The sequence below is a fragment of the Mytilus edulis genome, chromosome 10 (genome assembly GCF_963676685.1).
Source record: "Mytilus edulis chromosome 10, xbMytEdul2.2, whole genome shotgun sequence".
NCBI lineage: Eukaryota > Metazoa > Mollusca > Bivalvia > Mytilida > Mytilidae > Mytilus > Mytilus edulis.
The window spans coordinates 60,581,199-60,869,556 of record NC_092353.1 but is presented as its reverse complement, the minus strand read 5'-3'; the positions used below and the strand labels follow the sequence as shown (position 1 = coordinate 60,869,556).

The following is a 288,358-nucleotide window of genomic DNA, read 5'->3' as shown; positions in this document are numbered from 1 at the left end:
CTATTTGAAACAAACGAACACTTGCCGACTTTACGCACCTATCTCCTATTTCAAGTAAAATTTCTTTATTAAACTTTATTTCAAAAACTTAAATTTAAGAAAACAAGAAAACTATTAAATTTCTGCATCCGTTCAAAACTGGAAATTGGAACAATTTGATCAACTGCATAAATAATCATATGGCATATACAATGCAATATCCAGGAATTTTTAAAACACGTCTGCTTTAGAAAAACTGTACCTCCAAATTTATTCAGACTAATTTGTTTGTTGCTCACAGGCGATAGGGACAAGCTGGAACTGACGTAAAATACTATAATAGTTATCAAAGGTACCAGGATTATAATTTAGGACGCCAGACGCGCGTTTCGTCTTCATAAGACTCATCAGTGACGCTCATATCAAAATATGTATAAAGCCAAACAAGTACAAAGTTGAAGAGCATTGAGAATCCAAAATTCCAAAAAATTGTGACAAATACGGCTAAGGTAATCTATGCCTGGGATAAGAAAATCCTTAGTTTTTCGAACAATTCAAAGTTTTGTAAACAGGAAACTTATAAAAATGACCTCATTATTAATATTCATGTCAACACAGAAGTGATTAAATGTAATAAAGTTACTGTTTCGAGCAATCTTTCTGTATGCATATTTAATTTGATTACATATTCACAAATACCCCAAAATTAAGTGAAAAACTTTATCAAGTATAAATATATATGAATCAATGATACTGTAAATTTTAGTTGATATTGAAGAAATTCTATAAAATAGATTTTTATTCATGGGAAATTTTTCCTACACATATCTTGCGAATGGAACCAATCCAAAATGTATTAAGCGTGCATTAGTAAAAATTCACAAACCTGCAAGTTGAAACACAATGATATAGATCAATATATTGTGCATGTCACCTATACACTCATTAACGTAATCTTCTAATTTCTATTTTGTTTTATATATTTTGTATTTTTTGGCCACATAATTGGCAACAACAGGAAATGACAAACATAAACAAGGAAATTGTTTTTAAATGCATTTGATGATATATATTTTCATGAAATATCATAAATTCTTGAAAAAGCAGAAGTAAAATTCAGAATGGAAATGGGGAATGTGTCACAGAGACAACAACCCGCCAATAGAACAGACAACAGAAGAAAGTCACCAATAGGTCTTCAATGTAGCGAGAAACTCCCACACCCGTAGGCGTCCTTCAGCTGGCCCCTAAACAAATATCTATACTAGTTCAGTGATAATGGACGTCATAATAAACTCCGAATTATACACAAGAAACTAAAATTAAAAATCATACAAGACTAACAAAGGCCAGAGACTCCTGACTTGGGACAGGCGCAAAAATGCGGCGGGGTGAAACATGTTTTTTGTGATCCCAACCATCCCGCTATACTCTAGCCAATGTAGAAAAGTAAACGGATAATAATACGCACAGTAAAATTCAGTTTCAGAAGTGGTATCAGAAGTCCGTTACACATACACATATATAGAAAATACCTTCAGTATGTAATAATCTTCAGTTTAAAAAAACATTTTTCAAAACAAATCTTGATTAACATTACAATGGCTACTCTGACGGAATGAAGAACACTGTAGTAGTATTTGTAGCAACATTCCAGCAGCACTTGCATACTGAGTATATATATCCCTATTCAAACGATATTTCCAGGAATATTAATTAACCAACGCTAGAGGTCACGCTACATACACACTTCATTCGGATATGCTGTCGATGAATGAGGGTATTGGAGGACTTTAATTAAATAGCAGTACATTCCCGAAGATTCTTATACGATAAACGCTTTTCTTTATAACTGAAGTCTTTGTACCTGAACCATTCAAGTTCTGAGTATATAAGTCATACTCACTTTAATGTGTGTTCAATTTGATGTATAATACGACTTTGAAGTGCTGATATAATCATTTAACTCATTTTGCTTCGAAAGTAAAATGAGTGTATCAGGTTAATTCAATAGACGCTTGGGGGCAATGACCGAGCCTTTTTCGTTAAAAAAATAATGGTAAATTTTCTATACCATGTTGTTCAGTGGTATGGATATAAGAGTAGAGAATCGCAGCACGCAGTTTTACTACTCAGCGGGTATGGATCTGCAAAAGTTTTTTAATTATTAATTTTTTTTAACAAATTTACTAAAGAGTCAAATAGAACTCTCCAATCTGAAAACGGAATAGGCACAGACCGTTACAGACCATGCTCTAAGAGCCGGGGTCATATCGGGGTCATCAATTTTTCAATTTTTTTTTTTTTGTAGTTCCAAAATGCAAATTCCTTTAATTTAGGAAATTCTACAGTTTATTACTTGATTCGGAAAATATTATAGGGTCTCCACTTTAGGAACAAAGCCAAAAGAAATAAACAAAATAAACGAGATTAACAATACAATGGTATATCATTAAAAAAAAATTTTAGAATATGAGAAAAAATATATAAAAAGGTCATAGAAGAGGGCGCTGATTGATTGATAACTTGTAGGCCGTTGGTTTTCCCAATTGAGTTGATTCATATTTTCCTCTTGAGGCTTACATTTTGAATTTTTCTTATTATTGAAGGCCTTACGGTTGCTTTGTATTGCTTGCGTCTACTTCATTTGAACTTTGGTTGAAAGGAGTCTCATTGGCAATCATGCCACATCTCCTTATTTTAAAGGGTCAATAAACGCAACTTTCAGCACTAGTGTACTTTTTCGTAGATGTCAGTTTTTAATTGGCGGAGAAGCCTGGTACGAAAACTAACAATCCTAGTTGTTCGCAACTGACACGTACGGGATTCGAACTCACAATCTAAGTGTTGATATGATAGTCAAACAGTATTCTGACTACTTAGACCAGTCATCCACCGAAGCCCCAGTTTGGATAAAAAGTCAAACAACAAAATTATCAAACACCAAGGAATATTTAAAGTGGAAAGTCTTTTATAAAATGGCAAAATCAAAAGAACAACTTAACCCATCAAACGATTAGAACACACCTGTTATATTCCTGACTTTGTACATTTCCTGATGAAGAAAAATTAGATCAAATCTGGGTTTATAGCTTGTTGAACGTCTCACTTGTATGACAGTCGTATATAATTCCCCTGTATTGACGACCATATGTTATCGAAACAAGCATATATACATTTCGTTGAAGTAACAAAAATTCTGTAAATATAATGCAGAAATTTACCCAAAAAAGAAAAAGTGAATAAAACAAAGTATTACAGCAATAACTGTCCTTCGCTCGATTTAGATAGTTCAGTATATCACTCGAAACTCTTCACAAAAATTTACGACACACAGAATTATTTTTCTTTCCCTAATGTTAAATATATCACGTACTCTTAGTTCCTCACAGTCAGGATTCTACTTCGTCAAAATTATCTCCCCATTACGCCAGTTCATTTTCACAATCGTAGAAATGGAAGCCATTGTAGGGATGACGCGCTACCAATTTTGCTCTTTGAAACCGATAAATTTATCCTCATTGCACCATTACGATCCTTAGATGTCAGTTGTATTTTAAAAGACAAATGTATCAACTAGCTAATGAGCATCAGTTAATGAGCTTGTCTGCATTGATTCAACTTAAAACTATTGTCTGATCGGTTGTCAGGTGGAATTTTCGAAAAGTCATTAACATTTAAAAAAATTCTAATTAAATATTTCGTGGAAGTGCAGACTAGATTTTTTTAGTGGTTGGAGACTATAAACCCTAGTTATCACAAAACATTATAATTTTTCGAAGATATGCATTTTCATCATCCAACTTGAAAGACTGTCGTCAAGTACTTTCAGTAAAAAATAGCTATTCGAACCCACCTACTCTGTTTTTGTGATTCATTAATAGATAGGTATTTCACTTGACTCATAAATTGCATCTTTTAGTACTGTGATTTTTGTATGTTATAAAGTCAACCTGTAGTTTTAATATATAAAAATAATAGAATCTGAAGCGAGACGATGTATGAAATATTCTTAATTTGTACTTTATCAAGATAATATATTCAACTCAAACACGCCCTAACATAAAAAGGTGCACTCGATTTTCTCCTTTCGATACTATTGTTACTCATTTTTTTTGAATTTTTTCTTGAGTCACATAATGGAAGGGCAGACATGAAAATTAATGAACTGATAGATTGAAATGTTTTCCATCTGTGGTAATTTTTAAATCGGAGGTTATGCATTTTCTTCATCAAACTTGAAAGATACCCATGTCGTCGACTTGATATCTAATTGTTCTGCTTAACTATGTCCTAGATAAATTGAAAACTTATGCAAATGGTGTTTTTAAAATAAAACACTTCGTATTTGAGAAGAAAATTGTAATTTTGTTTGTTTCTATTAACTTTTAAAATTTTTGTCTCTATAGTAAACATTACAGAACACATTTATCGCATTCTCTAACAAAGAGCTTCGATTCTTTTGTTCTATTTCAACCGGGTTTCCGACTGCTTAAGGTTTATGTACCCTTCTGTAGCCATTTTTGTACGAATTTTTCAAACCTCAATTGTATCAAAACTAAAGATATAATAAATTAAAAACCAATTGTCAGAAAACAATTGAAGGTCTTTCCATCAAAACAATGTATTTTGATATGAAAGTTGTGAAACTAAGTTTAAAATGTCATTTTAATCGTCAAATGATAGCTTCTAGTACGCTGATTTCAAAAATATTTGGTTTCCATACATTTTTTTTAAATAAGGGAGATAATTTGTTACTTCCGGTTTGAAAAATGTTACTTACGATTATATTTGAATATTTACTTGACACTGATTCCAAAAATATCTGGTTCTATATACTTTTATATTAATAAAGTACAAAAAATAGCTACTTCCGGTTTACAAAAGGTCACTTCCGGTTGTTTCTTTCAAGGTTCAATGATGTGATACCTTTTTCCAAAAGTTTCATAGCTTTATCATGTATACATATAAAATAAAAGCAAAGGTCAAAATCTAGAACGTCAAATTAAGCTATGACCTTGAGATCAATTTCAAGGTCATGAACTAAGGACCTCAAATCAAAAGACCATAGGTCTTAATTATATTTGGTTAATGACTTATATCACCAAACGCGTTTTTTTAAATACAAGAGGGGAGAAAACTCCCTTTTTTGTTCAACGTGCCCTTGTAATAAAAATTTATGTGTTATGACATGTCGCAACTAACAATTTAGTAAAAATAATTTGTTGATATCTTATACGGTCTTTGGATATAAGTGAAAATAAGCCAAATTCAAATATTAGAATATGACCTTGACCTTTGACCTTGATCAATTTTCATTTTTTTGGACCAAGGACCTCAAATCAAAAGATCCTAGGTCTCTATCACTTATGGTTTATAAGATAGAAATGCATATCACTTATATCAGATGCATAAGGGGAAATAACTCTCATATGGAGCGGTCAAAATAAATTTGTCGTTATCTTTTACAGTTGCAAAGGAGTTGTGAGCACAAGGAAAACAGTGTTTGGGGAGATAACTCCTACAAAGAAAAGTATTTGGTTACGCAGGGTAAATTTCAAAAGCGCATAAACTGTTCGATATCATATACCAAATATCAAAGCGACATATTGCAAAACAAATGTTTATCGCAAGAACAAAATTAGGCCCAAGAAAAAAAAAAAAAAATAGGTCTTTCCACAGAAAAGTGGAAAGACCTAATAATAGAGATAGGCCATTTAGTACATGTTCCAAGGGGAAACTTGATGTAAAGCATTATTTTTTACTGTTTCATTGCATTTGATAGAAAAAGAGGACTTTGTGGCAAATAAATCAAGATTTTTATAGAAAATCCACAGCCTTTAATACAGAGATTTTTGTTATAAAATTCGAAACATAAATTACTCACTTGATTTTCTGTGATGTGCTAGTGGTTTTTTTTACAAAAAGTTCTAAGTAACCTGTAAATTCCAAAACAACTCGTGCTGAGTCACTAAAGTCGAGCGCACCCTAAAAGGTGTACTAGATTTTGGCCATATTTATACTTGTCTTAACCAATAACTACATTTATAAACTTGTTTTAAGGAAATCAATGCTAGCACTGCATGCAATAATCCTATATCTATCAGTCATCAAATTGCCAAATATGAGAGTACAAGGATAAAGGCTGTGGATTTTCTATAAAAATCTTGATTTATTTGCCACAAAGTCTTCTTTTTCTATTAAATGCAATGGAACAGTAAAAAATAATGCTTTGCATCAAGTTTCCCCTTGGAATATGTACAAAATGGCCTATCTCTATTATTCATTATATCTGTAGTTTTGATACAATTGAAGTTTGAAAAGTTCGTACAAAAAAGGCTACAGAAGGGTACATAAACCTTAAGTGTAACATTTATATGAATTTGACTTTGTCCTTAACTTTGGTAAATTACGCTCTGACTGACACAACAGTTAAATCGTATTTGTGATCAGGGTTGTCCTTATTTGTCAGACGACGGTTCTTAGTAGCGCCATTTTCGCTCGTAACTTTTCTTTTTGAAACTCCTCTCACTTGGTTATGAATTTGTTTTTGCTGACGATGTAACCTATCAATTCTTGCAAAAAGGACATTACATGTATAACAATGAAACAGTGTATCGTCTGTATATCGCATAAGGTGGCGTTAAAGATTGTCTTTTCGTCCATCTTTTTTCCACAAATGTCACATGCACATATCACATTGACAAACTGTTTGGAATGTCTTGCCATCTTCCCTCTATGTTGGTTCACAAGTGAACGAGTATCTACAAAATAAAAAGACAATCTATATGATAAGGTATTACCCATAATGCAATCTACAAAAGATACCAGATCTCACCAGAATAATCTAAAACGTTAATCATAATTCCATACTTTGATTTTTTTCCCTACGAAATGTAATATGAAAATTTGTATATATTTAGGAATTTTTTAAACTATTTTCTCATTACTTTTAATGAGTAAAATTGAGAATGGAAATGGGAAATGTGCCAAAGATACAACAACCCGACCATAGAAAAAAAAAAAGCAGCAGAAGGTTACCAACAGGTCTTCAATGTAGCGAGAAATTCCCGCACCCGGAGGCGTACTTCAGATGGCCCCTAAACAAATATATACTACACATTTTGTAACATACCGGACATAAATATTCAAATAAATAATTCATCAATTATGTTAATAAATTCACTGTAATGATATAATCCGTATCTCGATACAGTTATTAACACATTTAAATGTATGCCCCAAATGGATTGACCAGATAAACCAAAAATCAATATGATTAAATTTATTTTCAAAATAAAATAATGAGGATTTTTAAAAATATGATAAGCCGAAAATCAATTGGATTACATATTATTCATTGAAAACATAATACGCAAAAAGTTCCGAACATACAAAACAAACGTGTGTTAAATGTCCCTCCTCACTGTACCAAGTCAGGAATATGACAGTTGTTATCCATTCGTTTGATATGTTTGAGCTTTTGATATTGTAATTTGTTAGGGGACTTTCCTTTTTGAATTTTCTTTGGAGCTTTTATTAGTTTTATTTTACATTTGAATGAATGCATACACCTTAGTTTTTACACTTAATGAGGTTAAAACGAAATCCACTTGTGAAATGGCAGGATACTAGGTTGTGATGTTACCCTTTTCTATACTATTATAAGATCTTTGAATACTGTTTTTATCGGTAGGAATATTGATTTCGTTATCTATAATCATTGTTATACATACACATATGTACATTCACCATTCTGATTAAAATCATACTGGTAAATTTTCGGTCCTACAACCTGTCGCTAGGTAGAATTTTATAATGGGACTTCTTTTCTAAGAGTTTATCACTTTCTACCCTGCCCTAGACAGGGCAACACTCAGTTTCCATTTGGATTAATGAACATATTAGGATACATATATTTAAACGTTTCGAAGACTGTATCCGTCCGAGTGTTTATATTTGGACTACTTGTCGCATTGGGTCCGAACACTGGTTTTCAGATTACCACACTATCGAGTTTGTGTTTTTGGAGGTTCCTATCTGGCGGGGTCGTCCGTGATCGTGTTATCAAGTTTTTCAGTTCATATTTATGTCATCAGCCATATTTAATTTTGGTTTGTATAAGGTTTACATTATTCTATCAGGGCTGTAACTACTGTTGATGCAGATTAGAATTTCTGGTAAAAAAAAAATAATAAGAGAAAAAATAGAAAAAGGAGAAAGCCAGGCATACAGTAGTTAGACATAAACATCTTTGCATTTTCATGCATGCTTTGAATAGTAATAAATGTTGACGTGCCGCTTCTGTACTTTTATTTCAACTAAGTAAGACATCATTCTTTCTGTCTGATTAACATCGTCACTAAACCAGCATTTGGTTCTGCAATTACTAATTTCCAGCGAAAATGATTTTATCCCTACATTATCATGGACCAAGAAAATCAAAATTAAGATAATTCGAAGGTAGTATCGAAACTCTCCAAAATTTGTGGGCATTTATACATTAATTAAATGAAGATTTAAGACATTGTTTTGCTATACAAACATAGCTGTTATTTCAAAAACATGAACACGTGTATTTCAAATGCATGGGCATTTGTTTGGTTTAACGCAAATCGGGCTTTATTTCAGCCATATAGTAGACAAACAATTTGATTCCTTGATACTTAGAATTTTCATGGATTATTGTGGAAGTACTTTGGACTTGTGTAATTCTTTTTCTTTGTCAAACTTAAATAGTTCAAGCTTATTTTAGAGCTCAGATGCTAATTATTTTTGGAATAATTCAAAAAGAAGAAACGCAAATGAGACGGTTTGAATAACACTTGATTGTATACAACCTGTTTTTCTTGTTACAAATGATGAACATCTGGTTAGTCTGATTAGGAAATTGAAAAACGATATCGATGAATTGAAATTAATCACAGATAATACGCATATAATTGATGTATTAAAAACAGGTATATTAAGTTACCTTTTAAAACGGAACCAGAACATTAGATTATTAGAAATAACAGATCGTGTCTTGATAATGCAAGTTATGTTAAGTCAGAAATTAAAACTGCACTTTCAAAAGGTTATACATCGAAAATAAATGAAATATATTGTGTACTTAATCCTTCGACAGTTGCTTTTAACAAATCGAGTAAACCTCATTTATTGAAATTTAGATTTAAATGTCCAGACACAAGGTTAATATGAGGCAGGCATTACCTGTGAATGGGGACGAAGTTTGTTTAAATTAATTTTTGTAACTTAAATATTTGTTAAAAAAAGAAACGGAAATACCGTAACGTTTCCGATTTTGGTTCTGTTGTTAGGGATTTTACTTGTGACGTTATTTAAGTTATGACGTCATGTTCAATGTAAACAAAGAAACGCAATGCATCAGGTAACGTCTATTCATACCAAAGACAAAGAATGATTAAAAATGAAATATATTAGTATTGTGTTCTTTGAGTTCCTATATTTTACTAGTCTGTTTCCCGGCCGTTATTGAAATTCTTGACAATACATATATATTTGTATATTCCAAAGGCATACTGAATGTTTTACGGAGGGGACCAACCTAATATTTTACTAGACTAATCAAAGTCGCACGACAACAAGACCGGAAGAAGGAAGTAGAGTTATGTGTTCTGCGCAGATCCGGAAATTAAAAAACCCGACAAAATAAAATTGAACGATTTTGAGTTCATTAGTACAATGAAAAATTCGGGAAATTTTCCCGATTTTTTTGGGGTTTTTTTTGTTTTTTTATTGAATTTTCTACTGTAATAGGGGACTTATCAAGTATATTTCCCCCAACCTGATTTTCTACATGGTTAATATAGTTATGATTTGAAGAATGCTTATCAACATATAGAGATTGTTGAATTGCATAGAGAAAACTTATGTTAGCAAATAAATATTTTGTTTCTAATGTTTTGCCATTCGAATTAGCTACAGCTTGCTATATATTTTCCAAAGTTCTAAAGAATCTTAGATATCTATAAAGGCACACAATAAACTATGTCTAAGACATGTTAGATGATGGTTTTGGAGGTGACAAAGATTATGAGTTTTGTCAAAAAAGTAGTCAGTTTGGAAAAATTCAACTTGAGAAGCTAGGTGTCTTAATTTCAAATAAAAAAGTGCGAATGGGATCAATGTCAAAATTTGCAATGTTGAGGTGACATTTGAAATACTGAATAATGTAAAATATTCGTCAGTTCTTAGAGAATTGATAAAGCAAAGCAAACTGTAAACCTCATTATTTCTGAGATCAGGAAAGGTAGAATTTTGTTAAATGCTCGAATTATAGCGAGCAAAGATGGTCAATTCATATCAAAGCAAATAGTAATTGGTGATCTGGTGAGATTGAGAACAAGTTTTTTTTGTATGTCTGTGTTAACATTAGAGCAAGCTAGGATGCTATAGTAAAGATCATATCAAAAGCTATTGATGAGTTAGAACTTTGGAGATTTTCTTGCTGAGCAAGTAATTGAAAAGGTGTGAATATGAGCACAATTGATTTTCACCACAATTTTGTTGTCGATTTATTTTGTGATGCCTCCGATGTAGCCTTTTGTGGATTTTGTTCTATGTATGATAGTAGCAAAGTATTTGGTAACTGGTTAGCAAATTAACCTTTTGAGAGTTTAACTTGCTGTGTTGAATGTGTCAAAAGAGTTATGTATACTCAAGATTTGTTAATATAACCGATACATTTCACTTGTTTGTATGGATGTCAATTCGTTTTTTTTCATATATCGACCAATATTAGTTACTATTAAAATATAGTGTGCTAGTGATCTAATACGATATATATGGGATCAGTATATTCCATATGAGTTGAGAGCGAAGCTCGACTGCCAATATATCTCGTATTAGGTCACTAGCACCACTACTTACCGAGTATCGAAATAAACCCCGGATTGTTACATACTGTGGATTCATTATTATTCGTTGGATACTAATTTTCGTGGCTTTCGTGGGTGAACCACGAATTTAAATGTTCAACGGATAACAAATTTTCTATAGGCTTGTAGACAGACTTTAACATCTGGTGGCGCTTCTGCAGCAGCCAGATCAGAATAAAATGAGAGATGTATAAAGCGTTGTCAATGATGTCCTAACTAAAGAAGACCTACTCAAAACTAGCGGGACAAACGACAATGTCCTTGTCAGGGGAGGATCATCAAACAAAGTTATCATCAGAAATCTTCCGTAAAGTAAAAATCTAATCCTGCTAAATAAAGTAGACGGACTATTGAAAGATGGTTTGAAGTTATAGGAGTAAGTGTCAAATCAGATGACAAAAAAATGAGTGAAAAGCATAGTAGTCCCAGTGTGATAATTGTTAGCTTGGAAAGTGCTGAAGACATACTAAAAGTCATTGAGCATATAAGAATGTTAAAGGACTTTAGAAAAAAGTAAAATCACAAAAATACTAAACTCCGAGGAAAATAAAAACGAAAAGTCCCTAATCAAATGGCAAAATAGAAACTACACAAATGTATTTAATGACTCTGACATTGCTAAAGCACAAAGAGTAACGAATGTTTGAGGAATTTAAAGAAGATAGTTCGCAAGATTGGCGAAGACAAATAAGAAATTCGAGGTTCCTGGATTCATTGAAGCCCTATGAAAGACTGCAAGTGGAATAAGTGGAATAAGACATATTGACATTAAAGAGAAATGAACAGAATTAACCGTGTTGACATTAAAGAGTATGGAAGTAACAATAGAGATTTCCAATATTATAACTTTACTCGACATAACCGACCTAACTCAACGTATTTCGTCCTATTGCATTAAAGCATGCCGGAGGGGAGAAAACACTGCATGCATGTTTTGCTTTTTGAACATGCATTTTTTGCTGGAATATGCTTTATGTATACTATTATTAACTGGATAATTATTCTCTATTTATTAGTTGTAGTTGTTTTTAAGATAGTGTTCAGCAGCTGTGGATACTATCAGATCGGTACATGGAGTTTATTTTGAAATACAGGAAATTACTGTTTTTATCCCTTGTTTCAGTTTCACAAGTCAATCACTTTTTTACTATTTTGATTGTGACATGATCATTTGTTAAAAATACTTCTATGGTCTCTTTTAGCTTTACTTTGGACATTTAAAAACACTATGTTACATAGAGATGCATGCGAAAAATAAGATTTGACATAAATTGGCTAAAATATCAGATAATAATTAAGCCTCAAGTTATACTACTTACGACGAAGAAGCATCAACCTATCATATATTGAATACATGTACTTACGACGGAGATTTAACCTCAAAGTTTAGTACCTATGATGAAGATAATACTGATGTATGTCTTATATCCAGCAACCAATATTACATAAAAATTAAGGATTATGAAATTATTATGATAAATGCATATACCTTTTTGAACATGCCCAACACTTCGAGTCGCATTTGCATATGCTAGGTAACAAGAGAGTGTAACCGCTATACACACACTTGTCTTTCTATGAGTAAACCAATACCTGCTCTTACTCGCGAATGCATTCTGCTTTTCAAGAGAAGCCAAAAAATACAGTCTTAAAGTCATTCGATTAGGGAGTCTAAGAAATATAATTGAACCCGTATTCGAGGCTAGCATGCTACCAGTCAATCCAATATACTAATTTATAATTATGAATATAAAGTGTTTTTTCACTTGTGTATCACCTTCACTGGCGATCCTGTCCATGGATCTGTCACAGAGTTATCACTTTTATATATATATATATATATACCTCCAAAACGAGACAAAAATTGAAACTAAAAATTTTCGTTAATTCAATCAATATATGTGATAGTTTAAAATCCACTCCTGTATACTTTGAGAAGTAAGAGTAAAATAAAATTCCCGTAAAGACTGAAGTGGCATTATAGTTGTCTCTAAAATGTAACAATTGGTATTCTCATCCACGTTTAATCTGAGATACTTGGGGACAGGATATTTTTAGCCAATTACTATATATGTACTAGAACTTGATAGTTTTCTATCCACAGTGGCCAATGTATATTACGCAGATTATTAGTCATCAGTTGCTAATCAAGTACACCTTCCAAATTACAATCTATTAAACGAATTGGGGTACACATTTATTTACGTATATTATTATCAATTACAATATTCTTTTTTTGTAATTTTTGTTGACTTTCATTTGAAAGAAAAGTGTATGTCAACTATTAAAATAAAAAAAAGTACAAGACCTGTATTATTTTTTTAATATACACATCCAATTGGCGTACCGTTCTTCGTTTTCCCTGTTGGAAAAAAATCGGAGATTGTGAATAAAGGAGATTAACTGCAGACGAAGAGATTGTTTGAAATAATACTTTTCAAAGTATGATGCAATCCCAGTTATTGACTTTAACATAAACACATTCTTATTTACACTGAGTTCATTTTTTCTAAAATTGATAAACAAATCTATCTTATAATAAATGCCCTCGGAAATTAAATATTATGAAATATCAAAAAAAAACGAAAAGAAGAAGGGACACCAATCTAATTACGACAAACAAAGGCAATGAAAATATCCAATACTAAAAGGTTCATTAAATTTTGCAAAGTATATCGGAAACACAAAGTCATGGTCAAAACCAGGAAAGACAACTCAAACAAATCATATGATAGGTAAAGATACGTATGTATACGTGGTCCGATGACAGTGAGGTTTAGGCGGGAATCTCAATAATCACGTGATATATAAAAATCTTAATTTCTTTCGTTTTTCATCAATTTAGAAATACCTGTTATTGATAAAATTTATTATGAATGGGTTTTATAGTTTAGGAATACTTAGTTAAAACTTGAGTGATGCATTTAACAAATTAATAGGTTGGCAATAACCGGTCCCGTTACGTGCGTACGTCGAGTTAGGTACGTATGTCATTTTATTGGAAATCTCTAACACAACGTATCACCTTTACCGAAACTATAAGGAATCAAGAAGAAAATGTTATGCTGTAACGTGTAACCAGGCGTTTATATCTCAAACGTCCGTTCCAGTAAATACTTGGATCCAAGTTGTCCACAAACAATACGGTAATACTAAGAACTACAACTATCTATGTTATGCACAATGAACTAAAATATACACACTGACTTTTTGTCGAAATAAAGTAACAACGGACAACTATATATATACAAATATAATACAATAAACCAGCCTGTCCTCAAGATGGGACGATGTGTCACTTATAGACAGTATAGCTGGTATAGCTTGTCCTCCGAATGGGACAGTCTGTCAATACAAAACAGAGAGGTCTGATACAACTTGTCCTCCGAGTGGGACAATCTGTCACTATCAGACAGTGCGGGCTGGAACAACTTGTCCTCCGAGTGGGACAACTGTCACTACCAGACAGTACGGGCTGGTACAGCCTGTCCTCCGAGTGGGACAGTCTGCTATGTCGATCCTGTCAACGTGTACGTCCACTCTGTACCCAGTACGAGGTGTCCTCTGAATATCAAGGCTCTTCTAGCACTTAATATATCCGACGTACGCTCAGTTGAAGGATGACAGCTCATCGACAGCCAACCGACAGCCTCTAGTGCCGTTTCTCACTCTCTTATATACTCTTGGTCGATACTACTATTTCCTTGAAAGGGGTGTTCTCAATATGTTACCCTTATGGAGCATAGAGAGTCTCTTATGATCACCCCTATAACTTTCGACCCGGCCACTAATTTCCCCGCCAAACGTCTAAATCTGTGTAACTCTTTCTCGGGCGTAAACCATACATTGTTACACTAAGATTCTACTTGATTTATAACCATAACGACCAATAAACATTACAATGCCTATAGCCCAGTCGTACAAAACAATAATTAGTGGGAATGCAGGTTCTGGAATGTTAGAGGCTAGCACAAAGTCAAATAGTACATACATGTAATTCCTAATTTCACCTATTTACTGTAACATATATACAAATTGTATTCAGTAAAAAAATCATTGAATACCTATAATACCTGAAACATTCAGTAAATACGTGTAATTACTAAAACTGGTTAGTAATTACATATATTTACTGATTTGTTCAGTAATTATTTGATTTGTTCAGTAATTATTTTTTGAAATACTAAGGCTTTTTCTACCTCAGGCATATATTACCTTAGCTGTATTTGACAACTAAAGTAATGGTATTCTCCAAAAGAAAGTACACTAAGCGTGATAATTTTAAACTATATGGTTCAATTATTGAAAGAGTGGAGTCGTACCCGTATCTTGGTTTGCTTTTAAACCAAAACGGGAAATTTGTTATAACAAAAAAGAAGTTAGCAGAACAAGGACAGAAAGCACTTTATGCTCTATATAGAAAGATTAGGAATATATCTATTCCAGTAGATCTACAGCTTAAGCTATTTGATTCTTTGATTGATCCTATACTTTTATACGGGAGTGAAATCTGGGGATATGAAAAATTAGACATATTGGAAACTGTGCACTTGCAATTTCTAAAAAAGGTGCTCTCTGTCCGTAGATCAACGCCAAACTTCATGGTGTACGGCGAAACAGGTAGATATCCACTAGACATACATGTAAAATTACGTATACTTAATTTTTGGGTAAAGCTACTTTCGAATGATTCTAAACTGTCTAGTATTATGTATAAGTTATTGTATGAAATGCATTGTTCAGCAAATATGCAATCAAAATGGTTATTAAATGTGAAATCTATACTGAATGATGTTGGCTTATCATTTGTATGGGATAGCCAAGAAATTCTTAGTAAAAATAGTATAAAATATTATGTTAAACAAATTTTACAAGACCAATTTGTACAAAAATGGCACAGTATGGCTGATAGTGCCTCAAGAGGGGAACTTTATTTATCATTTAAAAGGGATTTCTGTCTTGAAGGCTACTTGGTAAAACTAAATAAACAACGCAGAGTACAATTGAGTAAACTGCGATGTTCAAATTTAAAATTCCCTATAGAAGCCGGTAGATGGTTAAATATACCTCGTGAGGACAGAATATGCACATTATGTGACATGGGGGTGATAGGAAATGAATTTCATTATCTGCTAGTATGTTGTAACCCTAATATTGAAAGAATTAGAAAAATGCATATACCAAGATATTATTTTTTTAATCCAACAGAGGACAAGCTCTTTGGTTTGCTATACTATTGTAATATAAAAGTACTCAATAATGTCGCATTATTTTTGCAAAAAATCATGAAGTATTTTTGATAAAAGAAACTGTCTAGTACTTACCTAATTCAAGTTGTGTGTTATAATCCAGTTGATCATATTATATATATATATATATATGTATGTATGTCATGATATGTGTATTTGTTTTGATCGTTTAAATCACGTGTCAAACAACCGTATGTTACGGTGTGTTTGATAACTTATACTCAATTGACCTGCATATATGTTTATTTCAATTTTGTTCTGTTATTATACAAATCTTATACCACTTCTGTCAAGCTGTATATTATGTATATCTGCCTCTTGTAACAGTGTAAACTGTCAGAGTGTACAATAAAATCTTGAAAATCTTTAGGAATTTTGGATCTCAATGCTCTTCAACTTTGTACTTTATTTGTTTTTTAAACTTGTTTGGATTCGAGCGTCACTGATGTAGACGAAACGCGCGTCTGGCGTATATATAGGTTTTTTCAGTATATGGATATGGATAGTAAACTGCACATTGCCAGAAAACAAAGAAATAGTGAAGGCAACGTTAAATACGTTAATATAGTAATGCAAATAGACAGGAAATAATAAAAAATAAATTAAAAACATTGATTTACAAAATTTTAATCTGCTAACCGAGTCCCTGTGCTTTCACCTATTCACTGTTACATCTCTAGGTGCTGTCAGGCTTTAAAAACTTTTCAAAATGCACAGTTTTGTCTGACCACAGCCATTTTTGTCAGTGTATTGATGTACATTAATTCTTAATGAATGGCTTGTTCGTATTTGTAATTTGAAGTATAGTCAATGTGTTTTGTATCGATTGGTACAAGATGAGACGTTGATATAAATAATGTTTTATTGTATTATTGTACACCTGTACTATTTTTTAAATCTAAATATAGTTCAAGGTGACACTATGAAATGGTCGGTTATACGTTTACGCTTGGTATCATACATGGACCGGTGCCATTAATGTAAAGAATCTTGAAGTTGATTCGATAAGTAATCATCTTACGTAAAAATGAAGACAGTCAACTTCTTTGGTGTTATTTGGTTTTGGTCTTATGTTTATAGTAAGTACAATTATTTTTATCGTTTACCCAACTGTCCCAAACTTGTAAAAGGCCAGTTGGATCTTTCACAATCATTTAAACTGAAAACAGGAAGAATATTCAAATGCGTCAAAATGGCTCATATCGTCACTTGATGTCTCCAGGGGCGGATTTAGGCGGGGGCGTGGCGGGCGTGCGCCCCCCCCCCCCCCCTAAAATTTGCAAAGCATGGGTTGTCCACACGTAATAAGTTTCCGAAGAGACGACGAAAGCTAGCCTAATGTCGTTGCATTCAATCTGTTTTAACATTCAAACAAGTATTACTATATAAAACAGTAGTTTAACAGAATTATTACTATTAAACTACTAATCAACTGACCTATTGTTTATTTAAGTTCTATAAACATGTTACACTTCAAAGGAAGGTGTCAAACGCGGTACTGCGTTTGATGACAAATATCATAGGCTTTCAGCAGTTAGAATAAAACAATTATTTTTGTGACATTGTAGTTGCAGTTTTAATAAACAATTTCTTTGATAATCAAAGTTCAAAAACATCCCTACATCACTTTCCCACGAAGAAGGTGGAAGTGCCCTACCCGCTATTTGGGTTATTTCATCATGGCACGACCAAGAAAGCAGTCTAAGTTAGATTCTTTCTTAAGGAAAGATAAAGATTATGGTTCAAGCGAGAGGTTAGTTTGTTAATTTGACTCATTATTTAATATCTCTGTTACAATATATGATTCTCACTTGCAACATATAAAATTTGCCGAAGCATGCATAAACGGTCAAGGACCAAACCCGTAGGTACTACAGTATTACATGGGATCCCAAGAAAATAAGCACAATTTTTTAAGGATCTCATTTTGATTTTAGTGGTTAGCGGCCAATTTTTTTTTACAGTAAGTAAAAAGTCTAGCACGACCTCCGAAAATAGAACAAAAATAAAAACACGTATTATGAATTGACAGGGGCGTAGCTGCCGTTAGGCACTTTAGGCACGTGCCTACACATATTTTTTTCACAAATATTTTTTTTTATTAAAAAATTAATAAACAACATTATCTGTAGATGAAAGCCGGTGAAGTTGTCAAAACTCTTTAATTATCGAATGTCATGTGTACACTGGTCTCTCGTCCTTAGTGTATGGAATATTGGATAGAATTAAATGTTTTTACGATTTTACCTTTTATAGAAACTATAAACTAGAACTTTGGTTCAGATCATTTCACTTCTATCAACAACCTAGACACATGAGTTTTTAATTAGTTGTTGTTAATTTTCAACTAGCTTTCCACTTTGTCTTCACCCGACTTGCCAATGTTGGCCAGTCGTCCGTTTGGCTGTGCAGGATGTACAAATACACAGTCACGTCTGGTCAGAATGGGGACATAAAATCCTATGCCTAGTTGTAGAGAGAATGCAACTCTTTGAGGAGTTCGTAATTGGTCTACTGAAAGGCAAAATTTCTGCTCCTATCCAATAATCCCTCATTTTCCAATGCATGGCATTTTTAGATTTCCAGACCTTCGCCCTGGACGACACCTATTACAGGACCTAGCTCCAAGTAGTATTTATTGTAAAAAAAAAAAATCAACGGTCCTGAACTTGCATAAATATTTGACACTGGATGTAAAAAAAATAATCAATCAACTGGCTTCCAGTTATTTTGAGTACTCTTAAATCAAATCTGCGTGTAATGGCCACAATTATTCAAAATTCCTAAGAAGGTAGGGATTTTACAGTAGAGGATATAAAGAAATACGAATTTCTTGAATTTTGTTAGGCATCGACTATGTCTGTATGTGTTTGTGTGGCTAGGGTGAAGGTTTAAGATTCAAAAGATTGATGTTTGATGTCTATCCAAAAGGATAGTTCTATTATACAGTAGTATCAGTGTTTACGTGCCTATTTTTTTAATGAAGGATCTTCAATATGCACTATTAATTAAGTTAAACGTATATATCAATCAGAACGGAATAGATATGATAATACCAAACTTTTCATCATGTATATTATAATCATCATGATAAAATAACCAGTAAATTTAATATTTTTGTACATAAAATTTTGCAGCTAAAACGCTGAAAACCGTTTTCCGTCGGGGGCTTCGCCCCCTGAACCCCATACTAGGGCTCTGCCCTAGACCTGCTGGGGGCCTTAAGCGGCCCTAGGCCCCCTGCCGATTGGTGCCTACAGTTGACTGAATACCTAGCTACGCCCCTGATTGACAAATAAAATGTACCAGTTATAATTTTCGTTTTCAAAATCTTATATTGGTCAGATGAGCTATCGTCATTTGCTTCGTCTCACTTTGCGTCTGTCGGTCCGACTGTCTATCTGTCAACTCTTCACATTTCCTTCGTCTTAACCAAGAAATTGAAGTTTGGCAGGGCTAGTGGTTATGGAGAGTTAATGTAATTTTAAAGTTAACCGATTTAATTCCACATTATTGAAACCATGTACAGTTGGCTTAGACACATCGACTTTGTGCAAAACAAGAGATCATTATTTTTGTGGAAATCCTGTATCTCTTTAGGTAGCAACTACCGGCCGTGTAAGGCCTGTTCAAACGTTTAAAACTTCGATTTGTTGTATTGCCAATGAGACAACTCTCCACAAAAGACCAAATGAAACAGAAATTAAAAACTATAGTAAAGGTCACCATACGGCTTCAACAATGAGAAAAGCCATATCTTGCAAGGTTTAGTGTAAATTTTACCTAATATTACTATATAGATGAGTTTACAACAAGTGCTGATGTCATGATTGTAGATCGGTTTGCAAAGGATCACAACATCAAGGTATGCTAGTAGATGGTGGAAGACAATGCGTTTGTGTCTCCCTGTGTTTCATGGCATCTGTCACCCACGAACCATCTACTCCATCTGACGTTGATCATATCCTTCAACTTGGTACAGATCTTTACCACTCAATATCCACACATAGGGGTTATATGCTTATAAATGAAATACCTAGTACCGTTAATCTTGCGGGAAGAAGTTTACACTTTCGTGTTATAGAGTTGAGAGGCGGATAAACAGCTCATGCAATAACTTTGATTATTTTAACCTCAAAAAAAAAATCGCCTCGCTCCGCTCCGCGAAATTTTATTCTGCGCCCCTCTAACGTCAAATCCTGTATCCGCCCCTGGTCTCAGCGTATTATAAAGTGCGAATCAAGATAGGTCATTTTCACTGTCAAATGCGTGTATTACTATAGTATTAATGAATGGGTGTTTTTATAATGGTCCTGTTATATGTCCAAGGTCTGTAATAATGGTTGAGGAAGTCTGTAATGGCCCGAGGCAACGCCGAGGGCTATTACAGACATCCGAGGCCATTATTACTGGCCGAGGACATATAACAGGGCCATTATAAAAACACCCATTTCTTAATACATTTATTAACCAACTGAACAAAAGTGTACGTGTTTTAAGTTGAAAGAGATATGTGTTAAAAACAGGATGAACAGTGATCCCTTCATATGGTTCTTTAATGTTGGTTGCTGGTTACTAAATCAAATAAAATACAAAAAGGTATTATACTCTTTACAACTTATAGTACGGTGACCGAGTAAAGAAAAGTCGCTTATTTAAGGAGTTTAATTGTCATTCGGACTATACGGCCATAAATCACAGTATTGGTAGTTCAAAGGTTACACTTAACGTTTTGACTTGTCGTCAAAAAATCGTACGGTGCAATTTTCGTAAAATGGGCTTTGAAGTACGTTAGTTTACTTGAACGAAAATTCGACTAAGAAAAGTTTTGAGGTCAACATTGTAAATTAACATCCGTGATATGATTTCTATTATTATATACATTTTTGTTACACCTTATTCATGTTATTTTAACGATTTCAAATAAAGTTTAGCAAAATTGATTCGTTATTAAAGAGTTTTTGTAAAAGTTTAACACTACGAATACTTTGCATTTGATAGAGTACGTTCCAATTTAATTTCATAATTTTTTTAACGCAAAATGTAAAATAATTAACATTTATATGATATTTCATACATTTGTACCTTTATTTATCAATAATATCAAATTCATTTGTCTCCGAAGCACTCTTTCAGCAATTCAAGCCAAACAAAATTCATTACGCTCATATGACGGAGCTATTCGAAGTTCATAAACATCCGCTTGTAGATACATATACGCAATTGGAATGTGATGTATTACTTACATTTACATACTGAGATATGTTCCTTGAAGCAGTAGACATTTAGCTGTCAAATGTTAGAGCAGAACGAGAGGAAAATTGGTCTCTTCCTTGAGATCGTAATCTCAAATGTAACACATTAAATTTTTGAAACCAACCGTACCGCACGAAGATGGATACTCGATATGCTTCAATTTTCTGAGAACATTCGTTCTCCTTTTATAGATGGCTACTTTGCTTTTTAGACAGATTCCTGGACATTTTAACAGTACTATTACATGGCAACAGAAAAGACCGTTATAAAAGCCTCAAGGGGATTAGGTGGCACTGTAGGCATAACAAATCAAAAGTCTGCGCTTGTTAGATGGACCCTTACTAGACATTTCATAGAATCCATTAGTCGTGTAAAATGGAAAAGGGATGGAATTACTGCAAATTAAGCAAATTATCAAGAAGAAACAAAGCTAACAGCAGAGAAAAGAGATGAAGAACATGTTATTGCCATTGTGAACCATCTAAATAATCCATGACTGATCCCTTTGGTGTGGAATCCCACCCTCAATGTCTTATCAATAGCTCTTCTTAAATGTATGCTTCAAAACATATTCGAGGTTCTTTGCTCACAGTTGTCAAGGAAGGCTTGAACATGTCTAAATATTATATCACTAGTGCTCTTTCTTAAGACCACAAGGAGTTTTTATAGTCTAATATCAAAGTCAAACACAAACCTTAAATATAAATCGGGGGAAATACTTTCAGGTCGCATAAATCCATAGTTTGTGATTAGACGTGCACTGATTTCGACAAAATGTAGAGATGATTTTATCATAGAACATGTGTTGTCGCACCCATTCCATTATCCCCTTTTCAAAATGACGGCACCATGATTTTCACCATGAGAAAATCATGCAATTCGGATTTTGTGAAGCAATTAGAATCTGAAGTCTTTTGTGCACTTTCCCTACCTTCCTTTATACCATCACTCACAACTTGCATAAGAGATGGTATGGCATTGGTTTAATTTTTAATAATGCTAAAAAAGGTAAAACATACGGCGACCTAGCAGCTTATTATCAAAAATATGTCCCAATGAATTTCTATGGCGAACTTTGAAGCACATGTGTTTGACCGCTACGACATGAACAACTCTATAAAGCCTGCCGAAAGAGAACGCCACACAGAGACTACATGCATCAAAGTGTATCAGATTATAGAGCGGAGAAGTACTCCTGAGTGGAAAACTTTGACAAATCCCATAAGATTCCACCTGATGAGAGCTTTACATAGTCAGAACGATTGTTAATTCCGAAATTGTCAAAGTTATTTATACCAACACTGTTTATGGCTGTCGTAGCTTGTTCAGCACTCAAGATAAGGCATATACCCAATGCTTGAAACTTTGACACGGAGTTTACGGAAATGTGAAAGAGTGGAAGAACAATCATACGGACCTCTTATATAATTGTAATTGTTCTGTGTATTCGCTACTATAAAAATCAGGACACATACAAGCGAGTTGTGGTTGCAGATGTGGAACATTAGCAGTGTACATGATGGGCGGAGATGTTCACCAATTCAATAATTATGTGTCTGTCTTTCCCCAACAATTTGTAAACTATTGCCTGCTGCACATGCACTTGCCCGATGCGACGCAACTTCGTCTCTGTTTGGAGTAGGTATACAAACTGTCTACAAGAATTCGAAGGACACGCACAACTATTTCCGTTGTTTTTAGAGTTTCGGTAATATTGACAATGATGAAGCCCCTGTTTTGCCATGAAAGATAATTTTAAAGGTTTATGATCACAATGTATCTCTTTAAAACCACTCCATCATTATAATTATTCAAGTATGCCACTAGTAAAGATGTAAGTTTAGTCAGGTTACCTAAGTGCGAGACGGCACTGAAACAGTATGTTTTACGTACTTCGTTTCAAACTGAAAATTTGGACCGCATTACATACTGCTAAACCCTTATCCGGTCACCGTTAGAATACGGTTGGCGAGAGTAAAATGATGCATTACACCCCGTGTATTTTAAAAAGTTTATTTCAGCAGAATTCTTGCAGGATCTTGTGTCTTCATTGAAAGGAAAATCTGCATGTGAAAGAGTCATGTGTTTGTTCACTACAAAACCTTACATGTCCGGGGCTTTGATCCTGTAAAGGGTCAGAATTACGAGAAAATTTCAAATCATGTTCCTTGACAATTAACCAGAAGATATAATTTTGTTGTGTGGATCTCTTCGATTGGAATGTTGAATTGTAACTATTTTCGAAGTATTGAGTGCTTTTTAGTTTTAATGAATTTCATCAATGATCTTATGCAAAATATGCCTTCATGACAGTAGGATGCAGGTAAAAATAATATATATCATTTATTGATGAGGTTGAATGTCAGCCGGCAAGGTAACTACTGTAATTTTAACAGAATATGTGTTGATCTTGTGTAATTGAACAAATTTTTGAAAAACGCCAATTTCCAGAAAAATTCGATTTCTTATTCTTTTTTGTTTAACATTTTCGAGACAATTTATTGATAATTGATATAAGAAAATGTCTGTATCTAGAATTAAACCTATTTTTTTTATATATTTCTTCAAATTTTGAAAGTATGAAAAAAAAAAAAAAAAAAACACAGAATTTGATCTTTGACCTCATTTTATGCAAAACTGTTACCACATTTCTTTTTGACGACATCGATATTTCAATAGTTCTAATTTTTCCGAATCCAATGATATATCATATAGCCATATAGTATGTTTGACGATTAAATCTAAAACATATTGGGTCTGGTCACCGTACTATTAGTTTTATTAACTTTATTAAAAACCCTAACACGGCTAAATACAGACAAACTGGGCATTAATACAGGGCCATTACAGAAAAACAGGGCCATTACAGAAAAAACAGAGCCATTACAGAAAAATAGGGGCATTACAGAAAAAACAGGGCCATTACAGAAAAACAGGGGCATTACAGAAAAAAACAGGGCCATTACAGAAAATATGTAATTTTTAATAAACAGTCACTTTTGGCAATAATGCACTTAGTTGGTTAATAATATAGTATTAATGTATGGACTTTTTCATATTGGCCCTGTAACATGCCCAAGGTGTTAATAATGGCCAAGGATGGTTGTAATGGCCCTGAGGCAACGCCGAGGGCCATTACAACTGTCCGAGGCCATTATTAATATCAAGGGCATGTTACAGGGCCAATATGAAAAAGTCCATATATTGATACTTTTATTAACCAACTATAAAGGCAACTTCATTCAAGAACAGTCTTCGAGTCTCGGATCCAAAATTATACAGCTATCCACAAACTACAACAGGACCAATACAGAAAAGCCCGTTTCATAAAATTTTTATTAAATGGTTTTATTCCTCGATTAAACAAAGAGTAAAAAACTTACCGTGAAGAAGATACAGGAATTTCATAGCTGAACTTCAACTTGTCTTTTGACTTTTCGCATTCAATTTCGCATGGAATTTTAGTCAACATTGTGACTGTCAGATGTAATTTCTGATTTCTCATCCAAGTACTTAATTTTATGCTATTAAAATTCATTTCATCTAGCAAATAAAAAGTAGCTCGGAAGAATTAATCAGACAGTAAAGTCTGCATTCTGAGGATTGAACAACGGAAATGAAACAGTGATAATAATCGAAAATCGTTCTCGAAAAAGGCTGTGAAATATTTCCGTTTCAAGTCGTTACAAAACAATGTTAATGAACATCATTTATTAAACTTATTTTTATGATATTAAGTTTAAAAAAGAATAAAAAAATGTCACACTTATTTACAGAAATAAACGACATTTTGTTTTAATCGATGTCCCAATTCAACTGTTCATAATGCATGACTGTGATTTCGTAATGCACGGGTGTGGTTTCGTAATGCATGACTGAGATTTCGTAATGCATGACTGAGATCTCGTAATGACTGGCTGTAGCAATTTCTCCGTTCATATAAATGACCAGATGTCGAAATTTTCCTTTTATAAAGCATGGGCATTTCTATACATATTGTAGTAAGTTGGTTAATAATATTGTAGAAGAAAGGATGACGAAAAAACTATGTTTGTTGACGTTTGAAAATACAATATAATTGAAAATATAGTTTAACAGTTTAACACAATTTCATTAGTAATCGACTTTACAACATACAATAACATCAATTAAGTCCAATAATGATAGCGATTAATTTTTACACTTGGTGCGACGCATGATCACTGTAAGTATATTAAGACAGTTGTTTTCCATTCGTTTGATTTATGTTACAGTTTTTGATTTTGCAATTTGATAAGGGACTCTCCGATTAAATTTTCCGCGGAGTGCGGTATTTTTGTTATTTTACTTTTTACACATTTTATGATTCTCATTTTACTTTTTATTTACTTTAATGAGAGATCATTAGAAAATATATCATCATCTGATTTATTTCAGTTGAAAACTGACAGTTAACTTTTCGTATTATCCCTTCTAATCATTATCAAGGGGATTGCCCTTACATGTTTATTGAAAACAGCTTGAATTTGTCTTTTGATTATCAACAGTTGTTCTTTTATTTTGCAGTTATACCAGGGGAACCTGACTGGATAGTTAATAAACGAGTATCAGGATATGGAGACAATTTGACATTATTCTGTTTGATTGATGATTGCTGCACTAAAGCAGGCGGATGGATTAAATTTGATCCTGATTATGAAACAATATATTTAGATGTGCGAAACTCCAAAAATACCACTCCTAAGGACAAGTATGCTGCAACAACAAATAATAATGGATTCAGTTTAGTTATAAAAAATATACAAAAAGAGGACATCAATATAAAGTATTTATGTTTATATGGTTTTGAAAAAAGCCGACAAAAGGTTTTACGCCAGTCAGATGCTTTCAAAGGTAAATATTGAAAATACATTTTTTTCCAAAGAATCACTTTTCTGGATTTACTTAACCATATTTTCTTAATAACTGGTATTAGTTAGATACTTGTTTAGAAAAAATCCAAATTGGTTATATTTGACAAATTTTCTTGAATAATAAATGTTGAATTTCAATTTTTCACAGTTGTCGATTCTTTCATTTGATGAAGCAAGATTTGTCCCAATTGGAATGACTCTTCACATCTTTATATTACTAATAATTCCCACGCGCATTGCAATGCCTTAGAAAGTTCAAAGTTTTCTTACAGTTATAACCTACTCACTTTCTTACAAATCATCTCATCTTTTTCCCCCATTTGTGTGCAATTCACAATTTTTGACATTTAAACTGTGTGTAAATTTGCATGAATAGCCAGAGACGCTTACCATATCTCGTTCCCTTTCGGAGTCCATGCAATCCTCTTAGTTTTTGTTTGTCCCATTGATTTGTTTCTTATTTATCGCTTTACGATAATACGCAACAGCCTTAATTAACAAACAAATTTGAAAACTAGCTGTAACTTTTATTTGCATGAGTTCCTGTGGTTACTATCCTTGAAAGACCAAATTGTTTGGAAATATCCTTTTGGCGTGACTCGGTACTAATGCATCCCGCCATAATGCATTGTATTATTGTACTTTTGAAGAAAAAAAATAATTGTCTTTCACTGTTGCTTACATGCCTTGTCTATAACCCATTTTGTATTTCTTGTTTGAAATATGTTTTTTTTTTACTGTGATTAAATTAATAACTGTACCTCTATTTTGAATTTTTATCTGTTAGTTGTTTTTTTCACACGTTGTTGTAAATATGAAGAAATTTGTGTAACTGTCATACAACTGAGAGATTAAGCTATGTTTAATCCACCATTTTGTACATAAGGAAATGTCTGTGCCAAATAAAGGCAACAGTAGTATACCGCTGTTCAAACTCATAAATCCATGGACAAAAAACAAAATCAGGGTAGCAAACAAAAACTGAGGGAAACTCATTAAATATAAGAGGAGAACAACGACACAACACTACAATGTAACACATGTAATCAGTTGTATTCCATCGTTTGATGTGTTTGATGTTTTGATTTTGTCAAGTGACTGTGTTTTACCTTCTTTGTAGCTCAGTATTTTTGTTACTTTACTTTTTAATAACTGCTTTTTGTTACTTTTTATAATATCATTTTCAGCTAAAACATACAATACAATTGAGAAAGGACATTAAATGGGGAATGTGTCAAAGAGACAACAACCCAACCAAAGAGCAAAAAAAACCAGTCTTGATGGGTCCTCAACACATCCAGAAAATTCCGTATCGGGAGGCGGGGCCAGCTGGCCCCCAAACAAAGATGTATACTAGTTCAATGAAAGTGAACGTCATATTAAACTCCTTAACATATAAATGACAAAAATAAAAATAAAAAGTTACAAGACTAACAAAGACTAGAGGCTTCTGACTTGGGAAAGGGGCAAAAATGCGGCGGAGTTTAACATATTTAGTTAGATCCCCTTATACCTCTATCCAATGTAGAAAATAACAAGCACACAGCATAAGCTGACGTAAACCAGTTCAAAAGAAGTCCGGGTCCAATGTCATAATAGGTTACAAAAGAAACTACGTAAAATGAAAATGATATATAAATTAACAAAGAACTACTAGCTGTTACTGACATGCCAGCTCCAACCATCAACTAAACTGATTGAAAGATTATGCCGTCAACATATTAAAGATAAGCACAATCCCTCCCGTTAGTGGTTAAGTATCCTCCCATGATAAAATATACGAGAACAACATAACCAGTATCATGCCAAAACTGATTTTAGAATTAATGTCTTTATTTCCGATGCAAAGACCATATGGGTGCATCAATGTTAATACCAAAATATATCATCTTTAATGACCTGACAATAGTATCGTAACTATATCCCGTCTGAATAATATATATAAAAAAGAAGATATGGTATGATTGCAAATGGGACAACTCTCCACAGGAGACCAAAAAACACAGAAATTAACAACTATAGGTCACCGCACGGCTTTCAACAATGCCCATACCGCATGGCCAGCTATAAAAGGCCCCGAAATGACAATGTAAAACAATTCAAACGAGAAAACTAACGGCCTAATTTATATACAAAAATTGAACGAAAAACAAACATGTAACATATAAACAAACGACAACCACAGAATTACAGGCTCCTGACTTGGGACAGGCACATACAAACAGAATGAGGTGGGGTTAAATATGTAAGCCAGATCCCAACCCTCCCTCTAACCTGGTATATAAGGTATATAACAGTAAAACAGAAGAACGAACTATTAAAATCAGTTGAAAAGGGCTATACTCATCAAATTGACAAAAATACAAGTGGACTTGTACGGTTCTTGTACATCCCAACAACAAAAAGATACTATGAACAGATCTGAGAGTATTCGCAGTTAACTGACAGCTAGTTCAAAGCCCCTTACAACAAATAAAAAATTCATGCATCTAAGACTAAATTATCAATCCGTACACATCCAACATCCAATGCATTTCGTGTAAAGACGTCATAAACAGTCAGAGAAAAACATGACATTGTGCAATGCCAAGATACAGGTATCGAATAATTCAATTTAAAGGTTTGGTTAGCTTACGAGGTGAATGCTGACATTTTTGTGCTTTGTAAAAATATTTTCATAAAATATTGGATGTGAAATACCTGAACGTATTTGATGTCTGCAAATTGATTTATATTTTACGAATGATGTCCTTGTACCGATGATAAAACTTAGTAATTGTTTTGGAAAACCCTGGTGTAATAATGTGTCAGTAATACAGAGATTTCTTTCGTTAAAATCAAATACGTTGTTACATGCAGGAACTTATCGAACAAGTTAAGATATATAAACACCATAACATGGTGATAAGGGAACGTCACATCTACAAATGGATAATTCACAATTGTGTATTGGATATTGTGATATGGTAAATGTTTGTTTATATATTTGTTTGTTTTTTATGCCCCCGCCGTCGTGGAAGGGGCATTAAATTTTCATCTTGTCCCTCTGTACGTACGTCCATCCGTATGTCCCAAAGTTGGTTTCCGTTTTCTAACTTTAGTTTGCCTCAACTAAAAGGTATAAAACTTATACATGATGCTTATAATCACAAAACACAGATAAAGTTTTAATTTTGGTGGCATCACTTCAACCGTTATGCCCCTTTACAATTGAATATTTTTTTGTTTCCGTCCTCTAACTTTAGTTTGCCTCAAACAAATTGTATTAAACTTATATAATGCTTATTACCACACAATACAGATCAAGTTTGAATTTTTGGGATGTCACTTTTATTGTTCTAGCGTTATGCCCCTTTACAAATGAAAAAAAATGATGAATAATACGTTTCCATTCTCTAACTTAAAGTTTGTCTCAACCAAATGCTATGGAACTAATACAAAATGCTTATAACAACAAAATACAGATCAATAATAAATTTGGATAGCTTCACTTTTATTGTTGAAGAATTTGAATAGTATGATTTGGTTATTCCAGGTCCTGACCATGAAACATACAGATTTGGAAATTGTTCCTGTACATATAATTTTACTGGTGAAAACTGTGGCTGTTCTACCAGAAATGATTCATGTATTTCTTCTGATGGGGTAAGCGTAATACTGTTTCTTTTTAAATGAGTTTTTCCAAGAAGGACAGTTCATGGAAATTTTATGTCTAGAAATATGTTTCCATAAATTGCTTTGCTTGATGGTTTAATCATGGTTACTAATATTTATTGACTGACAGTTAAAATACAACAGTACATGCTAATGAGAATAAATCTTATAAAAACTATGTAACATTTATTCATGTGCAAAGCGAAAGGTAAATGTGGAAAAAACATTGTCATAGTAGACTGCAGATTGTTATTTCACACGTGTGGGAACGGAACTGTACAGTTTTCTAATATTTGGTTCATTCAGGAGACTGTCAAGCGGGACTCCGACATTCGAAAAATAACAAGTCGCTTTATGGAAACTTTGATGAAATCTAATGTTACTATATATCGTTTCTGGTGCTAGTTGTGGTAATCAGAACATTCAATATGTAAATATGAACCAATAAAATAATTAAAACGGCATATGGATCCAAACGTTTTCCTTAGAGTGGTGGGGCTCCGAGTAGATCGATCAAACCTGTCACAGAGCAGCATTCAAAAATATCTGGTCAGTTTTTTTTATAGAACATTTTTAATCATTTAATTACGAGTGAAAAAAATCAAGCCAATTATATCATAAACAGATAATTCTACTTCCTTTCAAATTTTGTTAACCAAACTTTTGCATTTAAGTTGGCCAAGCGATTGTACAGGACAGCTCCAAGTGAGTGTACACCCGTAAGCGATTGTACAGTCAATTAAAATATCCGATATTAAGAAAATGAATATATTTGGGTTTCAACTGGGACAATCACTTTAAAACTTTCAGATAGGTAACACTATATATCAGAAAAATTACATAAGAAAGTTATGTTTGTAACGATGTTTTTTTCGATATGTATTTAACATTTCTGATCGCTGCTCTGTGACAGGTTTGATCGATCTACTCGGAGCCCCACCACTCTAAGGAAAACGTTTGGATCCATATGCCGTTTTTATTATTTTATTGATTCATATTTACATATTGAATGTTTTGATTACCACAACTAGCAGCAGAAACGATATATAGTAACATTAGATTTCATCAAAGTTTCCATAAAGCGACTTGTTATTTTCCGAATGTCGGAGCCCCGCTTGACAGTCTCCCGAATGACCAAAATGTTAGAAATACGTTAAGTTCTGTTCCCACACTGTGTATTTTGTTCTTGAAATAAGACCATGTCAAAAAAAAGTTGATAAAGTGTAAGTATCATTATTTATTCAAAATTTACAATGAATGAAAAAATCTTTGATAATTTGCAGGTAAAAAGTACTGTAAAAATTTAACTTCTGTTACAAATAATAAAAATTTTTGAAATATCTTTAAGTGGTTGGATTTCAGAGCAAATTTATGAAATAGATTTGCATCATATGCTTTCAGGACTATTTCCATGAGTTTCTGTTTTAAAGAAGGGGAATACTATTTAACATAGGTGTCAATATTAGGCTAGAAGTAAGTTTTCGTGAGAGAAAAAAATTGGACAAGTATCTTTTTTCTGTTTGGTTAAGTATACATAGGTATAAATGCAATAAAATTGTTCCTTGATGTCAAAATTGTTATATAAACTAAGCTTTTGTAAAAATTTGATTAACTTTTATGAAATATTATTTTGTTTTGTATCTTAATGAAAATGTAAACTTTAATAGTAGATAGTGTTTATTGATATACTTTTTATATACTAGGCAAAAAAATAAACGTTACATGCTTATAAGATCATTTAATTTTTTTATAACAAAAAATTGATAACAAAAATTTAATGGAATAGTTATGTAATGGCCTGACCATTAAGTATAACCGACGATTGGGCTCAAGCAAAAAAGACTATCAGGTGCTGATACTTTAATCAAGAGTCAATCTAACAAATGGTAAAAAGCTGAAAAACAAATAAACTACAATTTTACAATGTGTTCAATTAATGTTATTATAACGAAATGTCAAAGGTAATTGATAGTACAGTCCGTTGAATGCTAGAAAATGTTGTACTTTCAAGAACAGATAAATTCCAGGTATTTCACGGAGAAAAGGTTCAATCATACGAAAGGCAATTTGAAGGCTTCAAAAACAATGTTGTAAAGTTAACTCACTCTGTGGTTAGCCACGAATTGTGTCCTAGATGACGTTTGTCCTTTGAAAAGTTCTCCAGAACTGGTATGACCTTGCAATGTCCAGTTTGAGAGAGGGAAAGGTAGCGACGGTACGATGTTTTAACGTTAAAGATGAATAATCCTCCTAGACTGGAACACATAAATAGATTAAGAATATAATCAAAAGAACTATATAAATTACAGAACGGTGTAACAGAATACTCCCCGTCTGATGTCTATCTGATATCACTTTTCCATAATTTTTTCGAATATGAATACAAGATTTACACAAATGAATTAATCCCAATATAAATTGAATATATACAGGTGAATTGTCCACTATTTCGTGTGAGAAATATCAGATCTAAACGATTTTTCACTATAAAAGTTCCTAATAAGTACGTTCCACGTGAAACTGGGTAGGCACAGTTTCTTGTCCTTTAGAAGAAGGGTGTCTCGGACGACATTGTTGTGTTCTGTAGAATGTTCTATTACTGCTGTATCGATAATGGGAACTGTTTTCTCCAACGTAGTTAGACGGCGATGACGATCGACGATAGATCGAAGTATAACAAGAGTTAGTAGTTGGTTGTCTTCCGATTTGGCGATATGACACATCTTTGTGAGTATCAGACGAAATTAGGCGTTTCGTCATAACGTTCAATCCTGCAGATCTAGTCGCTCTATCTGTAGAGTGGCGTCCTCTATGTTTGATCTTGTCGTAGTAATGTCCAAGAAAGAGTGTTACTCTGTGACGATGTTCAGATAAGACTACTGGTTCCTTTTCACTTATATTCAAGTCAGATTTGGCAATACTGCTTCCTCCTCGTAGTCGACGTTTCTCATGCAATGGCAGATTGAGATTGGCAATAGGTCCTTCTTTCGGAATAGGTTTGTGAATGCTATTGATTTCCTCTCCACGAACTTTAAGTTCTGTTGATTTCGGATTGAAACTTTCTTTATCTATAGATTTTTCTATAGAAGTCACAGATTTTGCTTTTAGTGACGCGAGTGATGTCCCTTTAGATGAATTTGTGCGTTTACCAGGCTTGGTACTAGGTCCTGTACATTCAAGGGATTGTATTGAATGCGATTTAGCGATCTTGGCATTCGAATGAAAGTTTTTGTCGTTAGACTGAACAACAATTGGATTATTGTCCTTAACGGCTATTTCCGGTCTTGAGGCAAGACGTTGTTTTGATTCCGTGATTGAAACGTAAGTTATCTTTGTGTTGACTTCAATAGGAACAGTTTGCTTGTCAATGTGTGTATTTCCAATTATGACCCAACCAAGTCTCAACTTTTGGGCAAATGGAGTTCGGGATGGTCCTAGGCGTTGTTCAAGGACGTGGTGTGCCTCTATAAGGTCCCTTCCAATTAGGAGTAGAATTTGACAACGTTCCTCTAGTGGTGTAATGCTTCCTCTGAGTTCTGTCAGATGAGGATGATGCATTGTAACTTCAGGAGTAGGAATTTCGTCTCGATTATTGGGAATATTATTACATTCAATTAATGTAGGTAGTTCAAATTGTACGTCACTATGTACAGATTTTATGACGAAATCTTTTCCTCTTTTCCCAGAAGTAGCTACTCTGCCGGAGCATGTTGTAAGAGAGTAGTTTTCAGGTTTCTCCCGAATGTTGAACAGACTGAAGAATTCAGGCGAGGCAAGAGACCGGTTGCTTTGGTCGTCAATAATGGCGTACATTCTGATAATTTTGTCTGTCTTGTCCTTGTGGTACACGTCCACAGGTAATATCTTGGCATAAGATTTCTCGCTCTTATGATCTTTGTAGATCTCTGTGCAGATCGAACTTACAGAGGTTAACTTTGTTTCAGCTGACTCTGTCTGCTCCCCGCCGTAGACTTGTGTTAGCTCCCCGCCGTAGGCTTGTCTGGGTGAGCTAAACTGGGAACTTTCAGATTGTTGTGGTCTAGTGATGTGAAGTGCTGTGGTATGTCGTTCACTTCCACACTCGTTACAACTGATACTTGCGTTGCAGTCTCGACTTCTGTGTGTGGTTGACTCACAACACTTGTAGCACACATTGTTTTGTCTTAACAGTTCCTTGCGTTCCTCGATTGGTTTGGCTCGGAATGCTCGGCATTCATTCAAGGTATGCTTTGTCTTGTGTAGGATACACAGATTTTGTTGTTGACTGCTGTCTTCAGTTTGCTGTTCAACAGCCGTCTTATGGACGTTGACTTTAGAGTACGTCTGAGGTGTGAACCTTGGCGTAGCGTCTTTTGTATTTGGTGTTACATTTGACCCAAAGATGAACCCAGGATCGTTCTTAATTTTGCTCATTTCCCTGATGAAGGCAGAGAATTCTGTGAATGGCGGAAAGGCAACTTCATATTTGGACTTGTATCTTGAAGCCCTTGTTATCCACTTTTCTTGGAGTCCGTATGGTAGTTTTTCCACAATAGGATTTATACCGGACGAAGAATCGAAATAAGCAAGCAAACATCCCAGCTTGGGATTTTCCTTGTGATATTCTATTTCAGATAGAATGTCAGACAGTTCGTAGAGACGTGCGTTGTCCTTATTCGTCAAGGTTGGGAATTGGGCAAGTTTACTCATGAGAGAGGCTTCCAACATTTCTGGAGCACCATACCGCTCGTCAAGCCTCTTCCATAATCTCTGTATACCTATTGTAGGATTATTGGCGTTCGACGCTCTTATGCTAATGGCGTGTTTAGCAGACTCTGGACCGAGCCACTTGATCAGTAAATCGATCTGTTCTGAGTCAGAGACTTGTAACTCATCAGTCACATTCTTGAAGCTTGCTTTCCAAGTATGGAAGGATTCTGCCCGATCGTTAAAGCTTGTTAACCGGGAGAAAAGCAGGTCCTTACGTAAGAGGAATCTAGTTATCTCCGATGTGAGGTTTATTTGTTGCTGGTGTGCGACAGAGATCTCTTCTATTACGCCTTGTTTTTGGTGTGAAACAGGGATCTCTTCTATAAAGTCTTGTTTTATGCGTAAGACAGGGATCGCTTCTTTAACACCCTGTTTTTGATGTTCAGTAGGGCTCTCATCTGAAAGGCCTAGTTTTAGTATGCCGGTTACTAATCCCAGATCTGGGATAAAGGTAACTTCCGGTGACTTATAATTGGAAGGCAAGACAGCAGATGTCTGTGACAGCAAGTTCTGTGCCACGGATGGCACGAACGCTGGTGCGTCGTGACTCAGCTCGATCTTAACAGGAATTTGTTTTTTCCTTTGAGGTTCTGTTACTTCCTTTACAACAGTTGATATAGGAAGTTTATTGACGAAATCTTGCACGCGCTGGAGCGGGTCTTCCTTTTCGTCAGGGAGATCGCTATACGCTTGGCTATCATCGTATTCCAGGATACGAGCCTCGGCTTCTGCGGCTGCGGCTTCTCTCTGTGCTTCAAGAAGGTTAAATTTGGCTTTAAGTTGGGCCTTTTCTCGGCTTACTCGTGCGGCTTCTTGTTGCATTTGAGCCTTCCTGCGCATAGCCTCTTGTTCTAACTGAACTGTTCTCTGTGCGGCCTCCTGAGCGACTTCTTGTTCCATTTTTGCCTTTTTGTGTGCTGCTTCCTGTTCCATTTCAATTTGTCTGAACAGGGCTTGTTCCTCTAACATTGCTTCCTGTTGTAGGATAGTGGCATGTTTTTCTACAAAGGCTATTTTAGACTTGGCAGCCTCTGCCTTGGCACGCTTTCTCCGTGCTAGGCTTGACATGTCTGACACGTTAGAGCTACCACTGCGTGAGGTTTTCTTACCTTTTGAGGTCTTTGTTTTAGTGGATTTGGCCTTTGTTAGGGCGAGGCGATGCTCGTGTAGTTTTTCCATAACAAGTTCCACTTTGGACAGACGTAAATCCAAAGAGAGTTTACATGCATCAATTTCTTTTTGACTCTCCAATGTTCGGGTCCTTTTCAGAAAGTCTAGGTATTCATCTGTGAGCCTACGATAATTATTACAGGCTTTAACAAGTTTGTCCTGGACTGTTAGGAGTTGCTGGAGATCGTTAGGAGGCGTTGTTACTTCCAATAACTGGGATTCAATGTCTGCCCAGAGAGCCTCTAGTTCCTGACAGAACTTGTCACGTTTTTCAGTGAAAGCTCCTTGTCCTTTTTCCGTGAGGTCACGTACTCGCCTAGCCTCGGGAGTTTCATCTGACTGTGATGTTTTAGACGGATTTTCTAATAGTTCAGGGACATCTCCTTCTTGGGGCTGAATCTCTTCTTGTTGTTCCGCATGACTGGGATCCATGTTGACTCAACGTTGTTGGGTTGCTGTCGAGTTCACACAAGATATGTAGTCCGCTGTCAGTGTAAAGGTATGTACGTATGAACGTTGCTACGTTGTCGTTCCTTGTCTGGATATGTAAAGACAGGTTGTCGTCAATTTACTTTACGTCAAGGGATGACGCGTACATGCAGGGCTCAACAGGTAGGTTGCTGTGTAGCTGTGGAGTGGTGTTATCTGTGAGACACAACAGGCAAGTTGTAGACTTTTTACTGTAATGGCCTGACCATTAAGTATAACCGACGATTGGGCTCAAGCAAAAAAGACTATCAGGTGCTGATACTTTAATCAAGAGTCAATCTAACAAATGGTAAAAAGCTGAAAAACAAATAAACTACAATTTTACAATGTGTTCAATTAATGTTATTATAACGAAATGTCAAAGGTAATTGATAGTACAGTCCGTTGAATGCTAGAAAATGTTGTACTTTCAAGAACAGATAAATTCCAGGTATTTCACGGAGAAAAGGTTCAATCATACGAAAGGCAATTTGAAGGCTTCAAAAACAATGTTGTAAAGTTAACTCACTCTGTGGTTAGCCACGAATTGTGTCCTAGATGACGTTTGTCCTTTGAAAAGTTCTCCAGAACTGGTATGACCTTGCAATGTCCAGTTTGAGAGAGGGAAAGGTAGCGACGGTACGATGTTTTAACGTTAAAGATGAATAATCCTCCTAGACTGGAACACATAAATAGATTAAGAATATAATCAAAAGAACTATATAAATTACAGAACGGTGTAACAGAATAAGTTAGCTAACATGATTTTAAAAAGAACAATAACAAGTTTACATTATTGAAAACAATATATTCCACATTTTCGGACAATTTTAACAGGACGAGTACAAAATTCGGGTTAACATGTCAATACCTTGTATGACCACCTCTTGCATTTATGACCGCCTGACACCTCCGTCGCATGGAATCAATAAGACGTCGAATAAAATCTTGAGGGATGTTGTTCCATTCCCTGAAAAGTGCTGTTCGGAGCTTGGCTAGCGTTTCCGGTGGATTTGGCTATTTCTGATACGTCGTCCAAGTTCGTCCCAAAGATGATCAATTGGTGATAAATCTGGAGACATTGCTGGCCAAGGTAACACACAAATATGGTTATTCTCCAAAAAGGTCATCGAAATGTGTGCCACGTGACAACGGGCGTTGTCCTGCTGAAAAACGTGGTTAAAACGATGTCTTCGTAGAAACGGGAGAAAAACTGGAGCCAGAATTTCGTCCCTATATCTTGTTGCATTTAGGTTATCAACGATGATTTTGAGCTCGGTGCGTTCCTGGTAGGTAATTCCGCCCAATACCATGATTCCGCCACCACCAAACCGATCTGTTTCCTGCACGCACGCATCAGAACATCGTTCATTGCGTATCCGGTATACCCTGGCTCTGCCGTAGCTAAATTTCAAGTTGAATTTAAATTCATCGGAATTTAACCTGTCTCCATGATTGCCTATTCCATCGAATCCGTACCCGTGTCCATTGATGTCGCACCATCCTGTGACGCTGCGTAAGGATAGGTCCCTTCAATAGACGACGAGCTCTTAGACCAACTTGACGCAATCGGTTACGAACTGTTTGAGCAGATATTCTGTTGTTATGTCTTCCGTGGGTTTGTAATTCAGTTTGTGACGCGTTTACAAATCGATTCCGGACATGAATGATGCGGATGTGTCTGTCGTTTAACGTGGTCTGCCACTACGGGGGCGATCATTTGTTGTGTCAGTATCTCTAAGACGAGTCTTTAGTCTTGCAATATTCATTCTAGAGACATTAAAATGATTTGCAACCTGCACTTGGGTCATTCCTGCTGCCAACATCCCAATAGCTCGTTCTCTTTCATTTTGGCGTAGACGGGGCATTGTTTTACGTGTAACTTTTTTCAATTTTGTAATGCGACCTTTTGTTAATAATCGTGTTCAACATAATAAATGACAAAAAGGACAACTCGATCCCAACTCTATACAGGTAAATTTTTGAAAAAATGGTTATTTGTTTGAAATTAGAAAATGACGTCACGTCATTTCCGATATTTTTATAAATGAGTAAATTTGATAGATAAATCACTCAGGTTACTAGTTTTAATCATGAAAATATTTGAAATTAATATCTGTGATATTTTCAAATTAAAAACCAATGTAACGTTTCTTATTTTGCCTAGTATATATATATGTTTTGATATGTGAACCCTATTTCAACACATCTATTTAACATGTTTAACAAAATAAACAGTATTTTCAAAATTTGTCTTTCACTTTAAGTATTCTAAGCAATTTTAATTTCACAAGGTCTACTAACAAGCAACAAGATTTTTCATCACCAATGTACAGATATCATACATCACTTCTCATTTTGTTTTGTATGTTCTTCTTTTGCATGAATTAACTAGAGGCTCTCAAGAGCCTGTATCGCTCACCTGACTCTACTTGGGTTTTTGAAATCATATAAAAATAGATAAAAATTTGGCTACAAAATAAACAGCACTTGGCCAGCACTTCATTAGGAAAGGAACATTCATGCTATGTTAGGTTTCATTCAAATCAGTTAGGTTCTCTAGAAGAAGACTTTTGTATGCATTTCCCATATAGTCCTATGTTAAACTAAGCCCCCCGCTGGTGGCCATCTTGGATGATAGATCGGCTACAAAGTAACAACACTTGGTCAGCACCTCATAAGGAACATTCATACTATGTTTGGTTTAATTCCATTCACTGGTTCTTTAAAAGAAGACATTTGTGTGCATTTCCGATATGGTCCTATGTTTAACTAAGTCCCCAGCTGGCGGCCATCTTTGATGATGGATCGGCTACAAAGTAACAACAATTGGTTAGCACCTCATAAGGAACATTCATGTTATGTTTGATTTCATGCCATTCAGTGGTTCTCTAAAAGAAATCATGTGTATGCATTTCCCATATGGTCCTATGTCAAACTAAGTCCACCGCTGGCGGCCATCTTGGATAATGGATCGAATACAAAGTAACAACACTTGGTCAGCATCTCATAAGAAACATTCATGCTATGTTTGGTTTTATTCCATTTAGTGGTTCTCTAGAAGAAGTTCAAAATGTAAAAAGTTAACGACGACGACGACGGACGACGACGGACGCCAAGTGATGACAAAAGCTTACTTGGCCCAACATATATACTCAACCCAATTTCACACATTCAGGTAAATAAGCTAGGATCCTTTTCAAAACAGTCTATTGAACTCAGGACAGGGGACTCTTAAAATATTTAGTTTTATTGTGTATATTAATGATCTTCTTGTTATTTTTTATTTTCATTTTGTTATGTTGTGTCACATACTATAAATATGTAGTTGTATGGCAATAAAGATTTGAATTGAATTGAATTGTTAATATTAAAAGGGGGGATAGTCATAATAAACATGTATTGCAAAAGCGCAAATGTCCTATGATTGCAAGCGCAAGTTAGTGTCCAAAATAAAAAGCGCAAATGTCCTATTATTTGAAGCGCAAGTGTCCAAAATAAAAAGCGCAAATGTCCTATGATTGGAAGCGCAAGTGTCAAAAATAAAAATCGCAAACGTCCTGCGCGAATTATTTGTGTATATATGATTATGTCATACAATATTTAAAAAAAATCGCAATACTAAAATTGAACCGAAAAAGTTCTTATGCGTTATGACCTGGCATTTTCTTCATAAATGCAGGCAGTTACCTGTATTTCCAGTTTCAGAAGTTGACAGGTATGAGAAGGACATATCTCATTATAAATTGACAGACTTTAGATTGTTGAATAATATGCATACATTTTAAGGATAGAAACACTTTCAAAACTGTTTTATATTAATTTTTATACGACCGTAAAAACAATTTTGGCGATCACAATGCTATTATTTCGTCGTCTGCATAGTCGTTGTCGATTGGTTTCTGGACAATAACTTAAGTTTAAGTGTATGGATCTATTTGAAATTTAAGCAAATGGTTCAATACTACAAAAGGAAGGTTTGGATTGTTTTTTAGGGTGAAGGTCCTAACCGTTTTGGAATTAGGGGCCAAAGAGCCCAAAACAAGCATTTTTCTAGTTTCAGGACTATAACTTGTATTACTGTATAAGTATTGATTGCTCTGAAATTGTAGCACAAGGTTCTATACTGCAAGTCAAAGGTTTGGATTCATTTTGAAACTGTTCAGGAATTAGGGGTTAAAAAGAGTCTTTAACTAGCCTTTTCTAGTTTTCAGACAATAAATTGTGTTTATGTAATGATGTCTCTTAAACTGTATATCACATTTTAAAAAAAGACCAATTTTCTTCAAATGTTATTTTTGTTGAAAAAGGGGAAGGTATACAAAAAATAGGATGAGTAATAAAGAAAATAAGTGTGTGTGTGTGGGGGGGGGGGGGGGGGGTTATCCTCAAGAATTAAGAAATTGAATGAAAAATTTCTTCAAATATATTGTTTTGGGGAAAAAGATGGGAGGAGTCAATTTTTTTCAAAAAGATTTGAGAAATTGTCATGCTCTTCAAAAATAAATTGGGTGTAACAATTGCTCCTTATTTGTATATAGTAAAACAGATTTTCTAAGTAGTGTTAATCTTAAAAAAAAAAAAGTATTGCGTACATTTATAAGTGCGATTTTGTCATTTGAGACATAAATGCGACTTTGAGTTAAGCTTTATCGCAAAAAATCCTTTTATTTCGTATAAAAAATTTATTGCACCTCTCCTTGCCGACCTCTTTTTATTTACATATGAATTTAAGTTCCCTCAGAAACTTGTCAAAAACAAGAAAAACAAAGAAGCCAGAATATTTAATTTCACTTTCATATATTATTAGTTACATAGTGTGTTAGTGACCTAATACGATATATACGGGGTCAGTAAATTCCATATGGGGTGAGAGCAAAGCTCAAACCCCAGAAGGAATTTACTGACCCCGTTATAGCGTATTACATCACTAGCACACTATGTAACGAATTTATCTTACTGACTATTTTTATGTGTTGAATTAAGACTAGACTTGTCTACTTTGCAATCAAACCACATCTTCTTATTTTTATATTAAAGTGTGCAAGTGTTCATTTTTAAGAACCTTCTTCCATTGGTCTGCACAAAAAAAACTAATGCCAACACTAAAAGTTTTATATCAACAACCTTGATATAAAAATATTAAACAGAACTATCAATACATTTAAATAATCAAATAGTGCCAAAATAGTAACTCCACTACTAACCATGTATTGAAATAAGCCCCACCTCCCTACTAACCTAATATGGAATATACACGGTCTCCACGCGCACGCTTTTAACCAATCATATTTCAAAAAGTGTATAGAAGGTAAGATATATATTGATGATGTTCTTTCCATTAACAATCCAAACTTTTCAGATTGCGTTCCATTAATACCCCCCCCCCCCAGAAATAGAAACAACAGACACGGCTTACTCGGCCTCATTTTTAGACATATACCTCACTTTCGACATACAAAATCATCTCAATACCAGAATCTATGACAAAACAGACGATTTTTGAAATTATAAATTTCTCCCACCTTAGTAGCAATATACCAACTTCACTTGCATATGGGATATACTTTCCCCAACTTATTCGGTTTGGAGAGCTTGTAGCTCCTACTTAGACTTTGTGAAACGTCAACAGTGTCTGAGCAGAAAGTTAATGAACCAGGGGTATGTCAAAAAATGTCTCGTCCTTTTTCAAAAAAAAAGTTCATCGTACGGTACCAAGACCTTCTATCAACTTCACAAATAATCCATGATGGTCTTGGTGTATAGATTATGCATACTGACGTTGTTTATCATCTTGATAACGTGTTCTATGGTTCTTTTATTTGTTTTTATTAATTTTACTTTTATTGTTTGGTCTGTTTTTGGCGATATCTATGTGACGTGGCTCGGTACTCATGTATTCCGTCAATGTGTTGTTTGTATTATCTTTCATTTTTACTAGTGTGCTTTGTCCGTGTGACTTTTTGTGTTTCTTTGATACATATGACGCGGCTCTGTACTTTTGAACATCCCCCATTATGTTATTGTTCTATTATAATTTTTGCATACTTTGAACGACAAAATTATTTTATATCTCTACCTGTGTGACGTTTTCATTCTGACGTCAAACACGCAATTCTACACCACCGTTGATGTTAATCTAGCCATTTTGTCACAGGATTTGAAATATTTCAATCCTCTATGGGTTGATTTAACAAACATAAATAAAATACAAAAATAAGTAAGCAACGAACATGGTTGTTAAATTTGATTTATGTATTTGTGTGCTTCTTTGTTAAATATTAGTTCGTTTTTGTTCTGATATAGATTGTGACATTGGGGTGACTGTTGTACCGCTATTATGACAATTTTACCTATTATGTCGGGTTTTTTTCACGCATCGGTGTCAAAAAAATAGATTTTGATGCGACTGTCATACTAGTGAGAGGTTTAGCACTACAAAACCAGGTTCAATCCACCATTTTCTACATAAGAAAACGTCGGTACCAAGTCAGAAATATGGCAGTCGATGTCCATTCGTTTGATCTGTTTTATCTTTTGATTTTGCAATTTGTTTAGCCTAAGGGACTACTTTCCGTTTTGTGTTTTCCTCAGAACTCAGTATTTTTATTATTTTACTTGTGTCGACAGAACAAAGCCTGTGTACAGTGTGTGGTTCTTCATACTGGTGAATATAAGGACAGCTGTGATGAAAAGTGTGGAAATCGTAACGTTTTAAAGAAACCTTCTTTACCAGGTATATATTATTTTCCTACATTTTTACACCTATGTATAGTGGTAACCATGTGTGTCAAATTGTGGATTGATACACATATATAAATATATCGCCTTTACGGTGAAAAAAGGAGAAACATTATAGGTAAATCGTTGATTGTTGGTATGCTGTTGTATAAGCATTGGCCCATCGCATTTCCATTGAGATTATTTGGTTCAACCACCCAGTCATAGTCTAGTGTCCCTATTATTGGCTTTGAAACTTTTGAAAAGAGGGACAGTCAAACTCATGAATCAACTGACAATGCCATGGCTGAAAATGAAAAAGACAAACAGACAAACAATAGTACACATGACACAACATAGAAAACTAAAGAATACGCAACACGAAACTCACCAAAAACTAGGGATGATCTCAGGTGCTCCGGAAGGGTACGTAGATCCTGCTCCACAAGTGGCACCCGTCGTGTTGCTCATGTTATAACAAATCCGCTAAATAGTCTTAATTCGGTAGGTCACATTCATGAAAGGGAAGGGGTTGTAGTTACGACGTAAGAAACATATCCGATATCATCTTTGAAACGATTATTCCATAATGGTCAACCAACTCGTGAAGGCGTACGTAAAGTTTGTATGTTAAGTGATTTTTTAAGATTCAGGGGAACCGATTATGATAAGTCAATGATATTTGGTATGCATTTGTATTAGAATAAGCATATTTTTTATCTCACTTTCTTTAGTCATGGTTCATTAATTTTGAGTATTTTGCATATTTACATTTTAAAGTATTGCTATTTTAGTTTCAACATTTGCATTTAACTTTTAAGTTATATACAGGATCCTTACTTATAGTAATGTTAAATAATGCCACGCAAGCCATTTTTTTGTCTCTGGTATGATTTAGCCATCTTTAGCTCACCTGACCCAAAGGGCTATTTAGAGCGTCTTGTTCGTCTAACCATCTCATTTTATGGTTTAATTTTTGTAGTCAAATGGGTCACAGATACTTCATACAAAAGGTCAAATTTAGTTGGTATATTGCATGATGTACATGTTTTCAGGCAAGGTTCGTTTAATTTTGACCTCATTATTATGTTTTTTTGCACAGTGTTCAGTTTTTTAAATTATTCCGCCGTTTCTTACATACTAGTTTAACTATATTTGGTGTATGATATGGTTGTAAGGCGAATACAAATAAATTTCATATTTCAAGACACTATACGTATATTGTTTTTATACTGAAATCGATAAAATAATATAAAAATAATAAAAATATGAAACAAATATTATTAAAAAAAAAAGTGTTTGGAATTTCCCACTTGGGGTACCATTTTGGGGTATTTCCCTATGAGCGTAGTCTAGGCGGTAAGCATTGACAATTTACGGAATTAGAAAGGGAAAATGAATTTAATTAATAGCATTTGATAAACATGGTATATAATAAATTACCAATTTGAAGACATAACAGGTTTAAATTCATAAAAGTTTGACCATTGTTACTACACGTTGTCATGGTTGTGACGTGACGTTGTAAGTAGGCGGGGCTTATAGGTGAGTTGAGGTCATTGACGTATAAAGCTAACGTTTATACGTATAGCTTTATCTGTATAGTAAAATAGCTGATTGCAGTATAAGTCCATCTTACAGGGTGCATATGACCTTGGCTTTATTTACTTGGATCAATGATAATGTTGTTGTGAGATCCGAGCATATAATAATAATATAAGAACTTATTACATTGGTTGCAATGAATTACATTGATTTCCCAGTTAGATAAAAACCGATAATTTCACATGTGAAATAAACGTGGTTATTTCACTCTCTGACGTCATACAACAATAGGCGTTGTCAAGACGTCGATAACGTCGGATCAAAACAAAATGTCAATGCGTAGGAAAAAGATATAGTTCCTTACATTTTCTACATTAATTTCATAAAAAAAATCCATTTGCCAATGTAATAAAAGGAATAACTAATCGCCATATTTGAATATCAAAAATAAGACAACTTGTGACCGAACGCCGCTATGGATTAAACTCGTGCTGCGCACTCGTTTAATCCATGCGTCGTTCGGTCACGCGTTGTCTTATTTTTGATATTCAAATACGGCGATTAGTTATACTATAAAAAATATGAAACTCACCATGGTTTATTCAGGTGACACAGCAATTATACACAAAATACAGTTATAATTTAAACAATCAATGCAATCAATAATGTCATAATATGATCAATGCATGTGATTATAGGTGAAGAGTCAGAATGTAGCAGTATGTGTATTACATCATCGGTACATGATGAGGTCCATTCAAAACACGGTCTGATTCTGTTGTATACATTTGTGTTAAGCACCACCATGTTAATAGATATAAGGAGATATGGTATGAGTGCCAATGAGACCAATCTCCATCAAAGTCACAATTTATAAAAGTAAACCATTATAGGTCAAAGTACGGTCTTTAACACGGAGCCTTAGCGCATACCTCACAGTAAGCTATCAAGGGCCTAATAATTACTAGTGTAAAACCATTCAAACGGGAAAACCAATGGTCTAATCTATATAAAAAAAACGAGAAACGAGAAACCCTTATGAACCATTTGATACTTATAGTAAAACCTGCATATGAAATTAGTTATCAAAGGTACCAGGATTATACATTAATACAACCGACGCGCGTTTCGTCTAGATAAGACTCATCAGTGACGCTCAGATCAAAATAGTGGTAAAGCCAAACAAGTACAAAGTTGAAGAGCATTGAGGACCCAAAATTCCAAAAATTGTGCCAAATATGGCTAAGGTAATTTATTCCTGGGATATGAAAATCCTTAGTTTTTCGAAACATTCAAAGTTTTGTAACAGGGAATTTATAAAAATGACCACATAACTGATATTCATGTCAACACCGTAGTGCTGACTACTGGAAGACTTTCAACATAAATTTAGCCATGACTAGAACACACCCACGATATCGTGGGTCCGTGACTGAACTAAAGTATATAACTTTGGCTAAGCCTTCCTTATCTTAGCCTGAATTTTTAGTATTGGTATTGTCATCTGATAAAGTCATGCTGATTTTAAGATGCACAGTTTTCTCTACTTTCAAAATATTTCTGTTTGACCCCAACGATCTGAGACCTATCAATTATTGATAATGTAAACCCTGTGATTATGACCCGTGTATATAGAAAATCTAAATACATCGTTTGGTGGTGCGCCTGAAGAATGCGGAACGTACAGATAAGGTAGTATGTAACAGGTGAATATACTATTGGTATCGGTATCGGATTCGACCGGAACTTGTTAATTATTGGCAATATTTATTATGTGGAAAACAAAAGGGTCTAGAATGATTTCATTTTTAATCAACACCATCGTCCTGTATAAGCTATATAAGAGTTGAAGCTTTGATTTGTCGTTTTACCCCATAAAGGATAATAAATTGGACCTCGTTATTTTTGTATTATAGATAAAGTTCTCAAGCGAGACATCTCAGTGTGTTTCCTTGTTTTTTGTTACATTTTAGTGTATAATAATTTTTCGATGCACTGAGACTATTGTAATGAATTTGTTCAGATATTGCTTTGCGTTTTTCAATGAACAAAGATAAAAAGAAGGTGATAAAAGATGCATGCAACTTTTTCTGGTCTAGAATAGCGGTTACAAGCATATTTCAGAAGAATTGTGCACATCCTGCTACAAGTATGAAATTTGGCATAGACCTTCCTCAACTATTACTCTTTTATTTCAGATAGGGAGGCATTGGTGGACATCATACTTATATCGCCCCAATATCGAAGGCTAGTATGTGAAAAGGTATTAATATCATGCTGCTATAATAATATTGGGTACAAACCTTTTTTATGTACTAATTTTGGATATATTATATAGATAAGTTGTCTTTAAAAACCCTACTTCCGGTAAAATCCAACATGGCGGGCATTATATTAAAATAAGCTTATTTTTTAGGGAGGATGAATGAAATGTTTTTTAACTTTTTGCTTCTATCATCAAATTGTGCAGGAACATTTCTTTGATGCTTCTTAGTGATACAATGTATAAGACATATGTCTTAAAAACCCTTACTTCCGGTTATATTCAAAATGGCGGACATAGAAATATCATTTTTTTTATTTTGATATTCAACTTCTTTTAAAAATGTGAAGAAAGAGGTTTTTTTGTGGTGGTCATTACATTTTTGGCTTTAGTTATCATCTAAACCTCTAATCATATTCTGTAGTTGATATAAAAATACAAAGTTAACACTTCCGGTAAAAAAACCCAATATGGCGTAAATGTCAAAGATGAGTCCTCAATCCATAAGTACTAAAACATTTTAAGAATTATCACTATTTGGCCCAAAAAAATGTTAATTCCCAGTCACCACCACATATACACGACGCAGGGCACTGGAGACTTGATTTTCCACATTAACCACAACCGTAGCAATTTTTCTTACATCCACAATGTGCAAGCTTCTGACAAAATGATGAGTGATCCTCTTTGTCCCTTCGTCATCAATTAGCGCCTAGATTGGGTAGCATAAGAGCTTATTTCAAGCTCGTCCCCTGAACACGTGTCTTAGTATATTGTACGTTTTGCATGCTGGAAAAGACTAGACTAAGTTTGAGGGAATAGCCTCAGTTAGCCTTCCCTTTTGCGTAAATAGTTATTTCTTGCTTTGTTTACCATGCTAATCCCATCTGATAAGTTTGTGCGGTCTTACAGTAAACACCAGTAATTTAGGCGGATCAATTATCATTCTTTGTGTTAAAGTGACATCTTCAAATGCCATCAATGTCTCCCTCGCAGTCTTTGTATCCCCTTTTCAAACAAACAGAGAACCGTATCACAACCAGTAAATACACGGATCACAATATGTGTGTGTGATCACTCATCGCTAGTGCATTTGAAAGGGCATTGATAGATATTTTTAACCAAAGATTTCCCCCCTCTAAACACAATCCATAGTTAGTCTACCCCTATGTTACGAAATAGCGAAACAGTAATGACAGCATCATCAGTAACGACTGTTCGAATAATGACTCGTGTAAGTTCGTGTTTCACTGCATCAGACACATGCACCATGATTCTAGTGTCAGCTTTTTAATGTGAATATGGTGCTTAACTTTAAATACATCACGTGGTGGTTAAGATATAATATCCTGAACATGTGTTGCTACAACTACCATATGCATTCAAGACTTCATCCACTCTTATATCAGTTTCATGTTTTTTTTAAGGTAAGGGCATAATACCTTATCAGCATACTCGTTATGAAACACCTTGAAACTGTTACAACAGTGGATAAAGTCTCGGCGCGTACATAGACGATGCCGGTAGTTTGAAGGCTGCTACAAGAAACAAGAGCTACATTTAGGGGAAAGGGAATACATAAACGAATCCAGGGTCAAAACAAATTTCTCAAAAAAATTGGCAAAGTTTTCTGAGAGATGATGACATTAAGATAGAACTTTTTAGTTTTTATTCACAGGGGCTTGCTCAATAGTTTTTGAGGAAAAGGTAGTTGTAGCAACAAATGCTCAGGATGTTGTGTTATCCACCACATGATGGTGTTTCAAGTTTAGCACCATGTTAACATAAAGAGGCTTATACTTGAATCAAGATACATGTGTCTGATGCAGTGATTCAAAGACTGAACTGAGTCATGACTCGAACAGTCGATACTGATGAGGCTGTCATTGCTGTTTCGTTATTCCGTGATATAGGGGCAGACAAATTTGGCTTGCATTTGGAAGTGGGAAAAACTTTAGATATATATCTATCCATGACCTTTCAAATGCACGTTTACTTGAAAGGGAACTTCGTTGTTGACATGGATGGCTTTGGAGATGTGACTTTATGATTTAAAATGATGATTGATCAGCCAACATCACCAGATATGGATTTGATAATGTCATTGATAAAACGATACGTGGTTTTGTAGTAAGATCGAACAGACTTATCAGATAGGGTTTACGAAGCAAGAAAACATGTTTTTGGAAGAAGAAAGACTTATCGATGCTACTTGAAACCCGATCTTGTGTTTTTCAGCATGTTAAACGTGCAATATACCATGGCCGGTGTGGATGAGTAGCAAGCTTGAAATTTTGTCTCATGCTAACTAGTCCAGACGCTTATGAGGCTATTTGAACGACTCGGTCTAGTTTTTTTAGCTCACCTGGCCCGTAGTCGTCGTCGTCGTTAATTTTTTACATTTTGAACTTCTTCTAGAGAACCACTGAATGGAATGAAACCAAACATGGCATGGATGTTCCTTATGTGGTGTTGACCAAGTGTTGTTACTTTGTAGCTGATACATCATCCATGATGGCCGCCAGCGGGGGACTTAGTTAAACATAGGACCCTATGGGAAATGCATACAAATGACTTCGTCTAGAGAACCACTGAATGGAATGAAACCAAACATTGAATGAATGTTCCTAATGAGATGCTGACCAAGTGTTGTTACTTTGTCGCCAATCCATCATACAAGATGGCCGCCAGTAGGGGACTTAGTTTAACATAGGAACCTATGGGAAATGCAAACTAAAGGCTACTTCTAGAACCACTAAATGCAATCAAACATAGCATGAATGTTCCTTTCCTTATGAGGTGCTGGCCAAGTGTTGTTACTTTGTAGCCAATTTTTTTTTTTATATAATTTCAAAAACCCAAGTAGAGTCAGGTGAGCGATACAGACTATTGAGAGCCTCTAGTTTTAGCATGTAAAATGTGCAATATACCATGGCGGTTGTGGATGAGTAAACAAGCTTGGAATTGGTTCCTATACTTACTAGTCCAGACGCTTATGAATGGCGAAGGGAAAAATGCGATCCATTGGAACCCTTTTGGACAAATCTTTGTGAGGCCTCTTCACCTTACCAGGAGCTTGTACATTATTGATGTAAGAAGCAATACCACGGTCTTTGCAAATGAGTAAAATTAGCTCTCCGATTGTGAAAAAACATGTATTTGCGGTCATAAATCAATAATTTTAAAGATGTTTTATTAAGTGATTTTATTTCATTTTAATCAATCTATCCAAAACTCTACATCGAAGATATGAACTGAGGACTCATCATTGAAATTTACGCCATATTTGTTTTATTTACCGGAAGTTTTAACTTTGTTTTTAAACATTAACTATAGAATACATTTTCTTTATATTTTGAAAAGAAGTTGAATATCAAAATAAAAAAAATGATATTTCTATGTCCGCCATTTTGAATATAACCGGAAGTAAGGGTTTTAAAGACATATGTCTTATACATTGTATCCATTAGCAGCATCAAAGAAAGGTTCCTGCACAATTTAATGATAGTAGCAATACGTCAAAACACATTTCAATCACCCTCCCTAAAAAATAAGCTTATTTTAGTACAATGTCCGCCATGTTGGATGTTACCGGAAGTAGGATTTTTAAAGACATCTAATCTATATAATATATCCAAAAGTAGTACATAACAAAGGTTTGTACCAAATATTATTATAGCAGCATGATAAAAACACCTTTTAACACACTAGCCTCTGATATTGGGCTGATTTAAGTATGATGTTCGCCATTTTGGATTTTACCGGAAGTGAGACATTTTTTTCAAATGCCTCCCTATCTGAAATAAAAGAGTAATAGTTGAGGAAGGTCTATGCCAAATTTCCTGCTTGTAGCATGATGTGCACAATTTTTCAAAAAGCTGCCGGACTACTAGTGACAAAAAATAATACAGAGTTTCGAAATGATAAAGTTTATATTTCACAACTTTCAGCTGAAAACTGAACTTTTGTAAATGGCTGTTTGTTTAAGTGTTGCCAATTGTACAATCTTAAAAAGTAGAATGAATAAAGTAAATTCATCTGACTTTCATTTCTCTATTGTTGCTATGACAAAGTAACATAACTATGATTTACACTCCAAGAAGTCAACAAAATGTAAACAATATAAGTCTAATTCATTCAGTTGTTTTCAGAGGAATACAACATCTGTGAGTTTAAGGATGAAGATGACTGTACATTTTATTTCACATATGACTATGATGATAATAACGAATTAAAGATCATTGCACAGGAAACAAAAGGTCAGTTGTCATGTATTTTAGAAAAAATAGTCAACAGTACTACATAACTATCCTCACATAATGTACATTGAATTATACACAGTCAACAGTACTTCATCTCATCACATAATGTACATTGAACTAAACACAGTCAAAAGGGCAACATTACATAATTTACATTGATTTTTTACACAGTCAACAGTACTAAGTCTCTAAATCTACATTAGACAGAGCCAAACGTACTACATTACAAAATTAACATTGAATAATGCAGTCAACAGTACAACAATACATAATGTATATTGAGGTATTCACAGACAATAGTACTTCATCACATAATGTGCATTGAACTGTACACAGTCAACAGTACAACATCACATACTGTACATTGAACTGTACACAGCCAACAGAACTACATTACATAATATATATTGAATTATACACAGTCAATAGTACAACATCGCATAATGTGCATTGCATTATGCACAGTCAACAGTACAACATCACATAATGTATATTGAATAGTATATAATCAGTCAAGAGTTCTTCATCACATAATGTACAATAAACATTAAACAGTCAACAGTACTACTTCACATAATGTGCATTGAACAATACACAGACAACAGTACGACATCACATAATGTATATTGAGGTTTACACAGTCAACAGTAAAACATCACATAATGCATATTGAGGTATACACAGCCAACAGTACAACATCACTTACTGTATATTGAGGTATACACAGTCAACAGTACAACATCACATACTGTACATTGAACTGTACACAGCCAACAGAACTACATTACATAATGTATATTGAATTATACACAGTCAATAGTACAACATCGCATAATGTGCATTGCATTATGCACAGTCAACAGTACAACATCACATAATGTATATTGAATAGTATATATAATCAGTCAAGAGTTCTTCATCACATAATGTACAATAAACATTAAACAGTCAACAGTACTACATCACATAATGTGCATTGAACAATACACAGACAACAGTACGACATCAAATAATGTATATTGAGGTATACACAGACAACAGTACTCTGTCTCAAAGTCAATGAATTTCACACAGTGAACAGTACAACATAAATTAATGTACATTGATTTATACACAGCCAACAGTACTTCATTACAGAATGTAGATTGTATTATACACAGTTAACAGTATTCCATTACATAATGTACATTAAATTAACACAGTCAAAAGTACTATAACAAATAATATACATCAAATTTTAAACTGTCAAAATGTATATTGAGGTATACACAGACAACAGTAATCTGTCTCAAAATGTCAATGAATTACACACATTCAACATTACAAAATCATATAATGTACATTGATTTATACACAGCCAACAGTATTCCATTTCAGAATGTAGAATGAATTATGCACTACCAACAGTTTAATGTCATAAAATTGACATTGAACAATACACAGTCAATAGTACAACATCAAATAATGAATATTGAATTATACATTGTCAACAGTACTTCATAACATAATGTACATACAATAATACACAGTTGACAGTATTACATCACATTAAGTATATTGAATTTTACACAGTCAATATCACAACGTCTCAAAATGTACATTGAACAATACACAGTCATCAAAAGTGCAGCATCGCATAATGTACATTAAGCTAAGTCAACAGAACTTAATCACATGATGCACATTGAACTATACACAGTCGGCAGTACTGCATCTCAAAATGTTCATTGAATTATACACACAGATCTAGACAACAGTACTGTATCACATAATTTACTATCGGCATTCCAATGAGAACGAATTGTGCCTCTTCTTGCCGACTTATTTCTTTATTATTATGAGGCTGACTTCATACAGAAACCTCTTAGGAAGAAAGATAAAAAGTTAGCAATATCCTTAACTCTAATTTCCGCTATAAAGATGATATTCTTTCACTATATAATTCAAAATTTGGTAACTATGTTGAACGCATCTATCCCATTGAACTAGAGATAAAGGATACACAATATACAGTTAATTCGGCCTCATATCTTGACTTACATCTAGAAGTTGACAATGAGGGTCGATTGAAAACAAAACTTTACGACAAAGAGATGATTTCAGCTTTCCAATTGTGAACTTTCCAATTCTAAGTAGCAACATTCCAGCAGCACCTGCATACGGTGTATATATCTCCCAATTGATACGATATTCCTGTGCTTGCATTTCCTATCATGATTTTCTTGATAGAGAATTGTTGCTCACAAGAAAGCTATTAAATCAAGTGTTCCAAATGGTGAAGTTGAAATCATCACTTCGTAAATTTTACGGACGCAATTACGAGTTGGTTGACCGTTATGGAATAACAGTTTCATAAATGATATCGGATATGTTCCTTACACCGTAACTACAATCCCCTTCCCTTTCATAAATGTGACCTACCGTATTAGACTATTGACCGGATTTGTTATCTCATAAGCAACATGACGGGTGCCACATACGGAGCAGGGTCTGCTTACCCTTACGGAGCACCTGAGAACACCCTCAGTTTTTGGTGGGGTTCGTATTGTTTATTCTTTAGTTTTCTATGTTGTGTCATGTGTACTATTGTTTGTCTGTTTGTCTTTTTCAGTTTTAGCCATGGCGTTGTCAGTTTATTTTGGATTTATGAGTTTGACTGTCCCACTGGTATCTTTCGTTACTCTTTTACATTGAACTATGCACAGGCAACAGCACATCTTCAAATAATGTACATTGAATTATACACAGCCAACAGTACATCATCACATAATGTACATTGAATTATACACAGCCACCAATACTGTTTCACAGAATGTTCATTGGAATATACACATACAACAGTACTGTATTACAAAACATGATACATTAGAATATACACAGACAACAGTACTGTATTACAGAACATACATTTAAATTTACACAGACACCAAGGACTCACGATTTGTCATTTTGAGATGACTTTTAAAAGTTGGTTTTTTTTTTACCCTATCGAAATTATTGACACTAGTTTCATACCATCAACGAACTTGTGTTGACTGTTTCATCGCATTTACTTTTTGTTTTTTTTCTAAAAACGTTCTTTAAAATTGAAATGATTTTAATGACTCAAAAAAGTAAATATTAAGCATTTCTTAAGCTTTTGAAGAAGAAAATAAAACTGGAAGTTTCACAACAATACCAAAGTATGAGTAGTTCAAGATTCCTTTTCGGGATGTGTTCTATTTATCAAAATGACAAATTATCAAAAAAAACTTTTCAGGTGAATTTCCTTTAAATGTGTTTGAATATAACAGATAATAGTTGCATTCGTTTAATTAAGCATGCAATCTTTTTGAATTTTACGATTAAGTGTCTAATCTGGTGGAGATATTTTCACGCATGCGTATTACTTAGTACACGAAGAACATGTTTGACTCGTAAATAAATACCTTTTTCTATGTTAATTAAATCAGAATTGATGATTGTCTTTGCTGAAAAGTTATTAAATAAGGAAGAAAGTTGTCATAGATTTTTAATTTATTTATAATATTAGTCTGAGCTTTCTTTATAATATTAGTCTGAGCTTTCTTTATAATATTAGTCTGAGCTTGTGATAGCTGTCATTTGAGAATTAAAAGCACAGGTAAAACATTATTAGCGATCATAAGCCATTATTTTCCGAATGCATTAATATGGTTATTAAAAGGGCCCTCAGGATTATCATATTATTCCGGAGCTCCGAATGAAATGACCGAAATTATTTCTGTAAAATAAACTTTGTTGTAAATCTAAACCTACCATTTATGACCAAAAAAAATTTAGTTTAGGACATGATTGACAAATATGCCCGTTTCCAGACCCTTGCAGACGACATGATTTCATCAAAAAATTCATTTCAATGGAGGTTATTACCCTGTTCCCTCTTCATAGTGCATTGACTTTTAATTGTGCAATGAAAAAATCAAGATTGTATATAAACAATCTAAGGATTGTATTAAGCAATAAACAAAAGTTAAAAGATCAGTTTAGACAAGAATGGCTTGCAAAAGTAAATCAATCATCAAAAGGTCTATGCTATAAATTGTTCAAAACAGAACTTCAATTTGAAAATTATATTTCAGTTTTATCGTTTAATAATGCACTGCAAATATATAAATTTAGATGTGGCAATCACCGTTTGCCAGTTGAGACAGGGAGGTGGCGAAATGTTCAAAGACCGAGAGACTACGTCACCTTTGTGAACCTGCCAACATCGGCGATGAATTCCATTATGTAATAGCTTGTCCTTTTTAAAAGAACGATATAAATATCTACCACACTATTGTTGTACAAATGTTAATATTCTTTAATTTAGAAATATATTCACTGCAGTAAAAATTGTCTTACTAGAAAAATTGTGTAGATTTATAAACTATATATCAGTGAAAGTCTGTCCTCCTGGTTAAATTACATTTATTTATGCATATTTTACACATGCAAAATATGTTGTTTTGTATATATTTCATCTCTGTAGCTATGAAATTATGTTAATGAGAATCAAAATCAATCTATCTATCTATCTGAATCGTTTGCATAGTTTACAAGTTAGGTTAGTTTACAGGTGACCACCTATGATAAGTCAAAGTATTTGCTATTCCGTTATATAAGCCTTGGCATTTCTAATATATATGAAGATTACTTTGTGTTTAACCTTCAATCATGGTTCATTGACTTTGAATGTTTTGCATAGTTTCAATTCATGTTAAAATATATTTTTTTTTCTATTTCAATATTTGTATTATGCAATCAAAATACAGCAAGATATAATCTCTGTGTCAAATTTTTTTTGGCAATTAATTTTTTTAATTCTTTGGTAAAACTTTCCCATTTCAAAATTTGGACAGAAGAATCTTCATAATCAAGAGATAACAAACTGGGCAATTTTTTTTCTTCATTTTACTTATAATCGGACTGAATTTTTAGGCAGTCAACAACAGTAATAGTTGAAATTTTATATATAAAGCCAACAATTGAAATTAAGAGAACAATATTAATCATATCTTACAGAATGTCCAACCAAAATGAACGTTTTAGCCATAGTCTTGGGTGTGGTAATTGGTATTGTTCTAGTTTGTCTTGCACTTCTATTCATATGGAAATTGGTCACTACAATCAACATTATGAATAAAATGAAAGAAATAGAATTGGAAAGAGCCAATTGGAACACAGTAAGTTGGATGAACTTTTTAATTGGTTAAGATGCCACAAACTATAAGTGATCAATATTCTAGGTATCTAAATGCTTGTTGGGTTACTTATAGATTTCTAATTTGATTCTGTTATACATTCATTGTTTTTGAATTCATTGTGTGATATACATTGAAGAATTTGAATAGGTCAAACTACATAATCTTTTTGAAATTATAAATCTAAAAAAAAATAGAAGGAAAATGTAATAAAACATTAGTCTGATGTTAGCAATGTAAGACCTAACAACTTACACTCTTAAAAAACAGCTTTTTAATTCGGTACATTTACATAAAAGATTTGGTACCACAGTCATTTAGCATATGTTAAGAATAAAACGAACATTTTACTGCATACATATATTTCATACAAATCTAAGAAGAAAAAAATATACTGCAAAGCCAAGTAAGCTTTTCCCATTACTTGGCATCTGTTGTCTGAACTTTTAAAAAGTCTTCTCCTGACGGTTTCGGTACTTATACATCTTCGGATTTTTGGCTTTGAGCGTTCCTGTTGAAGACGAATCCAAAAAAGCGCTTCGGACGCAAGAAATTATTTAACGTGTTTTTTTTTTTTAATTTTTTTTTAGATAACTTGGCATTATGTTCTTAACTTTACTTGAATGTTATTTGAGGATTGTATTGCAGAATTTGATCCATTAACAACATCGTCACCAATGAAAATAGAAAATAGGGATAATATATTATTTATTGAGTTCATTTTATTCCCAGGGTGAAATTCCAGTATATAAACCAGCAACAGCAAGATTTAAAAACCCAACGTATTTTCTAATTAAGGAAGAAACAGAAAGTCATTATTGAGGACTTATTGTATTGGTATTTATTTTGGCTATGATAAGAAAGAATGTAAAACTTAAAACAGAAAAACAGTTGGAAAAATCAGAAAAAATAATTAATGATTGGAAAAAAAGAAAAATTAGCATGATTGGTAAAATCACTATCATCAAAACACTTGTTATACCTAATATAACATATATTGCATCACTAATAAATCTGTGCAAAGAAACTATATCTAAGTTTGAGAAGATGATATATAATTTTTTATGGGAGGGTGGTAGTGAGAAAGTTAAACGCTCAGTGCTAAGAAAAAATTATTTAGAAGGGGGGTTTAAAATGACAGATTATTCCAACCTACTATTTCAGTGAGTTTGGGGGTAATAACCTCATATTTAAAATGAATCTGGGCTCTCATAAATCATTAGAAAACAAAAAAAACCCTGAGAACTTTTTATATATCAGGAAACAAGTTATATGGGGAAATCAATATATTAAGAATCAAGGCAAAAGTTTGCATTTTAAACATTGGATAGAAGATGATATAATTTTTATTAATGACATAATCGACGATAAAGGAGAAATTTCTCAAAATCTTTTAGACAAACTTAAAAGGAAACAAAATTGGATAGCAGAAACATGTATGTTACGTAAAGCTATACCCAAATCTTGGAAAGAAAAATTAAAGAGTAAAACAAATACAAATACAAAAATTAATTTTCAATAAGATATAAAGATGAATAGCCATGGATTGTATTACAATCTGGACAAAATTTCATTCAAAGAAATATATAATATTTTAATTAAATCTAATAAAGAGATCCCAGTAGGATTCTATGTATGGAAAAATCATTTCACTTTTGATAACGTTATTTATTTTATAAAGAAGAACCTTACTTTTACATTCTATTTTTTAAAAGATAATAGAATGAAAATGTTTAGATGGAAATTAATGCATAATATTACAGCAATTAATCATAATTTGTATCGTTGGAAAATATCTGATAATCCAAATTGTGTGAATTGTTCCAAATGTGATAACTATAATCATTTTTTCTTTGAATGTAAATGGGTAAAAAATTATTGGTCAATAATTCATGATATATTTATGTATTTTAATATAGATAAACATGTTTTCTGTCTTAAAAATCTTATACTTGGATATAAAATTGAAGATATTGAATATAATACACTTAATCATGTCATAACAATGATTTGTTTTGTGATTTATAAATGTTTTTATTTATCAGAAAAGAGAACTAAATTTGTGAACATGTTGTCAGTTCTAAAAAATGAAATTGAAACACAAATGTTATATCATCCAGATAGTCTATTTTTGAGAAAATTTCATAGGAAAATATCAAAACTTTGATTATATTTATTTTTTAGGAGAATTAGACCTTATATAAATACTACAGTATTTAAATAACAAAAAATCAATCAATTAATAATTTACAAATCAATCAAGATCAGGGGTCAATAGATCCTTCTTTGATCTCTTCGATATACTTCATTCTTACTTACCTGAAATATTCGATTATTATAAGTTTAAAAATTTACACATTTGATAAGTGACTTGACGACTGTAATAAATTACTCACCATTTCATGAAATCTTTTGTTAAGCCATGAGGTCAACCATGCTTGATCATTCTTGATCATTCTACTTTCGGTTTTATATAATCAAAACAAATGACGGGCAAAAATCCGGTTATCTGGTGTTCTTTTTATTACTTTCTTATATATGATTGTTTATATATAGGATCACTGAATAATATATATGTATTGTGTGCTCGTATGAATACTTTGTAAAATGCAACTAACACAAGATATAAATATAAGATATATTTTGCTAATCAAATCCCCTGGTTTCATTAGCAATTAACAACACAGGGAGGAACCTTAGCGTCATTGTTGTAGCGCTAAGGGACATTGTTCACAACCAGTGGTGAAATAAAGATTTAAAGTTGAAGAAAAAAAAAAGACTTATTGTAACATGAATATTAAACAGCGTAAATAGGGTATTTTGGTTGTTGCTTTATTTTAGTTTAGTTAATGCCTCTAATGAAAGTTCCAAAATTAAACAAACGAACTCCAAAATACGTATTGAATATTAATTTTTCGGGAAAATAGTTTATGTTATACTTTTCCGTATATTTTCTACAATGCTATACATAGCCAAAGCTGCAAATAAATACCAGGTATGATTTGAAAACAACACTCTATAGTTTTTATTGTAATGTTATAGATTTATCACTTAGCTTTTTGTGTCTATTTGATTTACTTTCGTATATTATTTTGTTTTTAATTTGTTGTTTATTGTTTGTTTAAACTTGTTTTGCCACATACATTCGGCTGTTTTACAATATTTTACACAGGGTTGTACAAATCGAATGAAAAATCAACTTGAATATTGCCTATAAAGTGAAGATTTTTCTGAGAGAGGTATGTGTCTATGTGTAACCTCTTCTGGTTTTCCGGTGTTGAGTAAAAATATGGAAGTACACAGCTGCTTTTTTTCATTGACCAGAAGCATCAATAGTTAAGGTTTAATGGGTCTTCTTTAATTCAAGAAAAAAAAATGAATGATTATCATTTAAAAAATATGGTAATTTTCCTTATATTTTAGAAAAATAATATTTTTAAATGGGTTTTCCTTCTTTTTTTTTAAATATTCATACTATGATAAGTTTGCTATAAATATATATTTTTTTAATAAACCAAGAACCATTTCAACATATTTTGTCCAACTTATAATATCAAAAGGAAAACCTTTTTATTTGAAAGGCTTTCTAGTAATTTAATAGTTTTTAAGAGGTCTCTAAAACGTTGCAGACACTACATTTATTCTTAATTGCCTAGACTTTATATTGTGATGTTTAAGTTTTGAACGATTACATCAATAATTAAGGGTTATGAGAGTTTCGTTAATTGCAAAAATAAAAATGTATAATTATTACCTAAATAAAACGGTGATAATCCTTTTTTATGCCCCACCTACGTATGACAGTAGAGGGGCATTATGTTTTCTGGTCTGAGCATCCGTCCGTTCGTTCGTCCGTCCGTCCGTCTGTCTGTCTGTCCCGCTTCAGGTTAAAGTGTTAGTCAAGGTTGTTTTTGATGGAGTTGAAGTCCAATCAACTTTAAACTTAGTACATACTAGAACACACCCGTGAAATCGCTGGTCCGTGACTGAATTAAAGTATATAACTATGTGTAAGCCTTATTTTAGCCTGAAATTTAGTATTGATATTGGCATCTGATAAAGTCATGCTGATTATAAGATGCACAGTTTTCTCTACTTTAAAATTCTTTTTGTTTGAACCGTCGACCTAGAACTTATCAATTATTGGTAATATTAATTATTTGAAAAACAAAAGGGCCTGGAATGGAGTAATTTCTTATCGACAGCATTGTCCAATATTAGTTATAATCAAAGTCGAATTCTTCGTTTCGCTGTTTTGCGTCATGCCGGCTAACAAATTGGAAACTGTACCTATACGTCTTATTTTAAGGCTAGATTTTTAGTATTCGTATTGTTATCTTTTAAAGTCATACTGATTAAAATACTACAATAGGAAACAATGTGACAATGATAGAATTTAGTAGTGTCAACCCTGTGAATATGACCCGTGTTTATAGCAAATCCTAAATACACCGTTTGGTGGTGCACCTCTCAGATACGGAACGAACAGATAAGGTATAGGTAACAGGTGAATATACTATTGGTATCGGATTCGACCAAAAACGTGTTAATTATTGGCAATATTAATTATGTGGAAAACAAAAGGGTCTGGAGTGGTGTAATTTTTAATCAACACCATTGTCCTATATTAGCTATATATAAAGTTGAATTCGTTGATTTGTCGTTTTTACCCCATGACGGCTTACAAATTGGACCTCGTTATTTTAGTATGATAATGTTCCCTATGATACAATCTTTCCAATGTTATTGCCAAATTAGATTTTTGTCCCCAACTTCACGGTCCACTGAACATAGAAAATGATAGTGCAAGTTTCAGGTTAAAGTTTTTGGTCAAAGTAGTTTTTGATAAAGTTGAACTTCAATCAACTTGAAACTTGTTACACATGTTTCCTATGATATGACCTTTCTAATTTGAATGCCAAATTAGATTTTTACCACAATTTCACGGTCCAATGAACATAGTAAATGATAGCGCGAGTGGGGCATCTGTGAACTGTGGACACATTCTTGTTTGTCCATATTTTCCTTTTTAAGAAATTTGTTTATACTTTTGATTAGAATGCTATTAATAATTTGTTTTTCATTAAACAAGATTCATATAAACTTATTTTTTTCACTCCAAATATACTACTAAAAGGGAAACCTTTTTATTTGAAGGCTTAATTAATAAGTTACCAGTTTTAGAGGTCTTTAAAGAAGCTTGAAGAACATTGCGAACACTACATTTATTTATTTTTTATTGCGTAGACTTTATATTGTTATGTTTAAATTTTGAAAGATAACATTAATAAGTAAGGGTTATTAGGTTTTTCATTCATTGCAAGAATGAGAATGTATAATTATAACTTAAAAAATTGGTGATATTCCTTATATTGTGAGGAGGAAAATGTTTTTGTCTCTGTTTTCTTTTTCAAAATATGTTCATACTCTGGTTAAATTGCTATAAAAAGTGTGTTTTATATAGAACAAGAAGTATTCAAACTAATGTTGTCCCTTTCAATATTAAAATGAAAACCTTCATCTATAAATAAAAAAATTAGAGGTCTTTAAAGAAGCTTGAAAACGTTGCTATTTTTATTGTACAGCTTGAATGATAAAAAAAACATAATAAAATTGAGAATGGAAATGGGGAATGTGCCAAAGAGACAACAACCCGACCATAGAAAAAAAAATAAAAAAAAACATCAGCAGAAGGTCACCAACAGGTCTTCAATGTAGCGAAAAATTCCCGCACCCGGAGGCGTCCTTCAGCTGGCCCCAAAACACATATATACTAGTTCAGTGATAATGAACGCCATACTAATTTCCAAATTGTACACAAGAAACAAAAATTAAAATAATACAAGACTACCAAAGGCCAGAGGCTCCTGACTTGGGACAGGCGCAAAAATGCGGCGGGGTTAAACATGTTTGTGAGATAATGTTCAGTTCTAATTTATCTATAGTACCTATATGATAGGTGGTTATTTAGAAGAAAGTTTTGTATGACTAAACTGAATATTACATATGTTACCAATGTGTAACACTTACTTTTATTTTCAATCTAATCATCAAGTTCTAGGTATCTGAAGAGGTGATAGTCACAAAACATGAGATGGAAATGTTTGATCAAATCAACTTAAGTTAAGATTTCAATCAATTTTTAAAAGGGAAAAATGTTGTGAATAACATTATCAAATTGAATGCAGTACTGAAATGTTTAATGTGTGAATGGTCAGATGATGGTAGTGTCCGCAACACATAGGTGGTAGTCAAATGTAACTTTAGATTGAAATTAAAGCAAGAAACTTAGCTTAAGTCTGAATTAACCATTCAAATGTGAAAACAATAGGAAAACAAATATTGATAAAGCAATATCTATATATTTTGATTGTTTTATCTCAAACGAAACAGTTTTTCGTATTGTGTATGTTATATTGCATTTATCATTTTTCATTGTAAGGTTCTACTTCTTTTAACATGTTTAAATCATAATCAAGTTTAATACTTTTAACTGAAAGATATTCAAACAATTTTGACTGAAATTGATGGAAAGCAATGTTAACAAACCAAGCTGATCAGTAGTGTTGCGGACACTACTGAGTTGCGGACTCTACAATCAGTAATAATTTGATGCTGGAAAGTCTAGGCAATATAGAAAGTCATCACTAATAGGTAATTATCTACACAGTGATGGGACCTATTCATACACAAATATGACTTACAATTTTTTTTCTTCTGTTGCTTAGGCAAGACTTGTCGTATTATTTATAAAATTCATAGCGAAGTTGTGAACTTCATTTATTCTTAATTTTGCAAATGTTTGTGAAATTTTAATTTGGCAAAGTGAACAATGAAGCTGAATCTGATAGATATTTGTGAAACATTTGATACCTTTCATTTTTTAATCACATTACATATTTAAAACAATTCAAACTGGCCTCTTTTAACAATGTTACAGCATAACTACTAACAATCCTCAGTTTGAGAGAATAAAATATCGATTTTTAAAACTTGAAACACAACATAGAGTATTATATATCATTGTAAAGATAAAAGCTTCAACAGACATTATTTTTCAATCATTTTTTAAACTAAACAGGCATATTTTCATGCCATTTCATACATATAACAAAAGTTGTAAAGGCAGTGTAAAATATTGTGAAACAGACGATTGTAAATGTTTAATGACAATAAATAAAATGATTATTATACTGTCTTCAACTGTAAATTTTATATGGTAATAAGATTTTGAATTGAATTGAATTGAATTGTCATTTGTAAATAGCTAAGACAAAATGTGTTTTTAATAAAATATCCCGAATCCTAAAACAATAAGTTTGTTGGGTGATGTACCATTTTTTAAAAGCATTTTGGATTATTTCTTTCAATATATGATTTTCATTTATAATAAATGGGTGACTAAAGGGTGAGAAAATCAAATAATTGTGATAAAATATATTTCCAAGAAGGGCTGAGATTAAATCTTTGAAGTTCCTTAGAAATTTACATATGATTAATGCGAGTAACCATTATCACAATATTTATGTACTTTCTTTTACACACTTTCCAAAATTTTTGCTATGATTGTAATGGACACTTCCTTCGTAAGACATGTAGTTGAGCAGGCAATGCACCTGTTTGTACGGAGTTGTGAAATGTTCAAGTTCACAATACAACCACGTTAAGTCCTTAGATTTTTTACTCAAATGAATATAAAGACTTGTGATTTACTAAAGCTCAGCAATAGTTATTTTTTGTAAGTAGGGTATCTGAGTGTTCATTGGTCATGTCTATATATACAAGATTTAGAGACAAGGGTGCACACGCTGAAACGTCACACCTTCTTTACTTACCATTGATTTTATGTTGATAGTCCTTAAGCTTAACTACAAGTATCACATAAACTTAACATAATCCAAGAAAATGAGGCGAAGGTCAGACAAACCAAACAAGAAATAAATGTACACCTTACAATCATTTTATACACCAAATATAGATGCCATATTGCTTATCGTTTCTAAGGAACAGACTTTACCAAGAAAACTTAACATTGACCAATGAACCATGAAAATGAGGTCAAGGTCAGATGGACCATGCCAGACCCCTGAACCATGAAAACGAGGTCAAGGAAAGATGACACCTTGAAATCGTTCCATACACAAACTATAAAAGATCTATTGGTTATAGTATCTGATATGTGGACTTCACCTCCAAAACTTAACCTTGTTCACTGATCCATAAAATGAGGTGTTTCTGATGGGCATATTGACCTTGCAAGGTACATACCAAATATAGTTATCCTACTCACACTAAGAAAGAAATTAACATAACAAAATAATCTTAACTCTTTTCGAGTGGTCACTGAACCATGAAATAACGTAAACTCGGGGAAATGGTCACATAAAAGGTCGAGATCTTTAGATTTCCTGATGTCAGAATATATTTGCATATTAATTTCCCAAACACAAGGCAAAAATACCGACCAATCGACTGAATGACCTACAATGCATTGTGGGCAACTACGAGTTTAGTACCATTTGAAAACACGTGGAATTAGAGGGAAAACTGTCAACTAATACAGTGTCTGGGACTCTCAAAATAAATGTTTTTGTTCAGCTAATATGTTAAATGTAAAATAAATAACATTATCTTCAATTTGCATGCTCAGAATAAAAAAGAATTGTTTACTGGCTTCACGATTCGACTTTCTTTTTCGCCTTGTAAAAGTAGTTGAAAAGGTTTTTCCGTTGTTATGCATTGTACCTGAGCACTCATTTTACGGTGTGAAACAGTGAAATTTCCTATGAAGTACCACAGTCCAGTATGAAAAAAGTTTGAGCTCTTTTTTAAACCTTTATAATGCAATTCCAAAAACATTTCTGCTTTGAAAAACACGAAGAACTGGGACTGGAACAGTACAGTAACTATCTGTACTGAATGTATTTTTTTCAGGACCTGAAATAAACGTAAGAACATCATAAAATTCAGTATGCTAAAAACAAGTGTTATAAAAGCTGTGACGGTAAATAGCTTAACATATTTTGTATAGTTTTGTCCATCCATAAAGTCCGTGTAATGCTATTTTTTCCCAAAATATACCATTATACTGCAAGGCTATTTGATCGTTCGGCTGCTGTCCTATTGACTTATGTGCAATATCTTAAAATCTTATGGATCATAGGGGGTGCATTATTACCCATTAATGTGTTATAAAACGTGCTTTGTATATGGAAATAGGAAGATGAGTAATGAGTGTCAAATGCGACATCTGTCCATCCAAGATACAATCTAGTTAAGAAAGCAATTATAGGTTTAAAGCTGAAAAGTAAGCTATAAAGGGACCAACAATTACTAGTGTTAAACAATTCAAACCAAAAAACAACTGCATGATTTATTATTGTTCAAAAGGAGAAGAAAAAGTATCCATTATATAAAAGAAATATAAAATAGGTTTAGATCCAACGCTACGATTTTACAAAACATTTTAAAAAAAGAGCGACAAAAGACACCAGAGGGACAGTCAAAGTTTCACATCCTTGTCGCACATAAACATTAAAATAGCTTGATACCTGAATTCATAAAGGTTGAAAATGTCTCCTTTGAAAAAAACAGAACTTAGCAAAGACAAAAACAAATGAAACTACAGCTGCTTGCTTTATTACATTCAGAACAAAGGAAACAGTTTGAAATAGAAAAAAAAAGTCCCAAATACTGAAATATGTAAAATCAATATTCATAGATTTTGTCAGACAAAAATTTGAAAATGTCTTGTGTAGTTTTGATGAAATACGATGGCTGATATAGGTTTTATGCAAGTTGTGTAACTGTCGAATTCTAAATATGAAAATATTACTTAGTTTTCTACAGTAAATATATCATAAAATAACTTATAATGGAAACCCGATCTTTCTGAAAGATATTTGTATACCAAAATAAAGAGATGTGGTATGATTGTCAATGGGACAGCTATCCAATGGAGTTCAAATGAAGTGGATGTAAGTAATTATGGCCCGGACCACAATTAATTCCTCTATCATTTCTTTATAACGTTTTGTCGCATTAAAAATAAATTGCCTTTTCTTTTTGTCTAATTTTTTGTGTGTGTAATGTACAGTACAAGTCCGAAAATATATGCAATTTTCAGAAATATTGCATGTTTACATCATACAAATTTGGCCAATACACATCCATATCCCTATAGGCAAGTCAAGAGATGTTCCGAAAAGTGTAAATATTACCTTTTTGCACCTGGCCTAATCACTCTTTCCTTATAAAATCAGTTAAAATAAAACATCTAAAAGTTTATTTCCGCTCTCTTCTTTCATTTCCACCCCAGAAAAGCTAAGAAATGAACGAGAAAGGGAAAGGAAAAAAATAAAGAAAAAATACACTATAATTAAAGGAAACTATATTCGTGAACAACGAAAAGCGGGGTCATTAATTTTGGTCTTGGGCATAATAGGCAACTGTTATGCCTTCAACAATGAGAAAAACTAATACTGTGTGATCGGCTATAAATGGGCCCGATTGATGATTTTACGTAAGGGTTGCTGTTTCTCAATGAAAAATTAACAGATACATACTATTCCTGTATTTAATTTGCTTTTTTAATTATAAAAGAAGGTATACATTATATCATATAACTATTTTTGTGAAAAATGTGAAATGTTAGTTACCGCAACAAATATTATCAACGACTAGCTTTACACTAGTAAGTTTGTCTTAAGGGTTACATACCGTAATTGTGTTTTTCACTGAGTTTTCGTTGCTATCTTGTCGACGAATACCTGGAATCTCCGTGTCATCATCAATGATATTAATGGTTATGTATCGGGTGATTCCAACAATCGTTTCTTCGCATATAAACAACTCTTCGATAATCTGAGCAATGAAAGAATACTTTATATCACGAGTTATAAATGTGTAGACCAAAAACGAACCAAATGCTCCGCAGGGCACAGCTTTAAACGACCGCAGAGGTCGAACCCTGAACGGTTGGGGCTAGTATGGACACATCATTCAAGCTGGATACAGTTCTGAATTTGGATTGTGATTAAATAGTTGACACAGCATAGGTTTCTGACACAGAATGAATGTGGTCTAATGAACTTAAAATATTTTTTTTAGCTTTTGAGCAATTCTTTTTACGGTGAATATTAATCCTCTCAAAAAAAGCATTTGAAGAAATTCAGATTCAATTTCTGAAATATGTAAAGAGAAAAATTGAAAAAAACATTTCACCTCCCCCTTTCCTCTATTCCAACAATGATCTCAATTCAAATTTCTAATGAAGTTTGCAACAACTACTACTCATTTAAATCCATCATAAAATACTTAAATATAAAAATGTCATACAGTCATGGTTAAAATTAATATTAATTAATAGTAACTTCTAAAAAAAAAATGGGGAATGTGTCCAAAGGGACACAGATGATGCCCCCGCTAGCATTTAACGTTATAAAAGGACATAGCTTAAGAACTGTAAAAGTGAAGCTGGCAAAAATTGAACTTCAACTGAGTTTAGAGGTAATAAGCATATACATTATATACATATTTCATTAAATTTAGTTGAGACAAACTTAAAGGTACACTAGCTGTCAAATTCATGGTCACCGATTTGACTCAAATTCTCATATTTGATTTATAACAATGTAAAACATTTATCCAAACTACCAAAAGTCTAAAATAAACAGTTTACAGAGCATGGGGTAGATAATATATAGGTTCGTTTCGTGTGTATTTTCGTCTAGACGCCATCTAATTAACTATCGATTTGACCTCAGATGACCTTATCAGCGATGTAAAGATAAATAAAGATATGAATAGATTAAACCAACACGTGCAATTGGATTTTTATAGGTCTGTTTGATTTTATTTTATAGATTAAAAATAGATGTTTCTCATTGCTTTTAACCGTATAAGAATGATTTTATATGCATCGAATTAGTAATCAAATGATTTACTGTAGTTTCACTTTTATTGTTGACATTCTTTTTCTTTAAATAACCAATACACGTACAATGCATGCGTTGTCAATCTCTAGCTAGGGGTTAAATTAGAGTTCACATGAATATGAATTTAAAGAGGTCGACTCATTCACTTGCAAGTGAATAACTAATTATCAATGTTTCTTAGCGTAATTTGACAAAATTGAACCTTTTTTGCTGCAAAAAGCGAATTGTTATTTCACTATTTCACTTTCATTATTGATTGAACAACAAAAATCAAACTTTAGATTTTTTATATATCTCGTAGCTAGTGCCCCTTTAAGTTAAGAGAACAGAAACTAAAAAAATAATCAATTTTTCCATTTGTAAAAGGGCATAACCCTAGAATGGTAATCGAAGTGCTTGTAATCACTGAATGGTAAAGACTGCTTTAATTTATAAGTTGGTAGTAAAGTGAATATATTGCATTGTGTATTGTATATAGCATTGATTTAAGTTGATTAAACTACTTTCCTGGACAAAGAAAGATAACTCCAATTTTCAAAGATTTCATAAAGCATTGGTTTTAGGTGATTCAACAACCATTCTGGACAAAGAAAGATAACTCTAATTTATTGTCTTGAAACTGCAAAAATGCTTGTTTTTGGCCCCTTTTTGACCCTTTATTCCTAAACTGTTTGCCCCTTAACCATCAAAATAAATCCCAACCTTCTACTTATGGTATTAAACATTGTGGTACAATTTCAGAACAATTGAAATACTTATACACATCTTTTTGTAATGACACTAGAGGCTTGTTTTGGGCCCCTTTGGGCCCCTCATTCCTAAACCTGAGGGACCATAACCCCCTAAATCAATCCCAAGCTTCCTTTTGTGGTTATAAACATTGTGTTAAAATTTTATTTAATTCTATTTATTAATACTAAAGTTATTATCCGGAAACAATCCGTCTTCGGACGACGCTGACGACGACGACGATGATGTGATACCAATAAACGACCGCAAAAATTTTGCGGTCGTATAAAAACTAAGTGAAATTGTTACTCCCGCAATGCATAAAAACATTTGTTGCATTTCAGTAAATAACATGTTTTCCCGGTTCATTGTAAAGACGTAGTAGTCCATCGTGCATTGTTACTCATTTAGTGGATTGGTCAAACACCCAGGTGAAAATAAATTACGTCACACATCAATAAACAATAACATGTGCGTAGACATAAGTATGCGAATTTATACATATCCATATAAGGTAGTTCCCGACCTGTATGACAGACGGAAGCTTTGTAACATAAAGCATCTGCATACAAAGTATAATCATCCTGGTCATCCACTTTCTAAAATATAAAGCTTTTTAAACGAAATGAACTAATGCCAGATCACTATCCCTATGTCGAGCTTTCTGCAACAGAAAATCGTGGCCTCTATAAAAACTATAATTTTTAATGCTTTGTCTTGAGAAACTACAACATATTAATCGTGAAGAGAGGATAGACATTTCACAGCTTCGTTGTCTCTGATTATGGAATTTGTTTAAATTTTCACACAGTTTTTTTAGAGTGTGAAGTCGAGATTTTATCAACGATCTACTATAGACACTATAGTGTCTAACAAGATTTTGTGAGGTACACGAAATTGACCTGAAACGATCGTATTGACTTTTGATGTCCAAAAATATGCAGATCGGACATATTTTTACTTAATTTAATGACTAATTCAGTTTGGGTTGAATTGTTATTATTTTTTATCCAATGAGACTGAAAAATGTTTTTTAAGGAAGATAAACAATAATTTTAACTGGCGTGTAGCCTTGCGTATTTCGGCATCTCTCTTCGAAAAATTACTTTTAAATGGAATAAAATGTCTTATTTGTAAACCTCCCCTTTTTCTGCAATAGGCTTTTAATTAATTATTTATCTACTGTGTATTCGGATAATTTTGGAAAAATAGAAGAAGTGGCAATTCTTACCTTTGATCATTGATAAAACATAAGATTGACTTGTCCAGTTTGAAGGTCATTTACATTTGTAAGTTACGGTACACATCCATGCACATTCTGATTTAATCAATAGGTATGTACGAAAAGAAGAACAAGTTTGAAAGTAAACTAATAATTACTTAATCCAATCAAATTGCATAAGATTCGATAACAATGACCAGTCCACACCATAATAAGTAATCATGGTAATAGAGTTAAACTTGGTAGGGAGAAAATGTCAGATATTTTAAGTTCATTTTTTTTTTTTTGCAATAAGGAATAAAAATTTGTCAACCTACATTATTTCTATTATTTCATAAACATGTTGTTCTGTATTGGTATAGTTTTTGGATCTTTCATTTGTGTATTTAAAACAATACAAAGTTTGGGCTTCAAAAGTCTACATAATTATGGACTTTTTACAGAAAATTCGCCATTTGAAAACATTAAATGTTTCAAAAACAATATGTGACTACAAAGTAACTTCCTTTCTGAAACACTGCAAAAAATTTCATTATGAATGGTATAGTGGTATTGTCATAATGTGCGTTATAATGAATAGATGAATAGCAAACTTCGAATTCCCTCACAAAATGTTATTACACACTATAGTAATTGTTTTGAAACCTTCTTGCAGAGTGTCTTGTTCAAACTTTTTAATTTCCGTTTTGCCCATGCTCTAATGTAGCTATTATTATCTCCAGTGGAGCCTGTATTTCATCCTTCATTTCCTACTTAGACAAAGACGCCAAGTGCCAATTCAACTAGTAAATCAACTGCCAAGTAGCAATAGAATTGCAGTATCTCACAATGAATCTCACTGTCGTAAGGTTCCAGTTCATTGATTGTTTCTTTTTGTTTTTAATTAATATGAGTGTCCCATAAAGATACAATTTTCTGTCAATACATCAAATTGAACCTTGTTTTTTGGTGGTTCTTAAGGTGAACACATATTTAAATTTAAATCTTTAGGAGACCTGCTGTCGTTTTTTTCAAATCATAGTAACAATATGTAGGACAAACAAAATGAAACGTTATGTATACATAAATGAGACAACAATCCAACAATGGACATCAATAAATCATAAAAGAATGTATAGAGGTCTACGTAAATAATTAATATCACGCTTAGTCCAGAGAAAAAGTAAGAAAGTAAAAAAGTAAGTTGTGAATGAACTAAAGAGAGACTACAATATATCTGCTTTTAGATATATTCCCTATTGCAAACAAAATCCACTAAGATATAAATACAGACAACAACTATAAAGATTCTGCAGGTTTAACAGCCGTAAATATATAATATAGTTTAACAGTTTTGTGAATAATCAACTATTTCACACTTTTTTCTTGCTCAGTAGAAAATAAAAGATACAAAGAAAACAAATAACTAAGTCTGTACTTTCTGTAAATTCTCCAAAAGCATTAGAAGTTTATGAAGAATATATGATGTAAATAGCAAAACTCATATTACCTTTAAGCACTCAAGCTTAAAATATGATCAATTTTAAGCATATTAACTAATAACAAAACAATTGTTTTCTAATTTTTATTAATGACAAAAATAACACAAAAGCAAATTAAACAATGATCAACATTATGTAGAAATATAAAATCAAAAATATTCAACCTATGGAATGATAAAACAAAGTATGAAAATAGTTGAATTTAAAACTTTAAACTGTATATCCATCAAAGGGCTATACCATTGAAATGTATGTGATTGGTATAAAGGGAAGTTTAATTACTGAATGTGAGTCATGAGTCTTTTTTTAGTATGCATCTTTTATCATTATGCAAAATGATCTTAGAAATGGTTCTGGGTTGAAGGGATATTTTGAAAATCACTTCCTACCCTCCCACATAAATTTAATGGAAAAGCCCTAATGATGTAACCAGAGATGTTTAAGAAGATACTAAATCGTGGTTAAAAGTAACCATAAGGTTTACAGTGACCATTTTTTTATTTGTCCACATAAAATGCAACAGCCTTGACTGCACATGCTATTGGTAAAAACAATGCAACAATGCGTAGTGATACAGACTAACATCTAAAATAAATCTAGCAAAAAAGCTTGATTAACTAATAATATCTGAACTAATCATTCAAATTAATTTATCTAAAATTTTGCAGTTTTATAGGGGTTCATAGTGTTGACTGTGCTCACATTTTCAGAATTAATGGTTTCAATGAGTCGTACAACAGTTGGAATGTAATTCTATTCTTCCCTTATGTTCATTTTTCAGAATTTTACAATCAAACAAATTACCAAACATACTTGTTCTAAAAATAATCATTTAATAAATGTTTAAAAATCATAACCATTTGCCCAACCTTCAATATTATCAAATATTTGTATATGACATTCAACATCAATATGTAAATTATACAAATGAAGAACAGACAATAATGTAGAAATAAAAAAAACTTGTGCACCAAATTGAAATTGTGATTAAAATCATCAATATAAAAAATAATTGACAATTTTAATACAGGAAGGATGATGAAATAAAAAACTTGAATTATTGTATTTGAAATCCTGACTAATAAATATTTGTAGAATATTGATTATAAGTTATACAAAATGTCATTATTTAAGTTTTTGTATATATCCAATTATCTTTTTTTTTTAAAACATATACTACGTAAATTCACCATTTCCTTTTTGTATGAGTGGCCGAGTGTTGTTCATCTATGTGCAATAAAATTTCAATCATTTTAACATTTGTTTAATTGTTTTTTTTAAATAACTTCCCTTTTTGTTTAAAAATTTTTGGTTTCTCTAGTTGAATAAAGGTAATAGTTACTTAAAAAGAGGTCATTATCAGGCAAAAAATATACTCCTCTTTGGGATAGTAGAATTGACCCCTAAATTGATAATGCCTATGCCTTCTCAAAGTTCTGCTCAACACTACTGTTTACAGTCAATATATGTATATTTTAAGGAAATAGCTGAACATTTATTTATATCAATGACCATGTTATATGCAGATTCTAGATGTTATTTGTTCTGGATTAAAATATCATGAATATGAACTTTTTACCTGTGTCTATTTATACTAAAAAATATTTTGAAAAAAAAAATTATTATCTGAAAAGACAAAAACAAAGCCATTAGCATATGGATAAATTCATATTTTTGAAGCCAATATTGACCTATGTGCACATCAATACTTGGAAACATATGTAATGGTGGAATATGAATTTCAGAAATAATAATCAACATTTTTCATTATAAAAATAAACTCTGCAGTTTACACAGAAAATCTGACATCAATAAACCAAATACACATGTACAACATCATGTTTTTATCAACCCTTTATACAATAGAAAGTTGTTTTGTTTTTTTTAAATAATGTTTAATGAATTATAAATTGAATATACATGTCCATAAGGCACAATACTAAGTGTGTACTCCTGAATCTTGATATTTTTTCATTGATTTAATAATTATTTACAAAATAAACAATACAAATCTACAGAAACTAAATTGCACTAAAAAACTACAGGTTGTACTACATTAAGACAGGTAACAAATTTAAAGTGATAAAAACATAGAAATATGATTGTTTTGTACAAAAAACCATCTGCAATACAAAATAAGTCTTTTCTTGTTTAATTTTTTAATAATTGATGCATGTTTTAATGGAACAGCTAAGCATGTTTAAGATTTCTTAGATACTAATAAGTAATATAAATATGCAACAATATTTATTTTCTACCATGTACTATTTTCTGTTAAATTTAAATCAATCAATGTTTGGATTAACTTTTATATAATTCTATATAAATTTTAAAAACAGATCAACAGTGTATAAAAATATATGGAATGTAAGAAATATTTTAAACAAAAAGTAAAAACATAACTTAAGGATATGTTACAAATATTATAAAAGCCACTACTGTACTTATATATGATAAAAAATTTGGTAAAAAATACTTTTTAAACCACACTTAATTTACCAGTTTTCTTTGGGTTTTTTTTCAATAACAAAAAGGCAAGTTAAAAATTTTTGTTTTATTTTTTGTTTCCTGCTAAATACTGATTAAATGCCAAAATTATGATAAAAAAACAATACAGTTGTCTATTTTTTTTTAATTCACCTTTGAGTAACAGGGGAGTAAAAAGTGTGGGTAAATAGATGTTTTCCATACAATTGTAATCATGGAATTGAACAACAAGAAAATTTAAGTGTGGTCTAAAGATACAAATGTACATCTATAAATATATCAGCATGCTTCAAATGAAAAGATGTCATCAAAGCAAAAACAACAGCAAAGTATATCACATGCTATTATTTACAATACTACATTAAAATTCATATTGTCACCAGCCCACCAATGCTATTAAAACAAGAATATTTCCATAGTACACGGATGCCCCACTCGCACTATCATTTTCTATGTTCAGTGGACCATGAAATTGGGGTCAAAACTTTAATTTGGAATTAAAATTAGAAAGATCATATCATAGGGAACATGTGTACTAAGTTTCAGGTTGATTGGACTTCAACTTCATCAAAAACTACCTTGAAAAAAAACTTTAACCTAAGGCGAACAGACACCTGGACGGACGGACGCATGGACGGACGGACGCATGGACGGATGGACGCATGGACGGACGGACGGACGGACGGAGGCACAGACCAGAAAACATAATGCCCCTCTACTATCGTAGGTGGGGCATAAAAACACTTCTCTTGTGTTGAAAAAAATACTGAAGGATGGTAATATAGATCTAATAATCATGTCATTAAAAATGGATTTAAGTTTAAGTTATGAGGTGCTCTCTTTCAGCCACTGAGGCTTTGAATTATGTATTTCAATATTTTAAATCAAAATAATTAGCAAGTCAGTGCACTCTGGGAAACTTTAACTAGCCTGTTATTACAGTTAAAAAAAAAGGTTTATATATAAGTTCACAGATTCAGGAAATAATAATATAAAGAAAGATATGATGGTGTGTGAACAATCAGATATTATATAATTTCATTATTTTGTAATATAAGGCCAGACAGATCTTTGCCATTTATTAAATTATTTGGAATGTTTTCAGTTTAATTACATAAATTTTACATGTACAGTCTGTATGTCATACTCAAGTACACAAAATGTTTCAATGACTATTCATGACTAAAAACATGACAATTGTTACAAAATTAACCAAATTAGCTACACTTATACTGAAAATGGATAAAACTGTTTCAAAACTTACTGGATAAAGAGAGTGGAAACTGTGAATTCTATAACTTAAATGGATATAAGTTTTGAAGGCCGATTTTTTTTCTCCAAAATTATGAAGACTTTATTTTCTGTTTTTGGTGAATATGTGTACAAATCTATGAAAGTAACATTTTGTTACACTTAAAAAATATAATGTTCCATTTAAAATAGGATTACCCTGAACAAATAAGCTATAAACTATATATCAAATAAAATTTGGATTTGATGCAACTGCTATATTGATTTTTTTTGGGATTTCCAAATATAGCTAACATTGCAATAATGAAACAAATACTATTACTAGATTTATTTCATTTGACTGGGCGGAGTTAAAGAAGTTCGCTCATTTAAGACCAGTCCATCTATAGACAGGAGTTTTGGGATAAGCTCATCAATGAAATGTCCAGTAATTCGTCCATATCATACAGTCAGTTCCTTTGTATTTTCGTTTAGTGACACCGATTAGTGATTATAATGCAATTAGTATTATAACGGCAATCATCCATATCACACACACTTTTAAATAGACTGTCCTTATGCAAATCAAAACATAAGCTCTGCCCGATCAGTTGAAATAACATTGGTAATACATACATATAAACTAATTATATTAATTAATACCTACAAATTTAAAATCAAGGCCAGGTCAGTTTCCATAACTTCAGTATGATAAAGCTGATTTTCATTCATAAATAAGTTTAATTGAGAAAAACAATTGATGCAATATTTACAATTTAAAACCATTCTGTTGCTTATTATTATAACAATTATATCTTGAACTTGAGGATCAAGTGTGTCTTTCTTATTTTTGCAAATTAAAAAGTTATGGGTAGGAATTCAATCTTACAATGAAGAAATATTTCACAAAACTTATGCTGAGATATTTGATGAATATCTTTAGCACTTAAATTACAATATATTATGATATCAATGTCTTGAAGTAATGAAATCAACTATCATATAATAACCATGGTTACAACATTTATACAGATGATGCATACCTATATGCAATGGAAGTCTTTAGGTACTTTGTTTTGTGCTTTAAGAGTGCAACAAAAGAGTGAAGATAAGTACAATGTAAAATATGGACTTTTTTATTTCAATCAATGTGGAAGTGCCAAGTGGAAGAAAGAATTTACAAAATACCCTGCCATAAAGCATAAATCTGTACTATATATGACCAGATATGGTAATTTCTTTGAGTAAGTATGCATTCGTCAAATGTGACCCTTAAGGTTTGTCTCAAAAATAAAACCTCTTTTCTACCCTCCTGACAATTTCCAATGGAATGGCTTCTGACTGTTTCAGTGTCATATAATGTTGGCAATTTTTTTTCAATAAATTTTTACAATATTTTCATATGAAAAAGGAATGTTTTATAATCATTGGCTTATCAAATATACAAATAAATTTTAAATATTCAATATTTTGAATTATGAAAAAAGTGATGATTATAAACTTTCTATAAAATTCTAAAATTTGTATCACAATTTTTAAAAGGTATTAAAATAGGGACAGTTTTTAACCTGTGAACTGTACTACTTACAAATTGGACATTGTTCTTAAGTTTAAGTCTGACACCAGGACACTGACTAGAAAAAAACACATACATTTTCATGATATGTGTAGTTCAATGGAATAAAAAAAAATCTGTTCCATAAAGAAGTATCTTATCTCTAATGATTCAATTATAAAGAATAAGTACATACAATCAAACGATTTTTCAAGTTTGCACAATTGAATATTTTCTTATTATGCAATGGCAAATATCTATAATGTAGCTGAATGGTACTCAGATCTCTTCTATCAGATGCATTTCATTATATTTGAAGTCCTGGCCTATTCCATGTAAAACTGAAACCTCACACTATACATTTTAGAGTCTTGTGGCTTTCCATTATTAAAACTTTTAGCCCACGCCACACATTTAATTGTCACCAAATGATTAGTACGGACTGTGTTGAAGTGCACCATAACAGCTGGTACTTTGTAATGTGGATTCTTCTTTGGATAAGACCAGATAGGAAATCCTGTTGGAGGTTTATACGTTATGTCATCTTGTTTGACACTGTTTTCATACCAAAAGTCTTCATGTCCCATGTGTTCTCGATCTAAAGCAGTCTAAAAAAAAATCATAAACAAATTCTAATTAATAATGGTGTTTAGACTGAAGGCTCAAAGTCAAAAGCAATGTCCTAGCTAGCCTAAAATAGAGGAATACCTTTTCTGGGACCCTTCTGCCTTAAAAAGTTTGTAATCCTGCCCTATACATGCATTTCTGGAGAAAAACACAATAAAGTCCTCCACTATGAATGCATTATATGCCTGTCCCTTTTCAAGGACAAAGGTCCCATAACTCCTTAATGTTAACTAGAATTTTATATTCAAACTAAATGGAGCTTAATCTTATAGATATAAACCAGTCACTAAATGAAAACTTTTTTTGTATAAAATCCCACAACTCTGAAGTTCAAAATTCCAAATTTACAAAAAGGGAGCGTAATACTTTTTGACTGATTCAATTCACCAAAGTTTCATGACAGTTGGTTAAATAATTTTGAATTATTGTCAGACAAGCTGATGACGAGCAGACATAGGGACAGACAACAGCACATGTATCCTGTAATAAGTCCCATTAACGGACATATATATACATTAACTGTTGTCAATGAAAAAAATTAGGTTTTACACAATAATAAAATATTATAAAGCCAGTTAAACACCTTAATCAATTGGTCATGATGAGAAATTTCAAACTTTCATAATACAACTAGTTTTGTTCAAATACTTTTGTTAGAATGTCAACACTATTCAATATATATAGGAATTGATTTTAAACAGTGCCATGAGAATATCTACTTTATCCATTCAATAATGATTAAACAATTGTGTTATGAGAATGTCAAAAGTATCCAATCAGATTTGATTTAACAATAGTTTGTGTTACCTCTCCATCACAGGTTATTCCAATATGATCAGCTGACCATCTGTCATGCAGCCTCTTCTTTATCTCAGTGTCTTTACTTGTAAATGGATCTATTGTTGTATCATTATCCTGGAAAAAATAGTAGGAGCAATTTTTAATTTAAAGTTTAAATTTACAGTAAATTTTAAAATAAATGAGACATTATTAATTTACAATGAATGGAACTTTAGGAATGCAAACATTTTTTTTTTCTCTCACTTACATGTATGGCGAAGAAAGGGTAAACTTTTTATCTATTATTTCTGTAAGTACATGTAGGTTGAATAAAACAAATTTTTCTATGTTAAAGCACAAGCAAAAGCAAAAAGTAACAATTTTGTTTTTATAAGTTTGAACATCAGTAAAAAATTTATTTAAACAAGTTTTATTTGAACACAATCGTCTAATAAGCATATACACATGAGCAAATAAACTCATCATAGATACCACAATAAAAATTTATATTTGCACAAGACAAGCATTTCATCTACAAAAGACTCATCAGTAACGCTCGAATAAAAGAATATTAAAAAGACCAAATAAAGTTCAAATTTGAAGAGCATTAAGTAACAGAAATTCTTTAAAAGATTTGCAAAATACAACTAATATAATATAATGTTGAAAAGTCTTAGTATCTCAAAAATTTAAAGTTTGGTAAACAGTTAATTTATAGTTATGAACACATCAATGATAACATAAGACCAATCTGGTACTTTTACAGGTACAATGTACCTTTTTTCAGCATGATTAAACAGAACACAAGGTGCAAATCATTCTTAAAAACTTAAGCATGAGCAAATAATTTATTCATATTATCTAATAAGGTTTTTAATTTGTACACAATACTGTCACGAGTGAAGACAATATTAAAAGACAACGTCATGATCTACTTTCCTGGTACCAAACATTCTATTCTGTTTTACATTGTCTTTAATTTCTGTGTAATTTTGGTCACTCGTGGAGAGTTGTCTCATTGGTAATCATACCACATCTTCTTTTTTATATCCAGTTAATCAGTGTTCTCCCCAGGATTTTTTCAAGGCGCAAAATTCAAGAGCGCGTAACTCCTTTTTTATAGTGAACTTTTATGATCTGAATCAATCAGTCATAAATCATAACATGCAATATTGCTTAGTGTTGTGTGTTTAATAATACAGAGAATTAGTGCATTTATACAAGAATATAATAGATATATGAAATAAATTGATTTTAAACACAAAAGTTATTTATATTCAGTCAATTAAAGAAGTCAAAATATAAATATTCATCTCTGTACTCTCTGCTTCTTCTAGGGATATTGTTTCAAGATAGTGTTATTTTGTTGGACAGTCTGTTCCTCAACGTTGTCTTAATCCTCTTCAGGGTTAAAAACCCCCTCTCAATCATAATAACTTTTGCTTATACCCCCTTAACATTTCTAAGCCATGAAAACTCAGTCAGCCACTTAATTGTCACTGAAACCAGAAACATGGTGCTTGCTGTTATCACTTGCTAAAACTTTAGCTCAGTTGGGATTAGGAGAAGCAATTATAACATCTGCTTATACTGACAGCTGAGTGTAGAGGGAGGTGTATTCCCCTTTTCATAAGAAGTCATTGATCTGGAAAAAAAACCTTCTACTTCCATCATGTCTTTTGCTTAGAATTCACCCTTTGTTATTTGCAGAGAACATGTTCATTCAGAATTAATAAAATCGAATATGGTTAAGATAGTTGGTATACAACTTTTTAAAACAAAAATATTTTAATGAACAGCTGACTATAGTTTCCGTAGTTTGACATTAATTTACGCTTCCGTGTGCATTATTGTTAAAAACTATCTTTGACAGGTAGATATAAACCAAATTTCGTTAAAGTTAAGACCATTGGAATTATTTACTAGTGACATTATACAGAAGCCGCGGCGATTCCGTATCCGCGTTGACTGTCACATAATATGTTCCCGACACACGGACTCACGATCAATGTCCAATGATCATTTCATTTCTAAAAATATGACAGTTTGAAACGAATTTACCTTGCAAACAACATTTTTCACTTTCAATTAAAATAATTCGCTTCTCGTTATCTTTAATCAATGTTTATTTTAATTTTTTCAACTACAAATACTCTCATTCATAATTTAAATATCTTTAGCAATGTGTATTCAAATCTATCACGTTTATTGAACACGTTCATTGGTCGTGTTTAAATAGATTCTTCTTCTCGACCAATGAAAAAATTCGTTTTAAAAACGGTCAAGTTATCACACACGATGCTGAATACAATCTATTGGCGATCTATTTCTTTAATTTCTACACTGAAGTTTTTATTTTTTTAAATTTTCTTCTGAAAATATCTATCTTCTTGATGATCATTTATGCTAATTACATGATAACATAGTCCGATAAGGCTGAAATAAGCGTGGCTCAGGTAAAACATTGCGTAACACTGACCGACCTCTCAGCTGTGATCAGCAACTTGACAATTTTAACCAACATTTATAATGAAAATGTGAAAATTAACACGCTGCGGGATCAAGCAGTAAGGGACAGCGGCCAATTAAGACGCTGCGGGATTAACGAAAATATTATGAAGGCGCTGCAGTGCCGCAGCGTCATATCGGCCTGGGGAGAACACTGAGTTTTATAAATCCCCCCTACTGATACATAAATTCCTTACCAGTTTCAACATAAGAAGAACACATGGTCTGCCCTCCTGATACCCATAAACATTTATATGTGTGCAGTGAGATCCAAAATCATGAGCTGTCAACCTACAAGCTTTACCATCAGGTGCACTCTCATTTACACAGTTCACATAATCTGATGTTTGCTGTTGTATTGCTGAATAATCTGAAAAAAATATAATTCAAGCAAGTTTATATATGAATAGCTAATTAAAGTAAAGCTAAACTAAATTGTACATATTTTTTATAACTTACTTGTTATATACATGTAGAGGAGAGACAAACGATACCAAAAAGTACATTAAACATGTTAAACTCATAAGTAGAAAATAAATTGACAAGGCCATGGCAAAAAATAAAAAGACCAACAGACACCAATAGTACACAAAAAACTAAAGACTGAGCCACACACAAACCCCACTAAAAATTGGAGGTGATCTCAATTGCTCAAGAAGGGGATCCTGCTCCACATACATCGTATGACACCCAATGTCTAATAAAATAACTAAACTTCATGCAGGAAGTGCAGAACCAACAGGGAAAATTCAAAGAGAAGAAAGGGATCAAAATAATGATTGTCATGTGATATACATGTATTTGCCAATATGACATCTTCTTATTCTAAGGAGCATGACAAAAGTATTCGAATTAAGTTGTGGTATGCCTGAGGTGTTTTAATGACTATAGACATACAATGTATATAAATACTTTTCACACTGTGGCATTTCATGTTATCAGTTCAGATTTTGCATTTCCATCTGCATGCATATATATACAGTGTTTATGTACAGGTACAAAAATGTATACAAACAATCCAATTTAAAAATATCAAAAAAAGAACGGAAGCTAGCCATGCATGTTAAAGAAATCAATATAATATTTAACTTATAAAATGAAATTCGCACTCATTTAATCTACATGTTCTCTAGTAGAGAGTAATCATTAAAGCATCCTCCAGGACAGACATATGAATATGATAAGATCTTACCGTACATATAGAAATCCAACTGATTGAGGTACTTTTGGTATGTCTTCATGTCCCTTATGGAATAGTGGATCAAAGGACTATTATCGACATTGGGCTCAAACATCAGACCTGAAATGATAAATATACTCATTTACTGGCATTTTATATTAGATTTTTGAATAATGACTCAACATGTTGTTCAATATATGAGAGAGTTGCACAGGGTAATATGGAATTATGGTTATCTCGTTCATGTACCATTACAAACTTGAACCTACATGTACATGTATGTCAACTCGTACCAATGCAAACTTGTACCAAGGTAAATTCATACCATTGTAAATGTGTACTAACTTATTTAAATGCATTAAAATGGTGTTTAATGATGGATAGCTATATATAGATATTTAAATTTCACTCAATACCTTTTAAGTCTGCAAGGGCTGTTTTTAAAAGCAGTCAAGGTCATTACAAACTTTCATCTTTGTACAATATTCAGAATTGGAAGGTTATAATGGTACGAGTTTGCAGTGGTATGAGTATGGTACAAGTTTGCAATGGTAGGAGATAACTTGCTTCCTTGATGATGATATCACATGACTGAGGCAGCAAAGTCTTATGTAACTTTAGTTAAAGGGAAATTCCGCGATTTTTTACTTATCATCTAATTATGTTCATCTTAACATAGAAAACACATTTGCAAAGTTTTAAATTTATATTTCTTCTAATAACGGAGAAAATCAAGTATTTGTAACTTTTTTGGTTGAATTCTCGAGTGGGTCGTGACGTATTAGCCCGATTTATTGAATTCTGGGAAAAAATAAAATCTGTTTAACTCTTATAGCTTATCGACAATATACGTAATTAAAAGCGCACAGCCGACGAATGGTCGAAGTTATAAACCACAATATAAGAATGAACGAAAGTGAATATGCATATATATACCGTTTTGTATTGATTGAATTAAACTCCTATAAAATTATCTCTAGTAAATGTTTTTGAATAAATTTAATTAATTATTGTTGAGATTTTTTTCATAAAATATTTATTGAACATTTTTACTGATATTGAACTGAAAATATTTCAGTTCTATTTACCGTTATTGTTTTGATAATCATTTCAATGCAACTAATGTGTGAGCAGAGTGTGTATATTATTTTGTAAAGGTCACTGTATATTTCTCGGCTTGAGGTCAATTCGTTTACCTTGTAGCTATTTAGCCGCAGGTGTGAGTTCAAGCGTACACAGGTATAAATGTTGTTATTTGGAAAGGATAAATAGAAAGGATTAGAGTATATGCTGTCATGATGTTAATACACTAAGATTAAATACACGATGAGAATAAAGATACAATAATTAAATTGTGTAAATTAATTGAAAATAAAATTCAGATTCGTAATTCCGAAAGTGTATAAAAATAAAAGGAAACAATTTTTGATTACTTTCTTAGCGGCAATTGGCGTAAAGATTCAAATATGAAGCAAAAAATAGTAGTTTTAATCTTTAATAAAAACTAAATGCAATATTACCCAATTTGATATACCATTGTACATCTGTTTGATATCATTGACTTTACCGGAATTTCTTAACTTGTATTCAAATCTGGCTGTGTTTAATTAGTTATCAAAGGTACCAGGATTATAATTTAGTACGCCGACGCGCGTTTCGTCTACATAAGACTCATCAGTGACGCTCATATCAAAATATTTATTAAGCCAAACAAGTAAAAAGTTGGAAGAGCATTGAGGATCCAAAACTTTAAAAATGCTAATAAAATTATTGCAATTTTAAAGTTTTTAATTGACAAAAAAATACAACATACAACATGCATAATTTTTTTTTAGTTTCTTTTTAACATTTTATTCTTACATAATTAAATTCATTTGACAATCATTTACACGAACTTTTTGTGAAAAGAATACTAATTATCTAAGCTAAGGCATTATATCTTTTGAGGATTTTTGAGGATTTTTTTAAAAATTCTATGATAATAGTTGTGCAATGTTGAACATGATAGCCGTCATTAATCCAAATAAGTAATACAGTAGTTGTAATAAAAGTTATACTTTAGTCATGCATTACAGATATTGACGAATTTATAATAGTTCGTTCATACATCGTTGTTCATGAAACAATCATCATTAGTATACATGTAAGTTTCCTGACGTATAAGAGCCATTGAGGATGAGCTCCAGAGAAATCAGACTAGTTGCGTTTCGTTCGTTTGTTTGTTGGGAAAGGAGAGGAAATGCAACCGCTTGTACAGATAAACGACAGAATTACCATACAAGCATTTATAGTCAACACAATCAGAAAGAGTTCCCATCGTTAGACGGGGAATATGAAGGCTTCCAAGAATGAACAAGTGACATGTCTAACTCTGAACAGTTAGAGAACAGACTATCGACATCGAACGCTTGTTCTTGATATTTGAAACTGTATGCATATATATACGTATACGTTTATGATATAGCGATGAGTTCTGACAAAAACTAAATTCCTTCATGGTTATATCTTGCCATACGTTTATATTGGTTTGTAAGGTGATTACTCAAAATCGTTATTTGAAAATCCTGTTTGTGAGATGTAGATTCATTTCAATACAGAAATTTCGTCTATATATTTCACAAGTGTATAACACGGAGAAGCTCTGAAGGTTCATTACTCCCATTTTGTTTGGGTGTGAACCATCGATGTTTACAGCAATATCAAGGAATAAGGTGATGATGGTAGAAAGAACTATGGGCGTCATGTGGCAAATATTACATGCATATCGGACAATGAGTTGTCAATCTGTATGAAAAGTTTTCCAATACAACCATATTATTGAGAAGGAATGTTTACATGCTATACTCTCGTACTAGTATTACAGGGTTCTTGTGGCGTTCACCTTAGACACACATCATTTTAACGATGTTTAAAAAAAGACAGAACCAATTTAATGTCATATTTCCCTATTTTTTAAATATAACTAAAATTCTTTTATCTGACAAGAATATCCCTATTTAGCGAACAAGTAATTTATTCTTTTTTCGGTTATTGAATACCAAGAAAGAAAATAAATCCCGAAATTAATTTGAAACTTTGATACTCAAAAGTTTCCCAGCAAAATATTCACATCCCCTGGGGATAATTAGTGTTCGTCCAGTGGCATATATAACAATTGTGATGACGAATTCCTTCCTTTGTTTGAGAACAATCTTATTGAAATATAAATCTGTGATTTTCCTAGGTCCACAGCTTCAATGAACCAAAGCAAAAGTTATACATCGACCTGTATTTAAATCAAATTGGTTCTCTTCTTCTTTTGGTATACAACTGTAGTCTATCGACATTCGATGATTACATACTGTTGGCATACGTTGGCTAGTCTATTTACAACACTTTTACCCCTATTTATTCAAAATATATGTTTTTTTCTTATGTTCAATGTATACACGTATATATTTTAAATTGCGCTATATTTCCGTAACTTTATATCCAGTCGTAAAAACGAATCGTCGGCAAGTGCGTACATTTTTTTAAATCAATATTTCTGGTCTGTTCCAATCTGTCCTTCACTATTGACAATGACTATATATTACATTATCCCAAATTCACCCTTGGAAAAAATATTTAAATAGATTTTAATTTCATCAAATCTTATTTTTTGGGTATTATTTATATATTATGAATTATATTCTTTACACCAGAAATGTTATTTATAAACAAGCGTATGAGTTTAGTAATGACAAGTAAGACAGAGTTGTATATTATACATCTGATAGTTCAAAATGGAAAGTTATAAGTTATAAGTTATCAGCCGTGTACACTGATCAATACCTGCAGAAGTGAAACGATGCATGAACTTGCAAGCCCGACAGGAAATCGCTTGAATACCTGGACGTGTCACCTCACACCCCTCACAATACCTTTGGAAGTAATACCTTTAGCCATGCTGGTGATCAGATAAGGGAAGATCAAAATATATTTGAAAAAAGTTTATTTCTTTAAAGAATTATGAACAAATTAGATTTTCGAAAACAATTTTCACGGAACACTTATTTATGATTTCAACTTTGACTTTTCACCTGATTCCAATATCAACAGTTTAAAAACAACAGACCATGGTAATTTAAAAAAAGTAAGAATATTTTCCGTATCAAGTTAGTTAGTCGTATTAAACAACCGTACGATTGACAAGATATCGACACGCAATTACGACTACATCGGTTACTGTAGTTTTGTTTCTTTGTGGTTTATAGACATATCGTTTTTATTCATCGGGAAAGAAGACAAGATGGCGGATCTCGGAGAATTGATACTCTAAATTTAAAATCGATGGTGATCGCTTATCTAGCGGAATAAAACTTTAATATCTATGAATTTGAACATTTTTATACAGAATGAACATAAAATCAATTTTTGATTTTTTTGCGAAGTTTCCATTTAAAATAACGAAATTGATAGCTAGTTCACTGTGAAAACTGTCCAAATAGAGGAAAATAAAACATGTCAGGTAGATGAAACTTAAATAAATGTGGAAATAAATGAAATATAATCAATAAGATAAATCTGATTTATATGGATCAAAGGCTTTTAGTCAGCTCCAGAAGTGACAAAGCAGTGCATCAATTTTGGACGAGCAAATATCCAGTTTTTGAAAGCAGACAAGCTCTGACATCCCACTGACCCAGTATCTGGCAAAATAGCTGTTGGGTGTCTGAGCAATCTCTGTTACTACTGTCATTGAGGAATTGATCTGGAACAACTTGACCAATTCTGCCAGTCTCTGTAGTCAAAATACATGTAGTTATGACTTCTAGGAAGGCTATTTTAAATTATTGCTTTTACACCTTCCTGGGACGTGGATGTAAAGTGTGAAAGAAGAAAAAAATATAATAGCCTTTAAAGACATCATAATTATTTGGACTACCAGTATGCCAGTTTCTGATACTGGTCATAAAAAATTACCTTTTAGCTTGATTTCTTCTGCAAAAGATGGTTCAATAACTCGAGCTGGAGCTTTGTCACTGCCGTTGTGATTCGATGCTACCACAATAAGTAAAATAACGATTATTAAAAAGATGACACCACCAATCATGAGGAAACAACGACTTTTTCTTCTCATTCGAAAGCATGCAACTTTGACGGTGTCACTCTTCAAATTGGATTTCCTTGAGATTACAGAAATCGGATAAACCCCTGTGCCAAAATCTTCATTATGTTCATTTTCTGAGTGCAGATATAAATTCTCGGGGACATCTACTCTGTCATATTTCGATTCCATTTCTGGTATTTTTACTTTATTGTGACTCACAAGTCAAAGTCGCAAATGTAAACAGGTGCAACGGAAGTTATTGAAGAGATTGAAATGCCATCTATCACAACAAGGGGACATAATTCAGTTGATCTACCCAATACCCGTAATATCTTTTAGAAAAGATCAACAACAAAGTACCGATTTAGTTTTTGACAAGCGAATATCTGCCCTAAGTAAAACATTTGGTGATGTGATTTAATATGAACATCCTTTATCTCTACTTTCTTTGAAAAATCAGTGGCCTTGATGATTTGATGGTATTTGTTTAAATAGGCCATGTAAATATGCCTCTGAATAGGCTAACCAAGAGTTACATGTTTTATTAGATTCTCAGTCTGCAAGGTGTAGATTATATAAGTATTTGGTAACAAATGCAGTTTGTAATTTTATTCACAGAAATACATTCCTGTACTTTTTCCTAAATGTATAACAAGGATAAGTTTGTCTTCACATAACCTTTGTATTGAAAATGTGCTATTCGTTTGTCTTCACATAACCTTTGTATTGAAAATGTGCTATTCGTTTGTCTTCACATAACCTTTGTATTGAAAATGTGCTATTCGTTTGTCTTCACATAACCTATGTATTGAAAATGTGCTGACTTTGAAACCTGGATTTTTTTTATGAAGAGATTTGGTTAACTTATAGTAAGGCTTTTGAAATAGACCGACTTAAAAATCATGGTAATTTTGATATTTGATGATAAAGTTGAAAGTCAAGGCCATATTTGGCCTAAAGTAAACGTTGTCCTTTATATAAGCCCCGGCTTTAAACAACATCACTATACAACTTGGAAAATTAATCCGTTTGTAATATGTATTGTTTCTACACATACAACCAACACTTCCAAACCAAATATTTATTTATTTAAAACAATTAATTAAGTAAATTATAGTTACGAAATACAGCCCATATGAGTCGTTTGATAGTTGTTCAATCCCTTAGATACTTCGATAAATTGAAAATTTAAGTACAGTATATATAATGGAACTAAGGGTCTACTGATGTTCGATAATTCAAACATAAGATGACTTCTACACTTTGTTTAAGTGAAGCGTAGTAGTAGTACAAGCGGATTCCGAGTTTAGTTACACATCGACAGAGCGAGCTAGGTTTACATTATATGTCGTCATTGCGCGTGTCATCTCATGCATATGAAAGATTGTGACGTTACGCGTTCAAAAGAAAACAAAGAAATTCGAAATCAACAAAATGCTGACTTGCAATAGTTTAGCTGATAATGTATGGAACGCGTTGACAGTTGTAGGTTCTTAACATGAATTTTGATAACAATCAAGTGAGAGTTTTTCAATTTTTTATTCGTGGTAAAGTATGGATTAACAACAAGATTAGTTTATAAGTTTAATTAGGTTCGTTATCGAGTTTGAGTTTACAAAAAAACTTAGTTTTAGAGACAGTTCGAATTCAAATTGAGTCAAAATGGTTTAGTCTTGAAGAAAAACGTGTCATTCTCTACAAAACATGCATTGATTTATTTTTCAATTACAGGCTTTAAAGATAATCTGAACACGTTGCTGTGTATACATTGTTTCATAGTTATGACCCACGTACCCAAATTCAATACGAGATTTCATTTATTTTACAGCACTGTTCACTATTATTTATGCTGTTTGAAACATTTCCATGGACACCTATTTGTAAAGTTCTCACTTTGATCGTCACATGCGTGGTGCTACAGGTATTGTGGAAAAGAAGAAACACAGGTAAACACATTTATTTGTTTTTTTATTTACCGGTTCCTTTTCTCTTTTTATTTTATAGATTTTTATCACCTGATTTTACTTGTAGATCAACATCTGGTTACCCATTTGAATTTTCAATTAAATGTATGAGTGTAGCCTTCTGGTGTGTTATTTTTCATTTGGATTTGTTTGTGCCATTCGATTTGTCTATTTTACGTTTTCCGTTTAGAGTTTTGTAAACTTTTTGTCTCATGCTCTCTGTAATAAACGACATGCTAGAAGATGCCCGCGAAATCGCGGTACAATAGGGCAATTGTTGAAACAAAGACTTTTTTTTAAATTTCGCGGGCAGTACGTCGACTAAGAATGCGCGAAAGCGTATGAGACACGGATCGATAACTGTCTCGGAATCGGGATATTTGCTCAAAATTTGGACAAGGTTCACTTATGGCACAAAATGGCCTAAAATACCAACTTTATCATAACACACCAAAAAGGTCTCAATTTGGTTCATAAATTTTATAAGTCCAAATGCTAAATATGTCAATTCTTTTCATACACGTCATAAGAGTTCATGTAATATTTTTCAAAGTAAGCCCATTTCGGACATTTTGTCAAAATATGACGATTTTGTGCATTTTTCAGACCTAAAAGCTTTAGAAACGCCTTGTCCGCCACCTACGATCCAAAATGTTTTGTCACCAAAAGATTCCAATTTTGATATAGAATTCATCAATATAAAAACTTTTTGGATCGTAGAAGGCAAAAGGTTAAATATGCCAAAAACAATTAAAATTATGGGGGAAAAGTACCTTTGACCTTTTTAATACAAATTATGTTTAATTAAGGGGTCATAGCTCCATAAATTGTAAAGGAAAGTGCCAGAATTTATTTGTTTTCTTAATAGTACTATCCCAAGTATTTTCTATGTGAAATTTGTAATTTTTTGGCCCGATTTAAAAAACATTAAAAATCCAGGGCCAATTAGAACCCTTCGTGAACCTTCTCCTTTGGCCGCGTTTTCTGTGAAAAAAAGATTGTTTTAAAAACAAATTAGGAAGTGCAAAACACTACAATCATACGTCATATCACAAATACTTCCGACTTGTTAGCGGCTCAATAAAATCGGTTTCTTCCTTTATTATTATATTGGAATTTTCTCATTGTTGAAGGCCGTACGGTTGTCATTTTGGTCTCTTGTGGACGGTTGGCTCATTGGCAATCATACCACATCTTTCTTTTTTTTATAGATACAAATCCTGTGACCACGCTTCGCTTACCGGGGATGATCTCCAGATTAAAAGGAGCTAGCTTTTTCTATAAAGTTCAACTAAAGTGACAGTGATTTTATGTCTGGTTCATGAAGTTTGGTAGTACAAAAATAGCTACTTCTAATCTTAATATACTATTCCAACGAAACGACCTGGCAACAGGGGTTCTAAAATGGTCACAAGTCTTTATTAAGCTTTCATATGATACCAACCTAATTACCAAATATTTTACCCTTCAACAACGTTACAATTATGCGTAGGAAATATTTTGTTATATATATAGTATTTTCCTGTATGTTCTTTCTGACAAAGTTAAATCTATGTGTAGGAATTATTTTGCTTAACTTGTGTAGTACGTACTTTCCTGTATGTTCTTTCTGACAAAGTTAAAGCTATGCGTAGGAATTATTTTGCTTAACTTGTGTAGTACGTACTTTCCGCTATATGTTCTTTCTGTCAAAGTTAAATCCATGCGTAGGAATTATTTTGCTTAACTTGTGTAGTACGTACTTTCCTATATGTTCTTTCTGACAAAGCTAAATCTATGCGTAGAAATTATTTTGCTTAACTTGTGTAGAACGTACTTTCCTGTATGTTCTTTCTGACAAAAATACATCTATGCGTATGAACTATTTTGTTTGACATTTGTTTTAGTTCTCTGTATTTTTTTTCTTATTGAGCCCTGGGAACAGTGCATGTATCCGTAATATATATGTTCATGTCGAGCCCTATAATCAGTGGTTTTAAACATTATATAAGATATGCTCCTAGTATGTTGATATTCAATCTTAACAAGTTACTTGGAAAAGCACATTTTACATTGTAGTACGTCAATGGGATGTATTAATCTTCTATGAACCTCTGGAAGATCCATGGAAAGAACTTGTAGGACATCCATCTAATTATCAAAAAGATGTGGTAAGTTTATGGGTAATTTGGTCAATAAAATATAAGTTCTCTTGCCAATTTGACATTTGAAAAATTACAATTTTTTTCACTGAACAGTCAGAAAAGGATAATAAACAAATATAGACCAGGTCTGACTATTCGAATACATATTTATTTCATTTTTATGTATTTTAAATAGTAAGAAAAGTATTTTACAAGATTCGTTGCAAGAAGCCGTCTCAAAGATATAGCGAAGATATCAGCTTTTGACCAGTGTTTAATGTCTCACTTTGACATGTTTGAGATGACGAACATTAATAAATGCATCGCTTTTTTTGCTTTTTGTACCGATAAACATTACACTGAGCACAATAGATTAAACTTAACACTCGACATAACACTGAACACTAGACATTAAACTTAATACTCGATATTACACTGAACACTAGACATTAGACATTAAACTTAACACTCGACCTTACACTAAACACTAGACATTCAACTTAACACTCGACTTACACTGAACACTCGACATTAAACTTAACACTAGACATTAAACTTTACAATGGACATTACAATAAACACTTGACATTAACTTAAGACTCGACATTACACTGAACACTATACACTAAACTTAACACTAGACCTTACACTGAACATTCGACATTACATTGAACAATTGACATTAAACTTAACACTCGACATTAAAAATTAACACTCGAAATTAAACTAAAAACTCGACATTACACTGAACACTAGACCGACATTACACTGAATCCTAGACATTTAACTTAACACTCGACATTACATTGATCACAAGCTATTGATTGGTGTAGTGGTTAGTGCATCGGACTGCTAACACAAAGGTTCCTGGTTCGATTCCCGTTCTGGGATGACAATTTCAGGGACTGAATTTTCGGCTCTCCTTTGACACCATCTGCGAGTATGGTCTTAAAGGAAACGATGATAGTCCGTCGGAAGGGGACGATTAATGGCTGACCCGTGTTAAGAGAGAGCCATATCTCTTGCACGTAAAAGACACCCTTGTAGATTTCGAAAAAGAGCAGGATAATGCCGCTACAAGGCAGCACTCGCATCCGCAATGTGGAAAGGAATTAATATAAGTTGCAAAACTTGTTTCCCAATTCAATATAAATAAATATGTTTTAACTAAGCTAATGATTTAACATTCGACATTACACTGAACACTAGACGTTATACTTAATACTTGACATTTATCAAAGACTTATGCGTAACACTTTAATAACACTAGGTATTACACAAGACATTTAACTGAACAATATACATTGTACTCAAAATTTGAGATTACACTGTACTTTGGACATTATACTTAAGGTAGAATCATGGTATATACATACCGCCATCTTCGATTGTACAAACACAGTAAAAAACCGGTCTAGTTATTTGCCCAAATCAGCAAATTTGGATACAGATTTGCAATGTATTGGTTAGACTGTTTATTTATTATAAAGAAAACTTAGTGATTTATTGAATAATACAAAATATTTAAACAAATATCAAAGTTTTTGCTTTTAGAATATTTTTTTCTTCAAATAAGTCATTTAAGGGAAGATAACTCTTTTAGTAAAAAAATTTACACTGGACTGATATTTTTTTTAATTTTTACTTGTAGAAAAAAAACAAGTTCGGTGACACCCTTTTTTCTTTTTGTTTTCTTGAAAAATATTAATATCTTTTCACAATTTATTTCAAAATTCTATCTCATAGATTTTTTTTTATGCGCACAAATGTGTTTTTCCATGAACAATCTCAACATATTTAGGCAATTTTCAACGACTCATAGCTTGAAAAATAGCATGGTGACCCATACTTTATTTTTTATTTTTGAAAAGAGCATAGTAAATTCTTCATTTTGGCTAAGTATAAGAAAATTCTGTCTCAAAAAATATATACTTATGACCTACCTTAATACTAGACATTTCATTTAACTTTAAACTAACCTTTTGACTTTTGGACATTGTTTTGCTTAGTAGCATTCGTTTTCTTTCTTAATTTATACTGGTATATTTTAATATATCTTCTTTTTTTATGTTTTCAGATCGACAACGAAACGACAATGTTGACGAAGAAAGCTGACTTTTATATTCAACATTATTCATATTTCTGATAATAAAGATTACGTTATTTGACTAACTTCATAGTGTTTTATTTCTTATTAATGAAATGAGATGTGCGACACACGCCAATAGATAGTAAAACAATTATAAGAAATAACAGAAAGATTTTGGGGCAACATGCAGTCACCCATTCAAAATGCCTAACTTCGAATCGTCCTTAGTCTGAAAAAAGTTGTGAATAATTTTAACCGACACAAGCAAATATCTGCTATTAGCATACAACTGTTCCCAGAATGTTTGATTTGGATGCAGAAAATTAATATTCGAGTGCTACCACGTTTGTAACGTCCATTTTGATTAGATAACGTCACTTATTTACATGACATCAATTGACAATTGATGCTATGGGACGTACGCGCAAGCGCAGACGGCAAATGACATATTTTAAATACATGTTTTAACGTTGTTTTCTGTCAGTTTCATTAGAATGGGAGATAACAATATTGTATTTTAAGCTTTGATGGCATCAATTGGGGATTTGATGGTCGCAAATTAAGTTTACTGGTGACGCGTTAGCACAAAGTACTAGTTTGAAGTGTTTGAACCAGTGTTATCTGCAAAAACTTCCATAACCATGTTTGTTATAAATTTCAGGTGATATCAAAAAAATTTAAAATGACAGGAGCAAAAATGGAAAAATATAGCAATAAAAGGGCTACCCAATGTGTATAGTATTCAGAACACATCACGTGACAGAAATAAAAAGAAATGATTCTGTCTGTAGGTAGTCTGTTGCATGGCAAACATTTGAAAGCAGATTTCAATTGCCAACAATACATTTCCAAGTCACATTTCGGTCTTGAACTGAATTACCTCAAATCGTTTGCCGCATCAGAAAAAAGGGTCAACATATGCCATTTTTGTTATTTTTGTGAAATACGCTGAGAACTTTTTGAATCAAAACTGTTCAACTATCTTAGACTTTAATATGTTCTTGTTGGGGCCAAAATTAAAGGCAAGTTGAATATTCACTTTTGTCGTGGTCAAAGGACAAGGTACACTAAGGGCCGTATTTGGCCCCCTATTTTGTCAAAAAATAATTTTCACCTTATAAATGAACTGAGCATCATCAAATATCTTAATATATTTGTTCTTCAATACCACATGCCCAATTTGTCTTCTAGTATGGCAGAAACTTGATTTTGAGTTGGCTAAAGTGTGTTGATAACGTCAAAATATAGAAAAATGTCCATTTGTGTATTATTATGTTCAGGAGTTATGACCCTTTATTAATACTTAACTGTGATAATACATATTATTGTTATGCACATGTGTTTGGTTTTTTTTTTAAATACGACAAGCTGTCGATACCTATATTTTGGCATTGCACAAGGTCGTGTTTTTCTCTGACTGATAATGAAGCCTTTTTACTAAATCCATTGGATGTTAGATGTGGCACTGACTGATACAATCATTTTCTTTATTGCTATTAGCGCTGTTAGTGACTGTGAATACCTTCAGATATATACTTAATGTCTTTTTTGTTGTTATAGAGTTGAGGAATGGATACATATCCTGTCACGTCCAGATATGTTTGTCTGCTTTGTGTCGATCTAATGAGTAAAGCCATTTTCGACTGATTTGTATAGTTTGTTTTTATGTTGTGCCGTTACACCACTGTCCCATGTTAGGATATAGTTAATATCTCTCAAATATGTTTAACACCGCCACATATCAGTTGTATGTGCCTGTCCCAAATCAGGAGCCTGTATATCAGGGGCTGTCGTTGGTTTATATCCGTCATATTGGTTTTTCGTAAATTATTTTGTTATGAATTAGGCCGTAAGTTCTCTCAAAGGGATATTTTTTTATGTCGATGCCGTTAATAGCCGACTATACGGTATTGGTTATTCTCATTGTTAAAGGCCTTACGGTTACCTTTAGTTCCTCACATCCGCTTCATTTGATATTTGGTGAAAAGTTGTCATTGGCAAGGATACCACATCTCCTTAATCTTATTTTAAATATTATCAATGAAAAAATGAATTTCGTTGTGAATAGTAAAAAAATAACTGACCCTACTAGAACAATCATTTACCAAACACTTAAAAAGTCAAGTTCGTTGATTGCAGTTTAGACTTTTGTATACACATTGACCGCAACGTCTACATCGATATCGTTGCGCATGCCGTTGGTTGTCTTTACTGGAGAATTGTGACGTTACGTAAAACCATTAGCTACCATTATTGCCCAAGCCTTGACGAAAAGTGAAAAAAGTAGTTGTGTTACTGTTCGTTGTATAGAATTCGCTGATCAATTCGCTAGTATGGCTGTTATTTTGTTAGCAAGTCTTGTTACTATGTTCCTAGTGCAACCGTGGTCAGTAGATAATCCTACTGTAGAACTGTGAGTATAAAAATTGTCTGGATTAAGTATTCAGTATTATAAGTAGAATTTACAATTAAAAAACTAGAAACCAGCATAAGTTAATAAAGATTCTAATATGACGTGCTTCTTTCGCTTTGTGAACAACACTGTGATAAAATTCTCGATATATCTATACTTAGCGCAGACTCAGAGATATACATAATAATGGCTGTTACAATATACTTCCCACGTAAATCTACATGTATTGGAACCTATTTGCAGACCCTTTGCCGATTTTATTGATTTAAAAGGTGCAATTAAAAAAAGACAAAATAACTGTTATTCTTATTCGGATGCATAATTAAAAGCAGTAATGCACAAGAGCTCGGAGAAATCAACAAAATAAAAACAGATATTTGAGCTTTATCTAACAGGGAGTAAAAAAGATCAGCCACACACACACCAAACCAACCCTCGCTTCAGTATTTTAATGACCGTATTTGTCCTATTAGAATCGAAATAATTTATGGAAGCCATAGATTGTTGGAAATTTACACATGGCCTGGGCCGTGATATTCGTTAATTTTATCCCTCGCTAACGCTCAGGATAAAATTCGAATATCACGGCCCAGGCCATGTGTAAATTTCCAACAATCTATGGCTTCCATGAATTATTTCTTAAATAGCAAAACATTTTCGCGGTATCACTAATTTTCATAAAGAAGAATTGAAATTCAGTGACGGCAAAGGAATCCATGTATAAAAATGTACAAATATTATTATTGCAAGTGATTATAGACTAGTCTAGTTGATGGTGTTTATTTCCATCGTTTCCGAACTAGTTTATGCAAATACAAGAAATTTCAAATATAACCGATTAGAATTGATGCCTCATTTGGTTTGTTCAGTATACCAATATATTGTTTTAACTTTTGCCGAGTAACTTTAATTGTTTAACATGTTTAACCACTACAACAATTGTGTAATAAATTCACTAGTTCGAAAAATATGAAAATGTCTTTATACAAATGAAAAGGATGGCTACTTTTTAGTTTCAAGACAGATTATATGTTGGGTTTTTTTCTTTCAGAAAGGAACCAGAATTTGTTTTTGATCCTAGTGAATTGGAATTTATTGATTATAAGGTAAAGTTATTTTCTCATTGTAATTATTGGTCAATGTCAGGATCCAAAATCAGATTTATCGCAACACGCATACTTTTCGATACTTTGCATAGCGAAACACAGATCGATTGTTGATGTGGTGAATAATCAAGTAAGAGTTCGAGTTCCAGTTCGAGTTAAAGACTGAGTCTAAGGTGTGTCTAAGGTTGCGTTATACACGGGATTAAATTCCATTTCAATTTCCTTTAATTTGCTCTCCAACTTTAGCGTATTATCAAAAATAAAAATGTTCGATTTCAAGCAAAACTTTGAGTTACAGATTGCTTGAAACCCATTAATTTCCTTTTTTCTTTTTTTGTAGGATTCTCTTAGGTTTGAAATTGTATCATGGAACATTTTTTATAAAGTTTCTATTGTTTTCGTTTTGATCGTTTGTGCTGTAGTGTGGCTATTATGGGGAAGATGCAATGAAGGTAAATATATATATTTGAATGTCATGTTTGACAATTTCACTGAATATTTGTAATGGCTTAAAAGTTCTTTAATTTTAGTTTAAACATATTTAATTCTTTAATTTTGCGATGATTATTTGAAATCAATTTCGACGGTACCTTACACCAGCTGCAAAGATAGAAAATTAAGGCTTATATGTCTCAAATTTCGCATCTAAGAAATGAAAGTCTACATTTTTTACAAGCTGGCATATAAACTTTTAAATTAAATCATTATATGATACACTAACAATGGCTCTAAGAAGCAACTCAACCTCTTTGTTTTTCTCTCTTACTCAGAACTCATAAAAGAAAGTTTTTGCAATAATGAAGAGCTAGAGATTGAAGGTAAGTGTTAAAAGGTTTAAATTATCATTTTTATATTTTTATTGGGGTGTAAAAGCCGTGACCGAATCCTATGAAACACATAAGCCCTTCAATGTCTTCATATTAAATGTGCGCACGATCAACGCTTTTATACCTATATAAAGTTTATAAGAAACAAGCCTTCAGTTCTTATAACTTTATTGTTATGCTACAGCCATGAAATTAGGAGTTATATCAAGTTTTTTGTTTGTTTTTCTATGCATTGCTTTAAAATTGTCATAGATAACACGGGCAGTCAAACATTCGGGTGTTGTATTTTATATGGAAATTAAATATGATAGGTACTCGTTGCACAACGAATACAATTAAAATCTTAACACGTGAAATGAAACAGATATAAGAGGAAGTTAATAGATATTCATGGGGAATGTGAAATGGAGAAAAATAATTCAATACGCATATATTCAACTGCATGTACATTTAAAAGTTATCATTTTTGCTTAAATTTTATATTTCTATTTTTAGAGTTAGAAGGATATGTAACAAGCTTCTTTTACCTTCAAGAAGAAAACTGGGATGATATTATGGGAAATATTCAGATGCTTATTAAAAGCTATGGTAGGTTGATTTAATTGAAAATTGGACTTGTATATGGGTATATTATTTCTCTTATTAAACCAACATATCACAATAACTGCATGGCCTTTTCTCAGACCATCAGCCCCTTTTCAACTTACCTTCATTTTCAAGTGGCAGTCCAACATTCTCGTCAAGAATCCCTTCATCTACCTTTTTAAACAACTTTTACTCATCCTGAATATATACATAAAACATTTACCACCGGACGTTCTGCAAGTAGTGATCAATCAACCAAAAACTAATGTTTTGCGAAACCAAAATGATAAAACATTTCAATGAAAATAAAAAAGAAGATGCAGTATGATTGCCAATAAGATAATTCTACACAAGAAACCAAATGACACAGACATTAACAGCTATAGGTCACTGTACGACCTTCAACATGGAGCAAAGCCCATACCGCATATTCAGCTATTGAGGCCCCTAAATGATAAATGTAAAACAATTCAATGGAGAAAACTAATGTACAACAATATGAACGAAAAAAAGTAACACAGCGAAAAACAACAACCACTGAATTACAGGCTCCTGGCTTGGGACAGGCACATACATAAGAATGTGGCGTGATTAAACATGTTAGTAGGATCACAAGTTAACCCTCCCATAACCCGTGACAGTTGTGTAACAGTACAACATAAGAACGAACTATAAAAATCAGTTGAAATCTGCTTTTTTAAAAACATAAATTTGATAAAAATCTATCCCTCCAAACAAACGAAAATAAGCACCCGTGCATGATTACACATTGTGAATACTGTTTTCCTTTTTGTTGCATTTATTTTCTGCGTTGTAATATATATTTGTTTTTTGTTTTTATTCTTTCAGACCAATGACGAAGATGGCTGTATATGACAGTGATGATTTTCATCTTGTTTCTTCTTTGTGTATTTGTTTTTTGTTTTATGATTCAATAAAATACTTGGTATCACGTAATTAGGTCTTGAACTTTTTCACGCCAAGGTAAAATGTTAGCACTGCTCAATAGAAACCAACTAAAAAAAACACTGAACTCAATTAAACCAGAATAAAAATGACAGCCACACCACAAAACCTACACTACAAATGCCGAAAACATCTGCAATATTTGGGATAAAATTACAAATAAACCTGTTCCACATAAACATATGACATCATTTTGAATTTGACTCTAATATTGGTCACTGTACTTCAAAGTTATTTTGAATCATCAGCGCAATCGAGTCTTTTTAACCGATTTTCAAAAACAGTTCAACCTTATCCTGAATACTGAAAATGTCATTAAGATTATGTATGTACTAAACAACCATATTCTCCTTATAACTTACCCAAATCCAGGACATTATTTAATAAGCATGAATCATTACTAAGCAAAAGGCTTAATTCAAGTCGTAAATTGATCACTAGACTATCAAAATGAGATCAAACCCATGTGACATAAGACCAGTACTTATTTAAATAAACGCATTTATATTTCCGATGTATTGCATAGCGACTGGTCAAGACTGGTCGTTGGGGCGTATAAATGGAATCAAACAATATCAAATGACAATGTCAGATGGATACCTATACCTGTAAAAACAATCAACACACTAAATATTTTTGACTTGTCATGCATAGTTTTGTAGGAACTGACATCTTGAAAACTTATCTTGACAGACAACTTAAGGGGTCAAAGACATTTGGACAATTTTCTTCTTCTTCAAATAATTGCACACACAACAGACTAAATCATGGAAATGTAACGCAACAGTCCAATTGGTATCTTTTAACTTCTATCCTTTGTTGACACAGCTTAGCTATTAAGTTAAACACAGATTCTACTGGGCAGAATTGATAATGTTCATGACATAAAAATGTATTATGGTAAATATAAACCAACATTACATACCCGACTAGGTGCAGAAAGAGCTTAAATTGCACAAATGTCAAATTTTTAAATTTGTAAGTGAATCAACTAGATATCATTGAGATGGGAGCCATCTCTGTGGGCCCCGCTGTGAATAATGTGCATTAAAAAATTGTATCTTTACCATAGGACATGGGTTTGTCAACTGAAATCAAAGTTTTTGACCTTGACCTTTGACCTATGAAGTTGTAAATAAATTATGACACACCCTTTGGTGTTGGTTTATAAACATGTCAAGTGTAAACTTTGAAATGATAAAGGTTCTCAAGATATAGAGCGGACACGATCTTTACCATAGGACATGGGGTTGTCAACTGAAACCAAAGTTTTTGACCTTGACCTTTGACCTAGGAAGTTGCACATAAATTATGACACACCCTTTGGTGTTGGTTTATATACATGTCAAGTATAAACTTTGAAATGATAACGGTTCTCAAGATATAGAGCGGACACAATCTTTACCATAGGACATGGGGTTGTCAACTGAAACCAAAGTTTTTGACCTTGAACTTTGCCCTAGGCAGTCGTTCATAAATTATGACACACCCTCTGGTGTTGGTTCATATACATGTCAAGTATAAACTTTGAAATCATAACGGTTCTCAAGATATAGAGCGGACACGATCTTCACCACAGGACACAGGGTTGTCAACTGAAACCAAAGTTTTTTTACCTTGACCTTTGACCTAGGAAGTTGTACATACATCATGACACGCCCTCTGGTGGTGGTTAATAAACATGTAAAGTATAAAGTATGAAATCATAATGATTCTCTAGATATGGAGCGGACACAAAGTGTTATGGACAGATGGACGGACGGACACACTGATCACTATAGGGGACCGCCTTTGGCGGGACCCTAATAATGGACCAACCAATCAATTAAAAGACTTCATTGTCAATACTTGATTTTCTTACAAATCGGTGGAGGCTTATGAAATTCATTACAAATGGAGGTGTGCATTTATTGGCAGAAGTTAGTCGAATGTTAATAATCCTATTAAATGATTTTTGGTAAATCTAACAATGCTGGTATATTTTGCTTTTATTCTCTATCAATGCCATATTTTAATATAGTAACCATGCATGTTTAGGTTTGTAAAACATCGTCATTTAAATGCCAAAATCCCTTTACAGAAATTTCAACATTTAGGTATATATTTTAAGGCTCACTATTTATGCGGTAAATGCACAATTTCTGCGCATCTAAACTACTTTTCAAAATAATAAGCAATATTGATAGAATTTGTCACAAACATCAGTAAAGGAACGCAACTCCTATAAGGCGTCAATATATGGTCTGTTTTATTGGCATTTTTGTGAATTTATATTGTTGATAATTTTTCGCTATTTCGTTTCTGTGTATCTATTACAGTTTTCAAGATATATTATATGCAAAAATGCTAAATTTGGTAAAATAAAAAGGCTTAACTTAAGGGCAACACTCCTATCAGACATCTTTGATGGTTTATTTCATAGTATTACACTATGTTTCAATATAGCTAACGTATTTTGGATGAACCCTATATTCAACATTCCAATCTTCTCTTAAAAATATGTTAGTTTTTTGTGTGCTTGGTACCAATCTATTGAGTAAAGTCATGAATTTATAACTTATTTTTAGTTTGCCTTTCAAGCTTCATGGGATGGTTAAGGATGTTTACTCCTCTATTTTTTTAATTTTTGCCAGATTTTCGGAATCCTCTGGTTTTATCCATGTATTAACATTAAAAAAAAATTGCCCACTAACCCCTACTTTTCTTTTCATATTTTTATTACATGTTGTTTAAAAAGCCATATTTCAAAATCTTATGAAATCCTTGTTATTTTTTCATAGTTTTTTAAACAAAAAAGTGCCAATGTTAAGTGAAAGAAAAATCTAGAGAGAATTCTTTCCCGCCAAATTTTTAATGGCTTATATCTCGAAACAAGCACATTTTTTCTGCTTATTTAATTTCTCTATTTATATACTATAAATTTATAACAGTCTTTAAAAAAGCTTGTTATTTTAAAACCGAGTAGCAAACATCCTGGTTGTGCCTGTCCCAAGTTAGGAGTCTGTAATTCAGTGGTTGTTGTTGGTTATGTCTGTTACATTGTATTTTGTTAGTTGCTTTGTAATCAACCATACTTTTGGTTTTCTTGTTGACTTGTTTCACACTTAGTGATGGTTGGGCTTTTGAAGCTGACAATATTAAGGTTTAAATTTTGCTTATCGTTGAAAGTATGCTTTTATCCGCGTCATTATACTCTTCATGCCAAATCATACATCTTCATATAGATATTAGGCTCCATGTTGAAGGCTGTACTTAGACCTATAAAGATTTGCTTTTACAAATTGTGACTTGGATGGAGAGTTATCTGATTGGCACTCATGATCATACCACATCATCTTATATCTACCTACAAAAAAGACCAAAATTCATCTGTTTTTTTAGTATTTAAATATTCCAAAAATCAATCAAAGACAAACACATGTACATGTATATGTGTACTTGCACATGTGTACATGTATATGTGTACTTGCATAAAGTCGATTTCTATCCTATGCAGCTCATATCATTACCGTCTTTTGGTATGTATAGTGCGCATTTGTGTATAATGCGCACCCCTTTGTGGTCCAAGAAACGAGAGAAAAAAAGTTTATTGGTCATATAATATTCCTAGACATTTTCGGAAAAGTTACAGCTCAAAAATCGGCAAACAGGTATATAAAAGGCCATTCAAGCAACTATATAACTTAACAAAGTCAAAACAGTAATAAATATAGTATAGAAAGATTTTATTTACAGACTGAGTAGTAATAAAACTTCCATAGATCAAATGTAAGTAAGTTTAGTCAGCCTATACATCAACAGAAATAAAATAGTATTAAAGCTTTTAAAATAAATAACAATACATCAACATAACAAATAAATAAAACACATTCTTGATATATATTACAACTTGCTTTTTCCTTTAAGAAATTTATTACATTGTCATAATAGAATAATGAAGAATAATCCACCTTTCAATTTTCTACCAACAAAAAAAGTTCTTTTTGTTAATGATATTACATTAAAAATGGAAGAAGAAGGGTAGGAAAGGCTTATAAAATGCCTCCACAATCCTAATGCTTTCTCTAATAATTTTGGATACATTCAATAGACGTACAACCATAAATGAAAATTCCTTTCCTACCATCAGATTCATATTATTGGAATAACGCTTAAGTTGATATTTAAGTTAAAACCAACAATTATCTTACCAGAAGAAAACAATGAATAAAGCACCATAACTGTTGAAAACTGGCATTATAATTCCCCCTTTGGAATCATGAATAAGGGAACATAAATAGCCAACATTTCTCAATCTAAACTGAATTTTTAAACTATTCGCCCCATACAGGCAACAGTTGGTGCCTAAGTGAACTTGATTAAAGAGATAATATCTGACCAACCTATCCAGCAATAGTTACCTCCTAGTAGTTCAGGTACATTAACTCCCATTTGAAGCTCTACAGAGAATACATAACTAACTGACACCATGCATCACTGTTATGATGAAATTTGAAAGCAAGAAATTTTTATCAAAATTTCTCACAAATAAGTATACTATTTACCCTTAGTAGATCCAAAAGCTCCAAAATCTTTTTTTCAGAAAAATGTTACCTCCCTCTTATTTACTACACTTGATAACAACCACCTTGAAAAGAGCCAATCTTTTTTAACAGTTTGCACTGTTAGTCACTATTCCAATGCCCTAGACTTACAAAATTTGATTCCAACTTGTAAGTTTTGGCAAAACTTTGTTAAGACACACAAGGCAAAGGCTTGAATATTGATCTTTAGAAAAGATTTTGGTGCATACTGCTAATAACATTTTCCCTATGTCCAAATTTCAACAATGTAGGAACAATGTAACCTCCCTCAAGTCAATTTGTAGTTATATCCCTTTGAAAAAAAATATTCTTACTTCATTGAAAATATTTCTACATCCTTTACAACAGTGGAAACAATATTTTAGTACAATATTTAATTTTATTATTTATGCTTTCCTTACGTACATGTATCATTCGTTTTCCTAAAATTAACTTATATTTGACACACATTACAATGCAAGTTACCTTCCAGAAAGAGAGACAACTCTTGCAAACTATAAACTGCAAGGTCAACTAAATGGATTTCAAATGAGAAATGATTGCTGCTTTTAAAAAAATATGGGATGAACAAATGTTGTTGAACATAACTTTTGATAATATTACTTGATTTTTGGAACCATTTACATTTCATAGAATCATAAGATTTAGGAAATTTGATGGGCTTGAAAACCAAATAACCATTCATAAAAAAAACTTTGAAAAGAAAAAGATCACCTTAATAAGTCATGATACCTAGTAGTTACAGCAATTAGAAACTAGAAACATCTCAGGCTAAATAGAGTATGGTAAAATTCCTTCAATCTATTTTTAGAGAGAAACTTAAAATATAGATACTTGTTGACATAGATCCTTTTCATTTGTCATATCCAACATGTAAATGTTTCATTTGACTAAATGAAGGGAAAAAATGCATAAATCTGCTTTTGTAGACAAGAATTCTACACACTGTATGCAATAAACAACAGCACCATTTTAATATTTATATGTACTTGGTATTGTTCTATAAGGAGAAAAGACATTTACATGGCACTTATATATTTGTTAGTATAAACATGATTAAGTATCACAATTACAACCTATATTTAATTAAATAAGTCCATACATGATTTTACTTTAAAATGTTAAGACTGTTCCATTAAAATGGATGAAAGTGGGTACGTACAAAGGAACTAGCATAGTCCACACAAAAACATACTTTTTTTTTAATAAACTAGTATACATCAAATGGCCATCCATCTATATACCTGAAAAAATGGGAATGCACACATCAAATGGACATGCATTCATAAATGGGCCACAACCTATGTCGTAAAAAATATATCCTTACTTCTTACCCTCCCCCATTCATTTTAATGGAACCTTGCTTCCCTCCTAAATTCATTTTAATGGAATCTTTCTTCCCTCCCACATCAGTTTTGATGGAATCTTCCTACCCTCTCACATTCATTTTAATGGAATATTCCTATTCTTCCACATTAATTTTAATGGAATAACCCTAATGAGTCAATGATCACATTCAATAAAGTAAGAATGGAAAGTTCACTATCACAATTAATTGAATTAAGAAGAATAAGTTTAGTATCAACATCACTGTTCATAAAGCAAGTTCAAGGTCATAGTTATAAAAAATAAATTACTAAGTTTTACAATTATTTAAATAAATTACAAAATATTTTATCTAATTTGACGTACTGTTAATTCAGAAATTATTGTGCGCATTTATTATTGCAATTTTTAAAGAATGGACAAAATCCTGAGATTTTTATTGCAATTTCAAGAAAATCTGCATACAGATATGTACAATGATGTATACGATATCAGAGTTTTTATTTTTGAGATACTCACTTAGTGGCATTATTCTTATGAATAAAAACCTAAGTGAGTGGCATTATTCTTATGAATAAAAACCTTACAATAATTTCTGAAATTACAGTATGTTAATCATATATTGCCATGATATGCCCTTACAAACGTTATGAATTATATGCTAATGTGATGTATAAAAATATAAAAGTCAAAACTGACAAAAAGCCAATAATCAGTCGATCAGTTAGTTTGTACTTTTTTGAAATATATATCCATGATTTTAAATGAATTAAAGATGCAGACCTTCAATAGTTCTTTGAACCAAAGGGAGACTATTTGCTAAGTGAAGACAACTGATTAAAGTTTCAATTCACATGAATATTCAACATTATCATGATTATCATGATTATACAAATTTATAAATGAATTTTGAAAAAAATGCCTACAAAATTTACTTTTTGACAGTTTGCTATATTCTGTTAAAGATTATGAAAGATTACTTCAGAATATTAATATAAGAATATAAAATATTATGTTTCATGAAAAGTTTCACATAATACTGAAATATGTCCATTGTCAACAAAATACCCGATATGAATTTGAAGCTACAATTTTTTTTTTTTTATTATGCATAAACTTTCATATTTTTTTCAGGATAAATCCTTTTAAGCAGACAATTTTTACACCATAATTACATATAAACACAATACAAAAACGGCAAATCCAAATTATCACATTGCTCATAAACTTTCAAATATATACTGAGTGCAAACAGATACAAAACATAAATTTTCCAGTTGATAAAAATTCAATTCAAATTCAAAATTAGATGAAATCTGTGACTTTTGAATATGTTTTGCTTTTGATCTTTTCTAAGTTTAGAACAGGTAAAAATTGATCATAGACTAAATCAAACAAGATACATGTAAATATACATTCACATGATTCAGAAAAAGGTTTACACAAATGTTTTTGAACTTTTATCAAACAATTGACAAATAGAGGCTTGGAAATTTATGTGTTGTAAGATTGACACTCAGTATATAATCAAACAAATCTTATTATATATCATATCAAACTTGAAAAAAACATCATGCAAAAATATCACTTTCCAATTTTTCTTCCTGAAGTTATTAACTTGTAACAGGTACATTTATACAACATTTTACACAAGTTCCCTCATCAAGGAAGACAGAATCTGTATCCAGTGCATTCTGGGTATTATCAGCCCCTAATGCATTCTGGGAAGTATCAGCATCCTTGTTGACAGCAAGATCAGCTAGGAGTGTTTTGTTATCTGAATAATCAATAGTTGTACAGTTAGCCATCATCTGTGCAGACTGTTGTGTTAAATCAAGAACGATGGGAGTTTCACAACTACTGACAGCTGGATACGTTTGTGAAAGTGTCACATCTGTGGATGTCAGATTGTTTTTGGATGTATCAACTTTTTCCGTCACCGCTGTTGCCGCCGCCTGTACAGCACCTTGTGTCAGGTTAACTAACTGTGGATAAACTAAAACATTGTCACCTAGATTAGTTTGGCTATTAGCTAATGTGGCAGAACTCAAGTTTGGCAACTCCACTGTGCTTTCAGTTTCAAAACGTTCACCATTTGGTGTGTCGGTCACTACCTTTGTAATCAGAAAGTGTTGAACTTTGACAGTTGGTTTTCCATCACATTGTTTAAGTTGAGGACTTGACAGAGGTATCGCTTCAATGCCTGACACAGGTATAGGTCCTATGCTAGGCTGTACTGTGGCCACAGTAGGCTGAATTGTGGCAGCCCCTCCACTGCCTCTAGTCATTGCTTCCAAACTACTCAACAAGTCATAACCAGTCTCCTGAGTATTGCTAGGGATCTGAACCTGTATGCTGTCTACCGGAGCTATTGTTGAACAAATGCATTTTCCTTGATCCATTATATTTGTAAAACTGCTACTACCATCAACTTGGTTTTGAGACATATCGGAGGGATTCTGATTAATGATTGTGTTTGTTTGATTTTCGTCAATAACTGCTATATTTTGTTGTAGTACTGGAGGTAGATTTATTAATGTGCAAGCTCCTTCTGACGATGGAACAATCTGTATTTGACTTATCACTTGTGGAATGTTTGACCCATCTTCAGCCGTGTTCTGAACTGACGGAGATGATTGTAACATTGCAGGAGTGATTTCCTGTAAACTTCCTGGACTGTAATCTAAAATTAGAAAAAGGGCAAACATAAGAAATATTTGTTGTTTCAGGTTAACCTTATTTTTTAACTCAGCCACATCAATTTTTACATTGCGTGTTGTAAATTATTTTTTTTGGTTTTATTAAACTTTTAAACACACTGAAGAATCATTTTGAACTGTTCACATTTGTTACAGAAAATAATTAAGAATTTGATTATAAACCCTGATATTCCTCTTTTCTTTATATTAGAATTAATTTATAGACTGGAAAACTTTACCAATATATTATAAATGAACAAATGTATGTGGGAAAGACAAATTACAAATCTGTTTTCTTGAGTTTCATTATTATTCCTTGGATACCAATTTTCGGTGATTTAGTGAGAACAGGTAAACAACGAAATTAAATGTACAATATATAACAAATTTTCTATAGACTTCGACAAAACCACAAAATTAAATATCCACGAACATGCAAATTTTCCTTAATCCACGAAAATAATTAATCTACAGTATTGAATAAATTTGGCTGTAGCATACACATTTGTACTTTGTTGACAGAGATGAAAGTGCAAAAGCAAAAAAAACAACATAAAGCATTAATCAGAAAGACAAATACAGAATGCTTTTTCTGCATTGATAACTTGTTGTGGTTGTGTAGAGGTGATGAAATTATACAATATCTGTTTTATTAGGGCTATATAGGCAATATATATTTCAATTAAAATCAGTAGGACAATTTCAGCAAATGACATTCTTGTGTCAAATTATTATAATTTATTTGATCTATATAATTATTTCAATTTGCTATCCAAAATGTTTAAGTTTCTGAATACTATCTAAAATCAGGTCTCAAAACAATTTTCATTACTCTGTCACTGATGACTATTTGAAATTGAATTCAATCATGCCAAAATTATAAAACATTATTCACACAATGTGCTAAATTTAGATCAATTTAACACAACTTTTGAAATGCTTGCCTGGTATTTTACAAATGTGTTCATATCTTATTCCTGCATGGTTATGTTCTGTAAGGCTAAGTAATTCTAAGAAAAAAAAGAAAAAAATGTGATTTGTCATTTAATAGATGATCATTGAACTTATGTACCACATGAAAACCACCTAATCAACGTGAAAAGAGCATTTTTTTGTAGGAGCCTCTTTCATCCTTTCTATCAACTTTGAAATAATTTGGTTTTATTGTTTTTAGAAAAGAAGTTTAATCAAAGTGCTTGTTAGTACTGATGGGGTAGGTCACTTTCAATGTACATTATAAACTTAAAATTGAACATGGCAGTCTATTGATCGATGAAAAATATTAAAGTAATATTTCAAATTGAGGAATATCTCTTTGTCTACAATCATGACATGCGATCTAAATGAATAAATATTTTTGACTTCAACAACAAAAACAAGAAGTTGCACATGAGATGGTACAAAGAATACCCCCACTAGTGTTCTTTTGATTATAGAAAAACAGGAAGTAAGTATGTGACAGATATGAAAAAATATTTCAACTCAGCAATGCTAAGCTGCTAACCTTATATGAAGTCATTCTATTGAGTTGCACCTAAGAAATGTGTGAAGGAAATATATGATAGATAAAAGGAACAATGTGCAATTAAACATTTCATGATGATAAAGATGGCCAGTGGCAAATAAAATATAAACTTAGGATATGATATGACTATGACCGCTGTTTTCTAATAATCTTAATTTCTAATGTGCTAGTATACAAGGTAATTTCATGCGATAAAATATCAACCTAATGAAACACATTACACTGAATCCTGCTATAAGGTTGACCAGTCTTAAGGGAGTTCGCTTCTCAGTTTCAAAGTAATTAACTTTTCAAAACACTAGTTTATATTGATAGGGGATTGTTAAAGGAATGCGAAGAGCAAACAAAATATAAAGGTCACCGTGCTTGTTTTCGAAATATTAGCCAATGAAATTTTGGCGGGAAAATATTCTCTCTTGACTTTTCTTAGCTTTATCATTGACAAGTTGAAGTTCTCAAAATCTGTTAAAAAGTAATTAAAATTTTATAAGACTTTTACAGATAGCTTATTATACATGTAAAAGATTTACAAAAAGGAAAATAGGGGTCACCGGGCAAATTTTTGCAAGGCATTTAAATGGATAAAACCAGAGGATTCCGAAAATCTGACAAAAAATCCAAAACATGACAAGCCAGCTTCCTTAACTCTTTGCTGTTACTGCTAAATACTGCATGCTAAAGACAGAAAACACTAATTTGCAAGTCTTTGGTTTGACAAAGTAGTTAATGCACCAAAGACCTCCAATATTCAAAGGAAGCATGCATCTGTACAATAACATTAAATTATCTTACTTTGTAATTGATTTTCTTCAACTGGATCACAAAGCATTAATAACTGATCAGCGTATGACTGTATCACCTGAAAAACGTGAAAAAAAAGCACTTGTTATTAAAACTATAAGTTATCTCCCCTTTTTCATTGTTCTGCAAAAAAATAAGAGTACTGTTTCAGTCAAGGCTGAAGGATGTACTGATATTGCTGTAAGGAGAATTTTGATCTTGTAGAAAATTTGTTCATAATTAGCAGAAGTTTCAGCCCCATTCCTTTAATTAAGAAATGGCAGGATTTTGTTGGAAGTTGCACAAGTTACAATTTCAGACTTGACAGCTACAATGGAAGTTTTATTTTAGAGAAGCTGGTAAAATTCATTATTGTGACCCTCAAATCAAAAATGACTCTGTCAATGCTTATAAATATTCTGATAACTTTTCTCTAATGCAACATGATAAAATGTTTAAATAAAAACCATTTGTACATTTCAAAATAACCCAAATTTACACATGGGTCTGCTCACTTTATATTTTTGCAGATTCATATCATTTCTTATTTTTTCCTGTGCCAACTAAACCCTATTGCCAATGACAAAAAATAAGTAACATTGAGTATGTGATACAAACAAAGGAGTTAACATATCAAGGCTATTCCATTAAAACAGCTTTTGGCAATTTTGCATACAACAAATGGACACACAACCAAAAAATACAGAATACATACATGTACAAAAAATAAAAATTCCTTTCCTATGCTTTTATGTTTATTTAAATGGAATAATTCTTCGCTATACTTACCCGTTCAGAATCTATATCTCTTTCATGATTCTTTTTATGAATTTTTAGACTATAATTTGTAGTAAATGCTCTTGGGCATCCATCACAGGAAAATGGCTTTTCACCTGTAATAAATCAATTTACAAATTGTAGAAATAAATATCTTTATTTCCTGACTTGTTTATTACTTTTAACTTGTTATCGATTTACATTTAAATTAATATTGTAAGGGACGACATCAAAAGATCAATGTAAGATAAAAAACTTAATTCAAATAGTTTGGGGGTGGGGGTTGAACTGCTGCAAGATTTGGTTATCCGACATAGATTTTTACATATATCCATATGGGTCAATCAATTTTTCCCAAATTAAGTTAATAGGGGGTAGGGGGGTCAGTGAAAAAAACGATTTGAATTAAGTTTTTTATCCTTCATTGAACTTTTGATGTCGTCCCTAATATGTATGTTTTTTTCAAATTTTTGTATTTTCAAATTTCGGTCATTATTGTATCATGGTATTATTCAGCCTATCTTTTAGGGTATTTTTAAATTGAGTGATGAAGGAAAATTGGGTGCAAAGATTAACCAAATGACTTTAGGCAAGTAACAGACTATTTGATTCTTATAAATGTACAATGTACAATGTGAAACCAGAAATCATTTAACATATTCCGATATTCTTTATCTGCTTACCCTTCTGGAACACATGTGACCACGGTGCACCTCCAACTTTTGGTGGGGTTTTAGTTGTGCAGTCTTAAGTTTTCTATGTTGTGTTTTGTGTACTATTGTATCTCTGTTGGTATTTTTTTCTTTTTTAGCCATGTGACCTATGAGTTGAATGTCCCTCTTGTATCTTTTGCTTCCTTGTTAAGGGATGTATATAATTGTACAAAAATTGATGTATATAATTTTATGACAAAAGTTAATTATAGTCTTCAAAATCACACTGATTAAGAATAATTTTCTCCTATAATCTCAAAATCTAAATTTGAGAAAATCAAGAGTGGCACTGGAAATGTAAGTGTCTAGGAGCATCACCTTTAAATACTCTGTGGTGATTGCTAAATTTATAATAAGAGAAATGTACCAGTACCTGTATGACTTCTAATATGTGTTTTTAAATGATGACTGGCTACAAAAGCCTTGCCACATCCATTCTCATCACACCTGTGAACAGAAACATTGTTATTAGAGTTAGCTATATATAGGTAAGTACATGTTTATTATCCAGCAGCTAACATTTAAACAATACTCAGGATGAGAACAATTCGACACGCATGTTGATTATAACATCTTCACTTTTGCAGACCCAATATTGACAACAATACTTTGACCTAAAATGGTGTACATTCACAAATTGTGACTTGGATGTAGAGTTGTCTCATTTGAACTCTTATCCCATCTTCTTATATCTATGTCACCTACATAGATATTTTAGTAGGTTGTTAATTGTTCAAAATTTCAATGCAAAAACCATACAAGACTGGGTCAAATTCGAAGTTTCTTATTAGTATTGTTGCTTTCTGCAAAGTGTTGATGCAGCAATATTTTTGCACATTCTATATGATTTTGAAATAAGCAAAAAATAAACCCACATAAAATTTCCACTTTTACTGAACTTAACAAGTTTTAAAATAAACTTAAAATGATCTACTTCAACAGATAGTTTACATCCTTGTCTGTTTAGATTATATCGTCGTTTAATCATACCACATACATGTATCTTTATCTTTATATGTGATATGAATAACATGAATTGTGCTTTTTCTACTTAATCTTAAGTAGATACTTGTCACTTTAATCAATTATACCACCTACATGCATCCTTATTTCTATATGTGATATGAGTAATATGCACAGTGCTTTTTCCTATTCAATGTTTTAACTTGTTGCTAGTAGATTAACATTTCATAGGAAGATATGTCTACCCTATTCAACTTATTATTCTGACTACAAGCATACCAGTGTTTCCTCTTTCTCATAAATATCATGTACAAAATGCACATGACAGCTTTTTATCTAAATATATTGACTTGCTCACTCAAAATAAGACCTTTAAATGGTTACTGTGGATTCATTAATATTTGTTGGTTATCAATTTTTGTGGAAATAGGTTAACCATGAAATGAACTTAGCAGATTAAATCAACTAGAACAACATTTAATTTCTCTTAATATTCCTTTCATGAAGATAATTGCTCTACCTAAAGGTGGCCAAATGGCAGTACATGGATAATGTTCATCAAAAAGCAAATTTTCTATAGGCTTAAGCTTGTATGCAGATTTCATTTCAGCAAAACTGAAAAATTAAATATCCATGAACATGTAAGTTTTCCTTAATCCATGAAATTTGGTACCCACGAAAATAAATGAATCCACATTTAATATAAATAGTATATAAACATAGCCATTTCCATACTATGAATTCTGATTGTTTGGATATTAATCAATAGGACTAACATACTTTCAATCTATTGAAGAATGTCAGTATTTTTCAATTTTTAGAGAGTATTGTTTATACCACCTTCTTATTTGGAAATTGGTTTACAGGAAAAATATATACTGATATAAGGACCAAAGAGGTATAATGTATTTACTGGTAAGGTCTTTCACCAGTATGTGTTCTTTTATGTTTTTTGAGGTCACTAAGGGTAGTGAAGAATTTCCTGCATTCTCCCTCTCCACAGTTAAATGTCTTTCCTGTATGGATCCTCTGGTGTGCTCTTAATCTAAAAAATAAATAAATAATTATAATTTATTTTTGAATAAATAACACATTAAGTCCCGTCCATTTAAATATGAGAAAGGCAGTAATTTTAAACAGTTTTATAGCTAGAAAACTTTTGAAATTAACATCTACATAAGCAATTCTATCAAAACTGCATATCCAATTAAATTTTCTAAAGCTTATTTTTTTCCATAAAGATAGAAGAGGAAAATTCTTTGATTTATTATAGTAAAGCCCAAAATTCTGTGTGAAAAATAAATAAATCATGTGCACTACACACGGTATAAAGAATGTATTCTGTTGTTTGATCCATTCCTAAAGGTTATCTAATTTCTTGCTTTATAAATATTTAAAATGGACAGAACCTTAAACAATGTTCTCCCGAAAACATCATGGCATAAAAGAAATTTACAAATAGGAACCTGGTTCTGAGACTGACTGTGACTTCAAGCTTGAAGCTTGAAGCTAAAATTTTCAAGAGAATATTTGACTTTTGACAAATTCAGACAAGTTTCAGACTTTTGAAATTCAAAGAACTTTCGGGATAAATGGTAGTACATAATTCATCATACCTGTATAGTGTGGTGAAAGCCTTTTCACATTCAGGTAAATCACAGTTGTATGGTTTTTCTTTTGTATGAACTCGTACATGGATTTTCAGGCTGTAGGAAGTAAGGAAAGCTTTGCCACAGCCTCCTTCATTACATACAAAAGTAAATTCTCCTGTAAGGAAAATTTAAGATGCATTTAAATCCAATTTTCATTTTTTGAATTGTTACCATTTTGGTCCAATTTCTGTGCTATTCTCAATGCCTACTCTGAAATGTTTTTATCAATTTTGGTAGATTCTTGTTCATATGATGAAATCATAATCTTTCAGTCAGTTTAATTGAAGTCTGGAGCTGGCATGTCAGTTAACTGCTAGTAGTCTGTTGTTATTTATGTATTATTGTCATTTTGTTTATTTTCTTTGGTTACATCTTCTGACATCAGACTCGGACTTCTCTTGAACTGAATTTTAATGTGGGTATTGTTATGAATTTACTTTTCTACATTGGTTAGAGGTATAGGGGGAGGGTTGAGATCTCACAAACATGTTTAACCCCGCCGCATTTTTGCGCCTGTCCCAAGTCAGGAGCCTCTGGCCTTTGTTAGTCTTGTATTATTTTAATTTTAGTTTCTTGTGTACAATTTGGAAATTAGTATGGCGTTCATTATCACTGGACTAGTATATATTTGTTTAGAGGCCAGCTGAAGGACGCCTCCGGGTGCGGGAATTTCTCGCTATATTGAAGACCTGTTGGTGACCCTCTGCTGTTGTTTTTTATTTGGTCGAGTTGTTGTCTCTTTGACACATTCCCCATTTCCATTCTCAATTTTATCTTGACAATATGTTAGGCCTCCCCTCACATACATCTATAGGGATACTTCAGGCTAAAAAGTTATTGTGACAACATATAACAGTTCTTTTTTAATAATCAGTTGATGCATATGTATGTTGCAATGCAATCAGTCATGATTTTAGACATAAAAAATATATTATGTCTGAATTATCTCCCCTGGCCAAATCACATTTTATATGATTTATCCAAAAGCCTTTATATTGCATGCATGTTTTTATACATATCTTATACCATGATGAAGATAATTAATACAGGATTGTGTCTTAATGTTTGCAAATTAAATAGAATAGAAATGCAGACAAAAGTCACATGGATCACTTATCCAGAGTTACCTCCCCTTAATTAAGATCGTATGTTTTTATGTTATTGATCAACCTAGTACTTTACACAAAGTGAACAGTCGCTAATCATTGCTGACTTTTATTCATTGTGAAGGGTATTGAATGAAAGAGAGAACACTCAAGTTAACATCCCTGTTGAATGCTATAGCTAAGGGAGGTAAATCATAATGAATCATCATTAATCAGTGTGAACATTCATCAAAGGTGATTTTTAACCAAATAACCTAGCAGTATATAAACTTGTGGTACAGGCTTTACCTTTGTGTGTCTTCTTATGAGTTCTGAGGTTTCCAGCAGTACTGTAAGTTCTAGAACAGTCTGTGTAATCACATTGGTATCTATAAAAATAACATAATTCATTGATTATTGAAATTATTTTGTGGTTAAAACTTTTTAGAAACTCATTTCAAAATTACAAAGCATCTGATGCACATTTAATTCTCATGGGAGAATTGGCTATACAATCCCCAATTTATATGTACTAGTTTCTATTTTCAGCTCTTCAATGATGATAAAGGTTTTCAATTACTAAATATATGCTAGCTCCAATACAAAATTGGCATAATTTTTTTGATCCTCCATTGCATTTGACCTTTCTTCTATATACATGTACTATTACAGGTGTACAGGTAATACAAAGCAAATACATATTTAGTCTCCTGGTATCCATCTGTTGAGAGCAGTTATGTCAAATCACTTTTATGTCACAGTTTAATTTAGGGTTCTCAATGCAGCTTCATTTAACTTATGTCAATTTCTTTCAAAACAAATTCAACGCCTGGTTTTCCAAAGTAGCCGGTAGACAGCGGATTTCCGCCATTTACCTAGGCTTCAAGTGCCGGCTACTTCACTGACAAAAATATAAATTCGAAAAATAAAAAATATCTTTATCAAATGTTTACAGGCAGCCGAGAGACGTATTGTCGCAAAGTCACAGTCACGATAAACAAGGATGAAAAGTCAGTGTTTACATTGGTCTAAATATAGTTCACATGAATTCAGGTCACTGATTGGTTGTCTATTTAAACATTTAAAGTCAGACTGCAGCGTTTCTTTTCAAAGATAACAAGAGAGACGTTCTGGTGGTCATTTAACGATAACAATAGAGACATTCCGATGGTCATTAACTCATTGGTTTTGGCTTTTAGAACGTGACAACAATCATTTTATGTTATGAAATAATATCAGTCATATAAAAAAAGTGTAGTAGATCATGTTGTTCTGAATCTGGAAAACAGTATCTTTTGAAGTTCATCTTTCAAAGCCCACTAGGTGTTCAGAGAATCAAGGTCAAAAACGAAAGTAGAATATTGTCGACTCGACCACAAATAAATAACATTTCCAAATGATTTATGTATCCAACTTATTGAACAGTTTACAAAACAAGAGAAAATCAGAGGATATATCAATTTTCTGTCAAAGCTTGAGAAATAATAGTATGATTTAAATACCCCAAACAGTCTTTGGAGAAAAAAGGGGGGTCATTTGCACTGATGCATGTAGTAATGCAAAATAAATTGATCAGTATTTCTAACAAATCGGATTATTATAGAAATAAAACTCCTTAAAAAGTAAATGAATTTTAAGCATAATGTAAAGAAAATAAAAAAACAAACCATTTTAAAAAAAAAAATTTCTTTCTTTAATTTAATTTTATACATAAAAAATGGTCATTTGAAAGACGAAATTAGGTGCCAGGAGATTGCGAGAATGTAGGAGTTTGCTCTATTTATGCCTTGAGCGGCCCCCAGACCCCCTGCCGTAAAGAACCAAGCTTACAGCATGTTACAGTCACCTTTAATTGTAATTTTAACGATTGGGATGGAAACAAGAGGCTCTCAAGAGCCTGAATCGCTCACCTTAATTCTTTTGGTTAAATCTCTCATCAATGATTATTTTGGCTTTTCAATTTATTTAAATGTTTTTTGGATCGTCCTATTTTCTTCAAAAGCCAAAAAAAATAATCATTTTCTCCTATGTTCTATTTTAGCCATAGGAGCTATGTTTCTTGACATACAAGGAAATAAAATATAAAATTTATACTAGATACTCTAAAACTCATTTAGCCTAAGTTTGGCTGAAATTGATACAGCAGTTTCAAAGGAGAAGATTTTTTAAAGTAAGTCAACATGATGAACAAATTGTGAAAAAAAGTCTTTAAAGGGCAATAACTCCTTAAGGGGTCAATTGACAATTTTGGTCAATTGACTTAATTGAAGATTTTACTTTGCTGAACATTATTGCTGTTTACAGTTTATTTCTATCTATAATTATATTCAAGATAATAAACAAAAACAGCAAAATTTCCTTAAAATTATCAATTCAGGGGCAGCAACCCAACAACAGGTTGTCTGATTCATCTGAAAATTTCAGGGCAGATAGATCTTGACCTGATAAACAATATTACCCAACGTCAGATTTGCTCTAAATGCTTTGGTTTTTGAGTTATAAGCCAAAAACTGCATTTGACCCCTATGTTCTATTTTTAGCAATGGCGACCATGTTTGTTGATAGATCATAACTTCGGATACAATTTACAAACTAGATACCCTAAGGAACATTCAGTTAAAGTTTGTAAGTATTTGGCCCAGTAGTTTCAGAGGAGAAGATTTACGAAAAATGGTTAAAAATTGACTATAAAGGGCAATAACTCCTAAAGGGGTCAACTGACCATTTCCGTCATGTTGACTTATTTGTAAATCTTACTTTGCTGAACATTATTGCTGTTTACAGTTTATCTCTATCTATAATAATATTCAAGATAATAACCAAAAACAGCAAAATTTCTTTAAAATTACCAATTCAGGGGCAGTAACCCAACAACAGGTTGTCTGATTCATCTGAAAATTTCAGGGCAGATAGATCTTGACCTGATAAACAATATTATCCCATGTCAGATTTGCTCTAAATGCTTTGGTTTTTGAGTTATAAGCCAAAAACTGCATTTGACCCCTATGTTCTATTTTTAGCAATGGCGACCATGTTTGTTGATAGATCACAACTTCGGATACAATTTACAAACTAGATACCCTAAGGAACATTCAGTTAAAGTTTGGAAGTATTTGGCCCAGTACAGTGTTCTCCCCAGGACCTTTTAGCATCCTGGTAATGTGATGCTATATTTCTGAATGTGATGTTATCTGAAATGATTTTCTTATAGATTGTGTTATGAATGTGATGCTATAATTTTTAGAAACAAGATGGTATTTCAAATTTCCTTTTTTACCAAGATGCTATATGAAATATCTGGGGAGAACACTGCAGTAGTTTCAGAGGAGAAGATTTTTGTAAAAGATTACTAAGATTTACGAAAAATGGTTAAAAATTGACTATAAAGGGCAATAACTCCTAAAGGGGTCAACTGACCATTTCCGTCATGTTGACTTATTTGTAAATCTTACTTTGCTGAACATTATTCCTATTTACAGTTTATCTCTATCTATAATAATATTCAAGATAATAACCAAAAACAGCAAAATTTCCTTAAAATTACCAATTCAGGGGCAGCAACCCAACAACAGGTTGTCTGATTCATCTGAAAATTTCAGGGCAGATAGATCTTGACCTGATAAACAATATTACCCAACGTCAGATTTGCTCTAAATGCTTTGGTTTTTGAGTTATAAGCCAAAAACTGCATTTGACCCCTATGTTCTATTTTTAGCAATGGCGACCATGTTTGTTGATAGATCATAACTTCGGATACAATTTACAAACTAGATACCCTAAGGAACATTCAATTAAAGTTTGGAAGTATTTGGCCCAGTAGTTTCAGAGGAGAAGATTTTTGTAAAAGATTACTAAGATTTACGAAAAATGGTTAAAAATTGACTATAAAGGGCAATAACTCCTAAAGGGGTCAACTGACCATTTCCGTCATGTTGACTTATTTGTAAATCTTACTTTGCTGAACATTATTCCTGTTTACAGTTTATCTCTATCTATAATAATATTCAAGATAATAACCAAAAACAGCAAAATTTCCTTAAAATTACCAATTCAGGGGCAGCAACCCAACAACGGGTTGTCTGATTCATCTGAAAATTTCATGGCAGATAGATCTTGACCTGATAAACAATATTTCCCCATGTCAGATTTGCTCTAAATGCTTTGGTTTTTGAGTTATAAGCCAAAAACTGCATTTGACCCCTATGTTCTATTTTTAGCAATGGCGACCATGTTTGTTAATAGATCAAAACTTCGGATAAAATTTATAAATTAGATACCCTAAGGAACATTCAGTTAAAGTTTGAAAGTATTTGGCCCAGTAGTTTCAGAGTAGAAGATTCTTGAAATAGTTTACGACGACAGACGACGGACGACGGACGCCAAGTGATGGCATAAGCTCACTTGTCCCTTCGGGACAGGTGAGCTAAAAAAGTATGTGCAAAATGTTGTGCTAATGCGGCGTAAAGCAACCAACAATCAATCAATCAATGTGCAAAATTAATTGCAGGATAAGAACAATAACTGTTTAGGGTCTTAAGCTGTCTTAAATATCAGCTGTATTCGGCTTGAAATAGGAGTAATAACTAATTGAAGCTTGATTTACACATGTTTCTTAGTTAGTCTCATACAAATACAGCTGATATCTTAAGACACTAAAGTTATTGTCTATATATTTTTATATCTATAAAAAAGTGCTTCATGTAATTCAACCGTGCCAAATCCATTCTGTGAGGTTTGTTGTCATAGAGTTTAATTTCTTTTTCCATTTTGTTTTCTACATAATTTCCACCATTTTTGAGTTCAAGAAAAGACCAAAGGAACATTCAAACTCACAGGTCGAAACGAAAATTACCATGCCATTGCTAAAAAAGAAAAAGACAGACAGACTAACACTAATACATAAAACATAACATAGAAAATCTACCTTTTAATTTCTTTTAGTTTAGTCTCTGGATTTCTACTTTCCACAGTCACAGTAGCATGTGATGGATTACTGGGCATAGATCTGTCTCCTGGGTTTATCTGCATACATATCTGATCTTCAGATACTGTGTGTTGTATATATCTGAAATAGATAGTATAAATCTTTTTTTATTAAAAACAGTAAGGGGCAACATCAAAAAATCAATGAAGGATAAAAAACTTAATTCAAATAGTTTGGGGTAGGGGGCAAAATTTTTTGTTTAATTGACATCGATTTTACATATACCCTTATTGGTCAATCAACTTTTCCCAAATTAAGTTAAGAGGGGGGGGGGGGGGGGTCAGTGAAAAAACTATATGAATCAAGTTTTTTATCCTACATTGAACTTTTGATGTCGTCCCTAAAACACGTACTATATATATATATATATATATCTATTTGGAAATTCATGGACAGTTTTTACCAGACAAGTAAAATTTAATTAATTTTCTCAGGTGCAAGTTAAGTGCTAAAAAATGCAAAGCGCGTCTGTTCTTTTCTTTTCTTCGGTGAGATGACAATTCATTTTCATGTTTTTCAAAAATTATACATGTATGTTGATGGCATGTATTGCTGTACAGCTGAGGAAAACAAATAATATGTGTTTCCTGTTTACATGTTTGACATGTTTGAAAAAGATAGGGTACAAAATGTAGGTACAAATGTAGGTAGGGATTTTGCTAAAAAATATTTTTTTTACATTGAGTCTATGGGAGGGACATGCTTACTTTAAGTTTTAACATGTACAGTACCTATTGCAAAATGACAAAAAACTTTAGGGTAGGCTATTTTTGAGCTTTAAAAAATAGGGAGGGTAGGGTAATACATAGGAAACACATTTTTTTTTATTTGGCCTGAGCAAAGATATTTGGAACTTTTTAAATCAATTTCGACAATTTTAAAGCAGTCTGAAAATATTGTAGATACAAACAAAATGTATATAAAGCTTAAGCATATATTTTAAACATACTAAAAAACTGTATGTCTTGTAAGTTTTTTGTTCCAATCAACCAAACTTTTATAAACAAAAGTTGTAAATCCACAATTCTTTCCTTATACGGGAAGTAACTCCATATAAAAAAAATTACTACTCTATCATTATTACATAAACTTTTTGCTAGATTCATTCACCACTGACAGATTTTGGCACTTACACCACATTTTCTTATATCAATAGTCACACAAAAGCATTTCAAATGTATGATGTATAAGAAATGTAACCATTTGAATTGGCTTGTCAAAATATATTTGTGCAATGAAGGGGAACGCATTGTTTGATATATATACAGCACCCCTCAATTGTTGGACTCCATGCATATGTAGCATGGACAATGTTGTAAATTTGTACAAAACTTAAAAAAAAAAAAAAAAACACAACACAACAGAAAACAAAATCTACAAAACATTTAGGCAGTGTTTCATCACTTTATATCCATTTATAAATAATGGTTGAGAGTTTGTGCATGTTAGTTATAGGCAGTGTTTCATCACTTTATATCCATTTACAAATAATGGTTGGGAGAGTTTGTGCATGTTATTTAAAGGCAGCGTAAATGTAGCGTAAAGTCCAGATAATATTAATGGATCATGCTGGTGTGGGCATTTTTCAATTGACTTTTTTTATCCACCATTTACGCAGAAAGGCGTCAAAGCTAAAATTTAAAATAGCCCTCCTAGACTTCATAATTATTTGGACTTGTTTGCGTTATGTCAACTATATATCATAATGTACTATAGGCTTGCAAGTTGCAACACCATAGTCACCGTGCCAGTTGAAAATTAATAAATTCATGTTGTTGTGTGAAGTACTGATTCTTTAAAGAAAATTTACCCATTATTTTCCCTGTCATTTTCTGTTTCACTATCATTGAAGTTGTATTGGATATTGTTTTCATTTAATTTTGAAACATGTGAACTTTCTTCCCCCTTTTCATCTCTGTCGTTTAATTCAACGTTAGTTGTTGACGTTGTGTAATTTTCGTTTGGAGTGTTGTCATCACCGAGAGAGTTATTGTTTGTAAATTCATCTGAATCGTCAGAATCGAAGCAAACGCCTGTTGAATAATCGAAATCTTGTTCTAAGTCTGAAGAAGTTAGGTCCATTTTGACATGTAAATGTAGGAGATGCACGGAATTGTTATGACCGTAATCATTGGCTGAAGATTCATCCTTTGACCAATTAAAAAGGATATAACAACAGATCATTGGGACGTCCATTTTCTCTTCCATTGCATTCTGGGAACTTCCTTTTTTGTAAGGTAACCAACATGGTGGGTTCAAAATTATCGAAAGCGTGATATAAATCCATTGCATCCTAAGTGATCCGACTACACATTTACAAAATAACAGCTTAAACATTAAGTTAACATATCTAAGATCAAACGTGTAACTCAATTATTTCAATATGAGCCTTACATTACAGAAGAAGTTTGGGTAAATGATCCATACCTGAAATTTATAAATATATTGATGGAACTTGACATCCGTTAAATGGTATCGATAACATTGTCGAACTATTGAGAACAGTTATGAAAAGCATAAAATCGTCTAGCTCAAGGATTCATTAAAACTCTTGTTCGTGAATTATGATGTGTATTAAAATTATGCACGAGTGATGACACGAAAATTTAGCACGTTATAGAAGTTAATAACCAAAGAGTTAATAACAAGGTACTTGACAGTTCTTGTCTACTGCAGTCCTAACATCCATTATAAAAATCTGCAAATATATATGACCCTAATTAAGACTTCAATGTTCAGTTTAGGTGTGATCTTGTCAATATGACTGTCGGGTTGAATATATTTGAAGTTTTACACTCCTACCTAGGAGTCTACTCCCGTATTTGGAAGAAAAAGAATATCACTGACACATTATCCAATTATAAGTTTTAACAAATGTTCATCTTAAGTGGCATTTCTGTTATAACCTTGTATTTTCTTTTTCAGGGTTATCGAGGGCGTAGAAAGTGTCTTAAACGTCTAACTGCACCAAAATCATGGATGCTGGACAAAATGAGTGGAGTGTTCGTAAGTAAAATTGTAACAGTACAGTGTGTACTTGTAGTCTCCCACTTTAATTTCTACTATGGTAACCTATGTGTACCTGATGATGATGACTTGAACATGAATAATCTAAGACTGAATACTTAAATTTTCAAGCCTTTGCAATTAACCAGGTACTTTTCAGATCATCTGGAGCAGCTTCAGCTTATGGCAATTTTAATTAGGGAAAGATATCTAGAAAGTACTATTCAGCTTTTACAACTAAATGGATAAGAGCCTGGATTCCAAATTCAATGTGCTTAACTTGTTTCAGTTGTACTTGTTTACAAAAGTTTTATTAAAAAAAAGGAATGTAAACAACGGAATTCAATCTAACCTTGATCAACTGGAAAAGTGAAAATTGTTCTAAAAGCTTAATAAAAAACTTAAAAAAAGACTAATAACCTGATGTCTGTATGCTATGACAAGTGAAATTCTTTTCAAAGGGGTAAAAACTGCTTATGAAATAAAAAAACAAAAATGTCTCAATATTTGTGTGTTCTTTTTATCATTATACAGGCTCCACGACCGAGCACAGGTCCTCACAAACTAAGGGAGTCACTGCCCTTGATTGTATTTCTTAGAAACAGACTAAAGTATGCTTTGACATACGATGAAGTAAAGAAGATCGTACACCAGAGATTGATCAAAGTTGACGGCAAAGTCAGAACAGATATGACATTTCCAGCAGGATTTATGGGTAAATTGTTAAACTTAAAATACAGTCTGACATTTAGGTTAAAGGGGCACTAGCTACGATATATATAAAAAAAATAAAGTATGATTTTTTTTTTATCAATCATTAATCAAATTGGAATAATGAAATAATAATTTGCTTTTAGCAATCAATTTCCTTTAATTTTGTTGAAATAAGCGATTAAACATAATTTTTGACTGATTCACTTGCAAGTGAAAACGTCATCATCATTCTAACCGGTATTCATGTGAACTTCAAGTTAACCCCTAGCTAGAGATTGACAACGCATGCATTGTACGTGTACTGGTTATTTAAAGAAAAAGAATGTCAACAATGAAAGTGAAACTACGGTAAATCATTTGATTACTAATTCGATGCACATAAAATCATTCTTGTATGGTTAAAAGCAATGAGAAACATCTATTTTTAATCTATAAAATAAAATCAAACAGACCTATAAAAATGCAATTGCACGTGTTGGTTTAATCTATTCGTATCTTTATTTTTGTTTACATCGCTTATATGGTCATCTGAGGTCAAATCGATAGTTAATTAGATGGCGTCTGGACTAAAATACACACGAAACGAACCTATATATTATCTACCCCATGCTCTGTTAACTGTTTATTTTAGACTTTTGATAGTTTGGATAAATGTTTTACATTGTTATAAACCAAATATGAGAATTTGAGTCAAATCGGTTACAATGAATTTGACAGCTAGTGCCCCTTTAACAAATTCATGAAAATCTTCACTTTTAATTGGGTTATACATATATCTCAATTATTGCAGGTGTCAATCAACAGTGGTAAAATTATTATATTAGTTGTCTGTTTCCTGATTCAGTACCAGCACCATATTGCAGAGACATGAACATTTATTTAAATCTGACACCAGCAACAAAAAGGAGATAGATAACATGAATAAATTTCCTACATACAAAGCACTTTTCTGGATTTACCTTCATAAATAAATATAAGCTAAGGGTATCGCTAAGACGAGTCCAAGAGTCCTGGACTCCTCATTTTCAAAACTGGCGAGTCCAAAGGTGCATCAAGTTTGAAATATTTTGTACAAACTGAACACACATAACATTTTATAGCAACAGTTTAATGTCAATCTGCATTTCTTGTGACTTTATTGCTCTATCAGGTCATGGAGGCTTAAATGATCAGTTATATTGCAATACAATATCATCTTCTTACTGTTATACTGTGACACCATTGACAAAATTGACAAGTCCGCGGACTGGTTCAAAAGTCCTTAGAGAAAACCCTGAAATCAACAAATTTGCATTGATGAAGTGCTGTATTAAAACAAAAACTAGCTATTTAGGCCCTATCGAAGCTGGAAAAGATTATAATGTCTTGTTCAGTCAATATGAGGCCAAAAACAATACCAGTCTACGGTCGCTTGCTGACTTGTGTCTGCATAAGCATTACCAAAGGCTTGAACAAACTACCTATATGCAACATTTTAACATGTTTTTAAGTACTTTAACATGTTGGGTTCACTAACTGAAAATTACACATTTATTTAGATTACATTGGGTGTGCAGATAAAGGGAATATCTTTGGTAAGCTTGCTTGTTAGCTGAACCGCGAAGTCATTATTAAGTAGGGTATACTACCCTCCTTGCAAAGTAGTCTTATCCTACAGACAGATCGATTGGTTATCTGTTGGACTAGTTGACTCATATAGGAGGATAGTTTACACTGGCAGACCTATTTGGAAAATCACCGTGATTTTTGTAAAAAATTCGGTGTTTTTGGACAATCTGCGCGGAACGGATAATAAATAGAGGTTCATCGTAAATTTTCCGTTTTACAGAATATTTTGCGGTTCTCCGGAGATTTTCCATGTCTCAGGGAATTATCCGTTTGTCCGATAAAACGGGTGTGTATTGAGTCATTGATAGAACCAGTGATGCGTGAGCGACGGTTATTAAAAGGTCGGTTGTATAATCCGTTATGCGTGAGCGACGTTCAATCATTAATTGATCGTTGTATAATCCGTTAAGTGTGAGGGACGGTTGTATTGAGGTACAGATTGTGATATATGTAGAAGTTTACAGAACTACTAGTATCATTAATCGATTGAGATATAAGGAATTTTCAAAAATTTATCACATATGATAATGTTTCTGTAAATTTAGAGAGAAACAGATTATATATTTCTCGGGGTTAAAGGTTTACTTTTATGATGGAAAAATACATGTGTATTTCTGAGGCCGCAGATCATTTAAACTTCATTGGCAAATAGGAATTTTTAAAACGGTCTTGATCACCTGCTGATCCATTAATCTTTCAGAATGAAATGCACATTTATACCTCTTGGGGTTGAAGGCATATATTAGCAAAATTAACAATATGCTACGATGAGATAATAACTAGTTGCGAATTTTAGTCCGAATGTGTATATATATATGAGCATATGGACATACATTCATCTTTATAATTAATCAGTTCATCTGTCATTTGTTTTATTAAATTACTTTTCAATTGTGGTATAAATACAATTTTATCATTGTGTAAGACGATTTGAGAATAATGCTTTCATCGTAAATACTTCAGAAATTATAATTGATTCAAGAACCGTTTATTGGAACAAAAATAAAATGAACGGCCTGGAGGAAGTTCTAACCTTAGTTGATATCAGGGGTCAATTGGTATAGCAGTATGTTACGTAATACAACGATCGTCGATGCATAATATGCATATGTATGTATATAGTATGCATGCAACTGGATTTCGACAACTCGTTGGTTGTCTTTTAGACAAAGAAGTTCCATTTTAAAGATACTGAAAGTACGTCAATGCACGTCTTGTAAACTAATCTGTTACTTTTTAAAATATATATAAGTTATATTTAAAAGATTGGATGGTTATTTCACACGTATCAAAGTTCTTCTGTCATCATTACTGTTTTTCAATTATTTTTTGAGAGTTCGATCTTAAAACTAAGTTCGTCCTGACATTTATGGAATATTTGCCACTGGAAGTTAAACAACCAACAATCAATCATCTTATTACAAAATTTAAAATATGCCTGAGCGATAATATTCTTTTAAATTTTAATGTGAAAGACAGTTTCTCCATTTATAAGAAGGCACTTCCAGGTCTAATGTTAAGTGTATCTAAATCCCGGGATTGAGATTTATTTACTATACTAGCAAAAAAAAAAGAAAAGAAAAGAAATGATGATACGTTTTTTTTTTAATAATTAATATATATAATTAACGTTAAAAATATATGTAATTAACTTGATCTAAAACTTGACCTCGCTCATAATAGAGAATGTTAAAAATCAATTGTGTCGACTGCACGGGATTGTCCAACGGCGGGAAATACCCTGTAACTATAAACACAGGTGATGTTACTGACCGATTGTGGAATGTCAATTAAAGGGTTAAAGTGATGTGTAATGATTGACATTATTGTGCGCTTGAAAGTTGAGGCTCTAGTAGGTTCATTTCAATTGAAAATCGAAAATCTAAAATCATTTTTTTTTTCAAATCAACGATGAAGTTTTGGATATTATGGAAGGGATTTTTTTAAGGACAACGGAGGTACCTTAAAAGTCTATAGGAAAATATACAATTAAAATAATATAAAACAATTTCGAAGGTCACAACTTGTATCTTGTAAATCAATGATAAAGCGACTTCATCAGTATTAACAGTTATAAGATTGCAATCAGATGACTTTTAATTTTGTTTGTGTTTCAGGAGTGGGAGTGTATAAGATTACCTTATATTACAATGTTTGTTTATATTGCTTGACCCTTATGGGTGTAATTTTGCAATAAAGATTAAAAATATATATTTTGGATGTTCCATTCTCAGCATTGTTTCTGGTCTTGTCTGTTTGTTTGTTCGTTCGTCCGTCTGTCCCGCTTCAGGTTGAAGTTTTTGGTCGAGGTAGTGTTTGATGAAGTTGATATCCAATCAATTTTAAACTTAGTACACATGTTCACAATGATATGATCTTTCTAAATTTAATGCCAAATTAGAATTACCTCATTTCCTCAGTCCATTCAGGGACTTTCTATACTAATTAAAGATAGTCCTTGGTCTGTTAAACATAGAAAATGATAGTGCGGATTGGGCATCCGTGTATACTAGTGACACATTCTTTTTTTTAATTTATTAAACTTGTTCTCAGTGGCAGATCCAGATTTTTTTTATATATAAGGAGAGGGGAGACTAACTGATAATGTCATGAGAGGACCAGCTCCAGTCATTCTCAAGTGATTCCCTATATAATCAATATTTATTTTTCAACAAAAGGGGGCGGACACCGTGTCATTCCAGTGGCGGATCCAGAAATTTTCATAAGTGGGGGCCCACTGACTGACCTAAGAGGGGGCCCGCTCCAGTCACGCTTCAGTGATTCCCTATATAAGCAACCAAATTTTTTCCCCCTAAATCCGCCTATGCATTCCCCCTTTATAGCCGACTGAGAAACTCAAAGGGCTGTTTAGGCAGTCTATGTCGTCAAAAGCTTCTATGTGTTGTATAGCCAGTCATTGAGTCAGTGTCGTTAAAAACCTCCATGATATCAATCAATCAAATCAAGACTATTAAAAACTCTCATCAACGCCATTCCCCACTAAATCCGGCTCTGGTTCTATTAATTTCATTACTTCTTCAACATAATAGTATCGGGAGCATGTGAGTATGGTAGCACTCCGTAGATAGGTCTGTAGTTTTGCATGTATGACACTAACAGTTGGCCTAACGTATTAGAAGGCCAGGGTTGGAAGGTTATTCAACATTCTGTGGCTCAATTGTAACTATATTTTCTGTGAAGTGCTACCTAAGCCGTGGCCTGGTGAACCCTACCCATTTTTTTCAAAGGATTTTCCAATAGCACATCGAAACACTTCCAGCATTCTATATTTTTTTCACCAAAAAAATTGTACCTCAGCATAATACAGGTCATGAGGTACATTTGTTTGAGGAGGGGGTTTCAATTACTGTTTAATTTCCTGTTACTACGAATTTTCGGGATTTTTTTTTCATCAGATTTGCCCTGTTGTCTTTTCTTTTAACTCCGTGTAAACCCTCACACGCGATGTTTACAGAATTATTTGTTTGTAAAATTAAATTTGTTGTATTACCTCTTTTATCAAAATAATATTTAGTTAGCTTTATTAGTGCCTTTTCAAAGTCCAAGCATTGAACATTGCAAACACATATAAATATTTTCAAATGAATTAGAAAATATCTTCCCAAATCGACAGAACGAACAGAGAGATATTTGCCACTGGTCTTTACCCAGTTAACGATTCACTCTTAAATGCATTTCTCAAAAAACGATGGGAAACAGAAAAAACCAGACTATATCTTTTGGATAAACAGCCAAGGACATTTCCAGACATGAATATAACTGCATGGACCATCGCTTAAAAGTTTTGTGACAGAACAGACTTACAACTTTACTATAGTACATGTACAGTGCTTAGAACTCTCATAATTTTACTCCAGTTTACATAGTGCATTATTTTATGTTTTATGATAACAGAACTTTGTTTTATCAAGGTTTATCATAACTCGTATGGTTTTATGATAACTGATTTCTGAGGAATATGTGTAATAATGTAAACTTTATTTAAAGATACGTTTTTTCCAATTGGCGCTAAAGAAAAGCACCATATGAATATTCATGAACCTACAACGATTGCTCAAAATCGTGATTTAAAAATCCTGTTTGTGAGATGTAGATTCATTTTAATACCGAAATTTCGTCTATATATTAAGTTTCACAAGTGTATAACACGGAGAAGCTATCAGAAGGTACATTACTTCCATTTTGTTTGGGTGTGAACCATCGATGTTTACAGCAATATCAAAGAATAAGATGATGATGGTAGAAAGAACTATGGGCGTCGTGTGGCAAATATTACATGCATATCGGACCATGAGTTGTCAATCTGTATGAAAAGATTTCCAATACAAACATATTATTGAGAAGGAATGTTTACATGCTCTCGTACTAGTATTACAGGGTTCTTGTGTCGTTCACCTTAGACACACATCTTTTTAACGATGTTTAAAAAAAAAAGACAGAACCAATTTAATGTCATATATCCCTATTTTTTAATATAACTATAACAAGAATACCCCTATTTAGCGGACAAGCAGTTTATTCTTTTTTCTGTTATTGAATATTGAATACCAAGAAGGAAAGTAAATCCCGAAATTAATTTGAAACTTTGATACTCAATAGTTTTCCAGCAAAATATTCACAACCCTTGGGGATAATTAGTGTTTGTCCAGTGGCATGTATAACATGCATGTCGGAACAGGAAATTTTGCATAATGTACTTTCAGAACCATGTTCATATCATTATACATTATAGCCAACAATTGAGACGACAACTCCTTCCTTTGTTCGAGAACAATCTTGTTGAAATAGAAATCTGTGATTTTACTATGTCCATAACTTCGATGAACCCAAAGCAAGTTAAATATCGACCTGTATTTAATTCAAATAAGTTCTCTTCTTCTTCTTCGTCCATCGACATCCCATGATAACATACTGTTGTCATACGAGGACTAGTTTATTTACAGAACTTTTAACCCAAATAAACAAAATGTATGTTTCTTTCTTATGTTCAATGTAAAAATGTATATAATTTTGAATTGCAACAATCTATAGTTCCGTCACTTTCTATCAAGGCGTATTAAAGAATGGTCGATACGTGCGTACATTTTTGTTAAATCAATATTTCTTGTACGTTTCAAACTGTCCTTCACTTTTGAGAACGAGTACTTACATTTCCCCAAATTTACCCTTGGAAAAAATGTGAAAACAGATTTTTATTTTATCAAATCTTTTTTTTTTTGAATTATTTAGATTTTTATAAATAATATTCTTTACAACAGAAATGTAATTTATAAACAAGCTTATGCGTTTAGTAATGACTAGTATATCGGACACGCAAGACAGAGATTTATACTATACACCTGATAGTTCAAAATGGAAAGTTTCAAGTTATCGGTCGTATACACTGATCAATACCCTTAGAAGTGAAGCGATGCATGAACTTGCAAGTCCGACAGGAAATCGCTTGAATACCTGAACGTGTCACCTCACAATACATTTGGGAGTAATACCTTTAGCCATGCTGGTGATCAGACAAGGGAAGGTACAAATTTATTTAAATAAGTTTATTACATAAAAGAATTATGAACAAATTAGATTTTCGAAAACAATTTTCACGGAACACTTATTTACGCTCATTTATGACTTTGAACTATGACTTTTTCACCAATTCCCATATAAACAGTTAAGTAGACAGACCTTGGTTACCACGGTATAGCTGACTTATATTAACCCTTAAACCAAATTTCAGAAATCCTAGTATTGTAGTTCCTGAGAAAAATGTGACGAAAATTTTTCAACTTGGCTATCATGTGTAAAATCAAACAAGTGTTCGGTAAACAGGAAGTTGTTGAGTGATGAATCTGAAAACGCATCAAGTTCCAAGTATAGCTGACTTATATCAAGCCTGAAACCAAATTTCAGAAATCCTGGTAGTGTAGTTCCTGACAAAAAATGTGACGAAAAATATTCATGGGACGGACGGACTGACTGACAGACTGACGGACGGATGGACTGACGGACTGACAGAAGGACAGACAGAGGTAAAACAGTATACCCCCCTTTTTTTCAAAGCGGGTATATAATTAAATATCTTACAATGCAAAGCTAGTTGTTTGCGATGTGCGATGATGCGTAGCTGCATGGTAGATTACCACGTGAATTAGATCATTTTGATTATCTTTGAATTCACCACAGTCGCTTGAATTTGAGTGATATATGTATGAAAAAAAAATACTGTTATATGTATAATATATATTTATCATATGGGTGTGATAAAGGGTATGCGATAAAGGGTGCGCATCAAAGTTGCGCGATATGGATTAAACAACAGGCTATTTATCACATATGCAAAACTACTGTATTTACTACTAAACATATGATAAATAGAGAATAATACATGGCAAAATCCGTATCATATGCCGTATCACCCTCGACCAATATCATCCCTCGGGCCTAAAGGCCCTTGGGCTGATATTGATGTCTCGGGATGATACGACATATGATACGGATTTTGCCATGTATTATTCTCTATATATTATACATATTATATATTATACATATAACAGTATTTTTTAATTTTTTTTTTCATATATATTATACATATAACAGTTTTTTTTTATTTTTTTTCATACATATATCACTAAAATTCAAGCGACTATGAATTCACGAACACGTGGCTGTTGACACATTACACACAATATACTTTAAATACCTGGGGCAATTTACACTTCTGGTTTATTGTCCCTTTAACCAGCCAGTGTATCTGTGTATGATGTATTTATCTACCGTGCAAGGGTTGTGCAGCCAGTCAAGGTCGTTAAATGTATCTCTAGCTCCATTGACAGACTCCCATAATATATTCGAAAGCGGATCCCGGATTTTGAAGAAAAAAAAGAATGTGGAAGGACGTAAAGACAACATTACAAATTGGACTAGTGTACATGCAACATTCAATCTATTTCTTGTGTGACAGTTTACTGACTGTCAAACCCGTGTTCAATTTATTATTTTGATATGGTTCCATCATTCGAAAATAAGTTATTAAAATCTCAGTAGGCTAACACAAACTACTGGATTTTACCCACAGAGTGCAACAAACACAGGTCACGGAAATGGTTTCTACTACTTCAAACTTTGGCAATCTAAAATAAAATCTAATCAGTCAATTTTACAGTATCACAATTTCATGTAACAGAAGAAGATAGTGCCTTGAAGATAGCTGAGTAAAATAAATATTTTTTTAAACAAGATATATGTAGGGAGCTCTATTTTTAACCAACCCGCGCATGAACAGATTCATTTTTTCTTGTATTTACTTCCTGAATGACACAACTCTAGAAATGTTTGCCACTGGACATCAATTTAAAAATTAAATAGAATCAGACAGTCAGGCTCGAGCAAAAAACCTTGAGAACGGAACTTTATAGCAAGATATATACTATAGTGTATACAGATTGTATTTGAACACATACGAGGGTCTTGAATATTGTCTTATAGTTGTAAGTAATTTTTCTGTAGTCTTCATATTTTCCCCCATTATTCTATATTCTTTGTTTTCTTGGTGTCTATTTTATTTACTTTTTTGGCCCTTTGTTGTGCACTTTTTGTCCCTATATATTCTCTCTTCTTCTATATAAATCCTATTCAAACCCTTATAAACATACACAATCAAAATGTTCAACTCAAAACCCCAGTTGACTTGTCATCCATGGAGTTTTTCTCAACCGTTGAGAATATAACAAATGCTAAATGAGTCCGTTTAAAAAAAAGATGTGGTGTGATTGCCAATGAGAAAACTCTCGTTAAGAGACCATATGCCACAGAAATTAACAACTATACATGTAGGTCACCGTACGGCCTTCAACAATGAGCACAGCCCATACTGCATAGTCGGCTATAAAAGGAGAAAAAGTCTAGGAGTCCATTACTGATATTACATATATATATGATTAATGTATCACGTATACGTCTGATGCTTAATTGTTGGCTCTGCTGGAAGGCAAAATATTTAGCTCTTTACTGACTAGTATTTAACAACTGAAACTAGATAAGTTATGAAAATCAAGGAATCTATACATGCTATAACAGCAAATTTAAACGGAACCAAAACGCAAATTAGTAAAATAATAAGTATACAACTAGCATTTCAGCATTTTAATATTGGTAATTATTAATGATGTAATGCGTAAATAAGTTATCCTACACAGTGGAACAAATGGGAAGCCAAAGTACGTTAATGTCTGGATTAATCTTCTGCAAAAACAATGTCATTTTGTTTATTTTATCTGGTTAAATCTTCTGACATCAGACTCGGACTTCTTTAGAACTGAATTTTAAATGTGCGTATTGTTATGCGTTTACTTTTCTACATTGGCTACTAGAGGTATAGGGGGAGGGTTGAGATCTCATAAACATGTTTAACCCCGCCACATTTTCCCGCCTGTCCCAAGTCAGGAGCATCTGGCCTTTGTTAGTCTTGTATTATTTTAATTTTAGTCTCGTGTGTACAATTTGTAAATTAGTATGGCGTTCATTATCACTGAACTAGTATATATTTGTTTAGGGGCCAGCTGAAGGACGCCTTCGGGTGCGGGAGTTTCTCGCTACATTGAAGACCTGTTGGTGACCTTCTGCTGCTGTTTTTCTATGGTCGGGTTGCTATCTCTTTGACACATTCCCCATTTCCATTTTCAATTTTATTTCAATAAACTGACTTAAATAAAATTTAAGCAAGTTAAACTGTAAGCTTGCCGCCGTTGATACCCCCGCCGAAATATTTCGGTTCACAGGAAGTTGTTGAGAAATGAATCTGAAAACGCACCACACGGTACAACTTACTTGCATAAACCCTGTAACCAAATTGATAGATACGAAAAAGATAGATACGAAAAAAATTTACTTAAATAAATGTTTACATGTAATGTATGACGTACTTAAAATCATCTTTGTGTAAAGAAACGTTTGAATTGGCTGATCTTTTTGTAAAGCATGCTATTTTGACGGTTACGGATTCAGACTCATTAAAGATGCAAACGATGCAAACGGCTATGCTCGCACATGTTTTGATCATTTCTTTCAAACACATACGTTTGCAAAGTTTACATAAACTTTGACAAACTATGCAAACGCTAAAAATGCGTCTGCAGTTTGTCGTTTGTTAGTACAAACGCTGCATTTTTTTCTAACTTCAACCTGATTAAACGAAGTATTTGTTTCTACGTTTGTAAAAAAGTCTGATTACCAACAACATGTGCATGCATTATTGAAAATTCAAACAGGGTCATTAAAGATTTATCAAACGATGTATTTGTTTCTACTCGTGTAGAAAACAGTAACACACGCGACACAACGTTTACAAAATTCTTGTTAGAAAGAAATGCGGCCTAAGAAAAATCTTGTTAGAATCACAAGAAGTCTTGATAGGTCGTAAAATAAACTTCCCATCACTTTATTCTTTTCACATGTCAATTTAAAAAAAAAATTCGCAACGATGTCATAATTGAAAGCACGAGGAAGGCTGGCCAAAATGTTCAACTTGCGGCTAGTGATTGACAGGTATGATTATATCTTGGGGCTCTTGTGGAGAGCGTGGTGTCGGACGGGAAAAAAATTTCCAGTATTCATATATATATAAATGTCGATCTGATGTGGAAAATTGTGAGTTTTTTTTTAATAGCACAAAGAAAAAGACGTTAGAAGAGTAACAATGTGTAACTATAAACGAATTACTCGTTTATAATCTACGAGACTGATCAGATCGAAGTTTGATAAAAAAAAAAAAAAAAAAAAAAAAAAGCATTCAATTTCAAACCTTCTTGGTTTGAGAAAACATGTTCAATGTATACCTGCAAATATGTCTTAATAAATTATATTGTGTATTTAAATTATCTCCATTGAATACAATACAATTTATTAAATGTATCTATGATATCCTCCATAAATAAATATCTGAACAGGTAAAGTTAAATTCGGATCAACAGATTGATTTACGACCTTCCGCTTGTCCATGTTGTATTGCAAAAATATCACAGCAGGTTTTGCTCACATTAGACAAGTGTCAAATCAGTATGACATAATGTCGGATTACGGCATCTGCAGTAATTAAGAGTCTGTTTTTACTGTTTTTACAGGAACTGATTTATCTTAACATGACAATAAAGAAGAATTTTGTAAGGTGAACATATTTGTAGTATTGCAAAGTTACCACGTGCATTTTCCTGTTCATTGGTCACATTTAAATAGATTATTCTTTATTGAACTAAATTCGATATTTAAATTGCAAGTAACTTTAATATCAAAACCACCGCTTTTTATTTCTCGACTGAAAAGGGTAATAAGACGGTTATTTTTATCTGACTGTAAACAGTGTATATAATCACAACGATCTATTAATATCCGTTGCTCACAGATAACGGATTATACAACGATCTATTAATAACCGTCGCTCACGCATCACTGGTTCTATCACTGACTCAATACACACCAGTTTAATCGGACAAACGGATAATTCCCTGAGACACGCGGATAATTCCCTGAGACACGGAAAATCTCCGGAGAACCGCAAAATATTCTGTAAAACAGAAAATTTACGATGAACCTCTATTTATTCTCCGTTCCGCGTAGATTTGCCAAAAATCGCGGTCATTTGCCAAATAGGTCTACCAGTGTTACCTAACCTAATAATGACTTCACAGGTTAGCTAGCAAGCAAGATAACCAAATATGTTACCTTTACCTACACACTCAATGCAATTGCCTGTAACTTCAATCATTTTATTTGACAATTGAATGTATATTTTTTTCAGTCAGTGAGAAGGATAAACTTGCATGGTTCTGAAATTTGTCCGTTAAATTTGGGAAAGATGAATACTTTTTCTACATATATACTATTTCTCCATCAGACAAATATTTTTCAATTGATGATGACTTTTCACTGTTAAGCAATCCCAAGATTTACACAATACATGTAATTGCATATTAGTTTGTTTGCAAAGTTGCAACAGTTATAATTTGTCTTGTATGCTAAATGAAAGGTTAAATTATTAAGAACAAAATAGTGTCTTCTAATGGAATTGATGAACATTTTGAGTTGATTATAAATTGCTGTTATCATTGAATTTTCTTCTTAAACAATTGGTACACTAGGCCCTATCGAAGCTGGAAAAGAATTATTTTGTCTTGTTCAGTCAAAATGAGGCCAAAATCAATACCAGTCTACGGTCGCTTACTGACTTGTGTCTGAATAAGCATTACCAAAGGCTTGAACAAAAGCCATTGGATCAAACTAAAATCCTTTGGTTAAATGTCAACGTTTCAATTTTAAATTCTTTTATTATACATGTTCGGAAAAACCAATAGTACCTGTACCACTTGTTCTATTGATTCCTTACATACATGAGCTTGATAAAGAATGGCAGTATTGTAGGTCACTTTCCTTTTCCTAGCTGTTTAAAGTTTTAATAACGCACATACATTTCTTAATCTCCCATTTGATAGAATAATCCAGTGCTTGTATTATTTATCATGATTTTATTTTTAGTGTGTAGCTATTAGTTTAAGAGTTCCAAGTGGTGAAGATGAAATAATCCTATTGTAAATGTTACATACCCAATTGCAAGTTGGAAGACTTGAGGAATATCTGTCTTGCAGAAGACAACAAATATGTTCAAATTGTCACAACTAGTGCCGCAGGGATAGAACTTAAGACTTTTGCAATGGTAGCCCACAGCTTAAATTTTGTAGCCCACATCTATAGTCTTTTACAAGAAAGGCAGAAATTTATGTAGCCCACACCAAATTTTAGGGGCCATTGGCCTGTGGGCCCCTGCAAATTTCAAATCCAGTGACAGTCTAATTTTTGGAAAGGGAGATGGGATTACTACAATCCCACCCCCCTCTCCAAAAATTAGAATTGTCACTTGATTTGTTATAAGATGGATGCCACATGTGCAGCAGATTTGGGTTTATGAGAACACCCTATTTATTGTTGGGGTTCCGTTCATGCTGCTCAGTCTTTAGTTTTCTAAGTTGTGCATTCTGTACTTTTGTTTATCTTTTCCTTTACATAAAAAATCCAGTTTGTTATTGGCTTATGACTATGTGTTTTAATGTTCCTTTGGTATCTTTTGCCTCTCTTTTAATTACAAGACTTGGACCATTAAGTTATGTCTTAAACAATTACCTAATTTAAGATATAAATGTTCATCTCAATATCCTTTCCCAAAAATTATTGTCATCCAAAACCAAATGACATTGACAATTAAGATATTAACAGCTGATTATAACACCAGGCCCTATCGAAGCTGGAAAAGAATGAATTTGTCTTGTTCAGTCAAAATGAGGCCAAAATCAATACCAGTCTACGGTCGCTTACTGACTTGTGTCTGAATAAGCATTACCAAAGGCTTGAACAAACCAGGAATAAATGAAACCAAAACAGGAGGCAGTTGTATTCTCTCAATTGATATTATGATTTTATAATTGTTTTATTCTTATTTTACAGATGTTGTTACCATTGATAAAACACAGGAAAACTTCCGTCTTCTGTATGATGTAAAAGGTAGATTTGCTGTCCACCGCATCAAGTCTGAAGAAGCAAAGGTAATTTCTTGGCCAGTATCTAGCTGATTTCATAACAATTGATTGAATGAAGATAGGCTTGATGCCTAAAAAAATCATTAGAAAATTAGATTAACAAGCAAGAAATTGATTGTAAATTGTAATTAAAGAAAAATACAATTATTTTTACAAGGTATGGGATGGACAAGGACTGATAATGTGCACCTTTCGAAAATGATGCACAAAAAAAGGTTAATCTGACAGTTCAATCTTTATTCCCAAATAAAACTGAAAGAGAACATTCAATTTCTAAACATATTTTCAGCTTCTTGCTAAATCAGGTATTTTGGACATCCATTGCACAGGCACTTGGGTCTATGATACAGATTATTTTTTTTTTTTTTTTTTTTATTAAAATATTCAATTTTTTATATTTATAATACATATCTATCACTTCTGTGCATGTCTCACCTAGTTTCGAGTGATTTAAACGACCCAGAGAAAAAAAACCAATTTTACTATCCATACTAAGAAACAAAAAGGCAACTAACTCGACGCCATTTTTCTGCTATCTATAAATAAATAGATTGACCTACCTGGATTCCCCAACGATTTCTCTAGGGAAACGTGCCTTCCTTGCCGTCAGATCGCACACATCGTTGATATTTATCAAATTGGTATTGTTCGTAACATTTTTAGTCCATCTCCAGCATATAATAAAAAGATTTTAACTTTTTTGACTAATTTCAAATTTACGTGCCCGGAAGTTGACTGTTTTTCCCGAACTTTTGTTAAAGGGAAGTAATATTTTCCCGGACTTTTTCGGAACATCTCTCCAAGTACGTATGAAAATAATAAAGTGATACGATGATTTCCGAACTTTTACCAAAAAGGCGCAACTTTCCAATTGCCGGAAAAGAATCTGTCATCATATTCAGTATATTGATTCATGATAATTTATAAATATACAAATACTCGCACAAAATTGACTTATGAGAGGCAGAGACATATATACACATGTGTATATATGTCTCTGTGAGAGGAACTAAAAAAAATTAAGCCATTAACCATTTGATCTGATATTTTTATTTATTTGGTGGAAAAAAGGGGGGTGCAAGGGAATTTACTAATATTTCCACGAAAATGTTATTGACATTGTTTTAATTATTACAAAACATGGGTCATGTTAACTGAAGTAAAAAAAAAGGGGGGGGGACAATATTTCCAAATTTTGCAGTTCCCCTTTCTAACATAAAATCAAAACTGTGATTTTTGAAAATTAAAAGATTATGACCACTAACAATCAAATTAGGGGCTTGATCTTGTTCGTTGTTCATCATATCTGTTTGTTAACATATAGTATTAGTTCGGAAGTCATCGTATCACTTTGTTATTTTCATACGTACTTGGAGAAATGTTCCGAAAAAGTCCGGGAAAATATTACTTCCCTTTAACAAAAGTTCGGGAAAAACAGTCAACTTCCGGGCACGTAAATTTGAAATTAGTCAAAAAAGTTGAAATCTTTTAATTATATGCTGGAGATGGACTAAAAATGTTACGAACAATACCAATTTGATAAATATCGACGATGTGTGCGATCTGACGGCAAGGAAGGCACGTTTCCCTAGAGAAATCGTTGGGGAATCCAGGTAGGTCAATCTATTTATTTATAGATAGCAGAAAAATGGCGTCGAGTTAGTTGCCTTTTTGTTTCTTTAGTATGGATAGTAAAATTGGGTTTTTTCTCTGGGTCGTTTAAATCACTCGAAACTAGGTGAGACATGCACAGAAGTGATAGATATGTAATATAAATATAAAAAATTGAATATTTTAATAAAAAAAAAAAAAAAAAAAAAAAATCTGTATCATAGACCCAAGCGCCTGTGATCCATTGATGCAACTTTTTTTTAGGTCTTTCTGTATTTTTAAAATGCATGATATATTTGCACATTATTCATTATATAATATATCTTGTATTTCAGTACAAACTGTGCCGTGTAAAGAAAGTTGGAGTAGCTTTGAAGGGAGTTTGCTATGTTGTCACACATGACGGACGTACAATTCGTTATCCAGATCCATTGGTCAAAGTCAACGACACAATAATGGTTGACATTGCAACTGGAAAGATTAAAGATTTCATCAAGTTTGATTCAGGTATATGATCACACACTTATAAAACTTGTTAGAAGAAAAAAATGCTGATAAATTGAGGAAAGAAAATTCCCAATGTTGACATCCTGGCGTTTCTGGCTTTTGTCAGAATATGCTAGGCTCTGTCTTTGTGGCGTATGGGAGCTGAATGTCTCGCAAGGACTTGATGCATATTCCCGTTCCACAACATTGGATATAAACCCAGACTTGGACTGCTCTGTACAGGTCTGGACCCCATATATTCCATCACTTTCTCATAGCTACTATGTGGCAGTTACTGAGGAAGAAGACCATATGGGGAACAAACAACTAAAAATACATTGTCAAAATATTTGCACACATCATAATTAAAACCGTCTTCCACATAATCATTGTATATGTTAAGCATCCTTTCAGAGATGATAAGTTCCACAACTTGAAGATTTGGTGTTGTTTCTTCACACCTTGTGAGGCAAATAATAAGTTGATTGAAAACATTACATCAAATATTGATTTGTTTCGGTTGTACCTTGCAATTGTGACCTATTAGTCGACATGTACATGAATTAGTTCTCTATCTGAAAATTTAAATTTTGAATCATATTGCACATGAAAAATTAAAGAAAGATTCTGGTCAAGATTCCTTAATTCTGTACATTTGTATCATATTTGCTACCCTTTCATTTCTTCATGACTTTGGTAGAGGAAACCAAAATGATTTTTGTATAGGTCCATCAAAAATTTAATAAAGAAACCTCTTTCAGGCCACAATTAAAAATATTTTGGTTTGCCCAAACCCTACCCAAGATTAAGACAGTGGGTAGGTAGGTAGGCATTTTTTTTTTTTAAAGAAATTAAGGTATTGGATGTTTATTAGTCTACATGCCTATCTGATTAAAAAAAAACTTCTTCAAATCCGGACAATAAAAGAATTTGAGTAGGCAGCTTTTTTCTGGGTAGGTAGGGTTTGGGTAAACAAACCTATTCTTTTTTATGGCCTCATCATGAAAAAAATAAGGGTAGGTTGGCAGGCTAATGTTGTTGGTTTTTTTTTATTGCAAAGTTATTAACTTCTATAAACAGGTGGAACCTTCCCAACTGATAGTGCTTGTATTAGGGTAGGTATGGTAAGCAGAAATGCAAGAATTTCTGTTTAAGGCCCTATTGATTCAAGGTTGGATTCAGTTGTAAGGGTCTTACTTGTACATGCAGATTCATTAAGAATGTTTAGTTTTCTTATTAATTTTTACTAGTCTACACAATACAGACAAATATAGACATATATATGTAAATATGATTTATTAAAACCATGCTGCATTAGACTTGCTTAAAGTTTATAAAATTTCGGCACTTGCATGTTTTTAATTTCAGTTCTTTAGATTTTTTTCACAATGTTGACATCCTGGTGTTTCTGGCTTTTGTCAGAATATGCTAGGCATTGTCTTTGTGGCGTATGGGAGCTGAATGTCTCACAAGGACTTGATACATATTCCCGTTCCACAACATTGGAAATTAACTCCGGTTTTAACCTGAACCCCATATATTCCATCACTTTCTCATAGCTACTATGTGGCAGTTACTGAGGAAGAAGACCATATGGGGAACAAACAACTTCAATATATATCAGAATATTTGCACATCAGTATGTCATGTTCAAAACAATGTATGGCAAAGTTATAGTTATGCATCATTTTAGAGATGTTGAAAGTCGTAGAACCTGACATAAGACCTTTCTTACCCATAATATTTAAAATTAAAAATGATCATGGGGTGACACCAATACAAGTTGAATTAATAATGGTCTAGTCCACAATGTTGGAAAGTGCTCATGAAATATATTAAGAAGATGCACAAAAGAACATTTGGTTGTTTGCTTACTATTACATCTCATAGGTCTTTTCATAGAGCAAACTGAAATAAATTTATATGAACAAAATTTGATAAAGTAGGTGAGCAAATAAACTTCTTTAAATGTTTTTATACGACCGCAAAATTTGAAAAATTTTTCGTCGTATATTGCTATCACGTTGGCGTCTGCGTCGTCGTCGTCCGGCGTCCGAATACTTTTAGTTTTCGCACTCTAACTTTAGTAAAAGTGAATGGAAATCTATGAAATTTTAACACAAGGTTTATGACCACAAAAGGAAGGTTGGTATTGATTTTGGGAGTTTTGGTCCCAACATTTTAGGAATTAGGGGCCAAAAAGGGCCCAAATAAGCATTTTCTTGGTTTTCGCACTATAACTTTAGTTTAAGTGAATAGAAATCTATGAAATTTTGACACAAGGTTTATGACCACAAAAGGAAGGTTGGGATTGATTTTGGGGGTTTTGGTTCCAACAGTTTAGGAATTAAGGGCCAAAAAAGGGCCCAAATAAGCATTATTCTTGGTTTTCGCACAATAACTTTAGTATAAGTAAATAGAAATCAATGAAATTTTAGCACAAGGTTTATGACCACAAAAGGAAGGTTGGGATTGATTTTTGGAGTTGAGGTCACAACAGTTTATGAATTAGGGGCCAAAAAGGGGCCCTATTAAGCATTATTTTTGGTTTTTGCACCATTACTTTAGTATAAGTAAATAGAAATCTATGAAATTTAAACACAAGGTTTATGACCATAAAAGGAAGGTTAAGTTTGATTTTGGGAGTTTTGGTCCTAACAGTTTAGGAATAAGGGGCCCAAAGGGTCCAAAATTGAACTTTGTGTGATTTCATCAAAAATTGAATAATTGGGGTTCTTTGATATGCCGAATCTAACTATGTATGTAGATTCTTAATTTTTGGTCCCATTTTCAAATTGGTCTACATTAAGGTCCAAAGGGTCCAAAATTAAACTTAGTTTGATTTTAACAAAAATTGAATCTTGGGGTTCTTTGATATGCTGAATTTAAAAATGTACTTAGATTTTTAATTATTGGCCTAGTTTTCAAGTTGGTCCAAATGGGGGTCCAAAATTAAACTTTGTTTGATTTCTTCAAAAATTGAATAAATGGGTTCTTTGATATGCCAAATCTAACTGTGTATGTAGATTCTTAATTTTTGGTCCAGTTTTCAAATTGGTCTACATTAAGGTCCAAAGGATCCAAATTAAACTAAGTTTGATTTTAACAAAAATTAAATTCTTGGGCTTATTTGATATGCTTTATCTAAATATGTACTTTGATTTTTGATTATGGGCCCAGTTTTCAAGTTGGTCCAAATCAGGATTCCATATCAAGTATTGTGCAATAGCAAGAAATTTTCAATTGCACAGTATTGCACAATAGCAAGAAAAATCTAATTGCACAATATTGTGCAATAGCAATTAATTTTCAATTGGAGTTATCTTTCTTTGTATCGAATAGTAGTTGATAATATATGTAGGAAATTTGCCAGACATGACTATGATGTCATTTTCTATTTTTATTTGCCAATAACTTTATGTAAATAACTTCATTGGAAATTTGCCAATATAAAATGTTGCTGATGAAGCTTTTTTTCCTTATCTTATCTAAAATGTTTTAGATAATGTATGTTGGAAATTTGCCAGACATGACTATGATGTCATTTTTTATTTTTATTTGCCAATAACTTTATGTAAATAACTTCATTGGAAATTTGCCAATATAAAATGTTGCTGATGAAGTTTTTTTTATTGTTTTATACAATAAACAATGTATATTCACTTTTACTACCAACCAATCTTTACCATTCAGTGATAACAAGCACTTTATTTTACATTTTAATATTTTATGATGTATTTAAAAGAGTAGTTATTGTTGCAAACTCCATTAGAAATTTGAATTGATATCAGTTTTGGAAAAAGGGAAACGGGGATGTGAAAAAAGGGGGAGGGGTTAAATTTTTCTCATTTCAGATTTCATAAATAAAAAGAAAACTTCTTCAAACATTTTTTTGAGAGGATTAATATTCAACAGCATAGTGAATTGCTCAAAGGCAAAAAAAAACTTTTAAGTTCATTAGACCACATTCATTCTGTGTCAGAAACCTATGCTGTGTCAACTATTTAATTTTAGATTTAAATAAGAAGAAATCTTTAATTGATTTGTAAAATCTTGACATTTGTTTTGTGTAAAAAAAACCATGTAATGTCAAAAATTTGATCACAATCCAAATTCAGAGCTGTATCACGCTTGAATGTTTTGTCCATACTTGCCCCAACTGTTCAGGGTTCGACCTCTGCGGTCGTATAAAGCTGCGCCCTGCAGAGCACCTGGTTGACTTTCAAAAATGACTTTTAAAAAAAAAACCACACATTTGGATATACTTAAAAATTATGGTAGGTAGGGTTAGCGGATGGGCAAGTTTTATTTTGATTGGCTTTTGTGCTTCAAGTTTGGGTTGGATTATTCTTTAATATTAATAGAAATCCTTAAGGGATGGCAAACTCCGATAGATATAATATGCAATGCAACTTCGTGAATTATTTGTATTTCCCAATGTTGATATCCTGGCATATTGATTTCTGTCAAACCATGCTAGGCTCTGTCTTTGTGGCGTATGGGAGCTGAATGTCTCACAAGGACTTGATGCATATTCCCGTTCCACAACATTGGAAATTAACTCCGGTTTTAACCTGAACCCCATATATTCCATCACTTTCTCATAGCTACTATGTGGCAGTTACCGAGGAAGAAGACCATATGGGGAACAAGCAACAAAATATATATATCAAAATATTTGCACATTATGTACCATAATGTTCAAAACAATCAATTACATAATTATATCTTTGTCCCACCTTGAAAGGCGCTTTAAATCACAACCTAACTGATGAGAGATATTTCTTAGCATCTGGTGAAAAGTGTGATTTCCAAAAAAGAATACATTTAATATTTCTTGTATCTCTGTCCTCGTTTGCAAATATTTTTCTTGCTAGTATTGTGCTTTATATTGATTAGCAAACAGAAATGATTTTGTTATTGCCTCAAGTTTTGTGTTAGTTGTGTGGTTTATTCTTTTATATTGTATTTATGATTGAGAATGGTTGGACAAAATGTCAATTTTCTTAAACCTTGTTGTACTGCAGTTATTAGAGACACCAAATAAGCAGACAAAATCATATGTGGTAACCTTGTTTATTTAGCGCAATGTTGCCATGAACCATCATTTTTTTAAAGGTATAAAAAAAATTATAGGTCTTGCAAGTTTGAACCCTTCAGAGCTTTAGATTAACCCCAATGTTGACATCCTTGCGTGTCTGGCTTTTGTCAGAATATGCTTGGCTCTGTCTTTGTGGCGTATGGGAGCTGAATGTCTCACAAGGACTTGATGCATATTCCCGTTCCACAACATTGGAAATAAACCCAGGTTTTAACCTGAACCCCATATATTCCATCACTTTCTCATAGCTACTATGTGGCAGTTACCGAGGAAGAAGACCATATGGGGAACAAGCAACAAAATATATATATCAAAATATTTGCACATTATGTACCATAATGTTCAAAACAATCAATTACATAATTATATCTTTGTCCCACCTTGAAAGGCGCTTTAAATCACAACCTAACTGATGAGAGATATTTCTTAGCATCTGGTGAAAAGTGTGATTTCCAAAAAAGAATACATTTAATATTTCTTGTATCTCTGTCCTCGTTTGCAAATATTTTTCTTGCTAGTATTGTGCTTTATATTGATTAGCAAACAGAAATGATTTTGTTATTGCCTCAAGTTTTGTGTTAGTTGTGTGGTTTATTCTTTTATATTGTATTTATGATTGAGAATGGTTGGACAAAATGTCAATTTTCTTAAACCTTGTTGTACTGCAGTTATTAGAGACACCAAATAAGCAGACAAAATCATATGTGGTAACCTTGTTTATTTAGCGCAATGTTGCCATGAACCATCATTTTTTTAAAGGTATAAAAAAAATTATAGGTCTTGCAAGTTTGAACCCTTCAGAGCTTTAGATTAACCCCAATGTTGACATCCTTGCGTGTCTGGCTTTTGTCAGAATATGCTTGGCTCTGTCTTTGTGGCGTATGGGAGCTGAATGTCTCTCAAGGACTTGATGCATATTCCCGTTCCACAACATTGGATATAAACCCAGGTTTTAACCTGAACCCCATATATTCCATCACTTTCTCATAGCTACTATGTGGCAGTTACCGAGGAAGAAGACCATATGGGGAACAATATTTGCATTGTTTGAATATTGTCTATTCAGAAAGTAAACATGGTCTTTTAAGGTATTGTTTCTAACTCAAATATCTGCTAGTGAGTAATGAATATTTCTTTACAGGAAATCTCTGTATGATAACTGGAGGCCATAATTTGGGAAGAGTTGGAGTTATTCAGCACAGAGAAAGACATCCAGGATCATTCGACATTGTTCACATTAAAGATTCTTTAGGACATAGTTTTGCTACCAGGTAAGATAACTGTTTTGACAATAATAATAAAGTAACATTATTTAAATATTCATATCTTAAATGTGTAAATTTATGGTATTGAAATAAAAAGAAATATTTAAAGTAAATCAATAGAATCAATACCGAAGTTTAAAGGATTTAATTGTTTCTTTTGTATGTTCTATCACAAGAAAGAATACACATTATGTTTGTCAAGTTTAAGGGGAATAAAAAAAAGTGAGATATCTTAAAAACTCAGTATTTCAATTGAATATTCAAAACAATGGTAATGGAACACATCAATATCAGTGTGTCTAACAAGAGTTCTAATGTTAATAATTTGTTTGTGAAATACAATTTATGCACACAAGAATGTAAAATTCTAGATATGAACAGATACAACATTGTACAATGTTACTATTATAAAACTTCGTGAATTATTTGTATTTCCCAATGTTGATATCCTGGCATATTGATTTCTGTCAAACCATGCTAGGCTCTGTCTTTGTGGCGTATGGGAGCTGAATGTCTCACAAGGACTTGATGCATATTCCCGTTCCACAACATTGGATATAAACCCAGGCTTGGACTGCTCTGTACAGGTCTGAACCCCATATATTCCATCACTTTCTCATAGCTACTATGTGGCAGTTACTGAGGAAGAAGACCATATGGGGAACAATTCTTCTTATTTTTTGTTGCTGCAATATATGTTCTTTAAAAGTAATTGATGCATAATCAGAACCACCCTGTATTTAAAAAAAATCAGATTTGGTAAGATTGCTTATGATGCAACACACCACCAGAGATCAAATGACATGTAGAAGTTTACAATTACTGTTTGCTGTATAAAAAAGTGTTGGAATTTGTTATTTGATGTTTTTCAATTTACACTACACATGTATGCTATATATTTTCAGATTAAGTTACGTTTTCATCATCGGAAAAGGAAACAAACCATATGTGTCACTTCCACGTGGTAAAGGTGTCAAATTGAGTATTGCTGAAGAGAGAGATCGCAGAATGGCAGCCAAATAAACTGTTAAGAGACTGCATCAAATAAAAAAAAAAATGGAAGAATTTGTGTCTTGTATTTTAAAAATGTATATCAAGTTACAATTACAAAATCTACATTGCACATGATTATGTCTGTGTAAATAGAACACAACTTGTGTAGAACGAGATACAAAAGAATTGGTTAAGGTTTTTGATAGAATATTTTTAAGTCCACAATTAGATCATACTTGTTGCCTACATATCTTTTTACTTGTCCTTGCTTTTATATAGAGTATTGAGCTCTTTCCAAAAATTAGAAATTATTTATCACTGCTTTGTGATGTTGGATATGTTTGATTAGAACAATTTCTCTTCAAGTTTGCTGTTTAAAAAAGAAAACGGTTGTTTATGCCACACATAAAAACACAGATTTTATCTTATTTAATATATGAATTTGATCACTGTGGTCATTTAACAAAAATCTCTATTTATTGACTTCCAGCTGATATTCAATAGTATCAATATACAGAAAACTTGATAATAAAAATGTCTGCAACTGAACTTTTCTGCAGATCAGATTGACAGCATCCAAACCAAATAATAGAGCAGTCACATTGTCATCCTTTAAATGCATTTATACCATTCTGTGAGAACTAAAGTCTCAAATATTGAACATCAAAGGAGAATAAAAACCACTAAGCAAACAAAACATTAACCCATGGCAAAATAAGCTGCTCGGTAGGGTATTTGCAGTCTGCACCAAAAACTTTTTCAACAAGTCTGAAGACCAGTAATTTGACATTTTTCTTGTTGGTCCAAACAAAGTTTTGCAACAACTTGCTAGTCCAAATGAAATTTTACTTGTCTGGGGCAAAGGAATAGTGGCAAACCGTGCAGACTGTATTTATACTACTGAAGAGGAAGAATGTAGGGTTCCTGCTACACTTGTAAAAATTCCAACAATGGTCTATAAACAGGATGATGAAATCATGGTTTCAACAATAAAATATTTGGAGTCTGAAATAATGTATTGAGTTCAGTCTTATTTTGTGTGTGAAAATATTACATTGGCAGGTCTTGTTTGTTTGACCTCATTTCTATGGTTCATTGGTCAATGTGATGGATTTTGTATGCTGTAGAGGAGGGAGCATTTAATTTTACCTTGGTATGTACAAACTTCCCAAAATTGGTTTCTAATCTCACTTTAGTTTACTTCCACCAAATGGAAAAGGAATTCTAACATATATTTATTACCATTACACCAATTAAGTTTCATTTTGGGTGGTGTCACTTTTAGCTTGTTTGAATTGACAATTAAAAAAATGTATAACAGTAGGTTCTTTTTATTTAAATTTCTGTTATGAGCGTACTTGTATACTTAAGAAAGGTGCTTTGCACACAATTTTGTATCCAATTTAAATTGCATGTACAACAATCTCCAAGAAAATGAGAAATTAATTTAATGGTTTTATTATCAAGTCAACTTTTGTCACCAGAAAGCTGGACATAGGGATGGTCATCCGGCAGTGTGGGCAAACAAGCTTTATATATTAGGAGGTTCAAGCCCTGGATGGTTCATACTTTGTATATATTGCCTTATGTTACGAAGTTTCTGTCGGTGGCATATCCATAGTCCCTTGACCTTATTTTCATGGTTCAGTATTACAGTACTTGAAAAAAGGTTTATTATACGACCGCAAAATTTGAAAAAAATTTCGTCGTATATTGCTATCACGTTGGCGTCGTCGTCCGAATACTTTTAGTTTTCGCACTTTAACTTTAGTAAAACGGAATGGAAATCTATGAAATTTTAACACAAGGTTTATGACCACAAAAGGAAGGTTGGTATTGATTTTGGGAGTTTTGGTCCCAACATTTTAGGAATAAGGGGCCAAAAAAGGGCCCAAATAAGCATTTTCTTGGTTTTCGCACTATAACTTTAGTTTAAGTTAATAGAAATCTATGCAATTTAAACACAAGGTTTATGACCATAAAAGGAAGGTTGGTATTGATTTTGGGAGTTTAGGTCCCAACAGTTTAGGAATTGGGGGCCAAAAAGGGACCCAAATAAGCATTTTTCTTGGTTTTCGCACCACAACGTTAGTATAAGTAAATAGAAATCTATGAAATGTAAACACAAGGTTTATGACCATAAAAGGAAGGTTGGTATTGATTTGGGGAGTTTTGGTCCCAACAGAATAAGGGGCCCAAAGGGTCCAAAATTAAACTTTGTTTGATTTCATCAAAATTGAATAATTGGGGTTCTTTGATATGCCGAATCTAACTGTCATGACTGTATGTAGATTCTTAACTTTTGGTCCCGTTTTCAAATTGGTCTACATTAAGGTCCAAAGGGTCCAAAATTAAACTTAGTTTGATTTTGATAAAAAATGAATCGGTTAGGTTCTTTGATATGCTGAATCTAAAAATGTACTTAGATTATTGGCCCAGTTTTCAAGTTGGTCCAAATCGGGGTCCAAAATTAAACTTTGTTTGATTTCATCAAAATTGAATAAATGGGGTTCTTTGATATACCAAATCTAACTGTGTATGTAGATTCTTCATTTTTGGTCCTGTTTTCAAATTGGTCTACACTAAAGTCCAAAGGGTCCAAAATTAAACTTAGTCTGATTTTAACAAAAATTGAAATCTTGGGGTTCTTTGATATGCTGAATCCAAAAATGTACTTAGATTTTTTATTATGGGCCCAGTTTTCAAGTTGGTCCAAATCAGGATCTAAAATTATTACATTAAGTATTGTGCAATAGCAAGTCTTTTCAATTGCACAGTATTGCGCAATGGCAAGAAATATCTAATTGCACAATATTGTGAAATAGCAAATTTTTTTATCTTTCTTTGTCCAGAATAGTAAGCAAGAAATATCTAATTGCAAAATATTGTGCAATAGCAAGATTTTTTTTTAATTGGAGTTATCTTTCTTTGTCCAGAATCAACTTTTATTTAAAAATCTTTGTTATATACAATATACAATGTATATTCACTTTTTACTACCAACTGATAAATTAAAATAATCTTTACCATTCAGTGATAACAAGCAGTTTTTTTTACATCTTAATATTTTATGATGTATTTAAATGAGTAGTTATTGTTGCAAACTCCATTAGAAATTTTAATTGAGATTAGTTTTGGAATAAGGGAAAGGGGGATGTGATTAAAAAAATTGGGTTCAATTTTTCTCATTTGAAATTTCAAAAATAAAAAAAGAAAATTTCTTCAAACATTTTTTTGAGAGGATTAATATTCAACAGCATAGTGAATTGCTCTAAGAGAAAACAAAAATTTTAAGTTCATTAGAACACATTCATTCTGTGTCAGAAACCTATGCTGTGTCAACTATTTAATCACAATCCAAATTTAGAGCTGAATCCAGCTTGAATGTTGTGTCCATACTTGCCCCAACCGTTCAGGGTTCAACTTCTGCGGTCGTATAAAGCTACGCCCTGCGGAGCATCTGGTATTTTTTGTAATGCTAATTTTTCTCTAGATAATGATATTTGGTATGTGTTTGAACCTCTACCTCATTTCATGGATCAGTCGAGGTAAAGTTTTGGTGGTTAAGTCCACATCTCAGATACTATATGCAATAGGTCTAGTTTATTTGGTGTATGGAAGGAATAATGTGTGCAGGTCTCGCCTGACTTTGACCTCCTTTTCATGGTTCAATTGTTATAGTTCAGTTTTTATACGACCGCAAAAATTTTGCAGTCATATATCGTCGTCATCATCCGAAGACACATTAGTTTTCGCACTACAACTTTAAGTAAATATAAATCTATAAAATTTAAACACAAGGTTTATTTATGACCACAAACAGAAGGTTGGGATTGATTTTGGGAGTTTTTGCCCCAACAGTTTAGGAATTAGGGGCCAAATAAGCATTTTTCTTAGTTTTCGCACAATAACTTTAGTATAAGTTAATAGAAATCTATAAAATTTGAACACAAAAGGAAGGTTGGGAGTTTTGGTCCCAACAGTTTAGGAAAAAGGGTTCCAAGTAAGCATTTTTTTTTTGGTTTTCGCACCATTACCTTAGTATAATTAAATAGAAATCTATGAAATTAAAACACTAGGTTTATGATCATAAAAGGAAGGTTGTGATTGATTTTGGGAGTTTTGGTCCCAACAGTTTAGGAATTGGGGGCCCAAAGGGTCCAACATTAAACTTTGTTTGATTTCATCAAAAATTGAATAATTGGAGTTCTTTGATATGTCGAATTTTACTGTGGATGTAGATTCTTAATTTTTGGTCCTGTTTTCAAATTGGTCTACATTAAGTTCCAAAGGGTCCAAAACTAAACTAAGTTTGATATTAACAAAAATTGAAATCTTGGGGTTCTTTGATATGCTGAAACTTAACATGTACTTAGATTTTTGATTATGGGCCCAGTTTTCAAGTTTGTCCAAATCGGGGTCCAAAATTAATCTTTGTTTGATTTCAACAAAATTTGAATCATTGGGGTTCTTTGATATGATGAATCTAAACATGTATTAAAATTTTTGCTTATTGGGCTAGTTTTCAAGTTGGTCCAAATCGTGGTCCCAAAATTAAACTTTGTTTGATATCAACAAAAATTGAATCCCTGCGGTTCTTTGAGAACTAAATCTAAACATGTGTATTTAGATTTTTGATTATAGGCCCAGTTTTCAAGTTGGTCGATTGATTGATTGTTTGTTGGTTGCTTGACGTCCAGTGGCAAATATTTCATGCATATTCAGGACGAGAACAAGTTCACAATAAATACAATAGATAGGTCTTGTCACAATAGAGGTAATCTGGGATGATGGTCTGGGAAATTTGGACTGCCACTGGAAAATGAGGGTATATTGAATAGGGACAGAAATTTTGCCTTGCAACAGGCCACCTACGGACCCCTCAAAGAGTTGTTGAAAGGGTTCTTAACGTGCAAAGAGCGTGGCACTCTCTTTACACGAGACATCGGATTTAACGTCCCCATTCCGACCGGACGTGACCGCACAGCCAAACGGACGCCCCACTTCAGCAAGCGTTTTACTGCCGGTCGGGAGAAGACCAAGTGACCATATTTCTATTCCCCAGTCACCCTTGGGGCTCAAGTTGGTCGAAATCAGGGCCCAAAATTAAACTTTGTTTGATTTCAACAAAAATTGAATATATGGGGTTCTTTGATATATGCTGAATCTAACCATGTATTTAGATTTTTGATATTTGGGCCCGGTTATCAAATTGGTCCACAGTAAGGTCTAAAGGGTCCAAAATTAAACTTTATTTGATTTCATCAAAACCTGATTCCTTTGGGTTCTTTGATATGCTGAATCTAACCATGTATTTAGATTTTGGACATTGGACCATAATAGGAAAATGTGCAATTTAAAATTTTTAAGTGTTAATTTTAAGTTCTTAGACCACATTCATACTGTGTCAGAAACCTATGTTCTGTCAACTATTTAATCACAATCCAAATTCAGAGCTGTATCAAGCTTGAATGTTGTGTCCATACTTGCCCCAACTGTTCAGGGTTCGAACTCTGCGGTCGTATAAAGCTGCGCCCTGCAGAGCATCTGGTTGTGTTATACGACCGCAAAAAAAAATTTGGGATCGTATAATGGTATGATTTTGTCCAGACAATTATTTTAATTTAAGTGAATGGATCTTTATGAAATTTAATAAGAAGGTTCAATACCACAAAAGGAAGGTTGGGATTACTTTTGGGGATGATGGTCCCAACCGTTTTGGAATTAAAGGCCCAAACAAACATTTTTCTACTTTCAGTATATTAACTTGTGTATAAGTATTTCAATTGTACCACAAGTAGAAGGTTTGCATTCCTGTTTGGGGTTATGGTGCCAAAAAAACTAGCATTTTTGTAGTTTCTAGACAATATCTTGTGTGTAAGTGTATGGATTTCTCTTACATTGTACCACAAGGTTCCATTCACATAAGGAAGTCTGGGATTGAGTTCGGGGGGGGTAATTGCCTAATTTATGCAATTTTTCTAGTTTCTTGACAATAACTTGTGCTTAAGAATATGGATCATTCTGAAATCGCACTACAAAGGAAAGGCTGGGTTTGAGTGTGTGGTAATTGCCCCAAGGACGGAGTTCAATTTTTTTTCAATTTTCAAGAAGAATCTTTAATTGAACAGTATTGTGCAATATATTTGTAAGATCTTGACATTTATTTTGTGTCAGAAAACCTATACTTTGTCAAAAAATTTGATCACAATCAAGCTTGAATAGTCTGAATATTGTCCAAATTTGCCACAACTATTCAGGGTTCAACCTCTGCGGTCGTATCAGACTGCACTCATCGCAAAAAAAATGTTTTAAGTTCATTAGTCCACATTCATTCTGTGTCAGAAACCTATGCTGTGTCAACTATTTAATCACAATCCAAATTCAGAGCTGAATCCAGCTTGAATGTTGTGCCCTACTTGCCCCAACCGTTTAGGGTTCGACCTCTGCGGTCGTATAAAGCTGCGCCCTGCGGAGCATCTGGTTCTTAAAGTATAAAAAAAATGTCAACTGTGTTTTTTGTATGGAAGGATAGTAAGCAGCACTTGACTGCCTTGCGTGGTTCATCTGACCTTGACCTCATTTTCATGGTTCATTGGTCAATGTTTAGTTTTCTTGGATAAGTCTGTTTATTAGAAATTATAAGCATTAGATCAACTATATTTATTGTATTGAATGGTTGTAAGGTGTACATGTATTTCTTAATTGGTTTATATGACCTTGACGTATTTTTCTTGGATCATGTTAAGTTTATGTGATAGTTGTAGTAAAGCTTTATATTTAGGACTATCAACATAATATCAATGATTAATAGAGAAAGCGAGACATTTCAGCATGTGCACTGGTACTCCTGTTCAATGATGGCATTATTCAAAATACAACTCGTATGTAAAAAAATTATACAGAACATTTTAACAAAGTGAAGTCAATAATAGACTTTTTTCTTTAACTACACATGTCACACACTAGAGATAGACACAAATACATTTTGTAGATATATTGAAATTCATAATCCGCAAACGATTCTTTCACTACCATTAGCATTGCATTATACATGTTTTTCATAAAGTTTTTCGAGAAAGCCGGATACTTCAAGTTCAAGTCTAGAAAGTCAGAGGGACATACATGCAAACTTTTATTTTTCTTATCATTGGTTTATGACAGTTCGCATTATAAATTTCTATAAGGATATTTACACTATTCCAGATGTATTTTTGGTTTTATTATTGGATCTCACACTTCAAATAAAAGTTTGTCGTTCCGTTGAGATAACAGATACAGAGACTGTTTGAAAATGGAATCGAAGAATTAACATTGAAAATGAAAGTTCGATTATATCCTTTTCTTAGATATCTTGGAATTCAAACGGCTGTCTTCTGAGGCGGTCTGCTGGACGCCACATTTGTCTCAAACATTCTTGGAAAAAAGAGTTTGTCATCCTGATCACTGCTAACATTACTAGAAATATCTGAAGTATCATCAGATACACTAGCGTTTTTCTTGCATTTGCGACGCAGAAACGTGGCAGCTGCCACCAATCCAGACAGCGCAGCCACTGTACCAACGACGGCCCCAATAGTGACAGCTTTTGATGAGTCGCTTTCTGTTTCTCTATTTGCTGATGAAAGACCTACAATATATGACACCATAGATTTTTTCCAAAGATGACACCATTTAGTTTTACAATAATGATACCATTTTGTTTTACAATATGACATTATTAAAGTTTAAAACTTTTCGTTTATCCGTTACATTCTATCCCAAAAAATTGATTGTAAAATGACGGGTAAATGCCTAGCTGTTCAATATCGAAGGGAAATTTAAAATATTCAAATTTATAAAAAAAAAACATACTTCCATCGTTTTATTGATCTACTACCGCGCACCGACTAGACCACAATATCAGGAAGTATTTGTGCAATGTACATATACAGCCAAACCTGCTCAAGGGACCACTTATATTAAGCAACAACCTGTGTTGTAATACCATTAATTTTAGATCCTCTGTAGTACATTTCATATAAGTTGAACCTGTATTTAAATACCACCTGTCTTTTAAGAGACCACTGTTTTGCTCTCCCTTAAGTGATCTCTGAAAACAGGTTCCACTGCAACTCGTTTTGCACTTTGGATACCACTGATACATGTTTTGGCTGTCGATATCTTGGGTTGATGACATGACATGCATGAGAAATATTTGTATTTTTTCTTCTTCGATAATCTCAGTAAACAGTCCTTCGATCTTGACTAGAGTTGTTCTAATCGAAGTATTGAATGATTTTGTCAAACTGGTATTATCTAGCAATAAAGTATAACGACAATCTTAACAAAAATCATAATTTTATCGAAAGAAGTTCTATGTTCACGCGGTATTGCATTTTTGTAATATGTCCTTCCATGCAAAATTTTACCGGCTAATACAAGATGAAATGGTAAGCGTGTCTTTTGATTTTGATTTTGATTAAATTTACCAGACAGCTGTTCTGTACCAACCATGGACCCAATTGTTACAGATTCTGATGAATGACTTCCTGTGTTTCCTACAATATATGACAACATTTAGTTCACAATGATGATACCGTTTAATTTCACAATAATGATCAATGATAACACCAATCAGTTTTACAATGATGATACAATTTTGTTTTACAATTATGACATTAAGTTTTAAATTCTAACCCCAAAAATTGATAGTAAAGTGACAAGTAAATATCGAAGGGAAATTCAAATTATTCAAAGTGACATTTATAAAAAAAAAAGAAGCATACTTCCATCGTTTTATTGATCTACTACCACCGAGCAGACCACAATAGCAGGAAGTGTAACTTCATGCAATGTACATATACAGTCAAACCTGCTCAAAAGACCATCTGTATTAAGCAACAACCTGCATGTGTTGTAATACTATTAATTTTAGTTCCTCTGTAGTACATTTCATATAAGTTGAACCTGTATTTAAAGACCACCTGTCTTTTAAGAGACCACTGTTTTGCTCTCCCTTAAGTGATCTCTGAAAACCGGTTCCACGGCAACTCGTTTTGCACTTTGGATACCACTGATACATGTTTTGGCTGTCGATATCTTGGGTTAATGACATGACATGCATGAGAAATATTTGTAATTTATCTCAGTAAACAGCCCTTCGATGTTGACTAGATTTGTTCCAATCTAAGTATTGAATGATTTTGTCAAACTGTTATTATCTAGCAATAAAGTATAACGACAATCTTAACAAAAATCATAATCTTATTGAAAGAATATTTATGTTCACGCGGTATTGCATTTATGTAATATGTCCTTCCATGCAAAATTTTACCGGCTAATACAAGATGAAATGGTAAGCGTGTCTTTTGATTTTGATTTAATTTACCAGACAGCGCAGTATCTTTACCAACCAAGGACCCAATGGTTACAGCTTCTGATGAATAACTGCCTGTGTTTCCTACAATGACACCATTTAGTTTACAATGATGAAACCATTTAGTTTACATTGATGAAACCGTTTAAGGGAGTTGGCTTCTCAGTTTCAAAGTAATTAACTGTTCAAAACTCTAGCATATATTGATAGGGCATTAATAAAGGAATCAAAAAGAGCAAAACAATACATAGGTTACCGTGCTTGTTTTCGAAATATTAGCCATTGAAATTTTGCCGGGAAAATGTTCTCTCTTGACTTTTCATAGCTTTATCATTGACAAGTTAAAGTCCTCAAAATGTATTAAAAAATAATCAAAATTTTATAAGACTTATATACAGACAGCTTATCATTATACATGTAAAAGAATTATAAAAAGAAAACTGGGGGTCACCGGGCAAAATTTTTTAAGGCATTCAAATGGATAAAATCAAAGGATTCCGAAAATCTTACCAAATTCCAAAACATAACAAGCGAACTTCCATGGTTAATGTTACAATGATGAAACAATTTAAATGCCATCGTTTAATTCAACAATGACACCGTTTATTTCACGGTGATGACACCAATCAGTTTTACAATTATTACATTAAGTTTTAAACTTTTTTTTTCCGTTACATTTAAACCACATGTCCTTCGATGCAAATTTTACCAGCAAGTTGAAATGGCAATCTTTTCTTTTAATTTTGATTTAATTTACCAGACAGCGCAGCATCTGTACGGTGACTACCAACCACGGACCCAATTGTTACAGCTTCTGATGAATAACTTGCTGTGGTTTCTACAATATATGACAACATTTAGTTTACAATGATGAAACCATTTAAATTTACAATGATGACACCTTTAAATTCACAATGATGACACCGTTAAATTTCACATTGATGATACAATTTTGTTTAACATATATGACATCATTTTTTTCATCCGTTACATTTTAACCAAATGTCCTTCGATGCAAAAATTTACTGGCTAAAACATGTTAAAATGGCAAGCGTGTCTTCAACATCATTGTGTCAGCGTTTGTTGATTTTGATTTAATATAACCGACCTCGTGAGAGCTTCATGAGTTTTCTTGCTAGGGTAACTTTCTCTTACCGTGAGTAAGTATTAGATCAAATATAATTGGTCGTAAAGGTAAGTAAAAATGTAGGTAAGAATCTTGTCATATGCAGTCATATTTCGATATAGATAAAATATTTTATAGAGAAAAAGACAGGAATAGCTATGATTTTTGTGCATGCCTTTGAAATTATAGGTTTTTTGTTATTACTAGTTTTAAATGAAACTTAAGTTAATTTACCTCCTCGTTCCATACATTTCACATGTTCGTATTGTTTGTGTTTTTCACATTTTTTTACATCAGCACAATTGTTGATCATCTCAGCTCCACAAAAAATATGAAAAGTTCCATTTATAACAGATTTGAGAATATGGTTTGTATCTAGATGACTTAATGCATTGTGTATTTGACCTAAACCTTCGGTCACAATGTCAGTACCACTATTATTAGATCTAAAACGAAATGAGTATACAAATGCTGTAGAATTAGGAAAAAACCACCTGCCCATAATAAATTGTAGATTTACCCGTATCTATAGGATACCATGATGCCATATGTAAGTTTATGCATTTTGTGACATCTTTGAGGCTGTAATACGTAAGCCTTTCTATTTAATTGGATGGTATTATATAAATATGGAACGCCATAGCTGTCTTATATGTCATTTTTATTATACGAAGGTGGTTTTCTATTATACGAAGGTGGTTTTCTATTATACGATGGTGGTTTTCTATTATACGAAGGTGCATGGTTTTCTATTATACGATGGTGCTTTTCTATTATACGAAGGACATCAAACATGTCGATCAATAAATTTCTGCAGCAGTCCCTAAAGTGTAGTTGTTATAAGACTCTCTACATTTTATGTTTTTTTTTTTTATCATAACGACCCTGCATACCCGAGGTATCCACCTTATTGACTCTAGGCGTACTACAGTTTCACCAGGCGTTGGTTGACTTTCGCATAACAGATTTCTTAGTTATATCTAAAAAAGGTGTAAAACAAAAGCTATATTGACATTTTTTGTCGTTTATTTCAACTTTTTTAATTAGATTTTCATACACATCAGCCCAACAATGTTAGATCTGTAAATTTGCGAAATTTGCTTTTGCAAATTGTTTGTTCTTCCCTCGCCGGGATTCGAACTCATGCTACTGAAGTATCGTGACACCAAATCACCTTGCACTGTATCCGACACGCTAGACCACTCGCCCACCTAGGCTTCACACATATATGTAAAGGCTATATTTGTATTCTGGTTAAAATTTTCCAAAGCGTTCCAAAAAAGAATACATTGCCTTTGTTACTATGCACAGAAGTGGGTCTAGAGGGATCCCTTCATTTCTGTATTCTTTTTTTTTTATATATAAACTACCCCTGTACTTTTCCAACATTTAATGTTAAAAATTCCGACCCTTATCACTTTTATTTACCAAGAGAAAATTAAAACTTACGGACTGCATCGTATATCTACAAATCTTGTCACTTTCAGTACGACAGTTTCATTACGTATATCTGGTTTATATTTCATGTCTAGAATACAACTGCCATTTAAGAATCTGTCCAAGAGTTTTGTTTGGATCTGTCGGCCTGCGTGCGTATCATTGTAAATACCAATGCTAGCAGTCTTATTATGGATGTCCAAAGTGAACAAGACTTCTAACTTAACAACCGTCGTTTGATACTTGTAGAATTGCTCAATAAAACCTGCAACTAAATAAAACGATGGAAGTAAGATAAATGGATGGGATTTATTAAAAATGAAAAACATGTGTAATGATCTGTAATGGTTATCACTTGTTAGTCCCTCCCGTTTCTTAAATAAAATATCTGTTATTACTTTATACAATTTGTATTTCGGATATCATATTTCAAAAAACGAGAACAACCATTTTCTTTCCTCTATCTCCTACATAATGCCTTTGACTTTGTTGAAAAAAATACAGACGTGTGACTAATTTTATAATACTAGTATAGCGTTTTAACTAACGCATTTCATATTTATTTTACTGTTTTGTATCAATTCGAATTCGAAATCGAAAGAATGTTTTATTCGGAATTATTTATTATCTGAGAGACATAATAGGCTATGCTTTCTATAGAATATTGGTTTTAATTTGGAAAATTCTCATTTTCATTTATAGATACTCAAAGGAGCAGGTCCGGTAAGGGCCTATTTTGACCCAAAATTTCAGGTTCATCTGAAGAAAGATTTTGTACACGTTTTAAACACTTAAGTGTCGTGTCACACTACTTCGGTCGATTCAGTTGTGAAAGATTTGAACTGACTTATTCATTTAAGACGCTCATATATCAAGCTTAAATATGAAAAATCTATCAATTATGCCATAATATGTCACTTTTCAGATAAGTTTTTGACAAAAATGAAAGTTGCTGCATCCGTGTTCACCCTCAACCTTTATATATGTTATGTATTATTATCAGATACAGTTTACATTTAAATATTAAGAATGAACACGAATGCGGCCACTTCCATTTAAGACGAAAACCGTCTAAAATGTAACTCAAATGCTAAAATTGTGAAGATTTCAGTAATTTAGTATGACTTAATGATGCTAGTACCTGATATATGTGCATTGTATTGTCAAAAAAAGCCCATATTTATGTAACAGAAGTATTCTACTTTCCATAAATAGCTGGAAGTTTACATTTTAAAAAATTTGCAAAACTGATATATTTTGAGGCCAAAAAGGGGTCTTACTGAACCTACTCCTTTTGCTTGAATTTATAAACGACACTGGTCTAAATACTAATTAGAATTTGATTGATGTTAAGAAAACTAAAACACAACAATAAACATTGGTATATCTTAAACGTAATTAATATAAGCTATGTTGCTATGAATGATATATAGTCTATAGGTTTATTAAGAACAGCTATAATGAGTAACTCGCCTATACCTCTTTTCAACATTATATCAAATCATAGTTACAAATCATTACAAATAATATAGCTATAAATCAATGGCATAACCAAAGTTTAAGACGACTTAACATTGTTTTGAAATTGTGTTCTGCCTAGGTAATATAAATGAATTGTAATAAAATTCTTTAAATCGTATTGTGTTTGTTTGTTGCAGTCTAACATCAAGTGGCAAATATTTCAGGCATATTCAGGACGAGAACATTTTTTTTTAACAATAGGTATAGTTATGCAGGTTAGAAATTTGATGGGAAATATGCTAAAAGTTTATTTCTCGCCAGCTTTCATTTCAAATTATGCAGTAAAAAAATATTTTGAATAGATAAATAAAAATGATCTTTACATGAATTGGGTTTAAAATTTGTTTTCATATAAGACAAATCATATATCTGGGGTCTGGATAGAGAGAGTTCCTTCATTTCTTTAAAAAAAATGTTTTGGACTATTATTTATATATTAGCAACCCCCGCCCCACCCCAATTATCCTTTATTAATAACATTTTCCCCCTCTGTTTATTATTTTTGTATATTGTGTTCTGTATGCCCATTATTGTCTGTAATCACTGCAAGTTAAGGAAGTTGGAATCTTAATTTCTTAATATTTTTCTAAATACGAACGATTTCCTTTGATATTTATGATCAGAAGTATTTCATGACTCTTTGTAGGGTAGTTATTATATGTTGATGAGGCTTAAACATAAAATTGAGAATGGAAATGGGGAATGTGTCAAAGAGACAACAACCCGACCATAGAACAGACAGCAGCAGAAGGTCACCAACAGGTCTTCAATGCAGCGAGAAATGCCCGCACCCGGAGGCGTCCTGATCTGGCCCCTAAATTTTTCAAGATCATTACTTAATAAACAAGTATTTTCTAAACTTGATAATGATGGTATGGGGCGGAATAAGTGAACAAGAACGCACCGATCTCACATTTATTGATGGTAACCTAAATGCAACAAGGTATAGGGACGAAATTCTGGCTCCGGTCGTTCTCTTGTTTCTCCGAAGACATCGTTTTAATCACATTTTTTCAATAAATGACACCATATAATTTTATGACTTTCTGTGGTTCCTCCAATATATGACACCATTTTGTTTACAATGATGACACCATTTAGTTTACAATGATGACTACATTTAATTTCACAACTATGACACCTTTAATTTCACAATCATTATGATGACACCGTTTAATTTCACAATGATGACACCATGCATTCAGATTTACAATGATGACACAATTTTGTTTTACAATTATGAAATTAAGTTTAAAACATTTTTTTATACTTTTCATTTTAACTGTCCTTCGATGCAAAATTTTACCGGCTGTTTTAGCACGAAAACCTATGAAGGTCTCACGAGGTCCGTTATATTAAATAAAATTCAACAAGCGCTGTCACATTGCTGTTCTTCAACAGTAATGTGTCAGCGCTTGTTGAATTTGATATAATATAACGGACCTCGTGAGACCTTCGTGGGTTTTCGTGCTATGGTAACTTTCTCTTACCGTGAGTAAATATTAGGTCAAATAGAATTGTTCCTATGGGTAAGTAAAAATGAAGGTAAGAATGTCTTGTCGTATTCAGTCATATTTAGATATAGATAAAATGTGTATAACTTTTAAGAGAGAAAAAGATTTTTGTGCATACCTGTTGAAATTACAGGTTTTGTTATTACTAGTTTTAAATGAAACTTAAGTTAATTTACCTCCTCGTTTCATACATTTTACATGTTCGTATTGTTTGTGTTTTTCACATTTTCTTACATCAGCACAATTGTTGATCATCTCAGCTCCACAAAAAATATGAAAAGTTCCATTTATAACAGATTTGAGAATATGGTTTGTATCTAGATGACTTAATGCATTGTGTATTTGACCTAAACCTTCGGTCACAATGTCAGTACCACTATTATTGGATCTAAAAAATGAGTATACAAATGCTGTAGAATTAGGAAAAAAACCGACCTGCCCATAATAAATTTTAGATTTACCCGTATCTATAGGATACCATGATGCCATATGAAAGTTTATGCATTTTGTGACATCTTTGAGGCTGTTATACGTAAGCCTTTCTATTTAATTGGTTGGTATTATATAAATATGGAACACCATAGCTGTCTTATGTGTCTTTTTTGTTATACGAAGGTGCTTTTCTATTATACGAAGGTGGTTTTCTATTATACGATGGTCGTTTTCTTTTATACGATGGTGCTTTTCTATTATACGAAGGACATCAAACATGTCGATCAATACATTTCTGCAGCAGTCCCTAAAGTGTTGTTGTTATAAGACTCTCTACATTTTATGTTTTTTTTATCATAACGACCCTGCATATACCCGAGGTATCCACTTTATGGACTCTACCGTACTACAGTTTCACCAGGCGTTGGTTCACTTTCGTTTGTAATTGATAATACATAATTGATTAATATCGCATAACAGATTTCTTAGTTAATCTAAAAATGTTGTAAAACAAAAGCTATATTGACATTTTTTGTCGTTTATTTCAACTTTTTAAATTAGATTTTCATACACATCAGTCCAATAATGTTAGATCTGTAAATTTGCGAAATTTGCTTTTGCAAATTTTTTGTTCTTCCCTCGCCGGGATTCGAACTCGTGTTACTGAAGTATCGTGACACCAAATCGCCTTGCACTGTATCCGACACGCTAGACCACTCGCCCACCTAGGCTTCACACATATATGTAAAGGCTATATTTTTATTCTGGTTAAAATTTTCCAAAGCGTTCCAAAAAAGAATACATAGCCTTTGTTACTATACACAGAAGAGGGTCTAGATGGATCCCTTCATTTCTGTATTTTTTTTTTATATATATAAACTACCCCTGTACTTTTCCAACACTTAATGTTAAAAATTCCGACCCTTATCACTTTTATTTACCAAGAGAAAATTAAAACTTACGGACTGCATGGTATATCTACAAATCTTGTCACTTTCAGTACGACAGTTTCATTACGTATATCTGGTTTATATTTCATGTCTAGAATACAACTGCCATTTAAGAATCTGTCCAAGAGTTTTGTTTGGATCTGTTGGCTTGCGTGCGTATCATTGTAAATACCAATGCTAGCAGTCTTATTATGGATGTCCAAAGTGAACAAGACTTCTAACTTAACAACTGTCGTCTGATACTGGTAGAATTGCTCAATAAAACCTGCAACTAAATAAAACGATGGAAGTAAGATAAATGGATGGGATTTATTAAAAATGAAAAACATGTGTAATGATCTGTAATGCATGGTTATCACTTGTTAGTCCCTCCCGTTTCTTAAATAAAATATCTGTTATTACTTTATACAATTTGTATTTCGGATATCATATTTCAAAATACGAGAACAACCATTTTCTTTCCTCTATCTCCTAAATAATGCCTTTGACTTTGTTGAAAAAAATACAGACGTGTGACTAATTTTATAATACTAGTATAGCGTTTTAACTAACGCATTTCATATTTATTTTACTGTTTTGTATCAATTCGAATTCGAAATCGAAAGAATGTTTTACTCGGAATTATTTATTATCTGAGAGACATTATAGGCTATGCTTTCTATAGAATATTGGTTTTAATTTGGAAAATTCTCATTTTCATTTATAGATACTCAAAGGAGCAGGTCCGGAAAGGGCCTATTTTGACCCAAAATTTCAGGTTCAGCTGAAGAAAGATTTTGTACACGTTTTAAACACTTAAGTGTCGTGTCACACTACTTCGGTCAATTCAGTTGTGAAAGATTTGAACTGACTTATTCATTTAAGACGCTCATATTCAAGCTTAAATATGAAAAATCTATCAATTATGCCATAGTATGTCACTTTTCAGATAGTTTTTGTCAAAAATGAAAGTTGCCGCATCCGTGTTCACCCTCAACCTTTATATATGTTATGTATTATTATCAGATACAACTTACATTTAAATATTAAGAATAAATACGACGGCGGCCACTTCCATTTAAGACGAAAACCGTCTAAAATGTAACTCAAATGCTAAAATTGTGAAGATTTCAGTAATTCAGCATGACTTAATGACGCTAGTACCTGTTATATGTGCATTATATTGTCAAAACAGCCCATATTTATGTAACAGAAGTATTCTACTTTCCAATAATTAGCTGAAAGTTTACATTATTTTTATTATTAATTAGAATTTGATTGATTTTAAGAAAAACACAACAATAAACATTGGTATATCTTATAAACGTATTAATATAAGCTATGTTGCTATGAATGATATATAGTCTATAGGTTAAATTTATTAAGAACAGCTATAATGAGAAATAAATTCAGTGGATCTCGTCTATACCTCTTTTCAACATTACATCAAACCATAGTTACAAATCTTTACAAATGATACAGCTATAAATCAATGGCATAACCAAAGTTTAAGATGACTTAGCATATTGTTTTGAAATTGTGATCTGCCTAGGTAATATAAATGAATTGTAATAAATTCTTTAAATCGTATTGTGTTTGTTTGTTGCAGTCTAACATCAAGTGGCAAATATTTCAGGCATATTCAGGACGAGAACATTTTTTTTTCAGTAGGTATAGTTAAGCAGGTTAAAAATTTGATGGGAAATATGCTGAAAGTTTATTTCTCGCCAGCTTTCATTTCAAATTATGCAGTAAAAACATATTTTGAATAGATAAATAAAAATGATCTTTACATGAATTGCGTTTAAAATTTGTTTTCATATAGGACAAATCATATATCTGGGGTCTGGATAGAGAGGGTTCCTTCATTTCTTTAAAAAAAAATGTTTTAGACTTTCATTTATATATAAGCAACCCCCACCCCACCCCAATTATTCTTTAATAATAACATTTTCCCCCTCTGTTTATTATTTTTGTATGTTTTGTGTTCTGTATGCCCATTATTGTCTGTAAACACTGTAAGTTAAGGAAGTTGGAATCTTAATTTCTTAATATTTTCTAAATACGAACGATTTCCTTTGATATTTATGATCAGAAGTATTTCATGACTCTTTGTAGGGTAGTTATTATATGTTGATGAGGCTTCAAACATAAAATTGAAAATGGAAATGGGGAATGTATAAAGAGACAACAACAGACAACAGCAGAAGGTCACCAACAGGTCTTCAATGCAGCGAGAAATTCCCGCACCCGGAGGCGTCCTTCAGTTGGCCCCTAAACAAATATAGTACTTTTACAAGATCATTACTTAATATACAAGTACTTTCTTAACTTCATTTTTCTTCTTTCTTTTGTGTATTATAATAAAAAAAAAAAGAGTTATCGGATTGACGTGTATGTAGAAAAAAACAACAGAAATGAAATCTAGCCGGACATACAAGATGATTTCAAAGATACACTTGTGGTTTGATGCGCGGAAATCTTTTTCCATTCATTGTACACAACCGAAGCAGTAATTTAAAAAGCAACTAAGCACCAATTTGGTATTATGATACTCAAATATCCGATCAAATATACAAGGTATATTGGGAATAGAAAAAACAAAATATGTAATTTAAAAAAATCAGGCTTAAAAAAATAATGATGATGATGAAATATACCAATGATAGTAAAAAAAACATATAATAAATAAAAATTAATAAATAAACAAAATAGATTTAAATGTGAAAACTAGTAAATTTGGGTAAAAAAATGATACCTACAGAAAAGATAGTAGTGCAATAAACTCCTCATCTCGTATATATAAATTTCATCGGATAACCATTTTACACAGCAATTCCGAAGTAGGACAAATTTTTATGAGCTACATGGACCTTTGCCAATCGAAGTATTTTTCAAAAACAGATATAAAACTCTGAAGACCAAGGCATTTAAATTCAGGAAGTAAAATTCCCTGGTCGTTAAATAAAACTGTCATGACACAGTATTAGTTTTTGACTATAAAGAAACAATCGAATAATTTTGATTAGGTAAAATTGATTTAATACTTACATACATGCTTCCTAGACTTACTGATATCAAAAAGGTTATAATTAGTTATGATGCTGTCCAATCGTTGTTCTAGAAATTTAGAAAAATTAAATTTTATGTTCGGAGGAATTGCAAAATCGTGTACCGTAAATTTTGCAATTTTGCCGTATCGAATCTATGATGAAGAAAACTAGTAGATGATGTGCCATACAACTGCTGATTTCTTATTTAGCAACAAATAAATAACCAAAGACAACAAAGGTCATATTACAGGCTTGGAATGGTTTTACAGTAGTAATTTGGGGGGGGGGGCTTTAAAGTTTGCTGTACGGTGTAAGCTAAAGCTCGGTGTTGAAGGCCGTACCTTAATTATCATATAATGATTTACTTTTATAAATTGTTACTTGGATGGAGTCTTTTACGAGAGTTGTCTCATTAGAACTCATACCACATCTTCTTATATCTACTGACGGTTATGATATATCATATATGTCTCTGGTCTTGAACAAGGCTTGTTCAAAAACATGCGCCCACTCTGTGTTTTTGTAAGATGTATTTCTATTTGAATCCTTCTGATGAGTTCAGCCTTTTTCAACTGATTTTTATAATTCGTTCATATGTTGTACTGTTACACCACTGTTCCAGGTTAGGGGAAGGATTGGGATCCCGCTAACATATATTTTTAACCCCGCCATTCTGTATATATGTGCATGTCCCAAGACAAGAAGCCTGTAATTCAGTGGATGTCGTTTGTTTTTTATTCATTTTTTGTGCATAAATAAGGCCCTTAATTTTCTTATTCGAATTGTTTTGATACATTTGTCATTTCGAGGCCTTTTATAGCTGACTATGTGGGTTGGGCTTTGCTCACTGTTGAAGGCCGTACGGTGACCTAAAGAGGTTAATTTCTGTGTCATTTGAATTGGTCTCTTGTGGAGAGTTGCCATCTCATTGACTATCATACCACATCTTCTTTTTGTTATCTATATATGTCAGGCCAGCCTGTAAAAATCCATTGACTGAGATAAAATGGGAAGGAGGAGACCCCCCTCCTTCCCCCCAAAAAAAACCAAAAGAACTGACCAAACAAATAACAAAAACAAAACAAACCAGTTTATAAATCCGCCCATTTGTTTAACTTGCCGCGATTTGTTTGGGGTTTTGTGTTTGTTAGTTGAAATATATCTCTAGTGCTGACGGTGGAGTTGTTTTTCAGGGTATTTTTTATTTACAACATGTATATGATTAACCATTAACAATAAAAATGTATTATATCTAGAACTAGACGTATAATATATAAGGGGGTCTATTATGTGTAAAAGGCCCTGATTATACATGATGTTTCAGGGTGTAAGGCTATTAAGTTATAGTCAATATTTTGTTCAAAGACAATATTAATCAAAGATCAGTATTATGTCGTTTAAAAGCTCATTTAGAGCTTATGTTTCCTTGTTTGTATACTATGCAGTTTGACTCTAAATAAAGCAGCTTAGCTTATGTATAGCTTATATTTATTTATTATTTATAAAAAAAATGATTGCCTTGCACAGTCCAAACTGGTGGGATTGAGAAACACGCCAACGTGTGTCTTCTATTCTCTAACTTTTGAAAATCGGTGATGGACTTACACTTGTACAGCACACCTGTTACGAAATGGGAGATAACTCGAAATTTCCGGATAACTTTTTCAAATCCATCCCGCCTTTCAACTTTATAAATGAAAATGGCAACAACTGAAACTGGTAAATTTCATTTTATGATCTTATGCATTCACAAACAATTCATATGAATAGGAATATTATATTAACATGCACATCTGTGATAATTCACTAACGTGACAAGCCGAAAATACTTGCATGGTTTTGTAAATTTTTCCATTTGGAAACTTATCTTATTCTAAAAATTTAACTCCACTATAATAAGAAAATAAGGTTCATTGAAGTCGACTTCAAGTCATAATAAAGAGTGCAAGCAGTTCTATTTGAAAGACAGTCATTTTCTATTTAAGGTATACATGGTATATGTGCAACTTTCAGTTTTAAAATCTTCACGCTTAACTACAAGGCTACATCATTGGCTTGTAAAATTGATTTCAGGATTGAATATTATATATTTCTTCTCTACAAGCCAACACTGGCAACAGAATCAAATTGTGGACTCAAAAGTTAAGGTTGAAGCTCGAGGGCTGGTACTATAATAGGATGAAATTAAATATTGCATGCAGATAACTTGACACTCTCCAAACAAGTGTTTTTAATAAATTATAATGTTCATAAAGATGACATACCGATAAAGTATTTGGTTCATAATCAAAAGAAGATTTCTTTTAATTTATTAGATGAAACCTATATAAAAACCATGAAAATGGCAATAGCAATGGCCTGTATAAGAAGTAAACCAGAAGGCTTGACTGCTAAAGAATACACAGAACAACTTTGTCAGAACTATTTACAGAAACAGCAAGAATGCCAGGATAAACTGAAATCAGCAGAAAATGAAATCCTTCAGCTGCGACAGCAATTAGTTCTACAGTCTACACTTGGACAAAATGCATTTTTACCTTTGAGAAACACAGGTATTTGTCAATTTAAAAATTTACATATATAAATTTGGCTAATTTATTTGTAAAGTGTATTATGAATGACATTTTGAGTTTATATCATGTTGATCATTAAGAGGAGCTCTGTAGGGAACAATTGATACTCAAAAACTTCCTGAACACCAAATATTTTGCATATTTCAGGTGATGGTTTTTTTTCACATAAGCTTTAACTTATCTCATCACAAGCACTAGTTTCAATTAACAGGTAAAGTTGTAATAGCTTTTGATATGCATGTATATAGATACATCATACATATAGGTGACATAATAGTTGTAATTTCTATATCTTTTGTTTATCTTATTCATGAGGCCTAGTTTCAAAATGGTTTAATATAATTGATTTTCAATTTATCAAAATCCATGTGGAGTAATTGTCACATGGATGTGATGATAAAACTGGATGTTATGAAATTTTTACAGTTTAAAGTATACAAACATAAGTCAAAAATCAATTTCATGAAATCAATGACATATTTTTTGTAATCAATAACTTTCATACTTAGCAATAAAAAAATCTTAAAATGCAACTAATGAAATTAAAGTTTAATATTGCTCAGTTGGTTTGGAATCAATGGATTTAAACTAGAATGTTTTATACAAATTTAAAAACATCCAAAATTACAAATTATAGGTCTGTATAACTCATCCTCAAAGACTTAGGTATGGAAAAAAAACACCAGAAAAAGAGCTTTGTTTTGTGGGGTGTGTGCTCACAAAGGTTTTTTTTGTTTGTTAAAGCTTTAAAAAATTTAATTATTGGTATATCTAAATTTGATCAAATGAAAATTTTAGTACAACATGATAAAAAAAAATTGTTCTATTTCATTTTTATTCTTTTTACTAATAGTATCACAGTCAAAGATAGTTTTTTATCCCCTCATTTATAGATTTATATATTTTTATCTTATAATTTGTTTCAGTACAAGCAGAAGAACCACAATGCCTGACACCGCCATCATCTGGGACGACTACATGTACAGTACAATCCACAACAGACAACAGCAAACTAATTCAAAACACTGCCTTTTTACAGAGCATTTTGAACCTACAATCGATCACCAGAACACCTCAATTAACCTCAGTTACTTATACAACACTCAAGAACAGTTTGACCATGGTTAAATACTGTATTGAAAATGAGGCTAATATTCCTCTATCGTCAATCCAGAAAAATGTGCAGGTTATTATGGGAGTGTTGGACTCAGAAAAGATTGTTGACTTGGTACAAGTTGTTGACTGTATTATAGATATTGTGATGTGTATACTGAATATAATGCTGTTTAAAGAACATGAAAGTATGGTAAGTAATATATAATTTACAAACAGTTTAGATACTTTAAAAATATTGAAATATTCATAGCTGCTCAGTAGTTACTAAAACATTTTCCTTAACAATCTGTTGTTTATGAAGATGTTGAATGCATGATTACAACAAGTGAAAGGAAAATTACATGTAAATTAAATGCATGAACTCATTTTACACACAAAAAGCATGCAATATAAAAAAAACACAGATGCTCTGCAGGGTGCAGCTTTATACGACCGCAGAGGTTGAACCCTGATTACAGTTGGGGCAAGTATGGACACAACATTCAAGCTTGATACAGCTCTGAATTTTGATTGTGATTAAATAGTTGACACAGCATAGGTTTCTGACACAGAATGAATGTGCTCTAATGAATTTAAAATAAATAAATTTACCTATTATGGTCCAATATCCAAATCTAAATACATGGCCATGGATTGATTCAGAATATAAAAAAATCCAAAGAGTTTTGGACCCCAATTAGGACCAACTTGAAAACTGGGCCCAGAATCAAAAATCTAAATACATGTTTAGATTCAGCATATCAATGAACCCCAAGAAATCAATTTTTGTTAAAATCAAACTAAGTTTAATTTTGGCCCCTTTGGAAATTAATGTAGACCAATTTGAAAATAGGACCAAAAATTAAAAATCTAAATACATGGTTAGATTTCGCTTATCAAAGAACCTCAATAATTCAATTTTTTATGAAAACAAAATTTAATTTTTGACCCTTTGGACCTCATGTGGACTAATTTAAAAACGGGGACCATATTCCAAAAACTTAAAACACTGTTAGATTCAGCATATTTAAGATCGCCAAGAATTCAAGAATAAAACCCCATTGAAATTGGTCAAGAAATAAGCAATTTATTCAAAGTATTAGAAAAGTATTGTTTTTGGCCCCTTTTTGGCCCCTAATTCCTAAACAGTTTGGACCATTACCCCCAAATCAATTCCAACCTTCCTTTTTTGAAATGGAACCTTGTGAAAGATCCATACACTTACACACAAGTTATTGTCTCGAATCTAGAAAAATACTTATTTTGACCCTTTTTGGGCCCCTTGTTCCAAAACTGTTGGGACCAAAACCCGAAAAATCAATCCCAAACTTCCTTTAGTGGTTATAAACCTTATGTTAAAATTGTATTGAATTCTATTTACTTATACTAAAGTTATTATCCAGAAACCATCCATCTTCCGACGACGCTGACGCCGACGTGATACCAATATACGACCAAATTTTTTTCAATTTTTGTGGTCGAATAAAAAGATGTGGTATGATTACCAATGAGACAGCTCTTCACAAGTGACCACTGAGTAAAAAATTAACTGCTAATAAACTTTTTACTCTGGTAGATTAAGCAATGAGTGATAGATTTCTCTTAGAAGAAATTTAAAGGTCTGAGTGAATAAACTATACAGAGAACAATACCTGTTGTATTTGTTCAATGGGACAATAGAACTGCCAAAAGTTTAAATGGACAGGTAACTATCAGGTGAATCTATGGAAAGGTTCAATTGGGTTCGCAATAATGTAAAAGAAAATGAACGAAAAGCGTGTTACACAGCAAAAAACAACAACCACTGAATTACAAGCTTATGAAGTTCCTACTATGTTATTTATTTTATGGTCATTGTTTATAATAATGATAAATATATTTTAACATAATGTATCATAAAAAGGTCTAATTATTTGTATTTTTTCAGGAGGAAGCAGAATGTCTAGTGACACTTGTTACGTCCTTTTGTCATGTCAAATTATTTGAAAGAATAGTAAAAATGACACTAACAGTAATTGAAGAATTTTCAAATCACCTACGAAATGTACAACAAAAGAAAGAAGATATTGATCTTTTGAAATACTGGAATTTATACAACGTTTTCAAAATTCTTGAAAATATTTTTCACAAGCATAGAGAACATAGTTTAATGATGTCATCAGATTTCGTGGACAAGATAAATGAAAGACTTGACGAGACATTACTTCATTTGACAGACCCTTTTCCTCTGTTTGCGCATGCTGTGTGGAAAATTCAAGGAATTTTAAATCAAATTGTTTCAGAAAGTCAACAATAAAAATATTTATGATTTAGTGTTTTTGTCATCTGTTATAATATTATCAAGTGTTTTTTTGTCTGGACTGAATTTTATTTTGTTTTTTTTTGTCTATACCTATGTTAGTTGTTTGTTGGTTCTGTAAGGTTTATGGTGGTTATGATTCTCCCAGATATTTCATACATTTGACTTTTGACCTTTTCATCCTGAGCAAATTTGTGAAAATTAATACATAGAACATATGTTGTGCAATAAAATCAGTGTCATACAAATATACAGAAAATAAGTCTGTAACCAGGGGGTGAGTGGGGGGGGGGGGGGGGGACATCCCATTAGTCTGACAACCATTATTCCGACAGCCCAATATTCCGACAGCCCATTTATTCCGACAGCCAAAAATTAAGATAACAAGTAGGACGAAATATGTGCCCCGAAAAGATGAGTAATTCCAGCTTCTACCAAGACATCCACCTGTGCGATTTTATGAATATCATGTTTTGGAATTCATATGAATCCATGAAATACGAAGAAATACACAGCACTCCCAATAACGATCGATCAGACATACAGTCTGAGAGATGACACTCAATATATTTGAATAAGTACCGATTTTATATCCCGAGCTTATTTTAAAATCTAGAAAATTAGGCCTCTTTCATGATGGTTCGAGAGAGGCAAGCTGATGAATTACCACAAATCTATATACGTAAATCAAATATCAGACACGAACCAACGACAATTAACCACTAAAATACCAGCTACTGACTTTGGACAGGCACATTAAAAATGTGGCGGGGTTAAGAATTATTCTAAAAGGTCTTATTAAACTCATCAGATCGATGCGAAGCACACAAATGTTTAACACTTACGTGACACATCCCTCACAACAACAAAAACACAAAGTACAGATCTGAGACTTATATTTGCAGTTATGGACAGCTGGTTCAAAGTCAATAACAACTAATAACAAGAGTGCACACGCTGAAATGTCTCGCCTTCTTTACTAATCATTGATATCATGTTGATAGTCCTAAATATAAAGCTTTATTATAACTGGACAGCTGGTTCAAAGCCAATAACAACTAATAACAAGAGTGCACACGCTGAAATGTCTCGCCTTCTTTACTTATCATTGATATCATGTTGATAGTCCTAAATATAAAGCTTTATTATAACTGGACAGCTGGTTCAAAGCCAATAACAACTAATAACAAGAGTGCACACGCTGAAATGTCTCGCCTTCTTTACTTATAATTGATATCATGTTGATAGTCCTAAATATAAAGCTTTATTATAACTGTCACATAAACTCAACATTAACCAAGAAAAAAAAATATTGATCAATGAACCATGAAAATGAGGTCAAGGTCAGATGAACCATGCTAGGCAGACATGTACAGCTAACAATTCTTCCATACAACAAATAAAGTTGATCTATTGCTTATAATTTACAAAAACAGACCAAAACACAAATACTTTACGCACTTTGCAATGAACCGTCAAAATGAGGTCAAGGTCGAATACAATATGCGCGACTGACATATAGATTATAAAATATTTCCATACACCAAATATAGTTGAACTAATGCATATATAGTTTAAGAAAAAGGACCAAAACTCAAAAACTTAACTTTGACCACTGAACCATGAAAATGAGGTCATGGTCAGATGATACCTGTCAGCTAGACATGTAGAATCTACACCTTACAATCATTGCATACACCAAATATAGTAGACCTATTGCATATAGTATAAGAAAAACAGACCAAAACACAAAAACTTAACTATAACCACTGAACCATGAAAATGAGGCCAAGGTCAGATGACACCTGCCAGTTGGATATGTACACCTATCAGTCCTTCCATACACCGAATATACTAGACCTACTGCTTATAGTATCTGAGATATGGACTTGATCACCAAAACCTAACTTTGTTCACTGATCCATGAAATGAGGTCGAGGTGCCATGAAAACTGTCTGACGGGCATGAGGACATAGCACGGTACGCACATACCAAATATAATTATCCTATTACTTGAAAGAAGAGAGAATTTAACATTACAAAAAATCTGAACTTTTTTTTCAAGTAGTCACTGAACCACGAAAATGAGGTCAAGGGCATTGGACATGTGACCGACTGAAAGTTTGTATCATGAGGCATTCCTAACGACTGGAAACACGCTAGAGTCGCACCAGCATATAAAAAGGGGGATAAGCATAAACCATGGACATCAAGTTGGTTACTTATTCCCTATTCCTTATTCGTTACTTGTTCGTTGCTTAATTATTCCCTATTCCCTACATATTCGTTACTTATTCGTTACTTATTCCCTATTCCTTATTCGTTACTTATTCCTTATTCCCTATTTGATACCTATTCGTTACTTATTCCTTATTACCTATTCGTTACCTATTCGTTACTAGTTATAGTTCTAAATTTGTTGAGGTAAAATGAACTTTTTATGACCTATTTGTAAGTGTTTGTGCTCAACCGATCCTGTTGCTTTATGTCCGATACTTATTTGTTTCTTATTTGATTTTTTTGCGTTCTACCTTTTAAATGTTTTATATTCGTATGTTTGAAGATCTGGTTCTTGGTTCGAAGAGGTGAACTCACCTTTTAGCGCTTGTATAAAAATGAAGATGTGGTATGATCGCCAATGAGACAACTCCCCACAATAGACCAAAATGACACAGAAATTAACAACTACAGGTCACGATACGGCCTTCAACAATAAGCAAAGCCCATACCGCATGGTCAGCTATAAAACATGTTAGCGGGGTGTACATCGTTTCGGAGCTTGACTAATACCTTGTTTATAACACGCGTATTATACGTTGCACCTTTTAGAAAATGATTTTCAATTGTGTTCTTGTCTCTGGCGGTAACTATGTGTTCTTAGAGATGAAATCACCCTATTAGCGCGTATGTACCCGTTCTTGCGCTCGGTTTATACCCTGTAACTTATTCGTTCCTTAATCGTTTTTAATACGCGTGGTATACGTTGCATCTTTTAAAAAAGGATTTTAAATTGTTTTTCTGTTTCTCAGTAGTGGTAGATTGCGTTTCTAAGAGGTGATATAACCCTATCAGCGCGTATGTAGCAGTTTCAGCGCTCGACTGATACCCTGTTACTTATTCGTTCCTGATTCGCGTATAATACGTGTGTAATACTTTGCACATTTAAAAAAAAATATTTTCAATTGTTTTCTTGTCACTGGTGGTAAATTTGGGTTCTAAGTGGTTATTTAACCCTCTAAGCGCGTATGTACCCGTTTCAGCACTCGACTGTTACCCTGTTACTTATTCGTTTGTTATACGTTGCACCTTTTAGAAAATGATTTTCAATTGTTTTCTTGTCTCTGGTGGTACCTATGTGTTCTAAGAGGGAAAAAAAACCCTATTAGCGCATATGTACCCGTTTCAGCGCTACACTGTTATCCTGTTACTTATTCGTTCCTTATTGGCTTATAAAACGTGTGTTTTATATATACGTTCCATTTTTAAAAAGAAATATTTTCGTGTCTCTGGTGGTAACTGTCGGTTCTTAGAGGTGAAATAACCCTAATAGAACATATGTACCCGACTGATACCCTGTTACTTATTCGTTCTGTATTCGCTTATAATACGCGTGGTATATGTTGCACCTTGAAATAAATCAATAATCAATTGTTTTCATATCTCTGGCGGTAATTATATGTTCTCTGAGTTGAAAAAACCCTATTAGTGCATATGTACCCGTTTCAGCGCTACACTGATACCCTGTTACTTATTCGTTCCTTATTCGCTTATAGAACGTGTGTTATGTGTTGCACTTTAAAAAAGAAATATTTTTGTGTCTCTGGTGGTAACTGTCGGTTCTTAGAGGTGAAATAACCCTAATAGAACATATGTACCCGTTTCAGCGCTCGACTGATACCCTGTTACTTATTCGCTTATAATACGCGTGGTATACGTTGCACCTTGAAATAAATCGATTATCGAATGTTTTCATGTCTCTGGCGGTAATTATGTGTTCTATGAGGTGAAAAAAACCTATTAGCGCATATGTACCCGTTTCACCGCTACGCTGATACCCTGTTACTTATTCGTTCCTTATTCACTTTTTATACGCGTGGCAAACGTTGCACCTTGAAATAAATCGATTATCATTTTTTTTCATGTCTCTGGCGGTAATAATCTGTTCTCTGAGGTGAAAAAAAACCCATAAGCGCATACGTACCCGTTTCAGCGCTACACTGATACCCTGTTACTTATTCGTTCCTTATTCGCTTATAATACGCGTGGTATACGTTGCACCTTGAAATAAATCGATTATCGAGTGTTTTCATGCCTCTTGCGGTAATAATGTGTTCTCTGAGGTGAAAAAAACCTATTAGCGCGTATGTAGCAGTTTCAGCGCTCGACTGATACCCTGTTACTTATTCGTTCCTGATTCGCGTATAATACGTGTGTAATACTTTGCACATTTAAAAAAAAATATTTTCAATTGTTTTCTTGTCACTGGTGGTAAATTTGGGTTCTAAGTGGTTATTTAACCCTCTAAGCGCGTATGTACCCGTTTCAGCACTCGACTGTTACCCTGTTACTTATTCGTTTGTTATACGTTGCACCTTTTAGAAAATGATTTTCAATTGTTTTCTTGTCTCTGGTGGTACCTATGTGTTCTAAGAGGGAAAAAAAACCCTATTAGCGCATATGTACCCGTTTCAGCGCTACACTGTTATCCTGTTACTTATTCGTTCCTTATTGGCTTATAAAACGTGTGTTTTATATATACGTTCCATTTTTAAAAAGAAATATTTTCGTGTCTCTGGTGGTAACTGTCGGTTCTTAGAGGTGAAATAACCCTAATAGAACATATGTACCCGACTGATACCCTGTTACTTATTCGTTCTGTATTCGCTTATAATACGCGTGGTATATGTTGCACCTTGAAATAAATCAATAATCAATTGTTTTCATATCTCTGGCGGTAATTATATGTTCTCTGAGTTGAAAAAACCCTATTAGTGCATATGTACCCGTTTCAGCGCTACACTGATACCCTGTTACTTATTCGTTCCTTATTCGCTTATAGAACGTGTGTTATGTGTTGCACTTTAAAAAAGAAATATTTTTGTGTCTCTGGTGGTAACTGTCGGTTCTTAGAGGTGAAATAACCCTAATAGAACATATGTACCCGTTTCAGCGCTCGACTGATACCCTGTTACTTATTCGCTTATAATACGCGTGGTATACGTTGCACCTTGAAATAAATCGATTATCGAATGTTTTCATGTCTCTGGCGGTAATTATGTGTTCTATGAGGTGAAAAAAACCTATTAGCGCATATGTACCCGTTTCACCGCTACGCTGATACCCTGTTACTTATTCGTTCCTTATTCACTTTTTATACGCGTGGCAAACGTTGCACCTTGAAATAAATCGATTATCATTTTTTTTCATGTCTCTGGCGGTAATAATCTGTTCTCTGAGGTGAAAAAAAACCCATAAGCGCATACGTACCCGTTTCAGCGCTACACTGATACCCTGTTACTTATTCGTTCCTTATTCGCTTATAATACGCGTGGTATACGTTGCACCTTGAAATAAATCGATTATCGAGTGTTTTCATGCCTCTTGCGGTAATAATGTGTTCTCTGAGGTGAAAAAAACCTATTAGCGCGTATGTAGCAGTTTCAGCGCTCGACTGATACCCTGTTACTTATTCGTTCCTGATTCGCGTATAATACGTGTGTAATACTTTGCACATTTAAAAAAAAATATTTTCAATTGTTTTCTTGTCACTGGTGGTAAATTTGGGTTCTAAGTGGTTATTTAACCCTCTAAGCGCGTATGTACCCGTTTCAGCACTCGACTGTTACCCTGTTACTTATTCGTTTGTTATACGTTGCACCTTTTAGAAAATGATTTTCAATTGTTTTCTTGTCTCTGGTGGTACCTATGTGTTCTAAGAGGGAAAAAAAACCCTATTAGCGCATATGTACCCGTTTCAGCGCTACACTGTTATCCTGTTACTTATTCGTTCCTTATTGGCTTATAAAACGTGTGTTTTATATATACGTTCCATTTTTAAAAAGAAATATTTTCGTGTCTCTGGTGGTAACTGTCGGTTCTTAGAGGTGAAATAACCCTAATAGAACATATGTACCCGACTGATACCCTGTTACTTATTCGTTCTGTATTCGCTTATAATACGCGTGGTATATGTTGCACCTTGAAATAAATCAATAATCAATTGTTTTCATATCTCTGGCGGTAATTATATGTTCTCTGAGTTGAAAAAACCCTATTAGTGCATATGTACCCGTTTCAGCGCTACACTGATACCCTGTTACTTATTCGTTCCTTATTCGCTTATAGAACGTGTGTTATGTGTTGCACTTTAAAAAAGAAATATTTTTGTGTCTCTGGTGGTAACTGTCGGTTCTTAGAGGTGAAATAACCCTAATAGAACATATGTACCCGTTTCAGCGCTCGACTGATACCCTGTTACTTATTCGCTTATAATACGCGTGGTATACGTTGCACCTTGAAATAAATCGATTATCGAATGTTTTCATGTCTCTGGCGGTAATTATGTGTTCTATGAGGTGAAAAAAACCTATTAGCGCATATGTACCCGTTTCACCGCTACGCTGATACCCTGTTACTTATTCGTTCCTTATTCACTTTTTATACGCGTGGCAAACGTTGCACCTTGAAATAAATCGATTATCATTTTTTTTCATGTCTCTGGCGGTAATAATCTGTTCTCTGAGGTGAAAAAAAAACCATAAGCGCATACGTACCCGTTTCAGCGCTACACTGATACCCTGTTACTTATTCGTTCCTTATTCGCTTATAATACGCGTGGTATACGTTGCACCTTGAAATAAATCGATTATCGAGTGTTTTCATGCCTCTTGCGGTAATAATGTGTTCTCTGAGGTGAAAAAAACCTATTAGCGCATATGTACCCGTTTCAGCGCTACACTGATACCCTGTTACTTATTCGTTCCTTATTCGCTTATAATACGCGTGGTATACGTTGCACCTTGAAATAAATCGATTATCGAGTGTTTTCATGTCTCTTGCGGTAATTATGTGTTCTCTGAGGTGAAAAAACCCTGTAATCGCATCTTCGGTCTTTATGATTTATATGGCAATTCTATTAGAAAAATGGCCTATGAAAGCCCAAAAGTATTTGAAATATATATATGCAAAGCATTCGATTAGCGTCGTCTAGGGGTACCAATCATGGTTGGGCCGTGTACGATGATCAGTACCGACTTAAAAAAGAGCGCTTTCCATCATCTTCCTGGGGAGTCATTGATCAGGGATTGTGGGTTTTGTGCGTGGTGACGGAGAATGTCAATCAGTAATCGTCTGTAGTCATGAGCAATAATTCTCATCCCTCCTCGAATTATCAATCAGCAAGGAATATGACTTAAATATATCATGGCCTATACAAATTGTTGGGTTCACATGTTTTATAGCTTACTTATCGTATTCTGGATTAACATCATCTACAATCAATACATACATGATACTTATCCGGGATTAGCCATAAATCATAAATTTTAGGTATTAATAATAACTGACATTACATGTACTTTCATAGTTTCTAAATGTCAGAGGGAGTTCGAAGGAAGAGTCCCAAATTATCAGGTATTCGCGCTCCTGTTACTTTACAAATTTTGCACAAAATTTTACGATCACTACCATTCGTTTGCTCCTATCATGAATCTTGTCTGTTCGCTTCTGCATTTAGTCTTGCATTTTTTGCTTTATTTAGAATAGGTGAGATCACGGCCGATACGAGTACATATATCGGAGCCCAGCAATTTTCTTTGATAATCTGTCATTGAAATTTTCAAATAATAAATATGAATTGCATTTGAAGATTTGCAGTTCGAAAGCTGATGAGAGAGGTACTTCAACGACTTTGGTTATTCCTCAAAGGGAAGCAAATCTTTGTCCTGTGAGCTGTTGCGTGTCTCTTGGGGAATAATATACTAGTACCCTGTTTCTGACAAACCCTTGTTTTAACATTTTAATTGGTCTTCATTGACTCGTTTTCAGTTTATTTCTATACTTAAGAAACCCCCTTTATTTTGTGGCGTTAAAGACCGCATTCATTTAAAATTGTTTAGAATAGGCGGAGCATCCCAGTATAGCAGAATGGGGGCTTCGGATTCAGAAATTAAGAAGTGGAGACGGGAAGTTTGGTTTAGGTTGATGCATACACTAGTTACATTCGGATTTGATAGATTTATAGATACGAAGATCTTCGAAGTTGTATTTTAATATGTTTTGTAAAGGTTTTAACAGAACATTAAGAATTTTGTCATTGTAAAATCCCGTCAAGTTTTGGTCATGGGATCATCTTTTGTATATTGGGCGGTCAGAAGTGGAGATGTTATCCACCTCCACAAATTTTGATCATCCATTTGGGTTCTAAGTTTTGGGTTTAATCAAAGGAAAAAAGCTTATTGAGCAAATAAAGTTGGACATTGTGCAATCACATGTGTTATTGCAAAATCTCTCCTTGGTGTGGAGTGAAATTTTGCCTCGTAGATACTGCCACTTGTCAGACAATCAGGTGGCTATCAATTCGACTTGTAAACGAGTTAAGGCAATTGTTCAATATATTCAAGAAGAATTAAATCATGGCCTTGTAATTTGCCATACAAATATAAAAACTCAAGATAGAGGTTTATTTCAGGCTTTACGGAGTGCACTTGTCAGTTGACGGTAATGATGTTTTCTTAAATAATGTTCAGGGAGCTTTAGAGTTGTTTGCAAGTTCGGACCGTCGAGTATTTCCTAATTGATGAGACTATAAACTATATTTCAGTACGGTGTAGTAAACTCGTTTCGTTGGGGATGAGAGTGTATAGACCTTCTCATTTTGGCGGGATCTGGCAAGATGACAGGGGGGTCATGACCCTATAATTCTACGTTAGACCATATGCTAAAATATACTACTGTGGTACCACAGGGAAGTTGTGTTTTTTATGAACGGCTTTCTCTTGTTTACCAGAGCGGCCGGTTCATCACTGTTACCAGTTTTGAATTTTATCCTCCGAGTACCGAGGAAGCGTTATTCAAGTATTGGCCTAGCGTCAGTGTGGGGTCGTGCTCCTCGTTCACTCTAATTTTGCTTAGAGGAACTTTTGTTATTTCTGTTACCAGAAGAATACCTACTTGCCAATATTAAAAATGCCGGCGGTTTGTATCGTCTTGCCAGGCCTCGTTTACTGTTTTTTTCCCCTGCGGCCGATTTGATTCCACATAAGATTTCTTGAATTGTTTAGTATTAGGAGTTGGTATTAGCATCTAAAGGTAACCGTACAACCTTCAATAATGAGCAAAACCGTTACCATATGCGGCCTGTTTTATTCCACACAATATTTCTTAAATTATTTTAATCTTTAATTAAACTCCCATATCAAAAATTTAAAGTAAGTTAGAAAGAACCCTAAACGACAAATGTAAAACAAGTACAAGCCACGGACGTTTAAATATAAAAGTAGATAAGACGACCATTTATTATGAAAAAAAACACATTTATATTTCCAGGCTGATCTTGACAGTGTTGTTTCTGTTTGGAACAAGCATAGGATAATAAAATCATCAAACGCACCACTTCCGAGCGGAAAACCTGCTGTTTTGTATTCACTTCTCATTTGTATGGATACGAAGACAAATTGTGTGATGCAGACCCAGTAGATGTGTCAGTTTGTGAAGAAGAAATTAATGTGCCTGTCGAACCTTGCAACCGCGAAGTCTTCAAATTATGCAATGTACTAATGGAGGAAAGTTCTTTAGAAAAACTAAATGATCCATATGATGCCGTCATACTATATCAATTTTTGAGAACAAACATATTACAACTTATTTAGTTACACACAAGCTGATTGTGATAAGAATCTTTTAAGCACCCCGTTCAAGCTATATTGTTGGTTATTAATGACTGCCATATACCGTATATGCCCGTATTTATCAAATTGAAATACATTTTCAGTCATACGTAGTATTTATTTATATTTCTCTTATTCTTAGCCGATTTAGTCCGTTCCTGACCGCTTGACTATTTTTATGTCCCCGCCTTAGGCGCAGGGGCCCAATCTCGCATGCAGATTTATCGAGGAAGGACTAATAACTGGTAGGAGGCCATTAGGTGTTACCCTGGACCGTCCGATCGTCCTTCCGTCCGTCTGGATTTCCGTTCGTCCAATTTTCGTTTCGCATTCTAAATTTAGTTTGTCTCAACCGAATTTAGGTATTTAAAAGTATCGAATTTAAATATCATATGAAATGCTAAAAACTACAGCAAACAGACATAACTCGAATTGATCTGTGCGTCATAGACATATTTTGTCCCTTTTTAACTTGAAAAATTTAGAGAGGGGCATTTGTGCCTTTAGTCACATTCTTCTTTTATTATTCATTCAACATGTGGTTCGTTTGATCTCCGTCCATCATTGGTCAAAGCTCAATTATTTTTTGACTTTCCACTGAATTTATTATTGTGACGTCACAGACAAGTCAACCATGGCTGATTGTTTCATAGAAAAATCCTAATTTTTTAAATTCAATAGATACTACTCCAAAATCTCGTGATATACGACATTACATCCTTGACTAGCTTTTTACTGTTTGACTGTTTGGAACACGATGTACCATTTACGTGTTGGAAAATTAATCGGCAAATGTACTGGAAAGAAACCTTGACACTTTATTTAGTAATATAAGGGGTCTTCCATGATCTTTAAATCAAGTGCTGTTGAAAACAATCTCAAGGTCAAATTTCAAAGTCTACCTTGACCTTCTAGGTATGAAAATTTAAACTCATGAATTCAAATACTATTACAATATGATTGTGTACTACTTAACACGTGTTATACCTGACAAAATAAATTTCAACCTAAAATTTCAGACAACATTTATACAAAGTTATCGTCTTAAATAAAACTAAACTACAGTTATTTATAAATTAGAGTGTACTGGTTACAGGAAGCAGGTACCTCATATATAAGAAACGGACAAAATATACATGCCCTCAATTCTAGAATTCATGCGTACATTCTGTATTATTCAAAACTATCAGTCAATATGTGTTCTAACAGGACTGCCAGTCCTTCACCTTGAAAGTGATACCTTCACATTACTATAATAAATTCTACATAGTTTTATATTTACACATATGCGTAGGAACTATTTTGTTTAATATGTACTTCTTTCTAGTAAGAATGCATTTTTTTGATCCGGTGCGATTTGTGTGGTGTTGCATCTTACAAAGTCTATCCAAATTATTTGTGCAAAGAATTCCATTCAAGCTGGTGCTAGGGTCGTCTTAAACTTGCAAGAGACAAGATATAATTTTTGTTCCATTTTGAAGGCCGCATTATGACTTTGAGATGAAGAACTGCATTACAAGCGCTGTTCCTGCATAGGCGGATCCAGGTGGGGGGGGGGGGGGGGGCCTGGGGGCCCCTTTCGTGGGAAAAATTTGGTTGATTATATAGGGAATCATTGAAGCATGACTGGAGCGGGCCCCCTCTTAGATCAGTCAGCGGGCCCCCCTTAGGAAAAGTTCTGGATCCGCCACTGTCCTGTGCTTTTTGTGTGTTTTTGTCGTGCATGTACTGACTTTGTGTCATTGATAGATACCTCACATGCTTTGGGTTTTGTTTTTTTAAGGTATACCAGGGCTAGTATCGCAAAGCAGTAGTGCTTATGATAATCATATAAGATCCTCTTATTCGCTTATTAAGAATGTGTTAAGAAATTATGTTTAAAGTAATTAAAATCTATACATGTGACTGTTTTGAGTAAATTTTTAAGATCAATTTAGAGCAATACATTTGTAGCAGTCAAACCATTTTAATTCGATCATTATATCGGTTTTTCCATTGTTGGGTTTCAAAGTTGTTTCAAAACAAATCAAAAGTTCTAATCGTAGTTTGATATACTTTTCAAACCACACGAGGAGGTTTAACGAGTTTTGGAAAATATTCGGAAAATAGATTAGTCTAATACAATTGAAAATGGAAATGGGAAATATGTCAAAGAGACAACAACCCGACAAAAGAGAAGATAACAGCCGAAGGCCACCAACGGCACTTCAACGCAGCGAGAAAATCCCGCCCCCGGAGGTTGGCCTAAGCTAGCCCTAAAAAAATATGTACTAGTATGACAGGGAAAATGGAATTCATACTGAACTCCAAAACATATAAATGAAGTAAAAATAAAAATACATACAGGACTAACAAAGGTTACAGAACTTGGAACAGGAGCAAAAATGCGGCGGGGTTTTGTGATATTATCTCAACCTTCTCTCTATACCTCTAGCCAATGTAGATTAAAGAAACACACAGCAATATGCACAGTAAAACTCAATTTAAAAGTAGTCAGAGTCCTTTGTCAGAATAGGTAACAATATAAACTAAGCAAAATGACAATGATACATAAATTAACAAAGGACTACTAGCAGTTACTGACATGCCAGCTCCAGACCTCAATTAAACTGAGTGAAAGATATTTTTTTCATCAATTGAAAATCAAGGACAATCCCTCCCGTTAGGGGTTTTGTATCATACCATCAAAAGATATACGAGAATAACCCGTTTCATATAGTTTTTCCAGTATTGTTCCTTTCAGTTTCAGTGAGTGGCAATAAAAAACGCATCGCCAACATGTACTTCCCATTTGGTAGAAGTTAAAACTGTTTGATCTTCCTTGATATTATTAATTCGTATATTTTAACTAATTTCATTCGTTCAGGGATAGTCATATGTTAAACTTAATTTCCGAAGGTAGAGTAAAAACGGCGGATAGCAAAAAGCATATTGCACGGTTATTTTTAGAATATCTAAAAACCGATATACTCTGTGACGTCATGTAATGAATTTCATGATATTGTCAAAAGTTTTATAAAAAATATCTATGATAGATTATTTGAAGAAAACAAATCTTTATATACATAACATGAAAAAAAAGTAAATGAAATAACAACTAATATGATGTTATTGTCTTAGAGACAATATGATATCTATAAAATTCCAACAAAATCACGATTTTGATACCAGTATGGTCGGAAATTAATAATATAACAATTATTATATTTATCAAAGTTGTACATATATCGATGCTAGTTTGTTTTGTTTGGTAAGGAACATTTGTTTATGCTATTTATAGAAAGGTCTGTTTGATTTGATATATAAAGTATGCGGGAAGAATTTCATGCACGGGTGGTTTGATAGTAGTTAAAGTCATTCGAGTCATTGCAGTCAAGTGCTCTAGATGCTTTTTTCGAATTCTTACAATTTGATACATTCAACTAAGTATGGGAAATACTGAAAATGAAGAGACTATTCCTATTACCCGTAGAGAATACCAATGCAACTGTTACTATTGTTACTGATCGTAGTTTTTGTGTCTACTAGAAAAACAACACTGGACCTGAATCCACAGAAATCTGCTTTGGTTGCCAGACGATGGGTCACTGGAGACGAAACTGTTCAAAGTTTAACAACCCAACAAGTTGCGGACGAAGATATAAATGATAAGTATTATTTTTGATTTTGTTGTCAGTGATAAACGTCATTTAAAAGAGCAGTTAAATACTTTACAACTGGATTCGTATGAATATGAGCAATCATTTAGTGTACTACAATCTGTTAAAGGTAGACGGAAAAAATATCTCGATTATTGAAAATGATAGAAGCAAATTCTTATGTGTTAGACATTATTTTAAACGGATATGCTATTCCTTTTAGTAAAAACAATAAATGCAAAAAATCATTATTGTATCACGATCTATTGACGATCTTTTGGTTAATGATTGTATTGAAGAAGTTAAAACCAGACCTCATGTTATAAATCCGTTAACAATTTCGATATAAGCTTTCCCTTTTATTAGTGCATGCTTTTAATGCAGGGTCATCGCCTGAGTAATTTCTATGTCGCCTGTCATAGGTAATGTAATCAGATTGATAACCAGAAATTTGTATATAGATTGATTGAGTCACGTGTTTCATGGGACTTTAGTTTTATCTTGACTGAGGGTACAAGGGGTCATTTGTGAGTTACAGTTTTGGAAACATAAAATTTTACTCACCCTCTATGGATTCGTAGGGGGTCAGTAGTGAACCGTATAACGAATTTATCGCACGCAGGACTTTTCCTGCTGAGTTTTGTAGAAAAATAAACAATGAAATACAATAACATCAATAGACGACGTCACCATTAACAGTAGGACGTGACGTCATGAACCCCCTATGAAATTTACTAACCCCTTACGGTCTCATAGGGGGTCACCACGTGACGGCGCTAAACCAATCACAACGTGATATTTTACCCGCGGTGCGATAAAATATTTTATTTTAAAACTAAAGGGCCCAATAAGAGCATATCATTAATAACGTCATCACATAAACATTACAGAGTGATTAAAGAAATATAAAATAATAGTTCAAATGCATGAGAAAAGGGTCAGTGGTCAAGGGGAGATAATTTTTCTAGTATAAGCTAGGTTCCAACTATAATTGTGTATTCGGATGCTAGCAGTTTTGCTTACGGATCTTATTTATGTCTATTAGAGAATCAGATTTTTTTTTAATTTTTTGTTTTTATAAAATGTGGACTGGTCGAGGGACAGGATTAAGTTTGATATGGAGAGAAAAGAAGGCTATAGAATTATGTATAGATACTATTCAAGGTCAGTTATCCATGCGGGAATGTTTTGAAGTGGTTTACGGACAGCAGTGGCGGATCCAGGGGGGGGGGGGGTTCCGGGGGTGCGCACCCCCCATTATTTTTGCCGATCAATGCATTTGTATCGGGACATATGTTTTGCACCCCCCTGCACCCCCCCTTTGCCCTGGGTTAGCACCCCCCCTTTCGAAAATTCCTGCATCCGCCCCTGGACAGTCAGAATTGTGTGGGTAAAGTGGAGTCAGGTAGTGGTAAAAACGCAACTACATAGTTGGTGATGTCAGTATTTTCTAGTTGTGCAAAGAGTTCTATTAATTTAGATATTGAATGGATACCAAGAGATAAAAATGATAAAGCAGATGCTATAAGCAAGGTTTTTGATTTTGACGATTGGGGCGTCAGTGTTTAGTTTTCTTTTTGAATGTATAGATTATATGTATGGACCTCATTCAGTTGATAGATTTGCTGACAGTGATGACAAGAAAATTGAATTATTCGTCCTCAGTCAATATACGTCTTTCAGATCAATATATCCTTGTATCGACCTCATACAAAGGCTATAATTGTATGATAATATAAATTAGAAGATATGGTAATGAGACACATCCAAGTCACAATGTATAAAAAGTTAAAAACATTTTTTTAAGGAAATGATACAGAAAATTTCCCGCAATGAACACATCTTTACAATTTAAGATTTTAACGTGAACAAATTACATCTATTTATAATCCAGGACCATAAAAACAATTTTATACTTTAAATGTCATTCTTTCCATCATAATAAACTCCTTTTGCAAATGCTACCAAAAAGATGATTTTCCATTCTCAATGTTATTGCATTTTTGAAACAAATTAATTTATGTTGGTCAGCGATGTCATTGGGAATACAATTTTACTGAAACATAAACGATGTGCAATATGATTTATAAAGGCATGGAACAGGAATTTTTAGTGCAAAATAACTGATTAACGAATTTTTTTTTTATAGTATATAATTAGGACTAAGCAATATATAAAAATGCAAAAAGTTTCGACAATTTTCCTCTTTTTACTCCGTCAGTGAAACTTATACAGGAGAATGAAGCCCAACCGAAACAATCACAAGCCACCATCAAAAGTAAAATTTCCAGATAACAAAAAATATTCAGATATGAAATTTTCAACTTTTAACATGGATCCTATCATAGGATACGGAAAATATTAGTATAAAAAAACTATAGCAATAAGACAAGCTGGTGTTAGAGAAGAATTAGAACAGCAATAACAACATCAAGAAAATTCACATTAAAACAATAGTTCTCCATTAAGAGACATAATAACGAGTGGCGAGTGCTTTTTTTTGTGTGTTGAGGTGACAAAATTTGTATGCGGATTTTAAAAGGAGTGCTCAGTAACAAACACTATTTCTCCTTTAATTTCTTGTTTTGCTTTCATCTGGACCTTAACACAAATTTTAATCATTCATGTGTAAAATATAGGTCGAGGCGACCAACTTTTTATCAAGGTCCTTTGTTGTTATCAAAGATGTGCGCAAACTTAACCAGACTTAAATCAGGTCGAGATGATCCATCTTTACATGGACATTCGTTACTAATAGTAAATCATTCTTCTTTGAATCAAAGTGTGTTTCGACCTTGACCTTACTGCAACACGTAACTGTGACAGACTGGCAAACAAACGTAGTTAACACTTTATCCTCTTCCAAACTCCCATTTTCCGATGGATTGATAAAGAGATGATAACTATCAATAAAAATGTTGAAATGGTTCTGGAAACGGGTAAATCTCTTAATGAAAGTTTATACATGTATTTTGATATAAGGCTGCTGCTCATTAAAAAAAAGGCTTTATTCGTGCTAAAAAGATTGTAAAAGTTGGATAAAATTGATGGAACCTAAAATTAAACTGCATATCTGTTAAATACTAAAAATGATGTAAAAATGCGTATTTCTGAAAATCGAACCCAAATAATGACTCTATCATGACATATATAAGCGAGATATGGGACTTAGGTCCTAATTATCGACGGCTGACTATTTCATTCAAAATTTATTTTATTCTTTTTAAACTGAATATAGATTATAAATAGCTATAGTTCTTCAGTAGGAAATGAACTCGAGGATTAAAGTATACAAACTGTCCTTTGATATTTCATTATTATTTATCTCCATTTTCCTTACATTATGCCATGCGTTCGGAATGAACTTCCCATAAAGGAGTAGGTTCAGTAAGACCCCTTTTTGGCCCCAAAACAGTTTTACAAAATTGTGAAATTGAAATCTTATAGCTATTCATTGGAAAGTATAATGCTTCTGCTACTTAAATATGGTCTGTTTTTGACAATATAATGCACATATATCGGGTACTAGCATCATAAAGTCATGCTAAATTACTGAAATCTTCACAATTTTAGCATTTTAGTTAAATTTTAGATGGTTTCCGTCCTAAATGAAAGTGGCCGCATTCGTGTTCATTTATAATACTGAAATGTAAGTTGTATTTGACGATAATACATAACATATATAAAGGTTGAGGATTAACACGGATGCGGCCACTTTCATTTTTGACAAAAACTATTTGAAAAGTGACATTTGCTTTGCATATTAGATAGATGTTTCATATTTAAGCTTGAATCGGAGCGTTTTTAATGACTAAATCAGTTAAAATCTTTCACAAAAACTAATTAAATCAATTGCAATAGACACTTAAGTGTTTAAACAATGTCCAAAATCTTTCGTTAGATGAACCTGAAATTTGAGGCCATAATCGGCTCTTACATTATGTCTGTCCAATTTGCAGACAATTGCAGGCGTTTATTTTTTCTGATAAAGTTTTCAATCGATTTACATAAATTGCACGACATCAATCACTGATCACCACCACCTCGTATAATGTTCTGACCACTGCATATAATGTTCTAACCACCGCATATAATGCTCTATCCACTGCATATAATGATGATCATCAACATAAGGCAGTCATGGCGTTCTATAATAATTGCCTCATTGGCATTCACACTACATATCTTTCCTTTTACAACAATTTTCTTTGAATTTGGTCCAGTGTTGTCACATTTGGGTGAAAATGTATGTGTAATTGCACAATACAACAAGAATCTGAATTAAAAAGATGATGTAAGACAAAGGACTATAAAGGACTATAAGGGCAATTTTTGGCCCCACCCCTAAATTTCATTTAATTTGTCATGTTGTAAGTCTATACCATAGACCTTCTAAAATATTTAAATTTTGGGTCTAGCTCGTTTATTCTGTTGGCTAGCAACAAATATAATGGCGGAGGTAAACTCATCAAATATGATTATTATACAGCTTTAATATATCTATATTTGAAATTAAACCTGTTTAGTATGTAGTGAACTTTACACTTGTACACTATTTAAATATTACATAATTAAATGCACATTCTTGTCAAATTCACTGTTGTTTCTCCCTAGCAACACATCTGTGCCCATGGCAACCGCAATTTGTTTTCTATTTTATAAGATTTAATTTTAAATATGTTGCAACAGAACGTCAATTTAAGATACAAATTGTAAAAAGAAAGAAACTCCAAGGTAAATATTAAGGAAGGAAGCAATATTGAAACATCAACAAACAAAACAAAACACCGGGTATTGCTGATGTACACAGATAGTGCATCTAGTGCTGAGTGGGGTCTCACTTATCAGCGACAAGAATAATAATATAAAGACAAGAATGCATAAGAAATTTTAATATCAATTATCTTAAATAAATTGATATAGACACATGCATTAAAGGATTTTTCAAATGTCAGTGTATTTCCATTACAGTTGTTATGTTTCAGGAAGGGTTTGAGGTTGGAGGGGGCAACTCTATTTACAAGGTGATAGGACGTGCCTCTGGAATAGTTCACCTTTTAAAGCTTAAAATAAGTGAAAAGTTAAGAAAACTATCAGATATATTATATGATAAGTACAATAAAGTTCTCATAACTTCTTTGACTGTCAACTTGTTTGGTGTTCCCGCTGTGACTTTATCAACCAATTTTTCTCTTTTGACACTTAAGTATAATTACTCTTTTACATAAAACCAAATGAAATCAAATCAATATGGGAAAGGTAACTTTTAATTTTTCCTACGCAATATATGAAAATGTATATATTTTTAACCGGATTTTTGTGACAAAAATGTCGGTTATTGATTTGGGGATGTACGGCGGGCGGGCGGGCGGGCGGGCGGGCGGCAATCAAATGTTGTCCGTGCATTAACTCATGAACCGTTCAACCAAAGCTTTTAAAATTTTAATATGTTATTTCTGACAACTATACGAAGGTCAGGTTCAATAATGGCCATTTTGACTTTTACCGTTCAGGAGTTATGGTTCTTGAAAGATTGAAAAATGGAGTTTCCAGTCGTGTCCGTGCATTTACTCATGAACTGTTCTACCAAAGCTTCCCAAATTTTAATATGTTGTTACTAATGACAGAATGGAGGTCAAGTTCAATAATGACGAATTTGACTTTTACCGCTCAGGAGTTATGGTTCTTGAAAGATTGAAAAATGGAGTTTCCAGTCGTGTCCGTGCATTTATGCATGAACTGTTCTACCAAAGCTTTCGAAATTTTAATATGCTGTTACTGCTGACAAAATGGAGGTCAAGTTCAATAATGACAATTTTGACTTTTACCGTTCAGGAGTTATGGTTCTTGAAAGATTGAAAAATGGTGTTTCCCGTCGTGTCCGTGCATTTTCTCATGAACCATTCAACCAAAGCTTTTGAAATTTTAATATGTTGTTACTGATGACAAAATAAAGGTCAAGTTCAATAATGACGAATTTGACTTTTACCGCTCAGGAGTTATGGTTCTTGAAAGATTGAAAAATGGAGTTTCCAGTCGTGTCCGTGCATTTATGCATGAACTGTTCTACCAAAGCTTCCGAAATTTTAATATGCTGTTACTGATGACAAAATGGAGGTCAAGTTCAATAATGACAATTTTGACTTTTACCGTTCAGGAGTTATGGTTCTTGAAAGATTGAAAAATGGTGTTTCCCGTCGTGTCCGTGCATTTTCTCATGAACCATTCAACCAAAGCTTTTGAAATTTTAATATGTTGTTACTGATGACAAAATAAAGGTCAAGTTCAATAATGACGATTTTGACTTTTACCGTTCAGGAGTTATGGTTCTTGAAAGATCGTAAAATGGCGTTTCCATTCACGTTGTTGCATTTACTCATGAACCATTCAATCTAAGCTTTTCAAATTTTAATATGTTGATACTGATGACAAAATGGAGGTCAAATTTGATATTGACGATTTTCACTTTCACCATTCATCAGTAATGGTTCTTGTGATATTGCCAGGACACAAATAAATGTTAATAAATCCGGTTTGCTGTCGTTGTGACAGCCTCTTGTTAAAATGTAAAACAGGGTGAGGTAACAAAACAGCGGCACCCCCTATCAATCAAACATTGAAGTACATGTACATGTATATATACATAATGTACACAGCCATGTATCACCATCACTGCTGGTGATCATATGGATAAATCTGTTGTAGAGTTCAGACGTTCTCATATATATATATATATGCATATGGATAGTCTATCTTATGCCGTTTCCGTTCTCTTGCCATCTAATTTTATAGAACTTGTTCTCTATGCTCATTACCAACAAAGACACATCCAATTGGAATATAGGTACCGGTAGTCCATTTTCAAAATAAAATTCGTGTCTCTCGCCAATTATGGAAATTTAAGCAAAATAATCTTTTAAATCCCCCCCCTTTTTTCCTAACATAAATCCTGGATCCGACCCTAATATCAGAGAGAGGAGATTGCCACCAGTCAAACACCATATTTTGAATTGATAATTAGCAAAAACATAAGAAATGTACAGATTTTGTTATATTGAAGGTCTATCTAAAATTTCATAATAATAAAAAAAATGTCCTCCAAGTTATTATTGACTCCTTTACACATGAAGTTTATTGCTTTCGTTTTTTTTTTTAAAGAAATTTAACTAGATATACTTACAGAAATAATATTAGGAATACACGTTACATTCATAAACAAAAAAATAAGTTTCTATAGGCATAAGAATATATATAAACTAAACTTTGTCAGATGAAAAGGTCCAATTTGGACGGCAAATTTCAGCTTTTTATTGCTCTGCTTGGCTATGAAAAATGTATGAACTTGTCAAAATGTTATAATTTCTAATTGGTGCAAGCATGGTGAGGTGGTCAAAATTTAGAAAAACCATCCAAATTTCAGTATTTTTGCTTATTTTCCCAATTATGACGTCATTTACACCTACCTTTTTTTTGTTAGATAACACAGTTTGTTTTTAAATCATTGACTCATATTCTAATAATTTATGGAGAAAAATCTGCTCTGTTAGAATTTTTATTATCTTGCAAATATGGGGCCATTTTAGACCATTAAAGCCCCTACTCTTTTTAAGAATAACGTATATGGAAAGCCTTGAAAGTAATAGAACGCGTTCTGTTTCTTTAACATTACGCATACATGTAAATATAAGATAATATATAATACTTGTACATTAAGTTCTTTTCATACAGATTATCATAGATTGCATATAAATTTTCTTATATTTTAAAATCACAGTACGTGTATTTACTAATATCCGTTGTTTCACTCTTTGATTGTTTTATTCGAAAAACTGTAATAAATGTTTATCTCACATCCTCGATCATCTTATTTGTTGGGCGATTGTTGTACCCTTATCCTTCTCGTCCGTCCGTCCGTTCGTCCGTCTGTCCAGCTTAAGGTTAAAGTTTTTGTTCGAGGTAGTTCTTGATGAAGTTGGAAGTCCAATCAACTTGAAACTAAGAAAACATGTTCCCTATGGTATGATCTTTCTAATTCTAACGCCAAATCAGAAATTGTATCCCATTTTCACGGTCTACTCAATATAAAACAAGAGTGCACACGCTGAAATGTCTCGCCTTCTTTACTAATCATTGATATTATTCTGATAGTCCTAAATATGAAGCTTTATGACAACTGTCACATAAACTTAACAAAAAAAAAACCAACTAAACATTAACCAATGAACCATGAAAATGAGGTCAAGGTCAGATGAACAATGCCAGACAGGCATGTACAGCTAACAATTCTTCCATTGAACAAATAGAGTTGACTTATTGCTTATAGTTTAAGAAAAACATACTAAAAAACAAAAACATAACACTGAGCAATGAACCGTGAAAATGAGGTCAAGGTCAAATAAAACCTGGTCGACTGACACATAGATCATAAAATATTTTAATACACCAAATATAGTTGACCTATTGCAATTAAAAATAGGAAAAAAAAACCAACTCAAAAATTTAACTTTGACCACTGAACCATGAAAATGAGGTCAAGGTCAGATGACACCTGCCAGCCAGACTGGTACACCTTACAATCATTTCATACACCAAATATAGTAGACCTGTTCTATACAGTATATGAAAAACAGACCAAAACACAAAAACTTAACTGTAACCACTGAACCATGAAAATGAGGTCAAGGTCAGATGACACCTGCCAGTTGGACATGTACACCTTACAGTCCTTCCATACACCGAATATACAAGACCTATTGCTTATATTATCTCAGATATGGACTTGACCACCAAAACTTAACCTTGTTCACTGATCCATGAAATGAGGTCGAGGTCAAGTGAAAACTGTCTGACCGGAATGAGGAACTTGCAAGGTACGCACATACCAAATATAGCTATCCTGTTACTTATAATAAAAGAGGATTTAACATTACAAAAAAATCTTAACTTTTTGTCAAGAACATGTACACAGTCACTGAACCATGAAAATGAGGTCAAGGACATTGGACATGTGACTTAACACAAAGGTTTGCGTTAAACGCAAAAGGTTTGCTTTATAACGCAAAGGTTTGCGTTATAACGCAAACATAGGAAGAAAAATAAAAAAAAAATGTGTGGCGCTAATACGCTTCCGTAGTACGGCTATGTTGAGGGAACGACATAACTATCTTGAGGGAACAACATAGCATCTTGGGGGAACGACATATCATCTTGAGGGAAAACATAGTATATTGAGGAAGCGACATATCATCTTGAGGGAACGCGATAAATATCTTGTGGGAACGACATAGTATCTTGAGGGAACGACATATCATCTTGAGAGAACGAGATAACTATCTTGAGGGAACAACATAACATTTTGAGGGAACAACATAACATCTTGAGGGAACGACATAGTATCTTGAGGGAACGACATAACTATCTTGTGGGAACGACATAGTATCTTGAGGGAACGAGATAACTATCTTGTGGGAACGACATAACATCTTGAGGGAACGACATAGTATCTTGAGGGAACAAGATAACTATCTTGAGGGAACGACATAGTATCTTGAGGGAACAACATATTTTTTTTTCTTTCATGGCCGCATTCTGCCACTGTACAAATCGGTTCACAGTGTTTTAAGGTAATAAATAACTGTTAGACATTTATATATGGGTGAATAGAAATTGTGCTCACTAAATATCACATGACTATTGCTTTACATAAAAAATGTTACATCACGGTAATGGCGACCCCGATAGCGGTACCGTGATGTTTCAGCAAAGTTGCATCACGGTTAATGCAAAAGGAACTCGGTTTCTGACTGGACTAAAGTAGCCACTGACTGGCCCGATTTAGGAATCCACTGCTTGAATTAAAGTAGTCACTGATCGGACTAAAGTAGCCACTGACTAGACTTAAGTAGCCACTGACTAGACTTAATAGGCTACTGACTGGATTCAAGTTGCCACTGACTGGACTACAGTGGCAACTTGCTGGACTTAAGTAGACACTGACTGAACACAGAACTAATAATCAATCATATCAATGGTACTAGACAGACACGCCAAGTCGTATTTTTAAACGTGCTAGTTGGCAAGGTAAACGTCAACCCTAGAAACTTCACCCAACCGGGACACAATATTCTGACTCCAGAGAAACTTCACCCAACCGAGACACAATATTCTGACTCCAGAGAAACTTCACCCAACCGGGACACAATATTCTGACTCCAGAAAAACTTCACAGAACCGGGACACACTATTCTGACTCCAGAGCTCATCAGTCTTTGTTCTTATTCCTGAATGCGTGCAAAGCGGAAAAGCTGAAAATACCAATTTGAAAATAAATACGAGTTTGGACCCGACCGGGATGGTCGAACCCACGACCTGACGCACTCCCCGAGTCGTGCAGGCTCCTTTAAGCCAAGAGAGCCAAGAGAAAAAAATAATTGGTTTGTGATAAGGAAGGATATAAATACACCATAAACAACTATACATCTATTTTTATTTCTACATGCATAAATCTAGCGTTATATATCAGACATCATTTTGTATTCCTTCACAAATGACGACAAAAATATATTATGTACAAATTTATTGTTTTTAATGCTTCCTTTTTCTGCTGTTAAAATACTTTTTATAGCAAAAGTTTCTATTGTCAATCTTTTCATTAATATTTATAGTTTTTTTCGTTCTATTCTCGATTTATTATCTACCAATTCGACATCATTTTTTTTTCTCTCTTTAATATAAACTAAACAAATCTATAAATTTATAATGATTACCACTTTCTGCAACTACAATACCAAACTAGCATATATTCAATTCATTTGAGAAAGTAAAGTTGTTTTCTTTTTTTTTCTCTTTGTTTTTTATTTACATCATATATTGAGAAATCTTTGAAAGACAAGCTTTCTTCTATCTTTTTTCCTTGTCATTTATTTACAACATTACTAGGTTTTCTTTTCGTATAAAGTAAAAAAAATAAACAAAAAAGTATAAAGGTTCTCTTTTCAGTATTTGGTCTAACACAATACTCGAGGCATACATGTACATACTTCAATACATTATAAGAAAGAAAAGCTACAAATTTGCAAAAGCAGTATTTGCCAATATGTTTACTTCTCCTTAAAACAAAATAAAAATGTAAAAAAAAATGTAAAAAAAATAAAATTTCAAGGCATCTACTTTTTTCCTTTTATCATATGAAACTACGAAATACTTCTATCCTTTTCTATGGCAAGCCGTTTAACTATTTATTCCAAACTTCAAGATATCTAATAAAACTTGATGTTAAGTTATCTCATATAGTTTATAAGATATCTTATATATAAAATTGAAAATAAAAATGGGGATTGTGCCAAAGAGACAACAACCCGACCATAGAGCAGATACACTAAATTTGTCTTCTGAAGTTTACAAGCTATATATATCCAGAGACATATAATACAATATTACTATGTCTCTGGTACATCTTATACAAACTTGACAGTTTGACATTTAAAAAAAAATATAGAAATTTCAAATGTAATTAAACGTTTTCGATATTCAAAACTGAATTAGACTCTCGCACTCTTGTAATCAAAACGCATTTAAAAGAATATTTCACAAATTAAAAGTATTGACAAAAAGTTTTAAAAATATATCGTTTCATCTTGAATAAAATATTGTCTCCCATTCAAATTTGGCCATCTTTTTTCGTCACATATAAAAGCGATCTTCTTTTGACAATTAGGCGATCTTCTTTCGTCAAATTAGACGATCTTCTTTCTTCGTCTTCCACAGCTACTTCTTAGGGTGTAACAGGTCTCTGTAGTGGACGACCCCTGGGCATCAGATAACGGACAATGGCGGAGTGTATGGGCGTTATCCCCTGTGGCTTTACACTTCGGGCAAACGTACTTACGGAGTACTGGGCATATTACTTTCCCCCTATTGTCTTTCAACACGTGCGTGGTGTAGTATTCTCTGGTTTCACCGTTCTGTTTACAAAGAATGCAGTATTTCTCTTCAGAAGCGTGTTTAGCTGGCATTATCTGGTATTGTAGCGGAGCTTGTAGCATATTATCAGAGCTACCGTTCAATTGTCTTAGAAAAGCTGATAAAATGTAATTACTGGAATATCCGTCATCTGAAAAACTGTTTTCTCCGGAAGATGCGGTCTCTACGGATGAGAGAGAGTCCGACCGACATAACTGGTTCTGATCATTGTTATATATTTGTACAGCCATCATGTTGTCGTCATAATAATAAAATATCTTCTATTGAGCTAATCGAGTTTGCCCAATAATCAACCTCTGTTTCAGATAACAATTCTGTAGTCTTCTCGACATGTTCTTCTGTTTCTTTAAATAAAAGAGAACTGAAATTCAAATAGTCTTTGAACGGACTGTAATCCATCTTGTCGAGTCTGCAAGTTTGTATCAAATGGGTTATAACGCAAAGGTTCGCGTTATATCGCAAAGGTTTGCGTTATAACGCAAAGGTTTGCATTATAACGCAAAGGTTTGCGTTAAACGCAAAGGTTTGCGTTAAACGCAAAGGTTTGCGTTACAACGCAAAAGGTTTGCGTTGTAACGCAAAGGTTTGCGTTATATCGAACCTTTGCGTTATATCGCAAACATATAGGCGAGTGACTTAAACCATAAAATTAAATTTTTAATGCACCTACCTAACACACGGCTAAATTATATATCATTTGAAAGCTACACATCTGTACTATCTGTTTTGCCCGGTCGTAAAAAAATCGTACGGTGCAATTTTCGTCAAATCAAGATCAAAGGCCAAGGACGAATAAGTGCATATTTTCTAAGATTTCAGCCTGATTGCATAATATGACTTTTATATACTAAATACACATATGCAAACAATTTAAACTTTTAGCAGAGAGATTAACAGTCATTATTCAAATGCATTTTTTAATATTTAAATCGTGCTTTTGACAGAGTGCACATGTTTCCTGAAATTCGAGTAAAAGTTAAAAAAATGTGTGAAAACCCAAATTTTTTTTTCTGGTGGAAATGCTAATCAATTAAAACTAAGTAAAACCCTGTAATGACTACTAAAGAAGTTTTTGACATCATAAAATTTCCTAAAATTATGCTTACTTCTAATCAAACAGCAAATCATAACAACTCATACAGTTGCCCAAAATACCGCCATCTGCGAAAAAAACAGCTTTTAAGCAGTTATTCCTATTTAAACATTGTATGTGGTCAATATAAGATTTAATAAACAAATTCTTAAGAATCTGAAAAATTTAGAGTAAAAAAAATATGTGCGCGAATCATCTTATTGCTTGAAATATAGGGGGTGAAACTAAGAGATTGCAATCTGCATTGTAACTACCAGACTGAAATAAACATATTTCGACTTTTCTAATTGTTTGATTTGAAGCTTCATTATAAATATTGATGTAGTGAAAAGACCTTTTATTTATTTAATGTGAATTGAAAATTTAGACCAAAATAAATAGAAAATAAATTGATGAAAATTGAAATTTCAAAGAATTTAAAAAAACTAGTAAACACATTATAAAACTTGACTACTTGATTGATTAAATTGCGTTGTTCATTGTTTACATGCATTAATTCATCAAATAAGAATAATTTTGAAGAAAAAATATCCATTTTTACGCAACGATTCTAGTTACAGCTAGACTTCCTGAATAGCTTGAATGACTAGTTCATTTTTCATACGAGGATGACTTCATGCAAGAGTTTCTGATGACGACTGAAAAGAAGCTATCATTATCTTGAAACTTCACTTTCCATTATATAGTTCATGTCATCTCACTGAATAGTGCAAAATTTGTGACAATGTTGGACTCGTATTTTTCATTGAAATTGAAAATAAAATACTCAACAGATATAGTTTACTCTATCACGTATCTTGAAATCGATGATGAGGGTTGGTTGAGAACAAGTTTTACGACAAAAGAGATGAGCATAAAACAACCCATAAAAACACCCCTTACTACCAAATTATAAACTTTTCATTTCTATGTAACAACATTATAGCAACGCCTGCATATCTATACTACTAAAGGAGGAGACCGATTTCATTGAGCCTCAACTCCTCTGAAATAAATGCAACTATAGTATACCGCTATTCAATAGTCATCAGTCGATTTACTAGTAACTGAAATAAATCCGGGTCTCAAAGCAAAAACTAGGAAAACGCATCAACTATTAAAGGAACACAACGATATAACAGAAACACAGAACTGCTACAAAAACAAACGCCAACATACAAAGAAACAGATTATTCGATACCAATATGTCTGACTTGGTACAGGACATTTGAAGAAAAATGGTGGTTTAAACATGTTTTAAACCAGAGTTCAAATGCAAAGTTGAAATCTTCCCTTTGAAAATTTCATGGACGCCATTACGAGTTGGTTGACAATTATGAGATATCTGTTTCGCCAGATGACGACTGATAAGTTCCATCGTCGTAACCAAATTGCCGTCATTTCTGCCGTGAATGTCACCAACCGAATAAGGCTTGGCACCGAGTTTAGAAATACATGAGCCACAAGACGGGAAAAAGAGAGCCGTGGTGTAGTGGTTAGTGCATCGGACTACTAGCACAAAGGTTCCTGGTTCGATTCCCGTTCCGTGATGAAAATTTCAGGGACTGAATTTTCGGCTCTTTCTTGACACCATTTGTGAGTATGGTCTTGAGGAAACGATGAAAGTCCGTCGGAAGGGGACGATAACTGGCTGACCCGTGTTAAAAGAGCGCCATATCTCTTGCACGTTAAACACACCTTTGTAGATTTCGAAAAAGAGCAGGCTTATGCCGCTACAAGGCAGTACTCGCACCCGCAAAGTGGAAAGCGATTAATTTAAGTTGCAAAACTTGTTTCCCAATCCACTATAAATAAAAATGTTTAAACTAAGACGGGTGTCACATGTGGAACATGATCTGCCTACCCTTTGGGAGCCCTTGAGTTCACTCAAATTTTTTTTTTGGGGGGGGGGGGGTAACTCAATCTGTAGTTTTATATGTTGTGTTTTGTATGCTGTTGCTTGTCTTGTTTGTTTTTTGCTTGGCTTTGTCAGGTCGTTTTTAATTATGAGTTTGATGTCCCTTTGATATATTTCGTCACTATTCAAGTAGTAAAAGGTTTAAAAATTATAGATCAGTGTAGCTAAATGTATCATGATAACGATTTTGTTCTATATATATATCACCGTGAGCAAATTAAGTTATTTTCGCGGATATTTGTCTTATTGCGTTAATCTTCTTCACTTTACTTTGAGGTGATTTTTTGGCCGATTTTCATTACTGCAAGTTAATGTCTTTAAAGTAAAATACTAATAATACCAAAGGGACAATCAACATCTCAAACCATGAATCAAATAAAGTTAATTACAACCATGAACAAAATAAAATTAAAGTCCAAGAGACGAACAACAGTCCAAAAAACACAGCATACCATGAAAACGAACACGCCTAAAACAGCGAATGATCTTATGAGGTCAAGAAGGGTATTTAACTTTTTCATTTTGTTATTTCACAACTGCTTATAATGTTTTACATACACAATGACATGCATTTGTATTTTTAAAGCTTATGTAGAAAATGCTCAAAGCATCTTTTATTTAAATAATTAAAGCGATTAAACTTCTAAACACATTTAATATGACTTACTATAACACGATTTAAAAAAAACAGCCGCATTTTATTTAGTTCGTCTTCATCCCGCTTGAGACAACCAAGTGTTTCTTAACAAGGTTACTTATTTCAATGTTGCTTACGATTTAGTCGCAAAGTAATGTTTGCATTTAAACATGATTACAAAAAGTAAAAAAGTTTGACTTCGTAAAAAACATATTTTAACCTCAATTACCGCGCATATATTCTTTTCTTACTTTAAATACCCCTTCTTTTATTAAGGAAAATCATTCTTCTCCCTGATATTCACAATTAGCGATGTACTATTTTAACATAGATTAACAAAATGATCGCTATTTGCAGATGGCAGATTTTTGGGCAACTGCAAACACTTCAATAGAAGGCTGTTCCATCAAAAATAATTAATAATTGCATCTTAAAATTACAAAACAAATATTCCTTGACCTAAAACATATACATTTATCTATTTTTTTAGCATACAAATATCGATTCCATTTTTTTTAGGATTTGTGATAAATTACAATTTTCGGGAAATTTTGCGCATCGAATCTCTTATTTTTTGTTTGATTTGCAAATTATGTATCATGTTCCATCAAGTTCATATGATCTTTTGGAAAATTTTATGGTACAAGAATTAGAAAATGGCGTTTTATTTAGTAATCGCAAAAATTGGAATGTTTTTTCATGACCTTTGACCTTGATTTAACAAAAATTGCACCGTACGATTTTTTTACGACCGGGCAAAACAGAAAGTACAGATTAACAGCTTTCGAATGATATATAATACAGCGGTTTGTTAGGTGGGTGCATTAAAGTCGTTAACTAAGCGTCTTTTTGAAATAAGTCACTCGCCTAATAGGAACAAAAATAAAAAAAAATGTGTGGCGCTAATACGCTTCCGTACATTTCGAATGTGATTTACTAGTAGATAAAAAAAGAAACATACATACAAGGCCAAATCATTATAATAAATATGCATAGGAATAATGGAATACGTGAAGTGCAATTATACATAGATTAAGACTGATTTGTGCATCAGAAAAGTATATAAGTAAATAAGTAAGTAAATTGTTTAGTATAGTGACATGTGTAAGTCAGCATAAATATATAAATTTGTACAAAATATAATTACATATATAATACACCCGGCCCAATGGACCAATAAGTCATCTTTTACTTTTAATTCAATATAAATGTTCTAATATCACGTGTCAATTGCCAATTTAAATTTAAATACAGATAATTATACATTAAGAATTAACGATTGAAAAAGTTCATATATTATTCATCTAAAGTTTGTGAAAAAGTTTAAGAATGTTAACTAAAATAGACTGTTTGTTTTCTACGGAAAAGTGACGCTGCTAAGTATCTAGCTATTTTCCTTGGATGGTTCACCATTAGAAATGTTAATTTTCCCTGCTCATTTAGTTGCATATAGTCAGGCACCATTAATATCTCACTAAAAACAGTTTGTCTGATATCATTATAAAATGTGCAGTTTATAAGAAAATGTAGCTCACTTTCAACATTTTGAGAATTACAAAATCGACATAGTCTGTTTTCTACTGGTTCCCCAATATATCTACCAGTCTCAATTCTGATCGGTAATATCCCGCATCTAAACTGGGCTAGTACAGATCGCTCGTGTTTCGTAAGATTTAGTTTTACATAGTGCTCTAGTTGGAAGTTTGTTTTAAAGTTTAAGTAAGATCGTAGCTTTGGTTTATTTATCAAGGACTCTCTCCATATATCACTGTAATGAGTTCGTACAATTTGTTCAAAAGATTTTAAATCCACCGTGATTGTTCTACTTTCGTAATAATGTAACATATTAAGTTCAGTGAAAATATCTTTAGTGTCACTACACCAATTGTTTGTGCAACGATCATAATCCATATTGAACACCACTTTCGTTAATCGGTCATCTTCAAACGATAATAGCCTATTCCAGTAGCGAATAATGTTTACCCAATGCCGAAACTGACTTGGTATCCATCCAGTATCCCCATACAGTGCTAGAATTGGTGCAAATCTGTGAATGCCTTTAAGTAATATCGAATTGCTCTGTTCTGTACGTTGTCTATTGATTGGAACTATATAATGTAACAAGAAAATAGATATAGTTTAGTATACAGTCATATTTAAATTGAAAGATCAAAAATAATGTCATACAATTGTGAAACCTCCAAGTCAAATAGACAAAATGATCTTTCTGCTTTAAAATGAATTATTAATAAGGAAACATTTTTTTTAAATCTCAGAATATGATCAAGATTCTTTGATAGAAAGTCATTGAATTTTCATTTCAATATAATGGAGTATTTTTAAGATGCTTGGGTATCAATTTGAATAGAGAGAACATAATTTTATTAATAAAACATCTTCATTCTATATATTTATTGCCAAAGGGTAGCTTGTTTGAATCTAACCTACTTAAGACAGTTCTCAAACGAGAGCTTACTTTGGAAGTATATTTATATTCGGTTATAGCTATATTAGCAGGAGTGATTTTTTTCTTAGGTACATGTATAACCGCAATTTACTCAATTTTCTTTGTAATATATATACTAGTAGTAACATGGATATCGTTTTTGGGGACCTTTATAGTTTGTTGTTCAGTGTGAGCCAATGCTCCGTGTTGAAGACCGTAATTTGGCCTATGATGGTTTACTTTTACGAATAGTGACTTAGATGGAGAGTTTTCTTATTGGCACTCATACCACATCTTCTTATATTATTCTGCTCATTATTATTCATTGATATTATCTAATTATTCAAGCATTTTACTTTGCAATGACTACAAAGGTGATAAATTTTAATATATACAGCCTCCTTCATTAATAACTACTGTTTCCTTTGAATCTTAAATAAGAAATAAGATAAAACATATGTTATTCGTTTTAATGTCAATGTTACCATTAACAATGTTTTCATATTATTATACAAATATTTTATCATATTCAATCTAAAAAACATTCTGATTTTCCAAGATTTAAAAAATCTCAAGGTGTTGGGCTAGAACAAAATTAGAATATGGATTCAATACATAAAAAGTATAAGGGCCCGAAGAAATAGACCATAGAATGTGTAATGTCAATGTTACCATTAAAAATGTTTTCATATTATACAAATATTTTATCATATTCAATCTAAAGAACATTCCGATTTTCCAAGATCTAAAAAATCTCAAGGTGTTGCAATACTTTTTTCCACGTGTATATATAAATTTCTTCGCTGAGCGCAGCTGGACACGACTGCAGATGTCCAACCCTGAAATTTTGGGCCAAAATGGACACAATGTTCACGCTTGGTACAGGTCTGAATTTGGATTGTAGTAAAGTTGCGACATAATAGGTTTCTGACACAGAATAACTGTAGCCAAAGAACTTTAAATTGGTAACATGATTTATATTCATTTCTTTGCTTTTGTGCAATACACTATGCTCTTGCGAATTGACCCCTACCCCTTACTGTGCCTATACAGTAACCTTTGTGGTATCACAATAGCAATGGCTAACAGTTTACCAATTTGCAGTTAGATTTCTTCTCCAACTAACTGATCAACTGGTAAAATATTTTTGCAGATTGTTGGTAAGCAGGCAGGGTCATTGGACACATTTTGAAAATTTGATACCCTTATGCATACCTGCCAACTTTCACTATTTGCGGGCGATTTCCCCCATGGAGGCTCCAAATTGGAAATTTTTAAAGAGCAATTTGCACGGTCCATAATTTAAAGGAAAACAATCAATTTTACCATGGGTATAGCCGGCATTGTAAAGGTATAAAGAAGCTAATAAACAACATTAAACTTAATTTGAAGGCCCCTTTAAAAGTTTTGTAGGCCTTATAGCCATGTCTGCCATGTTGATTGGCAGGCAGGATTATCGGACACATTTTTATATGTATACCCTATGATGTGACCAAGTTTGGTTAAATTTGTCCGTTTTCAAAGAAGATTTTTGTAAGATTATAAATTTTTATATAATTTACCATAAAGGACAATAACTGCTAAATGGATCAGTTAATAATACTAAAGATAATCAAAAACTGCAAAATTTACCTAAAATTACCAATTCAGGTGCATTCAAACAACGCCTTGGCCAATTGTCGGAAAATTTTAGGACAGATAGATCTTGACCTAAGTAACAATTATATCTCCATGTCGGATTTGCTCAAAATACTTTGGTTTCAGAGATACAAGCCAAAATCTACATTTTACCCCTATGTTCTATTTTTAGCCATGGTGGCCATCTTGATTGCATGGCCTGGTCAACCGACACATTTTTTAAACTAGATACCCCAATAATGATTGTGGACAAGTTTGTTCAAATTTGTCCCAGTAGTTTCAGAGAAGATTTTTGTAAAAGTTAATGGACATCGGCAAAGACGACACTGGACGCCAGTGGGTCAGATGAGCTAAAAATCATAATTATCGGTAATCAGAAAGGAAAGAAAACACGAGACAGGACAAAGGGATGGACGAACATGTCGTACTGTTAGAAAACTGTCCCAGGTTAGGGAGGGTTGGGATCCCGCTAACATGTTGAACTCCGTCACATTCTAGGTGTCACACCACCAATTACTCCCCCAAATTTGATGTCATTGTTTACTTAATCTACCCAACAAATTTGCAGAAATGAAACTTTTGGTGAAAGAGAAATATATTAAGACCATTTTCAGCCCAAATTTACTTGTCTATGAGTTGACATTAAAAATTGATGATTAATGCGCTCTGTAGTATACTAATTTAAGATTTCAAGAAAACCAGCGGTTATTGCTCCGTAATGGTAAGAGTTCATCTGCTGATATGATCTCAAATGAAATGTTGAAAAATGTTGTACCAGTAATAATCAAACCACTTCATAAATTATTTAATTCTATTTTTACTAGTGGAAAATTTCCAAAGACCTGGAATGAAAGTTTTCTAGTTCTTCTCCACAAAAAGGGAAACAAATTTGACCCTGGAAATTATAGGGGTATATTCATCAGCTCCAACCTCGGCAAGCTGTTTAACTGTTAAACTTAATCAACAAAAATCAAATTGGTTTTAAAGAAAAAAGTCGGACTGCTGATCACATATTTACACTAAAATCAGTAATTGATCATTATAAACAACAAAATAAAAAGGTATTTGCAGCTTTTATTGATCTTAAAAAAAGCCTTTGATACAGTTTGGCGAATAGGACTATTTTATAAACTTTTGATACATGATATTCCAAATAGAATTTTTAGAATTGTTTATTCAATGTATACTGACTCAGTATGCAGAATCAAGTTTTCAAATGGACTCAGTTCAGCATTTCTATCTGAGCGAGGAGTAAAACAAGGAGATATACTAAGCCCTGCACTTTTTAATTATTATATTAATGCCCTCACTAATGCTTTAGTCAATTGTAATTCTGATCCAGTTGTAATTGGGGACTTTTCTTTAAATGTTCTTCTTTATGCAGATGATATTGTTTTATTGTCTCAAAGTAAAAAAAGGACTACAAAATAGTCTTAATGCTTTATATGATTATTGTGATTGTTGGAAACTACAAGTTAACACAGATAAGTCCAAAGTTATTGTATTTAATTCAAATGGTAAAACATTTTTGGACGAATTTACTTACAATGATTCTTGTATTGAAACTGTTAGTCATTATTCTTATTTAGGTATTGTAATAAAATGTAATGGTAATTTCAATTTAGCCATTGATACTCTTATATAAATGGAAAAGGCAAGAAAGGCCTATTTCAAAATTAAGAAAACTGTTGGTCTGAATAGTCCATGTAGACTACTTGAAAAAATGTTCGATACATTAATATCACCTATACTGATGTACTGTTCTGAAATTTCGGGTGTTAACTCATCATTAAGGGACTCTGAACCCTTTGAAAAATTACACATTAAAATTGTTAAAGAAGCACTTGGTGTTCATTGCAAGGCTTCAAATGATGCTTGTCGTGATGAGCTTGGTAGAATTCCACTCAAAAATAAAATTGTTTTTTCAAGCATAAATTTTCTAGAGCATATACTTTCATCAGAAAATACACTTGTAAATCAAATTTTCTGTGCAACAAGATTTTCAAACCCCTGGATCCTAAAAACTCAGTGCATTTTACAAAAATTAGGATATTTATATCTTGTTGAAAAAAGTTGTCTAACAAAGCAGCACTTGGGACAAGTAAAACAGAGAATTTATTTATGATCAGTGCTTGCAAAATCAAAATGCAAACATACAGGAGTCTTCTAAGCTCAGTTTCTTTCGTCAAGTCTACAAAATGGTCAAATACTATCATATGTTGATTCACTAAACAATTTAAATGATAGAGCAGCAATATGCAAAATACGCATAAGTGCACTTTCTTTAATGATTGAAAGGGGAAGACATATTCCTAGAGAGGAAAGATACTGTCCTGTCTGTAAAAATGGGGAAATTGAGGATGAACAACATTTCTTATTAAAATGTAATAGATATACCTCAAAGCGAGAAATATTAGAAAATAAAATAAATGTTATATTTCAAATACAGCGTAACATTACCGTTGATGAAAAAATATCTCTATTGGTCAATAATAGCTTAGACTGTCTTCCTCTTTCATATCAGAATGTCTAAATATAAGAAATAGTGAACTTGTATGACACATCATTTTGTAACTTTTCATAATTTAGCATGATATGTTATCATGGAACCTTTCATTCTACCATGTCAATTATTATAGTTGTATGTAATGCCATAGGTCTTAACCATTTATTAGGTCTTTCCACCTTTCCGTGTGGAAAGACCTATTGATTTTGCTCTGATTATTATTTTTTTTTTCTTCTGCCTAATTTTTTTCTTGCGGTATAAAAATGTTTCAAAAGATGTCGCTTAGTTTTTTTGTATATCATATTATACAGTCAGAGTCTATACGCTTTTGAAACTGACCCTGTTTAACCGAACACTTTTCTTTGTAAGAGTTATCTCCCCAAAACACTGTTTTTCTTGTTATCAGATCTCCTCCGCAACTGTAAAAGAAAGCGACAAATTTATTTTTCCAAATTGCTTGTTATATCCTCAGGATGTTAGCTTTTATTTCGACTGAAGCTTTGCGAAGACTCCATTTGAGAGTTATTTCCCCTTTTATATTGAAATAAATGAAATAAATTTGTAACTGGAAAACCATAAGTGATAGAGGCCTAGGGTCTTTTGATTTGAGGTCCTTGGTAAAAAAATTGAAAATGAGGTCAAGGTCATAGGTCAAGGTCATGTTCAAATTTTTGATTTTGGCTTGTTATCTCTTATTTTCAGAAATCATACAAGATATCGACAAAATATTTTCAGGCAATTGTTAGTTGCGACATGTCGTAACACATAAATTTTACTTAAAAGGGTACGTAACATTTAATGCGAGTTTTCTCCCCTTTTATATCTAATATTAGTTGTATGGTAATATAATTAACTCATTAACAATATGAAGAAGAGGCTTAGAGTCTTTTGATTTGAGGTCCTTGGTTGATGACCTTGGAATTGAGCTCAAGGTCATAGGTAAATTCAACGTTCTAGATTTTGACCTTTGCTCTTTCCTCTTATGTATACATGATAAAGCCATGGGACTTTTTGCAAAAGGTTGCTAGCAAAGTGACCTTGTAAAATCCAACCGGAAGTGATATTTTGTAAACCGGAAGTAGCCATTTTTTGTACTAATTTAATGTAAAGGTGTAAGACCACCAATTAAAAATCCCTATCTGTTCAACCAAATTTTGCAATTTTCACAGCTTTCTAAATATTTTACCTTAAGTTTAACTTCATAGAAACCAGGTATATCCTTAATTGTACTTGTATCAGCTTTCTACATGCCAATTTTCACCATACCTTTAAAGCCTTCTAACAAAATAACTGACCATCAAACAGAGGTACTCCAAAACAAAAACCTGGTTTTCCAGAAATCTAAAATTAGTATACTATACTATGCGCATTAATCCTCAATTTTTAATGCAAACTCATAGACAAGTAAATTTGGGCTCAAAATGATCTAGATATATTTCTCTTTCACCAAAAGTTTCATTTCTGCAAATTTGTTGGTTAGTTTAAGTAAACAAGGACATCAAAAGCACTATTTTGTGTCAGAGTAGGGCTACTTTTACATACGTTCTAAATTGGAGGGAGTAATTGGTGGTCTGACACCTAAAGAGCAAAAAAAGTTGATCAGAAATCTTTTGTGTTGTTTATTCTTAATCCTTATTCAATTTGAAGTTAAAAACATCCTTTCTGAGCATAATGCGACTCATATTCCAAATTTCACAGCTCAATTTAAACTGACTGTAATGTAAGCCTTTGATAGAAAATTCTTGAAAATCTCATTTTGGACTAGAGAAACATAAACTTTCAATATCAAGATCAGCTTTTGTTGATTTTTCCTTGTTTATTCTACTGCTTTAAAGATTTTCCACAATTTTTACAATGAGTTTAATAAAAAATCCAAGGTGTTGAAGAGTCAAGGAATATTGACCCCCCTTTTTTACACCTGGTGTCAGTAACGGGACTATTAACTGATCAAAAGTGCAGTCATGGTCATTTAACTGTTTTATTTACTATCAGACAATAAAATTTAAAGTATAAAACTTTCATTTGGGATAATAAATGAGATTTTTGTGAGTTTATGCAGTGTTTATATCAGGCTATGTTAACTGCCATATACATGGTATGCCGCAATGATATAAGGGGTAAAAGTCAAATAATTTCATCATATCTTCATGACGACAATTATTTTGGGGTAGCAATCAACCTATGTTTAAATGTTTAACACCACAGAAACAACTAACTGTGCATTTATAACAATTTATAACATTTTTTATATGAAAGCATATTGTCAGGGTGGGAAAAGCTAAAAATAGCACACATTCAGGTTTAAGGCTCTAAATTTGCAATATGTGACTTTTTGCTCCAAAAAAGATTAAAATGTGACTACTATTATTTCAAATGACCAGTTAAGACCAAAAAATCAATTGTTTTCTGAATTTTGGGTTCCACTGCATTTCTCTTAAAGAGCAAAAAAAGTTGATCAGAAATCTTTTGTTTTGTTTATTCTTAATCCTTAGTCAATTTGAAGTTAAAAACATCCTTTCTGAGCATAATGCGACTCATATTACAAATTTCACAGCTCAATTTAAACTGACTGTAATGTAAGCCTTTGATAGAAAATACTTGAAAATCTCATTTTGGACTAGAGAAACATAAAGTTTCAATATCAAGATCAGTTTTTGTTGATTTTTCCTTGTTTGTTCTACTGCTTTAAAGATTTTCCAGAATTTTTGCAATGAGTTTGATAAAAAATCCAAGGTATTGAAGAGTCAAGGAATATTGACCCCCCTTTTTTACACCTGGTGTCAGTAATGGGACTATTAACTGATCAAAAGTGCAGTCATGGTCATTTAACTGTTTTATTTACTATCAGTCAATAAAATTTAAAGTATAAAACTTTCATTTGGGATAATAAATGAGATTTTTGTGAGTTTATGCAGTGTTTATATCAGGCTATGTTAACTGCCATATACATGGTATGCCGCAATGATATAAGGGGTAAAAATCAAATAATTTCATCAAATCTTCATGACGACAATTATTTTGGGGTAGCAATCAACCTATGTTTAAATGTTTAACACCACAGAAACAACTTACTGTGCATTTATAACAATTTATAACATTTTTTATATGAAAGCATATTGTCAGGGTGGGAAAATCTAAAATTAGCACACATTCAGGTTTAAGGCTCTAAATTTGCAATTTGTGACTTTTTGCTCCAAAAAAGATTAAAATGTGACTACTATTATTTCAAATGACCAGTTAAGACCAAAAAATCAATTGTTTTCTGAATTTTGGGTTTCAAAGCATTTCTCTTAAAGAGCAAAAAAAGTTGATCAGAAATCTTTTGTTTTGTTTATTCTTAATCCTTAGTCAATTTGAAGTTAAAAACATCCTTTCTGAGCATAATGCGACTCATATTACAAATTTCACAGCTCAATCTAAACTGACTGTAATGTAAGCCTTTGATAGAAAATACTTGAAAGTCTCATTTTGGACTAGAGAAACATAAAGTTTCAATATCAAGATCAGCTTTTGTTGATTTTTCCTTGTTTGTTCTACTGCTTTAAAGATTTTCCACAATTTTTACAATGAGTTTAATAAAAAATCCAAGGTATTGAAGAGTCAAGGAATATTGACCCCCCTTTTTTACACCTGGTGTCAGTAATGGGACTATTAACTGATCAAAAGTGCAGTCATGGTCATTTAACTGTTTTATTTACTATCAGTCAATAAAATTTAAAGTATAAAACTTTCATTTGGGATAATAAATGAGATTTTTGTGAGTTTATGCAGTGTTTATATCAGGCTATGTTAACTGCCATATACATGGTATGCCGCAATGATATAAGGGGTAAAAATCAAATAATTTCATCAAATCTTCATGACGACAATGATTTTGGGGTAGCAATCAACCTATGTTGAAATGTTTAACACCACAGAAACAACTTACTGTGCATTTATAACAATTTATAACATTTTTTATATGAAAGCATATTGTCAGGGTGGGAAAAGCTAAAAATAGCACACATTCAGGTTTAAGGCTCTAAATTTGCAATATGTGACTTTTTGCTCCAAAAAAGATTAAAATGTGACTACTATTATTTCAAATGACCGGTTAAGACCAAAAAATCAATTGTTTTCTGAATTTTGGGTTTCACTGCATTTCTCTTAAAGAACAAAAAAAAAATATGATCAGAAATCTTTTGTTTTGTTTATTCTTAATCCTTAGTCAATTTGAAGTTAAAAACATCCTTTCTGAGCATAATGCGACTCATATTACAAATTTCACAGCTCAATCTAAACTGACTGTAATGTAAACCTTTGATAGAAAATACTTGAAAGTCTCATTTTGGACTAGAGAAACATAAAGTTTCAATATGAAGATCAGCTTTTGTTGATTTTTCCTTGTTTGTTCTACTGCTTTAAAGATTTTCCACAATTTTTACAATGAGTTTAATAAAAAATCCAAGGTATTGAAGAGTCAAGGAATATTGACCCCCCCTTTTTTACACCTGGTGTCAGTAATGGGACTATTAACTGATCAAAAGTTCAGTCATGGTCATTTAACTGTTTTATTTACTATCAGTCAATAAAATTTAAAGTATAAAACTTTCATTTGGGATAATAAATGAGATTTTTGTGAGTTTATGCAGTGTTTATATCAGGCTATGTTAACTGCCATATACATGGTATGCCGCAATGATATAAGGGGTAAAAATCAAATAATTTCATCAAATCTTCATGACGACAATTATTTTGGGGAAGCAATCAACCTATGTTTAAATGTTTAACACCACAGAAACAACTAACTGTGCATTTATAACAATTTATAACATTTTTTATATGAAAGCATATTGTCAGGGTGGGAAAAGCTAAAAATAGCACACATTCAGGTTTAAGGCTCTAAATTTGCAATATGTGACTTTTTGCTCCAAAAAAGATTAAAATGTGACTACTATTATTTCAAATGACCAGTTAAGACCAAAAAATCAATTGTTTTCTGAATTTTGGGTTTCACTGCATTTCTCTTAAAAGTTGATCAGAAATCTTTTGTTTTGTTTATTCTTAATCTTTAGTCAATTTGAAGTTAAAAACATCCTTTCTGAGCATAATGCGACTCATATTACAAATTTCACAGCTCAATTTAAACTGACTGTAATGTAAGCCTTTGATAGAAAATACTTGAAAATCTCATTTTGGACTAGAGAAACATAAACTTTCAATATCAAGATCAGCTTTTGTTGATTTTTCCTTGTTTGTTCTACTGCTTTAAAGGTTTTCCACAATTTTTGCAATGAGTTTAATAAAAAATCCAAGGTATTGAAGAGTCAAGGAATATTGACCCCCCTTTTTTACACCTGGTGTCAGTAATGGGACTATTAACTGATCAAAAGTGCAGTCATGGTCATTTAACTGTTTTATTTACTATCAGTCAATAAAATTTAAAGTATAAAACTTTCATTTGAGATAATAAATGAGATTTTTGTGAGTTTATGCAGTGTTTATATCAGGCTATGTTAACTGCCATATACATGGTATGCCGCAATGATATAAGGGGTAAAAATCAAATAATTTCATCAAATCTTCATGACGACAATTATTTTGGGGTAGCAATCAACCTATGTTTAAATGTTTAACACCACAGAAACAACTTACTGTGCATTTATAACAATTTATAACATTTTTTATATGAAAGCATATTGTCAGGGTGGGAAAATCTAAAAATAGCACACATTCAGGTTTAAGGCTCTAAATTTGCAATATGTAACTTTTTGCTCCAAAAAAGATTAAAATGTGACTACTATTATTTCAAATGACCAGTTAAGACCAAAAAATCAATTGTTTTCTGAATTTTGGGTTTCACTGCATTTCTCTTAAAAGTTGATCAGAAATCTTTTGTTTTGTTTATTCTTAATCTTTAGTCAATTTGAAGTTAAAAACATCCTTTCTGAGCATAATGCGACTCATATTACAAATTTCACAGCTCAATTTAAACTGACTGTAATGTAAGCCTTTGATAGAAAATACTTGAAAATCTCATTTTGGACTAGAGAAACATAAAGTTTCAATATCAAGATCAGCTTTTGTTGATTTTTCCTTGTTTGTTCTACTGCTTTAAAGGTTTTCCACAATTTTTGCAATGAGTTTAATAAAAAATCCAAGGTATTGAAGAGTCAAGGAATATTGACCCCCCTTTTTTACACCTGGTGTCAGTAATGGGACTATTAACTGATCAAAAGTGCAGTCATGGTCATTTAACTGTTTTATTTACTATCAGTCAATAAAATTTAAAGTATAAAACTTTCATTTGAGATAATAAATGAGATTTTTGTGAGTTTATGCAGTGTTTATATCAGGCTATGTTAACTGCCATATACATGGTATGCCGCAATGATATAAGGGGTAAAAATCAAATAATTTCATCAAATCTTCATGACGACAATTATTTTGGGGTAGCAATCAACCTATGTTTAAATGTTTAACACCACAGAAACAACTTACTGTGCATTTATAACAATTTATAACATTTTTTATATGAAAGCATATTGTCAGGGTGGGAAAATCTAAAAATAGCACACATTCAGGTTTAAGGCTCTAAATTTGCAATATGTGACTTTTTGCTCCAAAAAAGATTAAAATGTGACTACTATTATTTCAAATGACCAGTTAAGACCAAAAAATCAATTGTTTTCTAAATTTTGGGTTTCACTGCATTTCTCTTAAAAGTTGATCAGAAATCTTTTGTTTTGTTTATTCTTAATCCTTAGTCAATTTGAAGTTAAAAACATCCTTTCTGAGCATAATGCGACTCATATTACAAATTTCACAGCTCAATTTAAACTGACTGTAATGTAAGCCTTTGATAGAAAATACTTGAAAATCTCATTTTGGACTAGAGAAACATAAACTTTCAATATCAAGATCAGCTTTTGTTGATTTTTCCTTGTTTGTTCTACTGCTTTAAAGATTTTCCACAATTTTTACAATGAGTTTGATAAAAAATCCAAGGTATTGAAGAGTCTAGAAATATTGACCCCCCTTTTTTACACCTGGTGTCAGTAATGGGACTATTAACTGATCAAAAGTGCAGTCATGGTCATTTAACTGTTTTATTTACTATCAGTCAATAAAATTTAAAGTATAAAACTTTCATTTGGGATAATAAATGAGATTTTTGTGAGTTTATGCAGTGTTTATTTATATTTATCAAAGTTGTACATATATCGATGCAAGTTTGTTTTGTTTGGTAAGGTACAAGTGTGTATGCTATTTATAGATAGGTCTGTTTGATTGGATATATAAGGAATGCGGGTAACATTTCATGCACGGGTGGTGTTAAGGTAGTTCAAGTCATTCGAGTCATTGCAGTCAAGTGTTCCAGAGGCTTTTTTCTAAATAAATAATTATAAAAAATTATTTATTTACAGGTTGATAGTCCAGGATGGGTCGAAAACATTGATGTGCTAGTCAGAGACAGACAATTAATTTATCACAATACTCATTGGTATTAAATGAATTACGTGTATTTATTATCTGAATAAAATGCACTCGACTTTTGCAAGTGGCTACTCCCAATTGATTTTTGGAATCAGCGTTCAATAAGCTGTCATTCGACGCTAAAATTGACATTTAAACCGAATTTTAATATTTACTATACTATATATAAAAATATTAATTTTCGCGAACCATTTAGGTCACGGAAATTCCAAAATACGGCATCAGTAAGGAGAGTTGTGCAAATAATGTGAATACACAGAACCCTCATCCAAATTATCTCTAGACAAAAGTATTTATCTTTTTCTATTTTATATGTACTAACAATATTCAATTTTTCTATAATTTCGATTAAAATATTACAAAATCTGAGTAAAAATAGATCGAATTCCCCAAATAAACATTGTCTGATTGGTTGAAGTACTGTGGCGTCGATGCTTAGCATAATAAGCCTCGATGTAAAGCACACGCTTCACAGGAATAAGGAGAGTTTTACAAATAATGTGAATACACAGATCCTCCATCCTATTTATATTTTGCTGGAAATGTTGCAGTGTTCATCATTTCTGTTTTGATTCTGCTCACAACATTCCATTTTTTCTATAATTCCGATTTAAATATGTGGAACCCGCAATAAAAATAGATGGCCTCAATCACGTGGCCTCAATGATTTAATAGCAACGCAAAAAAATCCATTAATCATGTTGGACGTTGTTACCAGTCGGAACTACTCGGCCTTTCTGGTTGCACGAAGTGAATAGCCGAGTAGTTCCGATTGACGATGTTACATAAGCCAAATCACACATACAGATCTTTGCGCTCAAATGTAATTCTTGGTGAAGTATACAGGTAACTTCGTTTACGAAAATTTATACACACTTTTTCATTAACATATTACCAGACTTTTGCATATTCACGTTTTTTGATGCTGAACTGTAGTCGAATTCAATTCTGTACATTTTATTTTACGTGAAGCGATAGGAGTAAGAATATTTTTTCGCGCCAATTTAAGCAGAGTCTTCATCACCATCAACAAAATTATTTATTGTTATTTTCGTGAAATTTTAGTCATATAGTTTATCAATCAAAGAATTTTTGGTAAGTATTACTTATTCATGTTAAGGTTCTACTGATGTGCTTCTCTAGACCTTTTTGACGTTCCGTTTTATCCCATTTATCTCAATACTATCTCCGATGACAGAAATGTCAACTCGACCTATTCGTGTCGAAAGTGAAAATCGCATCTATTTGATGAAATAATTTCTTCTTCAACGGTTCATGCATTATTTTTGTATTATTTGATAACCAATCACATTCACGTTGCATGTTTGCATGAAAATGGTTATGTATTGGTGAATTGTAAGGGCGATGCAACATGCGAGGTCAGTGCGCGATCACGTGACATTATTATTTGTAAACAAACATGCTCCCCGTGTAACACGTGTCTGAATTATCCTTTCAAAGTGTTATGAATCTTTCAATCACTATTTTGTGATATATTTCTTTTTGTTTTTAGGTCTGCATATCAGTATAGTCCAAGTGAATTAGTAATAGTTCTGAGTTGTGTTTTTTTTTTCATAGAATTAGAAGGTAAGTCTACATAAGTTATATTTAACTTAAGTCTAAAAAGATAACTCCACTTTCCCTCTATATTTAAAACCGCATACTAATTTAAACAGCATTTGCTCCCCTTGAACACTAATTTGCCCCTTCCCCGTCATTTCCCTTTAAATTGGCGCAAAAGTCATACTTTTAGTCCATTTACATTAATGGCCTATTTGTGATTTTACCATCTTAACTGCAATTTTCATATTGAACACATTTGACCATTCAGTATGAGTTCCCACGTTTTTTGTCTTATATGAAGGATGTTAACTTTTTAGGTCATGTTTTCCTAAACACCTTATTGCTATTTGGTTTGAGAACACAATTAATTTGTAGTGCATTTCTTTTAGAACATATATGAAAATTAAAAAAATCCCACCCACGCTTTCTCAATGAAACTTTTACAGTGTGTTGTACTACTTTTGGGACAAATTATATCAAAATTAAAGAAAACTTCATCGTCTCTAACTCAAAATATGAACAATTTTATCTTTAGGGCGTCTTGAAATCTTTTGACAGCTTCCGAAGTCCTATATTTCAACCTTTTTCACCTGAACTAAATCACTACTTTCCTTTTAAATTCGGGACCCAAATTTCTTTACAGTGTAATTTCACCCCCCTACTTACAATTTGAGGCATTAAACATGGATAAATTAATTTGGAAGGGGTATTAAAATTAATGGCAAGTAACCCACTATTAACACTAGGGACTTTATTCGTGAACAACGAAAATCAAGGGACGACAATTGTGGTCTCGAACCATTTGTCTGTCTGGATTGTTAAAACCACAAAATCAGATAGTGATGAATATATGCAAGTTTTCAACAATCCCGGAAAATACGAAAAATACACCTTATCGCTATTTAATCCAATCTGTGAAAGACAGTCAAGTGTACAACTCCCTGTTCGGGTCATGTGGCTAAAAATAGAGGTTTTTTAGTAGAGAGCTGAGGGAGTAAAAACTTAAGAAAGCGATCATCAAGAAACTTTAAGGGGGTGGCGGGTCTAAATCATTTATATAGGATTTCTCTATATTTTTCTATAAATGAACTTTATATTATAGTTAATAGAAAAATAAAATAAAAAAAGTGGGGTCACCCTTCATTTGCGCTCATAATCAGTCTTCCAAAGAAGCATACATTTATGTAAAAGTGATTTTTTTCTGTTGAAGTAATAGGAGAAATAATTTATTAAAAGTTAATATCGAAATACAATGAAATAAAAAAAGAAATTTATTACAGAAATCGCTCAAATTTTTACAATAATTTAGTTTAAGTACAGCTTACATATGGAAATGATAACCAAACATGACATATAACCGACAAATCTGACAGGAAGTGCAAAAAAAAATAAAAAAATCCCGACCTACCGAGCCTTGGAAGCAGGAAACAGAAATATATTTTTTTTGGCCTAAAAGTCATCTGGGGCCAACACAAGTTTATTGTTTTGAATGATTTTTATACGACCGCAAATTTTGAAAAAATTTCCGTCGTATATTGCTATCACGTTGGCGTCTGCGTCGTCGTCGTCGTCGTCGTCGTCGTCGTCGTCGTCCGGCGTCCGAATACTTTTAGTTTTCGCACTCTAACTTTAGTAAAAGTGAATAGAAATCTATGAAATTTTAACACAAGGTTTATGACCATAAAAGGAAGGTTGGTATTGATTTTGGGAGTTTTGGTCCCAACATTTTAGGAATAAGGGGCCAAAAAGGGCCCAAATAAGCATTTTCTTGGTTTTCGCACCATAACTTTAGTTTAAGTTAATAGAAATCTATGAAATTTTGACACAAGGTTTATGACCACAAAAGAAAGATTGGGATTGATTTTGGGAGTTTTGGTTTCAATAGTTTAGGAATAAGGGGCCAATAAAGGGCCCAAATAAGCATTTTTCTTGGTTTTTGCACAACAACCTTAGGTTAAGTAAATGGAAATCTATGAAATTTAAACACAATGTTTATGACCACAAAAGGAAGGTTGGTATTTATTTTGGGAGTTTACACTGGGAAAGCCATTTGGTTAACTCGCCTGCTTATTGGTTAGAAACCCAGAAAACATCTAAAATTATGGACTATGGTTAAAAGATAACCAGCAATCCTTAATCATAGATGTTTTACACAAAATTGGATGTTTTACGGCGTATTAGATGTTTTCCTTAATTTTAACCGTTCTTCTTTATCTTTATAATTTCGTCCGGCGTTTTAGCTGTTTATCGTAATCACTCTCATACTCTCAGATAACGATGTCCCTTTAATAAATTGCGCTATCGATAGCGTGTATTTAATTTATGTTATAATTAATCATTCTATATATAAAGGACACAAGTGTTTTCCCACTTATACCAAGTCCGATTATTTCAACAAAAATCGGCACTCTTTAAAACATTCTTACCAAATAATTACTTGACCGATTTTTATAAAATAAATGCCATAACATGAACAAATGGTAAAGGGTTTATTGTTTATTTGCCCATAATCATATTAACATTATTTGTAGAGGAAAATAATTACGTTTGAGATCTACTCATTATCAATTGAAAACGATTTACTAATATTGTGACTATATAGACAATATGATTTAAGACATTTATTCATCTTATGTTAGTTATTTTATATATAACTATATCGGTCATGTGGTATATCCGCATATTTTTTTTTTTAATAATCAAATTTTACTGAACTGATTACAATAGGAACACAATGTTGTCCGCTAACTGCACATCAAAGGATACCTTTTTGACCGGAGGTGCTTTTTGTGTATCAAGGAAACTGGAATATATATTCCGGCTAATACGAATTTATACTTTAAAGTTAGGCTTACCTTCAATGGACCAATGGCAACACGAATAATTTTTATTTTATTAATTTATCAATAGAAATTCATTAAATGAAAGATAATAATTATTTTTGTTTCGTTTATTTACCATTATGCATTTCATTATCTTTTTTTTTCCTTATTTGTAGGTATGTAATGAAAGGTATACATTTATGTGTACAATAAGCAGACACGTGCCATTAGTATATATAATGAATGAAACTTAATACTTAATTACTATTTGGAAATTTAAATTCACGTTTCTGTTTATTGATTTATTAAGCGTTTTTTTGTTTGTTAAGTAATATTGGTTTTGTTTTTTAAATCTTAATTGAAGATTTTTTTTCATTGCATTAGAATAGATTATTCTGAAGCAAACAGTCAAATCTAAATGGATTACCTTAATTAGCATAATTAATGTATTATAGAAAAAATAACACTTTCATGTTTTGATCAATGTTTAAAATGAACAGTGTTCCCTTTCCTAATCAACGATTTTTGATTGTGGCAATTAAGCACAAAAATCCATCATGAGAGGTTTTAAAAATATTACTTATATATTTCATTACGGTGATATTAGCAATAATCGAGTTATTTATGCGCATGGTTCTCATTTTGTTATCAATTCATTATTGTTAATTATTTATTATTTATTTTTATTTCATACCAGTTATTTTTTTATTTTTTTTAATGATTATAATTTATATAACTATTTGATTTTTTTATTTGGATTTTCTTGTCACAGACATCTTCCGTACTAGCTACAAGCAGATAATTTTTATTTGTAGATAAATACGCTCCTATATTTACTTGATAATATTTGTAAATACATGTAATGGAATGGTTGTCAAATATTATGCGTCCGTCATTACAAACAAATTTATGTGTATTAATTTCATAATTATATTCCTGTATGCAATACAATACTCGACAGTATCTCTACGTACGGATATTATATTTTTTATGACACTTTCAGGTACCTTGAATTCGTAATTATTTAAAAAAATCAATTGACTAAGAATGTTTTCACAATTAAATGACACATAGCAATTACCGTTGCCTCTTTGATTAATCCCTGTAATTATAAAGGTGTGAAACTGTTTACAGGTCTGTTCATACATGTGACAATATACATGTCATTGAAGCGGAAATACATATACTTACAAATATATATCCATTGTGTACCGAGTCCGCAGAGTCCTATGTTGAGTCCGTTATGACACCAAAAATCAACAAAGTTGCCACAGCAGGAATTGAAACTGCAGCGAATACTTCAGAGCTCGTAAGTAACTTTAATAAAGGTGCTAGTCTGAAGAGACCACTAGACTCAGAGTCTTCTAATAAAGAAAGTGTCAAAAAGTTGAGATCAGACGATAGTCATTCTATAGGTACTAAAGTTTGTAGTAATACAGATATGAGTGATTTAAAACATTTAGTATACAGTCTGACACAAAGTATGAATACTATGCATATTTCACTAACAGAACGCATTGATACTTTGGAAAAGAACATGTCTAAAGACTTAGCACAGCTCATAGAACAAAAGGTGAAACATGAAGTCAGTCAGGCAAAGAAGGAGATTAACGGTACACTATCCAGCTTTAAAGATCAAGTCAATGTGCTGGAGGGAAAAGTTAACAGTATGGAACAATCGTACGCCTCAGTAGTTAAACAACCGTCAGTAAATGATGAAAAGAAACTCAATATTGTCATTAAAGGTTTGCCCCATGGCAAAAACGAAGAGAATAATCCACAATGTACATTAAACAAAGTAAATTCCTTAATAAGAGATGGATTAAAACTGTCGAACATCAAGTTTTTAAAGGCTGAGCGCAAAGTGTCACGTGATTCAAAACCTGGATTGATTATTGCAAAGGTACAATCTTTAGAAGACAAGAAGTCCATAATGAAGGCAAAATCCAAATTAAAGGGAAATAAATCATTCAGCAGCGTTTATATAGAAAACGATATCCCGTGGGAGGTGCGCTCTCAGCAAAATAATCTCCGCACGATTCTCAAAGAAATTGGAAAGTCCGATAAATATAGAGTGGTTGGATCTAAAATCGTACGTAATCAGCGTGACGGAACCGACGGAAAATAGGAATTTCTTCATCTAAGTTCTTGGAATGTAAATGGGTGGTCTATATATGACAATGATAATTCAGCGTTTAGGAAAAGCGTTCTTCTATGTGGCGATTATGATGTTATAGCCTTATGTGAAACATTCTTAAGAAATTCTGATACCATAAGCGTACCTGGATATAGATTTGTAGGGAATAACCGTTCGTTGTTGCATCGCAATGCTAAGAGAGGCTCAGGCGGTGTATGTTTTCTTATCAAAGATAGCGTATATAAATTTTTTGATGTGACCTTGCTAGATTGTTCAAAAGAGGATATTCTATGGATTAAATTACAAGAAAAGGGATCAACTTTATGTTTCTGTTTGTGTGTCTGTTATTTACCACCGGAAGGTTCTTCAAGACGGTGTGACCCAGAAACCTTTTTTGCCGACCTTCTCTATCAGGTTTATATGTATCAAAATGAAGGAACTGTGTGTATATCTGGCGACTTCAACTCACGTATCGGATATAATACTGACTTTATTGAAGGTGTTGATCGCATCCCTTCTCGTGAGGTAATCGATAAAACCGAGAATCACTATGGAGATTTGTTTGTGGATTTCTTAGTCGATAGTAATTTTTGTGTTTTGAACGGCCGTATAGGAAACGAAAACAATTATACATGCGTTTCAAAGAAAGGAAAGTCTGTTGTGGATTATGTTATGGTACCGCATGAATCTATACCTTCAGTGAGCGATTTTAAAGTGAATATGATATCCGACCTGATCGACCGATACAACATGGACGTGCCAGATAAAACACCGGATCATTCGATTCTTGAATGGAAATTAGCTGTTATGAACAAACGTCCGAATGATGAACCAGCATTTGAAACTCAATTCAAGGGAAATAAAAGATATGATACGTCAAGGTTAACAACAGAATTCTTGAATTCGGAAGATTGTGTTAAAAGAATCAGCGAAACTGTCAACCGTATTGAAAATGAACTTTCATCAAATAGATGTATCAACGAAGCATATGGTTCCTTCACTAACTTTTTAATGAACGAAATGGATCTAGCCGGCCTTACTGTAACCAGTCCTATCAAATATGAATGTAAATCGAAGCAAAGTAAGGCAAAGACTTTCTTAAAGCCTTATTGGAGTGACTTACTACAACAGAAGTGGGACGCAGCAAGCAAAAAGGAAAAGTTATGGCTTAAATGTAGTGACCACACAAACATTAAACGTAAATTAAAACAAGAGTATTGTGCTGCCCGAAACGATTTTGACAAACATTTACGGAAAGCAAAACGAACTTATCAAAATAAACTTCAAATGGATTTGATGACTGAACTTGAAAAACCGAACTCTCGAGATTTTTGGAAACAAATTGGCAAAATTGGAATTTCAAATGACAGGCGGGATCAGATACCGTGGGAGGTTATTGATGATAATGGCGAAGTTACTACGGACAAAGAACGTGTATTACAAAAGTGGAAAACGGACTATCAAACATTGTTCAACGATCAAACTGACAGCATGTTATATGATGAATGTCACCTAGACAGAATAAAGAAGGGGGAAATTTCATCAGACCCGGAACACGTTGATACATCTTGTTTAAACGAACCTATCACTCGTTGCGAAGTTGAGAAAGCGGTGAGCAGATTAAAATTAAGAAAGGCAGCTGGCATAGACAATATCCCAGCAGAAGTTCTAAAAAACAAAACCTGTATCGATATGTTACAAAATATTATAATTTTTTGTTTTGATAACGGTGTTTCGCCACTTGAGTGGAAACAAGGAATTATAAATCCAATAGTGAAACCAAATAGTACAGACGTTCGGCTTCCTTTGTCATATCGTGGGATAACACTTTTGTCGGTGCCATGTAAAGTTTACTGTGACATTCTTAATTCTAGATTTGGAGATTGGATTGAAGATTCGGGTGTATTGGTTGATGAACAATGTGGATTTCGTAGAAAGCGAAGCTGCCTAGATCAAATATATAGTCTGTACTCTATCATCAATGACCGTAAATTGTCACGTCTGTCAACTTTTGCCTGCTTTATTGACCTGAAGAAGGCGTTCGACAATGTGAATCGGGACTGTTTATGGTTTAAATTACAAACGTTTGGTGTTAACGGAAAAATCTTGAATGCTGTTAAATCTTTGTATGACAACACAACATGTTCTGTACGTGTTAACAACGTCTTTACGTCAATGTTTCCGGTTTCATGTGGTGTGAAACAAGGGTGTCTGATTTCTCCGACACTTTTTGCTTTGTATATCAATGATTTAGCTACAGAAATTAAGTCTTTGAATAAGGGTATTGATATTGATAGTATAAATGTAAGCATCTTACTATATGCAGACGATATCGTCTTACTAGGTCCAAGTGAGGCAAGTTTACAATGTATGCTTGATTGTGTTAATGCATGGTGCCATAAATGGAGATTAAGTATTAATTGTAGTAAATCAAATGTCATACATTTTAGGCCTAGCTCTGTTGAACGTTCTACTTTCAATTTTTTCTGTGGAAGTCATAGTTTAGTATATGTAGATTCATACAAATATTTAGGCATTTGGTTCAGTGAACATGTAACATGGAATAAAACCGTCAAAGAACTCTCTAAATCTGCCAGCCGAGCTTTGAGCTGTTTGACTGTGAAATTTTACGCTTATGGTGGTATGACATATCAAGTGTTCACAAAACTGTATGAAAGTTTGGTACAACCAATATTGTTATATGGTGCATCGATATGGGGACTTACTGAACATAGACTCATTAATAACGTACAAAATAGGGCTAGTAAAATATTCCTTGGAGTGACTAAGTTGACTAGCAATACGGCAGTACAGGGTGATTTAGGATGGCTGTCATGTCATGCTAAACAAAGACTGGAAGTTTTGAGATTCTTTTATAAACTTAAAAATTCAGATAATTCTCGTACTTTCTATAAGATACATTTATGGTCGAAACGAAAACGTAGATCCTGGAACTGTAATGTGATTAAGTTATTTCGCAACATGTCTGTAGAACACTTAATGCAGCCCGGAATTAGCAAAGAACTATTTTTTAAAGTGATTAAAAGTAAATTACGAATACTAGACGAACAGTTGTGGTTTACCAAACTTTGGAATGACAATTCGAATGTGAATGGAAACAAATTGAGGCTATATAGACGTTATAAGAAGGACCTTCAACCTGAACACTATGTTACTAACGCAATGCCACGCCACTTACGAAGTAATTTATGTAAACTTAGATGTGGAACTTTACCTCTGTCTGTCGAGACGGGTCGTTATACGAAACCACCAATACCGTTAGGAGAAAGAATTTGTCCATTTTGTAATAAGGCTGTAGAAGATGAAATACACTTTTTGATTAATTGTGACATTTACAGTGACTTAAGGTTTAATTTGTTTCACAGAGCTATGGTCATGGATAATTCTTTTTGTACAAAGTCAGATTTTAATCAATTTGTATTTTTAATTCAAAATGCTGAATTACAATACGAGTTATCTATCTTGGTGCATAATATGATAAGAAGACGTCGCGCTCTGAAAAGTAATCTACAGTCTTAATTGTATATTTTCGTAAAAGTCAAACAAGGATTTGTATAGTGAGAAGGATTGGAATCTCGCGGTATCTCATTAGTTCTCGCGTATCGTGAGAAGTCGTAAACTCGCCACTTATACCATGATACTCGCTTGTATTGTAAATATCCGGTTTTATCGCTTGGTTAACAACGTTATGAAAATACACATGGTAAGCTACGATCTAACGATCTTTTTACGATATTAGTTTTGTGTAGACTTACCGATAAAACAATTCTTATTTCTCTTAAATTACAAAGTGATAATTACCTAAATTGATCAAAAGAAAAAGTTGGCGTTTATAAAGTTTGTTTGTGAAATTTTCGTATTAAAATTAAATTAAGTTTGTAAATTTGATATTCATCCCGGAAAAAGATAAAAAATATTGAGTTTTCCCCCTCATGTGACCGCAGTTTTGGTAGTCATTTATTATCTTCATAATAATCATTTACTCAAAGAGGAAGATGAAATAATTATTTGATTGTCACAGCTTGTTGTTTGACTTTCTGTTTTTTTAAATAGTTCTTTGTTTTTTATTAATTATGCAAGGAACTGTTTGTAATTGAAATATACTTTTGTTGTGATTAGATTAATTAGTGAAGAATATATATAATTAAATAAATTACAACCTTTAATCTCAAAACATAACATTTAATTTAAAAAAAATCAAGATGATTAATTAAATGAAGTCTTTGATCTCAGTATCAGAACAAGCTTAGATATATTATAAAATGGGATATTTAGTTATCAACTTTCAGTTCAAATTATTATTCAATGTTACAACCATGTCAGATTTTTTATCCTGGGACCAAGATATTGATCTTGATCTTTTGTTAGGTGAATATACTGAGTATGATCCAGAACCCAGTGACAGTGATGAAGAATGTTACATTGCCAAAAAGAAAAAGTCTGAACCTGTACCAGATACATGTATTAAACCTTCATACACTTGTCCTGTTTGCAAAAAGACTCTGAAAACAATTTCAGGCTTCCGTGGTCATGTCCAGAAACAACATGGACAGAATTTGAGAGCAACAGACCATCGCACACATGCAGATAGTAAACTACCTAGCACAGTCTGTGACGCCTTAAATGAAAGTTCATTTGCTGAAATATTCCCTACAGCTTTGCAGTCCAGTTTGTCCAACATTGCTAATGATCCATTTACCATCAATGACAGCATAACAGACATTTGCAAATTTGTGAGCAATTCAGCAGTAGTGCAAGACATTTTGTTGAAATATTTTCAGCCGATATTTGTTGAAACTACAAGCAACATATCTTCCTCATGTGACAAAGAGCAAATGTTTCGCCGTTTACACATAAGTAGAGTAAAGCCAGAATTGACAAACACTTTTCACTCGCATTGTCCATCTCACTCATTGAACCATACCAACTTATTCCTACAGATGGTACATGAGGATATTGTTGGTGAAATTTTTAAAGTTCAAACAATGACAGCTGTTCAGAAATCAACATCAAATCAGGAAAAGTTAACAGAAAATGACCAAAGCATTCTGTATTATATTGCTGGTTACACCATTCGTGCCCTACAGAAGAGATACACCAGGTACTCTACTAAGAAGTTGTCCGTCATAAATAAATTTACAGACAATTCTTCAGGTGTTAACTTTGTGAAACAATATGACAAGTGGTACAAGACACAAGACCGTGGTGGCCTTCAGAAACCATCAGATTCCCTGTTCTTATTAATCCGTGAATTAGAGACAATTATTCGCAAAACAGTTGAACCTTCATATAGTGCTAGTTCGCTTCTTATTGATCCTTTAAAAGAAGCTATGATGGAAGGGTTCATGGTAAAACATTATTGTGACATTCTTATGCAAGGTGAAACTGCAGATATTGTGTCAGCTATAACTGAAGACATCATTCATTTGTTTTTAACCATTCGTGGCTTTGCTGTTACTCGCATAGAACGCAATAAACTGACCAAGAAAGCAAAATCTCAACCCTCATCCAGTCTAAGACAAGCCTTAAAGGAGAAATCTTTAAACTGTTGACACTGTGAAATTTAATTTTGTTCTGTTCATACATGAAATATAATTATTTAAATTGTTTCCACATGATCGTTATGTAACTGTTGTATGAATATGAATATTTAAAAAAAAGTGAAATGTGTACATGTCTTTTTTATTCATTGTCGTTCATAACACTGCTTTACAACTACTACTGTCACTCTAAAATATTTCACTTGACCTTTGAAAATATGTTATTCATGCTTAAAGGGGGTGTGAGGTCTAAACATGTCAATATTAAAGACAGCAACCAAACAACAAAAGTAACTGAAAGAAAATTTAGCTGCAAACCAACTACAAAACTTATCTAGTATGGCCTACACTAAACAGGAACAATATAAGGTCTTCAACAAATGAGGGACGAAATGAATTCATTTGTATCCACGACAACCATCAATATTCTGTCAATATAAGATAACAAATACATGTAAGAACAATTGTACTTGAACCTAGTACATCAGGAGCATAACAAAGAAATATGACAAATATAAATACAATTTTGGTGTCAGAACATTGAACTCTGGTAGATAGTTGTCTCATTGTCATTCATACCCCTCTTATTTATATTTCCTTGTCCCTTGGATTCTTGTCTCATTGGGAATCATGTATCATTTCTTATGACGACCACAGCAAAACAGGAACTCATGAACATGAATTGAATACTACTAAAGTATCAGGGACACATAGATTTTATGTGCTTAAATTTATCAAGAACAGAGATTTGTTCATACTGAAAGTTTTATTTTCACACAACAAAATGCACAATATCAAATTATAATTCAAGCATGCGATAAACATTGAACATAATTTCTACGTATATACACATTCATAAAACAATGAAAAAATATTGAACAAATAAAGATTGGCGCAATAAAAAACCCATCATATATTACACGTTATACACAATTTATTTCACATATTTGTTGTCTCAAAAACTACATAACCTAATTACATTTTTAGACAAAAACATGCGAGAGAATAAACACTTCACTAATAAGCGTTTAAAAAAAAAAAATTTGTGTTGAATATTTTTTCCTCTATATTTTGAAATAAACATAGAAAAATTAGAAATAATTAATTAAAGTAAACTACCTAGCACAGTACGTGAAGCCTTAATTGAAAGAATATTTTTTCCTGTATATTTTAAAATTAACATCGAAAAATTAGAAATAATTAATTTAAAAAAAAATTTATAAATTACTTTTTACTGTAAATGCACAATATCAAATTATAATTCAAGCATGTGACAAACATTGAACATTTTCTAACTCACTCAATTTCTACACATTCATATATCAATGAAAAAATATTGTACAAATATAGATCGACGCAATAAAAAAACCATCATATATTACACGTTATACACAATTTACAAAACCTAATTACATTTTTAGACAGAAACATGCGAGAGAAAAAACACTTCACTGATAAGCATGTTTAAAAAAAAATTCTTGTGTTAAATATTTTTTCCTATATATTTTGAAATTTACATTGAAAAATTAGAAATAATTAATTATAAAATGCATAAAGATTTATGAATTACTATTTACTGTAATAAAACTCTTTCAAATGCAAGGACTCAACTAAAAATTCAAAACTTGGTCTATTTGTATAACTTTTTGGTGAACCCAAGTACTGAGAACAAAAAAATAAATAATTAAACTTGCACCCTTACAATTTTTTTCTCAATTTCAGTAGCATCAATATGACCAATGGTTTACTAAGACTATTTTTAGTTTATGTACTTTAAAGGATACCAGCAATCATACATATACAATTGCACATACATGTATGTACCATGTGTACAGTTCACCTTTCAAGTTTACATGAAAATGTTTACAAAATGCCAAACACTCATTTACTGCAATTAGATTTGCATAATACAGTAATAAAACATTGTTTGGAAATAAATACATATAACAGGTATACATGTGAATTAAACTTGTACAAAAAGACTTCTTGCATTATTAACATTAATATGTTCTACGCTTTGGTAGCGAAGTGTTATCAATCACAAAGTTCCTGTCTCTCTGGTTACTGACATTTCCTCGTTTGGGTGCCAAAGCTTGAGCTCCAACCGCTCTCATGGAGGTCATCATATGACGAACATCATTCACTGTAGGGTTGTTATTGTCCCCAACCCTGTGTCGATAGTGTCCAAAATGTTGCTCCAAGGGATCTTGGTTAAAGTGATGTGTGAGGACAAACTTTGCGCCAGATTCTAATAGAAATTTAACACAGTCTACAATTGAAAACACACTGATTTTAAAACCTGTCAATGTTTGATGACTCAATTGCATTCCTTTGCGTTGTTTCCTTGAAAAATTACCAGCTCTTTGCATCACTGATTGTTCCCAGGAATCAAAGTACTTAATAAAGTCTACTCTCAACCACTGTAATCTTTCATCATTGACTGTTGTGTATGGATCAAGGTCAGGATTTCTCTTATTTCTACCTTCATATAAGTTTCTTACGTTCAAACAATCAAAAAATTTGTTCATAATTCTGATGAAATTAACTGTCTCGGTTACATTATCTCCATACATCATTTCAAGGGCATTAGCTACTGTGGAGCTCAAAACTTGTGCTGCAATGTTGACTTTCATGCAACCGTAGGTTGTCATGTCAAGGTGACTTCTTGTCAATTTTGGACACGGACTGTACAGTGATAGTTCACAATGGTCTTCAAACAATTTCAACAGATGCATCCACGAAATATCTTTCCCATCTTTCCACATTTTTCTGGTGTTTTTGTGGGAATAGGAATTGCTGAAACAGTTTCTAGTTGTTTTCACAAGATGGGGAACATCTGAGATGAAATAAAGTTTTCTTTCGTCATCGGCATAAGGATTGGTTGTGTAATGAATAAATTCATTCACCTGTCCATGAATGTTGAAGAACTTCCTATTTGCAGATGCGCCATCACAAGTCAGAAAGAGTACTTTAAGTTGAGCAAAGCCGGTCTCTAAAATGCGAATAGCCTTCCAAATAATAGGATAAAGATAATCAGCAGTAATACTTAAGGTAGCAAAGCCTGCTAAAGGGAATTTTAAGTCTGTTGCAACACCTCTCACCATTAACACAAGCATGTATTTGGCAATGTCTGCATCTGTTTCTGTAGAACTTGTATCTTTCATACTTCTTTCAAAGTTCATAATCTGGTTTCCGACCTTATCTAGATTACAATAACCAATTAGTTCGCCACTATGTTTATCATACACCAAGTCTGATTTTACCTTGATTTCGTCGAACAAAAGTCCTACATAATTCTTCCAAGGATCAACTGTACTGTACATATCTCTTTTCGAAGCCTCATTTTTCAGTTCTTTCACTACATCTGGCAAAAAACCATTGTCACTTTTAGTATAATGTGAATAATCGAATAATGTCCTTGAACTTGGAAGAGTAATGAAACCCGAATCTCTTAAAGCCTCATAGGCAGCACTTGATTTGTGACGCAAGTACAGACACCATCTTAGTATCATTGGGTGCCATCGCATACCCTTCAATGACTTCACATTCGTGCTCTTTTGTTGTTCTGACCAGAAAAGGCGTTGATAAGAATTGGCATCAGGAAAGGCTTTCATTATTTCAGTTGTACATGCTGCCATTGTATCTTGCATTTCAAGTGTCTGACAGAAGTCTAATGTTACACCTTTACTGCAAACCTCACGTTGAAACTTCCGTTGAGTTTTGTCAATTTCACTCTGTAGGGTTGTTATTCTGTCTTTCTGCTGGTGAATTTTTGTAATTAGTTCAGTACGGGACATCTTGGTATGTCCTATAGTGCTGTGTAAATAGTTTGGTATGTTTTCCTTACTTTTTCTCTCTTTTTCTTCTCGTCTGTGTTTTCTACTTATCAGCACTCTTCTTAATTGTGTACAGGGTGAACATCTGTTTCCCTGCACAAGTAGTAAACAGTTCATGCTTCTTACAGTTGATGAATAGGAAATGGTACCTTTCACTGCTTCAAAGTCGCCTTCTCGAAAACCTTGGCTACTTGCAGAACCTTCTGCGCTCTCGACAGGTGTGCCCACTGGTATAAAAGCCATTAAATCTGCCTCGAAATTTCCTGTACACACAGAATAACTTTGTAATTTCATAAGTAATGTTTGGATGTGTTTAACACTGTCAAAAACTCTTGGTAAACCGATCCATAGGTCATGGTCTTGGCTGAGCTGGATTCTGTGTACAAATACTTTGGCAAAAAAATCTCTATTTATCATCACATTTAATTTAACAGATATTCTTTCAGCGGACGGATATAACAGCATTATCTTGATTGAATCACTGGTTGTATCTAAAACATATGGTGAACTGATGCAACCACTCTGGACAACATCTTGCTTAAGTTTATCGAATGGGTCTGTATATGATGATGTCACACATTCGGTTTCCTCTATCATGTCTATAGCTACTTCTTCTTGATAGGAGGTACATTCTATGTCCTCTATAGGCTCAGCAGTGTACAAAGTAAAGTCAGGGTCAATCCTTTCTCCACGCACTTCTACTTCTTCTTTTAGACATAATTGCACTATGTCCTCGTTTGGCATACTATAAGAATGGTCATTATGCAAGTCAGTAGATTGGACTTTTTTGCGCTTTCTCTGTGAAGGAACATCCCTCCTTTTCCTTAACTTTGGCATTCTGCAAATTAATAAAAACAGAATCGTTAGTCTAATTTTCACATCCAATTGGGTTGGCATATATATAGCATGTAAAGTTATGGTTAAAAAGGTTAATATTGATTTTATTTTTAAACCTAACTAATTTGCCTAACGAGGTTTCCCTTAGTTAGGGTGTTCTTTTTACATTTAGTCAGGAGCAATATTCTGACTTCAACAATGAAAACTTAAGAAAATCTTTAGTTGTTGTTTGTTTATCATGTTTATGGGTTAAATAATTGTTTTTCGTTATTTAATATTTAAGGACGTTAGATTTCTTGTTTGAATTGTTTTACATTGTCATTTCGGGGCCTTTTATAGCTGACTATGTGGTATGGGCTTTGCTCATTAGTGAAGAACGTACGGTTACCTATAGTTGTTAGTTTATGTGTCATTTTGTTCTCTTGTGGAGAGTTGTTTCATTGGCAAACATACCACATCTTCTTTTTTTATATTTAGGGTAGGTAAGGCTATTATAATAGAGACTAAAAAGTAGGATTGGCAGGGTAATTGGAACCACACATGATTTTTTTTTATTTGGCCCTTAAGTTCTACACATGTCAATTATGTTGTTTGCCTAAAAAAATACTGACCTACCAACCCAACCCTGTCAGGCCTGTAAGGCATGGGTAGGCAACAACTAACATTTTTTTTCTGAGGTCGACTTTCAAAATTAACAATAAAGAAACATCTAACTACATCCTTAATGAAGGGGGATAGGACTTTTATCTTTTAAAACTGTGGATTGACCCTTTCAGGATGTTAGAATTTGTTTTTTTAAATGCTGGCCCTCAACATTTAGCGTTTTTAAGCATAGGCGTATCCCGCCCCCCCCCCCTTTTCGTGGGAAAAATTTGGTTGATTATATAGGGAATCATTGAAGCATGACTGGAGCGCCCCCCCCCCCCCCACTTAGGTCAGTCAGCGGGCCCCCCTTAGGAAAAGTTTTGGATCCGCCACTGTTAAGCCCAGGATTTCTGGATCAGGACCCCTCCTACCCCCCACCTTTTGTTTCTAGATTAAAAGTGCAAACCCTAGCACACTTACATATATATATATTACATTATTACATTGTATGGTTGTTTGACCTAATAATAATTTAAAATTCTTATTCAGCTTCATGACTTTTATGCCTATATATTTGGTCAAATTCTCATGCATTACAATTAGATTTTCACGTAATCTGATAATATCTTTTATTCTTTACCGGGTTCATTAATGAATTTCAGTGTTATATTACCTCCTTCTTTTATCATATATGACTATTCTTTATAATTTGGCACCCCATTGTTTCCTATTTTACCCAAGCATAACTTTGATCACTAATTATTATTTCAATTCTCAAATTTATTAACCCCATTTAGACCCTCTTTTGTAATAGGGGAAAACAAAGGTGGTAATACCCCTATATGTACAGCATAATACCATCTGTTGCTTTATTAATACACAGGGTATTATTCAAAAGATACATGGAAATCCTGGTTACAGATAAAGTGTCTCAGGTAAATTGTAAGGCACATGTGCCTCAGGAACATAACATGTGTTTGACAAATTTCTTATTTGATTTTACTGTGGACAAGATACACTAATCCATATATACTTAAAAAAAAGGATAAAAAAATGTAACAACCAGACATGCTAAATGAACTTAATATTAACATGATTAATACAAATATAAATGACACTTTTCAATGCATTTACAAAAACTAGTCTCGTAACCTCAGTTCTATCGGGAGCAGATCCAGCTATTTTTAAAAGGGGGTTACAACTTGAGTCTGATGCCTTGATCATTCCAAAAAGGTCAATGTCTATATAGAAATGACTCCTATATTTATGAAGTAAACTGCTGTTTTTTACATATGCACAATAATATATATATGAGTAACATGAATAATGATGATATGTGAAATTTGGGCTTCAGAATTAAGAATTACTTCTGGTAGGCTTGTTTAAACTATATCATGATCAATACCTTGTCTTGTCATATAGTGGTAATACAAAACTTTTAAAGTTTTGCCATGTTCCATGGGTAATTGAAAACTTCATGGAATAACTTACAATGCATGAATCCATGATGCAGTACTATATACATCTATATGGGTTGACAATTATTTACTGACAATTTGACAAATAGCACATTTAAAAAGATTGCTAGAAAAATATTTCATCTTTCTTTTTCTTCATGCTAACATCATAAGTTCTATATACATGTACGCCCGGAATATATACTGTGTGTCCATCTTAAAATAATAGCCTAGTTGAGTACTAAAACCACTTATTATTATAGTATTTATATTGATAAATAAAGATTTCAGTCACAACTTCAGGATGTTAGATAAGTATACATCCAAAAAGGATCCTGTCTTTTATGTTATTAACTTTTTATCCATAAGTGGATTGTTTTGTCATGATGGGATATTTTTCTTTGCCGATTTCAAAGGTAAAATTGAGAATGGAAATTGTACACAAGAAACTAAAATTAAAATAATACAAGACTAACAAAGGCCAGAGGCTCCCGACTTGGGACAGGCGCAAAAATGCAGCGGGGTGAAACATGTTTGTGAGATCTCAACCCTCCCCCTATACCTCTAGCCAATGTAGAAAAGTAAACGCATAACAATACGCACATTAAAATTCAGTTATATATATAAAAATTGTCTTGTCTCTTATTCATACATTGGACTGAACACAAAAAAAACCCATTGACCATTGAATCATGAAAATGAGGCCAAATTAAATAAAAAAGTATGTGTGGTTCCAATTACAGCTGAAAAAAAATTTGGGTAGGTAGGTAGGGATTTTTTTTTATTTTATGGTTTTTTTTTACATTGAGTCTATGGGAGCAACATTCCGACTTTTACAGTGCTTAATGAAAAATGACAATAAAATCTTTAGGGTAGGCTATTTTTAAGCTGAAAAAGTAGGGACGGTAGGGTTACTGGAAGCACACATATATTTTTATTTGGCCTGAGGTTAAGATCAGATGAATATAAACTCCATGTGTTAATTAAGTAGTCATGCAGTGTACTGTACTTAAGCATAATAGTAAGAAAGGAAAATATTTACCTGGCTATTATCTACACAAACTTTTTCTATCTTCAGAGGGCTGTATACTATGTAGGCCCAAGAAATCTTGAAATATGAAACCTGAAATTAAAATATGCAATTACTTCATGTACTTAATGGAAATGTTACAGAAAACAGTTTTTGTTTGAACCTGTCCTAAGTCAGGAATCTGATGTACAGTGGTTGTCCTTTGTTTATGTAGTTATACGTGTTTCTCGTTTTTCATATAGATAAGACAGTTGGTTTCCCCGTTTGAATGGTTTTAAACTTGTAATTTACAAATTTGGTTATCCCAAAGTAGTTTCTAAATTTATTCAGACAATTAAAGTTATAACTGTAAACTTGTAAACAGATGGATCAACTTACATACATACATGCAAACTCTTAACATATACAAAAACATGTACATACTGAACATGTAAATCAAAACATAACAATTGAACAGCAACTTGAGACAAACTTAAAATTTGCAGACTGTCCTTTCTGTTTTTTACATCAGCTTGTGATTTTGTTTAGTTTTTCACCATAATGAATTTCAGACTTAACAAATGTTTGCCAGACTAACAAGCCATTAAAGCAGTTTTTCTAAGTCTCTTAATTTATTTGGCAGTCCAAGGATTTGTATAGCGAGAAAAATCCTTGGCTCGTTAGATTTTTTTAAGATGAATATTTTAGACTAGGTTTAAGTCGTAGCACTAGCTTGTACTGGTAGAAAATTGTAGATTGTGATGTTCGGATGATCGTACATTTTCCAATTATTCAATAATGGTATAGAGGCATTTTCCAATTATTCAATGAAGGAATAAAGGGGGTGTTCAAATGCCAGCTGCGCTTCAGCACGAACAAGTGCACCTTTCTTTTATCATTTCAACACTGGATTATACCTTCAGCTTGTTGTAGTCTCTTTTTGATTATATACATGTTCTTGAATAATTTTATTTAGAGTTAGACCAAGGATTTGTATAAAATGTCATATAAAATGTAAATAACAACAGACAAAACATGAGCCAGTGGCGGATCCAGGGAGAGGGTTCCGAGGGTTGGATTCCCCCATTTTTTTGGACGATCAATGCATTTGAATGGGAACATATAGTTGGAACTCCCCCCCCCCCCCCCGGGTAAGGAACCCCCCTTTTCAAATGGTTGGATGCGCCACTGTGAGCTGTCTCTGATTTCAGAGTTCTTTTACGGACATTCTCATTCACCCATCTCCTACTCCTGAAACCTTTGTAACAGATCATTAATAATATAATTCTAGTAGGTAGAAATTCTCACCATAGTTACAGTAAACACAAAAAGAAGCAATATGAAAAAGGGTAATTATATGTCATAACATGACTGCTTACAAGTGCTTCTCTCCGACCTCTAGGGGACATACATTTGTGCATGTATGCACAATAGGCCGTTTTAAAAGACATAATTCTGTTGAGAAATACAGTACCTTTGTTGTTAACATCCAATTTAACACAGAAGCAAGTATAGATGTAAACATTTCCATCACGTTTTCTCAGAAAATTCGAGATCAAGGAAGTTAATTTATGTTAATTTGATCCCGCCCATAATGACAACATTTGGATGCATCTAGTGACCGTAGTGGTATTTTAAAACGATGATAATAGCACACGATATCAATTTACAAGCACTTTTTTTTTTAAAGAACACCAAACAAACTATACTTAAATGAAATAATTACGTTTCATAGCTGAAATCGACAAAATGAGATACTTTATTGATTTTATCTAAGCCCATCCTACTTTGCACTGACGCGGAACCATTTTGGACAGGTCGGCCTGAAACATTCATCAAAATAGCAACAACCAAAGCACCTTTCACCATATTATTTGAACTGTTCACTTATCAAACACATTTATTTCATATTATTAAAGTTTTTTCACATAATTCCTCATTTTGAAGGAGGAGATTGAACTCAAAGATGGGGGTTTGGACAGCCTTTTTGGGCGGGATTATGGCGATGATCAGTAGAAAATATGCATAGTCAATTTAGCTGTAAATAATGCGTATTGTAACGATATTAATTGATTTCTTGATCTGAACTGACATAATATTACATATAAAAGTATCATTATCATGCAAATATATATATTATACTTACAATAGGCTGACTTTAATCTTGATGCGACACGAATTTAACTGTTAATGGATGACATAAAACGACAAACGAGATGCATCACGGTTAATCTCGCCAAAATCTCGTATACGCAGCTTTTTATATACAGCCAATGCAAACTGCTCGCGAGATTCCAATCCTTCTCACTATACAAATCCTTGAGTCAAAGTTATATTTAATTTATTTACTTTTTAATTCATGATTGTATATTTCTGTAAAAGTCAAAGTAACAGTAATTTTTTAATTATTATTTTTTTTTTTTTTTAATTCATTTCAATCATATTCTTTTATTAACTATTTTACTTAGAGGGTTTTAATAAAACAAGATTACTTCGTTTTATTCTTCGCAATCTGTTTGTATAACCTCTTTAAAATATATTCTTTTATCACATATCATTTATTTATTTTTTACGTCATACTTAATTTTGTCATATCTATTTTTAAAAGATATGTTTTTTGGTTTGTTTTTTTGGGTTTTTCTTTTTACTACTTATGTTAATATTTTTTTTATGATGTGTAATATCCGGATAATTTTAAACATTTTTAACATTTTATTATGTTTTTATTTTGTATTTGTTAAATAGATATATATTTGTATATATAGTGTCTCATAAGCCTTTCTAGGCTGGGTATTTGTCTTATTTTATTATTGTGCAATGTATATTATATAAACTGTATAAACAATCTGTAGACAAGTATGTGACACTTTAATAAAATAAATTATTATTATTATATATTTAAGTTAAACCACTTCTTAATCAGTTTATCAAATATTATGGATTCGTTAACTAACCATTTTATTTATTATCTTTCAAACGAAGTTTTTTGAAAATATACCTGTAATCAAGACAGAAACAGATAATATAGATCTATGAGTTAGATTGGTATATATATTTTATTTTTAAAGCTTTTATCAGTGTTGCATATTTCAAACTAAGTATATGAGGGGAAAGATCGACATTCATACGAAACGTTTTTGGGCATGGCTTTTCTGATGAAATAAATATCGTTTTTTCATTGGTCAATAATAAAATCTATTTAAATACGACCAATGGACAATACACGTGGAAGTATTGTAATACACATCTACAAATATTTATGAATGGAATAATTACATATCAATGTCAATAATTGGTCACGGAAAGAAAGAGCATATATGTATAATATCACTATAGAATAATTTTGAAGTGCTTGACCTTAAGAATTTGACAGGTTTCTACGCTGCAATACTGCAAAAACGTGTATTCCTCGATTCCCTGATAGACATTCATTAAAATTCAGGGAAATCTCTGTTGGACAAAATGAAATCAATGATCACTACTTGTTATGTCCCTATTGATGCGCGAAGTCTGCTCTGAAAATCTTATATTTTGAAATTGCGATTTAAAAATTAATTCCGCAATTCCGATACTGAAGCTTGCTATCTTTTTGTCAGTGCAAATAAGATAATTATACCAAAAAGTAAACACGTCTTTATTTATATCAAATTTAAATTGTGTCAATTGAATTACTTGTGCAGGAAAGGCAGTTACAACATGTTTTGATTTTAGTTTTGTCTTCGAATAAAGAGTGAGTTTTTGTACTTACTAAACATACCTTTATTGTACTCTAATTTATGAGTTACATAGATTACAATACTTGTCAATCATTACCTAGAGAAGTGAGAGAGACGTTAATAAACACATGACTGCATTTCGTAAATATATTGATCAACGCACACCTGCTATACTAAACAAAAGTCAACAGGTAAACAGAGTTAACAGAAGTGTGTGTGTAAATTGAACAGGTCGAGAACTCTAGATTTTCTTACGTCAGAATATATTTGCATAGTAATTTCCAAAACACAAGGCCAATATGGCCTTGAAAAACTGACCAATAGACTCAATGAACTACAATGCATTGTGGGCTACTACGAGTACACTACTGCCTTTAAAAAACACATGGAATTAGTGGGAAAACAGTCAACTAATATATGGGGCCTAATATATTGTCTGGGACTCTCATTACCAATGATTTTATTCTGCAAATATATTTAATGTAAAATATATAACGTAATCTTCAATTTGCATGCTCAGATTAAAAAAAATATTGTTTACTGGCTTCACGATTCGACTTTCTTTTTCGCCTTGCAAAAGTAGTTGAACCGGTATTTTGTGCATTGTTATGAATTGAACCTGCATTAATTTCACGAAATATCTAATGTAGTGGCCACTGACCAGTAAGAAAATAATTTGAGCTCTTTTAAACCTGTATCATGTCATTCCAAGATCTTTTCTGCCTAGAAAAACAAGAAAACTTTCATTGAAACACTTCTTTCTGTACTGAATGTGTATTTGTTTTTTATCAGGACCTGAACTAAAAGTAAGAACATCATAAGATTCAGTATGCTAAAAATAAGTGTTATGAAAGCGACAGGGGCGGATACAGCCATTTAAAAAAAGGGGGTCCTAACCCTGGACAAAAGGGGAGGGGTTCCAACTACTGTCCCCATCCAAATGCACTGATCGTCCAAAAAAGGGGGTCCTTCCCCGGGAACCCCCGCTCCCTGGATGCGCCAATGAGCGGGTACGGTATATATCACAATACATTTGTTAGATAGTTTCATCCATCGATAATATCCGTTTGTTGCTGATTTTATCACAAAATATACCTCAGAGGTTTTTTATCGTTCGGCTGCTGTCCTGTTGACATATGTAAAATATCTCCGACATTAAAAGTCGCTGGATCATAGTTGGTGCCGTATTACCTTTTTTTTCTTTTCTAAAACGTGCTTTGGATATAGAAATAAGAAGATGAGGTATGAGTGCCAAATGAGACATCTTTCCAACAAAGACATAATTTAGTAAAGTAAGCAGTCATAGGGTAAATCCTGGAAAGTAAGCTATAAATGACCCAAAAGTTACACGTGTAAAACAATCCAGAAAAAAAAACACAAAAAAAAACCCAAAATAAACGGCCCGATTAAATATATAAAAGGAGAAGAAATCTATCCCATACAATATATATATATTGTATAGGAGCCTGTATTTCAGTGGTTGTTGTTTGTTTATGTGTTACATATTTGTTTTTCGTTCTTTTTTTTTATATAAATAAGGCCGCTAGTTTTTCTCGTTTGAATTGTTTTACATTGTCATATTGGGGCCTTTTATAGCTGACTATGCGGTATAGGCTTTGCTCATTGTTGAAGGCCGTACGATGATTTCTAATGGTAATGTCTGTGTCATTTTGGTCTCTTGTGGGCAGCTGTCTCATTGGCATCATATCTCATCTTCTTTTTTATTATAGATCCAACGCTGCAATTTTCACAAAACATATCAAATTTTCCGACTTGTCGCACATACATATGGATAACATCATTACAGCTTTTTTCCTAATGCATGTAGAGCAAAACTTTGGTTACCTTGCTTGCTTTGTTTGTATATTGTACAAAATATAAAATATACAAGTTAAACTATGCCTATATATATATTGTTAAAAGATGTCAGTCTTATTTTCAAAGCTTGTATAAACAACTATACAAACAAAGCAAGCAAGTCAACCAAAGTTTTACTTTGCAGGTTTAAGAAATCAGCTGTAATGATTTTATTCAGTTTGGCAAATGTCCGGGGCCCGTTAAAAAACGAACAAACTGAAACAACAGTTGCTGACTTCACTACCTTCAAAACAAAGGGAACAGTTTGGAAGTCCCATGAACTGAAATGTGACAAAAATAAATACTTATTGATTTTGTTAACACTGCCATGTATGTAAATATTTCTTCGCCTATTTTACGAACACAAAATTCAAGGATCACACATTTGCCTTTAATTATCTATACGAAAATTGCTGTACTCGTGAATATAAGCACCGGCTGTTCTCGACGGCTTACTTTACACTAGTAAGTTTGTCTCATGGGTAATTGTCTTTCTTCGCTGTTGTTTAGTTGCTGTCTGGTGGACAAATACATGAAATCTCTGTGCCATCATCAAACATGTTAATGGCTATATATGGCGTAATTCAAACCCTTTTTCTTCGCATAGAAACAACTCTTCGTTAATCTGAGCATGGATGTAATACTTTATATCACGAACTATAAATGAGGATAAACAAAATGAAAAACTAAGCGAAATTGTGAATCCCGCATTGCACGAAAAAATGTGTTGTATTTCAGTAAATTACACGTGTTCTTGATTGTAAACACGTAGTAGTCCGTCATTCATTGTGACTCATTTAGTGGATTGGTCAAAAACATAGGTAAAAATAAATTTGCTCACATGTAAATAAACAATTACATGTGCGAGAACATAAGTATGCTAATTTATGCATTTCCATATTATAAGGTAGTGGTCCCGACCTGTTGAACACTTTCAAAGCTTCGGCGGTTTATCTTTACTTATTGTTATTTCATTGATTGTTGCAAAATGGTTTTAGATTTTAAAAGAATATTATTGAGCAAATTTGGAGAGGAATTTATGACTCTTGGGTCGTGTATACACGTACATATTACCCTGAGAGGACATATAGAGAATATATAGTGTATTCATGTTTATTGAAACAAGAAATGCTTGGTGTTCCGAAATGGAAGGACAAAACTAACAGAAGAAGAAGAAGAAAGACCAAGCAATTCAAATTGCAAGCATCATTTGTATTTTTGAAAATGAACTGTTCATGCATTATTTTCAGAAAGATAGGACTGTCTGAAATTGTTGTCGTGTGATTTTATTAAACGTTAAAATTAAAAAGTTAAATTTTTTTTTAACCCCGCTGTATTTTTGCGACTTTTCCAATTAAGAAGCCTCTTTTGTATGATTTTTTATTTTAACTTTTGTGTATATTTGGGAGTAAAGAATGACATCCACTGAATATCAATAAACTAGTATACATTTTGTTAAGGGGCCAGCTGAAGCACAGGCGCTGTCAGGCGCGTGTTTCTCGCTGCATCAAAGACGCACTGGTGGATTCGGAGGTTGTCTGCTCTTTGGTCTGGTTGTTGTCTCTTTGACGCCCATTTTCCATTTCTAATCTCAATTTTACTTTTATAGCGATTCACTTTGGATTTTTTTTTCATTCTTGAAATAAGAATGTATTTGACTTAAGAAGGAGCAGATTACCAGACATGGAAATAACTTATGCTATTCAGAAGACCAAAAAGAAGAGGAGAGTATTCCATCTTTTTTTTGCGGAGTGTCTATTCGTACGGCTTGCCGGACGATTAGTTGAAACTCTCTATTTCTCCGGCCTTCTGTTTGTGGATGCGCAAATCTTCACTATCAATAAAAATGTCATGTGACACTGAAAGTGTCCCCGATCTGTGTCGGATTACAAACGCGCGTATGCAATGGACATTTAAGAATTTGGAGATCGTGATTTACATTTTAAGATGTCTTAAAGAAAACCCAAGAACCATGTGATCGCTTAAAAACGTTTATGTATTAGTGACTACAGAACTATAGCGTATAAAGTATACATGTAAACTGAAAGGAATAAACCTGACAACTGAAATTTCTCATTATTCCATGGAGGAAAAATTCAATTCGGATAATAACTAAATCTAATATGCTTGGATGCTTTATTTTTTTTATGTTCTACTACAACGGAGGTCTATGAACATGCACTGATATACCTTGACTCGGAATATTATACCAAGGTTGGGGTAACCCCCCTTTTTTTTCCTTTTTGTAAAACTTAATACATTATTTTCTGCTTTTTTTTCTTTTGAAACTACAATCTTACTTTTGGGGACGGTTGCACATTCCAATCGTTTTCTCTTGTTTTCTGAGATAAAAAGCCCCGAGCATTCTAAATTAAATAAAAACAAATCGTGTCTAAAAATCATTTGACGATCTGATTTGAACCAAACTTCAAGAAAACAAAAAAATCAGAATTTTCTTTTGAAATCATAGATGTATATTGAAGCCAATTATCAGTGGTCAGACTCTTGACCTTACGTGAAATCAAGGAATTGTATATATAATAGGTAGAACAAATAAACAGATTAGTCTTTTTTCGCCTTTAGAATAAAACAAATCTAAATTGTAGTGTATGCATTTGCATTTTGATTTGTTTTAGTGAATGAATAGAAATATTTTGCACAATTATTTGCCAAGTCTTAAAGGGAAACTTCGCAAAAAAATCAAAAATTGATATTATGTCCATTCTGTATAAAAATGCTCAAATTTATAGATATTAAAGTTTTATAACGCTAAATAAGAGATCACCATCGATTTTCAATTTTGAGTATCAGTTCTCTACTCTCCGCCATCTTGTCACCTTCTCCGATGAAAAATCACGATATGTCAATAAACCACAAAGGAACAAAACTACAGTAAACGATGTAGTCGTAATTGCGTGTCGATATCTTGTCAATCGTACGGTTGTTTTATCTGACTGACTAACTTGATACGGAAAATGGTCTTATATTTTTAAATAACCATATAGTCTGTTATTTTTAAACTGATAATATTGTAATTAGTTAAAAAGTCAAAGTTCAAATCATAAAATGATAAATAAGTGTTCCGTGGAAATTGTTTTCGAAAATCTAATTCGTTCATAATTCTTTCAAGTAATAAACTTTATTTAAATAAATTCGGATCTTCCCTCATCTGATCACCAGCATGGCTAAAGGTATTACTCCCAAAGGTATTGGAAGGGGTGTAAGGTGACACGTCCAGGTATTCAATCGATTTCCTGTCCGGCGGGCTTGCAAGTTCATGCATCGTTTCACTTCTGTAGGTATTGATCAGTGAACACGACCGTTACTTATAACTTTCCATTTTGAACTATCAGGTGCATGTATAATATACATTTTTGTCTTGCGTGTCCGAAAGTGATATAATATACTAGTCATTACTGAACTCATACGCTTGTTTATAAATAACATTTCTGGTGTAAAGAATATTATTTATAAAAAAAAAATAATACAAAAAAAAATAATTGAAGAAATACAAATCTATTTACATATTTTTCCAAGGGTTAATTTGGGAAAATGTAATATATACTCGTTGTCAATAGTTTAGGACAGATTGAAACATACCAGAATTATTGATCTAAAAAAATGTGCGCACTTGTCGACGATTCGTGTATACATACGCCTGGTAGAAAGTTACGGAACTATAGTCAGTAGCGCTATTTAAAATATGTATACATGTATACATTGAACATAAGAAAGAAACATACATTTTGTGTAAATTGTGGTAAAAGTTTTGTAAATAGACTAGTCCACGTATGCCAACAGTATGTAATCAACGAATTCGATAGACTATTGTATACCAAAAGAAGAAGAAGAAAAAAAAGAAACAATTTGATTTAAATACAGGTCAATTTATAACTTGCTTTGGTTCATCGAAGTTAAGAACATAGTAAACTCACAGATTTATATATCAATTAAATTGTTCTCGAATAAAGGACGAAATTCGTCATCATCACAATTGTTCCAACATTCATGTAAAATATATGCAACTGGACGTACACTAATAATCCCCAAGGAATGTGAATATTTTCTAGGAAAACTATTGAGTATCAATTTCGGGATTTATTTTCTTTCTTGATATTCAATGACAGCAATTTAAAGAATAAACTGCTTGTCGGATATTTGTCCGCTTTAGGGGTATTCTTGCAAGTTGAACAGACTTATAATAACATTCAAAAATAGGGAAAGATAACATTAAATTCGTTGTCTTTTAATTTTAAACATCGTTGATCAAATAGTTATTTAAGTATATATATACGTTGGGGAAGACGATTATTATAGTTGTCTCAGATTTTAATAAGGACGTTCCCGATTATGAATAAATTTGGTTGACGTTTATCACACTTGAAAAGAATATCTATTCGTAATTTTTCGATTCCATTACAAAAATATTTTTTTCTTTATTCGTACATATTATATTCCGCTTCGGTAGAGTTATCTTCAGATAGTTTCATATATTAATTAATACATGGCTTTCAAAAGTCTAAATGTAAGTGTTCTCGTACATTTTTTCGCCTAATAAAGACAAATAAAAATGATTTAGTAAAGCTATTTCTAATTTCTAAGTCCCCCCTTTTTATGAGACATAAATCAAGGACAAGACTTGTATATCATTTCATTCTGACATATGAATTAAGTTTCCCGTCTTTAACCGAAAATTGTGTATTTCTTAGTAAATTAACTTATTTGAATTCAAATAAATAATAGCACCAAATATAATTAAATAATTCCACGGCGACCAATTTTTATTTGTCACCAACTTGAATATGTATTTTTAATGTGTGTATTAAATGCTACCACTGATCCGAATAGACAGTCACACCTGGCAAGGTGTGCCCTAGAGGCGTGGTTAAATACCGAAGTGCAAATAACAATTTACCTTTCAACAAGCCATCTACGAGTATTGCCACAGAACCGCGAATACACACATCGTATAAACCTAGCCATAGCAGAGATAGTAAAAGGTCAATAATAGTACACCAACATATTGTCTTTACAGATTATTGTACTTTAATTTGTTCACCTTATCAGTCCGAAAATGCATTTATTAAAAATAAATTTATAACTTTTTGTGTTGTCTACAAAAATAATTCGAATATATACGTTTAACATAGATAATTTATCTCACGAATGAGTACAATTGAACGTCTGTGCGTTTTATCTTCTTATTATCGGATGGTTATTAGATAAAGCATAAGTCATCGGCGCGCTTACGATTACGTTAAAATATGATTAAAAACCAAGACTTTTAATGATTGTATTTTAAATCCCGGCATGCAAAAATCAGGAGAAAACGTCACGACCTACAGGAAGTAGTTGATATTTTTTCATTAATTATTGAATTTCTCCTTTATTACTGCACATATAGCGATAAAACTTTGTGAATATATATATTATGTCATAATGAACATATTTAAACCATAAGTAAAAAATCGTGAATTTTCCCTTTAAGTAACTAATTCAAAAGTGTACTTGCTGCATAGATGTTGATATATACGATTTAGACAATATTTCTCATAACTACTCAGCATTTATTTATCTCCTTAAATCACGATGTTATATCTTCAGCATTATAATTTTGGCCGGACTAAAAATACAGTAAAAATGCTACTTGTCCAGCTATAGTCACTGCTCTTTTTTGTTAATTGTAAATAATGTTTTCAAATGAATTATTTTAAAATTATTTTAACGTGAATTGGCTCGAGAACCGTTAATAGAAAACGTATAAGAGGGTATGAATGAGTTTACCACAGAATACAGGATGGACAACAGATGGAAATTTCCTATACCCATGCCAGCTAGTGTAAGTAGCAAAACTTACGTACTAGATTTTTCATAACGTGTAGACGTTGGTTTTCCCGTTTGAATGGTTTTACACTAGTAATTTTGGGGCCCTTTATAGCTTGTTGTTCGGTGTGAGCCAAGGCTCCGTGTTGAAGGCCGTACTTTAACCTATAATGGTTTACTTTTTAAATTGTTATTTGGATGGAGAGTTGTCTCATTGGCACTCACACCACATCTTCCTATATCTATGAGGGTCTGAATGGGGTTTAAAGAATGAAAAAAGTGTAGAATAGAAGGGCGAAAAAAGTAGACTTAAAATGACTTGTCAAGGTGATGTATGTTCTACCCGCTCAGTAATGGAAGAAGTCTAGATAGTTTTCAAGTTCATCAAATCAAGCAACGTTTCACTAAAATTGATGAGAATATTAAAAAAAAATACTCTTATTTTTAGAGGGTTGAATATTCAGCGTACAATGTTGAAGTCAGGTTAAAAGCTGTGAATGACATAAGATCGTAAATTGGTTTTAACTCGTTAATAAATTTACATTTTTGGCACCGAAATACAGTATCAAGTATTGTATAGGATGTATGCCATAATAATGTTATAGTAGTCCCAATAAAGTGAAAAAGTTCGAAGATACTTTTTGTTGAGCAATTATAAACTGAGATTTATCTCTTTTTTGAAAAGTTTTTTTTAAATGCTTTTTTCTAACGTATATTTTTGTTTTTTACCTAACTTGACCAACGTTCAAAAACTTGTCTTCTTGTAACCAACATGGCTTAATACCATGACGTAATTACCAGGGTATTGTAAAAGTGACATATTCGGGTATTCTAACGGTCGACTTCCTATCAGACTTATTTAACTCAATACGCAATGAACATGGTCAATGAATCACGTGCGTGATCTGGAGTGGACCAGGTGTGCACAGGTAAAATTTACAAAATATACCATACCAGTTTAAAACTGTACGTGATGTACGGCCTGTGTACAAAATTAAACAAAATTTAAGAGTGGTTATAAGAATATAGACCAAATCCCCATGTTATCTAATTTCAATTTTACTTTCATTTATATCTCAGCACCTGTTATTACGTTTTATATACATTTTTTGGTCCCGTTATTTTTTAATCAGTTCGTTCCGTTAATACCCTCACATATGCGACTTCCGAAAACAGTGCTATATTTCAAAATGAAGTTTTTTTTATAATAGTTTATTTATTTTACATGTGGAAAAAACTTAGCAAACTTCGGACTAAACAAGTGCAAAAAATATACTGTGCAAGTTTGCTTTCGTCTAACAAGATAAGAGAACTGAAGAAAAAAAAAACTGTCATACAAAAAAAAGCACGCTCAAATCAAAAGAGAGAAAAATAAGTAAGTAAAAGTAAACTGAATCCAGAAAACTTAAATTAATGTATTTTATTGTATAGCTCCTTCCTTTATCCAAATGATATCAGATAATTCAAATTATTTCGTAAGATTAACCTTTCCGATCTCAGTAATATTTATTATAGTAGTATCAGCTAAAATCTAATGCCAAACGCTAGTAAGTAAAAATAATATACAGGTACACCTTTTATTTGGTCATGGCTTTCAAGTGTCAAAATATAAGTGTTCCCGTACATATTTTGCTTATATAGGACAATTAAAATGCTTTTGTGAAACTAGAGTTATATTTTCCCTTTTTATAAAACATATATAAATGATAAAAGTGTCCCCCCAAAAGGTGACTAGGGGAATAGAAATACGGTCACTTGGTCTTCTCTTGACCGGCAGTATGACCCTTGCCGAAGTGGGACGTCCGTTTGGCTGTGTGGGATGTATCAAGTTTGCAGTCACGTCCGGTCAGAATGAGGAAGTTAAATCTAATGCCTCGTGTAAAGAGAGTGCCACGCTCGTTGCACGTAAAGAACCCTTGCAACAACTCTTTGAGTGGTCCGTATATAGGTGCCCTGTTGCAAGGCAAAATTTCTGTCCCTATCCAATATACCCTCATTTTTCATTGGCAGTCCAAATTTCCCTGATCATCATCCCAGATTTTGACTATTGAACGTGTAGCTTTATATTAGTTGTTACATAAATATCGATAGCATCTACGTTGTCGCTACGTAGCAGCTACAATATTGAACTCAACCCTGGTCTCGTCCTGAATATGCATGAAAAATTTGCCACTGGACGTTATGCAACCAACAATAAGTCATTGTATATCATATCATTCCGACAACTAAATAGAGTTTAACCGGTTCATTTCTTAGTTTTGAAACTTATTTAAATTCGAATAAAATAAAAATAATAGCACCAAATATAAATAAATAAATCCACGGCGACTCACTTGTGTCTGTCAACACCTTCAAAATGTATTTTAAATTTGTGTATAAAACGCGACCTCCTGTCATATAATCCGTGTTATTAAATAGAGCATTATTTTATGTAATTGTTTATATATTCTCTGTAACTATGTAACTTGTAGTTTATGAGAAATAAAATTCATTCATTCATTCATTAGTCATCGGCGCGCTTACGATTACGTCAAAAAAATGTTTAAAAACCAAGACTTTTTTAAATGATTGTATTGTAAATTCCAGAAGGCAAAAACCAGGAGAAAACGTCACGACCTACAGGACCCAGTTGTTCAGTCAATTACGTAACGTTCACAACTTTTAATTTTTAAATTTATAGAAAATATAGAAAAGTAATATTACTTAATTGTTTGAATTCAGTATCAACATATTTTAAAAACGCTCAGTAAGAACAAGGTGGTTTAAAATAATCAGATATCTCTCTGTCAGAGTCTCATGCACTGATTATCTAAGTTAACCATTTGAGAATACACCAATACCTTGAAATTTCTTTACACAAGGACACCTGTGGGACCGTGATGACATGTTTATTAGAGTACATCCGAGGTATAACCTTGCAGGCTTTTTTTTCTAGAAAGGTTCACATAATGTCTCTGATAGGCTAGTCTACATATATAAAACGAGAGAGCATAGTGTTATATAACGAAAACAGCTGGGAAAATAAAGTAGCGGATTTAAGGGGTTTATGTTGCTAACATAATTGTAAGTTTTAGCAGGTCGGCTAGAGTTACGCAAGTTTTCGATATTCATCTGATCATGTCGCACTTGCAACGTATTCAGCGAGTGCAACGTACTGTCGATATTCGAAACTGCGAGTTAACTCACTTGAGGTGAATCATTTCGGGGCCACTTTGTATAAAAAATTATTTTATCATTTCTAGTCTGTTAGTTATCTCATTGCCAATCATGCCACATCTCCTTATTTTTAAATGTGCTTTAAGTAATGCTTCAGTCGAGTTCTTCGTTTTAAAACAACTTTGAATAGTATTTTGCATATATTTCAATATGTTTTACCTATATTTATTTATTCTTATATATATGATATATGCTGTTCACTTTGTTATTTACCTGCATTATTTCTGTTAATGATTAACAGAAATAATCATTAACAGAAATAATGCAGGTAAATAACAAAGCGAACAGCATTTATATCACACAGATTAAAGACACCAATTGCAAGGAAGCATAAGCTGTTTATATAAATTAACCTTCTATTGATTTGTACTATAAGCAAAGATGTAGCAAGTTTTGTTGTTCAGGTCAAAAAGGGGGAAAGGAAAGGAATTCACAAATGAAACTCATCAGGGACTTAAAGAGAGGAAACAACTAATAGAAATCCACATTAAAAAACATCTAATTCGTGTATATATCTTATTGTTATAGATAATGAAGCTTACTGTTCGGTGTGAGCCAAGGCTCTGTGATAAAGGCCGTTCTTTAACCTATAATGGTTGACTTTAATAAATTGTTATCTTGATGGAGAGTAGTCACACCACATCTTCCTAAATCTTTATCCAACTGACAGTTACTAAGAAATACTGGGGAAATTGACTCGGTAGGCAACAGAGTCCTTGTTGAAAATGTTATGTCGGCAAACGTGTACAGCACTGGGTTGATCCAGGAATACTATAGCAAGTAGTTGTATTTTTCCACGGTTTACTGGTGTATATTATAAACAATTGAAGATGTGGTATGTGTGCAAATTAGTCAAACTGTCCAAGACAAAATGTAGTTTTAGTGGTCAATTATAGGTTACAGTACTGTCGTCAATAGGACTAACATGGCCCAGCTAGACCATTCTAAACTATACAAAGAGGCAAACCCATATCCAACGGTCAAATGTATATAGAGATTCTTACATAGTTACTCGTGGATTATCGGATTTATCCAATCGAGATACTTAAATTATCAATTTTAAAGTCCGAGCCGCCTCGGCGAAATTTTATAATTTAACTATGGAGATTGGATAAATCCGATAATCCACGAGTAACTATGTAAGAATCTGTTTCTTTAATGATTAAAAAGACATTTTCTTTTTTTGTTAACCGAAAATCCCCTTCGAGTGCCTTTCACATTGCACAATGATGTCAATTTCATTAACACCTGTTTCATATTTTGATTAATCCACTTAGCTAAAAAGGTCATGACCCTTAAAATCATCCAAATTGAATGATCTTTTGAGATCACCAGCAACCACACGTTGATTAAATTTTTTTATACAATGGGTTCGGAAAGGGATAAATTTTCTTTAGAGTTACAGAAATAAATATATACATCTCCATGCCTTATATATCAAGTACTGTAGTACGCCGCTAGATTAAAACTGACTGATGATTGCCAATGAGACAACTATCCACAAGAGACCAAAATGACAGACATTAACATTTAAAGGTCACCTTCAACAATGAGCATAGCCCATACCGCAGAGTCGGCTATAAAAGGCCCTGATAAGACAATGTAAAACAATTCAAACGAGAAAACTAACAACCTTAGGCAGCAACCATTTGATTTGGGGGGGGGGGGGGGGGGGCCTTTGGATTTTTTTTCTGAACAATTATTTTTTTCGCCTTTTGGGAAAAAAAGAACCAATCTATTTCTTTGGCGACATGTCGAAAACATTTTTTTCTTTCAATTTTAGCCTATATATAGTGGCAGCTTTTTTTCCAAAAAATCCATAGCACCACGGTCCCCCGCCCTCCCCCGAAAATCAAATGGTTGCTGCCTTATTTATGTAAAAAAAATATTTTTTTGTTATCATGAAACAGTAAAATGAATTTCGGGAGTTGGACAATGACATATTTTCTGCCTTATTGATCACAAGCAAGCTAGGTGTATGTCAATGCAGGGGATCGTCCATTGTGCAATATTAACGTGCACTTGCGTAGTCAGTATGGAATTGTGTTTATTCTACATCTAGATGAGACAATTGATCAAAATTGAGTTAAATTCATAATAAAGAAATAAATTAGTTTATATATCTGACAATTAACTAATACAAACAAATAAGCACAATGATATGTAAATTAAACTCACAACAAAAACAATAAAAAATAACAAAACAAACATGAACTTTTCTTTGGTAAAATACGGAACACTGATATACGGTGCAACTTCTAACTTCCAACAATTTGAAGCTACCCTGTTAAAAATCAGTTCAAAATTGAGGGAGGGTAGGAGGGGACCTGATCCCGAAATCCCGAGCTTGAAAACACGAAATCCCGGGCTCAAAAACACGAAATTCGAGAAAAGAATTCCCGGATCCCGAAATCCCGAGCTTAAAAACACCGGATCCCGGAGTCCCGATAAAAGTCCTATCCCCCCTCAAAACTCGATGTTAAATACGATAACTGTTGCAGGAAGAATAATAGTGTGTGGCAAGGAGCATGCTCACAATCAGTAATTAAATACTGAGCACACAATGTTGATATTTAACACAGTGTACAAGCGGACAGTGACACAAAACGGAAGTTGCTGATCTGTCCGACGGCGATCGGCTCGTTGTTTTTCAAAAAAATATAGAATATCAACACAAAGTGTCCCATAATGGATTGTTCAGCAGCTCAAGGTAAGTGAATAACTACAATGATGTATTTTTGACCATTTAAAGCTTATTTTATGCTTTTAGCATCAACCGTCTTTTTAAAATAACTCCTGATCATGAAGAGGGGTCAAAATTTTGCGATTTTTCGAGTCATGAATCTTAACAAAACTCCGAAAATTCAAACATTTTCAAGATTTTTAATCGATACATAGTTGAATAATCATATTCCGCATACACACACAAAAGTTGGTTCATTTTTTTTTATTATATTGTCACAATTGAATCTTTTCTATTCAAAGTGTACTGTCCGCCTCGTTGCCACCGTATGTTTTCATACTGTCCGATTCGTTGGTCATATTCATGATCGATATCTTAAGCAAAAGTAAGATTGAAACATGCAATTTATCCACATTTAAACTTTATTCAACACAGATACTGTCTATGATTATATATGGAAAATATTTATAGATTATATATTCAGCTTGGATCTCGTGTCAATTAAAGGGGGACATTGGTCACTCTTCCAGAACCTTTACTCATGTCTGCTGCTCGTATTCATCGTTTGCGGACCTTGTTGTTAGATTCTAACTAGGGTTCCCAACCCCGGACCCCCGAGCGCCTGGATCCGCAACTGCCTAAGCGATTACAAATACATGTATTAAGTAACGTGAATGTATTCATATTAATTTATTTAATCGATGATTTGTACATATAAGAATTGAATAATAACTCATACAGAATAAATGCAAGTTATGATAAAAAATTTAACAAGAAAGGCTTCACCGCATACTTCATGTTAAATGTGTGTATATAAGTATTCTTACCTCTACTAAGGCAATAGGAAAACAAACTCATGGACCATTCAAGTACACCGTAACTTTTCAATTGATTCTTTTTGACTTGAATTCCAAGCCATGAGATTTGTTTGATTATTGGTGAAATAAGACGCAAACTGGGTGTAAGAAACTATTGTTTTGATTTTCTGTGTCAAACGTTTATAAATATAAAAAAGAAGATTTGGTGTAATTGCCAATGAGACAACTCTAAACAAGAGAACAAATTAAATGACACAGAAATGAACAACTATAGGTCACCGTACGGCCTTCAACGATGAGCAAAGCCCATACCGCATAGTCAGCTATAAAAGGCCTAGAAATAACTTTTGTTGCATGGTTGTATTTTTCATGAAAAGTTATTACCCCTATTTATGTTTTTGAGTGATAAAAATAACAATGTTCCACATGAATGTATGAATAAATATACCATAAAAATCACCTACGTGCCCCATTTTCCTAAAACAAACTAGAGAAACGTATATTAAATTTTCATGTGCATGCATTAACAATGCTTTTTATATGTAATAATCAGTAACATTTTATAAATGTTGATATTTCCTAGGAAATCGGTCATGAATGTGGATAAATTGCATGTTTCAATCTTACTTTTGCTTAAGATATCGATCATGAATATGACCAACGAATCGGACAGTATGAAAACATACGGTGGCAACGAGGCGGACAGTACACTTTGAATAGAAAAGATTCAATTGTGACGATATAATAAAAAAAAATGAACCAAACTTTTGTGTGTGTATGCGGAATATGATTATTCAACTATGTATCGATTAAAAATCTTGAAAATGTTTGAATTTTCGGAGTTTTGTTAAGATTTATGACTCGAAAAATCGCAAAATTTTGACCCCTCTTCATGATCAGGAGTTATTTTAAAAAGACGGTTGATGCTAAAAGCATAAAATAAGCTTTAAATGGTCAAAAATACATTATTGTAGTTATTCACTTACCTTGAGCTGCTGAACAATCCATTATGGGACACTTTGTGTTGATATTCTATATTTTTTTGAAAAACAACGAGCCGATCGCCGTCGGACAGATCAGCAACTTCCGTTTTGTGTCACTGTCCGCTTGTACACTGTGTTAAATATCAACATTGTGTGCTCAGTATTTAATTACTGATTGTGAGCATGCTCCTTGCCACACACTATTATTCTTCCTGCAACAGTTATCGTATTTAACATCGAGTTTTGAGGGGGGATAGGACTTTTATCGGGACTCCGGGATCCGGTGTTTTTAAGCTCGGGATTTCGGGATCCGGGAATTCTTTTCTCGAATTTCGTGTTTTTGAGCCCGGGATTTCGTGTTTTCAAGCTCGGGATTTCGGGATCAGGTCCCCTCCTACCCTCCCTCAATTTTGAACTGATTTTTAACAGGGTAGCTTCAAATTGTTGGAAGTTAGAAGTTGCACCGTATATCAGTGTTCCGTATTTTACCAAAGAAAAGTTCATGTTTGTTTTGTTATTTTTTATTGTTTTTGTTGTGAGTTTAATTTACATATCATTGTGCTTATTTGTTTGTATTAGTTAATTGTCAGATATATAAACTAATTTATTTCTTTATTATGAATTTAACTCAATTTTGATCAATTGTCTCATCTAGATGTAGAATAAACACAATTCCATACTGACTACGCAAGTGCACGTTAATATTGCACAATGGACGATCCCCTGCATTGACATACACCTAGCTTGCTTGTGATCAATAAGGCAGAAAATATGTCATTGTCCAACTCCCGAAATTCATTTTACTGTTTCATGATAACAAAAAAATATTTTTTTTTACATAAATAAGGCAGCAACCATTTGATTTTCGGGGGAGGGCGGGGGACCGTGGTGCTATGGATTTTTTGGAAAAAAAGCTGCCACTATATATAGGCTAAAATTGAAAGAAAAAAATGTTTTCGACATGTCGCCAAAGAAATAGATTGGTTCTTTTTTTCCCAAAAGGCGAAAAAAATAATTGTTCAGAAAAAAAATCCAAAGGCCCCCCCCCCCCCCCCCCCCCCCCCCCCAAATCAAATGGTTGCTGCCTAAGGTTGTTAGTTTTCTCGTTTGAATTGTTTTACATTGTCTTATCAGGGCCTTTTATAGCCGACTCTGCGGTATGGGCTATGCTCATTGTTGAAGGTGACCTTTAAATGTTAATGTCTGTCATTTTGGTCTCTTGTGGATAGTTGTCTCATTGGCAATCATCAGTCAGTTTTAATCTAGCGGCGTACTACAGTACTTGATATATAAGGCATGGAGATGTATATATTTATTTCTGTAACTCTAAAGAAAATTTATCCCTTTCCGAACCCATTGTATAAAAAAATTTAATCAACGTGTGGTTGCTGGTGATCTCAAAAGATCATTCAATTTGGATGATTTTAAGGGTCATGACCTTTTTAGCTAAGTGGATTAATCAAAATATGAAACAGGTGTTAATGAAATTGACATCATTGTGCAATGTGAAAGGCACTCGAAGGGGATTTTCGGTTAACAAAAAAAGAAAATGTCTTTTTAATCATTAAAGAAACAGATTCTTACATAGTTACTCGTGGATTATCGGATTTATCCAATCTCCATAGTTAAATTATAAAATTTCGCCGAGGCGGCTCGGACTTTAAAATTGATAATTTAAGTATCTCGATTGGATAAATCCGATAATCCACGAGTAACTATGTAAGAATCTCTATATACATTTGACCGTTGGATATGGGTTTGCCTCTTTGTATAGTTTAGAATGGTCTAGCTGGGCCATGTTAGTCCTATTGACGACAGTACTGTAACCTATAATTGACCACTAAAACTACATTTTGTCTTGGACAGTTTGACTAATTTGCACACATACCACATCTTCAATTGTTTATAATATACACCAGTAAACCGTGGAAAAATACAACTACTTGCTATAGTATTCCTGGATCAACCCAGTGCTGTACACGTTTGCCGACATAACATTTTCAACAAGGACTCTGTTGCCTACCGAGTCAATTTCCCCAGTATTTCTTAGTAACTGTCAGTTGGATAAAGATTTAGGAAGATGTGGTGTGACTACTCTCCATCAAGATAACAATTTATTAAAGTCAACCATTATAGGTTAAAGAACGGCCTTTATCACAGAGCCTTGGCTCACACCGAACAGTAAGCTTCATTATCTATAACAATAAGATATATACACGAATTAGATGTTTTTTAATGTGGATTTCTATTAGTTGTTTCCTCTCTTTAAGTCCCTGATGAGTTTCATTTGTGAATTCCTTTCCTTTCCCCCTTTTTGACCTGAACAACAAAACTTGCTACATCTTTGCTTATAGTACAAATCAATAGAAGGTTAATTTATATAAACAGCTTATGCTTCCTTGCAATTGGTGTCTTTAATCTGTGTGATATAAATGCTGTTCGCTTTGTTATTTACCTGCATTATTTCTGTTAATGATTATTTCTGTTAATCATTAACAGAAATAATGCAGGTAAATAACAAAGTGAACAGCATATATCATATATATAAGAATAAATAAATATAGGTAAAACATATTGAAATATATGCAAAATACTATTCAAAGTTGTTTTAAAACGAAGAACTCGACTGAAGCATTACTTAAAGCACATTTAAAAATAAGGAGATGTGGCATGATTGGCAATGAGATAACTAACCACCCAAATTCAAATCCTTTGGATACTTCTTAACACTAACCAAACACAGAACCAGATCAGGCTTGTAAAATTTTAGTTGGGCCTTTAAAAATCATGTCCTATGCCAACAGAAATGAAATAAAATTTAGCTCCGATCTTTTAATTGTAAGTCTATCTTGAAGACAAACCCATATTCTACAGTGAACTTTAAAAGGCCCTATGTACATTGGTGAACCGAACCCGAAAAATATGAATAAATTCAAACAAGAAAACTAACAGCTTTTTATCTTACTTCTGAAGCTGAACTAAATTGTTGTTACAAAATTTTAATGCCAAACACAGACTAGAAATGATAAAATAATTTTTTATACAAAGTGGCCCCGAAATGATTCACCTCAAGTGAGTTAACTCGCAGTTTCGAATATCGACAGTACGTTGCACTCGCTGAATACGTTGCAAGTGCGACATGATCAGATGAATATCGAAAACTTGCGTAACTCTAGCCGACCTGCTAAAACTTACAATTATGTTAGCAACATAAACCCCTTAAATCCGCTACTTTATTTTCCCAGCTGTTTTCGTTATATAACACTATGCTCTCTCGTTTTATATATGTAGACTAGCCTATCAGAGACATTATGTGAACCTTTCTAGAAAAAAAAGCCTGCAAGGTTATACCTCGGATGTACTCTAATAAACATGTCATCACGGTCCCACAGGTGTCCTTGTGTAAAGAAATTTCAAGGTATTGGTGTATTCTCAAATGGTTAACTTAGATAATCAGTGCATGAGACTCTGACAGAGAGATATCTGATTATTTTAAACCACCTTGTTCTTACTGAGCGTTTTTAAAATATGTTGATACTGAATTCAAACAATTAAGTAATATTACTTTTCTATATTTTCTATAAATTTAAAAATTAAAAGTTGTGAACGTTACGTAATTGACTGAACAACTGGGTCCTGTAGGTCGTGACGTTTTCTCCTGGTTTTTGCCTTCTGGAATTTACAATACAATCATTTAAAAAAGTCTTGGTTTTTAAACATTTTTTTGACGTAATCGTAAGCGCGCCGATGACTAATGAATGAATGAATGAATTTTATTTCTCATAAACTACAAGTTACATAGTTACAGAGAATATATAAACAATTACATAAAATAATGCTCTATTTAATAACACGGATTATATGACAGGAGGTCGCGTTTTATACACAAATTTAAAATACATTTTGAAGGTGTTGACAGACACAAGTGAGTCGCCGTGGATTTATTTATTTATATTTGGTGCTATTATTTTTATTTTATTCGAATTTAAATAAGTTTCAAAACTAAGAAATGAACCGGTTAAACTCTATTTAGTTGTCGGAATGATATGATATACAATGACTTATTGTTGGTTGCATAACGTCCAGTGGCAAATTTTTCATGCATATTCAGGACGAGACCAGGGTTGAGTTCAATATTGTAGCTGCTACGTAGCGACAACGTAGATGCTATCGATATTTATGTAACAACTAATATAAAGCTACACGTTCAATAGTCAAAATCTGGGATGATGATCAGGGAAATTTGGACTGCCAATGAAAAATGAGGGTATATTGGATAGGGACAGAAATTTTGCCTTGCAACAGGGCACCTATATACGGACCACTCAAAGAGTTGTTGCAAGGGTTCTTTACGTGCAACGAGCGTGGCACTCTCTTTACACGAGGCATTAGATTTAACTTCCTCATTCTGACCGGACGTGACTGCAAACTTGATACATCCCACACAGCCAAACGGACGTCCCACTTCGGCAAGGGTCATACTGCCGGTCAAGAGAAGACCAAGTGACCGTATTTCTATTCCCCTAGTCACCTTTTGGGGGGACACTTTTATCATTTATATATGTTTTATAAAAAGGGAAAATATAACTCTAGTTTCACAAAAGCATTTTAATTGTCCTATATAAGCAAAATATGTACGGGAACACTTATATTTTGACACTTGAAAGCCATGACCAAATAAAAGGTGTACCTGTATATTATTTTTACTTACTAGCGTTTGGCATTAGATTTTAGCTGATACTACTATAATAAATATTACTGAGATCGGAAAGGTTAATCTTACGAAATAATTTGAATTATCTGATATCATTTGGATAAAGGAAGGAGCTATACAATAAAATACATTAATTTAAGTTTTCTGGATTCAGTTTACTTTTACTTACTTATTTTTCTCTCTTTTGATTTGAGCGTGCTTTTTTTTGTATGACAGTTTTTTTTTTCTTCAGTTCTCTTATCTTGTTAGACGAAAGCAAACTTGCACAGTATATTTTTTGCACTTGTTTAGTCCGAAGTTTGCTAAGTTTTTTCCACATGTAAAATAAATAAACTATTATAAAAAAAACTTCATTTTGAAATATAGCACTGTTTTCGGAAGTCGCATATGTGAGGGTATTAACGGAACGAACTGATTAAAAAATAACGGGACCAAAAAATGTATATAAAACGTAATAACAGGTGCTGAGATATAAATGAAAGTAAAATTGAAATTAGATAACATGGGGATTTGGTCTATATTCTTATAACCACTCTTAAATTTTGTTTAATTTTGTACACAGGCCGTACATCACGTACAGTTTTAAACTGGTATGGTATATTTTGTAAATTTTACCTGTGCACACCTGGTCCACTCCAGATCACGCACGTGATTCATTGACCATGTTCATTGCGTATTGAGTTAAATAAGTCTGATAGGAAGTCGACCGTTAGAATACCCGAATATGTCACTTTTACAATACCCTGGTAATTACGTCATGGTATTAAGCCATGTTGGTTACAAGAAGACAAGTTTTTGAACGTTGGTCAAGTTAGGTAAAAAACAAAAATATACGTTAGAAAAAAGCATTTAAAAAAAACTTTTCAAAAAAGAGATAAATCTCAGTTTATAATTGCTCAACAAAAAGTATCTTCGAACTTTTTCACTTTATTGGGACTACTATAACATTATTATGGCATACATCCTATACAATACTTGATACTGTATTTCGGTGCCAAAAATGTAAATTTATTAACGAGTTAAAACCAATTTACGATCTTATGTCATTCACAGCTTTTAACCTGACTTCAACATTGTACGCTGAATATTCAACCCTCTAAAAATAAGAGTATTTTTTTTTAATATTCTCATCAATTTTAGTGAAACGTTGCTTGATTTGATGAACTTGAAAACTATCTAGACTTCTTCCATTACTGAGCGGGTAGAACATACATCACCTTGACAAGTCATTTTAAGTCTACTTTTTTCGCCCTTCTATTCTACACTTTTTTCATTCTTTAAACCCCATTCAGACCCTCATAGATATAGGAAGATGTGGTGTGAGTGCCAATGAGACAACTCTCCATCCAAATAACAATTTAAAAAGTAAACCATTATAGGTTAAAGTACGGCCTTCAACACGGAGCCTTGGCTCACACCGAACAACAAGCTATAAAGGGCCCCAAAATTACTAGTGTAAAACCATTCAAACGGGAAAACCAACGTCTACACGTTATGAAAAATCTAGTACGTAAGTTTTGCTACTTACACTAGCTGGCATGGGTATAGGAAATTTCCATCTGTTGTCCATCCTGTATTCTGTGGTAAACTCATTCATACCCTCTTATACGTTTTCTATTAACGGTTCTCGAGCCAATTCACGTTAAAATAATTTTAAAATAATTCATTTGAAAACATTATTTACAATTAACAAAAAAGAGCAGTGACTATAGCTGGACAAGTAGCATTTTTACTGTATTTTTAGTCCGGCCAAAATTATAATGCTGAAGATATAACATCGTGATTTAAGGAGATAAATAAATGCTGAGTAGTTATGAGAAATATTGTCTAAATCGTATATATCAACATCTATGCAGCAAGTACACTTTTGAATTAGTTACTTAAAGGGAAAATTCACGATTTTTTACTTATGGTTTAAATATGTTCATTATGACATAATATATATATTCACAAAGTTTTATCGCTATATGTGCAGTAATAAAGGAGAAATTCAATAATTAATGAAAAAATATCAACTACTTCCTGTAGGTCGTGACGTTTTCTCCTGATTTTTGCATGCCGGGATTTAAAATACAATCATTAAAAGTCTTGGTTTTTAATCATATTTTAACGTAATCGTAAGCGCGCCGATGACTTATGCTTTATCTAATAACCATCCGATAATAAGAAGATAAAACGCACAGACGTTCAATTGTACTCATTCGTGAGATAAATTATCTATGTTAAACGTATATATTCGAATTATTTTTGTAGACAACACAAAAAGTTATAAATTTATTTTTAATAAATGCATTTTCGGACTGATAAGGTGAACAAATTAAAGTACAATAATCTGTAAAGACAATATGTTGGTGTACTATTATTGACCTTTTACTATCTCTGCTATGGCTAGGTTTATACGATGTGTGTATTCGCGGTTCTGTGGCAATACTCGTAGATGGCTTGTTGAAAGGTAAATTGTTATTTGCACTTCGGTATTTAACCACGCCTCTAGGGCACACCTTGCCAGGTGTGACTGTCTATTCGGATCAGTGGTAGCATTTAATACACACATTAAAAATACATATTCAAGTTGGTGACAAATAAAAATTGGTCGCCGTGGAATTATTTAATTATATTTGGTGCTATTATTTATTTGAATTCAAATAAGTTAATTTACTAAGAAATACACAATTTTCGGTTAAAGACGGGAAACTTAATTCATATGTCAGAATGAAATGATATACAAGTCTTGTCCTTGATTTATGTCTCATAAAAAGGGGGGACTTAGAAATTAGAAATAGCTTTACTAAATCATTTTTATTTGTCTTTATTAGGCGAAAAAATGTACGAGAACACTTACATTTAGACTTTTGAAAGCCATGTATTAATTAATATATGAAACTATCTGAAGATAACTCTACCGAAGCGGAATATAATATGTACGAATAAAGAAAAAAATATTTTTGTAATGGAATCGAAAAATTACGAATAGATATTCTTTTCAAGTGTGATAAACGTCAACCAAATTTATTCATAATCGGGAACGTCCTTATTAAAATCTGAGACAACTATAATAATCGTCTTCCCCAACGTATATATATACTTAAATAACTATTTGATCAACGATGTTTAAAATTAAAAGACAACGAATTTAATGTTATCTTTCCCTATTTTTGAATGTTATTATAAGTCTGTTCAACTTGCAAGAATACCCCTAAAGCGGACAAATATCCGACAAGCAGTTTATTCTTTAAATTGCTGTCATTGAATATCAAGAAAGAAAATAAATCCCGAAATTGATACTCAATAGTTTTCCTAGAAAATATTCACATTCCTTGGGGATTATTAGTGTACGTCCAGTTGCATATATTTTACATGAATGTTGGAACAATTGTGATGATGACGAATTTCGTCCTTTATTCGAGAACAATTTAATTGATATATAAATCTGTGAGTTTACTATGTTCTTAACTTCGATGAACCAAAGCAAGTTATAAATTGACCTGTATTTAAATCAAATTGTTTCTTTTTTTTCTTCTTCTTCTTTTGGTATACAATAGTCTATCGAATTCGTTGATTACATACTGTTGGCATACGTGGACTAGTCTATTTACAAAACTTTTACCACAATTTACACAAAATGTATGTTTCTTTCTTATGTTCAATGTATACATGTATACATATTTTAAATAGCGCTACTGACTATAGTTCCGTAACTTTCTACCAGGCGTATGTATACACGAATCGTCGACAAGTGCGCACATTTTTTTAGATCAATAATTCTGGTATGTTTCAATCTGTCCTAAACTATTGACAACGAGTATATATTACATTTTCCCAAATTAACCCTTGGAAAAATATGTAAATAGATTTGTATTTCTTCAATTATTTTTTTTTGTATTATTTTTTTTTTATAAATAATATTCTTTACACCAGAAATGTTATTTATAAACAAGCGTATGAGTTCAGTAATGACTAGTATATTATATCACTTTCGGACACGCAAGACAAAAATGTATATTATACATGCACCTGATAGTTCAAAATGGAAAGTTATAAGTAACGGTCGTGTTCACTGATCAATACCTACAGAAGTGAAACGATGCATGAACTTGCAAGCCCGCCGGACAGGAAATCGATTGAATACCTGGACGTGTCACCTTACACCCCTTCCAATACCTTTGGGAGTAATACCTTTAGCCATGCTGGTGATCAGATGAGGGAAGATCCGAATTTATTTAAATAAAGTTTATTACTTGAAAGAATTATGAACGAATTAGATTTTCGAAAACAATTTCCACGGAACACTTATTTATCATTTTATGATTTGAACTTTGACTTTTTAACTAATTACAATATTATCAGTTTAAAAATAACAGACTATATGGTTATTTAAAAATATAAGACCATTTTCCGTATCAAGTTAGTCAGTCAGATAAAACAACCGTACGATTGACAAGATATCGACACGCAATTACGACTACATCGTTTACTGTAGTTTTGTTCCTTTGTGGTTTATTGACATATCGTGATTTTTCATCGGAGAAGGTGACAAGATGGCGGAGAGTAGAGAACTGATACTCAAAATTGAAAATCGATGGTGATCTCTTATTTAGCGTTATAAAACTTTAATATCTATAAATTTGAGCATTTTTATACAGAATGGACATAATATCAATTTTTGATTTTTTTGCGAAGTTTCCCTTTAAGACTTGGCAAATAATTGTGCAAAATATTTCTATTCATTCACTAAAACAAATCAAAATGCAAATGCATACACTACAATTTAGATTTGTTTTATTCTAAAGGCGAAAAAAGACTAATCTGTTTATTTGTTCTACCTATTATATATACAATTCCTTGATTTCACGTAAGGTCAAGAGTCTGACCACTGATAATTGGCTTCAATATACATCTATGATTTCAAAAGAAAATTCTGATTTTTTTGTTTTCTTGAAGTTTGGTTCAAATCAGATCGTCAAATGATTTTTAGACACGATTTGTTTTTATTTAATTTAGAATGCTCGGGGCTTTTTATCTCAGAAAACAAGAGAAAACGATTGGAATGTGCAACCGTCCCCAAAAGTAAGATTGTAGTTTCAAAAGAAAAAAAAGCAGAAAATAATGTATTAAGTTTTACAAAAAGGAAAAAAAAGGGGGGTTACCCCAACCTTGGTATAATATTCCGAGTCAAGGTATATCAGTGCATGTTCATAGACCTCCGTTGTAGTAGAACATAAAAAAAATAAAGCATCCAAGCATATTAGATTTAGTTATTATCCGAATTGAATTTTTCCTCCATGGAATAATGAGAAATTTCAGTTGTCAGGTTTATTCCTTTCAGTTTACATGTATACTTTATACGCTATAGTTCTGTAGTCACTAATACATAAACGTTTTTAAGCGATCACATGGTTCTTGGGTTTTCTTTAAGACATCTTAAAATGTAAATCACGATCTCCAAATTCTTAAATGTCCATTGCATACGCGCGTTTGTAATCCGACACAGATCGGGGACACTTTCAGTGTCACATGACATTTTTATTGATAGTGAAGATTTGCGCATCCACAAACAGAAGGCCGGAGAAATAGAGAGTTTCAACTAATCGTCCGGCAAGCCGTACGAATAGACACTCCGCAAAAAAAAGATGGAATACTCTCCTCTTCTTTTTGGTCTTCTGAATAGCATAAGTTATTTCCATGTCTGGTAATCTGCTCCTTCTTAAGTCAAATACATTCTTATTTCAAGAATGAAAAAAAAATCCAAAGTGAATCGCTATAAAAGTAAAATTGAGATTAGAAATGGAAAATGGGCGTCAAAGAGACAACAACCAGACCAAAGAGCAGACAACCTCCGAATCCACCAGTGCGTCTTTGATGCAGCGAGAAACACGCGCCTGACAGCGCCTGTGCTTCAGCTGGCCCCTTAACAAAATGTATACTAGTTTATTGATATTCAGTGGATGTCATTCTTTACTCCCAAATATACACAAAAGTTAAAATAAAAAATCATACAAAAGAGGCTTCTTAATTGGAAAAGTCGCAAAAATACAGCGGGGTTAAAAAAAAATTTAACTTTTTAATTTTAACGTTTAATAAAATCACACGACAACAATTTCAGACAGTCCTATCTTTCTGAAAATAATGCATGAACAGTTCATTTTCAAAAATACAAATGATGCTTGCAATTTGAATTGCTTGGTCTTTCTTCTTCTTCTTCTGTTAGTTTTGTCCTTCCATTTCGGAACACCAAGCATTTCTTGTTTCAATAAACATGAATACACTATATATTCTCTATATGTCCTCTCAGGGTAATATGTACGTGTATACACGACCCAAGAGTCATAAATTCCTCTCCAAATTTGCTCAATAATATTCTTTTAAAATCTAAAACCATTTTGCAACAATCAATGAAATAACAATAAGTAAAGATAAACCGCCGAAGCTTTGAAAGTGTTCAACAGGTCGGGACCACTACCTTATAATATGGAAATGCATAAATTAGCATACTTATGTTCTCGCACATGTAATTGTTTATTTACATGTGAGCAAATTTATTTTTACCTATGTTTTTGACCAATCCACTAAATGAGTCACAATGAATGACGGACTACTACGTGTTTACAATCAAGAACACGTGTAATTTACTGAAATACAACACATTTTTTCGTGCAATGCGGGATTCACAATTTCGCTTAGTTTTTCATTTTGTTTATCCTCATTTATAGTTCGTGATATAAAGTATTACATCCATGCTCAGATTAACGAAGAGTTGTTTCTATGCGAAGAAAAAGGGTTTGAATTACGCCATATATAGCCATTAACATGTTTGATGATGGCACAGAGATTTCATGTATTTGTCCACCAGACAGCAACTAAACAACAGCGAAGAAAGACAATTACCCATGAGACAAACTTACTAGTGTAAAGTAAGCCGTCGAGAACAGCCGGTGCTTATATTCACAGCAATTTTCGTATAGATAATTAAAGGCAAATGTGTGATCCTTGAATTTTGTGTTCGTAAAATAGGCGAAGAAATATTTACATACATGGCAGTGTTAACAAAATCAATAAGTATTTATTTTTGTCACATTTCAGTTCATGGGACTTCCAAACTGTTCCCTTTGTTTTGAAGGTAGTGAAGTCAGCAACTGTTGTTTCAGTTTGTTCGTTTTTTAACGGGCCCCGGACATTTGCCAAACTGAATAAAATCATTACAGCTGATTTCTTAAACCTGCAAAGTAAAACTTTGGTTGACTTGCTTGCTTTGTTTGTATAGTTGTTTATACAAGCTTTGAAAATAAGACTGACATCTTTTAACAATATATATATAGGCATAGTTTAACTTGTATATTTTATATTTTGTACAATATACAAACAAAGCAAGCAAGGTAACCAAAGTTTTGCTCTACATGCATTAGGAAAAAAGCTGTAATGATGTTATCCATATGTATGTGCGACAAGTCGGAAAATTTGATATGTTTTGTGAAAATTGCAGCGTTGGATCTATAATAAAAAAGAAGATGAGATATGATGCCAATGAGACAGCTGCCCACAAGAGACCAAAATGACACAGACATTACCATTAGAAATCATCGTACGGCCTTCAACAATGAGCAAAGCCTATACCGCATAGTCAGCTATAAAAGGCCCCAATATGACAATGTAAAACAATTCAAACGAGAAAAACTAGCGGCCTTATTTATATAAAAAAAAAGAACGAAAAACAAATATGTAACACATAAACAAACAACAACCACTGAAATACAGGCTCCTATACAATATATATATATTGTATGGGATAGATTTCTTCTCCTTTTATATATTTAATCGGGCCGTTTATTTTGGGTTTTTTTTTGTGTTTTTTTTTCTGGATTGTTTTACACGTGTAACTTTTGGGTCATTTATAGCTTACTTTCCAGGATTTACCCTATGACTGCTTACTTTACTAAATTATGTCTTTGTTGGAAAGATGTCTCATTTGGCACTCATACCTCATCTTCTTATTTCTATATCCAAAGCACGTTTTAGAAAAGAAAAAAAAGGTAATACGGCACCAACTATGATCCAGCGACTTTTAATGTCGGAGATATTTTACATATGTCAACAGGACAGCAGCCGAACGATAAAAAACCTCTGAGGTATATTTTGTGATAAAATCAGCAACAAACGGATATTATCGATGGATGAAACTATCTAACAAATGTATTGTGATATATACCGTACCCGCTCATTGGCGCATCCAGGGAGCGGGGGTTCCCGGGGAAGGACCCCCTTTTTTGGACGATCAGTGCATTTGGATGGGGACAGTAGTTGGAACCCCTCCCCTTTTGTCCAGGGTTAGGACCCCCTTTTTTTAAATGGCTGTATCCGCCCCTGTCGCTTTCATAACACTTATTTTTAGCATACTGAATCTTATGATGTTCTTACTTTTAGTTCAGGTCCTGATAAAAAACAAATACACATTCAGTACAGAAAGAAGTGTTTCAATGAAAGTTTTCTTGTTTTTCTAGGCAGAAAAGATCTTGGAATGACATGATACAGGTTTAAAAGAGCTCAAATTATTTTCTTACTGGTCAGTGGCCACTACATTAGATATTTCGTGAAATTAATGCAGGTTCAATTCATAACAATGCACAAAATACCGGTTCAACTACTTTTGCAAGGCGAAAAAGAAAGTCGAATCGTGAAGCCAGTAAACAATATTTTTTTTAATCTGAGCATGCAAATTGAAGATTACGTTATATATTTTACATTAAATATATTTGCAGAATAAAATCATTGGTAATGAGAGTCCCAGACAATATATTAGGCCCCATATATTAGTTGACTGTTTTCCCACTAATTCCATGTGTTTTTTAAAGGCAGTAGTGTACTCGTAGTAGCCCACAATGCATTGTAGTTCATTGAGTCTATTGGTCAGTTTTTCAAGGCCATATTGGCCTTGTGTTTTGGAAATTACTATGCAAATATATTCTGACGTAAGAAAATCTAGAGTTCTCGACCTGTTCAATTTACACACACACTTCTGTTAACTCTGTTTACCTGTTGACTTTTGTTTAGTATAGCAGGTGTGCGTTGATCAATATATTTACGAAATGCAGTCATGTGTTTATTAACGTCTCTCTCACTTCTCTAGGTAATGATTGACAAGTATTGTAATCTATGTAACTCATAAATTAGAGTACAATAAAGGTATGTTTAGTAAGTACAAAAACTCACTCTTTATTCGAAGACAAAACTAAAATCAAAACATGTTGTAACTGCCTTTCCTGCACAAGTAATTCAATTGACACAATTTAAATTTGATATAAATAAAGACGTGTTTACTTTTTGGTATAATTATCTTATTTGCACTGACAAAAAGATAGCAAGCTTCAGTATCGGAATTGCGGAATTAATTTTTAAATCGCAATTTCAAAATATAAGATTTTCAGAGCAGACTTCGCGCATCAATAGGGACATAACAAGTAGTGATCATTGATTTCATTTTGTCCAACAGAGATTTCCCTGAATTTTAATGAATGTCTATCAGGGAATCGAGGAATACACGTTTTTGCAGTATTGCAGCGTAGAAACCTGTCAAATTCTTAAGGTCAAGCACTTCAAAATTATTCTATAGTGATATTATACATATATGCTCTTTCTTTCCGTGACCAATTATTGACATTGATATGTAATTATTCCATTCATAAATATTTGTAGATGTGTATTACAATACTTCCACGTGTATTGTCCATTGGTCGTATTTAAATAGATTTTATTATTGACCAATGAAAAAACGATATTTATTTCATCAGAAAAGCCATGCCCAAAAACGTTTCGTATGAATGTCGATCTTTCCCCTCATATACTTAGTTTGAAATATGCAACACTGATAAAAGCTTTAAAAATAAAATATATATACCAATCTAACTCATAGATCTATATTATCTGTTTCTGTCTTGATTACAGGTATATTTTCAAAAAACTTCGTTTGAAAGATAATAAATAAAATGGTTAGTTAACGAATCCATAATATTTGATAAACTGATTAAGAAGTGGTTTAACTTAAATATATAATAATAATAATTTATTTTATTAAAGTGTCACATACTTGTCTACAGATTGTTTATACAGTTTATATAATATACATTGCACAATAATAAAATAAGACAAATACCCAGCCTAGAAAGGCTTATGAGACACTATATATACAAATATATATCTATTTAACAAATACAAAATAAAAACATAATAAAATGTTAAAAATGTTTAAAATTATCCGGATATTACACATCATAAAAAAAATATTAACATAAGTAGTAAAAAGAAAAACCCAAAAAAACAAACCAAAAAACATATCTTTTAAAAATAGATATGACAAAATTAAGTATGACGTAAAAAATAAATAAATGATATGTGATAAAAGAATATATTTTAAAGAGGTTATACAAACAGATTGCGAAGAATAAAACGAAGTAATCTTGTTTTATTAAAACCCTCTAAGTAAAATAGTTAATAAAAGAATATGATTGAAATGAATTAAAAAAAAAAAAAAATAATAATTAAAAAATTACTGTTACTTTGACTTTTACAGAAATATACAATCATGAATTAAAAAGTAAATAAATTAAATATAACTTTGACTCAAGGATTTGTATAGTGAGAAGGATTGGAATCTCGCGAGCAGTTTGCATTGGCTGTATATAAAAAGCTGCGTATACGAGATTTTGGCGAGATTAACCGTGATGCATCTCGTTTGTCGTTTTATGTCATCCATTAACAGTTAAATTCGTGTCGCATCAAGATTAAAGTCAGCCTATTGTAAGTATAATATATATATTTGCATGATAATGATACTTTTATATGTAATATTATGTCAGTTCAGATCAAGAAATCAATTAATATCGTTACAATACGCATTATTTACAGCTAAATTGACTATGCATATTTTCTACTGATCATCGCCATAATCCCGCCCAAAAAGGCTGTCCAAACCCCCATCTTTGAGTTCAATCTCCTCCTTCAAAATGAGGAATTATGTGAAAAAACTTTAATAATATGAAATAAATGTGTTTGATAAGTGAACAGTTCAAATAATATGGTGAAAGGTGCTTTGGTTGTTGCTATTTTGATGAATGTTTCAGGCCGACCTGTCCAAAATGGTTCCGCGTCAGTGCAAAGTAGGATGGGCTTAGATAAAATCAATAAAGTATCTCATTTTGTCGATTTCAGCTATGAAACGTAATTATTTCATTTAAGTATAGTTTGTTTGGTGTTCTTTAAAAAAAAAAGTGCTTGTAAATTGATATCGTGTGCTATTATCATCGTTTTAAAATACCACTACGGTCACTAGATGCATCCAAATGTTGTCATTATGGGCGGGATCAAATTAACATAAATTAACTTCCTTGATCTCGAATTTTCTGAGAAAACGTGATGGAAATGTTTACATCTATACTTGCTTCTGTGTTAAATTGGATGTTAACAACAAAGGTACTGTATTTCTCAACAGAATTATGTCTTTTAAAACGGCCTATTGTGCATACATGCACAAATGTATGTCCCCTAGAGGTCGGAGAGAAGCACTTGTAAGCAGTCATGTTATGACATATAATTACCCTTTTTCATATTGCTTCTTTTTGTGTTTACTGTAACTATGGTGAGAATTTCTACCTACTAGAATTATATTATTAATGATCTGTTACAAAGGTTTCAGGAGTAGGAGATGGGTGAATGAGAATGTCCGTAAAAGAACTCTGAAATCAGAGACAGCTCACAGTGGCGCATCCAACCATTTGAAAAGGGGGGTTCCTTACCCGGGGGGGGGGGGGGAGTTCCAACTATATGTTCCCATTCAAATGCATTGATCGTCCAAAAAAATGGGGGAATCCAACCCTCGGAACCCTCTCCCTGGATCCGCCACTGGCTCATGTTTTGTCTGTTGTTATTTACATTTTATATGACATTTTATACAAATCCTTGGTCTAACTCTAAATAAAATTATTCAAGAACATGTATATAATCAAAAAGAGACTACAACAAGCTGAAGGTATAATCCAGTGTTGAAATGATAAAAGAAAGGTGCACTTGTTCGTGCTGAAGCGCAGCTGGCATTTGAACACCCCCTTTATTCCTTCATTGAATAATTGGAAAATGCCTCTATACCATTATTGAATAATTGGAAAATGTACGATCATCCGAACATCACAATCTACAATTTTCTACCAGTACAAGCTAGTGCTACGACTTAAACCTAGTCTAAAATATTCATCTTAAAAAAATCTAACGAGCCAAGGATTTTTCTCGCTATACAAATCCTTGGACTGCCAAATAAATTAAGAGACTTAGAAAAACTGCTTTAATGGCTTGTTAGTCTGGCAAACATTTGTTAAGTCTGAAATTCATTATGGTGAAAAACTAAACAAAATCACAAGCTGATGTAAAAAACAGAAAGGACAGTCTGCAAATTTTAAGTTTGTCTCAAGTTGCTGTTCAATTGTTATGTTTTGATTTACATGTTCAGTATGTACATGTTTTTGTATATGTTAAGAGTTTGCATGTATGTATGTAAGTTGATCCATCTGTTTACAAGTTTACAGTTATAACTTTAATTGTCTGAATAAATTTAGAAACTACTTTGGGATAACCAAATTTGTAAATTACAAGTTTAAAACCATTCAAACGGGGAAACCAACTGTCTTATCTATATGAAAAACGAGAAACACGTATAACTACATAAACAAAGGACAACCACTGTACATCAGATTCCTGACTTAGGACAGGTTCAAACAAAAACTGTTTTCTGTAACATTTCCATTAAGTACATGAAGTAATTGCATATTTTAATTTCAGGTTTCATATTTCAAGATTTCTTGGGCCTACATAGTATACAGCCCTCTGAAGATAGAAAAAGTTTGTGTAGATAATAGCCAGGTAAATATTTTCCTTTCTTACTATTATGCTTAAGTACAGTACACTGCATGACTACTTAATTAACACATGGAGTTTATATTCATCTGATCTTAACCTCAGGCCAAATAAAAATATATGTGTGCTTCCAGTAACCCTACCGTCCCTACTTTTTCAGCTTAAAAATAGCCTACCCTAAAGATTTTATTGTCATTTTTCATTAAGCACTGTAAAAGTCGGAATGTTGCTCCCATAGACTCAATGTAAAAAAAAACCATAAAATAAAAAAAAATCCCTACCTACCTACCCAAATTTTTTTTCAGCTGTAATTGGAACCACACATACTTTTTTATTTAATTTGGCCTCATTTTCATGATTCAATGGTCAATGGGTTTTTTTTGTGTTCAGTCCAATGTATGAATAAGAGACAAGACAATTTTTATATGTATAACTGAATTTTAATGTGCGTATTGTTATGCGTTTACTTTTCTACATTGGCTAGAGGTATAGGGGGAGGGTTGAGATCTCACAAACATGTTTCACCCCGCTGCATTTTTGCGCCTGTCCCAAGTCAGGAGCCTCTGGCCTTTGTTAGTCTTGTATTATTTTAATTTTAGTTTCTTGTGTACAATTTCCATTCTCAATTTTACCTTTGAAATCGGCAAAGAAAAATATCCCATCATGACAAAACAATCCACTTATGGATAAAAAGTTAATAACATAAAAGACAGGATCCTTTTTGGATGTATACTTATCTAACATCCTGAAGTTGTGACTGAAATCTTTATTTATCAATATAAATACTATAATAATAAGTGGTTTTAGTACTCAACTAGGCTATTATTTTAAGATGGACACACAGTATATATTCCGGGCGTACATGTATATAGAACTTATGATGTTAGCATGAAGAAAAAGAAAGATGAAATATTTTTCTAGCAATCTTTTTAAATGTGCTATTTGTCAAATTGTCAGTAAATAATTGTCAACCCATATAGATGTATATAGTACTGCATCATGGATTCATGCATTGTAAGTTATTCCATGAAGTTTTCAATTACCCATGGAACATGGCAAAACTTTAAAAGTTTTGTATTACCACTATATGACAAGACAAGGTATTGATCATGATATAGTTTAAACAAGCCTACCAGAAGTAATTCTTAATTCTGAAGCCCAAATTTCACATATCATCATTATTCATGTTACTCATATATATATTATTGTGCATATGTAAAAAACAGCAGTTTACTTCATAAATATAGGAGTCATTTCTATATAGACATTGACCTTTTTGGAATGATCAAGGCATCAGACTCAAGTTGTAACCCCCTTTTAAAAATAGCTGGATCTGCTCCCGATAGAACTGAGGTTACGAGACTAGTTTTTGTAAATGCATTGAAAAGTGTCATTTATATTTGTATTAATCATGTTAATATTAAGTTCATTTAGCATGTCTGGTTGTTACATTTTTTTATCCTTTTTTTTAAGTATATATGGATTAGTGTATCTTGTCCACAGTAAAATCAAATAAGAAATTTGTCAAACACATGTTATGTTCCTGAGGCACATGTGCCTTACAATTTACCTGAGACACTTTATCTGTAACCAGGATTTCCATGTATCTTTTGAATAATACCCTGTGTATTAATAAAGCAACAGATGGTATTATGCTGTACATATAGGGGTATTACCACCTTTGTTTTCCCCTATTACAAAAGAGGGTCTAAATGGGGTTAATAAATTTGAGAATTGAAATAATAATTAGTGATCAAAGTTATGCTTGGGTAAAATAGGAAACAATGGGGTGCCAAATTATAAAGAATAGTCATATATGATAAAAGAAGGAGGTAATATAACACTGAAATTCATTAATGAACCCGGTAAAGAATAAAAGATATTATCAGATTACGTGAAAATCTAATTGTAATGCATGAGAATTTGACCAAATATATAGGCATAAAAGTCATGAAGCTGAATAAGAATTTTAAATTATTATTAGGTCAAACAACCATACAATGTAATAATGTAATATATATATATGTAAGTGTGCTAGGGTTTGCACTTTTAATCTAGAAACAAAAGGTGGGGGGTAGGAGGGGTCCTGATCCAGAAATCCTGGGCTTAACAGTGGCGGATCCAAAACTTTTCCTAAGGGGGGCCCGCTGACTGACCTAAGTGGGGGGGGGGGGGGGGGGGGCGCTCCAGTCATGCTTCAATGATTCCCTATATAATCAACCAAATTTTTCCCACGAAAAGGGGGGGGGGCGGGATACGCCTATGCTTAAAAACGCTAAATGTTGAGGGCCAGCATTTAAAAAAACAAATTCTAACATCCTGAAAGGGTCAATCCACAGTTTTAAAAGATAAAAGTCCTATCCCCCTTCATTAAGGATGTAGTTAGATGTTTCTTTATTGTTAATTTTGAAAGTCGACCTCAGAAAAAAAATGTTAGTTGTTGCCTACCCATGCCTTACAGGCCTGACAGGGTTGGGTTGGTAGGTCAGTATTTTTTTAGGCAAACAACATAATTGACATGTGTAGAACTTAAGGGCCAAATAAAAAAAAATCATGTGTGGTTCCAATTACCCTGCCAATCCTACTTTTTAGTCTCTATTATAATAGCCTTACCTACCCTAAATATAAAAAAAGAAGATGTGGTATGTTTGCCAATGAAACAACTCTCCACAAGAGAACAAAATGACACATAAACTAACAACTATAGGTAACCGTACGTTCTTCACTAATGAGCAAAGCCCATACCACATAGTCAGCTATAAAAGGCCCCGAAATGACAATGTAAAACAATTCAAACAAGAAATCTAACGTCCTTAAATATTAAATAACGAAAAACAATTATTTAACCCATAAACATGATAAACAAACAACAACTAAAGATTTTCTTAAGTTTTCATTGTTGAAGTCAGAATATTGCTCCTGACTAAATGTAAAAAGAACACCCTAACTAAGGGAAACCTCGTTAGGCAAATTAGTTAGGTTTAAAAATAAAATCAATATTAACCTTTTTAACCATAACTTTACATGCTATATATATGCCAACCCAATTGGATGTGAAAATTAGACTAACGATTCTGTTTTTATTAATTTGCAGAATGCCAAAGTTAAGGAAAAGGAGGGATGTTCCTTCACAGAGAAAGCGCAAAAAAGTCCAATCTACTGACTTGCATAATGACCATTCTTATAGTATGCCAAACGAGGACATAGTGCAATTATGTCTAAAAGAAGAAGTAGAAGTGCGTGGAGAAAGGATTGACCCTGACTTTACTTTGTACACTGCTGAGCCTATAGAGGACATAGAATGTACCTCCTATCAAGAAGAAGTAGCTATAGACATGATAGAGGAAACCGAATGTGTGACATCATCATATACAGACCCATTCGATAAACTTAAGCAAGATGTTGTCCAGAGTGGTTGCATCAGTTCACCATATGTTTTAGATACAACCAGTGATTCAATCAAGATAATGCTGTTATATCCGTCCGCTGAAAGAATATCTGTTAAATTAAATGTGATGATAAATAGAGATTTTTTTGCCAAAGTATTTGTACACAGAATCCAGCTCAGCCAAGACCATGACCTATGGATCGGTTTACCAAGAGTTTTTGACAGTGTTAAACACATCCAAACATTACTTATGAAATTACAAAGTTATTCTGTGTGTACAGGAAATTTCGAGGCAGATTTAATGGCTTTTATACCAGTGGGCACACCTGTCGAGAGCGCAGAAGGTTCTGCAAGTAGCCAAGGTTTTCGAGAAGGCGACTTTGAAGCAGTGAAAGGTACCATTTCCTATTCATCAACTGTAAGAAGCATGAACTGTTTACTACTTGTGCAGGGAAACAGATGTTCACCCTGTACACAATTAAGAAGAGTGCTGATAAGTAGAAAACACAGACGAGAAGAAAAAGAGAGAAAAAGTAAGGAAAACATACCAAACTATTTACACAGCACTATAGGACATACCAAGATGTCCCGTACTGAACTAATTACAAAAATTCACCAGCAGAAAGACAGAATAACAACCCTACAGAGTGAAATTGACAAAACTCAACGGAAGTTTCAACGTGAGGTTTGCAGTAAAGGTGTAACATTAGACTTCTGTCAGACACTTGAAATGCAAGATACAATGGCAGCATGTACAACTGAAATAATGAAAGCCTTTCCTGATGCCAATTCTTATCAACGCCTTTTCTGGTCAGAACAACAAAAGAGCACGAATGTGAAGTCATTGAAGGGTATGCGATGGCACCCAATGATACTAAGATGGTGTCTGTACTTGCGTCACAAATCAAGTGCTGCCTATGAGGCTTTAAGAGATTCGGGTTTCATTACTCTTCCAAGTTCAAGGACATTATTCGATTATTCACATTATACTAAAAGTGACAATGGTTTTTTGCCAGATGTAGTGAAAGAACTGAAAAATGAGGCTTCGAAAAGAGATATGTACAGTACAGTTGATCCTTGGAAGAATTATGTAGGACTTTTGTTCGACGAAATCAAGGTAAAATCAGACTTGGTGTATGATAAACATAGTGGCGAACTAATTGGTTATTGTAATCTAGATAAGGTCGGAAACCAGATTATGAACTTTGAAAGAAGTATGAAAGATACAAGTTCTACAGAAACAGATGCAGACATTGCCAAATACATGCTTGTGTTAATGGTGAGAGGTGTTGCAACAGACTTAAAATTCCCTTTAGCAGGCTTTGCTACCTTAAGTATTACTGCTGATTATCTTTATCCTATTATTTGGAAGGCTATTCGCATTTTAGAGACCGGCTTTGCTCAACTTAAAGTACTCTTTCTGACTTGTGATGGCGCATCTGCAAATAGGAAGTTCTTCAACATTCATGGACAGGTGAATGAATTTATTCATTACACAACCAATCCTTATGCCGATGACGAAAGAAAACTTTATTTCATCTCAGATGTTCCCCATCTTGTGAAAACAACTAGAAACTGTTTCAGCAATTCCTATTCCCACAAAAACACCAGAAAAATGTGGAAAGATGGGAAAGATATTTCGTGGATGCATCTGTTGAAATTGTTTGAAGACCATTGTGAACTATCACTGTACAGTCCGTGTCCAAAATTGACAAGAAGTCACCTTGACATGACAACCTACGGTTGCATGAAAGTCAACATTGCAGCACAAGTTTTGAGCTCCACAGTAGCTAATGCCCTTGAAATGATGTATGGAGATAATGTAACCGAGACAGTTAATTTCATCAGAATTATGAACAAATTTTTTGATTGTTTGAACGTAAGAAACTTATATGAAGGTAGAAATAAGAGAAATCCTGACCTTGATCCATACACAACAGTCAATGATGAAAGATTACAGTGGTTGAGAGTAGACTTTATTAAGTACTTTGATTCCTGGGAACAATCAGTGATGCAAAGAGCTGGTAATTTTTCAAGGAAACAACGCAAAGGAATGCAATTGAGTCATCAAACATTGACAGGTTTTAAAATCAGTGTGTTTTCAATTGTAGACTGTGTTAAATTTCTATTAGAATCTGGCGCAAAGTTTGTCCTCACACATCACTTTAACCAAGATCCCTTGGAGCAACATTTTGGACACTATCGACACAGGGTTGGGGACAATAACAACCCTACAGTGAATGATGTTCGTCATATGATGACCTCCATGAGAGCGGTTGGAGCTCAAGCTTTGGCACCCAAACGAGGAAATGTCAGTAACCAGAGAGACAGGAACTTTGTGATTGATAACACTTCGCTACCAAAGCGTAGAACATATTAATGTTAATAATGCAAGAAGTCTTTTTGTACAAGTTTAATTCACATGTATACCTGTTATATGTATTTATTTCCAAACAATGTTTTATTACTGTATTATGCAAATCTAATTGCAGTAAATGAGTGTTTGGCATTTTGTAAACATTTTCATGTAAACTTGAAAGGTGAACTGTACACATGGTACATACATGTATGTGCAATTGTATATGTATGATTGCTGGTATCCTTTAAAGTACATAAACTAAAAATAGTCTTAGTAAACCATTGGTCATATTGATGCTACTGAAATTGAGAAAAAAATTGTAAGGGTGCAAGTTTAATTATTTATTTTTTTGTTCTCAGTACTTGGGTTCACCAAAAAGTTATACAAATAGACCAAGTTTTGAATTTTTAGTTGAGTCCTTGCATTTGAAAGAGTTTTATTACAGTAAATAGTAATTCATAAATCTTTATGCATTTTATAATTAATTATTTCTAATTTTTCAATGTAAATTTCAAAATATATAGGAAAAAATATTTAACACAAGAATTTTTTTTTAAACATGCTTATCAGTGAAGTGTTTTTTCTCTCGCATGTTTCTGTCTAAAAATGTAATTAGGTTTTGTAAATTGTGTATAACGTGTAATATATGATGGTTTTTTTATTGCGTCGATCTATATTTGTACAATATTTTTTCATTGATATATGAATGTGTAGAAATTGAGTGAGTTAGAAAATGTTCAATGTTTGTCACATGCTTGAATTATAATTTGATATTGTGCATTTACAGTAAAAAGTAATTCATAAATTTTTTTTTAAATTAATTATTTCTAATTTTTCGATGTTAATTTTAAAATATACAGGAAAAAATATTCTTTCATTTAAGGCTTCACGTACTGTGCTAGGTAGTTTACTTTAATTAATTATTTCTAATTTTTCTATGTTTATTTCAAAATATAGAGGAAAAAATATTCAACACAAATTTTTTTTTTTTAAACGCTTATTAGTGAAGTGTTTATTCTCTCGCATGTTTTTGTCTAAAAATGTAATTAGGTTATGTAGTTTTTGAGACAACAAATATGTGAAATAAATTGTGTATAACGTGTAATATATGATGGGTTTTTTATTGCGCCAATCTTTATTTGTTCAATATTTTTTCATTGTTTTATGAATGTGTATATACGTAGAAATTATGTTCAATGTTTATCGCATGCTTGAATTATAATTTGATATTGTGCATTTTGTTGTGTGAAAATAAAACTTTCAGTATGAACAAATCTCTGTTCTTGATAAATTTAAGCACATAAAATCTATGTGTCCCTGATACTTTAGTAGTATTCAATTCATGTTCATGAGTTCCTATGTTTTGCTGTGGTCGTCATAAGAAATGATACATGATTCCCAATGAGACAAGAATCCAAGGGACAAGGAAATATAAATAAGAGGGGTATGAATGACAATGAGACAACTATCTACCAGAGTTCAATGTTCTGACACCAAAATTGTATTTATATTTGTCATATTTCTTTGTTATGCTCCTGATGTACTAGGTTCAAGTACAATTGTTCTTACATGTATTTGTTATCTTATATTGACAGAATATTGATGGTTGTCGTGGATACAAATGAATTCATTTCGTCCCTCATTTGTTGAAGACCTTATATTGTTCCTGTTTAGTGTAGGCCATACTAGATAAGTTTTGTAGTTGGTTTGCAGCTAAATTTTCTTTCAGTTACTTTTGTTGTTTGGTTGCTGTCTTTAATATTGACATGTTTAGACCTCACACCCCCTTTAAGCATGAATAACATATTTTCAAAGGTCAAGTGAAATATTTTAGAGTGACAGTAGTAGTTGTAAAGCAGTGTTATGAACGACAATGAATAAAAAAGACATGTACACATTTCACTTTTTTTTAAATATTCATATTCATACAACAGTTACATAACGATCATGTGGAAACAATTTAAATAATTATATTTCATGTATGAACAGAACAAAATTAAATTTCACAGTGTCAACAGTTTAAAGATTTCTCCTTTAAGGCTTGTCTTAGACTGGATGAGGGTTGAGATTTTGCTTTCTTGGTCAGTTTATTGCGTTCTATGCGAGTAACAGCAAAGCCACGAATGGTTAAAAACAAATGAATGATGTCTTCAGTTATAGCTGACACAATATCTGCAGTTTCACCTTGCATAAGAATGTCACAATAATGTTTTACCATGAACCCTTCCATCATAGCTTCTTTTAAAGGATCAATAAGAAGCGAACTAGCACTATATGAAGGTTCAACTGTTTTGCGAATAATTGTCTCTAATTCACGGATTAATAAGAACAGGGAATCTGATGGTTTCTGAAGGCCACCACGGTCTTGTGTCTTGTACCACTTGTCATATTGTTTCACAAAGTTAACACCTGAAGAATTGTCTGTAAATTTATTTATGACGGACAACTTCTTAGTAGAGTACCTGGTGTATCTCTTCTGTAGGGCACGAATGGTGTAACCAGCAATATAATACAGAATGCTTTGGTCATTTTCTGTTAACTTTTCCTGATTTGATGTTGATTTCTGAACAGCTGTCATTGTTTGAACTTTAAAAATTTCACCAACAATATCCTCATGTACCATCTGTAGGAATAAGTTGGTATGGTTCAATGAGTGAGATGGACAATGCGAGTGAAAAGTGTTTGTCAATTCTGGCTTTACTCTACTTATGTGTAAACGGCGAAACATTTGCTCTTTGTCACATGAGGAAGATATGTTGCTTGTAGTTTCAACAAATATCGGCTGAAAATATTTCAACAAAATGTCTTGCACTACTGCTGAATTGCTCACAAATTTGCAAATGTCTGTTATGCTGTCATTGATGGTAAATGGATCATTAGCAATGTTGGACAAACTGGACTGCAAAGCTGTAGGGAATATTTCAGCAAATGAACTTTCATTTAAGGCGTCACAGACTGTGCTAGGTAGTTTACTATCTGCATGTGTGCGATGGTCTGTTGCTCTCAAATTCTGTCCATGTTGTTTCTGGACATGACCACGGAAGCCTGAAATTGTTTTCAGAGTCTTTTTGCAAACAGGACAAGTGTATGAAGGTTTAATACATGTATCTGGTACAGGTTCAGACTTTTTCTTTTTGGCAATGTAACATTCTTCATCACTGTCACTGGGTTCTGGATCATACTCAGTATATTCACCTAACAAAAGATCAAGATCAATATCTTGGTCCCAGGATAAAAAATCTGACATGGTTGTAACATTGAATAATAATTTGAACTGAAAGTTGATAACTAAATATCCCATTTTATAATATATCTAAGCTTGTTCTGATACTGAGATCAAAGACTTCATTTAATTAATCATCTTGATTTTTTTTAAATTAAATGTTATGTTTTGAGATTAAAGGTTGTAATTTATTTAATTATATATATTCTTCACTAATTAATCTAATCACAACAAAAGTATATTTCAATTACAAACAGTTCCTTGCATAATTAATAAAAAACAAAGAACTATTTAAAAAAACAGAAAGTCAAACAACAAGCTGTGACAATCAAATAATTATTTCATCTTCCTCTTTGAGTAAATGATTATTATGAAGATAATAAATGACTACCAAAACTGCGGTCACATGAGGGGGAAAACTCAATATTTTTTATCTTTTTCCGGGATGAATATCAAATTTACAAACTTAATTTAATTTTAATACGAAAATTTCACAAACAAACTTTATAAACGCCAACTTTTTCTTTTGATCAATTTAGGTAATTATCACTTTGTAATTTAAGAGAAATAAGAATTGTTTTATCGGTAAGTCTACACAAAACTAATATCGTAAAAAGATCGTTAGATCGTAGCTTACCATGTGTATTTTCATAACGTTGTTAACCAAGCGATAAAACCGGATATTTACAATACAAGCGAGTATCATGGTATAAGTGGCGAGTTTACGACTTCTCACGATACGCGAGAACTAATGAGATACCGCGAGATTCCAATCCTTCTCACTATACAAATCCTTGGGTCAAAGTTATATTTAATTTATTTACTTTTTAATTCATGATTGTATATTTCTGTAAAAGTCAAAGTAACAGTAATTTTTTAATTATTATTTTTTTTTTTTTTTAATTCATTTCAATCATATTCTTTTATTAACTATTTTACTTAGAGGGTTTTAATAAAACAAGATTACTTCGTTTTATTCTTCGCAATCTGTTTGTATAACCTCTTTAAAATATATTCTTTTATCACATATCATTTATTTATTTTTTACGTCATACTTAATTTTGTCATATCTATTTTTAAAAGATATGTTTTTTGGTTTGTTTTTTTGGGTTTTTCTTTTTACTACTTATGTTAATATTTTTTTTATGATGTGTAATATCCGGATAATTTTAAACATTTTTAACATTTTATTATGTTTTTATTTTGTATTTGTTAAATAGATATATATTTGTATATATAGTGTCTCATAAGCCTTTCTAGGCTGGGTATTTGTCTTATTTTATTATTGTGCAATGTATATTATATAAACTGTATAAACAATCTGTAGACAAGTATGTGACACTTTAATAAAATAAATTATTATTATTATATATTTAAGTTAAACCACTTCTTAATCAGTTTATCAAATATTATGGATTCGTTAACTAACCATTTTATTTATTATCTTTCAAACGAAGTTTTTTGAAAATATACCTGTAATCAAGACAGAAACAGATAATATAGATCTATGAGTTAGATTGGTATATATATTTTATTTTTAAAGCTTTTATCAGTGTTGCATATTTCAAACTAAGTATATGAGGGGAAAGATCGACATTCATACGAAACGTTTTTGGGCATGGCTTTTCTGATGAAATAAATATCGTTTTTTCATTGGTCAATAATAAAATCTATTTAAATACGACCAATGGACAATACACGTGGAAGTATTGTAATACACATCTACAAATATTTATGAATGGAATAATTACATATCAATGTCAATAATTGGTCACGGAAAGAAAGAGCATATATGTATAATATCACTATAGAATAATTTTGAAGTGCTTGACCTTAAGAATTTGACAGGTTTCTACGCTGCAATACTGCAAAAACGTGTATTCCTCGATTCCCTGATAGACATTCATTAAAATTCAGGGAAATCTCTGTTGGACAAAATGAAATCAATGATCACTACTTGTTATGTCCCTATTGATGCGCGAAGTCTGCTCTGAAAATCTTATATTTTGAAATTGCGATTTAAAAATTAATTCCGCAATTCCGATACTGAAGCTTGCTATCTTTTTGTCAGTGCAAATAAGATAATTATACCAAAAAGTAAACACGTCTTTATTTATATCAAATTTAAATTGTGTCAATTGAATTACTTGTGCAGGAAAGGCAGTTACAACATGTTTTGATTTTAGTTTTGTCTTCGAATAAAGAGTGAGTTTTTGTACTTACTAAACATACCTTTATTGTACTCTAATTTATGAGTTACATAGATTACAATACTTGTCAATCATTACCTAGAGAAGTGAGAGAGACGTTAATAAACACATGACTGCATTTCGTAAATATATTGATCAACGCACACCTGCTATACTAAACAAAAGTCAACAGGTAAACAGAGTTAACAGAAGTGTGTGTGTAAATTGAACAGGTCGAGAACTCTAGATTTTCTTACGTCAGAATATATTTGCATAGTAATTTCCAAAACACAAGGCCAATATGGCCTTGAAAAACTGACCAATAGACTCAATGAACTACAATGCATTGTGGGCTACTACGAGTACACTACTGCCTTTAAAAAACACATGGAATTAGTGGGAAAACAGTCAACTAATATATGGGGCCTAATATATTGTCTGGGACTCTCATTACCAATGATTTTATTCTGCAAATATATTTAATGTAAAATATATAACGTAATCTTCAATTTGCATGCTCAGATTAAAAAAAATATTGTTTACTGGCTTCACGATTCGACTTTCTTTTTCGCCTTGCAAAAGTAGTTGAACCGGTATTTTGTGCATTGTTATGAATTGAACCTGCATTAATTTCACGAAATATCTAATGTAGTGGCCACTGACCAGTAAGAAAATAATTTGAGCTCTTTTAAACCTGTATCATGTCATTCCAAGATCTTTTCTGCCTAGAAAAACAAGAAAACTTTCATTGAAACACTTCTTTCTGTACTGAATGTGTATTTGTTTTTTATCAGGACCTGAACTAAAAGTAAGAACATCATAAGATTCAGTATGCTAAAAATAAGTGTTATGAAAGCGACAGGGGCGGATACAGCCATTTAAAAAAAGGGGGTCCTAACCCTGGACAAAAGGGGAGGGGTTCCAACTACTGTCCCCATCCAAATGCACTGATCGTCCAAAAAAGGGGGTCCTTCCCCGGGAACCCCCGCTCCCTGGATGCGCCAATGAGCGGGTACGGTATATATCACAATACATTTGTTAGATAGTTTCATCCATCGATAATATCCGTTTGTTGCTGATTTTATCACAAAATATACCTCAGAGGTTTTTTATCGTTCGGCTGCTGTCCTGTTGACATATGTAAAATATCTCCGACATTAAAAGTCGCTGGATCATAGTTGGTGCCGTATTACCTTTTTTTTCTTTTCTAAAACGTGCTTTGGATATAGAAATAAGAAGATGAGGTATGAGTGCCAAATGAGACATCTTTCCAACAAAGACATAATTTAGTAAAGTAAGCAGTCATAGGGTAAATCCTGGAAAGTAAGCTATAAATGACCCAAAAGTTACACGTGTAAAACAATCCAGAAAAAAAAACACAAAAAAAAACCCAAAATAAACGGCCCGATTAAATATATAAAAGGAGAAGAAATCTATCCCATACAATATATATATATTGTATAGGAGCCTGTATTTCAGTGGTTGTTGTTTGTTTATGTGTTACATATTTGTTTTTCGTTCTTTTTTTTTATATAAATAAGGCCGCTAGTTTTTCTCGTTTGAATTGTTTTACATTGTCATATTGGGGCCTTTTATAGCTGACTATGCGGTATAGGCTTTGCTCATTGTTGAAGGCCGTACGATGATTTCTAATGGTAATGTCTGTGTCATTTTGGTCTCTTGTGGGCAGCTGTCTCATTGGCATCATATCTCATCTTCTTTTTTATTATAGATCCAACGCTGCAATTTTCACAAAACATATCAAATTTTCCGACTTGTCGCACATACATATGGATAACATCATTACAGCTTTTTTCCTAATGCATGTAGAGCAAAACTTTGGTTACCTTGCTTGCTTTGTTTGTATATTGTACAAAATATAAAATATACAAGTTAAACTATGCCTATATATATATTGTTAAAAGATGTCAGTCTTATTTTCAAAGCTTGTATAAACAACTATACAAACAAAGCAAGCAAGTCAACCAAAGTTTTACTTTGCAGGTTTAAGAAATCAGCTGTAATGATTTTATTCAGTTTGGCAAATGTCCGGGGCCCGTTAAAAAACGAACAAACTGAAACAACAGTTGCTGACTTCACTACCTTCAAAACAAAGGGAACAGTTTGGAAGTCCCATGAACTGAAATGTGACAAAAATAAATACTTATTGATTTTGTTAACACTGCCATGTATGTAAATATTTCTTCGCCTATTTTACGAACACAAAATTCAAGGATCACACATTTGCCTTTAATTATCTATACGAAAATTGCTGTACTCGTGAATATAAGCACCGGCTGTTCTCGACGGCTTACTTTACACTAGTAAGTTTGTCTCATGGGTAATTGTCTTTCTTCGCTGTTGTTTAGTTGCTGTCTGGTGGACAAATACATGAAATCTCTGTGCCATCATCAAACATGTTAATGGCTATATATGGCGTAATTCAAACCCTTTTTCTTCGCATAGAAACAACTCTTCGTTAATCTGAGCATGGATGTAATACTTTATATCACGAACTATAAATGAGGATAAACAAAATGAAAAACTAAGCGAAATTGTGAATCCCGCATTGCACGAAAAAATGTGTTGTATTTCAGTAAATTACACGTGTTCTTGATTGTAAACACGTAGTAGTCCGTCATTCATTGTGACTCATTTAGTGGATTGGTCAAAAACATAGGTAAAAATAAATTTGCTCACATGTAAATAAACAATTACATGTGCGAGAACATAAGTATGCTAATTTATGCATTTCCATATTATAAGGTAGTGGTCCCGACCTGTTGAACACTTTCAAAGCTTCGGCGGTTTATCTTTACTTATTGTTATTTCATTGATTGTTGCAAAATGGTTTTAGATTTTAAAAGAATATTATTGAGCAAATTTGGAGAGGAATTTATGACTCTTGGGTCGTGTATACACGTACATATTACCCTGAGAGGACATATAGAGAATATATAGTGTATTCATGTTTATTGAAACAAGAAATGCTTGGTGTTCCGAAATGGAAGGACAAAACTAACAGAAGAAGAAGAAGAAAGACCAAGCAATTCAAATTGCAAGCATCATTTGTATTTTTGAAAATGAACTGTTCATGCATTATTTTCAGAAAGATAGGACTGTCTGAAATTGTTGTCGTGTGATTTTATTAAACGTTAAAATTAAAAAGTTAAATTTTTTTTTAACCCCGCTGTATTTTTGCGACTTTTCCAATTAAGAAGCCTCTTTTGTATGATTTTTTATTTTAACTTTTGTGTATATTTGGGAGTAAAGAATGACATCCACTGAATATCAATAAACTAGTATACATTTTGTTAAGGGGCCAGCTGAAGCACAGGCGCTGTCAGGCGCGTGTTTCTCGCTGCATCAAAGACGCACTGGTGGATTCGGAGGTTGTCTGCTCTTTGGTCTGGTTGTTGTCTCTTTGACGCCCATTTTCCATTTCTAATCTCAATTTTACTTTTATAGCGATTCACTTTGGATTTTTTTTTCATTCTTGAAATAAGAATGTATTTGACTTAAGAAGGAGCAGATTACCAGACATGGAAATAACTTATGCTATTCAGAAGACCAAAAAGAAGAGGAGAGTATTCCATCTTTTTTTTGCGGAGTGTCTATTCGTACGGCTTGCCGGACGATTAGTTGAAACTCTCTATTTCTCCGGCCTTCTGTTTGTGGATGCGCAAATCTTCACTATCAATAAAAATGTCATGTGACACTGAAAGTGTCCCCGATCTGTGTCGGATTACAAACGCGCGTATGCAATGGACATTTAAGAATTTGGAGATCGTGATTTACATTTTAAGATGTCTTAAAGAAAACCCAAGAACCATGTGATCGCTTAAAAACGTTTATGTATTAGTGACTACAGAACTATAGCGTATAAAGTATACATGTAAACTGAAAGGAATAAACCTGACAACTGAAATTTCTCATTATTCCATGGAGGAAAAATTCAATTCGGATAATAACTAAATCTAATATGCTTGGATGCTTTATTTTTTTTATGTTCTACTACAACGGAGGTCTATGAACATGCACTGATATACCTTGACTCGGAATATTATACCAAGGTTGGGGTAACCCCCCTTTTTTTTCCTTTTTGTAAAACTTAATACATTATTTTCTGCTTTTTTTTCTTTTGAAACTACAATCTTACTTTTGGGGACGGTTGCACATTCCAATCGTTTTCTCTTGTTTTCTGAGATAAAAAGCCCCGAGCATTCTAAATTAAATAAAAACAAATCGTGTCTAAAAATCATTTGACGATCTGATTTGAACCAAACTTCAAGAAAACAAAAAAATCAGAATTTTCTTTTGAAATCATAGATGTATATTGAAGCCAATTATCAGTGGTCAGACTCTTGACCTTACGTGAAATCAAGGAATTGTATATATAATAGGTAGAACAAATAAACAGATTAGTCTTTTTTCGCCTTTAGAATAAAACAAATCTAAATTGTAGTGTATGCATTTGCATTTTGATTTGTTTTAGT

General features: G+C 32.8%; 9 protein-coding genes and 8 non-coding genes across 22 annotated transcripts; 13 read left to right on the top strand and 4 right to left on the bottom strand.

The window, feature by feature from the left end:
* Window positions 1–75,494: 75,494 nt before the first annotated feature.
* On the bottom strand, window positions 75,495–87,403 carry LOC139491648 (sodium/potassium-transporting ATPase subunit beta-like). The gene is made up of 5 exons (XM_071279436.1): window positions 86,992–87,403; window positions 82,060–82,167; window positions 81,065–81,237; window positions 78,387–78,494; window positions 75,495–77,560 (listed from the first exon to the last, which is right to left on the bottom strand). Exons 1-5 carry the CDS (start codon window positions 87,305–87,307, stop codon window positions 77,279–77,281), a joined length of 987 nt encoding a protein of 328 aa, XP_071135537.1. The 5' UTR covers window positions 87,308–87,403; the 3' UTR covers window positions 75,495–77,278.
* Window positions 87,404–88,470: 1,067 nt separating this feature from the next.
* Window positions 88,471–93,377, top strand: LOC139491647 (uncharacterized). Of its 2 annotated transcripts, none has more exons than XM_071279433.1 (4): window positions 88,471–88,603; window positions 88,947–89,064; window positions 91,141–91,232; window positions 93,283–93,377. In XM_071279433.1, exons 1-4 carry the CDS (start codon window positions 88,553–88,555, stop codon window positions 93,349–93,351), a joined length of 330 nt encoding a protein of 109 aa, XP_071135534.1. In that variant the 5' UTR covers window positions 88,471–88,552; the 3' UTR covers window positions 93,352–93,377. The 2 variants fall into 2 exon arrangements, with proteins under 2 accessions (XP_071135534.1, XP_071135536.1); XM_071279435.1 differs by having other exon boundaries at window positions 88,503–88,637.
* Window positions 93,378–95,434: 2,057 nt separating this feature from the next.
* On the top strand, window positions 95,435–99,168 carry LOC139491646 (uncharacterized). Its single transcript, XM_071279432.1, has 6 exons — window positions 95,435–95,707; window positions 96,759–96,813; window positions 97,154–97,265; window positions 97,584–97,631; window positions 98,136–98,228; window positions 99,075–99,168. The coding sequence occupies exons 1-6, from the start codon at window positions 95,628–95,630 to the stop codon at window positions 99,080–99,082; spliced, it is 396 nt and encodes a 131-aa protein (XP_071135533.1). The 5' UTR covers window positions 95,435–95,627; the 3' UTR covers window positions 99,083–99,168.
* A 3,731-nt stretch (window positions 99,169–102,899) lies between these two features.
* On the bottom strand, window positions 102,900–122,424 carry LOC139491615 (metal regulatory transcription factor 1-like). Of its 4 annotated transcripts, XR_011656591.1 has the most exons (11): window positions 122,089–122,424; window positions 120,219–120,359; window positions 115,604–115,683; window positions 114,174–114,324; window positions 113,471–113,602; window positions 111,968–112,041; window positions 110,894–110,997; window positions 110,117–110,183; window positions 108,744–108,809; window positions 105,683–107,783; window positions 102,900–105,648 (listed from the first exon to the last, which is right to left on the bottom strand). XR_011656591.1 is itself a non-coding variant. In XM_071279384.1 (10 exons), exons 1-10 carry the CDS (start codon window positions 122,358–122,360, stop codon window positions 106,714–106,716), a joined length of 2,157 nt encoding a protein of 718 aa, XP_071135485.1. In that variant the 5' UTR covers window positions 122,361–122,424; the 3' UTR covers window positions 102,900–106,713. The 4 variants fall into 4 exon arrangements, 2 of the variants coding, with proteins under 2 accessions (XP_071135485.1, XP_071135486.1); XR_011656592.1 differs by lacking the exon at window positions 108,744–108,809 and having other exon boundaries at window positions 122,089–122,421; XM_071279384.1 differs by having other exon boundaries at window positions 102,900–107,783.
* A 41-nt stretch (window positions 122,425–122,465) lies between these two features.
* Window positions 122,466–147,785, top strand: LOC139491616 (small ribosomal subunit protein eS4-like). Its single transcript, XM_071279386.1, has 7 exons — window positions 122,466–122,527; window positions 123,204–123,284; window positions 123,819–123,999; window positions 138,108–138,205; window positions 140,146–140,317; window positions 146,539–146,668; window positions 147,568–147,785. The coding sequence occupies exons 1-7, from the start codon at window positions 122,525–122,527 to the stop codon at window positions 147,683–147,685; spliced, it is 783 nt and encodes a 260-aa protein (XP_071135487.1). The 5' UTR covers window positions 122,466–122,524; the 3' UTR covers window positions 147,686–147,785.
* LOC139493556 (small nucleolar RNA SNORA16B/SNORA16A family) lies at window positions 125,327–125,481 on the top strand. The gene has a single exon (XR_011657034.1). It is a non-coding gene; the product is annotated as a small nucleolar RNA SNORA16B/SNORA16A family (small nucleolar RNA).
* On the top strand, window positions 136,746–136,875 carry LOC139493557 (small nucleolar RNA SNORA16B/SNORA16A family). Its single transcript, XR_011657035.1, has one exon. It is a non-coding gene; the product is annotated as a small nucleolar RNA SNORA16B/SNORA16A family (small nucleolar RNA).
* LOC139493549 (small nucleolar RNA SNORA73 family) lies at window positions 140,387–140,621 on the top strand. The gene has a single exon (XR_011657027.1). It is a non-coding gene; the product is annotated as a small nucleolar RNA SNORA73 family (small nucleolar RNA).
* Window positions 141,682–141,902, top strand: LOC139493553 (small nucleolar RNA SNORA73 family). Its single transcript, XR_011657031.1, has one exon. It is a non-coding gene; the product is annotated as a small nucleolar RNA SNORA73 family (small nucleolar RNA).
* LOC139493551 (small nucleolar RNA SNORA73 family) lies at window positions 144,731–144,950 on the top strand. The gene has a single exon (XR_011657029.1). It is a non-coding gene; the product is annotated as a small nucleolar RNA SNORA73 family (small nucleolar RNA).
* Window positions 145,472–145,692, top strand: LOC139493552 (small nucleolar RNA SNORA73 family). The gene has a single exon (XR_011657030.1). It is a non-coding gene; the product is annotated as a small nucleolar RNA SNORA73 family (small nucleolar RNA).
* On the top strand, window positions 146,214–146,434 carry LOC139493550 (small nucleolar RNA SNORA73 family). The gene has a single exon (XR_011657028.1). It is a non-coding gene; the product is annotated as a small nucleolar RNA SNORA73 family (small nucleolar RNA).
* Window positions 147,098–147,331, top strand: LOC139493548 (small nucleolar RNA SNORA73 family). Its single transcript, XR_011657026.1, has one exon. It is a non-coding gene; the product is annotated as a small nucleolar RNA SNORA73 family (small nucleolar RNA).
* A 6,759-nt stretch (window positions 147,786–154,544) lies between the features above and the next one.
* On the bottom strand, window positions 154,545–166,882 carry LOC139491614 (uncharacterized). 2 transcript variants are annotated; one of them, XM_071279382.1, is made up of 9 exons: window positions 166,735–166,882; window positions 164,006–164,264; window positions 162,788–162,999; window positions 159,589–159,847; window positions 158,374–158,585; window positions 157,771–157,851; window positions 157,026–157,097; window positions 156,127–156,195; window positions 154,545–155,285 (listed from the first exon to the last, which is right to left on the bottom strand). In XM_071279382.1, the coding sequence occupies exons 1-9, from the start codon at window positions 166,763–166,765 to the stop codon at window positions 155,017–155,019; spliced, it is 1,464 nt and encodes a 487-aa protein (XP_071135483.1). In that variant the 5' UTR covers window positions 166,766–166,882; the 3' UTR covers window positions 154,545–155,016. The 2 variants fall into 2 exon arrangements, with proteins under 2 accessions (XP_071135483.1, XP_071135484.1); XM_071279383.1 differs by lacking the exon at window positions 157,026–157,097.
* A 1,802-nt stretch (window positions 166,883–168,684) lies between these two features.
* On the top strand, window positions 168,685–173,002 carry LOC139491613 (meiosis-specific protein MEI4-like). The gene is made up of 4 exons (XM_071279380.1): window positions 168,685–168,744; window positions 169,341–169,577; window positions 170,525–170,904; window positions 172,621–173,002. The coding sequence occupies exons 1-4, from the start codon at window positions 168,720–168,722 to the stop codon at window positions 172,987–172,989; spliced, it is 1,011 nt and encodes a 336-aa protein (XP_071135481.1). The 5' UTR covers window positions 168,685–168,719; the 3' UTR covers window positions 172,990–173,002.
* Window positions 173,003–198,252: 25,250 nt separating this feature from the next.
* LOC139492881 (nanos homolog 3-like) lies at window positions 198,253–198,729 on the bottom strand. The gene has a single exon (XM_071281032.1). It carries the CDS (start codon window positions 198,727–198,729, stop codon window positions 198,253–198,255), a length of 477 nt encoding a protein of 158 aa, XP_071137133.1.
* A 73,870-nt stretch (window positions 198,730–272,599) lies between these two features.
* Window positions 272,600–278,480, top strand: LOC139491612 (uncharacterized). Its single transcript, XM_071279379.1, has 2 exons — window positions 272,600–272,709; window positions 275,798–278,480. Exon 2 carries the CDS (start codon window positions 275,799–275,801, stop codon window positions 278,469–278,471), a length of 2,673 nt encoding a protein of 890 aa, XP_071135480.1. The 5' UTR covers window positions 272,600–272,709; window position 275,798; the 3' UTR covers window positions 278,472–278,480.
* Window positions 278,481–288,358: the final 9,878 nt, after the last annotated feature.

Excerpts from the sequence above, each read along its gene's own strand:
- LOC139491647 (XM_071279433.1), top strand. The coding sequence starts at position 88,553 with ATGCTGACTTGCAATAGTTTAGCTGATAATGTATGGAACGCGTTGACA. Across the intron at positions 88,604-88,946 it reads TATGGAACGCGTTGACAGTT|CACTGTTCACTATTATTTAT; the intron begins GTAGGTTCTTAA and ends TTTATTTTACAG. Across the intron at positions 89,065-91,140 it reads GTGGAAAAGAAGAAACACAG|TACGTCAATGGGATGTATTA; the intron begins GTAAACACATTT and ends TTTACATTGTAG.
- LOC139491615 (XM_071279384.1), bottom strand. The coding sequence starts at position 122,360 with ATGGACCTAACTTCTTCAGACTTAGAACAAGATTTCGATTATTCAACA. Across the intron at positions 115,684-120,218 it reads AAACTAAAAGAAATTAAAAG|ATACCAATGTGATTACACAG; the intron begins GTAGATTTTCTA and ends TTATTTTTATAG. Across the intron at positions 110,998-111,967 it reads ACATATTAGAAGTCATACAG|GTGAAAAGCCATTTTCCTGT; the intron begins GTACTGGTACAT and ends GATTTATTACAG.
- LOC139491614 (XM_071279382.1), bottom strand. The coding sequence starts at position 166,765 with ATGAGGAGTTTATTGCACTACTATCTTTTCT. Across the intron at positions 164,265-166,734 it reads ATTGCACTACTATCTTTTCT|TTGCAGGTTTTATTGAGCAA; the intron begins GTAGGTATCATT and ends CGTTTTATTTAG. Across the intron at positions 157,098-157,770 it reads TACAGATGCTGCGCTGTCTG|GAAACACAGGCAGTTATTCA; the intron begins GTAAATTAAATC and ends GTGTCATTGTAG.
- LOC139491646 (XM_071279432.1), top strand. The coding sequence starts at position 95,628 with ATGGCTGTTATTTTGTTAGCAAGTCTTGTTACTATGTTCCTAGTGCAA. Across the intron at positions 95,708-96,758 it reads GATAATCCTACTGTAGAACT|AAAGGAACCAGAATTTGTTT; the intron begins GTGAGTATAAAA and ends TTTTTCTTTCAG. Across the intron at positions 97,632-98,135 it reads TGAAGAGCTAGAGATTGAAG|AGTTAGAAGGATATGTAACA; the intron begins GTAAGTGTTAAA and ends TTCTATTTTTAG.
- LOC139491613 (XM_071279380.1), top strand. The coding sequence starts at position 168,720 with ATGAAAATGGCAACAACTGAAACTG. Across the intron at positions 168,745-169,340 it reads AATGGCAACAACTGAAACTG|ATGAAACCTATATAAAAACC; the intron begins GTAAATTTCATT and ends TTAATTTATTAG. Across the intron at positions 169,578-170,524 it reads TTTACCTTTGAGAAACACAG|TACAAGCAGAAGAACCACAA; the intron begins GTATTTGTCAAT and ends AATTTGTTTCAG.
- LOC139491616 (XM_071279386.1), top strand. Across the intron at positions 124,000-138,107 it reads ATTTCCAGCAGGATTTATGG|ATGTTGTTACCATTGATAAA; the intron begins GTAAATTGTTAA and ends CTTATTTTACAG. Across the intron at positions 146,669-147,567 it reads GGACATAGTTTTGCTACCAG|ATTAAGTTACGTTTTCATCA; the intron begins GTAAGATAACTG and ends ATATATTTTCAG.
- LOC139491612 (XM_071279379.1), top strand. The coding sequence starts at position 275,799 with ATGCCAAAGTTAAGGAAAAGGAGGGATGTTCCTTCACAGAGAAAGCGC.
- LOC139491648 (XM_071279436.1), bottom strand. The coding sequence starts at position 87,307 with ATGGAATCGAAATATGACAGAGTAGATGTCCCCGAGAATTTATATCTG. Across the intron at positions 81,238-82,059 it reads GTTGGATTTCTATATGTACG|ATTATTCAGCAATACAACAG; the intron begins GTAAGATCTTAT and ends TATTTTTTTCAG. Across the intron at positions 77,561-78,386 it reads GAATAACCTGTGATGGAGAG|ACTGCTTTAGATCGAGAACA; the intron begins GTAACACAAACT and ends ATTTTTTTTTAG.
- LOC139492881 (XM_071281032.1), bottom strand. The coding sequence starts at position 198,729 with ATGGCTGTACAAATATATAACAATGATCAGAACCAGTTATGTCGGTCG.